Source organism: Hypomesus nipponensis, chromosome 23, assembly GCF_054491055.1.
Source record: "Hypomesus nipponensis isolate SF chromosome 23, ASM5449105v1, whole genome shotgun sequence".
In the NCBI taxonomy this organism is placed as follows: Eukaryota; Metazoa; Chordata; class Actinopteri; order Osmeriformes; family Osmeridae; genus Hypomesus; species Hypomesus nipponensis.
In genome coordinates, this window is record NC_140383.1 from 4643792 (window position 1) to 4896844 (window position 253053).

At 47.3% G+C, this 253053-nt stretch overlaps 28 protein-coding genes, 2 long non-coding RNA genes and 1 other non-coding gene across 53 annotated transcripts in view; 17 read left to right on the plus strand and 14 right to left on the minus strand.

Moving 5' to 3' along the window:
- tmtops2b (teleost multiple tissue opsin 2b) overlaps positions 1-8051 on the plus strand; it is a 27652-nt gene extending 19601 nt beyond the window's left edge. Inside the window, exons 3-4 of the mRNA XM_084689240.1 lie at positions 1452-1685; positions 7394-8051. Coding sequence (XP_084545366.1) covers positions 1452-1685; positions 7394-7606 — 447 coding nt within the window. The 3' untranslated portion in view covers positions 7607-8051. The remainder of the gene's footprint in view (positions 1-1451; positions 1686-7393) is intronic.
- st6gal2a (ST6 beta-galactosamide alpha-2,6-sialyltranferase 2a) lies at positions 2437-17648 on the minus strand. Its single transcript, XM_084689239.1, has 5 exons — positions 16607-17648; positions 12042-12139; positions 11368-11469; positions 9800-9974; positions 2437-6085 (listed from the first exon to the last, which is right to left on the minus strand). Exons 1-5 carry the CDS (start codon positions 17646-17648, stop codon positions 5838-5840), a joined length of 1665 nt encoding a protein of 554 aa, XP_084545365.1. The 3' UTR covers positions 2437-5837.
- Positions 17649-17678: 30 nt separating this feature from the next.
- On the minus strand, positions 17679-26928 carry LOC146233696 (uncharacterized). The gene is made up of 3 exons (XR_014741600.1): positions 26823-26928; positions 17876-17935; positions 17679-17735 (listed from the first exon to the last, which is right to left on the minus strand). It is a non-coding gene; the product is annotated as an uncharacterized LOC146233696 (long non-coding RNA).
- Positions 26929-42858: 15930 nt separating this feature from the next.
- jam2b (junctional adhesion molecule 2b) lies at positions 42859-48360 on the minus strand. The gene is given in 9 exon segments (XM_084689399.1): positions 42859-43606; positions 43742-43814; positions 44062-44173; positions 44567-44675; positions 44855-45036; positions 45539-45688; positions 45836-45946; positions 46281-46346; positions 48149-48360. Coding segments are annotated over 9 exon segments (885 nt in total). The 5' UTR covers positions 48192-48360; the 3' UTR covers positions 42859-43567.
- A 2216-nt stretch (positions 48361-50576) lies between these two features.
- On the plus strand, positions 50577-54226 carry LOC146233698 (uncharacterized). The gene is made up of 6 exons (XM_084689967.1): positions 50577-50613; positions 51152-52378; positions 52512-52594; positions 53177-53317; positions 53449-53560; positions 54066-54226. The coding sequence occupies exons 1-6, from the start codon at positions 50577-50579 to the stop codon at positions 54131-54133; spliced, it is 1668 nt and encodes a 555-aa protein (XP_084546093.1). The 3' UTR covers positions 54134-54226.
- A 3733-nt stretch (positions 54227-57959) lies between these two features.
- Positions 57960-59437, plus strand: mettl21cb (methyltransferase 21C, AARS1 lysine b). Its single transcript, XM_084689396.1, has 4 exons — positions 57960-58208; positions 58400-58560; positions 58783-58900; positions 59012-59437. The coding sequence occupies exons 1-4, from the start codon at positions 58055-58057 to the stop codon at positions 59407-59409; spliced, it is 831 nt and encodes a 276-aa protein (XP_084545522.1). The 5' UTR covers positions 57960-58054; the 3' UTR covers positions 59410-59437.
- A 223-nt stretch (positions 59438-59660) lies between these two features.
- Positions 59661-64602, minus strand: LOC146233700 (rhodopsin kinase GRK1-like). The gene is made up of 7 exons (XM_084688503.1): positions 63528-64602; positions 62648-62775; positions 62327-62484; positions 62061-62144; positions 61690-61814; positions 61381-61582; positions 59661-61149 (listed from the first exon to the last, which is right to left on the minus strand). The coding sequence occupies exons 1-7, from the start codon at positions 64224-64226 to the stop codon at positions 60860-60862; spliced, it is 1686 nt and encodes a 561-aa protein (XP_084544629.1). The 5' UTR covers positions 64227-64602; the 3' UTR covers positions 59661-60859.
- A 301-nt stretch (positions 64603-64903) lies between these two features.
- On the minus strand, positions 64904-72664 carry tfdp1a (transcription factor Dp-1, a). Of its 5 annotated transcripts, none has more exons than XM_084689861.1 (13): positions 72612-72661; positions 71631-71708; positions 70345-70429; positions 70122-70182; positions 69568-69671; positions 68660-68784; positions 68249-68414; positions 67988-68134; positions 67657-67725; positions 67315-67466; positions 67055-67221; positions 66567-66645; positions 64904-66460 (listed from the first exon to the last, which is right to left on the minus strand). In XM_084689861.1, the coding sequence occupies exons 3-13, from the start codon at positions 70354-70356 to the stop codon at positions 66322-66324; spliced, it is 1221 nt and encodes a 406-aa protein (XP_084545987.1). In that variant the 5' UTR covers positions 70357-70429; positions 71631-71708; positions 72612-72661; the 3' UTR covers positions 64904-66321. The 5 variants fall into 5 exon arrangements, with proteins under 5 accessions (XP_084545987.1, XP_084545986.1, XP_084545985.1 ...); XM_084689860.1 differs by having other exon boundaries at positions 68660-68787; XM_084689859.1 differs by having other exon boundaries at positions 70116-70182.
- Positions 72665-74795: 2131 nt separating this feature from the next.
- On the plus strand, positions 74796-77632 carry dcun1d2a (DCN1, defective in cullin neddylation 1, domain containing 2a). Its single transcript, XM_084689362.1, has 6 exons — positions 74796-75265; positions 75741-75909; positions 76414-76544; positions 76815-76897; positions 77004-77100; positions 77409-77632. Exons 1-6 carry the CDS (start codon positions 74920-74922, stop codon positions 77486-77488), a joined length of 906 nt encoding a protein of 301 aa, XP_084545488.1. The 5' UTR covers positions 74796-74919; the 3' UTR covers positions 77489-77632.
- Positions 77633-79439: 1807 nt separating this feature from the next.
- On the plus strand, positions 79440-83304 carry LOC146233703 (growth hormone-regulated TBC protein 1-A-like). Its single transcript, XM_084689605.1, has 8 exons — positions 79440-79622; positions 80253-80398; positions 80541-80699; positions 81295-81419; positions 81604-81700; positions 81892-82064; positions 82176-82361; positions 82450-83304. The coding sequence occupies exons 1-8, from the start codon at positions 79552-79554 to the stop codon at positions 82552-82554; spliced, it is 1062 nt and encodes a 353-aa protein (XP_084545731.1). The 5' UTR covers positions 79440-79551; the 3' UTR covers positions 82555-83304.
- lamp1b (lysosomal associated membrane protein 1b) lies at positions 83289-88316 on the minus strand. 2 transcript variants are annotated; one of them, XM_084689607.1, is made up of 6 exons: positions 88002-88316; positions 86671-86849; positions 86435-86536; positions 86134-86200; positions 85670-85837; positions 83289-85284 (listed from the first exon to the last, which is right to left on the minus strand). In XM_084689607.1, the coding sequence occupies exons 1-6, from the start codon at positions 88060-88062 to the stop codon at positions 85145-85147; spliced, it is 717 nt and encodes a 238-aa protein (XP_084545733.1). In that variant the 5' UTR covers positions 88063-88316; the 3' UTR covers positions 83289-85144. The 2 variants fall into 2 exon arrangements, with proteins under 2 accessions (XP_084545733.1, XP_084545732.1); XM_084689606.1 differs by having other exon boundaries at positions 86435-86563.
- A 2630-nt stretch (positions 88317-90946) lies between these two features.
- LOC146233705 (tryptase-2-like) lies at positions 90947-93332 on the plus strand. The gene is made up of 5 exons (XM_084689374.1): positions 90947-91106; positions 91397-91580; positions 92312-92583; positions 92728-92867; positions 92990-93332. The coding sequence occupies exons 1-5, from the start codon at positions 91055-91057 to the stop codon at positions 93146-93148; spliced, it is 807 nt and encodes a 268-aa protein (XP_084545500.1). The 5' UTR covers positions 90947-91054; the 3' UTR covers positions 93149-93332.
- A 1660-nt stretch (positions 93333-94992) lies between these two features.
- LOC146233706 (tryptase-2-like) lies at positions 94993-97223 on the plus strand. Its single transcript, XM_084689480.1, has 5 exons — positions 94993-95109; positions 95412-95595; positions 96181-96446; positions 96583-96722; positions 96904-97223. Exons 1-5 carry the CDS (start codon positions 95058-95060, stop codon positions 97060-97062), a joined length of 801 nt encoding a protein of 266 aa, XP_084545606.1. The 5' UTR covers positions 94993-95057; the 3' UTR covers positions 97063-97223.
- Positions 97224-97586: 363 nt separating this feature from the next.
- On the plus strand, positions 97587-99976 carry cd247l (CD247 antigen like). The gene is made up of 8 exons (XM_084689826.1): positions 97587-97728; positions 98516-98610; positions 98726-98758; positions 98930-99004; positions 99114-99149; positions 99389-99451; positions 99577-99609; positions 99745-99976. Exons 1-8 carry the CDS (start codon positions 97671-97673, stop codon positions 99826-99828), a joined length of 477 nt encoding a protein of 158 aa, XP_084545952.1. The 5' UTR covers positions 97587-97670; the 3' UTR covers positions 99829-99976.
- A 5607-nt stretch (positions 99977-105583) lies between these two features.
- Positions 105584-119350, minus strand: pou2f1b (POU class 2 homeobox 1b). Of its 13 annotated transcripts, XM_084689721.1 has the most exons (15): positions 119305-119337; positions 117352-117417; positions 114280-114345; positions 113648-113739; positions 111011-111193; positions 110722-110851; positions 110278-110369; positions 109908-110081; positions 109663-109804; positions 108793-108938; positions 108216-108404; positions 107898-108006; positions 107282-107609; positions 107019-107119; positions 105584-106899 (listed from the first exon to the last, which is right to left on the minus strand). In XM_084689721.1, exons 2-15 carry the CDS (start codon positions 117374-117376, stop codon positions 106616-106618), a joined length of 2061 nt encoding a protein of 686 aa, XP_084545847.1. In that variant the 5' UTR covers positions 117377-117417; positions 119305-119337; the 3' UTR covers positions 105584-106615. The 13 variants fall into 13 exon arrangements, with proteins under 13 accessions (XP_084545847.1, XP_084545851.1, XP_084545845.1 ...); XM_084689725.1 differs by lacking the exon at positions 117352-117417 and having other exon boundaries at positions 107031-107119; positions 119305-119350; XM_084689719.1 differs by lacking the exon at positions 117352-117417 and having other exon boundaries at positions 119305-119350.
- Positions 119351-120355: 1005 nt separating this feature from the next.
- Positions 120356-124997, plus strand: LOC146233709 (immunoglobulin superfamily member 11-like). The gene is made up of 7 exons (XM_084688457.1): positions 120356-120391; positions 121531-121677; positions 122013-122229; positions 122791-122955; positions 123145-123261; positions 123422-123545; positions 123796-124997. The coding sequence occupies exons 1-7, from the start codon at positions 120356-120358 to the stop codon at positions 124472-124474; spliced, it is 1485 nt and encodes a 494-aa protein (XP_084544583.1). The 3' UTR covers positions 124475-124997.
- A 410-nt stretch (positions 124998-125407) lies between these two features.
- LOC146233710 (immunoglobulin-like domain-containing receptor 2) lies at positions 125408-137993 on the plus strand. The gene is made up of 11 exons (XM_084689450.1): positions 125408-125541; positions 128315-128644; positions 129425-129544; positions 132440-132550; positions 133246-133392; positions 133546-133710; positions 134115-134228; positions 135155-135374; positions 135721-136100; positions 136151-136569; positions 137253-137993. The coding sequence occupies exons 1-11, from the start codon at positions 125505-125507 to the stop codon at positions 137286-137288; spliced, it is 2079 nt and encodes a 692-aa protein (XP_084545576.1). The 5' UTR covers positions 125408-125504; the 3' UTR covers positions 137289-137993.
- A 1024-nt stretch (positions 137994-139017) lies between these two features.
- ildr1a (immunoglobulin-like domain containing receptor 1a) lies at positions 139018-144608 on the plus strand. The gene is made up of 8 exons (XM_084689834.1): positions 139018-139481; positions 140019-140189; positions 140700-140849; positions 141020-141139; positions 141888-142034; positions 142294-142416; positions 142611-143554; positions 143652-144608. The coding sequence occupies exons 1-8, from the start codon at positions 139433-139435 to the stop codon at positions 143688-143690; spliced, it is 1743 nt and encodes a 580-aa protein (XP_084545960.1). The 5' UTR covers positions 139018-139432; the 3' UTR covers positions 143691-144608.
- Positions 144386-146085, minus strand: LOC146233712 (uncharacterized). Its single transcript, XR_014741787.1, has 3 exons — positions 145949-146085; positions 145490-145661; positions 144386-145316 (listed from the first exon to the last, which is right to left on the minus strand). It is a non-coding gene; the product is annotated as an uncharacterized LOC146233712 (long non-coding RNA).
- A 716-nt stretch (positions 146086-146801) lies between these two features.
- On the plus strand, positions 146802-156266 carry me3 (malic enzyme 3, NADP(+)-dependent, mitochondrial). Its single transcript, XM_084689410.1, has 15 exons — positions 146802-146975; positions 147388-147623; positions 150738-150871; positions 151016-151165; positions 151251-151326; positions 151423-151584; positions 151682-151785; positions 151871-151980; positions 152317-152414; positions 152647-152760; positions 153157-153262; positions 153484-153626; positions 154009-154182; positions 154469-154567; positions 154712-156266. The coding sequence occupies exons 2-15, from the start codon at positions 147393-147395 to the stop codon at positions 154871-154873; spliced, it is 1863 nt and encodes a 620-aa protein (XP_084545536.1). The 5' UTR covers positions 146802-146975; positions 147388-147392; the 3' UTR covers positions 154874-156266.
- Positions 156267-157150: 884 nt separating this feature from the next.
- nxpe3 (neurexophilin and PC-esterase domain family, member 3) lies at positions 157151-161891 on the minus strand. The gene is made up of 6 exons (XM_084689966.1): positions 161640-161891; positions 160693-160872; positions 159503-160278; positions 159225-159295; positions 158918-159133; positions 157151-158766 (listed from the first exon to the last, which is right to left on the minus strand). Exons 2-6 carry the CDS (start codon positions 160858-160860, stop codon positions 158210-158212), a joined length of 1788 nt encoding a protein of 595 aa, XP_084546092.1. The 5' UTR covers positions 160861-160872; positions 161640-161891; the 3' UTR covers positions 157151-158209.
- A 222-nt stretch (positions 161892-162113) lies between these two features.
- Positions 162114-167266, minus strand: cep97 (centrosomal protein 97). Its single transcript, XM_084689915.1, has 11 exons — positions 167123-167266; positions 166393-166535; positions 166033-166191; positions 165801-165902; positions 165478-165591; positions 165188-165354; positions 164779-164943; positions 164415-164593; positions 163504-164218; positions 163229-163304; positions 162114-163137 (listed from the first exon to the last, which is right to left on the minus strand). The coding sequence occupies exons 1-11, from the start codon at positions 167157-167159 to the stop codon at positions 162601-162603; spliced, it is 2394 nt and encodes a 797-aa protein (XP_084546041.1). The 5' UTR covers positions 167160-167266; the 3' UTR covers positions 162114-162600.
- Positions 167267-167739: 473 nt separating this feature from the next.
- On the plus strand, positions 167740-170109 carry rpl24 (ribosomal protein L24). The gene is made up of 6 exons (XM_084688839.1): positions 167740-167799; positions 167927-168002; positions 168309-168419; positions 168894-169030; positions 169649-169712; positions 169980-170109. The coding sequence occupies exons 1-6, from the start codon at positions 167795-167797 to the stop codon at positions 170058-170060; spliced, it is 474 nt and encodes a 157-aa protein (XP_084544965.1). The 5' UTR covers positions 167740-167794; the 3' UTR covers positions 170061-170109.
- Positions 168566-168733, plus strand: LOC146233717 (small nucleolar RNA SNORA23). The gene has a single exon (XR_014742158.1). It is a non-coding gene; the product is annotated as a small nucleolar RNA SNORA23 (small nucleolar RNA).
- An 863-nt stretch (positions 170110-170972) lies between the features above and the next one.
- LOC146233718 (mitochondrial pyruvate carrier 2-like) lies at positions 170973-175204 on the minus strand. Its single transcript, XM_084688840.1, has 5 exons — positions 174829-175204; positions 173161-173201; positions 172748-172832; positions 172079-172190; positions 170973-171660 (listed from the first exon to the last, which is right to left on the minus strand). The coding sequence occupies exons 1-5, from the start codon at positions 174920-174922 to the stop codon at positions 171555-171557; spliced, it is 438 nt and encodes a 145-aa protein (XP_084544966.1). The 5' UTR covers positions 174923-175204; the 3' UTR covers positions 170973-171554.
- Positions 175205-175664: 460 nt separating this feature from the next.
- Positions 175665-193356, plus strand: dcaf6 (ddb1 and cul4 associated factor 6). Of its 3 annotated transcripts, none has more exons than XM_084688649.1 (21): positions 175665-176095; positions 178526-178587; positions 179885-179977; positions 180126-180311; positions 180610-180723; positions 182139-182274; positions 182709-182920; positions 183593-183686; positions 184170-184289; positions 185107-185454; positions 185859-186062; positions 187167-187226; positions 188640-188841; positions 189310-189419; positions 189629-189998; positions 190257-190298; positions 191113-191251; positions 191336-191492; positions 192013-192101; positions 192368-192473; positions 192843-193356. In XM_084688649.1, the coding sequence occupies exons 1-21, from the start codon at positions 176008-176010 to the stop codon at positions 192899-192901; spliced, it is 2991 nt and encodes a 996-aa protein (XP_084544775.1). In that variant the 5' UTR covers positions 175665-176007; the 3' UTR covers positions 192902-193356. The 3 variants fall into 3 exon arrangements, with proteins under 3 accessions (XP_084544775.1, XP_084544776.1, XP_084544777.1); XM_084688650.1 differs by having other exon boundaries at positions 190269-190298; XM_084688651.1 differs by lacking the exon at positions 190257-190298.
- Positions 193357-195151: 1795 nt separating this feature from the next.
- gpr161b (G protein-coupled receptor 161b) lies at positions 195152-201352 on the minus strand. Of its 2 annotated transcripts, none has more exons than XM_084688652.1 (6): positions 201141-201352; positions 199849-200245; positions 197918-198639; positions 197442-197549; positions 196599-196727; positions 195152-195823 (listed from the first exon to the last, which is right to left on the minus strand). In XM_084688652.1, exons 2-6 carry the CDS (start codon positions 200196-200198, stop codon positions 195546-195548), a joined length of 1587 nt encoding a protein of 528 aa, XP_084544778.1. In that variant the 5' UTR covers positions 200199-200245; positions 201141-201352; the 3' UTR covers positions 195152-195545. The 2 variants fall into 2 exon arrangements, with proteins under 2 accessions (XP_084544778.1, XP_084544779.1); XM_084688653.1 differs by lacking the exon at positions 201141-201352 and adding an exon at positions 200848-200991.
- A 573-nt stretch (positions 201353-201925) lies between these two features.
- On the minus strand, positions 201926-205869 carry otc (ornithine transcarbamylase). Its single transcript, XM_084689171.1, has 10 exons — positions 205719-205869; positions 205355-205493; positions 205129-205210; positions 203904-203991; positions 203624-203777; positions 203224-203346; positions 202954-203007; positions 202549-202698; positions 202327-202464; positions 201926-202145 (listed from the first exon to the last, which is right to left on the minus strand). Exons 1-10 carry the CDS (start codon positions 205799-205801, stop codon positions 202086-202088), a joined length of 1071 nt encoding a protein of 356 aa, XP_084545297.1. The 5' UTR covers positions 205802-205869; the 3' UTR covers positions 201926-202085.
- Positions 205870-205999: 130 nt separating this feature from the next.
- rpgra (retinitis pigmentosa GTPase regulator a) lies at positions 206000-216895 on the plus strand. The gene is made up of 15 exons (XM_084688458.1): positions 206000-206216; positions 206485-206610; positions 206828-206920; positions 207016-207078; positions 207505-207663; positions 207835-207984; positions 208065-208223; positions 208517-208672; positions 209057-209181; positions 209281-209508; positions 209873-210329; positions 210480-210577; positions 211777-211842; positions 212006-213946; positions 214046-216895. The coding sequence occupies exons 1-15, from the start codon at positions 206186-206188 to the stop codon at positions 216185-216187; spliced, it is 5994 nt and encodes a 1997-aa protein (XP_084544584.1). The 5' UTR covers positions 206000-206185; the 3' UTR covers positions 216188-216895.
- A 1425-nt stretch (positions 216896-218320) lies between these two features.
- Positions 218321-230004, plus strand: srpx (sushi-repeat containing protein X-linked). Of its 3 annotated transcripts, XM_084689727.1 has the most exons (10): positions 218321-218483; positions 224016-224072; positions 225781-225972; positions 226317-226493; positions 227393-227519; positions 227688-227809; positions 228006-228185; positions 228904-229037; positions 229519-229640; positions 229762-230004. In XM_084689727.1, exons 1-10 carry the CDS (start codon positions 218420-218422, stop codon positions 229940-229942), a joined length of 1356 nt encoding a protein of 451 aa, XP_084545853.1. In that variant the 5' UTR covers positions 218321-218419; the 3' UTR covers positions 229943-230004. The 3 variants fall into 3 exon arrangements, with proteins under 3 accessions (XP_084545853.1, XP_084545854.1, XP_084545852.1); XM_084689728.1 differs by lacking the exon at positions 224016-224072; XM_084689726.1 differs by lacking the exon at positions 218321-218483 and having other exon boundaries at positions 223805-224072.
- Positions 230005-232308: 2304 nt separating this feature from the next.
- On the minus strand, positions 232309-243216 carry sytl5 (synaptotagmin-like 5). The gene is made up of 17 exons (XM_084689343.1): positions 243097-243216; positions 242547-242762; positions 242204-242319; positions 241832-241934; positions 240609-240767; positions 240075-240198; positions 239815-239944; positions 238559-238662; positions 237570-237665; positions 235469-235534; positions 234712-234890; positions 234404-234506; positions 234113-234274; positions 233816-233924; positions 233500-233635; positions 233063-233271; positions 232309-232707 (listed from the first exon to the last, which is right to left on the minus strand). Exons 1-17 carry the CDS (start codon positions 243207-243209, stop codon positions 232565-232567), a joined length of 2268 nt encoding a protein of 755 aa, XP_084545469.1. The 5' UTR covers positions 243210-243216; the 3' UTR covers positions 232309-232564.
- Positions 243217-253053: the final 9837 nt, after the last annotated feature.

Here is a 253053-nt window from a genome sequence, read left to right on the forward strand (position 1 = left end):
GCCTTCCTGCCTGTCTGTGTACATGCCTGCCTGTCTGTCGGCCTGCCTACCTGCTTTCTCCATCTACGTGCCTGCCTGCTTGTCTGTCTACCCGCCTTCTTTCCTGCCTGCCTGACTTCCCTCCTTCCTGCCTCAATCTACCCGTCCGTCCGTCTGTCCAGATGTCCATCTGCTGGCTTTTTGCTATCACATTATTCATTCAGTTCAACCAGGGAGCAGAGCTCCAGGCAGAGTGGGTTCATCCCCTCTCCCAGCCTGACCTGGGGCTGACAGCAGTGAGGGGGAGATGGATGGAGGCGGTAGGAGGCCCGTGGCGGGCCAGGGAGGGCATCCAGCGGAACGGAACCGATGGACTGATTATCACAGGCTCTGTGTGTGGTGGTGTGGGAGAGAGGGGTAGAGGAGAGTGTGGGTGTGCGAGAGAGAGAGAGAGAGAGACAGAGAGAGAGAGAGAGATGAGACAGAGAGAGAGAGAGAGAGAGAGAGAGAGAGAGAGAGAGAGAGAGAGAGAGTGGGTGTGATGTGATGGGGACCGTGGGGAGTGGGTGAGATGAGAAAACAGAGAGAAAAAGGGAGGTAGACTGTGGCTGAAAGAAGAAGCAAACACAGGTAATTGAAAGAATAAATAGAAGGTTAGATGAAGATCAACTTAATAAATGAGTGCATACAGGGGAAAGGAGGAGGGGATGAATGGAGGAGGTGAATAGAGCGATAAAAGATTGGATGGAAGAATATAGATAAGGAAAGGAGAATATAGATGACAATATAGCAAAATGACAGACAACAATGTACTGACAGAGAAAGAGACATAACCATAGAAAGAGAGAAAACGAAGCATTTGTCCTTCAGGGTACCTGCATCTCTGACTAACGAGACGTAATGTCCACGTACACAAAAACCCTATAAACACACACCCTTTCAGACACACACACACGTCATCATCACATGGAAAAAACCCTCTTACACAAACACACACCCTTTCTCACACACACACACACACACAATCTATTGCATTGAATACTCATTTGTATTCAGGCTCAGATGGCATTAGACAAGCCCCTAGTCTCTGGTGCTGGTAGTGTGAGGTGGAGGAGCCAACACTAATGTGTTATGTAGTGTCCTTCAGGTCGAGGGCAGGCAATCTGAAACAACTCACAACACAAGGAAATCACAATCTCCAGATATGCCACATGGGAGCTCTGTCTCTACTCTGCCTTGTCCTGCTCCCCTGCACAACTATCCTCTTCCTTCTGATCTTTTCGTTCTTCTTTTCCACCGATCGCCTAGTCAGTATTTCTGCATTCTCTCTATTTAGCTTTCTCAACCTCTATCTCAAACTCTGATATCCATCCATATATGTCCTGTGTTTCTTCTCCCCCCCCCCCCCCCCCCACACACACACTTTAATATCTTTATGCCTTTGCTAATCTGCTCTCCTCCCTCCTTCGAAGGTGGGGAAGATTCGGAAGTCTGCGGCGAGGCGGAGAGAGTACCACATCCTGTTCATGGTACTGACCACGGTGGTTTGCTACATGATTTGCTGGATGCCGTACGGCGTAGTGGCCATGATGGCCACCTTCGGCCCCCGCGGCATCATCACCCCTGTAGCGAGCGTGGTTCCTTCCCTACTGGCCAAGAGCAGCACAGTCATCAACCCCCTGATCTACATACTCATGAACAAGCAGGTGAGAAGTGGAGGGGTGTGTGTGTGTGTGTGTGTGGCCTTATTTTAAGCCCAGAAATCCCCACAAGGATGGCAAGCTTAGACTAAATGTATCTTGAGGGGACAATTTCTTGGTCCCCGCAACTTCAGTCGTGATTTCTAAGGATTTTTAGGGGTTAGAATTACAATTACATTACGTGTTGGGGTTAGGAGCAGGGATAGTTAGGAACTAGGGTTAGGCTTAGACTTAGGGTGAAGGTTGGGGTTTTGGGTGAAGGTTAGGTTTGGGGTTTAAGGTTTAGACAAACATTTTTTTTTATAGGAAATTCTTTTTTTAAAGAACACACACGCATGATATGCATGTACAACATTGTTTATTTACACAGTAAAAATACAAAAAAACAATTTCACTGAAGGAACAATGTATGAAATCATACAAACAGTCGATACACATTTCCATTCAAGCCAAAGAAAGAGGCTTTCAATGACAAATCATAAATGAACATTTGAAAAATGAAGAAATCAACCCAAAGGCTGTTGTGATGGCAAAAGGCTTTTCAAGCGCTCTTAATATTGTGGAACCCTTAATCTTCCTCTTCCTCCCTGCCTTCACAGGAGGCCTCATTCAGAACCTCTAAAGGGACTTTGAAGGTGCTAAGTGAAAGAGGGAGAAGATAAACATTGTTTTAATTTCAAAGGCGGCATGGACCCACAGCACCTTCCTCTGAGCGGGGGGGGGGGGGGGGGGGGGCGAGCGTGTGTGAGAGATGATAGGAGTTGGCTAAGCACAAAGGGAGCAGATTGGAAGATATACAGATGTGTTTTAGAGGCCAAGATAAGCAGTTGACCTCCAATCTGGGAACCAATCTCCAGTCATGATCTCGGCTCTACCCCATATGGACCCAAGCACCATTCAGATTAACACTTAACGCTACCATGACCCCTTTAGGTGCTCCAAATTTGTTTTTAATTATGACGACCCCCCCCCACACACACACACACACACGACAGTAAACCACCCAAACAGGCCTGAGCAAAAGTAAATAACAGAAATTTGGCACAATTTCAAGATTCCCCTGCATTTGGCCAGAAGGCATTGCATTTGAAGCTTGTAGAAATCTGGCCAATAATACCAGCTTTCTCTCCAGCCACTGGATGTGATTTCCTAGTGAGCAGGCATGGAAACAAGCACACACACACATAAATCAGTGCCTTATGAACCATCAGACAGACAATCTGCTCTTACTTTCAGCACAGTCTCCGCCCTCTGTGTCTTGGACTGGCAGTCTATTCACTGCTCAGCAACGTACTGCACGGACACAGACAGCTTGTTAACCCCTGAATCCGGCTTCTGATCAGCATGGTCTGAGCATCAGAAGATGTGTTCCCCTCACACAACATGTAGGTTTGTTTTGCACCTTCAGTCTGTCACAATCACAAACAGATTTACAAGAACAGTTTACTATTCAACACTTCAAACACAAACAGGGCAATGGCAAGGGCAATCCAGGAGCCCACCGTACAGACTCAGTTTGCTAAGTTAGGATCATATCTATAATCATATTAAAGCAATATGCACATTACTACTCAGGTACTGTAGTGTTGTGTAATCATTATGGTTGATACTGATCTGGTCAATCAATTCCCTAAAGAGGAGATAATATAAGAATGTAAATGTGCCACCCAATACACACCTAGGAGAAACACGTTCAACCCCTTTCCAACTTCTTCCCATGCTCTGCATTTTATAAGGTGTTGTTTTTGCTTGTGTGCTGCAAAGCAGCTGAATGGGCTGCTAGAACTCGGAGCGGAGTTTTGTGATTGTGATGTCACAGCGAGCGTCAAGGCTGTTTGAGCCAGCCACTCTGCCTGGACACGCTTCAAAAAAACCCCAGAACAGACAAGCTTCCGAGCCTCAGATTCTCAGCGTATAGCGAGACAATGCCTCCACACATCAACTCCCACTCTCTCCAGGGACACCGTGCTTCTATGGCTGCCTCAACGCTCGGTTTCTGGGGTTTAGGGTGAGTGGTTGAATATTGGATCTGTGGTTTCAGCACACAGCAGCCTTCTAGTTTTTCCGAGCTGTCTAGCGTGGCCTGATAGGGATAGGACATCTAAACCCACCGGGGGTTGGAGGTTCTGGAGGTCTGGTCTGGCACAGATTCAGTGTAAACACCATGAGCACGAGGCGGAAGGTCCAATCCCCTGCCCTGATAGGATCAGTCCCTGGCAGGCTGTATTCTCTCAGTAGAAACAGTGCAGAGTAGATAAGCTTTTCCTTTCTCCCTCTGTGAGAGAACCCTTTAAAGAGAACAACCATTTAAAAGGAAGCTAGCTTTCTTGTTATTGCTGGAACCTTTTTGGGAAGTTGTTCTCGCTAGAACCTTTTGTTCAGTGACACTGACTTTTTATCCATTAGGTTTTGGGGTTCTTCAGAGGGTTCTTGCATGGGAACAACCACAGAACAATCTAGGGTGTCGAGCCATAGACCAAAGTAATTTTTCTTTGTACCATGGGAGGTACGCAAGCAATACAAGAGAAGCTTAAAGACATTTCCCTGCGAGTACGGCTTAGGATGGCACAAACCTCACTGTTAGTTTGAAACAATCCTGCAAGGCCCTTGAACACGCAGACCCAAATGGGTCTGTGCACCACAAACAGGTTTGTCTATTAGAGAAGTGGACTACATTCATGAAAGAGTCAGATGGTTTTCAGAGACGACTTGCTGACTGGTCGATTTGTATAGTTGGAGAGCCAAGTCCATCCAGCATAACACCACCGGAAACTTTTTAATTCCATTTTTTAACAAATGAATTACATTTGGGATGCTGCAGTTTCTGAGGATGTAGCTAACAATATTAAATCACATCATTTAAACAGGTGCTGGGTGTTGGTAAGGCAACCCAGGAAAAGTATCTGGTTGGCCGCTCAGCAGAGGGTTACAATTAAGTGTTTGGAACAACTGCTATATTTTGCCCACTCTCCAAACCACATCATCAAACAGAACACTATCAAATTGTACTCTTTATCCAATGGTGGGGCTGCCAAAGCCTTTCCCTAATCAACCTTATATACAAAGGCCTCCTGCTTTTGCAGGGAAAGCCAGTTGTAAAGTGCAGAGTAGAGTGACAGTAGAGTGACAGAGTGTCTCTTGGCAGATAAGTCAGTGCAGTCATGCGAGAGTGTGACAGGCATTGAGCACAGATACACCAACATTGTCTTCAAAACACCCTGATGGTGACACCTTAAGACTTTTTCAGTAAGGTATGTAAGATGGAGTCAGATGGCTGAGCAGTGAGGGAGTCACCGCCGGATCGATTCCCCACCGTAACAAATGACGTTGTGTCCTTGGGCAAGGCACTTCACCCTATTTGCCTCGGGGGGAATGTCCCTGTACTTACTGTAAGTCGCTCTGGATAAGAGCGTCTGCTAAATGACTACATGTAAATGTAAGAAGTATCCCACAGCAACAGGGCTGTAGATCAATAAAATGTCCATCCATCTCAGTACAGATAATGTGTTTGAGGAGTGCCTGGTTACAGCTTGCTCATATCGATATGTCGCTAAAAGGGTATGTTTGTGTTTGAGTGAGAGAAAGAGAGTGTGTTCAGCATGGAAGTATGTTTGACATTCAGTGCACAACACTGTTGACACATGGATAGAAATGACAAATACCTGTCAAAAAAGTGGACTATTCCTTTAGGAAGAACAAGAGAACCCGAAGCTCTCGGTAAAGCACAGTTTCACGACAGCAAACACACACCCAGAGATATCACAAAACATCTTGTCTATCTAAAATTAGGGATCTATTGCTACCATAGTTAGCCCCAGTGCTAGCCAGGCTCAGCTCCAGCAGATCAAGGTTCAGGCCCACTGCGCCTGGCTCCCATCTCAGCTGAAGGTTTTGTCTCTTGGATCGGTTCCGGCCAAAGGTTTCCGGAATCACCTCTGGTTCTGGTCATGGTTTCTTTCCTTTGTTGGTCCCACATTTAGTGGCTATGGCTTTGGTTCTCCACGGTTGTAAGTGGTTCCGTTTCAGCCTGAGGGGTGGATTCACCATTCCACCATAACCCAGTCCTAGAACACCAGAACCTGACCTGGAGAATGGCTGTGGCGGTTCTTCCGTTCTTGGGCCGGTTCTCAGAGGAGTGGGGGGGAAGAAGGTCAGAGTTCAGAGGTCACAGTGGACGGTGCTGAAGCCTGGCAAGGTGACCCGGCCCTTTTTCTTCAGGTCCTCCTCAGGGCCCTCGTTGATCCTCTGGATCAGGGTCTTCTCAAACAGCAGGGGGTGGTAGGCGCCCAGCGTGCAGGCGGCGTCGTAGTAGGACTCATGGTAGTGGCACAGGTCCGTCTGACGCAGCGAGGGGATGTACTCGTACACGTGCACCTTCTCGCACAGCGCCATCGTCAACAGGATGCCTGCAACAACGGGGGGGGGGGGGGGGGAGACAGAGAGAGAGATGGTTCGGAGTTCTGTATTTACATGGTGACTAAGTGGGGGTATTTGTGTGGACACTATACTGAATTGCATGCATGCGACTGGTTTACACTCTGCACACACGCGCACACACACACACACACACACTATCTGTACAATTATTGTGCTGTACACACAAAACGGGCAGAAATCTGGATGACATTCCACTTTGGCCAGCGACTTTGCTTACTTTTACAATTTCTCCATCGCAATTCCCAGCCATTGCGCGACCGTTCTAATTGACCTCTTAACAGGCACCTCACAGAACTAGATCCCATTCTCTCCGACTCACCCTGCCTATGTAATGGCCTCACCCTGCCTATGTAGTGGCCTCACCCTGCCTATGTAGTGGCCTCACCCTGCCTATGTAGTGGCCTCACCCTGCCTATGTAGTGGCCTCACCCTGCCTATGTAGTGGCCTCACCCTGCCTATGTAGTGGCCTCACCCTGCCTATGTAGTGGCCTCACCCTGCCTATGTAATGGCCTCACCCTGCCTATGTAGTGGCCTCACCCTGCCTATGTAATGGCCTCACCCTGCCTATGTAGTGGCCTCACCCTGCCTATGTAGTGGCCTCACCCTGCCTATGTAGTGGCCTCACCCTGCCTATGTAGTGGCCTCACCCTGCCTATGTAGTGGCCTCACCCTGCCTATGTAGTGGCCTCACCCTGCCTATGTAGTGGCCTCACCCTGCCTATGTAGTGGCCTCACCCTGCCTATGTAGTGGCCTCACCCTGCCTATGTAGTGGCCTCACCCTGCCTATGTAGTGGCCTCACCCTGCCTATGTAGTGGCCCTTCTGCAGTGACACTGAGCTGCCAACGGTCTGTGTGGTCTATGTTGCATTCCTGATGGCCTGCGAGACCACGCTAAACACACTAAGAACACGCCACTCCGCTGGTGCAGCAGAGGACATTAGAGAGGCCCTTTCCACTCTGCGCTGGTCCACTTCCTGTCGATCACACATCAAAACTCTGGCAGCAGGATTTTCTGCTTGGACAAACTCTGGGAGCATATACTGTACATTTGGCCAACCTGTCAGGAGAGGTCAGACACACCTCCGGCAGAGTTTGGCTGCTGTACGGCTTCCCGAGAGAGTGTGTACGATTGTGTGAGTGTGTTTGTGTGTGTGTGTGTCAGATTCTATCAAGCGAGAAAGTCACTCTTAAAAGCACACACTTAATCCCTTCTCTCTACCTATCACTCCCCTCTCTTTACCTCTCCACTTCTCTCCCTCCCTCCCCTCCCTCAGTTCTACAGGTGTTTCCTGATCATGTTTCGTTGCAAGCGGCGGGCGATGGAGAACGGCCTGTCTTCCATGCCCTCCAAGACCACAGTGATCCAGCTCAACCGCCGGGTCCACAGCAACACTGTGGCTTGCACCGCTCAAATCTCCACAGGCCTCAACCACGGGTGCAGCACCCCAGCCACCGAGCGCACCAACCCCCCAGAAGTCACATCCTGAGGGGGCGCAGCGCCAGCAGAGGCCTGGGGGAAAGGCATGGGGACTCCCACCATGACCAATCACGGAAGAGCACTGCATGGTCAATTCTGTCACATTCACCGGACCGATTCTGATGATGCCCGCCAGAATAAACTCCCTTGTAGAGGACTCTGGAGTCCGTCCATTCAGTGTGTTTACATTGTATGTGTGTGTGTGTGTGTGTGTGTGTACAATAAAGAGAAAATACTGTATATGGGAAACTAATTGTGCATGTTGTATCTCAGACAAACGAGTGTGTGTGTGTGTGTGTGTGTGTGTGTTGACGAGTCTCCAACAGAGTGGGTGTGTATGACAGACATGTACAATAAGGAATATTGTGCAATTTGTGCATGTTGTTTCATCTAGTGCCTGTTTTCTCTGCTTTCTGTCAGTACAAACCCTGTTTAGGTGTAAATCCCTCCCTCACCCCGCCCCCCTCACCCCGCCCCCCTCACCCCGCCCCCCTCACCCCGCCCCCCTCACCCCGCCCCCCTCACCCTGCCTCCAGCTGCTGTGCTCCGTCAGAGGAAGCAGTCAGAGGTGCAATAAGCTCCCCGAGGGCACAGCTGCTCACACAGCACCACAATTGTTTGATTTGAGAATGACATTGTTATTTATTGGAGAATTAACCCATGTGAGATGATGTTGAAGGACCGTCAGAATCCCTCCAATTCACCCTTGCCTGTACAAAGACAGCTCTATGGAGATGATTGTGTGCGTGGTTTCTTTTCAATGTGGTACAAATTGTTTCATACTGACAAAGGATTGAGAGATTCCAGAGCAATACCTTGGTATATCTAAAGTGACAACACAGAGTTCAGACTAACACACCACACCTTTCTGGTTATTAGTGTAATGTAATACATACACGCAATCTCTGTTACCCGACACCACAATATACACTTTGACATTCTTTATTCGCACTGGTGTGCACGCACACACACAATAGCCGTAAATGCAGGGATAAAACCCAACAGTGAGTCATGCATCATGTGAGGAAGGAAACACAAAGACCTACGTGCAGAGGGTGTTTGGTGAAACAACACTTTCCCCCTCGTTCTTTTTGTCTTGACGGGAGTATTAATGAGAAACGAGAGGAAGGAACGAAGGACCCCCCCCCCCTCCCCCCCCACACACACACACACACGCACACACACTTGAATGGCATTTCCAGTGTAACCTTGGTAACTGCTTCTAGACGCAAGTGCTAAGTGAAAGTTATCATGACAAAGTGTTCTGATGCATAGCACCACACACACACACACACACGTGTAGAAACAGGACACAGTGGCTCATACAGATTACAATGCTGCAGCTGTTCTGCGGTTGGAAGTAACTTATTTAACTGACTTAGGCCCGCTTAACCCTTGTGCTGCCTTCGGGTCACATGACCAAAAGGTTCATAACGAACCATCGTTGTGTTTACCCAATTTTACCCAATACAAAGGCAAATAAAAATACTTTTCTTTTAACCTTCGCAATGTGGGGGGTCTGACAGCCCAACAGTTAAAAGAAAATGCTTCACTTTGTTTTTGTATGCGGTAAAGTTGTCGCAAACGAAGGTGGGTCACAATGACTGATGGGTCAGAATGACCCGAGGAGAACACAAGGGTTAATTATTTCCAACACGATTACTGCTGTAAAAAAAAAAATATGTATGTGTGTAAGCATGAACCCATGTGCCACTGTGTCCTGTCAAGGCTGAGTTAAACTGACAGCAAGGGTGAGAACATGTATATTTATCACCAGACAGGCAGGATCTTAGGAAGATAGGCCCCACAAGATCCAAGGACAGCCCCACACATGTTAAACTCCTAGCATGCAGCTCTGCACAATGGCTTGTGTGGCACTATGGAGCCTTTGTTTGAGCTACAGTCTGGTAATCTATCTGTCGAGCATCTATCGCCAACATATAGGGATTATGAGACCTGCTGCCTGCAAGAAAGCAGGAAGGTCAATTCAGAGGAGAGCAGGTTCACGGTTCAAACAGAAGGCAGCAATAGACATGCTGCAGAAGGCATGCTCAAGGGGTGTGGAACGCACACACCTGACCACACACACACCTGGTGCTTTGAAGTGGGAGGCCAGGAGAAATGTCCCAAAGGCATGAGATTACATATATATGTGTGTGTGTGTGTGTGTACATTTGTATGTATGGGTGAGTGTTGGGGGTACCTATGAAGCCTGACGAGGGCGGGTTGGGCTGGATGTTCTCCCGGGTGTTGCCCTGGACCAGATCCCAGAGCTGCCACACGTATCTGGGGTGCAGCACGTAGAACGGCTGGCTGGGATGCAGCTTCCGGTGCTCCACATACGGACTGAACAGGTTGTAGTCCGGGCTGGCATACCACTGAGGGAGATTGAGGGGGATGGACAAAGGAGAGGGAGAGGGGGAGAGAGAGAGAGAGAGAGAGAGTGCGGATCAAGCAAGAGTGTGTGGAAAGTGATAGGGCAGAGGAGGGAGAACATAAGTGATTATTGCCTGCAATCGTGATAGAAAGCATAATGGTGTGTGTCAGTCAAGCAAATTGGAACAGCAGTTAAACGGATGCCTGTGTTCATAATTGCATACTTTTCATCCATATACACACACAAACACACCCTTATTTTTCCATCAAAATTCCTTGTGTTGACGGATTGGATTAGAAAACGTATTGTTACACTGCTCTCCTTGGATAGGCTGCAATAGAAGGAACCGTTCATGATGAAAACATGCCATCAGCATGTAAGTTCCACCTGGAAACAATGAATCAACTTGGGGCGCACTTGATTTATCACTCAGTAGAATACCAAGCCAGCTTTAGGGGAGCATCTAGCAAGGTATCTGACCCGAGGTATTGGACCCGGGGTCTGGATCAGTACTTTACATCCATGTAATCCATGATGGTACACACGTCAGGGAAAAGATCAAAGCATTAGTAGAATTTTAAGGGGTTCAGGGCTGTCAAATTATTCAAAGCTCTTAAGACGTTTGACCAAATTGAGTAGTAGCAGATTCAATGCATGACGCCTACCACCCTCCAACAAGTAACATGCTCTACATAGATTCCAGCAGCATCCAATGCATGTACTAATGACTCAAAATTCAGTGTGTGTGCCTATTAAATTGTGTATTGTGTGCCAGAACATGGAGGGCGAGCGAGACGGAAGAAGATACACATGTAGCAAGATGGGAGACAGTTGGCCCGGTGAAAGACGTAGGAACCACACGCTGAAGAGAGGAGAAAAAATGGAGGGAGAGAGGACGGATGGAGAGACTGAGGGAGAAGGAGAGAGATGAAATGGCGGGGGGGGGGGACGGACGTCGTGACAGATCACATGTATGAAACACGTGAGAGCGGCACACACGGATATTAATAATGGGTGGGGTCAAAGACGGAGAAGAACCGAAGGTTGGAAAAAAAGGAAGAGAGGAAGACGAGATTGGATGGAAGAGATGGTTAATGAGGTGATGATAAAGGTTGGATAGATGTAAGTTAGATAAAGACACAGGGTGAGGATGAGTGGGATATATGTAGGCGTGCGTGTACATGTCAAAGGTTATTGTGTGTGTGTGTGTGTCTGTGGGGGGCGGGGGTATCGAATCCTGTCTCGGCTGTAGCAGAAAGATAAATGAATGTAACATTTCCTCTCATGGGCTCCTATACAGGGGTGGTTAGGACTGCAAAGACTACCATGCCCTACACAGCACCTTGTCCTTACACACACAGTGTGTGTGTATGTGTGTGTGTGTGTGTGTGTACCTTGTGTAGGTTGACAGCATAGGGTGCAGGGTCCCATGCCACCAGAGTGACATTTTGATAGAGGGAGCTGGTGTTGAACCTGTGCTTGGGGTTGTCCAGGATCTGGAACAGAACAAACCCGTTGAACCGAAGATTAGAGGGAATGTCAAAGCCATAGCTCATTTACAGGACAACAACCACAGAGACTCATACAGATACAAATACAACACAAACAGCAAACACACACACACACACACGCTCAAAGTACACACATGATATTGCAACAACCAGAGTTGCACAAACCATCATCCTGACCAGTGCAAATACACTAGAGTTAATCCTTTTTCCATTAAACCTTTGTTTCAGGTAGCAAACTCTATATACCCACACACACACAGGAGAACTGGACCCACAAGTTCACGTATTTCATTATGTGTGTATTATTCATGTCGATTATTCATATGTATATGAGCTATGTCATAGGCTGCTCCATAGCCATGCATACATTAAGCGAGTGAGCTACATATGTTCATGATCTCTAGCCGCTAACCCAGACATCATAAGAATAACACTTATTAGTGAATGTTTGCGTAATGAGGACTTTATACATTCATGGATCCTTCCGAACGGCGGTGGACTCTCTGACAAACACGTACACCCAAGACACACACACACACACACACAAACAGGCTCACCTGGGAGTTGATGACCCGGATGGTGGTCCTGTTTCCCACATCCCTTTCAAAGCCCTCGGTGGGGGCCGCATTGAACCGCAGAACTGCATCGTGGGAATCTGAGGAAAACAACCCAGAAACCACAACACGTGTCAACGGGAGCTGAACATCAGAGATCCAACAGAGATCCGATTCAAGCCCAGGACCGGGACCAGAAGCAGGCCCAGGACCGGGATCAGAAGCAGGCCCAGGACCGGGACCAGAAGCAGGCCCAGGACCGGGACCAGAAGCAGGCCCAGGAGTAGAGCAGACACACGCCAACAGACCACAGACCCAGAGGGCCCTCATCAGGACTCCTCCCTCCCCACTGTCGGAGCCTGGTCATTCAGGCTAAATCGTCCACACATCCGGATTCCACCGTCAAATCTTTGGAGCACACATTTTTGGCAGAGCACATCAAAAAACCTGAAAACAAAATTGATCATGCGCTTTGCAGAAGTGCCCGTCCCTCACTGAATCCACTAGGGTGTCCTTATCGAGCACAGTGTTTACTCCCAACAAGCACTGTGATTGGGTGAGCGGACGTTCCACATAATCTGTCGTGTTTGGAGGGTGCCTCTGGATAATTCAAACAAACAAATAAACCACGCACGCACACACACACACACACAATCACTCAGGACACCTTCTGGAACGCTGCAGTTTACTCAGCTTTAGAGAAGGTACACACACACACACACATAAACACGTGATGCACCCCTATGCCTTTTGCAATTCCTCCTATACTGTACGTTCAACATGTGTGGTTATGGCTGTCAACATGTTTTCAGTTTATATCGATCAGAATGAAGAAGAGCGTCTCGCATGTCACCAAATGTGAGAATGGAGATAGATAACCACCTTGAGTTCCATGGTGGAGGTCAGTAACCATCGCCAGGTTTTTTTCTACATAGCTTGTTACCTTTCTAGCACTGTCAGTCTCTCTCTCTCCCCCCCCCCCCCCCGACCCCCCCCCCCCCGACCCCCCCCCCCCCCCCCCCCCCCCCCGCTCTCCCTGAACCAACAAGAAGCAGGAGAGACCTCTAGTGGCCGCGGCGAGAAACTGCAGCCCCTCAGCCGCACCAGGGACACTCCACACCTTATCCGTCACTTTGAACAGTCATACATTATGGTGGAGGTTTGCCTTGAAGCCATTTACAAACCAGCACAGGCTTTTGATGCAGTTATAATGTGTCCTTCTGCTGTCCTACACACACAGTGCACACAAGCACACCCACATAAACACAAAGGCATGGCTCTGGTATACCAAAATGTGAATATTACAACACACACACACACACACACACACAAAATCACACAGTTGTGCATGTTGGTGGATAAGATCAAGGACTAGTAATGTGTGCTGTCATCGATTAAATATCGCTTCGCTGTACTTTAATTTGACAACTGGATGATTGATGCTCCCATCTGAGAATGAAATATTGTGTATATATGTGTGTGTGTGTGTGTGTGCAAGCGCGCGCGTGGATGTATGTATGCGTGCGTGTGCTTGTGCGTGTCACAGTGGATCGGCATGGAGCACGTTCACCACCTCTGAGCAACACCAAGGGAAGCAGTGTCCTGCCTGACATTGGGAGTGTGTGTGTGTGTGTGTTCCCACTCTGTGCTGACAGACGCAGCCAGACATACTAGCAACCTTGACAGTTGAACACCCCTGGGTTGCAATCAAAAGCTCCTTTGAACTAAATTAGGATTCAGAGAGTGAGAGGAAGGTTTGCATTTGCAAATGGTCCTATTGCGTTTTCAGAGGGCGACAAGCCTGGGTTTGGACAGTGCTGGTTCCAGAGGAACCAGACTTTTCTAGAGGTCTAGAGATGTAAGCGTTTGGCTACGAACAACCAGCCTGGTAATAAAGTAGAGTCCCGAACACTGCAGTACCAAACAGCTAGACGAGAGCTAGTCCCACCTAGACTGAAAACTTTGTTCATGTGTTCATTTAGCCAGCCATGCAAAGGGACATTCAGAGGGGGAATCAAAACTGCAGCCTTTCAATCTAACACAGAGGTAAACACCTGGGGTATTGGGTCATGTTAATGTTTGAAAGGCAGCACACTGTTCTGGGTAAGTCTGTCTCAGGATGGAGATATGGAGGGGAGCCTAGGAACAGACAACTATTAGCAGTCAAAGCCATTCAGGGCGCAGTTCATGCAAACCACCACAAGATGGCAGCACAACACAGCCAACAGGCCCAACAAGCACAGATCCAGACAGACGCAGAAGACAAATCTTTACAACATCTGCACCAACACAGACAGGTCTAGACTGTCAGTGGACACTTTTAATTGCAACAGTCGTAGAGTCTGTCAGCTAAAAGAGGCTGATATATGGCATAAGCCTTGGGAGATGAGAAGGAACTTAGTCAGATCAATGCAGCTAGATTTCCCGCCGTGGTCTGGTCTATAAAATATGTGTAGCAGAGTTCGACTCCCCCTGCAGTTACAAGAAGGCTCAATAATTCATGAGTCCGTTACGTTCATCAACAAAACAGAAAAGATCAACCTCCCTCCCACCTCCTCCTCCCTCCTCCTCCCGCTCGTTCTCCCCCTCCCACCACCTCCCTCCTCCTCCCACTCGCTCTCCCCCTCTCCCTCCCACCTCCTCCCTCCTCCTCCTCCCACTCGCTCTCCCCCTCTCCCTCCCACCACCTCCCTCCTCCTCCCACTCGCTCTCCCCCTCTCCCTCCCACCTCCTCCCTCCTCCTCCTCCCACTCGCTCTCCCCCTCTCCCTCCCACCTCCTCCCTCCTCCTCCCACCTCCTCCTCCCACCTCCTCCTCCCGCTCGCTCTCCCCCTCTCCCTCCCACCTCCTCCCTCCTCCTCCTCCCACTCGCTCTCCCCCTCTCCCTCCCACCTCCTCCCTCCTCCTCCCACCTCCTCCTCCCACCTCCTCCTCCCGCTCGCTCTCTCCCTCTTCCTCCCACCTCCTCCTCCCTCCTCCCTCCTCCTCCCGCTCGCTCGCTTTCTCCCTCTCCCTCCCACCTCCTCCTCCCTCCTCCCTCGCTCTCTCCCTCACCACCTCCTCCCACCCACCAGGCAACCATTTTCTTCAGAGTTGTTACCTGACAACCGATAGACAACAAAACGATGGTTTGTGTTTTCATGCAAGTAACGTCACAAGTATACGTCACACTCGACCACACTTGCATGGGCCTGTTGTTCTAATGTGTGTGTGTGTGTGTGTGTATGCATGTGCGCGTCTATGCATGTGTGGGTCTGTGTGCGTGCATCTGGGTCTGTGTGCATGCATCTGTGTGTGTGTGTGTGTGTGTGTGTGCGCATCCGTGCGTGCACAACACACGTGACATGCTTATCAATCCCCGCCAGTTCTTGTTTAGTCTCACAGATAACCAGACCCTTCATCTCATCCAGTACATGATGAGGGAACAAGCAGGAATGCAAACCGCTCTTTTTTCTCTAGGGAGTCAGGTGGCTGAGCGGCTAGGGAAGCATGCTAGTAATCAGAATGTTGACTGTTCGATTCCCGGCCGTGCCCAAAAAAAACAATGATGTTGTGTCCTTGGGCGAGGCACTTCACCCTACTTGCCTCGGGGGGAATGTCCTTGTACTTACTGTAAGTCACTCTGGATAAGAGCGTCTGCTAAATGAATGAATGAATGTATTCTCTGCAACGTACATATCTAGCAGAGATATGCGCACCATCTTCCTGCCTCGACCTGCACCTCAGAACTGTTCATGCATATCCATGTTTGACATGCAGCTCCAGAACATTCTACAACGATAGGAAGACATGCACCAGCTAGTTCTCTGTGTGTTTAGCTATGTGAGGTGTAGCTCAGGTGGTTAGAGCACTTGACTACCAATCAAGAGGTCACAGGTTCAAATCCCCTCTGCAAATCCCCCTCTGCACTGTTATGGATAAGATAAGATAAGGCTGACCATGTTGAACAGCCATGTGTTGTGGCATTATTAAATGGTAAATGGACTGCATTTAGCCTTGTGTGAATCTCGATGCTGAACATGCACACCTCTCCTAAGTAAGAACATAACCCTCTCCCCTGTGCTGTGTCATGTGCCATATGGGCTCTGCAGCACAGGCCTGCCAAGGACGAACCCATGAGCCCAGAGGAAGACGATGCCTTGTGATTGGTGCATTATGAAGCTATAGGGGTGATGTGACAACAACTTGATTGGCTAGCGGAGGGGGGTCCTCTCTTTCTTCAGACGAGCCATCTGTCGCACAGTTCACACTCCCCCCAGGCACCCGGGAGCAGCCAATAGAGGCAGGGCCACGCCATCACACACACACACACACACACACACACGTGTGCACACGGCACAATAGTGACGCCTATCAGAATCCTAGTCAAGATAAGATCACATTCACACTCTTACAGACCATTCACCAGTCTGAGGTCATCAACAGTTACCTTGGCTGTTCTTTTCTGAACATTTACAACTAGGGCCACACTATACTACCACCTCCTTCTCTCTTTACTGCTGTCCCTCCTTCCCTCTCTCCCACTTCACCTACCTCTCTTCTGGTCTCCCTCCCCACCCTCCACTCACCGATCTCTTGTCCCAGTCCGGAGTGCAAGATGGCCCCAGCAGACGCGACCACGGCGCAGCTCCCGAAGCCCTTCTTCCCCCCCTGCAGGTACAGCTCCTCCAGGCTCCTAGGGGGCACCAGCTCGGCCCAGCCCAGGTCGGAGAAGGGCTGCTCGGAGCCGTCGAGTGTGCGCAGCTTGGCCTGTCTCCTCATCTGACAAAGCAGGTCCCTGGGGCTCTGGGTGTCACGCCGCTGGCCCGTGAAGGCCACATGGTGCTTGTTGGTGCTCAGGTAGTCCTTCATGGCGCGCTGCAGCCTGGGGCTCAGCATCGCGGCCGAGGCGCTGCCCTTCCTCAGCCTCTGGACCACCGAGGCCGACTTGGAGAAGTAGTAGTCCTCGGACGAGTCGGCTGCCTCTCCTCGGCCCGCCGTCGTCCTGCGAGCGTTCCCCTTCTCCTTCTCCTCCTCCTCCTCCTCCACCACCTCCTCCACCTCCTCGCCGCCATCTCCGCGCCGCGAAGCCTGGTTCTGGCGCCGGCTGATGGAGGTTCTCTCCCGGTTCCGTGTCACTGGGTCGGGGTAGGAGTCCACGTTCTCCGTGCCAAAGGAGGACCAGGCTGCCAGGCTCTGAGGGTCCAGGTAGTCCTGCTGTGTGGCGTACTGGCTGTAGGGGGCGCCGTCTGGGCTCGGGCTCATCTCCAGGCTGGGCTCTGATGTGGAGGAAGAGGGTGTGGGGTCCAGGCCCTGATATGTGTAGGCGGTGGAGAGAGGGGAGGCCGGCTCTGGACGGGAGCCCAGGATGGTGTGGTGTTTGTGGGTCAGGGCTTGGACGGAGCCCAGGATGGTGTGGTGTTTGTGGGTCAGGGCTTGGACGGAGGCCAGGCGGCGGGTGTCGGGGTGCTGGGAGAGGGAGGAGAAAGAGGAGGAAGAGGCGGGGCCAGAGGAGGAAAGGGGCTCGTTCACGTGGGCATCCAGGAAGTAAGAGAGCAGGGCCAGGAAGACGAGGGCCCAGGCTAGCATGCCCAACAACACCAGCCGACGCCACTGCTTCATACTGGACATGGTCACACACACACACACACGTGCAGGCGACGACCCTCCGCACCCAGACCAGCAGAGAGCAACCTGCCCAGAGGTCAGCCGGAGGGCCTGTTAAAGATTTAAAAGGGTTGCAATTTTAAGTCTCTAAATAAAACAGGTTCATTTTAGCTGCATGTGTTTAAGCCCAAAAAATGATTAGGTCTTTTTCATTTGGATATCTGCCCGATCGTGTGTCTCTGGAGACTCACCTCAAACGATGTCCCTTCTATTTGTTGGAGTCCATGAATCTTCTAGAGCAGAATTGGGCCCTGTGGAACGACAGAGTACAAATGAGCAGAGGGATTTGGAAGAAGGGAGAACAAGCACAGAAGCAGGGAAAGACACACTCAGAGGAGGAGGGAAAACAAATGAACCACTAAATTGCCTGACACCTGAGCACCACATGTAATGGTGAGGTTTTCTGTCTGTGTTGTAATAGAGCCCATCTCTAGAGAGCAGAAAAGTAGCTGTGGGCAGGGAAGGACTCCTCTAGTCCTAATTATGGTTCTCTACTTCTGTGGGCTGACCTTGTGGTAGCCAAGCCCAGCTAAGGAGCTCTGAGTCAGGCAGAAAAGTCTCAGGAGAGCCCCTCTGGTGCTCCAGACCTCCCAGCAGGGCCCAAACAGAGAAGCTAGATTTTTTTATAATAAAAAAAACAGGTCTATAGCATGCTCTTTTATTAAACAAACTAAATTGCCTTATGTTATTTATCTTATTTACACAACGGCATGTCATTCCTGTCTCTACATGGTCAGGCGGCCATGTCCCGTCCCCCCCGTCCCCCGTCCCAAAGCTGTAAACCTGGAGTGTGTACTCATGTGGCGCTGTCCATGCCAAGAAATAAAGACAGACAGCCGGGATCCTTCCTTAGCAGCTTGGAAGTTTGAGATCTTTCAAGAGTTCACCGTGTGTAAACAAGCCTTAGCAGCCCCGTCGGCAACAACAACATCATCCTCCGCTCTCTTCACAACCTCACAACCAGCTGCCGCAACTCAACAGACCTCGCAGCCTGGTCGTCCTCATCCACACACACCTCTCTGCTGCTCCGCCTATACTCTCAGGCCCAGTCTGCCAGGCATGGATTAAGCTTAGTCCTCGCCTAAAACCCTTTTCACTGGAGATCTTCATTTTTTTTTTTTTTAGGTCTAGGCTTAATCCATCTGGGGAAACTGGGCCTGAGTGTGTGTGTGTGTGTGTGCGTGTCTGTGGATAGTCTACGTCACCTGGCAGTAATCACGATCTGTGCCCCAGTAATTGCAGTTAAACAACAAATGTGGCACAGATGGAAAAGAGGAGGAAGAGGAAAAGAGGAGGAAGAGAAAAAGAGGAAGGCTGGAGTGAGAGTTAAAGGGACAGAAACAAGCAGGAAAGAGAGAAAGGATAATGCAGAGCTAGAGAGCTGGCTGAGGAGGGAGACAAAAAGAAACGAGACAGAGAGAGACAGAGAGACAGAGAGACAGAGAGAGAGAGAGAGACAGAGAGAGACAGAGAGAGACAGAGAGACAGAGAGACAGAGACAGATGTAGGAAGGAATTGGTGTGGAAGTGTCGAGATTTAGAAAGAGAGGTTGAGAGAGAAGAACTTGAGACAGAGGAAGCCTTATCACTTGGTCTACTTACTGTCGCACATCAAAAGAGACAGGCAGCTTGTTGCCCCACATTCACATCCATTTCCTAACGGTGCTATAAAGATAACGGACACCTAATCTGTCATTGTCAGTAAGCCCTGTTGAAACTGTGCTCATTACCTCGACTTCATAGTAAAACAAAAAATATTTTAGGGAAACAGTACAGTACACAGAACCATTGTGTCCAACTGTCCAATTTCAATTGAGTTTTTGGAATTTAAATAGTTCATGAACAGAATGTCCTTACAGATCCACTTTCGAGCTGACAGACTAACAATGGCTATACAGCGAGAGAGAAAGGGAGACAGCTTGGGGGGAAATTGGGCGAAAGAAGGTTAGTGCAAAGCTATGTCATGAAATGTACATCCTCTATAATTCATCAGCTTGTCAGCGCATCTTGCTCTGTTAAGACACACGCACATACACACACAGACATGACACACACACACACACACACACACACAGGAGAGCACCTCCACGGGAGATCCCCCTCTGGGGGGGGGGGACTGAGAAAGACTGAGGAGAGGAAAGGATGAATAGAGAAGAAGAGGAAGAGAGGAGTGGAGGAAGAAAGGAGAGGCAGAGTAGATAAAGGGAGGAGTGGAAAAACTGAGCCATCTACCTCCACAGACACCGGAACATCTACCTCCACAGACACCGGAACATCTACCTCCACAGACACCGGAACATCTACCTCCACAGACACCAGAACATCTTGAACCCAGACTGACACACAGGGGTCCGTCTCCTTGGAGACACACACACACACACACACACACGTGGTTCAGAAGAAGACATCCAGACAGAGGGGAAGATGGAGAAAAAGCAAAAGATGGAAATAGAAAGGGAGGGAGAGAGCGAGATACTGGGTTTTGTAGAGTAAATGAGAGAGGGATGGAAGGACTTGATAATTGGGCCGCTGGAGATTGAGGTACCTCATTAAAAACAAACCTCCACGAAGAGGAATGTGGTGGGAGAACGAGAGAGTGGTTTAGAAGGCTGTGATTACTAGAAGTGGGAGAAGAATGAGTCAGAGAGAACAAGATGTCCTCCACAATGCTGCTGCTCACTCTACTGAAAACACACACACACACACACACACACACAGATAAAACACAGACTAAGCAGTTTGTTCTTCATTAAATATTAAGTGTCCAGGAGTGATGAAAGTGTGCGTGCGCATATGTGTTCTTGTGAGTGTTCTTAAAACCTTTCTCTTTTCTGTCAAATAAGTGCCTGGGGAAAGCTACGACCTTCACTGACGCAAAGTAGGTACTTATCTAATCAGCGGCAGCCTGCACAGAAGAACACACCGGGACCGTAGTCCAGAGATAAACAACACCATGAAGATGACGTGCTGAGAGTCCAGGCTGAGATAGAGGGGTGTAAAGTCAGGGTGCACGGGGGAGGATCAGTATCATCCAGAGAAAAGATAAGGAGATCATATTATTTGTGTGGTTTAATATACATTCCCTGACCCCCCCTCCCCGACCCCCCGCTCCCTCCAGGTTCACCCACCCCCAGGCCCAGGGGCAAGCCAAGTTATTATTACTGTACACGGCTACCTGATACTGTAGCTAATAGCTACTGGCGCTTGGGTAGGATATCTGGAGTTTAACCCTCGATGGGCACCGTGGTCCTAAGCATCATGCTCTGCTCTGTCCGCTAGCAGGCTAACGACTGCATTATAGGCTGCATTTTCTATCCGAATAATGCAGCACAGCTGAATAATGATCAAGGTGGGAAGTGTTTCATTCGATCAAAGCTGGACAAAGGAGACGGGGAGAGCACTAGAGAAAAAGAGAAAGGGGAAAATACAGTCAAGGAGAGACAGCAGGGAGATGGAGAGAAACAGGCAAAGAGGGGATATGGGAGGAGAGGAGAGTGAGAGAGCAGGGGGAAAGAAAGAAACTTGGAGAAAGACGAGAGAGAGAGAGAGAGAGAGAGAGAGAGAGAGAGAGAGAGAGAGAGACGGAGAGAGAAGCGAAGCATGGCAGTAAAAGAGAAGGAGGAAGACGCTCAAACAGCTAGCTGCAGCAGGAGAGCTTTGAAGAGCGAAAGCAGGAGTCTGTCAGATGAAGAGACGCAGCCGTCTCTGCTGGATGGAGGGATAATCTGTTGTTCATCTCTCCGCCCTCCTCATCCCTTGTTTCTCATCCCAAGAGCTAAACACTGGGGGTTAAAGCCCCTCCCACAACGCCTGCCTGGTTCTAATCCTGTGGCTGCATTAGGAGTCACTTCCTGTTCCCAATAACAGCCTTCCCGTCTGACACCTTTTCCTGTTCCTTTCTCCGGTCATTTTCCTCCCTTTTCTTCCTGCCAGCAGGGGATATGTGACTGTGTGTGACTGTGTGTGTGTGTGTTACCTATCCAGTGGGCCGTGTGATTTTGTACCAGCCATGGTTATGCTGTGTCACAGGCTTGAAGCATGTGGGGCTGAACACACACACTGAAGGCCACAGATGAGCTTGGCTCATTCTAGCCATGCCCTGGCCTGCCAATCAAACGGAGTACTCACACACACTACGGAAAGTACAATAACAATTGTACTTTGTCTCTGTAGGCCATCTACTCACTTCTCACTTCTTCTCCCTCTTTATACGAAGAAGAAGAAGAAGAACGGATTACAACAACTAAACCCTATTTCAAAGTCAGGTTAGTGGTTTTAAATGCGCGCACACACACACACACACACACACACACACACACACACACACACACACACACACACACACACACACACACACACACACACACACACACACACACACACACACACACACACACACACACACACACACACACACACACAAGGTCTGATGAGGTCTGGGTCAGACCTGAGAACATGATGTCAATTATAGACTGATCCTGCAGAGGAGGATTAGAGCTGCTGTCCTCTTCTGAATCACTTCTCTCTCCCCTTTCCCCTTCTCTTCCATCACCCGCTGCTCTCCCTATCCTTCTCCCTCTCCCTCTCCCTCTCCGTCCTCCTCTCTTCACCTCCTCTGCTGCTTTGCTAAGACTCTCTACCACACTGAAGCGCTGACTGGATTTGCTGTTTGAAATAGCTCCGTTGTGTGTTTCCAATGAGACACACCGGTTCTGTTCCCCTTCCAGACGCTCCCACCTGTACTGGGACCTGGGGGGGGCGGAAGTCTCTCCCTCAGTCACCGCTGCCTGTGTCTTCTTCCATCTGGTACACAGGATTCACACCTGACCTGCAGCGCTGAGCGGAAGCGCGCACACACACACACCTTCCAGGCACAATAGGGGAGTACAGTGCACAGAGATATGATATCACAGACGAGTATAACATGCCATGATCCCCCCCCCCTCCCCCCCCCTCCTCCCTCCCCCTATGGGAAACACTGGAACGCCACACAGACATGCACAGCCACAAGGGTAGGATTATATTTAGCTGGACACACACGCACACACACCTGGTTTGAGAAACCACAGTAGCAATCTAGCTTCCACTCCACCACCATCGTGTATCTATGGGAAGCAACCCAAACCCTGTCATTACAGACAGGTGGATATGGTTCACCCAGACACGGAAGAGAGTTTGTTTGACACGACAGAGCAGTAGACAAAGACTGACTTCGAAAGATCATGCAGTCGCATGAGGGATGGGATTTTTTTTTTTACATGTATTTCGAGATTAAATCGAACCAAATAAAGTCTTTGAATGATCATCAGTAGACTGAGGGGTTTTCTATTGGTATGGCAGTTTCTTGACAGGATATATATTGAGTCACTCACCAGATCCAGGGCTAACCACACATTGTGACACCACGTAGCACTGCATCATCATGTTTCATATACCACAGACTAAAAGTCCCACACTGCCACCCTGTCATTCTGACACATCAGTCACTGTGACCCACCGTCGTTTGCAACAACTTTACCGCATACAAAAACAAAGTGAAGCATTTTCTTTTAACTGTTGGGCTGTCTCAGACCCCCCACATTGCGAAGGTTAAAAGAAAATAATTTTTATTTGCTTTTGTATTGGGTAAAATTGGATAAACACAACGATGGTTCATTATGAACCTTTGGGTCATGTGACCCGAAGGCAGCACAAGGGTTAACTAACATTACAGACAATAGTTGTTTCAAATGGGTTTGTAACAGTAGAGTTTACAAAATAATTCAATGATTTATTCAAAGAAAGCCATGCCGTAGATTTGAACCAAACCTACATACGTAGCACCAGGGCAAAACTATACCACTCCCAAATCAAGTTTCAGTTAAGTGCTCTGTTGACAAGGGGTAAATGTAAAAGGAGATAAAAAGGAGAGGAGAGACCCAAGGCCAGGCACTTTAAAGAGAGGAGGTAGAGAGAAAGAGATGAGAGCAGAGGAGATGAGAGCAGAGGAGATGAGAGCAGAGGAGAGGACAAGCCGGTCTCTCCCCCCGCCTCCCGACCTTCACCGCCCGTCCTCCTTTGGATAAATCTCACGGGACGCCGCGTCCAAACGACAGCCCATTGCCGGTGAGATGAAGGGTCTGGCACTCTCCAAGCACAGCCCCCGCTGTGAGCCAGGTTCCATCCAGGAAACGCAGCATCGCGTCGGACATTATAGCACCATAAATACAGAGGCTGAGTACCAGGCCTATACAAGGCCCACAGCAGTTCATCCTGGAGACTGGACACAGATTCACCCCCTGGGGGACACTAGGGGGAATCTTCCCTTCCTGGCCTGTTTGGGGGGGGGGGGGCAGAGATGATGAAGGTGACTGCATAAATGACCCTCACAAGTACAGGGAGATAAGCACCTCTCTAATACACCCCAGAGATGGGCACTTCTAACTCTGATTGGTTGGTTGGAGGTTCCCGGAAGTAGGCTCTTACCTATGAGAGCCTTTTTTATTGGTGGTACTGTTTAAGAATACAATGATGTAATTATCGTTGATTGCATTAAGACTTCAGACACACATGCACAGTACACACGAACGTGCATACTGTGCACACACACATCCTGTGAGGCTCATACACAGGGCTAATTAAACACAACATCTGTTTAAGTGTGAATTAGCTGGATTCATTGTGATTACATCACTAGCAAAGATAGAGGGAGAGAGAGGAAAAAGAGAGCGAGAGAAAGAGAGAGCGAGAGAAAGGGTGAGCGAGAGAGACAGGGTGTGTGTGAGACAGAGAAGCCGCTGACCAACTCCAGTCCTCTTCAGAGAGCATTCACCTTCGCCGCTTTCAGTCCCTGTACTTATTCAGAAGTCCTCTCCAGACACACGCGCACACACAAACTCCTTTCGAATCACCAGCAACCCAATACAAGACACATGAAAGCCTGAGAACTTATGGGCTATTGTAAAGCAGCTCAAGACACAAATATTGTACCGCAGCACCACACCAGCTGAACGGCTCTTTTAATGATCTTAGTGAACGTGTGAAGGAGGCACACGGATCACCTCACCGGCATGCGTTTCTCCCACAGCTCCCTGCTCCCATGCAGACTGACACCCAGCCATGGACACGAACAGAGGAGCACAGCTGCTCTCAGTCACCACCACCCCCACCCCCCCACACCCCCCAGCCCTCCTCTTCTTCTGAAGCTTGTGTAACTACAGCTCTGCTCTGAACCCAAGTGTCCGAAATTACACCTCAACTTTCCCCAACATGCCCCTCTCCTGACCACCCCCCCCTCATCCACAACCCACCCACCCCCCTCACACCTCGCATAGCCCCTTTACACTCTCAACTGCAGCCCTCCTTCCTGGGAAACCCCTGATACGATGGCAGGGGATTGGGAACAGCTGTGTAGCATATGCTTTCACCTGTCCTGTCATGTCCGGTCAGACAAAAGAGGTCAAACGGATGCAAATTCAATTCAGGTGACAATGCTGGAAGGGATACAAAAAGGGACCATTGCAAAAATGAAGGAGGGAGGTGAGAGAGAGGGTGAGAGAGAGCAAGAGAGAAAGAGAGAGAGAGAGGGGGGGGGGGGATCCACATTACACATCTGTTAAGACATTAGCTCACTGACCTGCTTCAGGTATGTCTGTGTGTCTCTGTGTCTGTCTGTGTTTGACATGAAGTCCCTTGCTGGAGACTGTGTGTGTGTACCAGTGAACACCTGTGGACTTCCTACCGTCCCTTAGGAAGTGTGCCCAGTTCAGGTCCATAAATAGGCAGCTGCAGACCCAGAGAGGTGCCAGTCTGTGTGCTGTGCTAATTGGACAGAAATATGTGCAATAACACGAATGCAGATGTTCTAAGGCGGTCATAGCACTCAGGGGGTTGGCGTGTGTGTGTGTGTGTGTGTGTGTGTGTGTGTGCTTGTTGGGAACCATTAGAGTCATCATTTGAATAAAATGATTTGCATACAAGGTTTGTTAGACTTGAGCACCACTCACACATCCTTTACATGAACAAAACAAAGTCTGTTTGGCAACCTTTTAAACTTTCTTGAAGTGCAGCCTAATATGCAATCAACAAAGCTGTTTGCAGAATCCTTGAGTAACATGCTTAGCCTCTTATGGACGAAAAGCAGCATCATTTGATGTGGGTTCTTTTCCTTATCAACAACAACAAATGGAATTGTAATTCCTTCTCTAGCAGACACACTTATAAGCAGTGCTGTTCACAGTCCAATTTTAACCAATATTTGAAAGACAAACATATTTACATTTATGCATTTACTGTGCAAAAAAAAACTTATCTTAAGCATTCATGCTGCTCATTCATATTCTTACATTCATACTCATTCTTCTTCTTATATACATTTTATATTCTAAATTATTTAATTTTTGAGATCGAGTTAGACTATACGATCCGTGTATGTTTATTGTTTGCACCTTCCTGCCACAGTAAATTCCGTGTTTGTGTAAACCTATATGGCAAATAAACCGAATTCTGATTCTGATGTGCGACAGCCCCAAATGACCCTAACTAAATGTATCATAAACACGCTAATGCGGGAACATTGGAATACATCAATTAGAATGACCTAATAATAACCTAAAAGGACATAATAAAAGGACATAATAATAATGACCGAGCTACGATAAATAACCTACAGCGAATTATTTATATTTAAAATGTCACATCTGAAAGTACTGCGTGACACAAGCCTGTGTTTAAAAACACTAGGACATTGATTAATGGAGACAGTTGAGTTTGGTCAACTAGGAAAACGATCACACGTTTTAGCACAATATTACATAATTCAGTTTGTTAACATGACAAATAGCTTTTGAAAGGATTCCAACTTGCTACATAGGAGTCGCCTGTTCTACAAAATATTCCAGCATCTTTCCTACCGTGGTTTGCCCCTTACCCAGAAAAAGAATGATGCACCGTCTATAGCTTGAACGACGCATTGTCAAATTATGTTCTACTCGTACATATAAGACCTAATTTAAATACCGTGATTGACGGTTACCAATATAATGATAAGTCCGGTGACAACACGGCGGACTGCTCGCACAAAGCGCTCCTAAGCGTGATGGGCAACTGCTTGCGAACGCTGCAGCATGAGAGAGACCGCGAGCACAGAACAAAGCCTTACCTAAAAAACGTGCCCATTTTAATTGTTCTCGACACGTCCGATATCCATTTTCTTCCGCCGTTTGTCTAATCACAGTGTGCAAAATGCACACCGCTATTTCTAAGCGCAGTGAATCAACCGCCTCCGCGAACGAGGTGCACATCGGTGTTGTCTGTCACATTGTTGCTGGCCTTTTCTTGCATCCACTTGATGTGTGGTCAAGGGGGCGGAGCGACTACCGCTCTTTGAGCTTCTCAACGCAGAGCTGCTTTACGCTGTAATCACCAGATGGGAAGTAATGGAATGTAGGAAATACATTGTTAATGATTTTTTTTTCCTATCAGTACTTTACTTCACTATTGCATTTTCTGACAACTTTTTACTTTCATTACTCACAATTTTTACACAAATATCTGTACTTTTACTTCTTACATTTTCAAACCAGGCTCCTTACTTTAGTTTTAATCTGTATTTAGTGGCATGATCAATATAATGTATTGCCATTGTGCGTCGTTTCCTGGCCATTGTGCGTCGTTTCCTGGCCACTGTGCGTCGTTTCCTGGCACAACTGTAAGCTACACGGAGCATGGCAGAAGGCAGCTAGAAGAATGTGCACCACACGTTCTTCCATTTATGACATTTCATGGCCACAAAGGTGACTTTACAGCAAACAAGACGGTTTGTGGCGGTCCTACTCAATCACAGGAGAATACTGAATCAGCAGCAGAAGCACATGGTCAGCATGGTCAAACTATTCATCTGCCCAGTGTCATTATTAACAGTAAGCTGACATGGTTCAACTCTCCTTGGTATCCAGACAACCCTATAGGGTATAAGGGCCGTATTGCAATCATAAAAGTGTGTGTGTGTGTGTGAGAGAGAGAGAGAGAGAGAGAGAGAGAGAGAGGTTATATTACTGTAACAGTGTATCCACCAGCTCTGTCACTGTGTGTACTGCATCATCGCTTGCTGATGGGGATCTCACTGCAGCCCAGAGTGAGGACACCGTATAAATGGTTTGTCGATGTCATCTTACTGGTTTTGTATCCGTGACATATCCACGTTGTATGTGTTCTATGTTTACAGTGGGGGGGGGGGTGCTGTTGTGTTTGTGGGGTTGTCAGAGTGTGTCCCAACGGACACGAGTGTAGCGCCTCTGTGTAGTGTGTGTGTATAGGGTGTGGGTGTGGCGTGTGTGTAGCTTGTGTTTGTAGAGTGTGTGTGTAGCCTGTGTGTGTAGCCTATGTGTGTAGCTTGTGTTTGTAGTGTGTGTGTGTGTAGCCTGTGTGTAGACTGTGTGTGTGTGTGTAGCGTGTGCTGTGTTGTTCTTGTGTTTCGCCGCTGTACTCTTAATTGTCTCATCAGTAAATGTCAAACGTCCAAATGGCACCGCAGGCCCGATTTATTTATTCATTTGTGTTCCATCAGATGCAGCCGTGCAGTGCTACGCAGCAATTACAGGCACACGGCACCCACTAATAAATCACGAGGATGAGCGCAGACCGGCCGACTGGAAAACGACGACAGACCAAACTACAGAATCCACCAACCTTCGTCTGTAGAGGTTAGGATGGGCCGACAAACACACGTCCCCCCTCGATGGGCGTCTCAGAGAGATCTGTCAGGAGGATGGAGAGACGTACGCACACACGCACCACGCACGCGCACGCACACACGCATCACGCACACACTCGAAGTCTCTTGCAGACACGCAGTGGTGAACTAGAAAGTAGAATGCGGACACAGCAACCTTTTACACAGCAGCGTTTTGTTCAGCCACGCACACCAGCCTTTTTATAGAGACACACACAACCTCTTAATGGAAGATGACTCACACACACTCACAGGTGGGCTGTCTCTGTGTCTGAACACTTTCCTATCCTGAGGATAATGTCAAAGGATTTGTACCCTTTTGTTTGTGTGTGTGAGTGTGTGTGTGTGTGTGTGTGGATGCATGCATGCATGTCTGTCTGACCCAAAGTAGTAGTTACATAATGCTGAATAATCGACCTTCCTCACAGACCCCCTACACACACACCCACGCCTACTAGACACACACACCTACCCTTACACTGCCTCAAGGACATGCAGTGCAGTTGAACACCTGTCCAGGTGCTTATCAGCCCAGTCTGGCACGCCAAAGTCCACGTACTCCACAGTGTCAGTCATCGAGACCTCATACTGTTGCCTTTGTTACAGGATTCAATTACCATAACTGACACACACTGTGTGTGTGTGTGTGTGTGTTTGTTTGAGTGTGCCGGCACAGGTCTGTGAGTGTACGGGTGTGTGTGTCTTACAGGTTGACATAGTTGTGTTGGGCCCTGTTCTTTAAACATGTCTGAGCCTGGTGAGGCTTGGTTTATGTGATCAGCTTCCTCTTTCACCAGTTGACAGCTTCTATCAGAAGGAGACTAGGGATCCTGGTTCACATGACGCACCGCCAAGGACTACACAGCATCCATTGTAGACTCACAGATTTTGAAGAAGAAGAAGTTGGTGAAATTGAGTAAAGTATATCCCAATACTAACGGTAGTGGAGCTGGTATCTCAAATGAGGTTTTAAATATCACGGCATTTGCGCAACCGTCCATCCGAAATTTGTTCAGTGATTAGTCCATCTCCAAGTAAATATGGAAGCCGGTATTGTACTAATCCTTCAGGGAGTCAGATAGTTGAGCGGTGAGGGAGTCGGGCTAGGAATCAGAGGATTGCCGGTTCGGGCCCCCGCCGTGTCAAATGACATCGTGTCCTTGGGCAAGGTACTTGCCTCGGGGGGGAATGTCCCTGTACTTACTGTAAGTCGCTTTGGATAGGGAGCGTCTGCTAAATGTAAATGTAATCCAGTTTTTCCGTGCTGTGTGTTCGATTAGTTTATCATCCAGCACTATTTTTTGGGTCTTTCTATCATCATCCCCATCATCTCCAAATGTCAAAATTTCCATGATCCTGTTCTGACATTGACGACCATCATCAGCCTTCTGTAGGACCAATTAGTTAAACATGATTTAGAAGTCTTCAGTGGAGTCCTGGAGACTCATATCTCTTTTGAAAGGCATCAGAGAAGATAGACAGTAACTTCCTAAGCTAGCAGTTGAACATCTGTCCATCTATGGCGCGCACCATCCACAGTTCCTCACCGCTCCTAATCCCAATGATCAGGCGAGGTAGGAAAACCCAGAAAGCGTGGCGGTTTCCACGGTAACGGGCGGATTGATCTCGTCGCGGTGGTCGTCTCGCAGCTTTAAACGTTCCGGTCATTAGGACATCCCATCTGCTGTTGCTGATTATAGAGGCCTGCTGATGGAAGGGTGATGTGAGACCAAAGACCCAGAAACACTGCTGGATGTGTGGGCTGTGTGTTTGTGTTGAAAGGAGAAAGCTATCTGAAACCGACCTCTCATGGACCTTGTTGAATGATGAAACCGGGGAAAGGAGAATCGCCAGAGACGTGTGCACCTACACAATAAAATCTCTCAGGTCATCAAATCTCTCAGGTCATCAAACTTCCAGCCTCAGTTTGATATTTCCCGGCATGACCTCACTCTCGGTTAGTAAGTAGCTAGTACTGCGTCATAAAAACAAGCCATTTGGTTTCCTTCCGAGGTCCCCCACAGTTTTTGTTAATGAGCAGAGGTGGATGAACAGTGACCTTCTCCAGCTTTCGCTAGGTGCTAATCAGACTTCCCACCTCTTGGCTCTCTGTGCAGCCCAGCCTCTCTCTGCTAGCACAGGTCCTAGCCATCCATGATGTAGTGGAGAGAGTGGGGATTTGTATGCCATTCGACTAACAACGAGCTAAGTATTCCCCCATGCTGTGTAGGATAAAGCCTTCCCTCGTTACCTGTGAGGTTGCGGAATAGGTGGTGCTGTACAGGCTGGAGAGGAATGGTGTAGTGTTAATGATGAAGGATGAACACACCCCTATCATCACCCTGGGTCAGCAGACGCCCTTAGGTGTCAAGCTGTAATAAAGTTCAGAGGAGACACTCACTCACACACACAAACACACACATGCTATGTTGTGTGTTTCCTTGCAGTTGGAATCACTCACGCACACACATTGTCAGAATCACATGGCTCCTGGCTATGCCATGCCCTCTGACTGACTATCTTTTGTTTCTCTCAGTTTTGCTTCCTTTCCATTATTACCTTCTTCCCTTCTCCCATTCCCTGCATGCTGTTATCAGTTTGGACACAGTTCATCTGAACCAGTTCCTTCCTCACACAGTCTCATTCTCTCTCCTTATCTCCTTTCTTCCTCTCTCTCTCTCTCTCTCTCTCTCTCTCTCTCTCTCTCTCTCTCTCTCTCTCTCTGTCTCTGTCTCTCTCTCTCTCTCTCTTCTTTTCACAATACCTTTATCTTTTACCTATCACGGTGCTCTCATTATTTCTGTGGTCTGGTTATCACATGACCACAGAAACAACAGAATTCATTGTCATTTGGTTTAAATCCCGCTCATTTCATTTTCCAGCACGCAGACTGGATCAGATGATGAGTCCTAAGCTTCCTGCTGAGTAATCTGCCCATGATCTGACGGCTGATGTAAGCTGTATGTAATGTGTGTCTAATACACCCTGCGCTTCGTTCCAGTCTGTGTATAGGCAGCCCCAGCATTTGCTAAGTGCGTTCAAAGTAATATATGGTGTGTCATAAACTGTGGTCGAATCTATGGAACAAATCGAGTTAAGGTATTCCAGATAAAAGGTTATGAGACATAGGCCTATCTGTTTGCCTTTACTCCCTGTGTCAACATTGTGGGTTGGCTGGAGGGTTAAGATTGAAAGATTTTTCATGAATGTCACATTAAAGTCACATAACCTGCTCTCTGGAATACCCGCCCGTTTCGCGTTCTCTCTCGAACCACACAAACAAAGGAAAACAGTGTATTTAGTTTCCTGCGCGTGTCTCTACTTGTTCCTCAGGCCCAGCCTGCCTCCTCCAACACCCCTCATTTTCACTCCTACTAACTGGAGGAGACAGGGATGAGGGTCACATTTGAGCGCGACACCTTCCCCAGGCGAAGCTCTGGCACATCCTCCATTAGCGACAGCGCAGCGCCCGCCAGGCGCTAGCAGGCGAAGTAGGTTGTTGCCATGACAACGGAGCGCTTTGACGGACAGGTCTGTGTGTGATCAGTGGTTCCGTGTGCTAGCCCAAACGTGATGCCAGTAAATTGGTGTCTCTCTTGCTTTTAGGCGCACACGAGACGCGCGCCGCCGAAATACACACAGAAACGTAGAGTACCATGCACCGAGGACACATTATACACACACAAACACACACACACACACACCAACAGCATTACACAGACCAGTATATACACTGACAATCCAGGTTACAGTAATGTAGTCTACTGTACTCGTTACGAATGCATGTACATGGAGAAGTTAGACGCTTTACAACAGTTGAAATGCCAAATAGGTCAGGCAACCACCCATACAGACATCCACAGAATCAATAAAATGGCCACGCTAGCCAGAAGGACGCAATCTTTACGTCCTCTTCCTGTGTCTCTATACGTTCCTCTTTTCGCCCTCTCTCTAAACTGTCATCACTGATTCTTGCTTATGCGCAAGCTCTAGATCTGTTGCTGTTGGAACAATATTACATCATCATTGTCTGCCACTTCTTACCTCTGGCTGTACATTCTTAATTACAGTCTCTAGTTTGAGCCTTGGGCAGGCTCTGAGGACCTGTGTGTGTGGATTTTGTGTGTGTACTGTGTTTATAAGTCTGGGTTATCAAGGTTATGGAAGCATCTCATAAACACAAACTGACTGCTGTGTAATCATTCCAAGTGCATTTTATCCTGAGACCATCTAGTTGAGACCGATGCAATCTTTGACGTGTTTTGTGGATTCATGTTGTACAACCTCCAACAAGCCTCTAGACGGCATGAATCAGTTTCCTCCAAGTCAGGTTCAATATTTTGTAAGAAGAAGATTTTTAGTTTCTGCCAAAAGTCTTCCTGAATGCCAGTGGAATTGCCTCAAGCTTTTATCACTGTTTTAAGAAGCAACATTAGGTGGACGTGGTGTTTTCTTCCCTTCTCCTCCTCCTCCTCTCTCTCTCTCTGTCTCTCTCTCTCTCTCTTTCTATTTCACACCCTCTCAGCCAGCTCCACTTCTTTTTCTCTCTTCCTCGCATCATCCCCTCCTCTGAGACCCTTCTCCTTTTCATCTGTTGTTCCGGTCGTTTCTACTCCACAGTGTGTTTGGCACTAACTGGTTGCAAAGCCATCCTCAGAGGATTACAGTGTGTGGAGCACATTAGGCCCTGATTTCTCACTTTCCATTCCCTCCCTCCCTCTCCCCCTTCTCTTTCTCTCCCTCCCTCTCCCTCCCTCTCTCTCCCTCTCCCTCCCTCTCCCTCCCTCTCTCTCTCTCTCTCTCTCTCTCTCTCTCTCTCTCTCTCTCTCTCTCTCTCTCTCCCTGTCTCTTCTCCCCCATTTCACCTCATACAGGATAGATGTGACCAACTGGGGACTGGCCATCTCTCCTCCCGGTTCAACAATGCGGCTTTACATCACAGAACGGTTCACAGCAGAACTTTGTTGTTTTGCTGCCTCACAGGTCTATCTGAATCTTTTATGTTTTCTTCTTTGGATCCTTCTGTGCACGTTGCATAGAGACACGCATTATATATCTACGCTGGCAGGCTGTGTTTCAGTCGGGTACAATTAACCGCTATAAAAGAGGGTGAGCATTTTTAGCTCCAGCTCCAAAGAAGATGTGTTTTCTTTGTGCGACTCGTCATGCCTGGCAGTTCTCTCGCCGATGAGCGCAGTGCCACTCGTCATGCCTGGTTCTCTCGGAGCTTATCTGTACCTGCAGGTCACAAACGCAACAGGCCTCATTATCAGAGCGCTTGTGAACAGCAGGCCAGGAGGAGGACACACACATCCATACACGCGCGCACACACATCTCAAACACACACACGTGTATAATCTCTAACCAACAGCCTAGCTAGCACACATTGCTTTCCGTTTCCACTAATCAACACACACTCTCAAACAGCCCAAAAGCTCCAAAATCACAACATTTTTCCAGGTGCTTTATCCCTCCAGCAGCCAGAAAACACGTTTCATATGTGGAAAATACAATTCCGTAATTCCATACAGTATGGACAGCATTTTGAAAACTAGCGTCTGAGAATGGAACAGATTATTGAAACAGAAATAGTTCTAATTCCTCAGAGAAATTGAAGTTACTAAAGTTAAGATCCATCCTTCTCTCTCTCTCTCTCTCTCTCTCTCTCTCTCTCTCTCTCTCTCTCTCTCTCTCTCTCTCTCTCTCTCTCTCTCTCTCTCTCTCTCTCTCTCTCTCTCTCTCTCTCCCCCCCCCTCTCTCTCTCTCCCCCCCCCCCCCCTCTCTCTCTCTCTCTAGATCCGGTGGATTTGAACAAAACGCTCATGGTGCCAGCTTCTGCTCAGTGGTTAGAGCACTGGACTGCAGAGCAAAATATCACTGGTTCAGGTTTTCAGGTTCGAATCCCCCTCTGTACATTGCTTTGGATAAACGAGTCTGCTAAATGAACACATGACCACATGTGTGTGTGTGTGTGTGTGTGTGTGTGTGTGTGCAAAAACATGTGAGTGTGTACTGTTGGGAGCAGTGTGTGATTGGACAGTAGTGCCCTCCTCCGTTCTGACCACCAGCCCTGGCCTCCAGACAGGACCAGTGAGGTAATGAGGCACACTGCTGAGCCAAGCAGCCGACAGCCACTGGAATAGTCTGGAAGGGTAAGAGAAGACGAGCCGAAGGGACATTTTTAGAAGAAGTCATATGTTTATTTGGGGGCCATATATTAACTCACATATTTGTTTAGGGTGGCCATATATCATGTTACAGTTAGGACAGCTATGTATTAAGGGATATGTTTAGTTAGGGGCGGCTATGAAGAGGAAGGGAGTCAATTCTTATCCAGTACATTTAAAGACTGTCTGTAAATCCAAATACATTGCCTATTTCTGTCAGAGTTAAATCTGGGACTGGAATTCACACAGGCATTCTTGGCCATTGTTTTCATCTTGTAAGCTTGTACTTAGCTTACTTTTCCAAAACAGCTCCACTGAGAAACATTGACAGCATAAGAGTGGCTGCAGAATTCAGTATGTTACTGTGTCATTATCAGGAGAATAGAATGGTATTTACAATGGCATTTACAATCAATCTAGCTTGCACATCCTTTTCACTCTATAACTGTTCCAATATTGTCCCGGATACGCCATGGGAGTCATGTGCATGCTGAATGCTCCCTACTGTTAAAGTGTATGCAGAGACACACACACACATAACACACATACACAAACACACACACCAAGGCACCCCACACACACATACACACATGAAAAATGCATAGCCAGACCATTAGTCATGCCATTCATATTGCTCCCTGAAGCATCAGAGGATGTCGAGACACACACTCTCTCTTACACTCTCGTCTCTCACACACACAAACACACACGCACGCACACACATACTCAGACACAGCCTCAACCACCTTCCATCCTTATTCTGCCTGTAGCCAAGTTTCTGCTAATTCAGCAAGAGTAATTCAGACAGAGTGAAGACATGTCACAGAAACCAGGCATGTGTAACAGCATGTCTATGCACATGAAAAACCTTAACAGCTTTAAAATAGAATGAATTGTTGAAGACTTTGTATTCCCACTGTAGACCTTGGCAGATGGAGAGATACTTTCATATTTTCCGTTTAAAATTAAGGTGGTTATTTTTCCGCTCCCCTTGACTGATTTAACACGGTTTGAAACGCATTTAAAAAAAAACTAGTTTGAAAAGAAAGAGCATGAAATGAGAAAGGCAAACGTTTCCCTGGTGACTAGGGATGTTCTCCTGCTCAGTACTTCAATCTATGGATTTACGAGAGCTTACACCATAAACCCTGTTTCTTTACAAAGTTCCCGTGCCCTGATCCTTTCTGTAACCTCAGTGTGCTCGTCAGAGATGCAGCCTGCCTTTGAACTCACGCCGTTTCTGCCCCCCTGAAGAGGTGGAGCCTCCCCCAAGCCCTCCTTCTACGACGAGGTCGTCTGCGCCACCTCTTGATCCTCACATCTCTGTGAAGGGTCACCTTTTCAACTGAGTCAGACCCACTCTTATCAGCACTGTTGTGCAGAGGTTGGAATGAATGACAGCCATACGTACCTGTTTCCATGACTCTGACTTGACCTGCATGCACACACACACGTACGCAATGACACACACACACACACACGCACACAGACACACATAAAGACATCCACCCTTATTTCTACCCATGATACACCGCGAGGGGTTCCTGTAAGTGTATGCCCACCAGCAACCATTATGACTGTTGGAGAGAAAGGGACAAAGAGAGGAGGAGGGGAGGAGAGAGAAGGGAGAGAGAAAGATGGGAGAGAGAGAAATGGGGTAGACAAATAGGGGGCAAGAGAGAGATGGGAGAGAAAGTGGGGAAAGGGATATTGCTGAGAAAGAGAGAGCAAAGGGAGATAAAAAGAGACGGAAAGAGAGAGATGGGAAAGAGAGAGAGAGAGAGAGAAAGAGAGAGAGAGAGAGAGATGGGAGAGAAAGAGAGATGGGAGGGTCTTTCTGTGTGCTTATCCAAGTGTGATGGAGGGTAGGGAACAATTCAGGGCTTTCAGCCAGAGTGTGAGCCTGGCATGATCCCCCTAAAAGACTGGCAGTTCTTGAGATAACATTTAGACAGACACCCCATGCCTGGGTGGACCACTGGGGAGAAAGGGCTGGGGGCTGGGGGCTGGGGGCTGGGGGCTGGGGGCTGGGGGCTGGGGCTGGGGGCTGGGGGCGGGGGCTGGGGCTGGGGCTGGGGGCTGGGGGCTGGGGGCTGGGGGCTGGGGGCTGGGGGCTGGGGGCAGGAGGAGCATTGAAGGCTGTAGGATTATGTAGGATGATAGTGGACAGTGATTGTTGTTGGCTATACGGTTAGCACCTTCTTGGTTCAGCAATGTTTCTCCTTTTATGGATGTGTCTGTGGGTGTTTGTGTGTCTGTGTGAATGTGCGTGACCTGTTTTGTTGTGACTGTGAATAGGAGGAGTCTGTGTCACATTGAGGAAGCAGATATGACATTAACACAAATTCACACAAATGATTTACCCTGTGTCCTTTTCGGACACAAACTTTGTGTGTGTGTGTGTGTCTGAATCTGTGGATATGTGGGTGCGGGTGTGCAATACATTTTGTATGTGTCTGTATCTGTTGGTACGTGGGTTTGTGGGAGTGTGAGAGTGTGTGTGTGTGTGAGAGTGTGTTTTTACACACACTATTTCTATCACAAACTTCAAGCAGCTTTGTGGATAAACTAGATAGAATGTGTGTTCGACAAGGGCACACATTGAATGTATTACATAAGAAACTAGTCTCAAATCTTCACTAAAAAATATCTAAACCTATGAAAACTCACACACACAGACAAACACACACATCCACACAGACTCGCACAAACTCTTAAGTGCTGAGTAGATCCTATAGGGGTTTTCACCCCATCCCTGCTAGGCTTCCTCTGGGACCAAGCTGAGCTGTGAGTCAATGAGGAGCTGTGAGGAGCAGAATGATGTTTGATGCTGTCCTCTCTCTCTCTCTCTCTCTCTCTCTCTCTCTCTCTCTCTCTCTCTCTCTCTCTCTCTCTCTCTCTCTCTGTCTGTCTGTCTGTCTGTCTGTCTGTCTGTCTGTCTGTCTGTCTGTCTGTCTGTCTGTCTCTCTATCTATCTGTCTCCCTATTTTTCTCTACTGTATCCATTTATCAAACTCTCTCTCTTTCGCTCTATCTCTCTCTAACTATCTTTCCCTCTTTCTCTCTCTTTGTTTCTTTCTGTCTCTTAGAGACACGAGGATGAGAGGAGCAGAGCAGAAAAAGAAGAAACTGAATTTACAGTAACAGGAAATAGTTTTTACAGGTGACCTTTTGGGACGTTTGTCAGCCATATCCTCGATGGCCCCTGAACTAGGCCTCACTTTTTTATCTCTCTCCTCTGTAGGCTTCTTGTTGTAAAACAAGAACAAATCTGTTTACCGTTTGTGTTCCAGTGTGTATGTATGTGGTTGTGCGTGCGTGTGTGTGTGTGTGTGTATGTGTGTGTGTCAGTATGCTACCTCATCGTTGCTGTTTTCCATTTGGCATCTGCAAAGGCACTTCCTGCTGTGTGAATTCTGGTTTGTCTACCATGGTAAACCATTGAGAGACATACATCTCTCTGTTCTGCAAAAGAGCCACAACGCAAAGCGGAAGGAGTGTCGTTACCGGCACTGTGCATGCTGTTTTGGTAAAGGGGGGGGGGGTGTTGTCAGTGAATAATGGATTTCAGTGTGTGAGTGTGTGTGTATGTGCGAGCGGGGATAGAGATATTCCAGAGTCTTGAGAGTCAGGGACACGAGGAGTGAGAGAGTGACGGAGAGGGGCAGAGGGAGGGTCACAGGCAGAGGGAGGGTCACAGGCAGAGAGAGGGTCACAGGCAGAGGGAGGGTCACGTCACAGGCATGTCCTGGGGTGAAGCAGACAGCAGGGAGCCCCCAGGCTCGGGCCTGCATGCCTGAACACACAGGAAGGGGCAGACACTCTACTGTGCACACACACTCTTGTCATGGCTGAAACTGTGTATTAGCCACAGCCACTATCAACACACAGTAACACTGGGCTGGGGGATTTGACACTGAGAGAGAGAGAGCGGGAGGGAGAAAGAGAGAAACAGAGAGACAGAAACAGGAGAGACAGAGAAATAGAGAATAAAAGAGACAGAGAGAGAGTCTACAAAGAGGGAATCTGAAGACAGATAGATAGACATGCTACTGGTGACAGTGATTGATGGATGCAGACATATGAATGTGATGGATGGGGTGAAGGAGAAAGCAGAGAGAGACTGATGGTGTCTGCCTGTTCCCAATGAAAAGCAATATAACCAGGCGGATGGTGAAATGATTCATGGCTTCTGGTGATTTATAACAGGGACAATTCTTACTGGACAACCAGCCTGTTCTGTGTGGTTATGACTGCATCGTTGTACTCTCTCTCTCTCTCTCTCTCTCTCTCTCTCTCTCTCTCTCTCTCTCTCTCTCTCTCTCTCTCTCTCTCTCTCTCTCTCTCTCTCTCTCTCTCTCTCTCTCTCTCTCTCTCTCTCTCTCTCTCTCTCTCTCTCTCTCTTATTATAAGGTTATTGATTTTTTTCTGAAAATTTACAAACTTAAGTCTTAAAATACTACAATAACAATTTATTGGATTGTGAGTATTTTACTTGTCTGTTTTTCTTTCTCTCCTTTTATTTCTTTCTCTCTTTCACTTTCTCCGCCAGACACACTTCCCTTTTAGCATGGTCGTCACACTGAATACCATACAGAAAGGTACAGACATGATCAAATGCAATTCCTCTGAGCAAACATTTCTTATCTCCACTACAAATCTCCCAGAATACACTTGTAGACATACCACAGAGTTGTGGGTCTGTGTCTGTCTGTGTGTGTGTGGGTGTGTGTGTGTGTCTGTGTGTGTGTGTGTCTGTGTGTGTGTGTGTGTGTGTGTGTGGGTGTGTGTGTGTGTCTGTGTGTGTGTGTGTGTGCAATCAGAAGCTTGGGTGGGAAATTACTAGATTACTAATGGTGAGGGAGAAGAGAAGGGAAGAGAAGAGGCTCAATAAAATCTGGGTTGAAGGTCAGAATCAGGAAAAGGGAGAAGGATGGACAAGAGAGAGAGGAGAGGTCATGAACACAGGTACACAGATACAGATGTATGTAGGGGAATGGGGGAAAAGACACACGGAAAGATAAACATTATGATCAGAGAGAGATGAGATATGAAGAGACGAAGGAGAGGAGAAAGAGCAGGCTCTAATCAGAGAGAGAGAGAGAGAGAGAGAGAGAGAGAGAGAGAGAGAGAGAGAGAGAGAGAGAGAGAGAGAGAGAGAGAGAGAGAGAGAGAGAGAGAGAGAGAGAGAGAGAGAGGAGAGAAGGATGGAGCGAAGTGGAGAGGAAGGCAAATCGAAGGACAGGGAGAGGGGGAATGAGCCGGCTCCCTGGGCAGAGGGGAACAGATTGGGGTCTGGAAAAAGAGGATATTTTTAACTTGTTGTCATGGGGGCAGGGGTGGAGAGGTAGAGAGAGGCGGAGGAGGAAGAAGAGAGCTCTGGTGATGGGCTGTAATGCAGGAAGACAGAGGGCGCAGGGTTGGAGGTCACAGGGTGAGGAAGGATGGTGGAGGGGTGGGGGTGGTGGTGGTGGTTGGAGGGTAGTGGAGGAGGGGATGCTGGAGGGGTGGTGGTGGTTGGAGGGTAGTGGAGGAGGGGATGCTGGGGGGGTGGTTGGAGGTTTGAGTCCTCTTGGCCAGCTGGTGAGTGATGCTACACAGGATCACCATAGTAAGAACTAGATTCTGTTGAGAGAGTCACTGTAATGTTTTATCCTGGCACTTTATGATATTGCTTGTTGTGAAACACGAGTGACCTAATCTGACCTGTTAGATTAGAGTTATGATCAAATGACATGATCACACCTGGATGCACTGATGTGACCAGTGTAGAGATATATCCTCGTGTCTGAGAACATTAGGAAAGTGAAAGATGACAAAGCATGATGGAAATTATTTTGGTGAATCGTTTTTTTTTTTGCCGCAAAGGTTCTAAAATCCAATCATCTCTTCCAGCCTCATAATCTGCAGAAGGTCGTCCCCATCTAGCCGAGCATTCAAAATAATCCCACGGGATTACGAACCGCATCATCTCCTTCTAATCCGGTAGGTAGTCATAATCCTGAAACACACATAAACTTCCCCATGGTGGAATTTAGCAGCTCTTTTGTTATTCTCAGACCAGATGTCAACCCGTGACTCTGTCACAATCCTACCAAGATGAATGACAAATCCTCCACTGACTCCTCCTCTGAATGAACAGTGTTGCTGTGTGAACTGTTTTTCTGAAAAGGACTGAGGAGTTTAATCCCTGATCTTCCGGGTGGAGCGATCTTGACTCCTGCTTTCGGGGAGCAGTACTCAGCGAATTTCAACTCCTCCTAAATTTACAGTTCGAAATTTCCTGTGTGAATATCACAGGGTTTGAACCACTCTAATTACTAGACCAAAGATGAGTTCCTTGAAAGTATTTAAAATAGTCCGATTTGTTTAGCTTTCAATTATACCCCACTGCACCCCCAAAAACCACTGCCATGCCCGTTATAGATTTTTGGCAGCAGTTATGTGGTTGTAACTAAATCTTGTTTACCTATTGATTTTACTTGAAAAGCTATAAACAGCTGTTGAGCAAAAACAAGGTCAATACTGTTGTTGTCAATCTGCATGAATTGACATGTTGACTCTTTGAAAATCAATTTATAGAACTTTGAAAGTCCAGTTCCAGAACTTTCCACTCATTGCAAAAGTTGCTGTATAGCCGTGTCCTCTCTTAACACCACTTCAACATGAGTGGAGCCCAAGAGTGATTCAACAGTTCATGGTGAGAGTGCGAGTTACGTGCTTTCTTCAAACACAGAGGAGATGCGATGATCCTGCACATCATGACAAGAATTCAATAACTGTCTTGTCCTTGGAGTCTTACCAGAAGTCTCTCTCTCTATCTATCTCTCTCTCTCTATGTCTCTCTCTCTTTCTCTATCTATCTATCTCTCTCTATGTCTCTCTCTCTCTCTCTATGTCTCTCTCTCTTTCTCTATCTATCTATCTATCTCTCTTTATGTCTCTCTCTCTCTCTCTCTCTCTCTCTCTCTATGTCTCTCTCTCTTTCTCTATCTATCTATCTCTCTCTATGTCTCTCTCTCTCTCTCTCTCTCTCTCTCTCTCTATGTCTCTCTCTCTTTCTCTATCTATCTATCTCTCTCTATGTCTCTCTCTCTCTCTCTCTCTATGTCTCTCTCTCTTTCTCTCAATCCCACTCTTCTTCTTTCCCTCCTTTCTCACTCCCTCTTTCTCTCCATCATCTCCCTCATCTTCCTCTCTTTCTCCTCAGGGGGAGAGTTAAAAGCATATTACTGACAATACTTGAGTGCTGAGGGTTCCTCTTGAATGCTAAACAGTTTTTTTATGAAATGGTTATTTGATCCCACATTGCCACACTCATAGACATATCTATAAAATCAACAACCAAATTCTAGTAACAAAAAAAACAGCTCTCTTTCTACAATCTATCTATAGCTCTCCATCTTTTTTCATTTCTCTCTCTCGTTCCTTCTCTCTCCAACACACACACAGATACAGGTAAACACACACACACAGCTCTGTCCATGCAGTTTTAATGGGGCTGCGAGGTCTTGTCATCTGGTAGGGTTTAAATGTTTTAATGTTGCTATTTCTCACTGCAACACAGGCAGACCGAGGGCAGGGGAGGAGGAGAGCTGGCCCTGGTCTCCCAGCCCTGACTCACTGTGTCCCTCTGGTCTGGGACTGATCACAGGTTTACAATGGAGACTGACAGTGTTTGACAGAAACAAAAAAGAAAGTGAAAGAGAAGGAAGAAAGAGAGAGAGAGAGAGAGAGAGAGAGAAAGAGAGAGAGAGAGAGAGAGAGAGAGAGAGAGAGAGAGAGAGAGAGAGAGAAAGTTGACAGCTTCTTCCAGAACTAAGAAGGAAATTGTTGTCCAGAATGATTTGTTCAAAAAGAGGAACTAGGATTTTGACATTGAGGTTTGTTTATCTTCCACACTGGTGTGTGTTGACTTGTCGGAGACAGCAGAGGTTTATGTGCTGTGCTGCATGGACAAGGGCCGGTCCAAACAAACGCACACAGACACACAGGCAGGCTCGGGGTGCAGGTCTTTCAGCACACCTTGCTGGAGGCTTCGTTTCACTTCTAATCGCCAAAGATTCTGACATGGATTTTGATTTACAGCCACACACACACAGCTACACTTCTCTCACATACATACATACATACAAACATACATACATACATACATACATACATACATACATACATACATACATACATACATACATACATACATACATACATACATACATACATACATACATACATACATATATACATGATGTGGCAGCAGAACATTCTACCATAACTAATGATTTATTGAGCATCTCAGTAATAATACAAAATAATAGTGATGAAAAAAAACAACAGTGGAGAACAGAGAGGAAGGCTCCAGATTCATGGGCACCAGAATAATGATTCACATTGAACAATGCTAAAAGCACAATAGTGCCAGTGTTCATAGACGTAATAGAGACAAGCTGTCAACTGCGACCACAAAATTCGGCTCCGATGAATTATACAGCACTGTGTCGCCATCTAGAGGTTAGTTCGTGTAAATAACTGATGTGATCCACAGCCAATTTAGACGTGTTGAATACAGGAGCAAGCATTGATGTCAAAAAGGGATTATCATTAAGAGCAAAGGAGGGAGCGACCATTTTAGAGATATCTTCAGTGCATACAGACACCTGTCCATTTACCAAATAGGCTATGCTACATCAAAAGGAAATTCTGTACATAAAACAAATCCAAATATAGGCAACTTGATTTAAAATTCACAAATTATCAACACAGATCTATAAAACATTCTTGTATAAAATGACAGTTCACTACCTTGTGTCATCGTGTGGAGAGATAGAGACTTAACTGGTGTGCTGTGTGTGCTTCTTGAATGAGTTAAACTTACAGTTGAAAGGACAAGTCTGGAATTTTCCATATCTCCTCCATTTCTGAATCTCACCACATCCAGGTCCTTTTCTATATAGGCACATGTGTGTACGTGTGTTTGTGTGCGAGCGTGTGTGTGCATATGTGTCTTAAATCATGAAGGACTTTGTGTGTTTGTAGTTTTTGGGCTGTTGAGAGAGACAGGTCACACCGTCAACAAGTATCAGATAAGGATGATTAGATACAGAGTTTTAGGTATTAGATCAATATTAGATTACACTAATTAGAGCATTAGATTACACTCCACAGCAAAGAACACTCACGTTTCTGATGGGAGGAGGAGGAGGAGGGGGGTTGTAGAAGGTGGAGCTGAAAACCAAAGACATAGATTATCTTCTGTCCTGACATTGTGGAGTCAGTACTCAGAACACTTGCAGTACACCTCCAGTACACCTGCAGTACGACAGTCACAGACACAGTCAGACACACTCACCTTTGCGCCGTCTTCTCCTCTGTGGACAGAAACAGCAACCAGAGAGTCAAGTATCAGCAAAGAAAAACGCATTCCCATGGATTTTTCTTTTTTTCCCCTCCCTCTCCCTCTCTCTTTCGCAAACACTCACTGTCTCTGCCCCCCTCGTACTCACTCCTGCAGCAGCCCCTGCGATGGCACAGACACACCCCCAGACAGCACATGAAGACGAGGAGGAAGAGGCCCACCGCACCGGCAACCAGCGTCGTCAAGCTCAGCTGATCTGAAAACGGAAGAGAGAGGAGCTGTCAGAGAGAGAGACATAGAGATAAACAGATGGAGACAGAGAGGGATTGAGAGAAACACAGAGACAAATACAAAGAGAGATAGACAGAGAGAGAGAGAGAGAGAGAGAGAGAGAGAGAGAGAGAGAAAGAAAGAGAAACAGAGAGAGAGAGACAGACAGACAGACAGACAGAGAGAGAAACAGAGAGAGAGAGAAAGAGAGAGAGAGAGAGAGAGAGAGAGAGAGAGAGAGAGAGAGAGAGAGAGAGAGAGAGAGAGAGAGAGAGAGAGAGAGAGAGAGAGTGAGTGAGTGAGTGAGTGAGTGAGTGAGTGAGTTCTAGAACAGAGAGGTGGAAGGCAAGCCTAAAAGAGCACAGAAGTTGGTACATACAATCGATGACCTTCAGGTGCTGGGCCACACAGCTCTTGGGCGCCCCCACGCTGTTGAAGGCCTCACAACGGTACAGGCCTGAGTCGGTCCTCGACACACTCTTAAACTTCTGCTCCGGGGAGCGAGATAAGGGAACAGGAAAGTGTTTTGATGACGTGTGTGTGTTTCTGTTCATGAGTGTGTTCGTGGATGCGTTCATATGTCTTTTTGTGTTTCTGTATGTGTTCCTGTGTTTTTTTTCTGTGTGTTTTCATGTGTGGGTACGTGTGTGTTCAGCCTTGCACTCACCAGCGTGCCCTTGCCAGAGTCCAGGTTGTAGCCTGAGTCAGGGGTGACGGCGAGGGCCTTGTTGTCCTTGTACCAGCGGTAGGTGGCGGGGGGCACGCTCAGCTTGTCCTTACAGTGGAGCTCCACCCCCAGCCCCGCCAGCACTGAGGCCGGCACGTCACACGACGGGGTGTGGGGGGGCACTGGGGAGAGGGGGAAGGTGGTTTGCTTAATTGATTAGCTGTCACTTTACAAAGAAATACCATTTATTCTGATACAGACAGTCAAGTATCTGCACATACATACTGTTATTTTATTGTTCAGACAACAGTATGTACTGTTATGTTATGTATGTTATGTTGTCATTTACAGTTATGTTGCATCTCTGAATGTACTGTATGTGTTTGTATGTACGACACATTCTAGTCTTCTCTTTCTCTCTGTCACTCTGCCTCTGTCACTCTCTGTCTCTGTCTCTCTGTCTCTGTCTGTCTCTGTCTCTCTCTGTCACTCTTTCTCTGTCTCTCTCTCTTTCTGTCTCTCTCTCTCTCTTTCTGTCTCTCTCTCTGTCACTCTCTCTCTCTCTCTCTCTCTCTCTCTCTCTCTCTCTCTCTCTCTCTCTCTCTCTCTCTCTCTCTCTCTCTCTCTCTCTCTCTCTCTCTCTCTCTCTCTCTCTCTCTCTCTCTCTCTCTCTCTCTCTCTTACCCAACACGTTGAGGGAGACGTTGACCTCCCCCAGGATCACCTTGTCAAGCGGAGCGCTGACCTCACATCGGTACACCCCAGAGTCCTTCTGGGTAACAGAGTGCAGCGTCACTGTTGCCCCGTCTATATGAGCCCGGCCTGCAAAAGAGCCTGGGAGAAAGAAAGAAAGAAAGAAAGAAAGAAGAAAAGAAAGAAAGAAAAAAAAGAAGGAAAAGTCTCTTCAAACGAGGATGTTATGAAGTCAAAACAAAGCATGCAGTAAGAGTGGTAAGTTGTGTTGTATGGTCTGGTAGCCACCTATGAATTTGCCCTCAAAGTAAACGAAGGACACATCTTTTCCTTTCTTCTTCCACTCGATGCGAGGAGCAGGCTCGCTCTCAGTCCTGAACTCACAGGCCAGCACAGCATCTGAGGAGGCAGGGAGGGATAAACACCCACGCAAGAAAAGGACCTGTGAACAAACTATCTCTTGACCAAACGAGGTTCTTCTGCTCCCTCCCCCCTCCCGTTCCTTTTCTTTTCTCTCCTTTGTCTCTCCTGTTTCACTTCCTCCTCCACCTATTCCTCCCCCCTCTCCTCCACCTAACCCTCCCTCTGTTCCTCCACCTCCCCCATCCTCTTCCTCCTTCTTTTTTCCCTTCTCCTCATCCCCTTCCTCTTTCTTTCTTTCTTTCTCCTCCTCCTCCACCTTCCTCCTCAATCCTCCACCTCCTCCTGTTCCTCCTTCCTCCTCCTCTCCTACCTGAGTGCTCGTGGACCTCCACCTTAGGCTTACTGGTGCTCACTGTCACTGGCAGAGAAGCAGGGCCTTAGGGAGAGAGAAAACGAGAGAGAGAAACAGAGAGAGAGTTTTATTAGATGACAGATAGTATAAACAGTGGGATATCAGATACCGTCCCAGTTCAGAGTTCAGCTCGAGGGACAAACTGCAGACCTGCAGACCAGAGAGGAAATCTGAGGGATAGAGTGACAACATATCTCACAGGCATACACTCAGAAAGAGAAAACCTCCATCGCACTCAATGCTCTGCAAACGTATGTGACACATGCTGGTAAAAATCTATACACACATTATACCAAAACACGCACAGAAGCACACACACACACATATAGGCTGGGTACACCTGACCACAAATGACAAAATGACTCACAAGTATATCAGTACAAGGACAGGAGCTTATACATGATAATGTGTTTATTTGGCTCTTAACCTCAAAACCTCTTAATCTCCCATCAAATATTTGATCACTGAGCCATATTTAAATATATAGGTATACAAACACATACCTTTAATACATAGGGCATTTTAACACGTACTCAACCTCACACTGAATCTCTGTCTCTCTCTCTGTCTCTGTCTCTCTCTGTCTCTCTCTTTGTGTGTCTCTCTCTGTCTCTCTCTCTCTCTTCCACAGGGTATGGGTCCTAGTGGTGCCAGGCACGGGACTGAGAGTGCAGGAATGCAGGTGATGGATGGTGGTCTGACAGGCTGCCAGAGAACTGGACTATACTGACCTGATAATCTCCCTTTAGGATTACACACACACACACACGCACACACACACACACACGCAGACACACACGCACACACACGCAAAGACTGCTGCTCCTCCTCCATTATCACCCACTGGTCTCTGTCTTGAATCTGTGTGGAATGTATAGGCCTAATGAGAGAGAGAAAGAGAGAGAGAGAGAGAGAGAGAGAGAGAGAGAGAGAGAGAGAGAGAGAGAGAGAGAGAGAGAGTGTGTGTGTGGGGGGGGGGGAGTTATGTGAGTGTGCTCACTTGTGTCTTCAGAGTAAGATGCTCTGTATCTTAGTAACTCGACCCTTCCCAGCTGGTTGAACAAAAAGTAACATCACACACACACACACACACACATACAAACCATACAGTCACGGCATCAATCACTCATCTTGTACCCGATGTGTAATTAGCGATGTTACAAAATGTGAAATGGAAACACACCCTCTGATGGTTAACTAGCAGGGAACACACATCAGAAAGCAACAGGATAACTATCAGATAGGAAGTGTTGTGATCTCATCTCTGTCTGATCACAGGAAGGGTCAGCGAGGGGCCATCGGCAACATGAAGCAGAGAGATCTGCGGATGTCAGGGGCACTTCTGGGCAGCCTCTGCTGCTGTGATGTCTAATCAGGCTGGGGATCTGTGGGCTTGGACCACTTCACAGGGCTTTAGCGTAAACATGATCCCAGTCACAAACACTTAACACTCCCTGCCCTGTTCCCCACTGCAACGTATAGAATCGCACACACACGTGCGCGCGGGCAAGCTCACACACCCACACACACACACACACACACACACGCTCACACACATCAGTTTTACAGTGAAGTTTTTTCATTTCTGCAAACCAACAGCAAATCATAGAAACACTCTTTAATGAACCAATGCTGTACACAATTGAGCATTAACTATAACTTGAATAAACTAGTCTTGCCAATCATTTTCATTATGTCTTAAAACAAATCTTCTGAGGACTATTTGCTCATGTTTAACGAACAAAACTAGAAAACAGAAACTTTTCTATTCATGTAAAAGGAATAGAAAGTGTTGTAATCACTTCATTCCTTTGTGAGTTACTCACTGTGTAGCAGGAGAAGCAGAGAGGTGAGAACCAGGATCCCCATGCTGCCCACCCTCAGTCTCTCAGTCCAGACGTCCTTAGTCCAGCCGTCCCCAGCAGGTCTGCTGTGTCTGGAGGTCCACCACTCTGACCCTGACGCCACCTTCCAGAACAAGGCTGACGGAATTCCAGAAATCCCTCCAAAAGTTTCTCCGGTTCTTATCTGGCAGGGAGATCTGAGGTGGTGCTCTGACGTTCCCAGACACAGAGCCTGGTGAGGGGGGAAGACTCTCTCAGGACTGGGGGCTGGCCTCAGAGGGGCTGCACTGGACTGGGGGCTGGAGAGACGGACTGAAGATGGAGCTACCACCGTCTGCAGGTTTGAGGCTACTGCTTTAAAGGAATACACACACGTGTATTTATACACGCACACACATAGACACACACGTAGACACAAACCTAGACACACACATAGACACACACACGCACACACACTTACCGACTGTTCAACAAGTGACACGTTACCATTGATTTGCTCTTCGGGGAGAGGTGGTTATGAGGCACACACATGCCCCATCACACCCATAAACATACACAGAAACACGTAGACACACACGTAGACACACACACACCGAGTTTGACCGTGAGACAGCTGGGTGGGCTACTGTGTCCCGTCTCAGCCCAGCATCATGGATATTATATATCTCATCACTTCTACTCACACTAGTTCCTATTGTCACTTGTTTAGGTATATGCTCACACTTGTTCACATCTGCGCTCTCTCTCTGTCTGACACACACCTGTTCTGAGGCCACAGTGTGTGCAGCTGCCGTGTCAAGAGAGGGCCCCTGCACATATGTGTGCCACACACACACACACACACGCCTGTGTGCGCACACACACATACAAGAGACTTACACACATTCATGTGCACACTTCACTCTGAACTTGGGCTTGGTACAAAAGCGAGTGGTGGACTATTCATCATCATCTTCGCAGGTTTTCACTACCATTCAGTTCCCTAAATCAGAGTATGTGTCTGCATGACTTTAAGTGAAAACCAGCTGTGGCCTGCTCAGGAGGAGATAATAGATTTGTCTACAGAGGTACAGACATTTCACGACTTGAGATTGTGAACGTTGAGCTTGGCTGTTTTCAATTTGAGCTATTCATAACATTTTTCCTCTTATCCCTCCGATTTGTTCATCACAATCATTATATGTGTTACAGGAATGTTAAAGTTTTCTTAATTAGCTACCGTGAATGCTTTCAGTAAGCATAATCATTTTCTTCTGAACCATGTGACTCATCACTTTCTGTTAAAGTCTAAACTCTGCCAGGAAGCTCCCAGAAGGATTCATCAGTAATGAAGGCTCTCACCAACAACCTCAAGATTTCTTTATGGTGTATTGAACAAGTGACCCTGAGACTGACACTAAACATCCAACTTATCTTCAGATACGAAATTAAGTATCCGCTCAAAGATCACATATTATGAACAAACACGTGAGAGGGCTGATTAGAATGTGTGTGTGTGTGTGTGTGTATGTGTGTGTGTGTGTGTATGTGTGTGTGTGTGTGTGTGTGTGCACATGTGTTAGACAGAAACTTTGATCAGGAGAAGGTTGCCCAAGCCCTAGCCATGGCCCCAGCCTGTAGGCTTTTGTCTATCTGCTTGTGTGAAGTGGTAGGATGCAGTTCCCAACATCACCAAGTGTTTCTAGACCTGTTCAGAGACTCAGCTACCTCAGGGCACGTGACCACATCAAAAATCAGTTGAGATTATTATGGGATGGAAGTTATTCGTCAATCTTATGATTGTTGTTGTTCTTTTTTTATGGAACCGACTTCAGTATCACGAACTCTGGAATGATCAGTGAACTCAAGACCAGGAAGTTAAAGAGAAAAATAGACGGCAATTTAAGTGATAAGCTGCACACTGTATCTGTGTTGGAGAAGTGGCTTGAGGATGGGGCAGGGCAGGGGGGCTGGACGAGGGTTGTAAACAGCTTTTTATGTACATGTGAAAAGCTGAAGAGCTCAAACACTCACAGACAGATTCACCTGACAGAGGATTGTATACACAGACAGAGGAGGAGACAGATCATACACAGACAGGTAAACCGTATGTGGAGGGTGGTCAGATGGCTGAGCGGTTAGAGAGTCGGCCTATTAATCAGAAGGTTGTTGGTTCGATTCCCGGATGTGCCAAATGACATTATGTCCTTGGGCAAGGCACTTCACCCTACTTGCCTTGGGGAGAATGTCCCTGTACTTACTGTAAGTTGCTCTAGATAAGAGCGTCTACTAAATGACCAAATGTAAATGTAATGTGAACTCGTACAGGTATGTAAGGTACTAGGTCATGCAGGTAATGTAGTATAGGTTTGTAGAGTCCGTTCTGCCCAATGTGTCTCTCACTCACACTAATGTCTCTCTCTAGATCAAAATGAAGACCCTGCTCTTCCTATCCTGCACAGTAACAGGTACTGTAGCTTACAGCATTTCATAATGGTTGGTTTAATGTTCATTAGAATTATTTTAGATAGAATGTGCAGAATTTGATGTCGTCAAAGCTTAGACTTTCACAAACTCATTCAACTTTAGAAAGATTCACTCGCACTGACCAATTTGTTTTCTTTTAGACAGTTTTAAGTCTTATTAAAAGAGAAAGTATAGGTTCTAATGTTGTGTGATTTCTGGACTGAACTCATTCTCCGTTTATGGCTGAGCAAGCCTAAAATCCCCTATCTCAGTCACATGGTACCATATCACCAAGGCAACCCATTAATATTTTACTTCTATCAGCCCCTGTGCTGTGAGACATAGAGACAATGGCTGTGTATGTATTATGATGGATTTCTTTTTTTCCATTAGGTTTTCTTAGGTCAAAATCAAATGAGTGCAGAAAAATCAACGCAGTTAATTTTGTATGAGAAATGGATGAGTCCAAATTTGTGGTCATTTGAATAATAAGTTATGTGTTTTTAATTGTAACACACATTTTTGTTTGGGATGTTCCAGTGGTCCTGGGACTGGCTCCAAACAGGGTTGTGCAGAGAGACCTTCTCCCAGCACAGGGCCATGTGGTGCAAGAAGATTCACAACCCCTGATAGTGAAAAGAACTGAATTGTTGCAGATCAAACAGGACACAAACCCAGAAGGGGTCCCCCTGGTGCAGGAGAAAGAAGCAGAAGTCCCCCTGGTGCAGGAGAAAGAAGCAGAAGTCCCCCTGGTGCAGGAGAAAGAAGCAGAAGTCCCCCTGGTGCAGGAGAAAGAAGCAGTGGTCCCCCTGGAGCAGGAGAAAGAAGCAGAAGTCCCCCTGGTGCAGGAGGAAGAAGCAGAAGTCCCCCTGGAGCAGGAGAAAGAAGCAGTGGTCCCCCTGGAGCAGGAGAAAGAAGCAGTGGTCCCCCTGGAGCAGGAGAAAGAAGCAGAGGTCCCCCTGGTTCAGGAGAAAGAAAAGGAAGCGGTGCCTGTTATGGACCCAAGCCTAGATATGGAGCCAGTAGCAGAGCTGCAGCCAGAGGAAGAGGTTGATCCTGAGATGGGAGTGGAATGGCGGTTGAAGAGGTCAGAAGTTGAAGAAGGTCCTATCTTGGAGGAAGAATTCCTGGGGGTTGAGGAGCCAATGATGGAGCAGGAGCCACTAGAAGAGGAGAGTCTGGTTGGACAGGATCTGACCAGTGATGAGCTGCAACAATCAGTTTTCCAATATGAAGTAGAGCAAGAACCAATCATGGAGCTCGAACCATTGCCAGAGGATGGGCTCAGAATGGAGAGGAAACCGTATGTAATGGATGAAGAACCAATCATGGAGCTGGAATCGTTTCCAGAGGTGGGGCTTGGAATGGACAGCGAACTACATGTCATTGTGGGTGAAGAACCAATCATGGAGCTGGAGCCTTTTGGCCATAATCCAGTCATGGAATACAATGACATCATGGTTGAAGAGCCCAGGATGGAACTAGAGCCAGAAATACACAGAGTTCCTTATTCAGCGACAGGTCGTCTTTCTGTGATGGTGGAGGAGCCAGTGATGGAGTTGGAGCCCTTGGCAGGGGAGGAGTCAGACCCTTCTCCAATGAAGCGTGGGATTCCAGGAGTGGGAGGGCCTCTCCTCTTTGAGCAGCCAATCATGGGAGAGGGTCCATTGATGGACGGGGCTGCTCACGTACGGATGGAGCCCGTGAGGGAGAGGAGGGCTCTGGGGGAGGAGGCAAACCGCCACCAGGTAGAAACCTATATCACAGGTGAGAGCGACTACCATAACCACGCCTTAACCTTGCCATGACTGTGCTCAGTCTTAATCATTTGACATGAACAGATTGTGTGGACAGGTTGTGTAGTGAGAGTGTGACGTTGAAATATTTTGTTTGTCCACAGGGAGGCGCTCCTGTCCTGGTGTGATCCTGGGGGATAAATGCTACCAGTTCTTCAAAAGCCCTAAAAAGGCTGCAGATGCTGAGGTGAGTTGTTGTAGGAACTAGCAGGAAAAACGAGAGAAAAATGATATTTACCAACAAAAACACAATTACACAGACAAACCCCACACAAAGTAGCCTGGCTGCCAGCCCAACTTCTCCCGCCCACAAAAAAAATTGTTCGGGAAGTTGGGTCTGGAGGGTCTCGTATTGGGGACAACTACAGAAAACCCAGAATCTGGACGGACCAATGAAATTGCCAGGGCGGGCTTTATACGATGATGGACAGATGATCAACAGTAACGTAATCAACAAGGTCACAAAAGAGCCCTTGGGTTGAATTCGTTTTCAACAAATAACATAATACGTTGCTCTGATTGGTTGTAGGTCTATCCAATTGAGCGTAGAGGCATTTGTTTTACGAGTTTGGTTAAAACACGCTCCGTACTCAAAGCCCAACGGAGAGTTTTCAGACTCATATTCTGACTAGAATTATGAGTGTGACAACGTCAGGGTACACACAAAGCATACCATCATTAAAAAAGCTATATTTTTCCGGTTCCAAGCTTACGAAGAGTTGAAAGTGCATCTTACAATATTGGACATTCTCTCTCTGTACTTCAACAGTTATTTTGCCAGAGCAGTTTCCCCCAGGGTCACCTGGCCTCCGTCACCAGCCAGCAGGTGCACAGGCAGCTGATGGACCTGATGCTCCAGCACAGTGGGTCATACACACGCACCTGGGTGGGAGGACTGCGCTACCTGGAGGTCTGTGTGTGTGTGTGTGTGTGTGTGTGTGTGTGTGGTGTGTGTGTGTGTTTGCTCCAACATGCACGATGGTCTGTGTACCATGTTCATATCTAGAATGATCCCATTTCATCTCTCCTCTGCCCTCCCAGACTGGTCGCTTCATCTGGTTGGATGGAGCACACTGGACCTATGATGACTTCCTGCCTGGAGAACCCAATAACACAGCAGATGTTGAAAACTGTATAGAGCTGCTGGCAATTGGTAGGACTCTTCTGGCTTCTATCTCACACCCATCCCTTAGGAGCACACTGCATATTTAATAAGGGTGGGAATCTTTTGGTAACTTCACAATTTGATTCAGTTCTGGGGGTCACGATTCGATTAAAAAACGATTCACGATTTTTGATCCAAATTCTTTTTTTTTTTAAATAAAAATCGATTTTTGAAATTTGTGAATCGATGTGAATCGCTAGAAGACTGAATCGCTATTCATATGTGAATCAATTTTTTCCCCCACCCCTAATATTTAGTGACCGAGTGATGGGATCAAAGGGACAAGATTTGAAACATTTGGCTCGCCTCACTCTAGTTGTTTCAAGTTGTACGCTGGATGACTCATTAAATAGTTTGGTTAAATCAGAATGGGTGACAACTGGCAAATTAACCCAAATGTTGAGAAGTGTGGAATACCCCATTTGTATACAATGACATTACAGCTGATTGGTTGTTGCTGATGCGTGTGGTTGTCTATGTGTCTGTGTTTCAGGAAATGGAAAGTTCAATGACATGCCCTGCTGGGACCTGAGGTCATTCATCTGCTCCCACTCTATCTAGAGCTGATATCAGACCAGCAAAGGCTTCTCTACTCTGATGGGAAAGCTCAGGACTTGTTGGAGTCAAGCTGATAGCAGCGTGATAGAACAGAACATGCACGTTTGGAGAAGTTGAGGTTTATTTTCTATATTTCGTGAAGTATTTTGTTTTGTATGATGTCTGTGTAAAAATTTACATTTGTTGACTACAGTAAATAAAGATGATTTCATAGATACGTTTGTGTGGTTTGTGTTTCATAGCCTGGCTCCAGGTCTAACCTCTATCCTAACCATAATACTTATTACTCATAACCATAACCACAAGCAAATAACCAAGTTGGGTCAATAGAACATGAAAACAAATGACATACACTCAATGGAATGTTGAGCAGCTGTACAATGTAACTGCAGATGTAAAGTGTTGCTGAATGTTGCTACATTCTTTTCCTCTTCCCATCACCTCCGTCCCTCTGGATTCCTAACATGGGTTTTCAGCGGGGGGCACAGGGTGTGTTCCTGTGCCAGCAAGCTCCTCTGGCGTCACATTCTCACACACAGCTCTCAAGCTAATTGATCAGTTGTTCGCTCAACGTTTGCGTGTGTGTGTACATGCGTGTGTCTGTGTGCGTGTGTGTGTGCGTGCGTGCGTGTGTGTGTGTGCATTAAGCATTCCGAGTCTCTGTACACCCATCCACACCTCTCTCTTTCAGGATTAGTGAGGCTTAGCTCCTTTTAGCGGACACACAAACACACACAATAAAGCCTGCAGGGATACCCAGTGTGAGTCATTTTCCACTGAACGGCAGGGCCTGTTTATGACCCACGAGACACATGCAAGGATTATCAGCCCACAGGTGACAATCAACTGTCTCAATCTGAATTACACTCACACAGATTATAACAGGGACAAAATACACACTTCCAATCCACAGAGAATCTAACAACGTAACCAAGACCTGATCGTGCTAAGTCACACGCATCTTTTAAGATCTTTTAAGTGCGCCAACCTTCTCACGCTAAATCAAGCACCTGTCATCGTTGGGTTGAAAAACAGCCGTGATCCCGGAGACAGGGTTGAGAGAGCAGGGCCGTGGTCATTGTTCACGTCCCAGGAAACAGGCCGTTCAGAGGGGTTAAGAGCTCAGAACTCACAATGCACTTCTAGTCTAAAACAGGCTACAGATCCTGCCCATCTTTGCCAGGCATCACACTAAATAGGGGGACGTTAGGAAATCATATTTATAGATTGTATACAGATCAGAAATAACAAGTCCTCTGTTGAATGAGGCAGTTTAAATGTCTGTATGTAACTGAGAAAGATATGTACCCCAGACAATTGAGGATGAGACGATGTGACAACCATGACGCCCAGAGCCCCTACCCTCTCCCACACCCTGGGACTGGGCCGTGTGCACAGGGGTGGTGCTGAGAGTGTTGACGGTCAGAACAACTCCATTGTCAGAGGGTTTTAGTAGGCACCACAGACAGACATATGACATGCCAGTGATTTGATACTCTCTGAGAACCCCCTCAGTCAGGGGCTTTCATGTGTTTCTCTCTCTCTCTCTCTCTCTCTCTCTCTCTCTCTCTCTCTCTCTCTCTCTCTCTCTCTCTCTCTCTCTCTCTCTCTCTCTCTCTCTCTCTCTCTCTCTCTCTCTCTCTCTCTCTCTCTCTCTCTCTCTCTCTCTCTCTCTCTCTCTCCCTCCCTGTGTCTCTCTATCTGTCTGTCTTTATCTCTCTCTTGTCTCTGTATGAGTCTCTGTTTTACCAATGGGAGGATGAGCCCCTGCTCCTGTGATTGAGTCTACTGAGCTTTCACTGTTTCTGTTGTGAGAGGAGGGGCTCGGGGCCTGAGGTCTGTGCCTCTCATGGGGGCCAGCAGGCCATGGTAAATGTGTGTGTGTGTGTGCGCGTGTGTGTGTGTGTGTGTGTGTGCGTGCTACTGTCTGTAAACTGAGACACACCTGTTCTTGAGTGAGCTGAGAGCCTGGCTCCCACACACATGCTGACTGGATTACATTCTACCCTTCAATCATAAACTCTGCACCGTGGGCCTGTCTCTGTCGCACTCCAATCAACACCCACATCCAAACACTCCACAAACACCACACACACACACACACCAACACGCACATGCACCCCCACACATCCAAACACTCCACACATGCCACACCCACACACACACATACACACATGCACCCCCACATGCAGACTTTGCACCCCCCCACTTCTGGACTTCTCCGCCCGGCCCGACAGAGCTCTGTGTATCCCTCAGCTCTGTGGCACGCCTGTGGTCGGGGGGGCTGAATCCTCAGGAGCCTTTTCAGCAGGATCTGTTTTTACTGGCGGTCCAGACTGTGTTGGCCTATCGCTTACATGACAGTGGGCTTTAAGATGTTCTGTATTTACACGCAAACATCCTCACAACTGGCACAGAGGGAGCATTAGTGTCAGCTGTGCGTGTGCAGTATATCACGATGCACTGTGTGTGTGGGTGTATGTGTGTGGGTGTGTGGGTGTGTGTGTTGGAGAAAGAGAGAGAGAGAGATGTGTGAAGCAGTTCCTGCCATTTGAGGAGAGGACACCTTCAAGATGACGAGAGCAAGGATGAGTTGTATGGGTAGAAGGACCCCCTGTGGTGAGGGTGACAAGGACCCCTGTGGTGAAGGTGACAAGGACCCCCTGTGGTGAAGGTGACAAGGACCCCTGTGGTGAGGGTGACAAGGACCCCCTGTGGTGAAGGTGACAAGGACCCCCTGTGGTGAAGGTGACAAGGACCCCTGTGGTGAGGGTGACAAGGACCCCCTGTGGTGAAGGTGACAAGGACCCCCTGTGGTGAAGGTGACAAGGACCCCTGTGGTGAAGGTGACAAGGACCCCTGTGGTGAGGGTGACAAGGACCCCTGTGGTGAAGGTGACAGGTGAGAAGGCTCGTTCCCCGGGTTAGGCTGACGGGGAGGAGAGAGGAGGTCTCATCTGGGCCTCCTCATATCTCCCCAGACGGCCAGTCTTCCTTCATACAGCACCGGGTCCCACGGAAGACATACCACCGCAGTTTACAGACCACTCTGCCTGAAATCAGACCTTTCTTCAGGACTGGTGTGTGTGGGTGTCTGTGTCAGTGTTCTTACTGATCAGTCCTCCATCTTAACCTTGTGAGTTACACCACAACCTCTGGGCTTCGTGTCCTCAATGGTAAGATGCCAAATTCCCATCTAAATCCCTCACAATGAGGTGGTAGAAGAGGACGAAGTGGTGATGATGGAGGGATGGAGGGATGTGGGGTTCAGCCTGGAAAAACATTCCCTTTGGGTGGGGAGACATTGGTGCTGGGTTTTGTTTCATGATCCTGTTTTAACCTATCTGACTAATCATCCTGCCCTGGAATAACCCACTCTCAACAACTCTGCCAGAACAGGGGAGTTTGTACATAACCTCAAACTCAGAGCACAAGAAGGACAACTTTCTAATAAATGTGTTCGACATAGAACCTAAAACGACTGCAAAACAGTCCAGAGAGCATGGAGCATGGAACCTGAAAGGTTTAATATAGATCACAGAACCTAGAAACACATGGTCTCAGATTCAGGGGTCTGAGTCATTAATCTGGGGTCGATTAGTCTTCCTGATAGCGTGGCTCCGGGCTATCCTCCAGGAGGGATCAGGGAACAGGGCAGAGGCTTTAGCACACCAGGCTGCAGCTTTAGTCTGCATACCTGACTCTGTCATTCTCTCTCTCTCTTTCTCTCCCTTTCTCTCTCTCCCTATCAGTTTCTCCATCTCTCCTCCCCTCCCTCCCTCTCCCTAGCTGCATGTTCCTGGGGTGGTCCAGCAGAGATGTCTCTCCTTTATAAGCACGTGACAGAGACAGACACACACAGAGAAAAACGTCCTCCTTTGTCTGACCAAGTGGGCCTTACCTGACCCAGAGAGACCAGGTTCTGATGGGGAGCCAGGCTGCAGCAAAGCCTTCGGACCTGCACGAGGGAGAGGAGGGGGGAGCAGCCAGGAAGAAGACAGAACCAGACAGGCACCACGACGGAGAGAACAGGAGAGGGAAGGAGAGACGTGCGGCAGAGAACAGTTCCACAAACGAAGGTGAGCGACATGAGTTCTGTCAGGGGTTTCAGTCAGCAAGTCGTGTGTGGAATCTCCTGGTTGTCCTGTGTGACCTTTATGAGTTGTGTGCCTATTGCTCTCATGGTTCAATTGTGGTTCTGTTGTGGCTCAGATGTGGTTCTGTTGTGTTTGTGTTTGGATTGTGGTCCTGAGTTGCTTCCCTTCTCCAGAAGGGAGGAAGGAGCTGATGGCAGGAGAGGCTCTGGACCGCAGGAAGAGGTGGGAGCCCAGCGTCTTCTACTCTGTTGGGAAGGAGTCCTTCTTCTTCGCTGGTCATGACATCACAATTCATGAGTCTCTGGACTCCTACGGCGCTCTCATCTGGCCTGGGGTGAGTACTGCAGTGATTTTGTGTCACAGACAGCTTCACATATGCCCACAGATTCACACCTATTGCAAGACCTAGGAAAAATAAATACATTCTGAAATGAAAGACAGTTTAGGAGGAGCTCTACTGACTACTATTCACATTCCACCCATATTTCTGCAAGAAAATGGTGTCATGGAATGTACACAGAAAATACAATTAATGTGTGTGGGTGTGTTTATGTAGGCAGTAGCTTTGTGTCAGTTCTTGGAAAACAACCATCAGCAGGTGAACCTGATGGACAAGGCCGTTCTGGAGATAGGAGCTGGGACCGGCCTGCTGTCCATCGTGGCCAGTCTGCTAGGTCTGTCTGCCTGCCTGTGTCTGTCGGCTTGCCTGTATGTCTGTCTGTCTATATATGAGTTAAGTAGTTGAGTTGGTCAGTCCATTAATCTGATAACTTGTTGTTCCCCAGGCGCCTGGGTGACGGCCACCGACCTTCCTGAAATCCTGTCCAATTTGACCTTTAACCTCTCACGGAACACCAAGGGCCGCTGCCGCTACACGCCTCAGGTGTCGGCCCTTACCTGGGGTCGCGACTTACAGAGGGACTTCCCCCTCTCCGCTTGTCACTATGACTACGTACTGGCGGCAGACGTGGTCTATCATCATGACAACCTAGACGAGCTCCTGGCAACCATGCGTTACTTTCTACAACCAGGAAGTGGGACCACGCTGCTGTGGGCCAATAAGGTGAGGTTCCAGTCGGACGTGCGGTTCACAGAGAGCTTCAAGAGCAGCTTCAACGCCACCTTGCTGTCAACACTGCCCCAGCAGGAAGTCCACATCTACAGAGCCACGGCACGGGACTGATGGAGGGAGGGGAGGAGAGGAGAGGAGAGGAGAGGAGAGGAGAGGAGAGGAGAGGAGAGGAGAGGAGAGGAGAGGAGAGGAGAGGAGAGGAGAGGAGAGGAGAGGAGAGGAGAGGAGAGGAGAGGAGAGGAGAGGAGAGGGGAGGGGAGGGGAGGGGAGGGGAGGGCTCCTAGTTGACAAATCACAAAGACAACAGAGACCTGATTCTATTATTTTACTAACATTCCTCTGAGCTGTGTTTTCTATTGTTTAACTTATCCACACACAAACCCACAAAATAAACTAAAAGGATTATAAACAGTACTTTTCTAAATCCTGTTTTATTTACCCATTTTTCATATGTATAATAAATTGATTAATCCAATTTTATGCTTAATAAATTGTTCCTAATGAGAGTGAAAGACATCATTATGTTCTACAGTACACTATTGCTTTTGTATAGTCAGCATTAAAGGGACATTCCATCCATTATTTGTGTGAACCAGGTCACTGACACAAATAACAATGAATCTGTTTTGTTTAGTGGCCACATGCAAAGTACATGGTTTCTATAATGACATTGAGGGAAAGAACCTTTAACATATTTTTGAAACATGATTGTAACATATTTTACACATAATGATTCTTAAAGTTTCTTAAGGTGACCATTTTCCCTAGTCATATTTAGGTGCTTCATTGTCAGTGTACACGTTACATCATTATAAATCTATACCAAAAGCATATTTAATACAGATACACTTCACTACCTCTACATTGTTCACCTTACAATACTGCTATGGAAAGACAAATAATTCAACACGAGCATGTCTATGGTTAACAGATATGTATTAGTTTCTTAGCACCACAATATTTCCAAAACTAAACAACATGCTCTTGGCTTCACTCCAGAACCATGTACAATCTGAGGTCTAGATAACTCCCTCAAACTCTCTCTAACTCTGTCTTGCAACACCCGCTGATCCAGTAAACGAACACAATTAGATATGTACAGTTTCAAAGACTCAATTCACCGTAGAATCCATTCGTAGAATCCACCACGGTGACCTATGAAACAGTGTCTGCACAGCCCCTGAAGCAGGGAGCCGACGAATCCATCCCAGAATCGAGGTTTGTCCGGTCTAGAGGCCCACCTCCAGCGTGGTGTGTGTGTGTGTGTGTGTGTGTGTGTGTGTGCCTGCGCCTGGTCAGTGCTAGTGATGACTCCACGGCAGGCCGGTCCAAACATCAACATGTAGACATTTCCCCTTCCTATCACTATTATTATTAAAACATTCTAATTAGGCTCAGCGACGCTTGCTTCCTGCTCCAGACTGCCGTCTCCCAGGGATCTGGTTCGTGGGCGGTGGAGTGGCCCCGCCCCCGACAAGGACCTAGACACATTTCTCTAGCATACAGGGGGGAGGGGGTGGGGGCGTTACGTTCCGTAACGGGCGGATTGGAGGGCGCTCGTCTAGGACAGGCAGCAAGTGGAGGATTTGGGCTGCTCCAGGATGGACTCCCTGCGGAGGTCGTTGGGCACGGAGCCGGCCGGGCCCCACACGTTGAGCTCTCCGTAGATCCCCGTCTCGATCATCTCCTCCTGCCAGGGGATGGGGATGTTGCCCGAGGAGAACTCGTCAAAGAACACCCGGTCTGGGTCGTCCAGGGCCACACCCTTGATGGTGGAGAAGGCCCCCACGTCATCCAGGTCCTTGGCATACACCACCTTGGAGTCAGGGACGAAGGGTGGGGGCAGAATGCCTGGGGGGGGGGGGGCGTGAGAGAGAGGGGGGGGGGTCAGAGACATTAACGAAACCATCTGAGGAGAATCCTGTTAATCCTATCTAACAGGCTTCAGTAGGATGTGGGTGTTCGTATCTGAGGGTGTGCTGCAAAGGGGGTGGGGGGTGGTTCTAGTCATGAGGCAAGCATTGCTTCCTCGTTAACGATGGGACCCAGTTTGTGTGTATGTGAGCGTGTGAGTTCACGTACCTGCGTCCAGTTTCCTCCAGTTGATGCCGGCGAAGAAGGGGTGAGTCCTGATCTCATCACAGCTGTTGTTCTTGAAGCCCATCCTCTTGTCCACTTCCTTAGCCATCAGGGCGTCACACAGGGAGCGGGAGTTCTCGCTGAAGGATTCTGGGTAGACCACCGTGCCGTTCAGGATGCGGTCCTTCAGCTCGTCACGTTCCACCTGGAATGAGGAGAAAGTCAGATGGCTGAGCGGTTAGGGAATCGGGCTATTAATCAGAAGGTTGCCGGTTCCATTCCCGGCCAGGATAGGACACGAGGCGGGGTTACCTTCTCTCCTCTGTCTCTGAAGGGGTTCCTGGCAGCCATGAACTCGTAGAGAGTGACCCCCAGGGTGAAGTAGTCTACTGACGTGTCGTACTTTTCTCCTTTCAGCATCTCCGGAGACATGTACCCTGCACAGGGTCAGAGGTCATCCTGGTCAGACTTTTAATCGTAACTGAGAATGCGCTCATTAAATATAATTTTCGAAATTAAAAGCAGGGGAGAAACAGATTTCCCTTTTTCACAAAGCGGGGACATGTCCCACCCATGTATGATGAAATGCCCCTGATCCTGGTTGAAGGGCTTTTTGTACAAACACTTCATTGGTCCATTTAAAGAGATCAGCTCTCTCGACTCCCTGGAGTCCAGTCTCTCACCTGGCGTGCCAGCGTAACCTTTGATCTTCTCCTGGCCCTCCTTCAGCTCCACAGCCAGACCCAGGTCGGATATACGCACGTTCCCTGGAGAACACACACGGATAACAATGACGAATGACATTCATATCTCCAAACCGATGTGTCTGTCTTCATTGTCCAGCAGTACATTCTCAGATTTGTGTATGTATTTGTGTGTGTGTGTGTGTGTATGTATTTGTGTGTGTGAGTGTGTGTATGTATGTGTATGTGTGTGTGTGTGTGTGCACCTTCATTGTCCAGCAGTACGTTTTCAGGCTTAAGGTCTCTGTAGATGATCCTCTTCTGGTGCAGGTGCTCCATGCCCTGGATGATCTGGGCCGTGTAGAAGCAGGCTCGGGCCTCGTCGAACCCTGGGTTGTCCTCATCCACCAGGTAGACGTGGTACCTGACACACACCGGAGGAGGATGAGTACATGGTAGGGCTCTACAGCGACGCGTACACGTTTTATTTAGACACATGCTCACCACACTAGCAAATACAGATATTGCTCCTGCGATAAAAGTGTGTTTCTATTTGTGTTTTGTTCAGGAATGTGTGTGGTTGTTACTTCAGGTCTCCTCCGTTCATGATGGTCATGACCAGGCAGAGTTCGTCTTTGGTCTGGAAGGCGTAGGCCAGCGTCACAATGAAGCGACTGTGAACCCTGGCCAGGATCCTCTTCTCCACCATCGCCCCCTGCAGGATGAGAGGGGGAACAGCAGCACGTATTAAGCACAGTCCCGAGAGCCTGAGCCATACACCTGCCATATTTCAACTCTACACAGTGTGCCTGGTTCTCAAGATAATCAAGCCACTGACACACATACGCACACATAATTTTGGAAGGAAGGGAGGGAAAACAGACACAGAGACAAAGACACCCAGGCACACAAAGGGCAGAAGGCCAGAGGTAAAGAAAGGATGCTTTCATGTTCATGTAAAGCTCTGCCCCGCGTCAAGGGCAACAAACAAGCATCCCCCAGCAGTTCCACTGCTGACAGCTTTTCTCTAAAGCTCTGTGTAATCATCCTATCCCTGGGCTGCTGTGTTTAATACCGAGGGCTCAGGCCAGAGAACACACAGACCTGGACAAACCTAATTACCTCCACAGGCTCTGGGCATATGAACTCAAGGGTACATGGATATACTGGGATGGAGATTCTGCTCTAAAATGTAGATCACAATCCTCTATTTACTACATCGAGAACGAATAAAACGAAAGTCAACTCAATTCACTTTTCATGTCATGAACGTGAAACATGAATACATTACTACAATCCAAAATGACACCGTTGCCTACAGTGGTGGTAACATTGTACGATAAATGAACAGCCACGGCTGCTATTGCTTGACATTTTCCACATTAGCGGTAAGACGAATGGGTCCCCTCAACGAGTGGTTCGATTATCCCCTGCTGAGCCGTGCGCCCCGAACTCCACCCCTCTCACCTCAAAGCCTTTCCTCTTCTTCAACCTCTTCTTGTTGAGCTTCTTGCAGGCGTACAGTTTCCCTGTGGCCTTCATCTGACAGGCCGACACTTCCCCGAAGCCGCCCTTCCCCAGCACGCGGAAATCCAGGAACCAGTCGGCATCCATGGGCTGCATCTCCAGCCACTTCCACTGCAGGAACCTCTTGAAGAACATGCCCTCCAGGAAGAACACGTAGGGCACCTCCTGGAGGTAGCCCAGGACAGAAGTCAGCACGGGGGCAAAGAGCCCATCTCCGGCCGCCTCCTGGCCCTCCTTGGCCTGGGCGATGACCTCCGGGGTCAGGAAGGGGCAGTGGGACTTGGCATTGGGCTCCAGGTAACGCTGGACGATCTTGGAGGCCTTGCGGACGCGGTCCGAGTCCTCGGCGAGGTCGTACTCCTCGATGTCCCTCCACAGGTTGCAGGGAGCCTTGTAGTCCGGCGCCGCCTCGAGGAACTCGCGGAAAAGCCGCTTGCCGATGGGCTGCTCCACGCAGACGGAGGTGAAGCTGAGGTCTATCGTGTCCGCCAGGCCCTCGCACACCGTGATGTGGGGCAGCTTGAGGCGGCTGTGGAACTTCTTGTCGCGCGCCGCCGCCGCACTGGAGCCGTCAAAGCTGCCGCGGGCGTTGATGTAGGCCGAGTTGGCGACCACGGTCGTCAAGCCTCCGATGTCCATGGCGACGGTTGTGACCACGGGTGAGCGCTCAGAGGGGGTGCATGGTAGTAGAACGGAGGGAGGGATGGAGGGGAAAGAGAGAGAGAGAAGGAAGGAAAGTTAGGATGGTGAAGAAAATAAAAAAAAAGCTAAGAAAAAAAAAGTCAAGGCTGAAAGGTTAGGAAAGGAGCAGAAGAGGAGAGATGTGTGGAAAGAAACAATTTAAAGGAGAGAAGAATTGTGCCTGCAGCAAGGCAGAGGGTCAGTAGAGAAGTCTACTGATCCACAAAACATTGCTGAGTGCTTTCCCTGACACACACGCCTCCTTCCCTCTCTCCTTCACGTCTCACTCTGACTCTCTCTCTCACACACACCTGACTCAACACCTTTCCGTAATGCCTTTATCCACTAACTCCCTAATGCCCTAGACAGAGAGAGGCCAGAGCTGGGTCTGGGGTGTCCAGACTGGGTCAGGACAGCTGGAGCACCAGAAGACATCTGAAACAGACAGCACACTCATACAGCACATCCCCCACACAGAGGGAGCCTGGTCTCGGCCCTGGAGGCTAACCCCAACTCCGTTTGTCCAGGGACGTGTAGTTCAGTTCCTAAATAAGACCTGTGACAGAAGATGTAGTTCCTGCTTCCCTCCACACACACACACACACACACACACACAGAATCAAACATGAGGCCAGTTTATTAAAACAATCTCTATATTTAATTTGCAAACTTATATTAGATTACAGAAAAAGTATTTGGAAGTCAGTACATGTGTTGTTCAGGTTTAAAAAGGAGATCTTTGAAGGGAGTACATAAAGACCTATACAACCACATTGGATACATCAATCATTTTCAGGTCTTCCTTTCCGCCACTGACCTCTAAAGGATACTATAAGCTACGATCAGGGTAAGATCTGTATACGTCATAAACAAAGCATCTTGTGTTCCTATAGGGATTGTGGGTGATGGAGGCTTCGTTCCCCGCTGGTGCCAGTCATACGTAAACACTACAAAAGGTTCAGATGGCCAAGGCGTTTCGAGATTAGAGAAGCTCTCCTCTACAACAACAAATGAACAAATTCTAAACAAAAACAAAACAAGCCGACATGTTTAGAACAGCTGCCTACTGAACACAAGAAAGCCAGCCCCACACACACACACACACACACAGACAGACACACACACCCCAACACACACACATTGGGGGAGGTAAAAAAAAAAAAAAAAAGGGTTTAAATCAACATCAACAAAAATACAACATTATCCACACATTTTAAGGAGCGGGCCCCCATCCTGAGGTGCCATGGCAACGGTGTTGCCATATTCTTGGAGTCACACTGGCAAAGCGTGTTGTGGCAGCAATTTTGTACTGGCAGCCATTTTGGAAAATCGGATCATCGTGAGTCTGCCCAACTTCAAAAACAAAACAAGGTGTAACTATTTCACACAAGGTGCACTATACATTCTCCAACAGCAGGGGTTGTAAAGAGGGGAATTTCACTTTATTGTCGTAGTGCGGTGGCGAGCAACTACAACTACACTGGAACTACACTCACACAGCTTCAGTGTGGTGCCCAGCCCACAGACTACATTCCCCAGAGGGCCTTGTGCGTGACTTGCGACCCATAGAGAACACACAGGGTGCACACCCTTAACACCTCCACACACACCCCTGCGAAAGAGTGTAACAGAGATTAGAGGGGAAGGGGAGAGTGAGAGACAGAGAGAGAGAGAGAGAGAGAGAGAGAGACACAGAGAGCGACAGAGAGAGAGAGACAGAGACAGAGACAGACAGAGAGAGAGAGAGAGAGAGAGACAGAGAGAGAGAGAGAGACACAGAGAGAGAGAGAGAGAGAGAGAGAGAGAGAGAGAGAGAGAGAGAGACACAGAGAGAGACAGAGAGAGAGAGAGACAGAGCGACAGAGAGAGAGAGACAGAGACACAGACAGAGACAGAGAGAGAGAGAGACAGAGAGAGGTCGCTGGAGGGAGAAGAGGGCACACGAGAGATTCACATCCCACAGTGACGAGGTGGGGCGGTTCGGGAGGACTGTGCTTGTCGGAGGCGCGAGGCCAGGCGAGGCGCAGGGGGGGGGGGGGGGGGCGACGGCGGGCTAGTCTTCGTCGTCATTCTCGTCGTAGTCGTCCTCGTCGTCCTCGTCGCCCATGTAGGAGACGGGCGTCTCCACGCGCGAGCCGCTGTAGTGGGAGTCGTTGGAGCTGGAGGCGAGCGTCGCGTCGGCGCCGCTGTCGCTGCGGAAGCCACACGGAGGGGGGACAGCGTTTGAACCGAGCCACGCTAAACAACCATGACAGCCCTGGGGGCGGGAAGACCGCAAACCCCCAAGCGAGGCCTTACCTTCCCATGTGATAGCGCCCCCCGTTGGCAGAGGTTCCCCCAGTGATGTAGACGTTGTTGATGGGCCCCTGGGCCATCTCTGCAGGACACAACACAGGACGGGTGCACACATCAGCGCTAGAAGCACAATACAACAGCACAAGGGCCAGTACCAGCCACAGATCCCAACCCTAACCAAGCAAAGTCACACAGATTCAAATCTCCTACTCCAGTCATCTCGGTCTAGAAAAACGGTTCGGTCTATTATCACTGTATTCTAAAGACCAAACCATTCACTGCTTAAAACGTGGACTGGGCTGGTTACCTTGACTTCAGAAGTGATAGTCTAGTCTAATGGTGGCATGGTGGAGGGGTGTAATGGTGGCATGGTGGAGGGGTGTAATGGTGGCATGGTGGAGGGGTGTAATGGTGGCATGGTGGAGGGGTGTAATGGTGGTATGGTGGAGGGGTGTAATGGTGGCATGGTGGCGAGGTGGGGAGCTCCTGACCTGTGACATAAGGCTCCAGGGCTTTGGGCACCAGGCCGCGGGCGGTCTTCAGGTCCTCCGGAGAACACTTGCCCACCTCCAGGCCGCACGCCATGCCCATGCGCTTCAGAACCTCGATGTCGTCGTGGATCTCAAACATGCTGTCGAAGTTGAACAGGTACTCGAACCTGACGAAGAGAGGATGACCGGGAAACAGGAGAATGAATTACCCCAGCTCTATAAAATCATTATCGGCCGACCCTCGTGTGACCGTCACATACTTGTCGTTGGAGATGCTGCAATCGATCACTGTCTTCTTGCTGGTGTTGACGATGATGAAGGGCAGGTGGATGACTGAGTTAGGGGGCGGGGGCCTATTGGTCTGCTGTTCTGACTGCCGGTTCCGCTGCACCAGGTTCTTGAAGGCTATTTGCTGCAAAGGAAACCACCAAGAACAGAACAGTTGAAGCTGTATCTTTCTACAAAGCAGGCTGGGGTTTGGATGACCTCGGTATCAGTACCAGCTGAAACAGGCTAGCCTCCAAATGGAAACGGCGCATTTCTGCACAACGTGAATGACTCCACGAGCCAGAGACGCCTCAAGAACACCTAACGGGTCTCACCTGTAATATGAGCTCTTGGAGCTGCGACTGTTTCTGCTTGATTCTCTCCAGACGCTTTTGTCTCTCCACCTGGTGAACACAGACACAGACAACGTGTTAGGCGGTCAAATTAAAGGAGCAGGCTTGAGAGAGAGGTGCAGGGGTGAGAGAGAGGTAGATTAGGAGAGAGAGAGAGCGAGTAGGGGTGAGAGAGGTAGATTAGGAGAGAGAGCAGGGGTGAGAGAGACGGGGCAGGGGTGAGCAAGGAGGAGCAGGAATGACACCGACATGAGGACCAGGTATAAGAGGAGATGGACCGCTAGGCCCTACCTGCGTGCCAGCACCGTCTCACCTCAAGGTTCTGGCACTCCTGGGCAGAGTTGGTGGGCAGGCCGATCCACTTGATCTCCTTCTTCTCCTTGGAGATGATGTTCATGGCCATGAGCACGTTGAGAGCATCGTACACACGCCTGCGGATGTTCTTCTGGTCGTACACATGCTGGGAGGAGAGGGGGGAAGCTCAGAAGGCAGACAGGGAAAACGGACACTCGGAAGAATATCCTTTGTTGCGTCACAGCCGTGACCCTCTCTCCGTTCCCGAGCGGCGACTCACCGAGTCGTTGGGGGAGAGGTGGTTGTCCGCAGAGCTGAACTCGGCCACCAGCTCGTCCGCCACTTCGTTGTAGGTGGTCACTCCTTTCTTCTGCACCTTCTCACACACCTTCATGGAGAAATGTCTCAGGCCCTTCCCGTTCTTCTCCCCCTTCTTCCCTCGTTTCCTGTGAGGGGAACAGTGTTTATAAAAAATAAAACATTGGGTCCGTGGGCTTAATCTACCACAACCTGCGCTAACATGCATGCTATGGTCTTGATGAAATGGGTCTGAGGTCTGGAGGGTGGGGGGGGGGGGGGGTGGTTGAGGGATAACAGGAGGGATAACAAGGGAAGGAATCTGGAGTGGAAGGTCAAGTGGGGGGAGGGGTCTGGAAAGAGAGGGGGGAGGGGAAGAGAGAGAGAGACTAACCCTGAGGACCACGGAGAGGCGTCTGGAGGCTGGCTCTGGGTGAGGAACTGGGAGCTGGGCGTGTGAGGGCTGTTTACCAGGATGGCATTGGACACACTGGGCCTCTGAGGTGTGCCGATCACATGCTGCTGAGGCAACAGAGAGAAAGGGCTGAGAACCGGAGGGACCCAGAGGGAAGCAGGGACAGGATGGGATGACATCTCTGACTGATGGGATGACATCTCTGACTGATGCTACATGCAGCAGTAGAGATTTTTAACTGACATGGAACATCATCAACCACTCGACCAAGTCTGCATGAACAACTGCACAGTTCAGACTTCCTCCATACAGACTGCATAGACAACTAAGGCCTCGTATCCAGGCTGTACAGGCATTTTAGCATGCGAGCACACAATCACTATATATGAAGAGAATGTTTGGTAAAGGTGAATTTCCATATCCTTCAGTAGGTCCTTGATCAGCTCATATGTAAGCAGATTTCCGTTATGTATAGATTGTCATGTATGTAATGGGATGATGGCCATAATCCTGCTGACTGCAGACTGTGATCAGCTTATTGTCAACCCCTCCGGTCACCTCGCAATGATAATGGAGGGGCTTAAAAGAAGGAGGAAGAGAGAGACAGAGTGTGTGTGTGCGTGTGTGTACGTGTGTGTGGTGTGTATGTGAGTGAACTCTTCGACGAGTACAGTGAGAACATGTGGTTCTGTATGTTAGAGGAGAATCTGTTCAAGGGGGTGAATGGACAGCACACAAAAGCAAAGCACTTTGTTCCAAAACCTCATTTCTTTCCATCAATGGGAGAACATCAACACCCTTCCAGTCCACCTACAATTCAAGTGCTTTTTCACACGATGTCCTTCGCAGTGGGTTTCTCAGTGTACAATAAAAGGTGAATGGCTCACCATGTGTGGCGCAATGTTGACATTGGAGGGTCCCAGAGTTTTGGGTAGCAGTTGCTTGGCTACAGGGATGGTGGTGGGGTGGACCGCAACCAGAGACAGGACACCTGGGACAAGTGGCAGACGGAGAAGAGGTCGATCAATTCATCCTGATTTGTATCAACCACTTTGAACACAGTATCTGGAGATATGTCCTTCTCAAAGAAAGAAGAGGAACTCCACACGATTCAAGGAGAAGGTCAGAGAGGGGAAACATTTCCTCCCGCCCGAATGCGTTCGGAAGGTCCTCCGCAGAGTAGATCGTGCTTTGACCTATCCTATAGCGTTAGATCAGAGCTTCTCACGAGGTAAAGAGGATGAGCCCAGAGCTCCTGCTGTGCAGTACCATTGCCCCCTGCTGTAGCATAAGGGCCATGATCAGCACATGGCAGGTGAGCCACCATTACAGCTGGATTACTCCTTCACATTCACTGTGCTTCGTACTGGATTTAGGCCAAAAGGGGTAACTGCCCCAGCAATCACAGCACACACAGACAGACAACAAGACTCACCCTTACTTGGGCTGAGATTCTGGTCAATGAAAACCTTTAGCTCTCCATTAGTTTCAATCAGACCAGCCTGTGGAGGACATGAGAAAACACAAATCGACATCAACACCAGCTCATTCATTAGACATGAGAGATCCCTTTGGTGTTTCACCACCTAATGTAGGTTTATTAGAATACAGCTCCCCCATTGAGACTCCTTTCCCCAGGCCAACCCTCCCAGTCCAGGACTTACATCTTTGGCCATGATCCTAGCGGACCGGGGTAGTAGGGTTCAGTCTGTGTAAGGAACCTCCTCTGAAGCAACACTAATGAGTCCCCTGAAACAGACAAGGTGTTAGTGACAGCCTGTAAGTGTAACATATAAATGGTAAAACTCAAATCAAAGGTAGGCTCACATATCTACTTATAAAGCACATGCACTGATGTATTCAGGGCATGTGCAAGCTCACTTAACTCATCTATCAGCACAAGGGTTGTTTCTCTCAAGATTCATCTATTTATACATCTTGTTTTGGGCAACATCTTTGTGTTTAGATTAATTTGTGGTCAATTTTGCTTATCGTTTAAGATAAGTTCCAGAATATCCACAAAATCCACCATCATTAAAAAAATATTTGCTACCCTCTTGAGTGACTGACAGATAGGCCTCGACATAAATGAGAGTTGGGTAAATATGATTAAGACGATTAGTTATGCTTTGCAAGTGCATCCTCAAAACATGCATGTGCACGTATTGTATGTAAGGTATGTGGTCAAGCTGCTAATGGTGTTAATAGTTTATTGAGCAAGGCCCGTCTGCCTACAAGCACACAAAGCACTGTTAGCTCTGTGTTAGCATGCTACCTCGCTGGAGATGGGATCAAACTGAAAAAACGTGCCTAAGGATAACGTTATCGAAAGCAATGACTAAGCTAACTGCTATGGACTTGCACCTCTTAGGATTTACCTAAGCTCATGTTTAAAAAGTTGTACAACATAATCACAACTTTTTTTTTGTGCATTGAAACAGGCCTAGGTAAGCAACTATTGACCACGTCCGCCCGACCCAAGATCCTCCAACTTCAGCTAGCGAGCCTAAGAACATCGAAAACATTTGCTCTAAACGTTAGCTAGTAGCTAGCTATACCGCTAGACCTAGACAAATAACTTATAATTGTGACTCGAGCAGTAACTATCTACTTTGACAGAAGATGAACATGTATACGTTTACAGTGTGCAATAGCATCAGCAAGTGATTGCTTTTGGTATACCATTGTATAACTAGTCAATTACTAGATAGCTACAAGCCAGTATGTGGCTAACATTAGCGAGTTGGTGGCTAGCTAGCTAGCAAATGCACGTTTTGAGACAAGGACCCGAAAGCAATTAAGCGATGATTGATTCAGTAACATTGGAAAGATAAGCCCAATTGATTCATATTTTTATCATTTGCAATATGTGAGAGCTATCGACATGATTGCGTTTGCAAGTACAATCTTTGAACATTAACAATATCTGTTTTATTTAAAGTGCACTTACGGGTGCACTCTTCTATGCTGCTTCTTCGACGGCTGTTTTTGTTGGCATCTAGGATGGAGGAAGAGGAGGTCTAAATCCCTACCGCCAAACAGGAAACAAAATATAGCCTTTTAAAGATTGTTCAAGTCAAACACATCTGTAATCGAAATGCAACTTTTATTGACAGAGAATTATATATTTACATGGGTAAACCGGCGTATTTGTATAAATGCTGATTTACCAAAAGGTGCTATGGCTAGCAAACGTTAGCTACGCAACATGGTCAGTCTCAACTAGGTTAGCTCTCACTAGCTAGTGCTAGTTTAAAAACCGCTACACCAGTTCCATACTTGGTTATCCTTTGTTGGTGAAACTATTTGTTTCAAAGCATACATTTACCATTAGCATATCAAAAACACGTTCAAAAATGTAGAATTCAGCCAGCTAGTTAACTACCTTAAATAGAGTTTATAATAGGATGTTATGTACAGAGTTAGGCAGACCCCAGCAAGTCCATTATGAGAATATTTAACCGAACGATAGCTGCCTAGCTTGATGCGAGCTACTTCCAACAATATTGAGGCAACATTAGAGTCCTAACGTTATCAGTTTGATAGTTGTAATTATGTCTGAACAGCTATGGTATGAAACCTTAGTTTTCACGTTGGTCTAACTAGATCCCTTACTGTATTTTTCGCAACAACTTGCTAGCTACCCGACTATTTAGCTAGCTAGTATGTTTGCAGGGATGTAGGCGGCCAACTACAACTGTCAAAGCCGGCTACTGTACGTAGCTAACCTAGCTGAATAGCACTAGCGCGTTAGCCAACTTGGCTAAGCTAGATCAGTAAATATTTGACCCTCTGAGTTTCAAACCAGATGTAGAAAACTATTTTACGACAGTGGATCGCCAACTTAACCTCTTTGGTGTATATCTACAATCGCCCCCTTTGGGTTTCAGAATATTTCATTTAACTTTACACTAGGAACAACTAATATTACCTTTCGCCGTCCTTCTGTCAAACTGATCTTGGCGGTGACTAGGATCGGAGAAGTCTGATTGGATAGCGTCTGTTCGAAGCATGCCATGCTTACAGTAAAGGCCACGCCTTCAATACTCACTGATTGGTTGACGTGTAAGGACTTTTGAGTTTAGTCGTCTGTTATTGGTGTACATAAACCCAGAGCCTTTTCTATGGGTCTGACTTTTTGTACTCGGTTAGATAATACATTGGCAGGTTTGTGTAGGCCTATTCAAATTTCTATCAATTGGAAAAACATTCTTGCCATTTTTGCAATTAATGTGACAAACCTCACAAAGGGCTAATGTTATAGTAGGATACAACTACTTGTTCTTCATTAATGTTTGCCTGACTGAATTAACAGAGGTTAATAAATGAACTAAATTAAAACAAGTTGCATACAAAATGTACACTATCATCCACTATTATTAGAATATATATCCTGTAACAGCTGCAGTAAAGGGTGAATCCCTGATTCATGCTGTCTCTCTTGAGCCTCAGTCCCACAGTTCCCACACCCTGTTATCTCTACGACCAAGACCTGAACACTCCCAGCTCGATGCAGCTACTATACACACACAGTATATAATGTATTTATTTAGCAGACGCTTTTATCAAACGCCTTTATCCTAACCGACCCACAGAGGGTGCATGAACCTCTTGATCTGCAGTCAAATGCGGTTACTATCAAATACATATAACATAGGTGTAATACAGTATCAAATGTAATAGACGTTTAACATTTGGGATATGATACACGGATGGTTAATAAAATATATTTGGTTTATAAACGTGTTGCCTAGTAATTCAATGGGTTATGTTTACTCATGAAAAAAGCGGATTGTGATTAATAAGTAAAGTAGTGGCAGTGTTTCGAGTAACTTAGCCTATTTCTATACTTTGATCATCCAAAATGTGTATGCTTTAGAATTGGAATTGAGATTTAAATGAACTTTCTTTGTTATGTAAAAAGAATTCACAACACAATTATCCATAAAATGGGATAGGCTATTTCAACCATTTGGTCACACCATACGAGGTGGAATAGAATGAAGCCCCGGTTGCCTCTAACAGTTACTTAAGAAGTTCGGAATATTTAGTCTTTATGGTTTTAACAATCCTCCACCAATTTGACATGGGCTCATTTGATATCCATCATGAATCATCTCCTCACAGTAATATCAGATAGTAGGTGAAAGGAAACGCTCACAGAAATCCAGCTATATCAGATGACCTCAACCACACGTATTACTTCCGTACAAGCGCACAAACCAAACACACAGGCACCAAAAGGGTACATTGGTCTCTCTGCGGGTGTGTGAAAATGGTAGGTAATGAAAACATGATTACAACCTGCAGAAATTGCAGTGTGGAGGCGATAGTGTGAGATAATAACTGGATTATGTGCAATTATGGGCTGTCCCACGTCTTGCAGTGTAGATGTAATGTTTCAGATCAGCTGTTTAGATTACAAAGGACAGTTGGGCTGTTTTGAGAACTATGGTCGGGACACATTCGCTCCAGCACTTAGCTAGCTAGCTACCTCTCATTCCTTTTTGTTAGCTAGTAGTTGTCACGCTAGCTAGCTGTATTTTTAAGCTAGCTAGCCAGCTAATGTTATGTGAGCGGGTCAGCGTTATAGGATTGGCAAAGTGGGTCGCTGTTAGCTAAGACATAATTGCTGGTGGTCGAGCTGGAGTGGGTTTGCTGGCAATGTCTTATTGACTTGCTTGGCACTCAGTTGTCATTTTCCGTGCGTTAGATTGATGTACAATTTATTTGAGTCTCAAACGAGTAGAAGCCTTGTATTGGGGCAACATTGAAGTAATGTAACTAGTTAGTACTTTATACTCTCCAGTCTATTGTATATGCACCACGGAGCGTTACTAAAGATAACTGAGTGCATGTAGTCAGTTTCATGTGAAACGGTAACATTTTGTACACAAATGTACTCTCCAATATGGAAGAATCACTCTATAGTTTGAAAAATGATGAGGCCCCCAGCCTCTTTAAACTTTTGGCAAGCTTGCTCGCAGTGGTTGGATGTTGCTGATGGCATCCCCCTTCTCATGTTACATTCCCTGACCCATTTGCAGGGGCCCATGTGCGCACGTGCATTGATGTTACCCGATGTACTCCACTCTCAGAATAGTTAGATAGCTTGTTGACGGGACATCCAATTATTGCAACAGCCCGTTTGTGTGTCTTGTGTTTTGTCTGAGTTTCTTTACTTGTCTAACGCTATGTGCGGCGCTCCGCTCTCTGTGGTTTAAAGTACCTCAGCCTGGATGTCTGTGGATCTGTTTGAATCCCTGTGTATTCTTGTCTGTATTACAGTGTGTGTGTATGTCCTGTTGTCCGTACTGCCAGGGTTGTGTGTGCCGGTGTCTGACAGTCCGTGTCCTGTGTTCCTGCAGCATAAGCTCAAGTCTTCACAGAGGGACAAAGTTCGGCAGTTTATGTCCTTCACTCAAGCGGGAGAGAAGACTGCGGTGTACTGCCTGACGCAGAATGACTGGAAACTAGAGGTGGCCACGGACAACTACTTCCAAAACCCAGACCTCTTCTGTAAGGAACCTATGAAAACCTCCACAGACCGCAAGAAGTTGGAGCAGCTGTACCACCGCTACAAAGGCAAGTGGAGTCTACGTCTAGCTATATCATGTCTACTCTCTTTCTCCTGTGGATATAAGTTTGAGGAGGGATATAGACAGTACAACGGATCTATAAAATCGATTTGAACATTGAAAATTTAGATACTGTTATGCCTTTTTTAATTCAGGTATCTAACTAAAATATGTGTAATGTGAATCTGCTCCTAAAAGTTGTATTACTTGGCCATGAGTTCGTAGCGTGTTCCTAAATAGACGCATTGTTTTAAATTTGACACTTCATTTACATGTAGTCATTTATCAGATGCTCTTATCCAGAGCAACTTACAGTACGTACAGGGACATTCCCCTGAGGCAAGTAGGGTGAAGTGCCTTGCCCAAGTACACAACGTAATTTGTCACGGCCAGAAATCGAACCGGCAACCTTCTGATTAATAGCCCAACTCTCTAACCGCTCAGCCACCTGACCCCCTAATATCACACACTAATATCCCCAGACCCCCAGGATGAGAACAAGATTGGCATTGATGGGATTCAGCAGTTCTGTGATGACCTGTGTCTGGACCCGGCCAGCATCAGTGTGCTCGTGGTGGCGTGGAAGTTCCGTGCTGCCACCCAGTGTGAGTTCAGCAAGAAGGAGTTCCTGGATGGAATGACAGAGTTGGGGTGAGCTTGGTTTTTATTTTGGATACGGAGCTCTTGAATTATTTAGAATATTAGATTCCGGCATTATTGGGACTGTTTCGTTGATTTTAATTTTTCTGGGGAAACTTAAGTAAGTTATTACCGGCGTTATTAGTGTATTGTGTAATACTGCTATGTATGACACCCTTCCTTCAAGGTACCTGTACATAGAAGGAGGATCCTTAGCAACTATAGTGTTTGTTTTTGTGTGTCTATCCTCTTGGTGTGCATGGTTGCTATATTTAGACTGCCACCCTCAACCTTGGCATTAGTGCTGTGTATCTTAATGGTATGCTCTATCCATGTCAGGCCTGTATGGTGTAAAACAGTAACAGGAGACTGAGGCGTGTCACAGCTAAATCCTCCTGGCTTGTACAGTACTGCACTGGACAAAGTACAGTACTGCACTGGACAAAGTACGGCATGTAAACCTTTGAGTTCACTCATTGGAGTGTGTGTGCTTGTGCTCGTGCTCCTTCTCCTCAGATGTGACAGCCCAGAGAAGCTGAGGGTTCTTCTGCCCAGACTAGAGCAGGATCTGAAGGACAGTGGGAAGTTCAAGGACTTCTACCAGTTCACCTTTAACTTTGCCAAGAACCCTGGCCAGAAGGGTTTAGGTGAGGGGGAGGGACTTTGTGGTGTATTGAAATATTGTAGATTGGAAATAAAATACAGAAACTGTCCACTCCTTACTAAGATCATCCTAGCATTGTATACTCTTGTCTTGCCGTTTTACCATCGGATATAGGCACAGGCCAAAAACATACCACCTTAAACCAATGTTATACAATGGACTACAGAGAAAAAGTAGGATATTAAATGTGGCCAATGCAAGGGCCCGAATAAGTCTGTTTAGTCTTATGTCTACAGTATGTGTGTGCTTTCAGATTTGGAGATGGCAGTGGCTTACTGGAACCTGGTACTTGCAGGTCGCTTTAAGTTCTTGGATCTATGGAATAGATACTTAATGGTAAGTCATGGTTGTTGAGATGGCTTTGTGACTTAGTTTTATTGTTATTTCCATAGCACTGGCGGTATACCTCAGGTAAATTGAGAAGCAGTTTTGTCCTCCACAGGAGCACCACAAACGTTCCATCCCCAAGGACACATGGAACCTCTTACTGGACTTTGGAAACATCATCACAGACGACATGTCAAACTACGACGAGGAAGGTGAGTTCGCCTGGCAGCAAAATGTTAATGTGACACGGAAAATACATTTATTTGATCACTAAGTATTATATATTCCACAAGCTAAGAATTGGAGTGGTACAATTTAAAGGTAGACAAAAATTTGCCAGGTAACCCTTTGATGATAAAAAGGTGAGAAATTAGTTTCCTGGCCGTGAATCCCTATCATATCTGGTTGGTGGATGCCGAGGTTACATGTATTATGTACAGTATCTCATGCAGTCTACTTTTAAGTGTTAATATCCAGCCATGTAATGAAATATGCTAACATAGTGTCGTTCCCAACTCAGGGGCGTGGCCAGTTCTGATAGATGACTTTGTGGAATTTGCTCGACCAATCGTGACAGGATCCAAACGTATAAGCCACTGATCTGAACACTGGTCTCGCCAGGAGAGCATGACTGTGTTCCCACTGACTTTGTAGTTTTTGTTTTATGAGACGATACGAGATACAAAAATGCATCTGAGAAGAACTGAAAAGCACTTGAAACCACGTCACCGCACAAATATCAGGAATCCACCTATCAGGGAGTATAACAATAATGACAACACTAAAAGTGGGTCATCTCTGCTCACGTGTTGGAGAAGGCACTGCTTGCGTTTTCACCAGCTTATGGCTGTGGACTCTGTGGAGGAACAAAGAAGTACAGCCAGAGGAGGACACTTGTGTTCTTCTGGCCCTGGTGTGATATCCAAGTATCCTGGACCAGAACCGTGGTCTTCTCAGCTTCAGGTGAAGAGATATCAGCCAGACAGACACAACCTCTTACGCGTGAGGAGATGAAGGTCTGAACACTGGGAGCAAAGCATGGACAGCTTCTGTGAAGACTTGGCCCTCCAGGGAGTTTGGAGCACTTGTGGTTGATTTTGTTGATTCGTCAGTTGGCTAGTTTGTCTCACATGGTATCAATCGTGTTTCTAACCCAGAGACTTTGGGACAACGCAATGCCAAGTCATCCCTCTTACGACACCAGCGTCAGATGAACTATTACAGTTGTTGTTGTTGTACATAAGTATGTACTGAAACAGTACTCAAAGAGCTATATGAAGAATAATATAAATGTTACATTTATAAATCTGAGAGTTGATTCTTGTTGTGTGAAAGCTTTAAATGTTAAAATGCCTAAATATCGTTTGATTCATGTTGATCTCACAGTCAAGTTGGTAACCCCTTGGGCTTAAATTGGTCTGTTGACAACAAGAGCATCTGGATAAATCTGTAGCAGTGTGTTATGTCCACCGCTGTCAAAATGTGTAAAACAATAGATTTTAAATAAATAAGCCATGTTACTTCTAAATGTCTGTTATATTTCCTATTTATCAAAGAATAAATTCCATAATCTCAACAATTTTGAAAAGCCTTATGGAATAGTCCATTACAAATAGTTTGTGTTTTGTTTGATTTTTTTTAAATGTAGACTTCAATCTCCGTTAGCCCTTCCTTAGGCCAATGTCAAGTTCCCCTTACTACCCCATCTCTAATGTAGTTAAATATGCAGCAGTGAGTGTGAACCCACTTTTACATCGTCTTTAACTCCTTTGCCTGTCTCAAGGCGCTCGTGATACACTTACACTCCTGAAGAGGGCGCTAATCACCAGTTACCTAACTACCAAGTGGTGTGTGAATGAATAACTGCCATCTAACCCTCACGAATTCTAATTAGTATTACTGCATTTTGAGATGATTTTGGTTGTTTAGCTCGCAAATGAATAAAGCATGTTTTAGCAGAAATGTAAGCAAACGTAATTTATGTCTTCATTTTCTTGGCTTTTTAGGTAGTTATACAGACACTATCAACATAGTGTGATTTCCCTTCCAGTAACGTAGGCCTACACAGTCATATAGTGTGGATGTTCAGGGACTGCTTGTAAAATCTAACATGGAGATGCCTATATTTTGAAGTTCAACAGGGAACAGAACATAAAATCACTTAACGGCTATTGTATAAACCCATAACACAAAGCCACCCGTTACGGCCCTTATCATAACATCCCTGCTGGCTGTGTTTTTCACAATATCAGTCACTCGGCCGGAAAATTATGGGTGGCTAAAATAGTGCTCAACGCTTCCAACATGCAAGCCAATCTCTTCGGCTTTCTCTGACGTCAAAATGATTAAAACAATCTTCTTTCAATCGGAATCCCAGAATTACTGTCTAATAAAGTGCCAATCTGCTCTTTACCTCCGAAGTACCTGTTGAATGCCTGCGGTGGTGGGCGTTCCAGGTACATGTCCCGCCCCCTAAGCCCTGTGGTTGGTTTATTACTTGACTGAGGTGGAAAGCTAAAGTGAACTGCTAGAACACTGGACGATAGAAACATTCTTTTACTTTGGCCGTTGAATATGGAATAAACAAAATAACTATTTTGTGTTTGACCGGATAGTTAACTTTCAAGGTATAATCTTAAAGTGTATAGGTTTTGGCTCACAGAATGACAAGTGAACTGAATGGAAATGTTGGTTCCGTACCTCACCTGAACGCAAGTCAGAATGAAAATGACAGGTAACGGGTTTCAGAAATCTTCTATTGTATGTCTCGGAGAAATGGCATAGCTGTTATTATTATACTATTGTATAACGTTTAACTAAAAACATACTTTTAACAACCGTGTTATGTTGAAACGCGTTGCTTTTAACAGCTGTTATTCAGTCAGGTGACAACGGGTGTACGTTATGTTAATGATTAGGCCTTCTAGTTACTTTAATGACGTAGCGGTATCTTCTTATGAAAGGCAAATATGTGTATTTTACTCAGCAAATATATCTTATTATTACAGTCAATCATATTCTTTAACTGTTGATAGTTACATGACAGCCATCAATATAAATAGAATGAAACTCACTATCACTGGCATTGCCTTGAATTTTTCAACTGTGTTTAACCAGGTCACCTGCAGGAGAATGGAATTTCACTCCACCTATGTGTCACCTAAGCTGGCACTGCCACAGCAACCTTAACTAACCAATGTCCTGTTCACAGGCCTCTGCCTCACGCTTTCCCAACCAGGATGTAGGATATAGAATGAGTTTGACGTGTAGCAGATATAGATGTATGTGTATCATGAAAGGAAGTCCTTCTCGGGCTTATCTCTTTTAGCCTGGGCGGTCAGTCAGAATCTGTCTGTCTGTGCAGAGTGGACCAGTATGGATTTGAACTTTCTGAGCAGGCTGGCTCCAACGAGGAGGTCATGAATGAATATGTGGCGGTACTTTCTAGAAGGTCTGCCAGGTGGTCGAAGCTCCTGAAGAGGAAAGATCAGGTGGAGAAAAACACAAAGGGTGAGAGGCCATCAATAGCACACTCACTGTCAAACTTCTGGAAAACTCCAACGCCACAGTCAAAGGAGTTATCCAAACACACACACGCTGATATTTCCCGGTATGTGGGCTGTGATACCCCCTCCACCTCCTCCCTTCGTAGTGAAGCGCTTTGTGCGTAAAGGTGTGCCCAAAGAGCACCGGGCGAGGATCTGGATGGCGAGCAGCGGTGCCCAGGAGCAGCTGGAAAAGAACCCAGGTTACTACCACTCTCTCCTGGCTGCGGAGCACGAGGCCAAACTGGAGGAGACCATTCGCACAGGTCAGACGACGTCTCTTAAAAAGCGACTGGATCTTAACACCTTGCTTTAGTGTGTGTGTGTTTGTACACACAGGGTTTAACACACCCGCCCAGATTAGTTCTGCAACACCTAATGTGGGATGCAAATAAGTACCCAAATAAGCAAATAGGTCTCATAAGGATAATATCTTCATCAGTGTTCCTCTCAACCACAATCGGATTGAGGTCATTTTAGGGCAATGCAGCTTTTTGCAAACTACAACCATGTGATGCTATTAACTTTTGATCCAATGCTAATACTACACATGCTAATACTTGTACCAACTAGCAATGGCCTCAATATTATAATTCATTTAGCAGTTCCTTAAGCCAGGTTTACAAACATCTTTCTTTTTTTTTTTCTAAAGGCTATCTTTTGAAGCTGTCAATGTGAGTCTTTGACAGGTCAAATCTGGAAAACGTTTTGAAAGATCGGACGTTTCAAATATTTGGTTGAATGTGTATTGGCTGTTGTGAGTGAGCCTTTTCCTGGGACATGCAACTCTCCCTGTACCAAAGTATGAATGAGTCAATTAACTCGTGCTCAGACATGCTTCTTGTGTCTTCTCCATGGCAGACATGCACAGGACATTTCCAGACAATGTGCAGTTCAGGAACACCACTGAGCCGTGTCTACAGAAGGCCCTGTTCAATGTGCTGCTGGCCTATGGCCACCACAACCAGGCTGTGGGGTACTGCCAGGTGTGTGTGTGTGTGTGTGTGTGTGTGTGTGCGCGCGCGCGCGTGTGTGATTTCCCCCTCCTATGCAACCTTAAATGTTCAATTACCAAATATTCTCCTTGTCTATGTGAAGCACATTGTCATCTTCTGGCTAGTTGTTATTAACAAGGTATTGACACAGGTCTCTATATTCTCTGTATTCCAGGGCATGAATTTTATTGCAGGTTACCTTATTATAGTCACTAAGGATGAAGAGAAGTCCTTCTGGCTGATGGATGCCTTGCTGGGCAGGATACTCCCTGGTCAGTCTTAGATCCATCATGCACTAGCCCCAGGGCAAAAGGATTGTGGACTGGATATGTTTGGTCGAGACTATTCATCCACAGTCACCCTTAACTGTATATTTAGAATTGAGAATTTGTATGAGCCTGGGAAACAGCCTTCATATTCTCTCTTTCCCTATCTCTCATGACCTGCTTGTGTTGTGTTATAGACTACTACTGCCCTGATATGCTGGGTCTCAAAACAGACCAGGAGGTTTTAGCAGAGCTGCTGCAGGAGAAGGCCCCAGCCGTGTCTGAAGGTCTGGGCCAGTATCCTGGCATCTGGACCCTGGTTCTGTCCCGCTGGTTCATCTGCCTCTACATAGACGTTCTGCCCGTGGAGGTTCAAATCTTCAGTCCATGTGGAAAGTAGTTGAAGAGAGGAGAAGATGTGTGTTGACATGTGCAGTTAAGGTTATTCTCTAAACTAGCGTTCTATGCCTGGTTCCCCTAGACGGTTCTGCGTATCTGGGACTGCCTGTTCTACGAGGGTTCTAAGATCCTGTTCCGTGTGGCCCTGACTCTGATCTTACACCACCAGTCGGAGATCCTGGCCGCAGGCTCTTTGCCTGAGGTGTGTGAGTGCTTCAAAGCCATCACCAGGACGCAGTTCACCATGGACTGCCACACCTTCATGCAGGTGAAACTAAGCAGACGATTCACACACACACACACATCATTAGATACATCCCCCCATTTCTCATGTGAACTCCCCCCATTCTACACAGAAAATCTTCACAGAACCTGGACGTCTCTCCATGGCAACCATAACCAACCTGCGCAAGACCTGCCAACAACATATTTTGTCTGAGGAGTCCAAGTTGAAGCCTTAACCCCTTGACCTCACTTACTGTGCACTCGGTGGTTAAGCCAAACTTTCATTCGCTGGCATCGTTGTCACACACTTGACATATTTTACACTTCCTTCTTAAGAGTCCATTGTTATGAGACTGATTACGCTTAGTCTAGATCTAGAACTGAGTGGACATCTGTGATGAATCTCAGTTTATTGAACATGTGTATCTTATGTATGAATTTCTTATACAAATATGAATGCATTAGTCTAGGACTAGGTTTACTCTGTGGAAGAGTATCAAGGTGAGAGCTTTAGACAATCTGGTACGCTGTCCAGTGGCACTTATCTGCTCTGTGCTTGATAGTGCCAGCATCCTGTATGTCTGGTACTACACTGACAGGAGTCCAACGTCCTGCCTTCTGACTGTAGAAATGACATGTCAAATCCATGGTGTGAGTGTGGGGTTGATTACCTGCTGTAGTTCTTCTGCAGATGAGACCAGAAAATGACTCAGGATCTGACTTCTTTGAGGTCATCTCCTGTAGCTTTTCTTTATCTCGTGAAATTGGATGTTTTTTTTGTACGCTTTTGTATGAGTGAAGATGTTAACTCAGTAAATGTCTGTAGCAGTGCTTTGAAAATGAAAGGATCTGTAATAGAACTGAAGATGTTGTCTGATGACCCAGAAGGGGTGTGGTCTCTGATCAGATAAAGTGCTGTTCACTCATGGTGACCTGTAATCCAACCTGACTTCAACAGAAATATATGTAGGATTTTTTATTTTCACTTTATTCATTTCAGCCTGTTAATAGTAAAAATTAATTTAAACCCTATGAATTGTTAGCAATGGACATCAACATTTCTATATGTGGGGCAGAATGTTTGTGTTTTGGTTTTTTTACACTTCCCCTTTTCACTCCAAATAAAGCATCTTCTATTATCAAGTCAAATGCTCAGGCAAATCTATTCACCAAACGTCCCTGGCTCAGCTGCACACAGCGTCCAGAGGGGAAGCAGGATTGGGAGTGTAGGATTCGGGAACATGACAATCCCCGTGACACGTGTCAAACTTGAGGGGAGGTGGGCACAGATCACATTTGGCATGGAGGGAAGTTACACATGTACAATCAGCTTAGTCTACCAGGTTCCGAGAACCAATAATCTTCCTCTTCCTCAAACAGCCCTCATCTCAATACCATGTTACTACTACTAAATCCAAACAGTGTAGAAGTACCGTTCATCTAAACAATTGAAACCATTTCCTCTTTGTGCAGCCTAAGTCACCCAACGGTAAACTACCGGTCATGTTTACAAAAACATGTTGTACCATGGTCAATTAGAAAAACCAGTTATCCAGCAAACATCCTTCACTTGTTCCCTGGGTTTAACAGACTTTTAACCTTGTCTAATATAGTTTGTGTCTGTGGTTACTGAATAAATAACAGTACGTACACAGTATGGGCAAATCCAATGAGGAAACTCACAGAACCCTGTCGTATGCATAACGCCTACTCCCACAGTTCAGTCTGAATGGCAAGAATGACAAAAGCTCCAACCTTGCTGAGCACACTCCGAGAGTCAGCAGGCATGAAATGGCCCTCTCTACAGCATTAACACTCCCACCCACTGCAGTCAATGAGTGAGATAATCCCCTCAGGTACCTCTGCCGTGTTGGGGGGACCTTATGAACAGCAGACACCTCTGTACTCAGTCTGCACATGGTCACCAGCTCAGGGCGTCAGCCTGCTATTTCCTCCACCTCGGAATGAGAGGACTGATCTAGAGGGGGTGTCCTCTGCCCGGCTATATGATCGAATAAAGGAACACCAACATACACCTTACCTATCCGAGCACTCCTGTTTCGAGATGAGTAAATACAGATCCTTATGGAAGAGTGGGAGGCATTCTGGCTGATTACTGTACACATACCTGACTTTGAAGCGACAATAAATAAATATACACACAAAGACGCAACTGTTCAGTCCAAACATGGCAAACGCCGTCCTGTAGGAAGTCTAAACTCTTCGTGGGTGGGACGGGCTGGCAGCCACAGCCAATCATAGTATTCCCTTTACACAGGAGTAATAACAGCTCCTGGACCATGTGACCGACAATGGCCACCAAAACAAACAAAAAAGACACAAAAATAACAATTAATAAAAATGAGTAAACGCAGCAGCAAGGCTTGTGCGGGCAGTCCCTCAGAATCCCATTGGTCAGAAACCAAAAACAGAAGCATAATATAAGATACTAAACTAGTCTACACACAGCATGTGATTATGTACCATGGGATGTCATAGGCACTCCATCCCTCCCACCTGCTCAGTCCCCTAGCAGGAATCTGAAGAATGTCGTCACTTCTTAAAACATCATCACCCAATTCCCATTTCATACAAAAGAGCAGTTCAGTCCTTAAAGCACTAATTGACCACAAAACAAAATGGGAGTAGTGAGCGAGTGTTGAGAGAGGGAGTGGGTTTAGAGTCAGGCTGGAGGCGGAGCTTGGGGGCGGATCGACCGATCAGTCTTTGATAGATGGCGGTTAGTAGCGGTGGGTGTAACAGGTGGGTTGGGAAGGGGGGGTTGCGCTCTATTGGCACGGAGGGCGTCAGGTGACAGGAAGTGCCTCAGATGGTCTGGTAACCAGCGTGGCTCCTCTTCCTGCCGATGAGGTAGGCGACCAGGACGACGAGGACCAGGCTGGCCAGGGCGGCGCCCACGATGATGGGGATCAGCATGTCGTCCTCATCCAGCTGACACTCCTCAGCTGGGGGAGACGGAGGGAAGGGGAGGAGTGGAGAAGAGAGAAGCAGCGGGTGGAAGAACAGAAGAGAGAGAGAAAAGAGAGGGAGAAATACATTTTTTAAACGACAAATCTAAAACCTGTGCAAGACAACCCTGTGGTAATCATATATATGTCTTAAATTATGTCTTAAATTATTTTTGGGCTGATTACCACAGGGTTTTAGATTTGTCGTTTAAAAAATGTATTTCTCCCTCTCTCTTCTGTTATATATATATATATATATACACACACACACACACACAAAACTGGGATAACAGTCTTCACAGCACAGTTGTCAGAGTAGCATTCATGTCTTTGACGGAGCTCTAAAGTGGCGTTGGGTGAGATGTGGTGGGGGGTGTATTACCTTCTCCAAACATGTCCCCATTGAGGGCGAAAGGCTGCACCTGCAGCTGGAAGGTGTTGAGCGAGAACTCCTGGACCACGGCCAGAGTCTGCTCTTCCCGACACATGTAGGACCTCCCCAAGGAGGCTCTCAGGTAGTCCAGACTGCTGTTACTGGCTCTGAAAGGCTCTGGGGGGGAGGGGGGTTATACATGAGACTTGTTGTTTACGAGACATACTGTGGGTCATCACACATAGCATGTGTATACTGTGCAAAAGTCTTAGGCACGATAAAAATTAACATTATTTGCTCAATTTCACCTTCATGCTACTGCAAAAAATACATATATTTTCAAGACATATATATATGATAATACTTGTGTAAAAAATTGTGGATGCCTGAGACTATACAGTATTATATGTGTGTGTGTGTGTGTGTATTATTGATGAGCTTAAATTACATCAACCGTTCAATATTGCACTCACCACTCATATCCGGCCAAACAGCAGACAGGGTCACTCCACTCAGATGGTACTTACTGGATGTGGTGTTCTGTAGACACATGATTTAGACATTACAGTAGAGACGAGTTACAGTCCGTCATCGCTTTATCTACCTGGTTACAATCTGCCCTCTACTGGAAGACTACTGTAAATGCACCATGACTGGAGTGTGATGGATGGAGACTGAGAAAGTGAGTGTGTGTGTGTGCGAGCGTGTGTGTGTGTGTGTGTGTGCGTGCGTGTGTGCGTGTGTGTGTGTGTGAGAAAGAGAGGCTCTCGTCACCAGTGAGAAGAGGAAGGTGAGGTTGGTCTTCTCCTCGTCGGCAATCAGCAGCAAGGTGGCGCTGTCGGCTTCACATGACCCTGAGCTCTTGGTCACGTTGGGCTGTAGATTCATCACATCCAGCACAGTCTGCACAAAAACACAATGTTACAGTGTGGGGGGGGGGGGGGGTTCTGTGTGTGTGTGTGGTATGTGTGAGTGTGTGTGTGGTATGTGTGAGTGTGTGTGTGCATTACCTTATTCAGGGTGGCAGAGCTGAAGCTGACATTGAGCTGCAGGCCCATACGAGCAATCAGACAAGCTGTTCCGTTGCCATTGACTACCGTGTAGTTGCCCCTGTCCGGCCTCCCAGGGTCTGTCAGGGAGGGGGCGGTGGGGGGGGCATCTGTGGCGACACTCGGGTGCAAGAAGGCAGCTGTGGTGACATAACAACAGGGGCCAGAATTATTGAGATGCTCTCTGTTAAACCTTGAGGCCTAACCCAAGTGTGTTACTGCCTAATAGCATAGCAAGTGCCAGATCAGAGTCCCCTGACAAGGAATGAACATAGTACTTTAGCATACTGCCATAGGTCTCTTTCCAAACAAGCTTATTGTCACATCGTGATGAAGAACTGACATCCTGCCATGTTGGTGTGATGTTTTGCCACAAACACCAGTGTTATTTCCAGCATGGTAGGAATCAGCCCCACAGATGGAAACGGCCACACAACTTTGCGGTCTGACTGAATCTCAGATGTTGCTGATTTGACAGCTTGCAGAAAGGTTGGATAGAGTACAGCAGACCGTTACAATACAAAGCACAATTCAATACAATCCTGCAGACTGATCGGGTGAACGAGCTCCGATAGTCGGTTTCTTTGTGGCAACAACAGAAAATGCAATATAAACGGTCATTCCCAGCGCATTAAATGGGTTCCACATCGCAAAATACTGCCCGAAGTAGAGTACGCATTCAATTTACATTTCTACTTTCTTTTTCATCGTGAACCCACGACAAAATCTGTATGTTTGTAGATCAATGGCTGTAGATTATCTAAACACATTACTTTATTAAAGCGAAAAACGCTTAGGTCATCTAAAGACTGACCCACACGAAAACTAAAAGAAGACCGGTTTGTCCAGAAATTGAGGGGTGATCAGAAAATGTTGGGGCCTAGAGCTTGACAGGGGACATACAGATGTGCCTAACTCTACGTTATTTTCTACCCGGTGCAAAGTAGCATGCACAGCATTCTAGGCAGATCACATGGGGTAGACTAACACAAGAGGCACCTGCATTAGTGACCTGCCGATTGTGTTAGCAAACTAGGCACTCTGTCTGTTCAAACACCCGGAATGACACTGACACCGGAAAACAACTCCTTTCCTCTGGCATCAAGCAACAATGCGGGGCACTGACGATAGCTATTCCATAAGAATAGCATAGCAGCTAGGATGGGATAAACATCAATAGCTAGCACGTTTGGACGAATGTTAGCACTAGATGTTTAGCTAGCCACATACTATACCATTCAAGGTTAACAAAATAATCTAGACGGGATCTCGGACTCTGGAACGATACTTACCTAGTAGGCCAATGAACAGAATCCCGAGGGATACTGGTTGTTTTCGGTTGGTATGTATCATGTTTCTATCAAAGGCAAGTCACAACACAAACACGACTAAACGCAGTACGGTCAGCAAGCAAGAATCTACTTAGTCACGCTTAGTTCAACTAGACTAGCTCCAATGCGTCCCAGCACTATCCTTTCAAACGCAAGGATCCAGTAGACTATTTCTCTTTAGATAGTTACTGTATTCCGCAAAGACAGTCTTAATATCGGATACACAGGACAATCATCTGATTTCTGTTCACTGCTGCTGCACAACGGGAAAAAAATGTGTCTGTGGTCATGTGATCAAGACGAGAGCACCGCCCATATTTTATTTGAGCGGTGATTTGACATTTGGGGAACATAAAATATATATTAGTTAATGAATGGTACTATTTTATAAACATACAAAGTTGATTACCGCACAGGCCTACGGCGTTCATTCTGTCTGTCATGTTTCAAAATGTGAGTTCTTTCAACCCTAAAAAGTGTAATATGTTTTCTAAGTTTTCCAGTGTTGTTTAGAGTGGATAAAGTATTGGTAAGTTTGTTTTATTCAGTCCACTATCTTTCTACTCCAGTTTATTCAGCCAATCTGTCATATAAATTCAGAGCATTTCTCACTGACTTGTCAAAATGCTTTGCCTTCTCAGCGCTACACCAACCCCACATAATTACCATGTGCATTGAGCAGTAGGGCACCCTGAGAGCACCTTCTATGGAAAGCTGGTTGAGCTAAAAATGCACTGGCCACTTTTGATAGATACTAAAACTCATTATTTCGTCACTACAATTTTTGTAGTTGCTATCACCCTTTTCTGTTTGAAACGTTCGCAGATTTGTCATATCGACAAGTGAGGATTTGCACCTTTATGAGAAAGCCTAGACAACATTTTTACTTAGCTTATTTTGACAAAATACCGGAAACAACGGTAAACGGGCAAAAACGGTAGGTTGTAGTGAGGACACAGCGTCACGGACGGTGCTGTCTCAATGTCATACTGTGTTGACGTCATCATTTAAAGTGGCTGCAATGATTTTGCCCAGCCACACTCTCCCCGACTGTCATTCACACAGACATTCTCCCAATTTAGCATGTTACACATCTTCAACCCTATATTGATGTGGTTATTTGCCTTGTCCAAAGCAGGGGCGAATCTAGGTTCCTACTTTTGTGGGGGCTAAGCCCCTAGATAAAACCTTTTATTTTTGCTGTGACCCACCAAAACTAGGGGGGTCTGGGGACGTTCCTCCAGAAGATTTGTTTGTAAATATCCTTTTAAATAGTGTCCTAGTGGGTTTTAGAAAGAGAAGTTAACACATTTAGACTTAAAATATGAAAGAAAAATATTCAAAAAATGTTTTATGCTAATAAAACTTTTGGGGGGGCTCCAGCCCCAAAATAGGGCTAGATACGCCCATGGCACCCCCTTGTCCTCAGCTCGGAGCGGGTTATAGCCTAACTAAATGTATGCTAACAAGCCAGTTTCATAGTAACCTTTATATTAGGCTATATCATTGTATATTATATGCAACATTTATAAACACAAAAACGGTGTTTAAAAAAAACCTAATGACTAATGGTGTTTCGCAAGAGAAGATAATATCTACTCTAACACATTCTTATCAGTTTGGAATGTGGTCTACATGTTGACAAGGCTATCATCTTTCAATGTTTGGTGTGTTGGTTAGAGAAACGCACGTGAATTTCACACAACCTCATACCCAGATACCTGAAGGAAATTGTCACAGCTCTGGGAATTACCGCTGTGATCCACCTTACCCAGTCTTATGCCTGGAGAACTCTCACTGACTCATTCATTTATTCATTCATGCATTCATAAAATATGTTATTTCCTAAAATAAAACTCCAGAGCGTATACTTGACACGATAAATTCAGGAAACACTTCACTAAGCCATAGCAGATAATATCTGCGTAATATCTTTCATCAGCAACTCAGCAGCCTTTTCTTATCAGACCGCTGAACTGATCAGAAATTTCCTGTTGTATGTTCATTTGTGTGTGCACTGGGACCACATTGCGAAGTGCATTTTGTCTTGTGAACATTTACATTTGAATAAAAAATAATAATTCTCATATACTCCCTTACAATCTGCAAGTGTGATGTGTTGTCATCTCAAATGGTAGGCATAAGCTATGTGGGACAAATGTATTTCAAGACAGTCAGTGCTGCACATCAAAATGGTGCAAAGCAGGGGCGATTGTAGGATCATCATCCCCCAATGAGAATGTGACATGAAGACAGTGCCTCGCAAAAGTGCTAAACCCCCTTGCTAATATAAATCCCTGATTTCACTGGATTAATATTTGTATGTATTATTATGTAAAATATTGAATGAATTAAAAAAACTAAGCATGTCCCTTTCATCATGAACTACCAGCATCAAATGATAATAAACAATATTTTATTTTTGTGCTGAGATTAAATTTAGAGGTGTTTGAGCACCCTTAAAAAGAGTCTAAAATCGCCACTGGTGCAAAGAGTACCAAAATTGGGGGGCAAAGCATGTTTAGACTTTTAATCAGCTACTACTTGACATGGGGCCTATGCGCCCTGACTCTAATAATTAGAGGTCTATTGGGCTAGTTTTAAGGATGGCTTATATATTATATTCTGTTACTGTGAGGTTGCTTTGGAGACATGCCTGGTTTCAAATCAATACAAATTGTAATATAAGTTTTAAGTCCTCACATCTAGATCCAATATCAGTAATAGTCGGCATAAACATGTATTTTCACAATAAATTAAAAAAACTGTAGACATTCACAAATAAAGCAAACATTGTATTCTTTAACATGATCAACAAACAAACATAACGATTTCACTGAACTCATGACAAATGTTACGCAAAAACAGAAGATCCAACAGCAGATAATATATATCAGTTACAGAGAGAGGTGCATGTTCTGATGTAATCTGGTTGCCAGTTAAAGCATTACTTCAACACATGAAGGACAAGTGTGTCTATTAGTGTTTGTGATCAGAGGTAACAGGTAGAAGCGATGACTTTGTGGGGACTTCTGGCTGTGTCTCTTCTGATTCATGATGCTACAGGTGAGGTTTGTCACGTCTTTATTTTGAAGCAGAGGTCAAACGCACGCAACTGCACAGAAAGGATGAATCCCAGATGTGTTTTTTTTTTACAGTTTAAAACATTTCATGGACAAGAGGGTCCCTTTGCACCTTGGCAATGCTTGGCATTGCACTTGTCTGTTTGATACTGTTCATTAAACATTCTGGTACAGAGGCTGACTCAATGTTTTGCTGTTCAATTATTTTCAATATAACAGTTAAATCCTTGGATGTCTTGTTAGAATGTTTCTAATGAATGTCTTGAACTAAAGCACGTTCAACAGGGTTTGTTTCACCGCGTGTTCGGAGCTCCATCGTGGATGGAGAAGATGCGCCGGAGGGCCGCTGGCCATGGATGGTCTACCTTTCTCTTACCAACGGCTATGACAGTTGGTCATGTGGTGGCTCAATCCTTAACGAAGAATGGGTGCTGACTGCAGCGCACTGTATTGACCCGTGAGTAAGCCTATTTTAATGTTTTAATTAAAGAATGTAAGAAGCATAATAAAGGGAAAGCAAACATAAGATCTAGACTTTACATGTGGTAACGACAGGATAAATGTGTAAGTCAAGGATTAGCCTATGTTTACCTATTTTGTATCTTTTTTTAAATGATCAAATCTGGTTTAGAATGCCACATTGTAATTCATGTTTTCAAATCATGGTAGTTTTGTGTTCAGTTCGCACAGACAAATTATTCAGACATATGGGCCTGTACAATAGGCCTATTTTAGGCCTACTTTACTTCATAGGCCTAGATTAGATAATTCTGTAACAATGCAATGACGATCTTTATTAAATTAAAATTACCAGGATTACTTTTTGGTAGACTGTTGATCAGTGGAAACGAGTACTGGTTATTTCCAATGTAAAAAAATCTTTGATGGTGAGATTTTAGATCCACCTAGTCCTACAAACATCAAATACAAGAACAAAAAAACTATGATTTATTTGGTTTTAGGTTGTTTGCTTTGGTTGAATTTATTTTGCCTATATCCACTTCACTCTAGTTTATTTTAAACAAAAATAAATTATATCAATATATCAACTGTGAATCAATGTTAACATTGTTATGAGTTAGGCTATTGGGTTATAATGTGCCTAAAACTTGTAACTTATAAATAAATTATGGGTAGTTTAAGATGTGTCTGTGTGTGTTTTTGTTCATATGTGCGTTCCTGTTTTAGGTCATTTGGGGCTCTTCTGAATTTCTCATTTGCACGGCTGGGCACTCACGCTTTAACGGGAGCGTCTGAGTTTTATCGTGGAATATCTCACTTCTCCTCCCACTCCGACTACGATGCAAACGGAGAAGAGTATGACATTGCCTTGGTGAAGCTGGATAAGAAGGTCACGTACTCCTCCCGGGTCACACCTGTAGCCTTAGCTGCAGAAGATGATTTTTTCAACTCCAAGTCTGAGTGCTGGGTCACTGGCTGGGGTAACGTTCATGAAGGAAGTATGTTTAATACAGGTTCCACATCCAAAATATGTATAATCTTCTCTTTATTATTCAATCAGGTGTAATGTTGTTTGTGTATATCTGAATTTTGTTTTCTCCTATACCTTTCTTCTAATTAAAACAATAATATTTTGTATTTAGTACCGTTAGATGACCCTCAAATCCTGCAACAGCTGCAAGTACCTCTCATTAAGAATTGTCTTTGTAAGTATGCGTATCCTCAATTCGTTCCCACGATGCTATGTGCTGGATTCATGGAAGGAGAGAAAGACTCCTGCCAGGTAAAGAGATCTTAATTTGTATTACTATCCAAAAATGTATACTGCCAACCAACTGTCAGTTTCAGAATCTTGTCCTCATCCATTTAGTAATGTACATCTGATCTGTTTGATTCGCTGCACAGGGCGACTCCGGTGGCCCACTGGTGTGTCGCTCCGCTGACAGGTTTGTCCAAGTGGGAATCGTGAGCTTCGGACAGGGCTGCGCACGACAGGGCTACCCAGGAGTCTACACCCGTGTGGCCAAATTTCTAGACTTCATCAATGAGACTATTCATGCTTAATCTTCAGATGAAAAGATGTAGTGGGGGGGATGTCCATATCATGCTTTGTAATGCTGAACGTGTTTGCTCTCACTTAAAGACTAACTTGCATAAATCATACTGTTATTTTTGCATCTTCAATAAAAAGCTTTGCCCCACAATTGCTTCTTAATAAACATCAAGCATTAACCATTTGTGTGACTTTGACTTAATTTGCATCCGACCTATGCAGTGGCAGATCTAAGGGGTGGCGAGGGATGGCAGCTGCCACCCCAATAAAAAATACTGCCACCCCAATCTTCCCATGGAAAAATATTATTTATACATTTCAATAAATAATATTAATGTAACTGTTAAATTTAAACTACAATGTTATAGCCTCATCATTTACCATAGGGAGTACTGTACCCCCCTACTTTGGGTTTTGATTCGCCTCCAGGAGGCCACCCAACAACTTCCTTCTGCCATCCCATTGCCACCTCGAATAAAAATCTCTAGATCCGCCCCTGGACCTATGAGATAAATATATGGGTATTTACAAATGGTGGGCATTAGATATGGTCAGTACTGTATACTGGATGTCTACTGGCAGATGTTGTGTTATGTCATTTGTAGGGCTGTCAAGCGATTAAAATATTTAATTGCGATTAATTGCATTAATTCATATGATTAATCACGATTAATTGCAATGAATCGCAAAATTATTCAATCTATTTAATCTGTTAAAATTTTACCCCAATAAATGATTTTTTTTAAATGACATTAAAAGGGTGTTCTGAATTTCAAAATCCACAAAATTAGACTTGTTCTGGAATATAAAATAGCCTACATTTAAGACATATTGTCTCATAGCCTACTACGATATCCTGCTCCATAATATTCAAATCTGACTCAAACATACTTCAGATACTTAAGCAACCACAGATTAACCTTAATATTGAACAATACAGTTTCTATTTTGTTGAATCCAGTCATCTGCTCGCTTCTTTTGCGAGTGTTGTCAGCCATATAGAATGAACGCTGCTGCTGCTGCTGAGGCTAGCGCTGCTAACGCTGCTGCTACTGCTAGCTGTGTGCTTTGCTTGGATGATGAGATTGTTTAGGCTGAAAGTACTTCGGTGATAACTAAACTCAACCTGACAATCAGTCCACACAGCTTCAGTTTTGTCAATCAAGCCGTCTCCCAAATTTTTGAAACGGAACTTCCAATCTAAAAGACCCCTCTCCATCATTCAGCTACCGTCGGCAGTCTAATTCATGTGACGACAGGTGATTCCCAGGGTCAAAAAGAAACCTGTGTTTGCGGCAGTTTTTTTTTGTCGCTTTAAAGTGAGATTGCGTTAACTTTGACAGCCCTAGTTATTTAGTTATCGTAACAGTTATTGTTTTTGTATCATAACTAGAAATAAGCAGTGAGCTACCATTTGTCTTGTGAATATTGCAATTATGTAATTGTTTTATACATGACTTTTTCATGAAATTATTTTTCTCATTGGAATACTTATTTCTAATCTGCAAGTTTTAACATGCTGTCTTTCTCAAAAGTAGGCCTACCAGACCTGATACATGCCTGGTCTCTACATTCATAGGCCTATCTTTTCACTCATCACATCCAGGTCCAAATAGTAACAGTTTCCGTCAACACATTCATTTTTACACCAGTTTTAAAACAAAGCGTATCATACACATGCCCAAATAAGGCGTAGGCCTACATGTTTTAACTTAACAAAGATAGAAAAATTGCCCTGGATTTATGGGAAATCTAAATCTTCCACAGAAACAGAAGATCCAACAGCAGATATCAGTTGCAGAGGGAGGTGCATGTTTTGAGGTCAAGTTCTCACAGTTAAAAGCTCTACTTCAACAACTGAATGACAGGTGTTTCTATTAGTATACCAGTGTTTGTGATCAGAGGTAACAGGTAGAAGCGATGATTTTGTTGGGACTTCTGGCTGTGTCTTTGCTGCTTTGTGATGCTACAGGTGAGGTCTGTCATGTCTTTATTTAGAAGCAGATGTAAAACGCACGCAACTACACAAAAGGATGAACCCCCACTGTTTTTTAAACAGTTTTACCACATGTCATGGACAACAATGGCCTTTTGCACCGTGGCCATGCTTTGCATTAAATTTTTCTGTGTGGTACTGCAGTCCTACAACAGTGTCATACTTTTTGGTAGGCGGACTCAATATTTAACTGTTCAATAATGCATTTTCAATTTATCCAGTGAAATCCTTGGATGTCTTAACGTTAGAATGTTTCCAATTAATGTCTTGAACTAAAGAACGTTCAACAGGGTTTGTTTTACCGCGTGTTCGGAGCTCCATCGTGGGTGGAGAAGATGCGCCGGAGGGCCGCTGGCCATGGATGGTCTACCTTTCTCTTACCAACGGCTATGACAGTTGGTCATGTGGTGGCTCAATCCTTAACGAAGAATGGGTGCTGACTGCAGCGCACTGTAATGACCCGTGAGTAGTTGAATCTTTTAATTGGCTAAAGACCGTAAGAAGCAGAATAAAAGGGACGCAGATATAAGATCTAGATCCATGTGGTGACAACCTGTGAAGAACAACCAAATTTCACTTGAAGCCAAGCTAAATGTGTGAGCCAAGTGTTAACTTTATTAGAAAGTATGTTTTGTTATTTGTATGTATAAATATATATATTTTTTTTTACTAATCTAGTTTAGTTTTAAGTCACGTTTTCAAACCATGGTTGTAAGTTTTGTGTTCCATTATTTACTTTCAAATTGTTTGCTTTAGTAAGCCTATAAGCTATGTTACTTGGTATAGCATTAGTAAGCCTATAAGGTATGTAACTGGGTATAGCTTCAGTGTTGCTCCGTGTCGATATTTCCCCCCACCGGTACTCAAACTCGGGCCTGCCATACAAGGGCAACTATCCCGCTACGCGGCACGGGTGGACTGTGGACGTCACAACGTTAAAATGCTGATAGGTTATGATTGGACAATTGGGTTCTTATAAATTATGATAAAATATAGGTTGTTTGTTTAATAACCGTGTGTGTGTGTGTTTGCGTGTTCCGGTTTTAGGTCACCATTTCTGGATTTGTCATTTGCACGGCTGGGCACTCATGCCTTAACAGGAACTTCTGAGTTTTATCGTGGAATATCCCGTATCTCTTCCCACCCCGACTACAAATCAGGCAAAGTGGAGAACGACATTGCCTTGGTGAAGCTGGATAAGAAGGTCACGTACTCCTCCCGGGTCACACCTGTAGCCTTAGCTGCAGAAGATGATTTTTTCAACTCCGAGTCTGAGTGCTGGGTCACTGGCTGGGGTGACGTTCATGAAGGAAGTATGTTTATTACAGGTTCCACATCCAACACATGATTATTTGTTGATGTTTGTATGTGTCTATGTTGTGTTCTTTTCTAACATATCTTTCTTTGTTTTTCTCACTTTTTTTCCTTTTTGTATCTTTTGTATGTAAGTACCGTTACAAGGCTGTAAAATGCTGCAACAGCTGCAAGTACCTCTCATTAAGGATAATCTTTGTAAGTACGCGTATCCGGAATTTGTTCCCACGATGCTATGTGCTGGATTCATGGAAGGAGAGAAAGACTCCTGCCAGGTAAAGAGGTCTTTCCCCTTAAGTCCTGTACCAAATATCCAATCCGTCATTATCGATGCCCTGGTTAGCAGTATCAATCTGCAGACTGTCAACCAACTGTCAAAAGTAGCCCAATCAGTTTCAAAATCGTGTCCTCATCCATTTAGTAATGTACATCTGATCTGTTTGATTCGCTGCACAGGGCGACTCCGGTGGCCCACTGGTGTGTCGCTCCGCTGACAGGTTTGTCCAAGTGGGAATCGTGAGCTTCGGACAGGGCTGCGCACGACAGGGCTACCCAGGAGTCTACACCCGTGTGGCCACATTTCTAGACTTCATCAATGAGACTATTCATGCTTAATCTTCAGATGAAAAGATGTAGTGGGGGGGATGTCCATATCATGCTTTGTAATGCTGAACGTGTTTGCTCTCACTTAAAGAAAAGAAAACTTGCATAAATCATACTGTTATTCTTGCATCTTCCATAAAAAGCTTTGCCCCACAATTGCTTCTTAATAAACATCTAGCATCATCCATTTGTGTGACTTTGACTTCATTTGCAGCATCCGATCTATGAGATAATAATTATTATTATAATAATGGTGGGCATTAGATGTGGTCAGAAATGTATACTGGATGTCAACTGGCAGGGGGAAAGAATGTACAGAATTGTAGTTGATGGTAATATAGTATAGTTAGGGCCTAGTAATCATCACATCCATTGAGTAAGGGTTCAGTATAGAGTGTCATTGGTGTCAGTGAAGCCACTTCCTGTCATCAGAGAGGTAGTCGGCATGGTGATGGGGGGGGGTGTGGTGGTGGTGGGGGGGTGGTTACAAAGAGAGAGATAAAAAGAAGTAGAGTGAGCATCAGCCCTGGCCAAGAACCAAGGACAGAGAGACAAGAAACATCGCCTGTGTCTCGAGACGTGAAGAGAAAGAAGGAGAAAAGGAGAAGCAGAGAGGGAGGATGATGGCCCTGCGAACTGCAGCTGTGTTTGTTCTCCTCCAGCGGGTGGCGACTGCAGGTAAGGACTGATGAAGCAGCCGTGGAAAATATACTTTCATGTAACAACAGCTAGAGATGATGAGACCTTAGAGACAGGTTAGAAAAGGGGGAGATTTGGTAGGAAATTCAAGTTCGGGTGAAGGGGAATTGAGTCCAACTTACTTTTGTCTAATGATTTAATGTCCAGTTGAACAGCTCATTCTCAGCCATATTTTATTCCCCCCCACCCCCACCCCTTATTGAAGTAAGACGAAAGCTTGCTGCTATCACGTTTCCGCATTACAAGAAATACACATTCTCAGAAAACTGGACAGAATGATGAGAAAGAACTTGAGAAAATCATTGATAGTGTCTGAAAAGGCTGTGTCGCACACAATATGAATGTTGTTTTTCTTTGCTGCTGCATCAATAGGCCAGTCATGAATATTTAAATATACCAATAATGGAATTTTCTAGATAAATTGGTGTAACCCGTCCTTCATCCTCAGACACAAACACACACTCACAGACAGACAGGCAGACAGACAGATGCAGACGCTAATGTCTTACAAGACCCCTGCCTCAATGGAAAAGTTTGCGATTTTCTTCTCATGAAGAAACCACAGAGATAGGACTAGATAGAGATAGGGCCCTGCTCACTGACAGGAAGACACTGAAACGCCAGAGGGTCGCTTACATATTTCCTGTTTTGTAATGTCCCGCTCTGAAAATGTTTCCATTTGGCCTTTACAGTAATCACTTAACTCAGTCTATCCTGTGTGCTGTTTTATGTTCATGCATGAACATATGTGTGTTCTGTCGTGTAGAGTCTTCACTGTCAACTCCGGTTACCTGTTACATCCTGGATGGCTTCCTGCTCCTCTACTGTATTGTTTTCACAGGCCTTTTCTTCAGAGAAAAGGTGACACATGTACTAAGACTGACAGGCCAATGCTTTTATAAGCTGCATGTCTGAACCTAAGGGCGATTCTCACTCTCTCCTGTCTTTCTCTTTCTCACTCTCCCACAATTTGTAGCTTCTGCATTGTACGTTTCCTTCCAATGTAGCTGTGAGTATTGCTCTCTATAACTCCATCACATAACAGTGTGTGTGTGTGTGTGTGTGTGTGTGTGTGTGTTTGTGTGTGTGTGTGTGTGTGTGTGTGAAAGTATGTTCATGTTAACCATGTAAACTATGCATCACCACTGCAAAAAATGTTTTCATGCTCTACGCCCCTCAGACAAACACGGATAATGATGCTAATGATAACTATGAGGAACAAAATCTTGCTGACCCATCATCAGGAGCAATACCAGTGAGTGGGTCACTGTGTGTGTGTGTTGACTTGCACATGTGTATCTATATTTATCGTTACACGTAAATGTTGTGAGCGATTTGTTAATGTTTATGGCTGTTCCACACAGAAGCGTAGGCAGGAAGCGGGTGATAGAATATATCAGGTAAGAAGCGAATTTATCTAGATCTGTTATCACCACAGTGTGATAACATGGATCCATCTTGGATTACTACAACACTCAAACGACACAACACTAAACAAACCTAATGGGCCATGTTGATATCTCCCTAGCAACAATACTCCACGCTCAGTCTATTGGTCAGTCAAAATAACTCACAAGAGGGCTACCAATGTGGGAATATTTTAGCATATCGGCAATTTGACTTGATGTTGTTTCCATAGACTCTTGAAGATGTAGAATCTGATCCCTACCAGATGATTGAAAGCACCAAGACCAAGAGTCGGGTAAGGCATCAATGTTCACAAAAACACTGAGGGGGAGGATTAAAGCCAGCACACAAACACCATGTGTTTACGACAACAATGTGCTCATGTGACTTGAAACATTTTGCCTGTGTTTCCTCACACAGGCTCGCAAGGTGAAGAAGACAGAGGTCTACCAGGTATTCTGAATTTCATTCTCACACACCATGGAGTCCATTAATTCAGTCTTACACAGCTTCACCATGATACCGAGACTACAGTGATCAACTGATCTTATTTCATTCTATCCTCGTGTGTCTTAATCTGCCTGGCAGTCTCTCAATCTAGAGACGAAGACCAACGAGACGTATCAACCTCTGGCAAAGCGGCTCTCTCCCCCTTCTCCTCCTGGCCCCTGACAACCTCCTCCCGCCCTCCTCCTGCCCCCTCCTGCCCCTTATCCTGCCCCCCGCCCTCCTCCTGCCCCTTATCCTACCCCCTGCCCCCTCCTGCGCCTCACCTACCCCCTACCCTCTTCCTGCCCCTCATCCTACCCCCTGCCCTCTTCCTGCCCTCATCCTACCCCCTGCCCTCTTCCTGCCCCTCATCCTACCCCCTGCCCTCTTCCTGCCCCTCATCCTACCCCCTGCCCTCTTCCTGCCCTCATCCTACCCCCTGCCCTCATCCTACCCCCTGCCCTCTTCCTGCCCCTCATCCTACCCCCTGCCCTCTTCCTGCCCCTCATCCTACCCCCTGCCCTCTTCCTGCCCTCATCCTACCCCCTGCCCTCTTCCTGCCCCTTATCATACCCCCCATCATATATATTAGTGAGTCATTTCTATGTCAATTGTCAGCAAGTCATAAGGCTACTTATGTACTGTATGCTGGCAAAAGACTACAATAAAATACATAATTGTTAAAACACTTGGAAAATGGTTTAATGATGTTTACAACAAAAGAGAACTGTACATTTACAGTAAAAGATTATCTTTATATGTGTATAAAAACAAAACAAACAAAAACAAATACAGCAGACAAATGCATCAAATCTACCATGTATCCTGATTCACATACTTGAAAAGTCCTACACAATCTTTCAGTTCTCTGTCGCCAAGAGAGGGGGCGCTCCACAGACAGGTCGACACCCTACGCCTCCATGGCAACAGTGAGCAGGTTTCTAGTCCATTGTGGAACTCTGGGGCCAAGTGTCGCCATGACAGCGTTTGTTCCAAAGTTCTAGAGTGACACTTCTACTCAGAAGGAATCTAGTGAGTCTGAAAGGAGGGACACATTCCTTTAGTTGAGCTCAAGCATCCTTGAGTGAGAATAATAAATGTTTTACAGAATGCATTTCTTGAAATCCACAAACAGAATATGTACATGTTGAATTTTTTTTCTTTCATTTTTGTATCCGTCATTCTTGTTTTAAAACCATGGTCACTGTAACTTATATCACACACACATTATTTTGACACGCGCAAAACATACAAAAATACTATATCTTTAACCTACGAGTAAGACAGTTCTGCAATTAGTTCCATGCGGTGACAGAATTAGGAGCGGTACACCAAACAAAGAAGAGGTTTCATTTGACAGACTTTTCCACTTAGGTTTCTCAGAAATGTACCAAAATATACATCTAAGCTTTGGAATAACTGAGGCTAGAACTAAAGCCAGTGCTGGGGTTGTCTCTTAATACACAAGCTGCAGGGGAACAGGGAAAGAAGGGTAGTCAGAGAGAGAGAGAGATAGAGACAGAGAGAGAAAAAGAAAGAGTCATCTTTGGTATCTGCATTTGTCAAACGTATTTGGATTTTTGCTTTGGGATAGCGCTTTTGAGATCATACAACTCCCCACTCGGAATAAAGCATCACGCAAAGTGTTCCCTCTGGCCAATCTGCTCGGCCAATAGGGACGTAGCCCATGCAGAGCGAAGGACCATGATGCATAGTGTGGCAGCTGAACAGAGTCAGGAGAACAAGGGGAGAGAGAGAGAGAGAGACAGAGACAGAGGAAAAAACACCACAGTGACCGAAACTGTGTTCCAGACAACCCACAAGATGTGTATCCTAGAGACCGTATCATGGCAACTAGAGACAAGATGTGGAGACTACAGGCAGAAAAGACAGTGTGTTTACATGACAGTCCTTGAGGAAGAAAGTTATACTAGCAACAGCCTTGGAGACAAACAAACATATACTGTATACAAACAGACAGAAAGTCCTGAGCAGTAACAGTGTGCACAGGATCAACCCTCAGTGTGTATTAATAAACATCATCCAGCTAGCATGGGATTGGTTCATTTACCTGTCTATCAGAGAAGCCTACCTTTCCCCGCCCAACTCCCATCTAACTATTGATCCCCGCCCATAGGCACTGATTCAGTTGCATTGACGGGTCAAATGTGTCTAGGAGGTGTTTAGATACACTAACACACCTCTGCCATACAGGTGGATCTTAAGCACAGGTTATACGGACTCGTGTGTGTGTCCAGGAGTGAGGCGAGAGGGAGAGATGTCGGCCATATATACAATCACTAAAAGTCTTTGGTTAATGTCGTCACCATGGGACAGAGACAGACAGAGACAGACAGACAGACAGACAGACAGACAGAGAGAGAGAGAGAGAGAGAGAGAGCACCATTGAGGGGGAAGACACTCGCAGTCCTGCATCCGTGCACACAGCCAACAGAGCCATCAGGACAGAGCTGTTACCATAGCGATCACATAGAAACGTGTTCGAAGGGAGACCATCTCTTTAAAAGTACAAGACTCTGCAAGAATTGGAGGGGAAAACATGGGTTTTAAATATAGGTCACATGGGTAGAAACTCAAAATAAAACATTTGAAAGTAGGCTATTCTGTAAACCACAAGCGTGGCTTTTGAAAGAGCATTGGTGGAATGCTCTCTTACAGAGAAAGACAATCAGAGGTGCTGGAGTGTGTCATGTCTCCCCCTTGTGGCAGAAGCTGTCACTGCAACACACTTCTTAGGCCATTTTGTGTGTATTTACAGTTTCTTTTTTGTTTGTTTTCCACGTTTATCTTTAAAGTAATCCTTTTGACCAAGTTTTCACTCAGTTCAGAGTTAAAAATGAGCTATAGGACAGTTTTCATGTCTTACTGGCGATCTGTCCATCATGTACCAAACCCACCGCCAGCTTGGCTGAGCAGTGGAGCGACCTGTAGAGAGGCACCCATGACAGGATCAGAGAGATCGCACCACAAGCTTTGACCTCAAGAAGCTGCGCTGCTGAGATCTAATGAACTGCCATGCAGATCTAAATCAAAACAGTTTCCTAAAAATAGGACTAGGTCAGCCAACCTGGATCACTAAGAGGCTTCAGAAAAGGTCTCCTCAAAATGTGTTCTCATTAGGTATAATAATCTCACTCCTCACTCTCCGCACATTTCCAATTACTCTGATCGTTTCCTCCTTTCTCTGTCAGAGAAATAAACGGAAGGGAATTGGTAAAAAAAAAAGCCTAATCTCCCTCATTTACGAGTCTGACAAACCTGCTGGAGTTGATCTATTAGTAAAGCTTTAGTCTCAGGTACAGCCACCTGTTCTCGTCACATCTAATATCATGGGTAGCAAAAAGGACCACATCAGAACACCAGGCGATCCCAGGAAACACTGGGTGAGTTAGACACTCAGCTGGAGAAGATACATCTTCTCACTCCCTCCATACTCCCATAACAACCATATTATACAATGCTCTTGTCTCCTTAATAACAATAAGGCATAAATGATAATGTTAATCTTTAGTACAACTAAGAAAGCCAGTGATCTCGCCCTCTCATGCCCTAAAAAAAACAGTTAAAGGCAAATTAAAAAGGAAACAATACAAATTCAAATGATTGTTAAAAACAGCACAGCAAATCAAGTTCTCAAGAAATCAAAGTGAAACAAACAAAAAAACTGAAACGTTAAAATCAACTACTTCAGACCCATTTTCTCTAGAAACCTTGGGACTGTCCATTGGAGCACCTGAAAAGCCCCTCCCATTCTTAAGACCACACCCACTACTTTTGACAGAACCAGGTGGCAGCAAATCACGTGTCAGGGGGCGTGATCTATGTTTTGGTCTTGACAATGTTTTCTCACAATTTCTATTATTATCATCAATAATAAAAGGATCATTTTTTTGTAATTTGAGTATAAGCATGATAAAACACTACATTCAGTCTTGATAACATACTGGTTCAAATATAAAATATGAGTATTTTACACATGTTGTTTATATATATATTTATAGAATTATGAAAAGAAAAAAAAAAACTTTTCTCTAATCCTTTAATCGTTCCTCAGATAAATATTTTAGTAACGTCCCATGGGGCCTAGGGTCATTGGTTCACCAGTGCTCCACCCACCTATTGAGGGACATGACACACTGCCCTACAACTGGAACTTCCTGTTCTCTCTGACCAATCAGAGCTCAAGATCAGAGGACCAGCAAAGTAAGCAGCAACAAGACTTGAGCCCAGCCGCAGAGAGAAAGGCTATAGCTTTGGCAAGAAAGATCACAAAATAAAGTTAATTACTGTTCAAAACCTGGAAACACCCCATAAATAGTAGTACTAGTAAATAGCAGTAGTAGTTTGTCCTCGATTTAAACACCAATGACATCATTTGTGTCACTAAGGATGCATCGTTATTGATCAACTTGTGAGCATGACAGTACATTCTAGAATATTCTATAGGTGTGACGTCTCTACAGGAGAAGCATCCTTCTGTTTAAGTGCTGCTGAGGTATATTCAAAGTATTTCAAGCAGAAAAATAACCACATAAAGAGGGGTTAACGTGATAGAATGCTGTCAGACTAGGAGTTCTCTAATCGGGGGGTGGAGGGAGTGAGCGCAGTAGAACAACAGTTCTTTTGTGTGGAGGCTGTGTGTTTCGCAAGGGGCAGCACATCGGCCACAGTGCCTACTTACGGGTTAGGTAACTGGACTTGGTCTGAGATACTCAACCTAGATTTACAACCTAGATCTGCTGGAGAGAATAAACATTGCCTCTTCCTCCATGTGACTTCCTAGCTTGGAGCAGGGACCCAGTCACTGACTTAAAACATAGGAGTGTCCAGGAGAGAGAGAGATAGAGAGGGAGGGGGTGGACCATACCACCCAGCTAACAGCAGCCAGGAAGCGATCCTAAAGCTATAGGGACAGGATAGAGGTCTCCCAAACACGCAGCTCCACCAGGGACCCGGAGCGGCTGCTCTATAAAGCTGAGGATGGGGGAGAGGGTCACTGGGATGGTGGCTCACCAGGCCGGGCGTGTCTGGACCTCCACAGGCAGGCGTCACAACCAGAGAGGGACCGGTAGCGATGGTGCAAACACCAAGGTTGGCGTGCTCTCAGCAGGCACAGAAGCTCACAGGGAGGTGACTTTGGTTCAAGCTTGCGTTTCATGGCTGAATATCGGTAGACAAACAAAAGCAGACAGGCCTCCCGCAGACGTCTGGTGCCTGACGGGCTGCCACCCGGCCGGCCCCACAGACACACCCTGTTCCAGGTGCCCTTCAAACCTGAACAAGCTCTGATATAAAGTGTATTCACTTTGTGGGGGGGTTGGGGGGGGCTCCCCCCCCCCTCCACCTACCCAACCTTTTGTTTTTGGTCACTTGCGCTGCAAAGCTGAGCAGGGGAGAGCCACATAGAAAAAATGTTTGTCTTTGGAAAATGATGATCAAAATATTGCATTTTTTTTGTTTGTTATCTAGAGAGAAAGAGTTTGTAGTATTCATAAATATTTGGACTAGACTAGGATACACTGACAGTACACATAGGTTTTAACAAATATTTTTGGTATATCTTGAAGTTAGCCAGTCTCAAAAGACTGACAGAAATAAAAAGGACCGTACAAAATCAAAACGTGACAGTTTACTCCTCTAAGGATCAGGCAGACTGAAGAGCAGAAATCCAGTTAGTTTTTTTGGTACAGGTACTGTGCACAAATAGACAGAACAGCTCTCCAGCCACAGACTATGATCCAACCATCACCAACGCAACCATCATCACTCGTTGGTGTGGCAACCAACGAGCCCGTAGTCACAGCAGGGAGACCACTTAGTTCAAATAGAGAACCCTCCTGTGTCCAACAGCAACCGGGGCCGTGGCAACAGCCCGACTTCTCACCCACCCCACCCCCACCCCCCCACCCCCCAGTACCCTAATCTGACTCGGGACTGCTCGTACTGTCGACAACCTCTTTAAAGCTTTACTTGTTTTTCTGATTTGGTCTCAGTGTCTACGCTGGCTCACCCAGACTTGCGTGTGTAGGCTGCATGGCGGGGCCAGCCCTGCTGTCAGGGTCCAACTCAGTGTTTCTAGACAGACAGACGGACAGAGAGAGAGAGCTGAGGAACACCTCACACAGTCCCCGGGTTTCTTAAAGCAACGGTAACCGCCATCTCGGCCACTTATTACTGGTTTTTAAAGCCTTACAACCACGATTAAAAATTGATGTACAGGAGTTAAAGCTTAACTTAATATTAGACGTACAAATTTCAGAGAGTGTTCACTCACAGGTACACAAGAAAACAAACTACAAAAAAAGACTCTAAAATATAACTTTGATATGGGTTGTGTGGAGGCCTGTCCAACAGAGCCTCAAGACACAACATAAACTATAGCCGGGGCGTGAACACACAATGCCCCCTTTTAGTGATGATGTAGATCGTGAACTTAGTAGTAAATCATTTTTCTTGTTAACAAGCTAAAAAGTTTTTTTTTTTTTTTTTTTATCAAACATTTTTGGTTAGAAGTGTTTCAGAAGCAGTTCTGAACAGGTATATGAGGAGCCTCCAGGTGGGTGAGGGAGCAGGGTGGCCAGGTGGTCCAGTGCTCACTGGCCTCTCAGCAGGTCACTCAGGGACTCCACACAGCGCCGGACCACAGAGTTCCAGACCACCCTGCCTTCCTCCTGCGGTGAGTGACGGCAGAATCGACTCAACATTTTGGGAGCGCCAGGGGGGGAAAAGAGAGAAAAGGAATTTAAAAAGAAATAAAAACTTTTGAAAACCCCTCAGTAGGGTTTCTTTTTGGTGGCAGCAAAAGGATTAAATAAAGAAAGATGAAAAGAGAGAGAGGGAGGAGGAGTGGGAAGCCAGTAGCTGGCCCAACAGCCACCTGGTCTCCACCATGAGGGTTAGCACACATTGGGAGGAAGGAGGCGTCGTCTGGGACACGCCCACATCCGCTTCATTGGGCCTTGGAGGCAGTGGTGATGGTGGGGGCGGGGACTGGCACGGCTGACGTGGTGACCTGGTGGTGGGCGTCGGCTGTGAGCTGTAGAGCCCCTCCCCCGGCGTTGCCGGCGGAGACCAGACTGACGGGGTTGGAGGTCAGCAGAGACAGGTTCTGGGGGTTCAGGAAGAGGGGCGCGGTCACCAGGTTGGGGGTGCTGCCCGCCGTGGTGTTGGCGAACAGGAGGTTCCCGCTAGCGTCCAGGGAGGTGATGGGTAGAGTCCCACTGGACGCCAGAGCTGCAGGAGGAAGAGGAGGATGAGGAAACTGGAGAACCTTAAAAAAGATTATATATATATATATATAATATCATTAACAGGTGTCAGGGTGTGTAGAGTAAATAAACAGGTGTACTTGCCGCTCCACACACCTTGGATGGTGGCCAAGGTGCTGTTGCTCATCAGGGCAGGACTCAAGGCACTTCCCAGTCCCCCCGGACCCAGACTCAACAGAGCCCCCCTACACACACACACACACAGAGTCAGAGTTCACCCACAGATACACACGGTCAGAGGAGATTCCAGTCCAGAGTAAATACATGAGTCAAGGCAGGTGTTTCTACTACAAGTAAACTTGTCTGTGGCCACCAGGACACGACCAGCGTGTCAATGAGCCTCTCACCCGGGGTTGAACTGGGACGAGGCCATGAGGCCCGGGTTCAGCCCTGCGGCCGCCGCCATGGCGGCGAAGCTAGCGCTGGTGGGTAACTGGGCGGCCCCCTGCAGCGCGGCCGTCAGCCCAGGCGACGCCACCATCACCTGACCCGTGCCCAGGGTGGTTGCCAGGGACGACGGCGTCTGGGTGGCGCCGGCGTGGTCCTGCGCGGCGGCGGCGGACGCCGTGGACTGGGCCGCCGTGGGGGAGGGGCTTAAAGCGGGCGAGCTCATGGTGACGTTGGGCACCGTGGAGATGACAGAGGCCGTGTTAGTGGTCGCTCCGATGGTCGTGCCTGGGGAGGAGAGGGGGGGTTAGATGTTAGGACTGTGCCAAGGTTAAAGGTCAACTTTATACACGCGTAGCTTGTGTCTTGGTTATCCGAGCCCATGTAGACTCATCAGAACTGTTTACAACGTCAATTCATCCACGTTTGTGTTCAACCCAGTTCACTTAAGTGTGGGTATGGAGGAATACATTTGCTAAATGTGTTGGAATGTTGAATAACCCCTTTAAACACCCCACCCACACACACACACACACCCAGACACACACACACACCCAGACACACACACACACACACCTGTGAATGCCAAGCTGGAGGCGCTGGTGCTGGTGAGAGGCATCACTGGGTTTACAGTCAGAGTGGTCGGTGTGTTGACGGAGCTCACCAGGCTGGCTGTGCTGGCTACCTGTGGAAGGCAGGGGAGGGTCAGCACTGCACAACACAGCCCGACTGGGGCTGGGGCTGGGGCTGGGGCTGGGGCTGGGACTGGGACTGGGGCTGGGGCTGGGGCTGGGGCTGGGGCTGGGGCTGGGGCTGGGGCTGGGGCTGGGGCTGGGGCTGGGGCTGGGCACCAGGGGGCTACTGTTTGCGTGTGTGTGTGGTGTGTGTGCGTACCAGGGGGCTGCTGGGGGTGAAAATGGTCTTGATGGGGGTGCTGCCTCCTCCCGTGAGGCCGCTGCTGGGGGGGTTGATCCTCTTCTCCTTCTGCCGGCGGTTACAGAACCACACCCTGATCACCTCCTTCTCCATGTTCAGCTGGTCCGCGATCATGGTGATCTCCTCAGAGGTAGGTTTTTGGTTCTGCTTGAAGAGGACAAAAAGACCAGGGATTCCCTTTTAGGACGAGGCGTGCTCAGACACTGACCTGCTCCTCCCACGCTGTCTGTCAGAGGGACACTTGGAAGATTCTGGGGCTGTAGAAAGAGCTGTAGGGTTCTGGAACAAGTGGTATTGCTGAACAGGACCATTCCGGAAAGACTAGGATCCCTAAATAATGACTTGGACCATTTTAGAATAATTAGGCTCACTCTAGAATGACCTGGATAACTCTAGAACGAGCAGTAGGGGAAAACTGTTCTATCGTTCGAGGATGACTCGTACAGCTCCAAAGCGAGAGGATGAGATCCAGGAACAAGCCGTTCTAGAACACGGACCGCCCGGTTCCAGCTGTGCAGTGGGACATGCGTCTCACCTCCACAAAGCTCTTTTCTAAGGCCACGCGGATGTTCGTCTCGATGCTGGTCCTCTTCTTGCGGCGGCGGTTGACGCCCTCCATGCCCAGGCCTGGAGAGCCCAGGGAGTTGGGGCTGGACAGACCCTGCTCCGACGTCAGGTTCTCTACACAAACAGCATCAGGACACGACACAGGGACCGAGGTAAAGACACAAAGCCGGTACAGACACACACACAAACACACACAACTACTACTGGAGCTGGTCTGAAGAGCTCTGGTCTGGTCTGGAGCGGTCTGGTCTGGAGCGGTCTGGTCCGGAGCGGTCTGGTCTGGAGCTGGTCTGGAGCGGTCTGGTCTGGAGCAGTCTGGTCTGGAGCGGTCTGGTCCGGAGCGGTCTGGTCTGGAGCAGTCTGGTCTGGAGCAGACTAGTCTGGAGCAGACTGGTCTAAGGCTGGTCTGGAGCGGTCTGGTCTGGAGCAGGTCTGGAGCGGTCTGGTCTGGAGCTGGTCTGGAGCGGTCTGGTCTGGAGCGGTCTGGTCTGGAGCGGTCTGGTCTGGAGCGGTCTGGTCCGGAGCGGTCTGGTCTGGAGCAGTCTGGTCTGGAGCGGTCTGGTCCGGAGCGGTCTGGTCTGGAGCAGTCTGGTCTGGAGCAGACTAGTCTGGAGCAGACTGGTCTAAGGCTGGTCTGGAGCGGTCTGGTCTGGAGCGGTCTGGTCTGGAGCGGTCTGGTCTGGAGCAGGTCTGGAGCGGTCTGGTCTGGAGCAGTCTGGTCTGGAGCGGTCTGGTCTGGAGCGGTCTGGTCTGGAGCAGTCTGGTCTGGAGCGGTCTGGTCTGGAGCGGTCTGGTCTGGAGCAGTCTGGTCTGGAGCTGGGGTGGCTCAGGGACTCACCTGCGTCGTTCAGCCACTTCTCCAGCAGCGGCTTCAGCTTGCACATGTTTTTGAAGCTCAGGTTGAGGGCCTCGAAGCGGGAGATGGTGGTCTGGCTGAAGTCATTACCATACAGCTTCCCCATGGCCAAGCCCACGTCACCCTAAGCATGGGTGGGACACAGGAAGGAATGGTTTAGGAAATACTCTTTGCAATGTAGTATATAAAGGCTGAGTTCCACTCGTGCACAGTGAGTGTACACACACCTGTGTGAACCCCAGCTTGATGCGTCTCTGTTTGAAGGTCTTGGCAAACTGCTCCAGCTCCTCCAAGTCGCTGGGTTCCTCCAGACTAGGCGTGTCCAGGCGTTTGGGCGGAGTCTGGCCGTGGGGGAGGGACTGGGTGGGCGTGTCTGCTATCGTACGGGTTGGAGTCGCAGGCTGCAAGGGAAGTAGGTTGGATTGATGATAATCATAATGGCTGAGCTACACTCATACCAGTCATTTTTGATGCATGGAGGATGGTTACTACTCATCTCAGTTCTTAGAGCGATGGAGAGACAATGACGGAGAGAGAATGACGGAGAGAGAATGATGGAGAGAGCGAGGATGAGGGAGTGAGAGAAACGGCTCAGACCTGAGTGGTGAGGGCGATGCTTGGCTGAGTCTGCAGGAGGTTGGCTTGGCTTTGAGGTAGTTGAGTTAGAAGATTCTGGGCTTGCAAGAGGCCTGGGGAGAAAATGAAGAAGTTGGAGAGACAAGAGAGAGAGAGACAAGAGAGAGAGACAAGAGAGAGAGACAAGAGAGAGAGACAAAAGAGAGAGACAAGAGAGAGAGCGAGAGAGAGAGAGAAAAAAAGAGAGAGACAAGAGAGAGAGAGAGAAAGACAAAAGAGAGAGACAAGAGAGAGAGAGAGAGAGACAAGAGAGAGAGAGAGAGAGAGAGAGGTAGGAAGGAATTGCAAAAAAAACAAAACAAAGCAAGAAACTGGTCATTAGATGAGAGTGAAACATGTCCTGTCCAGAGTGCCGTCCACAGGAACCTGACGATGGGACAGCAGTGTGGCAGCATGTGGACGTACTCTGCTGGGCCTGCGGCGTCTGTGAGATGATGAACTGGGCCGGCTGCAGCTGGGTAGTGATGGGGTGACCGGGCTGGACCAGCACAAACTGGGGCAGGCTCAGGTTCTGCTGTTGCAGCTGCTGCAGCTGCTGCAGGAAGAGGCAGGTGAGGCAGGACATTGACCAGGACAGGCACACATATGGATCCAGTCTACAGACTGTCTGTGAGGGTGCGTGTTCACACATGCTCTTTCCTAGGGTGTGTGTGTGTGTGTGGGGGGGGGGGGGGGGGGGGCGTACGCGTCCTACCGAGGTGATCTGGATGGGCTGGGACAGGGGCAGCTGGGTGATGGGGGTGGCGGCGGAGGCGGAGATGCTGGCTCCCGTGGTGCTGCTCTGCTGGGAGGCTGAGTGCTGCTGCACGGCCGCAGCCAAGAGCTGAGCCTGGGCCTGCTGGATGAGCATCTGCTGCTGGGCCGGGCTCAGGGTCAACTGGGGGCGAAGGGGAGGGAGGGGAATAGAGTAAAGAGTGGAGAGGGATGGGGTGTTGTTAGTTTTATTTACCATTCTCACGCATTTTGAGGCATCAAGGTGCGCACACTGGACGGTGGCAGTGAACGCTGTGATAGGAGAGCACAGATGGAGAGAAGATGCATGTGTTTGAACAGGGAGAGAGAGAGAGAGAGAGAGAGAGAGAGAGAGAGAGAGGGGGGAGAGAGAGAGAGAGAGAGGGACAGGGACAGGGAGAGAGAGAGAGAGAGAGAGAGAGAGAGAGAGAGAGAGAGAGAGAGAGAGAGGGGGGGGGGGTGGGGGGGTGGAGAGAAAGATCGTAGCCTGTTCAAAAGAACCTCACAGATCAGTCTTCTTGACAAGCCAATGAGCAAACAGCAGTTCAGGATGTTACACAGAAGCATGACATCGTGTCAACATGGATGTGGGAACATCTCCCATGAGGTCAGCAGAAAGCTAGAAACACATGCAGAAACATTCACACTCGTGTACACAGATGGTCACACACACACACATGCATGCACCAACACACACACAACCTTCCACTGTGGGTCCTGAGCGCTGGGCCATGGGTAGATGGTTTCATACACAGAGAGAGAGATGGAGCTAGTGTGATGTTCCAGGGTGGTGGGCAAGACTGGACACAGGCGAGAGCGACGTGGGGCCGCGTCCAAACACTCTCACCCTGCTCCCTGCCTGCCTCCCTGCCTCCCTGCCTCCCTGCCTGCCTGCCTGCCTGCTGGTAGTGTTTGGACATGGCTTCCCCATCACTGTGACAGACTGGCAGACAGACTGCCAGGACAGCAGAACCAAGGAGGAGGAGGAGGAGTAAGAGGACCGTGTTCAGGTTTGGCCGTTCAAAGCTAACACTGTATTAGAAAAGGTGCAGTCACACAGCACCTCAAGGTGTCAAGATTGATAAATCATACGGAGTTGTTTGCTCATCTGTTTCAACACCTATCCCAGCACTGTGAGGTCTGCCAGGTGGCCTGCAACCTAGGTCACTTCCTGTTCCTGTTCCTCCCCAGGCTGAGCAGGCAGTAAGCCACTTACTCCGGCTATCTGTCCCCCAGCTAGCATTAGCTGGGTCTGAGGCTGCGCGCCCTGCTGGACGGAGGTTGAAAGAGCACCTGAGTCTTCCAACTTGGACTAGGGGCAGAGCACACAGGGGGGGGGGGGGGGTATTCTATAAGATGGGTCCAAAGTGGTGACTACACTGTAAAGCTGTAGCAATCTATATCTATACTTGCAAACAGAAATGACACTTTCCCAGATAGAACTGCTTGAATCATTTCAAAACTCTCCTTCTTTTGGTGTCTATTCTTGTATTGAGAAGTTGAATAGTGATCTTCATGCATAGACTAGGGGAACTCGCATCAGAGTTAAGTTTTGCACTGAATGTTTAAACTCATGAGACTGAGGGAACGCAAATAATATCAATCTCTGAACACCTACACAACCCACATATAAAACACACACACACACACACACACAGGCTCTTGGGAACACCAACATAGAAAACCTCTTAGAGCAACCTCTATTAACATAAAAATCTGTCAATTAAATAGTGAAGAAGAAGGGGGTGTTTGGAATGTGCTGCAGACCACAGAGACAATGAAAGGGAGGGGGCTGGAAAGGGAAGTTAATTATAAAAAAACTGTTATGCAGAGCATGTAAATTCTGCATAGATTTGCATATTCTCCACCATCTGTTTCCGAGCAACCGCGGTGCACCTAATTAGCATACAGGGTTGATTAATCTGCCTTGTTGCCAAGCGATACCGAGAGAGCCTGGCTCGTTTCAATGTACTCCTTGTGTGTGTGTGTGTGTGTGTGTGCGTGTGTGTTGGTGTTTGTGTGTGTGTGTGTTTGACTTTGCTTCTATAGGCATGCTTGCTTCTATGCTAACCCACATTTTTTATTTATTTTTTTCATCTCGAGCAGCATTGGCTTGATCCAGCTTATGTGATCAGATACCATTTATAATTCACAAAACAATAGCACACACTGTTTCTACTCAATCACCGGGCTTTCCATGAAACTGGCCCTCTGAGGTGAATGTACCGTAAACATTTCATTACTGTCAATCCCAAAGGTTACAGTGCAGACGTCACACATGTATTGCTTAATATCTCACATACTAAAACACACACGGACAGCTTGGAATGTTAATGATAAAGCTTGTCTGAACAGAAGCACTTCTGTCACACAAAAACACGCGCAGACCAATGGTCCAGGAGCACTCGACACCGACAGTGTGGAGAAGTGAAAGAGAGTGAGAAGGAGACAATGAAAGAATGAGAGAAAGAGAAAGAGAAAGAGAAAGAGAGAGAGAGAGAGAGAGAGAGAGAGAGAGAGAGAGAGAGAGAGAGAGAGAGAGAGAGAGAGAGAGAGAGAGAGGAAGAAGAAAGGAGATAAGGAGAGGAGGAGGTGTTACCTGTTGGAGGATGGCTTGTGCCTGTGCGTTGGTGATTGTGTTTGTGGTGTGCACCGCCTGTCTCTGAAAGTCCAGTCCATTCGTCTGGACTCCTGAGGACAGAACAGCAACAAGCTCAGACACACAACAAAAAATGCCAACTAACCAGTGAAAAACTACATTATAAGATGTGTTATTAACACGACATGAACAGAATTTATGTTTTCATTATGTCAATTTTTATATGTTGGTTATTCTGAATGTTATTTTTGTTTCTGATTGTATTTCCATATTTAATAAATACTTCATAAAAAGGAACACAATTTATCAGTGAGAGATGTAGTCATTGTGAACTTTATCTTGGTCAAAAAACTCAGTCGTTCAGTGTCAACACAACACTATCCAACACACACGTATGCACACAAACAATCAATGAGTAGAACTAGGGTCGAGTTCAATCGTAACAGGAGTCAACATTTTGGAGGGAAAATAAAGTGAGGTCGAAATTTACAGTCCAGTACTTGTTTTGATTCTACTGTTTGCAACTGTCTGAAACAGTTTGAAACCCCTGTGCATCCTGAACGTGACCCCGGTGGAGCAACATGAATGGGCAGGTAGAGACTAGAAGCAGCAGGTCACAGAACGTGACTCACCTGAGTCTCCGTCTCCACTCTCCATTTCACATTTACTAGTTTCTGACGGATTACTCATTTTAGAATCTGAAAAAGGCAGACAGACACACAAGACGGACAGACACACAGACATGTAGAAGGACAATAAGAGATGTATTCTTAGTTCTATGTCCACTGACCACTCAGCCATCTTATCATTCAGAGATTGTATATTAATCAAACCAGCACACACAGTAACACTGCCGTATTGCCTTCATGACCAAAACATCTGGTAAATCTTCACATATCTACGACCCATACTCCAGCCACGGTTGTTTCATAATCGACACAACTCTGCTATTCAACCCAATGATGAACAGGGTCATTAGTTCTAGATACACAAATGAGCGTACCAAAGCTGAACCTTCCAACGCGAGTCCTGAATCCCCACATTCAAGTTAGCACTGATCCACTAACTCACCCTCTGGGGCCACTTCTGGGTTCTCCAGCATGGTTCACAAGCTTGCAGCGGCTATCAGGGAGAACGGGTTCTGCCACTGAGCAGAACCCACAGACCGGGGGCCCCCGGGCACCTGGCCCCTCCCCTCTAGTCCCTCTTCACTCTCTGTCGGTCAGCGAGCACAGTCCAGCAGGGCCTGAGCCTCACACACACACACACAGACACACACTGTGGCACTGTCCACCGCACGCCCCACTGCACAGCGCTGAGATACGGCACACACTGAGAGAGCCAGGAGGGATTGAGGCAAACTGCTCGCTCTCTCTCTCTCCTCTTTCTCTGGTGCTTTTCTTCTCCTCTTGTCTCCCCCTCACTCTCTCTCTCTCTCTACCTCTCTTTCTCTCTCTCTCTCTCTACCTCTCTTTCTCTCTCTCTCTCTCTCTCTCTCTACTGCATGCCAGAATTGTCACAACCGCTAAAAGTTCTCTCTCTCTCTATTCCTCTCTCTTTCTGGAACAAAAAGAAGCAATGAGTGCAGCTGGTATTCCCCCCCCCCACCCCCATAATGAAGAGTAATCAGTATTCAGCTGATTAAAGTCGTATGCAAATCTGCCCCTGCCTCGTTAGAGATGTGATGCTTTGAAGTCGTGCAAGCAACTCATTTCACACCGGGCTCTGAAAGCTTTCTGCATAATTTAAATGTGCCATAAATATTTATCAGCTCATTAGCATATTAATTGGATGGCTTTTTGGAGGACGATAAAAAAATATATATATATAAAAAAAGAAACTACAGGAGAGTAAGGAGGACAAGAAGAGGGGGAACGAAAGTACTCGAACCAGCGGCACACAGCAGAGCAGTGGCAGGGGGAGGCAAGTAGCACACCACCAATTACCGTCGGAGCGCGGTGCAAGAAACTAATTAGCTAATTAGCTAAGAGCAGGTAATCAGCGGAGGCAGACGTCCCAGAATGCAGTGCGAGGGCCTGTCGGTGTTGGTTTGAGCACGCCGGCTACAAGCAGGACAGAGTGCTCTGATATAACATCTCAGACCACTCTACCAAAAGTCCCCCAGCAGTGATGGAGGGAAAATGCACTGGCCTTTAATAAGAGAGGGGGGAGATGGGGGAGCTCGCTCAATCAGAAATAAATAACTCTATATTAATCCACCACAAGCCTGTCATTATCCCTGGACCCCCTGTGGCGAAGGCATGCCGGGTTCAGAGACTGCAGAGGACGAGAGAGAGAGCTGCCAACTATGCTTGGGAGGCGGGTGGAGATTAGCATATTTAGATTAGCTTTAAATTCCATTAGTTGTTTGTTTTCAGAGGGTGTTTTTTCCACTCTTCTATTCATGTCATTGTGGAAGAACATGCTCAGAGAGCTTATCTGGCAGGGAGAGAGACTGCTGGAAGGGGAGGGGGGGTGTCAAAATGATATCCTATAAAAAGGAGATGAGTATGCTACAAGTTTTCGCAACACAAAAGCAACCCTACAGTTCATCAGGAAACAAGCATCAGTGAAACCAATGCATAGAAAACGACATTGAATCACACCAGGTCAGGGAAGTTTCAAAGTGTTTTCCTCCCTACGCTGAAACAGAGCTGCCAACTCAAAGTACAATGTTGGTTCTTCCAATATCAATACGGCCACCTGTTAAGGATCCAGTCTACAGGTGCCAACTACAAAGCTCCTCCTTGTTTCTCTGAGCCACAGGAGCTTGTGGGACACAAGTGCATGGATATGGCCGAAAGACGGTAGCGCTCACAATCACATGCCAACACACTAGGCTCTGTCGCACGCCCTATGCCCTATCTAAAACATACAGTGCCATTACCTTACAACAAGATAAATACCAAAATTGGTTGCTAAAAGCGCACTTTAATTTAACAGAGGGGGGTGTGCATGAACCCCACAGTGGAACAATGCATTATGCAAACAGTTAAACAGAGAGAATTTTAAAGAGGGGACTCATTAGCAGGGTTTCACAGGCTGAATATACGCAGGAAGTTAATGGAGGCAAAGAGGTTCAACATCATACAGAGAGAACCACACACTGTGTTTATACGCTGAACATGGCTGTTTCAAAAGAGCTATTGTTAACCTAACGGACTAAGACTAAAAAACAACCACTTTCAAATCACGAACGCAATGACAATTTCATGTCTGTGTTAACGCTAACCTCAATTGAACAAATGGAAGAGCCTTTCAAGCTGCTTGGCACAGGAAAAAGACCATTGGTTTGACATTTAATTACCCAGCAAGATGGTCAAATTCCTTTCCTCCATAGTTTGCTACAATGAGGACAATTGCTTTATATTAGATTTTTTATATTTAGTTTTTAACCATGGTAAGATCACCCATTGAGGACATGCAAGCTGGAAGAAGTGCAAGGCTGAAGTTTCTGTCATTATCCCAGCTACTGTATCCTACAGTCATTACTACAGAATGTTTGTCTGAGTCTGGTAACCAGGTTAAATCTCTAAATAGGCTACATGGCGGACCCTGTCATTTATTTTGAGCAGGCTACTTTATCATAACATGCTCCGCTACCTTTCTCCCACACAAACAGCTTGTTTGAATGTAGACTTGTTCACGTAAGATATACTTTGTGGTGCATTCATTACTGAGCCTAATGCATTATTCATAATTACCATGTTTACTGCAATGAATATTCATGATGGAACTCGTAGGTTGGAATTCTGAGTAGAGATGAAGAACTGTGAGAATGAGGAGGATAAATATGAAAATGAGAATCATTTCATTTTCTTCTTGCACACATTTTTTTTTCTTCAATAAATTTTGCAATTTCATGGTCTGTTCCCATCACATTGCCAATTAAAATATCAAGCTTTAAACAAATCGTCTCAGCTGACTTCAGAATAAGCATCCTTTCGATAAGCACAATACTGCCAACCACTTTTTGGGTTAATTAAACTAAAACATACTTTCATTAAGTACAAACCCGGGTTCACAACATATTCTTACTGGGCCACACACAAGATCACGGCTTTCTGGCATTTCTTTATAGCTTTTGAGACCAACCGGGTACAAACGACCTAGCGTTGTTTGTTCCCCACTACCAAGAAAGTGGGCCTCATTCTTCCCCGCCCCCTAAAAAAAACTTGAAGCACAGGTAGCTAGCCAAATTACTAACCGGGCACAACAGCAATCGAACTTTCCTTCTAAATACTACAGGCGGATACCAATGCAATGTTTCGCCAATATGGTCAACGTTTTCTTGACATTCTAATGAGAAGTGACAAAATGCCACAAAGCCTGAAGACGCGACCATACCCAGGGGGACACCACAAGCCAGCGCCTAAAAAGTCGATCTTAACTTCAAAAGCATTGAACTCAACTGTGGCGAATGGCCATACAATGGCGACAATAAAGAGATACAATTATCACATTAGCTGGCTTTTCAAAAGTCAGACAAGCTGTTAAAAGTTAATCGTGAAAACGTGTTTTGTTTACGGTGTAAAGAAATGCAGTCAACTCAATATCCTATGGAACGAGTTTGTGAAAATAAAGGTGATTGAAGTGATTCGTCTGCCCTTAGGCTATCGCAAGTAGCCTACCTGCACAGCAACAAATGCTACATTATCGTTTGAATCTTTGAGCACAGTTAGTTAACTTGCTAGCATTGCCATTTCATCGACTGCAGATTTACAGAAACGTGTGAAAAGCTTTAATTGCTGTCTGAAAAAGACCGGTTAAAGCGTTAAGTGTAAGGACGAGCTGGTTATAACCTGGTTATAGTTTACTATCAGCAAACTACTACAAAAAGCACCTTAACATCAGCTAAAACAATGTGCGGCGGATAGCGACACTGATATAAACTGAATGCTAATGTTAATATTTCATGCAGCTAGCCAAAACATTGCTAGCTGGCTAGAATAGTTGATGAAATATGCTGAACTCCGCATTCTCTATGGTTCGGGAGGCCCATGAATAACACAACAGGCGTACACAGCCTGCATCGAGCACAAAGGCAGGAGAGAATAGGCATATAAAATCACACTGGGCTTAAGCCCCGACACCATGCTATTTTGTTTCTAGTCTCTACATATCTCTACTGTAAATACCATTATAATGTAATATGCGCAGCCGCGGCCTGTTGTGTTGTGGAGAAAAATGAATATGCAAACCGCTTTCAATAGGCACGCTGTAGCAAGGTATCAACACAGAGCCGATCCGCCTAACGCTAGCCAGACTAGCAAGAAAGCTAGGTAGCGCAGTTGAAGTAAGCTCAGAACCGTATATAAGAAATATCTGAATATGACATGTATAAACACTATAGTCACGTCGCCTTTTACTAATAAAATATGCTAAATTGCATTTGTCGACAGGGATATGAATATGTAGCGGCGTAGAGCGGTCTAATCACACAAAGGAGGGCATGTTTTTTTCCTATAATTTGCCGTCGTACTGCAATAGCCCGTTTCCTCCGCTGTCAAATATCTGTGAGCTGTCAGCTGAAAGAACGCATAAAACGTCAACATTATGCTAAATCTTTTTATTTTCAGGTTGATTCTGTAGATCTCGAATTGCGAGTTAGAGAGTTTGAATATAAGTATGAATATGTAAAATGCTGTAATGATTACCTGGTCCTGAACTCTCATCTTGACTCGCTGCTCCTCCGTCCGACATTTTGAATATTTACCCGAAATCCCAGCCCTAGTGGAAAGGGGAAAATTCAGCACACCCCGCTCGATTGATGTTCTCACTTAGGGTTAGGCTGCACTTAGTCTAGCTAAAGTTGAAAACAACCTGTTCTAGGTTATGAGAATAAGTGCAGTAGCCTAGTTGCTTAAAGTTTCTTTCAGAGTGCCATAACAGTTGAGGCTAAATAAAATGCCCCATATCTGAATTCTACTGAATATGTTAATCTTGTAGAGTTTGTATGTAGGCTATAGGCCTACTTGTGCTTGTTTTATCCTAACAGCAAGATATATCCTACTTTAAATAACCTCACTTCCCATCCAGACAATAAGTTTTATTTTGACCAACCCCTGTTCAATGAGTAGGCCTGACACTTTCACATTAACTCCTTTTGATTCAAAATGCATCAACAATTTCACGTGTATGTGTGTGAGACCCACTTTAATCACATTACTGTGACCTTATGTAATTTGCACCAACATTATTTTGTTTCATATTTAATTTGGTTACTGTGAGGATTGTTGATTATCCTATTAACTTTTTTCGTAATACTTTTGTTATAGCTTAAACTGTAATTTTCCTACAGAAACGGTTGGTAATGTAGGCTACTTTGATTCAATTTAGTTAGAAACGTCTAACATAATGTGCATCTAGTCAAGTCCCATACTGTTGAAAACTAACTTAAAGCATCCTTATTAGCCCAGCACTGCCATCTATAGGAGAATTAAATATACAAATCATTGTAGATCAAAATGTGGACAAGGCATCTTTGAAGATGAAACATCATTTAGTTGCATAGCCTATTTTCTACTATTACTACTATACTAGTAACTGATACTATAGAGTATCAGTTCAGATAACATTAATATGTTTGAATTATAAGTTGAAATAACAGCGTGTCAACCTTTAATTGTAGGCTATTTGAAATGCTAGGAAGCACTTCTAAAAGGCGGGTTTCGTCAGTGGTGTACGTACATTTAATTGGCCAATGTGATGGCCTTTGGTCCATTGGCTTTCCCTTATCACCTGGTGAGTAAACCTGGCCGTTTCGTTTTCGAAGGTGCGGCAGAGTGCAGTAAGCTACCTGGTCAGGTGCGCTTGCAGCATCACGCTTGAATATTCGACTGAGAGCAGCTTTAAACATTTTGGTGGAACAATGAAGAAAGGGAAGTTAATTGTCAGAATATTTTTTATACTGACAGGTGAGTTTCTACAAAATTGTTATGTTCAAAATGTTAAGTAAACAAAACTGTGCATTTATGATAGTCTTGAAGTCCCTGGCAGGTATAAGATGCGGATAGACTGACTGTAAGCTATTGCAACTGTGATTGTCAATCCATATGTTGTAGAAATTGGTGGACTAGTTTCAATAGCCTGGCTAAACATTAACAGTTAGCCCACTGCCCTACCCTTTTTCCCTGAACAAGGAAATAAGACCTTGATAGCGAGATACAAGTTCTGTACTGAAATAATCGTTTTTCTTTTGTGTAAATGTGAAGGCCTTTCTCTTGTCTTGTTAAATTTCCATTTAATGTCAGATTTGAAATTGTCTGGCACGTTGTAGCCTACACCCTTCTGGGGTTGAACAGGTCTCTTGAAGAAAGAGATTTATCTCTTTAAGGACAAAATATAAATAAGAACAACCTTTATAACGGTTAGAAAAAAATATATTTGTATATTATTTTCCCAAAACACTCCAGTTGGCTTCCAATGCTCTGTTGTATGTTAGTTAATTTGATTCCCATCGAGTTGAGAGAGTTGACAGTGACATACAGGTATTTGTTTGTTCAAATATGTTTGTGTAGGCCTAGTTTTACTACTTTTACTTTTACCATCTTTGAAATTAAATGCATGTAGCCTACAAAATGTACTGTCAGAAAATTATACAATTGTATAGTGTACATCAGTGTACTTCATGTCTTCCAGTAATACCAGTGGATATGAATATAAATCAACAATATAATATCAAAGAGACTGGTAGAATACTTAAATGTCAATTTACAATGACAATGGGGGCTTAAATAAAACATGAGGGAGCCCTTGGTTACTTTTTGTGACACAATATGTACTCACTGTGGTACTTCAACATTAACGATTAACTGACATACTTACCCATCCCTATGGAACCTCCCTCTGTTTCAGTGTTGTCCAGTACCTCTGGCCTTCAGGTTTCATTCCCTACGGCCGAGTATGAGGTCGCCAGGGGCGATGATATCACCCTCACATGCTTATTCCAGCCTGCCAGTCCACTGGACAGCACACAGCTGGTCATCATAACATGGACTGCAGCAGCCGACAACCCTGCTGACCCCAAGGTCAGGCAGAATCATTTCCTCTATCTGGTCTTGTGTTGACAATTATGATTTGGATGGGGATTGCAATGATGAATGACTTGATGATTGAACAACTTGATGATTGATAGTGACAGAACTGCAATGCAACGGGGGAAAACAGCCAGACTGTGTCACAAAGAATAAGATCAATGGCTAATTGTCTAATGTCTCTGTGCTCTTGTACAATGTAAACACAAGCTATGTCTTCTTTATAATGCTATGTCATGCCTGCCATGTCTTGTTGCAGTTCTTGTTTCCTTCTGCTGGAGGGTTGATTGAGAGTTGGCACATGAACACATTTGATTTTTTTTTTACAGGTTACTGTCGCCACTTTCTACTCTACAAATAATGTACTGGACTTGAGTCCCTCTTATGAAGGTAGGGCGACCGTTACCGTGGATTTGGCCAAGAAGGAGAGCGCCCTGACTCTCAACAGGGTAACCCTGCAGGACAACAGAGAGTTTCAGTGCAGGGTCCAGATCCCCAGGGATGATGAAGGGAAGTTGGCTGCCATCACCTCTGTGCTTGTCCTGGGTGAGGAGATTATGATCAATCAATAATCAGTCTATCAATCACATACGTAGCTAAGGGATTTTAAAGGTTTAGGCAGAGCACACAACACACAGATCCAAGATTAGCAAACAAAAGACACAACCATGAAATACTGTCAAATGAACACATTGAATGTGGTGCTATGGTTATGGAAGTCCCTCCTGGTACAGCACACAGCCAGTCATCATGGGGCTAGGCTGGAGAGTGTGTATATTATTTACCATTAGTTCTTCTTATTTTAATTATAGTATGTCTTGAATCTGTCCTTAACTTATCCCCTCCACTGTGGAGAGTACAATGAGTTATCTTGTCTTTTCTGCCCCCTACTGGACAAATGTTGAAAGTTTATTCTCTGAGAAGATGTCTGCTGCCTTTGTTTTCAATGTGCAGTATAGACTAATTAAACTATATATTTTCTGATTAGTTTTGGTCTTTTCAGGGTAGAGTAATGACAGTTGTATGTTCAAACAGGGACAACTGGGCCCCCAGTATCCACTGCTGTCTGACTTGTGCTGTGTGCCCTCTGTCCCTCCCTCCGTCCAGTGGCTCCCTCTGTGCCCATCGTCAAGGTGCAAGGCACAGCAGAGTACTGGAATAACATCAGTCTGACCTGCGCCTCAGAGGAGGGCTCGCCCTCTCCTGTGTACACCTGGAAGACCTACAATGTCAAGAACATCGCCAGACCATTCCCTCCAAGGACAACAGAGAGTATGTGTGTGTGCGTGTGTGTGTTTAAGGGAGGGAGGGTCAGTCTGTCTGGGTTTTAGTCTGAACAAAAAGTTTAACTAGTTTACTACATATATGATTCCATGCTACGTCTGATCTGTGTTGGTGGTGTCAGATATTCTGTATTATTGTATAGGAAGCATGTAGCTAAACCTGATTGGTCTGTTCCAGAGAATGGAGTTCTGTCTCTCTTCAATATCTCAATGGAAACCTCTGGATTCTACGTCTGCACGGCGACCAATAAGATCCGGGAGGCCAGCTCCAACTTCACTTTAACCGTCCTGCCTCGTGAGTGCTCCACCAGTCAGAACCTCTTTAAGACGTGGGAGGAGAAAGGGGCCATGTTTGACATGACTCGTACATTTCTGCGGCATAACATATTGGTGTTGTTTTTTGTTTTCCTTCTCCACCCACATGGTTCCTTCCTCTTTTTCCTTGTTCTCTGTAGCGTCCATGAATATCGGCTCCACGGCGGGCATTGTAGGGGGCGTCCTGGCTGGAATCCTGGTGCTTGGCCTGGTCTTCTACTGCTTCTGCAAGAGGAGGAACAACCAGAAGGAGAATGTTGAAAAGTGAGGCTTCAGGACGTTTTCTCGCATTCCTGTGTGTGTCTGTGTCTCTGTGTGCATGGTGGAATAGAGGTCAGCGGCGCAAGTGTGGCACCTTCAGTCTGATTCAGCTGCTGAATGATTGGTGTTTACGATGTGGCCTGAAAGAGTATCAAACTTTCCAAATATCTTTCCCTGGGTGCTTTGTGTCACCTGTGTGTGTTGATCACAATGTGTCTGCAATCAGTGCATCACGGTGCTTCCTCGTTCTCAGGGCCCCTGAGGCTGTGGCGTTCCATGACCAGCCCACAATGACAGTTGGGCAGTACCAGGACGGCCTGCCAGATGAGGTCAAGCCGAACATGGAGCTTGTCAGCCATTTTGAGGAGAGAGGGGAGAGAGACATGGACCTCAGCCTGCAGACAAGCGCCCCCAGAATTAAACTAATTGATGAGGATGATGAGCATGGTAGTAATGTTGGGCGTAAAGATGAGCACCGTCGTGATCTTTATGGTGGCAGTCGCGATCGCCTAGACGATCAACGCGACCGGCACAGCGGTAGTCGCGATCGCCTAGAAGACCGCAATGGTGGCAGTCGGGATCGCCTTGACAACGGTCGCCGATATGGTGGTAGCCGTGATCGCCTTGATGACCAAAGTGATCGCTACAGCGAGAGCCGTGGGTACAGCGGAAGTCGTGATCGTCTGGATGACAATCGTCGGAATGGCAGCCGTGATCGCCTAGATGACCAAAGTGATCGCTACAGTGAGAGTCGTGGTCGCATTGGCAGCCGTGATCACCTTGACAATGGTCGCCGATATGGTGGTAGCCGTGATCGCCTTGATGACCAAAGTGATCGCTACAGTGAGAGTCGTGGTCATGGTGGCAGCCGCGATCACTTAGACGATGCTGGTCGTCGCTACGGCGGCAGCCGTGATCGTCTTGATGTGTGATGGCCTATGCAACAGATAGACCTCCACAGCCATAAGGCCTATTGCTGATACTGCAACATTTATATTCTTACTTTAAAAAAAAAGATTATTATTGGCTGGAGTTAAATCAACACCTTTTTTCCCATTCAAGCGTCAAAAAGGTCTGCAATGTACATAGTTTGAGCAATTTTAGAGAACTACGTTTAAATCAGTTTATTGTCCCCGACGGTAGACCTGTCAAGTGTGTTTAGACCTGTCAAGTGTGTTTAGGCCTGCCGACAAGGCTCTATTTTATAAGGTTCAGACTTGAAATATGATTCCTCTATGTGGAGTCATGTTATCATTTTTGGGAGATTATAATTTTTTTGTTTTGTGGTCCTTATATTTCAATAAGATTATTGATACAGCATTAATATCACATCTACATCAATTAACATTTTCTGTAATGATTACTATAGACATACTCTCTGTAAATTAGGCTAATAACATGATTAATATTTTGTAAAATGCACTTGTTTTGAATAAATATTGCCTATACCATTGTGAAAATAGGCTAATCAAAATTGTGCCGGCAAGTGACTAAGGCTACTTAGCTGTCCTATTTTGTCTGTGCTCTGAAAAATTCCTTAAACCCTGGTCTGACCTAAATGTATTAATAATCTAATTTTTCACCCACTGCACACAAGGACATTCTACTTCATTGCATAGGTGAAACATAAATGAACAGTATTAGAATTCTACCCCCTAAAAAAGAGGGGTTAAAACTTTATCCACCACTTTTACAAACGTGTAAATAATGACACAACCACTTTGAAATGCCAATCAAAACAGAAGGATACCTTTATTTTAGAAACATTTAATATTTAGATGTGTTCTTTTCTCACCCACCATCGAGATGGTACGCTCCCGCCAGTCTCGGATTGACACTTCCCCTCTATCCCGTTTATTCTCGAGCGCAGCCGACCAAAGAATGAGTAGAGCAACGGGAAAAGCGTAATCATGTGGATTAATTACCGCTCACCTAAGTAAAAACTGTTTTTTGAAACTGAAAATGGGCATAGATCGGTGGATTCTCTTTCTCATAGTTGGTGAGTTCTGTTCTCAATTTGTTTATAGCCTATGTCTGGGAAAACTGTGGTCGTGCAACAGGTTGATCATTCTGTCTGTTGAGAATCTCTTTGCGTAGGGCTACATTACACTCGCTACTTGCCTCTTTATCCAAACGGTCTGTAAATGCTTGTGTGGGATAGTAGCCTAGTTAATAAAGTGAGCCAAATCTGAAGTTCCCACATTCATAGTTCATTTTCGACCCTTTTTTTCCCCAGTAGAGAGTGCTGTGGTTGGCCAAGGTGTTGTTATAGTACCGTTATTGCCTAAGGCGTTTGTCGCGCTTGCTCCCATTGTAAGGAAAAAAGCTGCCTGTAAATGCGAGATGTTAGAAGTGAGATGACAGCCCACTAACTAATCAGTAACATATGCGTCAGTATTAGGATATACCTGTTATATAATATAATTCAAATCGTATTACACTGTTTAAACAGTTAAAGATAATTTTCTTAGTATAGTGGTCTGTGTGAGGACCCGTGACCTGGGAAATGTGTCACTTCAGAGAGGAAGGGAATGATGGCTGTCAGGAAACGGGAAACACCGGGGCCAATGTGAAGACATTTCTGGTTAAAAAGTAACTGTTGACCCAAACTGGAGTTTGAGGTGAATGATCTTAGTGACTTGATTGTCTGTTACTAGAGTCTATGTTTGAGATGATTGAGCATACAGTGGAATGTATTTAGTGTGATCTGGTGCTTGTAATGATAGACAGGCCACAAGATGTAGCCTACTGTTCTCATAATATATTGGCTAAATATATTCTGGTAAATCAGAGGCACCTGCCATCAACGGCCTATGAACAGACATCTGCCTGGGCTCTGTCTGAGCAAAGTCCCATGTTGCTATGGCTGTCCCAGTCTCTACATCCACTCTGTTCCTCTCACCTTAAGACTCCGGCAACGGTCCCGTTCAAATCTCTCCCAGCTAATTGGCTGTTCACACCCAGCTGGACTCGACGAGTAAAACTCATTGGTTGAGGAACCCCCCCCTCTCTGTTCTTCACATGGGACGGGTGTCGAGGGGGATTTAGGCTGAAGCTGAACAATGGGCTGAGCTATGAAGATGAAGACAAAGGGACGACCAGGGCTACCGTGGGAGGAATGTATGGACAGATTCGACACAGAGACTCCCCCCCCCTCTCCTCCTCCTCCCTCCTCGACTATCTCTCCCCTCCTCCGTCGCGCTACCACTCGCACACACATTCATCTGACCTTTACAACCAAAACAATCTTCCAAGTTAGTGTGACCTCTTTCCAGTAGAATGCATTAAGGTTCCCCCCTCTTGAGAAGGAAGACTCGCAGACTTCCAGAACTGCGATAAAGAAGGAGAGGGTGGAATGTGTTTACTTTGGTAGATACCACTGTAACTTTTACCCCTGTGAGCGCTCTGAAGACAACTCAGCTAGCTGTAACAGATATCGAGTTATCACAAAAAGGTATAAGACAAAGAAAATATACCAGGAAAGGCAGCCATTTTAGATGTCTTAGATATACATTCTATAAGCGTGCGTGTTTGTCCAGCCGCTCCTGAGGAGAGGGCTGGTGGGCTGGGCTTTGTTTTGATTTCCTGTCTGCTGGTAACTGTTTAGAGAGTTCCTGTTGCCCCACCCAGTGTCAGACTTAACAGGCCCGAGGAAGAGAGGCAGGAGAGATCCGGGAGGATTGAGAAGGGCTGGATACTGGGAGCTGGAGAGACCAGGGAGAAAAGATTGTAGACAGAGGTGAGAGGCTCTACTGTAGACAGAGGAGAGAGACTACTGTAGAGAGAGACAGGAGAGAGGCTCTACTGTAGAGAGAGACAGGAGAAAGCTGGGACGATTGGGGGTGGAGAGAGGGGGAAGAGAGAGAAAAGCGGCAGGGGAGATTGGGGAAAAAGGAAAGAGACTGTACAGGCCTCCCCTTACCACTCTCTCTCTCTCTCTGATGAAAACTCCCTACCTCTTTCTCTTCATTGCCCATCCCACCCAGCCCCCACACACCGTGGAATTTGACCTCTGTGACCCCGGTACAGAGAGAGAGGAGCCCCCCCATCCCTGCCCCTGTGTCTCTCTCTAGTCCCCTGTTTCATATTGTGCAAGTCACCCTGGGAGCCGCTAATCTCCCACCCCTGAGTCACGATGAACACATACACACATAAACACTAGTTGGGGATCCAGCTGTTTTTAGGCGTTGGTGATTCACTGTCTTAAGCTGCTACCTTTTTTTCTCTCTCTCTCTCTCTCTCTCTCTCTCTCTCTCTCTCTCTCTCTCTCTCTCTCTCTCTCTCTCTCTCTCTCTCTCTCTCTCTCTCTCTCTCTTCTCTCTCTCTACTACTGTATGTTTTCTTATATGTCTGTCTCTCCTTTTTTCTTATATTCTTTCTCTCTTCTTTCTTTCTCTATTATTCTCTGTCTTGCCTATTTTCAATCACTCTTTCTATCTCTCCTTCCTTCCTTTCTATCTGATGAGATGCTGATAGGGGGGGCAGGGGGCTGTAAAGCAAACAAACAAAGCCTTTTCTCATCGGTGGTTGAGGTTAAGGTTTGAATTTTCAGTGACTGTATGGAAGGGCATGTCGAGCTGGATGTGACACTGTGGTGAATGAGTTACCTGCCTGATAATTGAGTGAGTTCAACTGTCCGCACTAATCGCCCCAATTTGCATGTCTCTCTGTTTGTTCAGAGATGTGGATACTGAATATGAACATGCATATTTGTGTGTGTGTGTTTTCTACATGCGTGTGTGTTCCTACATGTGTGTGTGTGTGTGTGTCAGTGTGCGTGTGTCAGGGGGTGCAGGTCACCGTCCGCGAGGACAAGCGCTACGCCATGCTCTTCCAGTCGGTGGTCCTGCAGTGCCAGTTCCAGACCCCGTCCACCCAGACCCCCGTGGTCCAGTGGTGGTACAAGTCCTACTGCCGCGACCGCACCAAGGACGCATTCACCTTCACAGAGAGCCTGGGGGTCCAGGGCTCTGACCTGGGCCTCGCGTCCCACCTGGAGTGCTCCGACAGCGGGCGCACCGTCAGGATCGTGGCCTCCGGCCAGGGAGCCTCCATGACCCTGGCCGAGTACTACAAGGGCAGAGACATCGCCATCATCAACAGTACGATGCCACTCTTACTGTCATGTTTCAGTCTGATATGGTTGGTTGAGCGGTTATGGAATTGGGCTAGTAATCAGAAGGTTGCTGGTTCGATTCCCGGCCGTGCGAAATGATGTTGTGTCCTTGGGCAAGGCACTTTACCCTACTTGCCTCGGGGGAATGTCCCTGTACTTACTGTTAGTCGCTCTGGACAAGAACGTCTGCTAAATGACTAAATATAATGTGATCTGAGACCGTTAAGATTGTTGCTGAGACCGTTAATACCGTAGAACTGTGGCCAGTTCTACAGTATTATGCCCAGTATGAGGGGGGACTATAGAAAAAGAGAGAGCGATAAGGAACAAGAGACTGAGTGATTCATCTCCCTGCGAGCAGGAAACAGCAGAGCAGATTGTGCCGCTGTTTCCTGTCCTTTAAATAGTCCCCCTTTTCCCCCCGTCTCTTCACAATAGGGTGGGCCCAACCTATGCACACACACACTAGTATCAACGATACCCTCCTGCACCATTCACAATACTTACTGTATGCCATTCACTCCCAATGGACTCAAGACTCACAGTCAACATACCTCTTATCAAGTCCCAGCACCCCTATCCCAGCACCCAGCCCGTTCTTTGCCCACGGTCAACACACTACCCTCCCTCTCTGTGTCCTAATCACCCAGGAAGTCTGCTATGACCCATTGTTAAATGCAAAGATGTAGTGATGACGTCACTGGGCCATCTAAACTTTGACTTTTTGCCTCTGACCCTTGACCCTTGTCTTTGTCTGCTGTTCCAGAGGCCGACCTGCGTATCGGGGAGCTACAGTGGGGTGACAGCGGCGTGTACTCCTGTCATGTGGTCATCGCTGACGACCTGGAGGGGAAGAACGAGGCTCATGTTGAGTTACTGGTGTTAGGTGAGTGGTTGGCAAACCCTGTCACCTGTCTAGTTACCCAACCCACTAGTAATCACCTGTCTAGTTACCCAACCCACTAGTAACTGCAAACTGGTCAGTTGCCACTCCGCTAATCACCTGGCAACCTGTGTGTTTGTGCGTGTGTGCGTTTTTTTTACGCGTTTACGTACGTGTGTGTGTGTGTGTGTGAGAATCAGAGCCCACCGAGCTACTTCTATGATTGTGTGTGTGTGTGTATTTTGGGAGGTTTGTTTGTGTCTGTTGAGATTGTTTTTGTTTCAATGTTTTGGAACATGCCTCCTTCTAAAGGCTCTCTGCATACCAGAGTGTCCTTACAAGTGCTGCCATGGAGATGCAGACAAGCTTCTGCCTCGGTTCCCTAACTCTGATCCCCTGTGAGGGGGCCCATTGTTGGGCTAAGCTTAGCCCCTAGCCAGCGGACATAACCTTGGGATTTGTGTACATACACTACCTAGGAGTTCACAACCTCTGATAGATGTTATTGTAGTCCATATAGTACAATGGACAGACTACAACACCCAACAGCCACTCCTGATTAAACTCAGTCAAAAGGAAAGGTGAAGGGTGGGAGATAAGAGTGGAGGGTGAGAGAGTAAGAACGATGTGACAGAACGGGGGAGAGAGATGGGGTGGAAACTGACAGGAGGAGGAGAGAGGGAGAGGAGAACAGGTGTGAAGAGTAGGAACTGTCCTAGTTACTGTGCTCGCGAACGCACGCCTCAGCAAGAACACAATCATTGTCCGCCAACGTTTATTTACTCCTTACTCCTTAGTGTGTGTATTGTAACTGTGGCTTTACAATCCTGTGGGTTTATATCTTTCAGTAATTCAATGTCATTCTGTAATCTGACTGAAAGCAGCTCAGCAGAGGCAGGGGAGAGAGTCAGGGAGAGAGGCATGGAGAGAGGCAGAGGCAGGTTACAGAAGAGGACACATGCACATATGGTTGGTTTGGCATCTAGAGCCACTCAGCAAATATGACTTCTTCAGTCTTCAATCTCTTTCCCCTCTCTCCTCTATCTGCTGCTCACTCTCTCTCTCCTCTCATTCTGTCCTCGTGTGACTAGTATGTGCTGGGGATTGAATTGCAAGTCTCGTAAACTAATGATGATGAACATTTTAGTCATACTTCTGAGCTCTCCCTGTCCGTCCCTTCTCTCCATCTCCACACAGCCCACCACCCCTCCTCCTCTCACCTTCACATTTTCTTTTTACTTTCTCATACTGTTCACTCCTTGCCCTCGCCCTCACTTGACTGGTGCCTCTTCAGACTCTCATTTTTCTTCCTCTCTTTTTCTTCCCGTCATTGTACTCCCTTCTTCCTCCCTCCATCCCTCTTCCTCCTGTTCTTTTCCTTCTCTCAGGAAGGCATACCTCCTCGCTCTCTCAGGTTACTTAGCTTCATGGTATTTAGAGGACTGAGCGTTGCAGGGTGAGTGGAAGTGTGAGTGTGTGTGTGTGTGTGTGTGTGTGAGTAAGTGAGACATAGTGCACATTGTGATGTGTGTGTGTCAGTGCTTTTATCGGAATAAAATGCCGTTCTACGTCTCCGTCTCCATGGCAACTGCCTAGTCAGCACGGCAGACTGGAGACAGGCTAGCTGTGGGAGAGCAGGTCTGTCTGTTCACATAGTCCAGACAGCCGGCTCAGACAGCGTAAGGCCAGAGAGACCCATGACTGATACACTCAAATACTGTACACTGTAGGGAGTCAGGTGGCTGAGCGGGTAGAGCATCGGGCTAGTAATCTGAAGGTTGCCAGTTTGATTCTAGGCACTTCACCCTACTTGTCTCGGGGAGAATGTCCCTGTACTTACTGTAAGTCGCTCTGGATAAGAGCGTCTGCTAAATGTAAATGTACACTCACATATATATCATATATCTTTATAGATGTACAGTATACTCATATAGTTTGCATCACCCTCTACACAAGTTCAAGTTACCTATTAGGACCTGATGAATCACTGATATCCGTTCATCTCTTTCTCGTGTTTAGTTTGGACTGTACTCATTTCTGTCCTTTAACTATTCCTACTATTTCACTCTCTCTTTTGCCCTGTCCCTATCGCTGCTCATACAAACAAAGCAGCCATTGTTACCATGGCAATAGTATTTGGCCTGACCCCCTTTCTATGATGATGGCAAATGGTCGTGCCAGAATTCTCTAGTTCGGTATCTGTCCTAATTATCCTTTCTCTCCTTCTCCCTTTTTCTCCATCCCTCTTTCCTCTTTCCCTCTTTCCCTCTTTCCCACACTCTCTGCCCCCTCTTACCCTCCTCAACTGTGGGACTGTCTGAAACCCCTCCACAGTAGCCTACTGTATGTCTCACACTAGGACTTTTGGCACCAGACAACTCAGTCTAGGGACTTAATTGGATTCAGTTACCCTTCACAAGACTGTTGCATGTGTAAGGTTGTGAGTGTGTTGCATGAAGTCAGTGTGTGCGAAGCGTGTTTGCGTGCATGCACTGTGACATCCCAGAATGCAGCACAACCGGGCCCCTTGGCTAAAATTAGGTTCAGAGAGGCAGTTTGACCTGAGAACCCCCGAACCTCAACCATTTATGGCTGTGTTGGATGGTGTTTTTGTGTATTGAGATTGTCTGGCAAGTGCTTTTGCAAGAACTATCAATCTCTTATTGCTGACTTTAGGTTTCTCTCAATTCCTCTCTGTTCTTTCAGGTTTGGGTTATGTCACAAATGTAATTTGATTCTATGGCCATAGAGAATGCTAAGCTAATGAAATTTCCACCTGGATCATTGATTGATTAATCAGCTATCCAATCAACTTCAGCTAGTAACTATCTTTCCCCTGACTGGCTGATTATCCTCACCTTTGACCTCTTGCCCCCTGCTTCCTGCCTGTCTGCCCAGCCCTCACCTCTGCTCTCTCTCTCTCTCCTTCTCTCTCTCTCTCTGCAGGTAGTCCAGGTAAAGGTGGGCTGGACGATCTCCTGCCTGGCTTTGATGTGGAGATCATGCCAGGTATGCCTACCTCCTTTCCTCTTTCCCATCTGACATCATTTCCCCTCTCTGACCTCACTTCTTCTGGCCAGCCCTTAAACCATTCTCTGCTTCTTTCTCACTGTCACTGTCAAAAACACCCCCCAAAAACCTGTTGCTGAGAGACCCAATGATTTGATTTTGAATGTGCTTAATCAATTGTCCCTGCATGTTTATCCATTCAATTCTGTCACTAACAGAATTTTTTTTTCTCTACCAGATTAAATACATGTTCTCCAACTTAATAAATCTATATATAGAGGGGTCCAATCAGCAGCAATCTACTGTTGTGTATCCAATCGGAAACAACCCTTCCACCTCCTTCCCTCGAGGTTTACATTTCTGGTGTCTTTGGAGTCCACTGTCTGTTTAATGAGCTCCTCTGAGGCTGTGTGGGACAGTGTGTCATCAGTGGTTTGTGTGTTTACGTGTTGGTCCTGTCTAGGCCCACCCTCAGGATGTCTGCCTCAGCTGCTGATGTAAGGGTGGATTAGCCATCTGTGTGTGTGTGTGTACATGTATGTTCATGTGTGTGTGTGTGTGTGTGTATGTAGAGGGAGGGGGGCTTTTGGGGACGGGTTGAGATAATTGAAGTCGTTGTTGGACTGCCTGAAGTGGGTGCCATTTGGATACGTAGTCTTTATCTTGTTGTTTTCCTCTGTGTGTTTGTCCTCCAGAGTGGGTGTTTGTGGGATCTGTAGTCCTGGGCAGCATCCTGTTCCTGTTGTTGGCGGGCATCTGTTGGTGCCAGTGCTGCCCTCACTCCTGCTGCTGCTACGTTAGCTGCTGCTGCTGCCCTGACACATGCTGCTGCCCACGCCACCGTTAGTAGCGCACGCACACACACACACACACACATACACACACACTCACCCCCTCAGACGCTGACACACAGCACTGTGGGTAACACACACGTTCACACACATCCAGTCCTACAGTATCTTTATTGTAATCCATGATGTGTCTGAACCTGATAGTCTATGAAGCCGGGAAGATGGCCAAGAGTATGCAGCCCCCCCAGATCACCATGTACCCCCCCTACTACATCCCCGGGGTACCCAGCATCGTACCCCTCGCCCCCCCGTCCCTGGTCGACCCCAACATGGTGTCAGTCCCCTCATTGGACAACAACCTAGCCGGGGGTAAGTGACATGGCTAGGGTGTGGACATGCCACAATGTACTCTGGGAAATGTTGTTTTGTAGAAAACAGAAGACGAGCACTACTCCATTTTGTCTGTGTCAACTAAATATAATCCTATGTCATCCATCATCTTATGTCAGTAACCTGGGTTACTAGCCTGTGTGTGTGTGTTACTCTCAGTTTAATGTGTGTATTTCTGTGTGTATGAGAGTTCATGTGTCTTGACTTTATGTTTAAGTATGCAAGGGATTGGTTTTCTCATTGACGACTCTCACACTGGCTACTCCTGATGTCTTATGTGTCGTGTGTGCATGTCCTTGTGTGCGTGTGTGCCCTTTGGTTGTGTACGTGTGTCCTCTGTGTGTGTGTGTGTTCTCTGTGTGTGTGTGTGTGTGTGTCCTCAGTGCGCAGTGGCTATCGTCTGCAGCCTGGTCAGGGCAGAGACTCTACGAAGGTTCTGTACTACATAGAGAAGGACTTGGGGCAGGTCCCCTCTGACAAGATGGCTGCTCTCCAATGTAAGCCTATAGGAGGCACCATAAAACAATCTGTGTGTGTGTGTGTGTGTGCGTGTGTTTGTGTGTGTGTGTGTTACACGTGTGTGATTGTACTGTATGTAAAATGTCTTGTGTCTGTTGGTTAGAGCTTAGATGTTAACTTTCACATTAATCCCCACTCCTAGTGAACCACACAAACATCAACTGTGTATTAACTTCATTTTAACCAGGACCTATGGAAGCAAACCTGTGACATAATGTTTTGAATTTTAAAAGGCATTGAATAGTTATTGAAATGTAAACACCAACAAAGTTGGTGGTTTTGAATTCACCTCTCTAAAATGCAAAAATTAAAGGTTCTGAAATTATATGGATTGAAATAACTGAATTTTGAAATTCAAATAAAAGGCTGCTCAAATTTGAATGGTGAAAATCGAGGCAAAAAAAATTTAGACAAACAAATTGAGGTGAAAACAATGGTTCGAGCATAAGACCTCTCCAGACCCCTCTCATCCAGGTGTAGCTGCAGGCTTTTAACATTTCTTTATTAAGTATTCAATGCCTTATCAAATTCAAAACATTGTGACCCTGATCACATACTAACCAAAATAGAGTTCTAATGGTGGCTTAGATGTTTTCAAGTGGGCCTGTTTCAACATGAGCCAACAGGTGCCAAGAGCAACACAAGATGATGCCCATCGGTTAAAGCAATTCATTGCCTTGAAAATAGCCGGCCTATATATATACCCTGCTCAGAGGTCTACTGCGTTTAGCAGATGCTGTTGATATTGGTGTTGATACTACGGCCAATGACTGTTTTGAGTGACATGTTATCTTAAATGAAGGATCAGTACAGTTGATTTTAAAACAATTCTAAACTGATATTTTGAGCTCTGCGGAGCCTGTTGAAAGGCAGTAACAGTCTCCATAGCTACCTGTCGTACCAGCAGCAAGCAGCCTATCAGAGCTGAGCTCTCTGCATGAGGCCGGAGAGACGGACTTCAGGCAGACCTATCGGACGGTCCAGATGAACGCTCTCCCGCCCATCGCCGACCTCGACGACCAGTCGTTGCTCATGGCAGCTCCGCCCCTACAGAGTCGCAGGCACCATGGCAACCACCATGGCAACCCCCATGGCAACCACACCAGTGAGGAGCGGGACTGCAGGTACTTTTGATGAATTAAGAGAGATAGAGAGAGACAGAGAGAGAGAGACAGAGAGTAAGACATAAAGAGAAAGAGAGAGAGAGGGAGGAAGAGTGAGAGAGGTAGGGAGAGAGTGAAAGAAAGGGACAGAGATAAAGAGTGAGAGACATAGAGAAAGACAGAAAGAGATAGAGAGAGGAAGAGAGTGAGAGAAAAGGAAAGAGAGTGAGAGACAGTAAGATGAGTAGAAAGCTAGAGAGAGAGGGAGAGAGAGTACAGCTTGTAGTCTGTCAGCATGAGAGGTGTTTGTTTCCCACCCTGCTGTGCAGACAGCTGGGGGTGGGTACTGAGTTGCTCCCTGTGCCAGGTGGAACCCTCGCTCCGAGCACCTGCAGAGGAAGACCCTGAGCAGCAGGGGGCGCACCGGCTCCCTGGACGAGCTGGAGGAGTTTGCCCAATCCTACGTGCCCCACGGGCGCCGCGGCGAAACGCACGACCGCGGCTACAACCCCGAGGTCAGAGGGCGTGACCGCTTCCCCCCCTCCTACCCGGACTGCAGCCCCCCGCGGCGTTACCACGACGACCAGGACGACGACTGGCACCGCCGTAGCCCCTCCCCCTTGATGCAGAAGAGGCGGGGCACCTGGGACAGCGACCGGCCCTCCAGACCGTCCCACCGCCAAGGTGACCGTGGCGACGGCTACGATGACGGCTTCCTCAACAGCCTATTAGAACGCAAGGCGAGGGGCCGGGGCGGGGGGAGGGAGGGGGGAGGGATGGGGGGAGGGAGGGGGGAGGGAGGGGGAGGGATGGGGGGAGGGATGGGGGGAGAGCAGAGGAGGACAGCGACACGCCTTCCAAGGGAAGTTCCAAGGGTAAGGGCAGCGACTGTTACTATAGCCGGTCGCCTAGCAACAGACCCGAAGAGGAGGACTCCTTGCCTCCGTACTCAGAGCGGGAGTTTGAGAACGGGAGGTACCGCAAGGGCGATCCCAGCGCGGAACGCTACCGCACCATAGAACCACCTCCCACAGAACGCTACAAGACAATGGAACCGCCTACCACGGAACGCTACAAGACAGTGGAACCGAATCCTCCAGAACGTTACCGCACCACCGATCCGGCTGCGAGACCGTTCTCTTACACGCGCCCCGCCCAAGGGAACGCCCACACCCAGCAGGGGGGGAGAGAGGAGAGAGACAGGACCAGGAAACTGGTGAGTTACATTTAAGAGGAGGGCTCAGATGAAAAACCTCAGAACTCTTCATACGCCTTTTCTCATGCCCTTGGCTGTTCAATGACCAGTCTTTTGTTATTCGTGTGCCAAACTGACTGGGTCTCAAGTCAGAACCACATAGGTGTCAGATAAAACAGATCCACTCAGACAAAGTGAACCATGACCAAACCATGTCAGGAAAACAGGCCAACTCACTGGATGGACCTTTTCTATGTTTATATTTCTATCTTTGTCCAATCGTGATAAATTGAGCTTTGCCTGTAAATGTTTTCATGTTACTTCATACAGACTGGAAATTATCCATTGGTGCTTTTTTCAATTTTTCTACGGATGTGTCTTCTTTTTATTTTTTAACTATTTTATTATTATTGTTTCAGTAAAGTATAAAATATAAATACCCAATTGTATGTCCATGAATAGAATATTGTGGAGATATTTGCCAAGTTAGTAACTCTGCTCATGACAATGCAAAAGAGCCTTATGACGTTTCCCCGGAACTCATTCCCAGACATCACTAACAACACACAGAGCTGCAAGATTCCTGTGGATCAGTTGCCACACTGCGTCACTGACACCACCAGGCCTGACTAACAGAGCACCTGTGGCACGATTGCAGGCAAGACCAAGTCTAACCTGTGGCTCTTGGTCTGTCTCCCTAACAGAGCCCTTCACTCAGCAGAGATTCTCTCATAGTGTGACTCAGAGAGGGGAGTCCTGAGCCCCTGGCCAGCCTGTTCTGAACATTACACGCCACTCGTTTACAGCAGCATGCAGCCACCTCGGAAAGACTAACCAGCCTTAACGCAGCAGCCAGGAAAACAGGGCTTTAACATGACACACCGCAAGGTCTTCACTGGAGGAAGGATGATGACTGGATCGAATAACTGTAAGGATGCTGAAAATCTAAAGGCCTTGTTGGAATTGAAAATGTGTTTTGAGTGAGCGTGTGTATGTGTGATAGTGTGAAAATACAGCATATTCATGATCCGTGTATCCATCTGTCCTTCTTTGTTTTTTTTACTAAGCGCATGAAGGAGTACCCTGATAAACTCTTAAACGGGCTCATCGTTCTCTGATATGTAATGACACGTTTTATCTCTTTGTCAATACAAAAAGCACAAAAATGTTGCTCCTGCCACATGAGGTTTCTCAGGTTCACTTGATGTGTGAGTGAGTGTATGTTAATATTGTACCTACTTTACATTGCCTACTGAGCTTGAATTTGTATTGCAGATTGGAATTGCACTGTGTGTAGCTATAGCCACTAGTATTACAATGTCAGGCTCTCTCGGTGACATGATGAGACTATGGTTTGATATTGTGGCATTCTGCCATAGCCAGCATTTGTACTTCACTCATTTGATACGGATGATTTTGATATAAAACACTTCCTGCTTGTTTAACACTGTGTGAGTGTGTTTACTCTGACTGATACAAAGTGTACCCTGCATAATACAAAGTGTTTGTTCTTGGCATGGCTAATCAACATACACTGCTACATACACAGTGCACGCTTATCTACAAAACACAACTACATTACTTGCTCCTGGATATTTGTACTGTGTATTCTCTGTTCCCCTCGTTGGAAGACTTCGGGGAGAATCCCTGCAGAGGAGGGAATGTGACGGCGCACGATTCAGAGTCTTGAAAAGATGGCCGCCACAGAAGACAGCAGCGGGAGGGAAATCTTCCCAGGATGACATCACAATGCCAGGAAGGAAACAGATGCAATCTGCTAGTCACAGATGCAGGATCCTTCGATGTGGACTGAAAGGATTTAAAAAGAAAGAGTTGCTTGCATTTTTATGAAAAAGGTCTCAACGACCTTGTTTCAGAGGATCTCAAGATGAGCCAGACAGGCATGTTTTGTGTAGGGGTGAATAAAGACCGCTTAAGAGTTGAGCTTGAGGGACCACATACACAAAACACTCCAAGGATTGTTGAACCTCACTGGTATTTACCGCTGAGACAAGGCCAAGCGTCTGTCTGAAAGACAAAACAGAGACTAGGAATAGCAGATAGCAGAACTCATTACAGTTCAAGCAGTCCTCCTCACAGACCAAGCCTCTCTGCAGCCTGGTCTCCGCGTCCCTGCTCTATTCTTCCTGTCTGCTGAAGAGCCAATTCACATGGAAATCCTGCAGGCTTCAGAGTGTGTGAAAAGGAAGTGTTGACATGGAATTTCCACATTGCTGAGAGTGCAGAGATTTGGCTTTAAAGCAAATATACATATCAGGGTAGAACATAAATAATTTAAAGCTTAATTGAAAGTCCACCTACATCAAATACCGTGCTCCAAGCGCTGATGACTCTATTAATGGACAAACTAGTCAAAAATCTGACCACACAATTCACTGAGGCGGCCACATTTAATTTCGATCAGCCTGCCAAACCCTGCACGTTTGTTTGCCATTTCATTGACAAGAGGCTTGATGTCTCCCTACACAACATAAAAGTATCATAACCAAAGCAATAGCGTGTCAAACATAACAGAGGAAGCAATTTTGTCTTTGATCTTTCCTCTTGCGGGCATGGGGACAACGATAATGCTTCTCCGATGCACCTGCCCCAGCTCCGGGCGGGTCTGATGATGTCACCTGGAATGGGGGATGGGAGGAATTCAACGAAGCGACGGACTCCAGGGAAAGCTGCTTTTACACCTGTTGGAGTAGTCGTACTCCAAAAACAAAGGATTTTATGAACTCGAGTTTAAGCAAGTATAAGAAGAGTTTAGATTTTGAAGGGTGAAGTACATAAATAAATATATTTCCTTTATTATCGATGGTGATGAACTAGTTTGTCACCACGGAGGCTTCCGCGTTGAAATTGGAAAAAAAAACGAATGGGAAACATGATATTGGTGCTGCTTGTCTTAAGTTTATTGCCGACAGGTAAGTCTTACTTTTTGGGAAGCATATGTTGGCCAGTAAACCCTATTCGTCAACCCCACATAATTTAACGTTAGATTTGTTCATTTAACCGAATTATCTAAAAGTGTATAGATACTAAGTTAATAATCAACCGGAGTCAACACTACAAGGCCATCAGAAGGCTGTCACGTGACCATTTTCTGTAAACAGGATTGTCAAGATAGTCTATAGGTCTACCCGTCCCTTTAGTAGGAAGACAGCTGATTAAATGTTTGTGCTCTTTCATTTCCGAAACCTATTGAAGGTTAAGGGATCAAATCAGATCAATTGTGTGGGTATGTCATTATAAGTCATTAGATACTAATATTTATACCCAATATCATTGCCGGGCTGTTATTCTACAGGTGCTGTTTTAGCTTGTGCCAAAAGTAATCAAGGCTGACATTATAGTGCATGTAAACATTTATGAAAGCAAAAAAGCTCAAATATATTATTCTACCATACACACACACCTCCATACACACATTCGCCCACCCACACACACATCCACACACGCAGATGTTTGTCCGATCCAGGTAGTGGTCCCTGAGCTTGAGCGGAGCACCACCCTGTTTGCGTCGGTGATTCTGCGCTGTGACTACTCCACGTCAGCCAACCCTCAGGACGTGCTGGTCACCTGGAAGTACAAGTCCTTCTGCAAGGACCCTGTCCTGGACTACTACTCCACAGGTAGGGCTGACAAGAGGTGCACAGGACAGTCGTTTACTTAGCAGGATGGTAATAGCTCAGTGGCAGCCAGTTTTGGACTGCATATCAAGAGGTGGAAGTTTGTATGTCGTATTGGATTAAAGCGCCAGCTAAATAAAGGCATTGTTTTTATTAACCCAGCAATAAAACCTGCGTGTCCCTGCTTCCTAGTGTTAGCATGGATGACTCTCCTGCTTGGTCTTAATTATGTTTATGTGGGGTATAATTCCTTAAATGGCTTCTCCATCTTTATTGTGTTTCTGCTTCTGTCTCTCTCCTCTCCACCATACATCTACATTTAGTCATTTAGCAGACGCTCTTATCCAGAGTGACTTACAGTAAATACAGGGAGATCCCCCCCCCCCCCCCCCGAAGGCAAGTAGGGTGAAGTGCCTTGCCCAAGGACACAAGGTCATTTTGCAGGGCCAGGAATCGAACCGCTCAGCAATCTGACTCCCCTCCACCATGCCCCTCCTCCCCCCTCCTCTCCAGCCTACCAGGCAGCGCTACAGCTGGGTCAGGATCCAGCCAATGACTGCCCAGATCGCCAGCGTACGGTCCGCACCGTGGTCCAGAAGAGGGGCACCGGCGAGGCCATGCTGGGGTCAGAGTATCGCGAGCGCAAGATCAGCATCCAGAACAGTCAGTTGACCCTCCCAACACACACACACACACACCTTCCCAAGCAGAGACCGGACGACAGTCTGTTTCTAACTCATACAGGCTTCGACCTCTCTCCCACACATGCACATGCTCTAACTCTTATAAACCTATGATACCAATAGCACCCGTGTGTGTGTGTGTGTCCGCAGAGGCCGACCTGGTCATAAATGAGGTGATGTGGTGGGACAACGGAGTGTATTTCTGTTCCATCGATGCTCCGGGCGACACGACGGGAGACTCGGACCGTGAGATCAAACTGATTGTTTATCGTAAGGACCCATTCACCTCCTCCCCCCACAGATGTGATGTGCCATGAGTTTACACTCCAACATGCATATCATACTTCTAAATCATGGTGTGTTTAGCACAACTGGATGGCTTGTCTGCTATACCGAACCATCAGACCAGAACCAGGAGAGTTCACACGGTACTGACAGAGCTGGATCTGGTTGTGTTCTCTGGTTGTGTTCTCTGGTTGTGTTCTCTGGTTGTGTTCTCCATGTAACCTCACAGACGTGTGGAACAACTGGAGACTTAATAAGGGCTCGGCCTTTGAGGTGTCACACCTGAGGGTGGATCGTGTTACATGCTTACATAAGCACCACTATCATGTTGATGGTTTACACCGTGAAGGTGGGGTGGTGGAGGGTTGACCTGTCAGACCATACCATGGTGTATACAGAGCACATGCAAAGGTATACTAATATAAGTTAGGCCGCTACAAGACTACAAAAGTTAACTGTCAAATGACCTAATATAGTCATTTAGTCATTTAGCAGACACTCTTATCCAGAGCAACTTACAGTAAGTACAGGGACATTCCCCCCGAGGCAAGTAGGGTGAAGTGCTTTGCCCAAGGACACAACGTCATTTGGCACGTCTGGGAATCAAACCAGCGACCTTCTGATTACTAGCCCGATTCCCTTATCGCTCAGCCACCCGACTCCCTAATATAGAATCATGATGTTTATCACGGACCCTCTATGGCCTGACCCCTGACCCTTGACCCTGTTCCAGATTGGCTGACGGTGCTGTTCATCATCTTCGGAGCTCTGGCTCTCATGCTGCTGTTCTGTGTGTGCTGCTGCCAGTGCTGCCCTCAGAAGTGCTGCTGCTACGTCCGCTGTCCCTGCTGCCCCCAGACCTGCTGCTGCCCTGAGAAAGGTACCACACACACACACACACACACACACACACACACACACACACAGGAGTCCACACACAAGCTGTACATAATGCACATATAACACATACAGGTATGGACATGGACATACTCCATGAACTTTCATCTCAAGTTCTGCAAACTATCCCACCACACACACACACATACTCCTGTCCCCTCCAATTCTCCTCCATTCTCTGCCCTGTCCCCACCAGCACACACACACTCCTGTGTCCTCCATTCTCTGCCCTGTCCCCACAGTGGTGATGCAGCACAGGATGATCCGGGACGCCCAGAAGGCCATGGCTCCTTGGATGCACGGGCAGCCCATCTACGCTCCCATTGGCTCCCACTCCTCCCAGGGACAACCAATCCTCTATTCAGGTGATTGTCAAACCAGAAGGGTACACAGACAAGGCTTGTGGTGTGTGCGCGTCTGAATCGGAGTGACCTTGTCTGATATCACCTGCTTTGCAAGTGTTTTTGTATCTGTTTTGGAATGGCCTTGTAATGGTGAAACATTGTTGTCTCCCGGTCTGACCATGTGACCAACCATGTGACTAACCCTCCCCCTCCAGGCTCCTTCTCTGACCACCCCTCCAAGCACAACTTTGCCATGGGTCCGATGGGACCCCCACCCCTCCCTGTCCTCCAGCACCAGCCCCCTCCTCAGGCCCCTCATCACCGTATCCATAACAACGGCAGCATGCACGGGGGCAACAACCAGATGCTGGATTTCCTGGAGAACCAGATGAGGGGAATGGAGATGTCTGCTCCTCCCATGCACCCTGTCGGACAGGCCTACCAGCCCTCCCAGATCTACCAGCCCTTCCCCCAGTCCCAGATCCAGCCTGGCCCACAGGGGGTCCCCTTCACGGCCGGCCCCCCCAGCATGATCTCTGCCCTGGATGAGATGGGGGTGAGGGGTGTGGAGCGAACGGTGATCACTCTGCCCCCCATAGTTCAACGTGGGCCCAGCTTCTCCTCTCGCAGGGGGACGGGAGGAGGGGGAGGGACCAGGGGAGCCCCCCGGATCTCCATCCATTCCAGTGGAAGCTCCAACCGTACTAGTGGCAGTGGCGGCGGAAGTCGTTACCCTGACAACCGACGACAGCGTGACCCCTCCCCTCCGAGGCGCGGGATCTTACGCAGCTACAGCGATGAGTCCGACTGGGAGGACCGCCGAGAAGGGGGAGGGGCCAGACGGGACGGACGTGGCTCGTCCGGGAGGAGGTCACGGGGCGGTTCTGGCTCACGCTCCCGTAGTCGTGACGACCTGATGGACCAGCTGCGTCGCTCGGCACCGAGAAGAGACAGGAGCTACTCCCCCCCTCCACGCAGGAAGGGATCCTGGAGCTCTGAGGAGGACAGCCAGAGAGGAGGAGGGGGAGGAGGAAGGGGAGGAAGAGGAGGAAGAGGAGGAGACGGCGCCAAGGGGAAGCCCTGGTCTGAGAACCCTCCTAGTTACTCCTCCATCGATGTTCAGCCAGGAGGAGGGAGGAGGAACTACGACCGTCTGTCTGTAAGAGCTACACGCAACACTCTCTTACTCTTTCTCTCCCTCTCTCCCTCTCTTTCTCTCTCTCTGACCAGTTTGTTTTCTCCTCTCTTTCCTCCAGGACAAGAGCTCCCGTAGTGGTACCAGCGTGGTGATCTGAAGATGTTTCTACGCCAGGACAGAAGAGAAGGCAGACAATTGGCTCCCTCAAGCAATGGCCACACTGTGAAACAGTTTACCAAGTCACACCTCACACTAACACCTCAACAAAATAATTGAGTAATTATAGTATTGTGCATGTGTACTATATATATATTATATTCCCATAGCACATATGTGCTCTAAAACAGCACTAGTCAGTAAAAGTAGTTATGAGATTAAAGTAAGGAAGGAGAAGATCATAGCTGATACTAAATTATCAGCAGTACTAGCAGATACTATCTTATGTGTTTTATTTGTATTTTGTCTGAATTAACTTGAATCACATGCTGGATGTTGTTTTCACGGTTGTTATGGTTTTATGTCCACGTTTTTCAAGTGTTGTACCTGCAGTCTGATGTGTTTCTGGTGGTGGGGTTAGGTTAACATGGTTCCAATCTCTGCTCTTGGTTGATTTTTAAGAGACGTGTTGAATTTTTGTCTTGTTTTTTTAACACCTTTACTAATTTCTAACTATGAAAGTACACATTTTTTGTAAATATTTCAACTTCAATCCTGACACAAAGGTTGTTGGAGGGATCTATGATGAAGGATGCCTTAGTTTGACCAAGTGCACTGTGTGAGTGTGTATGTGCTTACTCCATATTCTGACAGTATATTTTAAATACTTTTTAATTATGAATTTTACGCAGCATCTCCTTCAAGGTGTTTTTAATTGTATCAACACATTGACATTTGCAACAGACCACAGGCCTGGAAGTGGAGACCAATGTTGGTTCAGAAAAATGATGCCACGGAACTGAACCTGAGATCAGATATGAGTGTGCAATTTGTACTTATTGCTTTTTTGTCATACGTAAGGGAATCTCCTTCAGTGTAAATAATGTCATTTGTACATTTTCTATAAATGTTAAATACATTTGTGGTATGGAGTGTATTTATTTGTCAGGGACTACTTTGATAACACAGACTGGTCAGTGATGATTGACAACACACTTGGATGAGGCTATGGAGGCTTTGTCAGTATATGTGATGTTTGATGAGGCAATTATATATAAAAGGTATAATATATCTATATATTATATATAATATATCTTCAGTATTGCCTTCACACGGACCCTTTGCACCTGTCCACTTGGGGTGGTTGGTACAGTGAGTAAAGAAGCTGGGATGGTGGTCCTTGTCGAAGCTGGGATTGTGGTCCTTGTCGAAGCTGGGATGGTGGTCCTTGTCGAAGCTGGGATGGTGGTCCTTGTCGAAGCTGGGATGGTGGTCCTTGTCGAAGCTGGGATGGTGGTCCTTGTCGAAGCTGGGATGGTGGTCCTTGTCGAAGCTGGGATGGTGGTCCTTGTCGAAGCTGGGATGGTGGTCCTTGTCGAAGCTGGGATGGTGGTCCTTGTCGAAGCTGGGATTGTGGTCCTTGTCGAAGCTGGGATTGTGGTCCTTGTCGAAGCTGGGATTGTGGTCCTTGTCGAAGCTGGGATGGTGGATATGGAAAGGTATTTCTTCTTGCACAAAGCCAAGTGTCTGATGAAGTCTGGTTTGCGTGAAAGCATTGACTGGCAGTAGATGCAGTGGTAATGCAACTGTGGTCGGCAATTTAACCCACATCTGTGAACGGTATATCCTAAAACATATGATAGAAATATTATTAGGCCTATATATTACGTATGTGTCTGAATCAAATATCTGGTCAGAGCAAACAAATCAGAGAGGTACTTCTATTGATTCACTGCTCAAAAGGAATTGTTGATTGTCTGCATCGCTTTGAAACTTCACAGATTCTTTTGTTGCTTTTACCTTTATGGAAAACTGACCGGTTGAAATGGCTCTCTAGATGGGTGGTGACCTTGCTCAGTTTTGTTGGTTGAAACAAATGAGAGAGACAGAAAGGGCAGTGGAAGTCCATGCAGCACGTGGTGCATCGTTTTAATTCTGGCAAGGACCTTCCCTCTTGGATGGTTATATGCATCTTCAAAAAGAGAGACAAATTGGTCAAATTTAACATTGTAAGAATTAAAAAAACACTTGATTCACATACGTCGCGCTACTGTTTCATTAAACAAATAAACAAAGAGTAACAATGTACAGTTATTTTGAAGCCAGCTAGTAAAAGCAAACAAATGATGTCAAACCGTGTTTTGAGATGATTTCGACAGCAAAGTTGAAGTAAGCTAGCTAACGTTAACACTATTGTTCAATTAAAGACACCAGAATAGTTTTATACATAACCACACGTGATTCACATTGGCTACTTACACTCTGATTCTCGTCCATCTTATAAAATAAACGGCATTCCTTTCTTCTTCTAAACTTATTCATGTCGAGCCATAACCTACCTTCACTCTTATGGGCATTCACTACTGCAGGAAAATATTGATGATCTTGTTCCGGTCCATGGTTCTCCAATTCAATAGGTGGCAGTGTCACGGAAATCTAGGGTCCTAAAACTGCGGTCCTCGAACTGCAGCCAGAGCCTGTTTAAGATTTGTATTATATTATTATATTATATTATTATTATTAATATTAGATTTATTTATAAGATTACTTTATTACACATTCTCTGCTGCAGCCTCCGGTACTGCAGGCACATGCTACTTCCTGAAACTGGACTGACACTTCTTCTGTTTTCTGTCCAGCAGAGGGAGGCAGAAGGCTGGTGTTAGTTTCATTTATACCTACTTAAGACCAGAGACAATCTTTACATGGATCTGTTTGAGAGTAGACCTGACGGGAATTTAATACACATTTTTGAATGAGTAGATTTAGGCTACTTGAACTCTGTATGTGTGTAAGGTTTGTAGTATAGTCGTTGGAACGTGACCTATCTAAACATGTCAAAAGTAATGTCCTTTGTGTGTGTTCCTCAGATGAAGTAAGATTTATCAGGTCTTTGAATGGTTATAATAAAAAATCTGAATATAGAATAATTTAATTGTCCAGCATCATTACCATATTCAATAATAGCACTGCTACAGCGAGAGGGGAGGCTCCTGCAGAGAACGAGCAAGTGTTGGATAAAATCCCTTTGAATCTCCTTTGAACTCACGCTCTAATGTTGCTCTTCCCTACTGGTGGACCGCGACGAGGTGGGCGGTGCTTGTGTGGAATAGTCGGGAAGTGAAAGCGTCAATGTCAAAACAAGCTTGGATAGCGGATAAGACTAGTGGATATCTCCTAGCTTAACTGATAAAAATACCAGTGACGGCCGAGATAGGATAAACCATATAAAGATAAAAGCCGGCCTCAGATTAGAATTTCAAGGGAAACGTCAAATCATCTTCAGGTAAAGTTGGATCTAACCTACTGCCATCTACGCAGTTATTGTTTTGTAAATAAATGTGCAGCTCAGCCTTTAATGCTGCAGCTTAACCGCACCCCTGCAAACTCAATGCGTTTTGAAACATAATGAACTTGTTCGCTAATCTAGATGAGTATGAATAAGTAACGGTATTTGAATATTGTTGCACCTGTTGTTGAACTGCAGTGAGTGTAAATTGTAGCCAGCAGTGATATAGGCCTGTCTGTAACGTTGCACTGTAGCCTACGGGAGGGCAAACTTGTTGAACTTGGATGTCAGGTATGCAATGATTTCTAGGTCGTCTGTGTTGTGTCTTTTGTAAATAACCAAGGTTATTTACAGTTGGCTGCTTTGCCTGTCTACCAACATATGACACCCGTCTTGCCCCCCTCTGTAGGAAACATGAACTCCATACCAGGCAGAGCTGTGCTGTCTCTGTGCAGGCGCACATCGGCGGGCGCTATGAGAGTCCTCACAACCACCCCGGTTCTCCCGGTCTCCGTAGCCCGCAGCAGCGACAGGGCCTTCCTCCAAACGGTCGGAGTGACAAGCTCCGGCACGAGCCGCGCAAAGGGCAGTGTGAGCACCAAGAAGCGTGGCTATGACATCACCAGAAACCCCCACCTGAATAAGGTAACCAGCAGTACAATATTGACCCAAGAGGTATACATTTGTATCCTTTACTATAATCAGGAGCAGTTGCATTGTCTTGAAAGATAGCTGTGCTTTAGCCCAACACCTCTGATATAGCCTCTATCAATTAGACTTTTAGTGGAACTTCAAGCAATAGTTGGAGTACAAGTTTGTTTGTTAGTCCCATGTGTGTTTACAAGGGAGGTTTTAAGCTAACATCAGAAGGAATGGCAATGTGGTAAGGGCTTTCATGTCATCTCTGCAAGCAGTGAGAGGTGTTTATCCAACATCATGTAACTGGATATCAAAAGTGCATAGAGACAGATCCTGCCATAAACCACTAACAGTCCCCAGTTCCCAGAAAGGCCTAAGCACACACTCCACACAGACATGGAGGTCTACCCAGTTCCCCTTGTTTTGGTCATCTGGTTGTTTGGTGATCTTGTTTTAGTTAAACCTGCAGCGGACATTTGAAAGAGTGTCCCTTCCCCCACAACATACTCCATTCTGTGAGCTATACTTAAACAACATAACATCCTATAACAACACAGCACATTCTGCAAGTGCCATGTTGTTTCCATAGGGATAGCTAGGTCACTGTAAAGGAATGAATGTATGGCCAAGTGTTATTCACATAATATAACTAGCAGAACAATGTTGAAAAAACGAGCAGCCTTGGTTTCAACAGGCCCAAACTGCCTCCGGTGCCGGTCACACTGTGGCTGAGGTCGACGTGACAACAAGCGAGTTTAACCTATTTTTACTGAAGCAGAATTTAAGGTCAATCAAAGTCTCCTGATAAGGGCTTTAGATTAGAAGCTTGACAGAATGCCGGGTGTGGAACGTACCATCTCCGAGTCCCGGTGCGAGGCCGGGTGTGGAACGTACCATCTCAGAGTCCCGGTGCTAGGCCGGGTGTGGAACGTACCATCTCAGAGTCCCGGTGCTAGGCCGGGTGTGGAAAGTACCATCTCAGTCCCAGTGCTAGGCCGGGTGTGGAACGTACCATCTCAGAAGCAACACTGACGGAGAGTCTCAGAGGGGAAATGGAGGGTGAAGACCAAGGTAGACACAAGCACGTTTCTAAGCAACCTCTTTAAAACCGTGGGTCACACTGCCTGAAGATCCCTCACTGAACCTGTGCTGAGTGAAAAGCTTCTTAAAGATGCTGTTGCTTATCACACATAGTAAGAGTAGTCCTTGACTAAACAATGAGGTCGCACGATATGCATTTGCTCAGTGACCTATGTGACAAAAATAGAGAGGAAGGAAAAAAATCTGTTGACGAGCATACTACAGGATCAGACCAGGTGCAAATCACAGCTGACTAGGACTTAGATACTCAACCAGTATGTGTGAGAAAGAAGGTTTAACATCCAGACACTGGGCCTGAAGGTTCCTTAACAGACTGGGAATGGTAGAAAAACAACTTGTGGTTGGTACTGATTGCTGACTGCAGGGTACTTCCTGTTAGCCCACTCCAGTCAGGTGATCAGTGATTGAAGCAGGAAGTACATCTGTCTCCTCAAAACTGTAGTTGCACATTTCCTGAGAGAAAGGCTCAGTTCAGCAGTTTTAGATCAACATAACATTTTTCTTTCTCTTAATCTATCTCTCATTCTATCTTTGATCTCTTCCTCTCTTCCCATCTCTCTGTCATTCTCTATCTCTGACTCTCTTCTCTGTCTCCAGCTCCGTTTGGACTGTTGGTACAATTACATTGGCTGCTTAGACATGTCTCCTTAATGGGTGTTTACTTTAGTACTTCTTTAGTTGCTCACTCTGAAAGGTTTACCTCTGTTAATCTGTCACCCCCTCTATCCCTTTCCTTTCTCTGTCTCTCTCATATCTCTTTCTCTCGTCTCTCTCTCTTTCTCTTTGACTGGTTCCATGCTCCAGTCTCCACTGGTTCAAAGTCTGCTCTCGATTAAAGTCATTAATCTTATCAATATCTCTTTTATATGATAACTATCTGTCTCAGGTTTTTGAGGGACTTGCCAAGACTGGGCCTATTACAAACAGAGGTTACATTCATTCACATTGATGCAGTACCCAGAAATAGGAACTAAATGGAGTTCTAACAGAGGCTGATGAGGTGATATACAGTAGAGTAAAATAAACCTTGATTGATTGATAGGTTTATAGTGGTGTATTATTAGTGGGGACCACAGGTGCAACTGCATTGTCACATTACAACTCTGAAACAGGACTCGGACCCATAAGAAGAGACAACTCCACTGTTTCATTCAGAACATCCTGAATGAAACACATGCAAGCTATTATATCTGTACCAGTTTTCCAACAGTGCGAAACAGGGCAGAGACGGTGTGTGAGAAAGCGGAGATGGAAATATGGAAAAGGGATTTGGCACGGGGCGGGGACGCAGACTCTCATGTTATTGGCCAGAATAAATAGATAAAACCTCCGCCCCACCCCCTAGCCGAACCGCCCCGCAGAGAGTCACAACCGTTTGGAGCTCAGCTAACGCTATCCAGACTGCAGGCTCTGTCAGAGCCACGCAGGCCCTATGAGAGAAGACCGCCTGGGTACACGCCTCCTCGCTGCCTCCTCTGATGTGAACATAGTCATCCATCTCACTGTCATGGTCCCATACAAGCAGAGAGGGACCATGTGTGTCTTAAAGATCGAGCCCCCATACACACATGTTCTTCCATCCCTCCCTGGTGCACTGCAGTCTCACATGGAAGACACTAAGTCTGGAACATGCTCACCAAGTCCAAAACGTTACAGCTAGAATAGAATAGGTCTTTACTTCTTCCGTCCCTGGTACTCTGACCGCCATGATTATGCCACAACATTCTGTGTCTCCCAGCTACAAGCGGAGATGACCGGAGGTGTCCTAGATTAGGGCACGCATTCAGTAAGATTTCAGTTCAAACCGGTTTGTGTGATTTTAATGGACACAACTCACCAGGAAGGTGACATGCTTCTCCTCGTAGCAGCGTAAACCATAGTCTAACCTGTCTCCTCCCACCCCTTCCCACCTCCCACCCCCTCCTACCCACCCTCCTACCCACCCTCCCACCCCCTCCCACACCCTCCTACCCACCCTCCTACCCACCCTCCTACCCCCTCCCACCCCTCCCCCCTCAGGGCATGGCCTTCACCCTGGAGGAGCGTCTCCAGCTGGGCATCCACGGCCTGCTGCCCCCATGCTTCCTGTCCCAGGACGTCCAGGTGCTGCGGGTCATGAAGAGCTACGAGACACGCAGCAACCCACTCGACAAGTAGGCACACACACGCACGCACACCACACACACAAGCACACAGACACACACACACAAACATACACATGCCCGCACACACACAAAGGAAGCCCCTCCACTCCAGGCTCACCTCTCCTTACCCCTCCCTGGTTCTCTCTCCTGTAGGTACATCCTGCTGATGACTCTGCAGGACAGGAACGAGAAGCTGTTCTACCGCGTGCTGACGTCAGACGTCGAGGAGTTCATGCCCATCGTCTACACCCCCACCGTAGGTCTGGCCTGCCAGCAGTACGGCCTGGCCTTCAGGAGACCACGGTGAGACACACACACAGTGAAATGTATGGAGATTTTCTGAGTGTTTTTGTGTCATCTGATGAATATGATGCTGTTTGTCTCACAGAGGGCTCTTCATCACCATCCATGACAAAGGCCACATTGCCTCTGTGCTCAACTCCTGGCCCGAGGAAGACATCAAGGTCCGGGCACACACTGTGGCTTACATGCACACATGCACACACCGACACACTCCCATTCCTGCCAGTCTCATAACTCCTACCTGTGTGTGTCTGTAGGCTATCGTGGTGACAGATGGAGAGCGTATTCTGGGTCTAGGGGACTTGGGCAGCTATGGAATGGGCATTCCTGTGGGCAAGCTGGCCCTCTACACAGCCTGTGGAGGAGTGCCACCCCAGCAGTGCCTCCCCGTGCTGCTGGATGTGGGCACTGACAATCAGGTACTTCTCCTGGAAGGCTCCTTTAGGAAACACCCAGGCCTGGTGGGCCTTCTGGAGAAAAAAATCATGTGATAGTTGTTTGTTTATTTTTGAACAGGCACTCCTAGACGACCCTCTGTACATAGGACTGAAGCACAAGAGGATCAGAGGAAAGGAATATGACGATCTAATTGAGGAGTTTATGCAAGCAGTGACTGACAAGTGGGTATTGTTTGTGTGTGTACGTTCACGTGTGTGTGTGTGTGTGTGTGAAGATTCATATGCATGTTCCTCCATTACTCTTCAGGTATGGGATGAGTTGCCTGATCCAGTTTGAGGACTTTGCTAACAGCAACGCCTTCCGCATCCTCAACAAATACCGCAACCGTTTCTGCACCTTCAACGACGACATCCAAGGTAGCTATAACGAGCGTTCTCTCTAGTCATGATGATCTCTGACAGGCTTTTCTGAGGTTGTGTCCCTCTGACATCTGTCTTTCCATTTGTCTCTCTCCATATCTGTCTCTCTCTCTGTCTCTGTCTCTCTCTCTCTCTCTCTCTCTCTCTCTCTCTCTCTCTCTCTGTCTCTGTCTCTGTCTCTCTCTCTCTCTCTCTCTCTCTCTCTCTCTCTCTCTCTCTCTCTCTCTCTCTCTCTCTCTCGTCTCTCTCTCTCTCTCTCTCTCTCTCTCTCTCTCTCTCTCTCTCTCTCTCTCTCTCTCTCTTTCTCTCTCTCTCTCTCTCTCTCTCTCTCAGGCACAGCCTCAGTAGCAGTAGCTGGGGTCTTAGCTGCCCTGAAGATCATCAAGAACAAACTCTCAGACCACACCTTCGTGTTCCAGGGAGCGGGCGAGGTAAGATCACACCTCCGAATGGAACCAGGCCACTGGGCCACCAGGCCAGCAGGCCACCAAGCCAGCCCCATCTGCATGATCGTGGAAGCCGGTGTAGAATTAGTGGTGTCGACTGTTTTCTGCTCTGCTCCTTACAGCTGACGATGTGTGAAAGTGATTAGAATAGGGAGCATGTAGCTGCTAGGTTGTGTAATGTTCTGTGTTCCTCCTGTTATTCTCTCGTCTGTCCCAGGCGGCTCTGGGTATCGCCCACCTGCTCATCATGGCCATGGCTAAAGAGGGCGTGTCCCCAGCCGACGCCGCCAAGAAGATCTGGATGGTTGACTCCAAGGGCCTCATCGTCAAGGTAACCGCACGACAAACATCCCACCACACAGTTCATGGCAGACTTCCTATATGCTTCAAAACATGCAAATTCTGAAAATAAACATTATTGGTTTCTCTACGTTTGACTTTTTTTTAATTTAGCAGACATGTTTATCACTAGCATGATGCAAATTATACTTCAGTAGACGTTCAGTAGAAAATCAGGTTTCTCTCAAGCCAACCTAGTGTCTTTCAGGCTACTTAATCCAGGCCTTGGATTACTATAAAAGTTTAGGCTTGCATCAAGTTTACATTGCCCAATCTTGCCATGTGTGACTGAAGTCCACAGGCATTAATACATAAGTAATGTATTAATGCTGATGCTGATATCACTATCAGCGTGAGCTTGACTGTTGTCATGGTCATGCCCCTACAGGGCAGAGGGAACCTGAACCATGAGAAGGAAGAGTTTGCCCACGACCATCCTCACCTGAAGACCCTGGAGGAAGTGGTGCACACCATCAAGCCCACCGCCATCATAGGTTAGCTGGTCCTGTAGCACACTCTTCGATTGGAAGTCTGGTTAATTATAAGTTTAATTTGGTTGATTGGTTGGTTGGTTCATTGATTGTCGACAGAGGTGCAGTTGGTGGTTAGAATATCTATAGGGGTTCTTTCATATTATATGTAAACATATAAAATCCTGTTCTACTTGACTGTACTAGAGGATTCATCCAGACTGCTTGTGACTGCCTCTGTGTAGGAGTGGCGGCCATTGGAGGCGCGTTCACAGAGAAGATCATCAAGGACATGGCTTCTTTCAACGAGCGGCCAATCATATTCGCCCTGAGCAACCCCACCAGCAAGGCCGAGTGCACAGCCGAGCAATGTTACACCCTCACAGAGGTAACACACACACCTGACCCCTGACCCTCACCTCAGACCTCTCCACACACACGACCTGACCCTTGCTGCCTCTCTCTCTCTCTCTCTCTCTCTCTCTCTCTCTCTCTCTCTCTCTCTCTCTCTCTCTCTCTCTCTCTCTCTCTCTCTCCATATCTGTCTCTCTCTCTGTCTCTGTCTCTCTCTCTCTCTCTCTCTCTCTCTCTCTCTCTCTCTCTCTCTCTCTCTCTCTCTCTCTCTCTCTCTCTCTCTCTCTCTCTCTCTCTCTCTCTCTCTCTCTCTCTCTCTCTCTCTCTCTCTCTCTCTCTCTCTCTCTCTCTCTCTCTCTCTCTCTCTCTCTCTCTCTCTCTCTCTCTCTGTGTGTTTGTCATTGTCTCTCTCTCAGGGCAGGGGTATCTTTGCGAGCGGCAGTCCCTTTAGCAAGGTGACGCTGGCGGACGGGCGATCCTTCTACCCCGGCCAGGGCAACAACTCCTACGTTTTCCCCGGGGTGGCCCTGGGGGTCATCGCTTGCGGCGTACGCCACATCTCTGACGAAATCTTCCTCACCACAGCAGAGGTGACACGCTGGCTTTGTTTCTTTCGCTTTGGATGATTCTATTATTTTTTTAAGACCCTGCCACTAGATTTTTCTTTGAACAAACACATCTCTTTCTCTATTCTCCATTTTAAATGTCCTTCCCCTCTTTCTCCATCTCTCTTTACCTCTTCTCTTCCCCCCTCTGACATAATCTCTCCTTACCTCTCCTTCCCCCACATCCTGCCCCTCTCATCCCCTCCTCTTTCTCCATCTCTGTGTGACTCCCCTCCCTCTCTTCTGTCTGCCCGCCTTCTCTCCATCGCAGGCGATAGCTAACATGGTGACAGAGGAGAACTTGGCAGAGGGCAGACTGTACCCTCCTCTCAACACCATTAGAGAGGTGTCCTTTAAGATCGCTGTTAAGGTAACGACAGGAGAAACACGGACAGCTGAGTCGATATGTTTCCTTTTTGTTAATCCACGTTGTTGATGAATATTGAACATGTTTGTTTGACTCTCTCCCCTCTCCTCCCTGTCTTCTTCCTCCTCTTTCTGTGCGCCCTCTCAGATTGTGAACTACGCCTATAGACACAACATTGCCTCCCTCTACCCCGAACCCAAAGACAAGGAGGCGTTTGTTTTGTCTCACGTGTACAGCCCTGACTACGACTCCTTTACCATTGATAAATATGAATGGCCAGAAGACGCCATGGCGCACCAGGATGTCTGATCTCCTAATGATGTCACTTCCTCCTCCTCCAGACATGAAGAAGCCATGCACAGATTACGCCCCTCTCTCGTGTAACCCACCAATCAGAACTCAAACCTTTCGCAGTTATGTCATAGTTTTACATATGTTTTTTACACATTTTTTACAACCCTTTAATTAACCTCACAATACTCCATGAGGTTAAAACCTCTTGTGAGGGCTGAAGATTAAAAATACCATACTGCCCCACACGCCACCAAGTGGAGGGGTAAGACAGGTACTCAGGTTTGAGATGCACAATGGCTAACCAGCCAAACAGCCAACGACACACTTCATGACTACATACTAGGAATTATAAAGTTGTAGTGCCATGACATTTTATATAGGAGTTTTCACTATCAGTTTTGTCTGTAGATGCCATACATTGCAGGGATCCACTCCATTTTCATTTTAATGAACAGTACAGTGTGATATAATCTGTTGGCTGTATGTTTCCTAAAACCTTCCCTCTGATCTGTGACTCTTGGGTGATGGATTGTAGCTTGACCACTTCAGTAGAGACACAAGTTTATACTGAAGTCATGTTAGATCAGATATAAATTATATCAGTGTAAAGAGGAAGGATGGTTACATTTTGTTGTTTAAAGTTTCAAACAGTCACCTACCAGCAGCATTTCACTGGTCCCACCTTGTGATTCCTTTCATGGTGTCCTAGAACAAGGAAACTCACTCCAAACTAATGAGGAAGCCCTCCCTTATCATGACATGACTGCACAAACCTCCATAGTGCCTAATTCCTGACCACAAAATGCCAAATGTTGTTGACTTCAGCCCTGGAAGAAGATCAGCATTATAGTTTGCAATGTGATACACTCCAATTTGCCACTCCAAAAGTAATCCCACTCCTATCAAAGTTAACACACATATCGCCCCAAAACCTCCTCTGTAGCCTGCATATTCATTTGTACATATTTTAAATGTTGTCCTTAGATCAATGTTTAGATGCTGCAAGTATAGGAAGAGTTTCAAATGAAAGAGCAGTTACATACCCTCAGTTCGAATTCATACAATTTACGTTTAAGGTTTCCAATGTTTGTGAACAGAGGAAGCCTGGCCAAGCTCCAGCGCAGCCTGACCGGGATGGTTCAGCATGCTGCTGACTGTTGGAAGGTGTTTTTATATATTTGGATGGGGGAGGGTGTAGCTTCTTCTATTCTAGTTTTGTATAAAGCTTTGCCTGTCTCTGTTTAAAGTGGTCTTGACAAAGGAGACTCTGTCCTTTTCTTTTCGCCCTGTGGGTTTGCTCTGCCTAGCAATGATGCACTACAAAGGATGTATTTCGGGGGTTTTATGGGAAATAAAATGTTTTTAAAGGGAATATCTATACATGTTTCAATAAATATTGTTAACTAAAGTATGAAGTGTTTTTATTTATGTCAAATCTTTAGACTTGGGTCTTGCACAGTGGAATTATTGAGGTGTGTGTTTGCATGACTAGAGTTCAGGAGGAAGTGCAGAGGTCAGTAGTTAAGGTTCCATGGATGATGTTCTGGCAGGTTCCAGCCTGCTAGCTGCCCCTGCTGTTTAGCTGCGCCAGGGGCTCCTGCAGATCCTGCAGGTACAGCCTCATCCCAGGTCAACTGCTGCCCTCCTCTGGTTGCTCTGCTGCAATTCAGCCTGGTAACAGAAAAGAGAAAACAGAAACATTAGAAGAAAAAGGGTGGGAAAGGCAGGGGGAAACAAATGGATGAATAACTAAACTAACATTAAGGGGTTATCCTTATATTCATCCTCTTTCTCTACCTTTGCCTCCCCTTCCCCTCTCTTAGCATCTTCCTCTTCCAGAGGGCTCTCCGGTGGTGTGGAGACCATCCTCTAATACAGGGGCTCCAAATCCTGGTCCTCGGGCCTGCTTTTGTAATAACTGAATCACAGTGACAGGAAAAATACAATTCTGAACCATGGTATTGCATTATGTAAATAGAACACTCAATACATAATTTATAGAACATAATTTATTAATGAATCATGTATTTATGAATTCGGTGTTCAATGGCCATTGCAACAATAGGCTGTCAATGTGTCATTAGACCCAAGATAATTTTACATGTAGCATCTTAAGAGTTTGGTACTGCAGTCGATATACAACAAACCCACAGCATGAAGTTAGGTTAGAAAATTAAAAAAGGAGCCAACATTGTGCAACTTCAAAATATCATAACAGATACTTTCAGCAAATTAGTTGATGTATATGTTAAAGCAGTTGAACACTGATAAGAGGCATCAATGGTAAACAGAACACGTGTAATACTGTTTAATAAGAACACACTTTTGGAATACAACTGGTCATCATCACATAGGTCATGCTTGGTGATTTGAAGCGATATTCACAGGAATGACCAAGTCAAGAGCCTAAGATATCTATCATAAAGAACCATACCACATGATGTTGTGGTATTTTTTTGTATGTTGTATTTGTATTTTGTCATGTAAAATTATTTGACTAAAATAGGATCTCTTGTGGGATTAGATTGAAACATTCATTCATAGTGAGAATTAAGGATGTAAACCTATGAGGATTTGGCAAACAGGCATGTTATCAATCATTCTTAAGAGTTACAGTTTGGTATCAATGGTCTTCGGCTAGGCTACACAATTCAGTGTGTACTCTAGGGCAGCGGTCTTCACCCTGGTCCTCAGGGTCCACCCCTGTATGTTTTAGACGTTTCCCTCTTCCAACACACCTGATTCAAATGAATGGTCGTTATCAGGCTTCTACAGAGCTTAATAACGACCCATTGATTTGAATCAGGTGTGTTGGAGCAGGGAAACATGTAAAACATGCAGGACAGGTGGTACTTGGAGAGGTTTGAGAACCACTGATGGTTAAAGACCACCGGTCTAGGGCAATGCAGAATTGGAATTAGCATGATAGTCTAGTACAGTACAAGCAGTTTTAGGGTTATCTGGTAACGTGATGAGTAAAGCTTCTCGTTGTTTTGTCTCCCGTTCCTTTATTTATATTGCTCCTTCATTCCTCTTCCTTCAATGAGACGGTTTGGAAAGACATTTTAACAGTTTTTTTACGATTCATCTTCACTCTACCACAGGGTACATCTCAGGCAGGTTCTGATTAGGGACAAAGCTGTAGCAACATGCTCACAGATGTACAGTGCCACTAAGCTTTGGTGTTAGGACGTTACTAAGCTTGTAAACAGTAGATCACACTCCTTGCATCACTTATCATTCATTCACCATCCCTCCATCTCTCTTTCTCCCTGTTTGCACACTCGGACAAAGAACGGACTTTGCACCGCTCTCAATACCCATCTTTCCCTTCCTCCATGACGGTGTCTGTTAACTCCTCTTCTTCTGGGAGCAGATGTGGGTGAGCATGGTGTCTATCATGTTCTTGACGATGGTCGGTGGAGGGTGGAGGGCGTGGGGCAGGTGGTGCGCTGCCGTCATCTCCCAGGCGTCCACCAGGAGCACGTCCAGGCCTTTGAACATGGCCCTCAGCACTCCGTCCAGCTGCAGGGAGAACCAGTCACTGTTGTACAGGCTGACTTCTGGGTCCAAAGCCTGCAGGTTGGCTGAGCGCACCACCACCTTGGTCCCCGGGGCCCGGTCCAGCAGCCTCAACACGGCCCTGCGGATGTGCCTCAGCCGACGGATGTAGATCTCCACGGGGAACGTGCTGAAGTGTGCCCACACGCTGAGCACCACCACGGTGTCGGGCCCGCCAGACAGGCCGTCCAGCTCGTTAGCCACGTAGCGCATCTCGCTGGAGGCCACGGTGGAGAAGCGGATGGGGGGCCCGTGGCAGCGGTACTGGAGCATGATGTTGTGGGTGCTGTCCACCGCCAGGTAGGGCCCAACATTCTTGGGACTGTGGAGGTTGAACTCTTTAAGCTCTGGGGGAAAGGACAGGTAGGGGGGTGAGAGAAAGACAAAAAAACGGCACACTAGACTTCATACATTAGATCAAATTACATTAGATACAAGCAGATTTGAGTATTTTCCTACTGAAATAGGTTAATGATATCATTTTGATGATACACTAACCTGGCACAAAGGCGTTGAGGTATTCAAACCACTGTCTAACAGTGGAGTCCCCATACATGTAAATCACCTTGCCCTTCAGACACTGAGTAATGGCGGAAGAGTCGTTGAACTGGCGCATGGCGTATTCGCCCAGCGGCCTCCACGACCCCTGGAAGTAATACCCTGAGGGCAGGACTCGAACAGACTCGGACCGGGCGCTGCTGCTCTCTACCTCGGCTACGTTTGAGAGGACAGCAGGCAGGAAGTCAGGTAACACAACACATGTATAGATGACACACACACATACACAGCTGACATGCTGGCTCACCTTTCTCCTCGGGCAGCACAGTGATTGAGTTGGACCCTGAGGCATGGATGGCGACTTTGATGTTCACACCACTGAGGAGACAGTTGGGGACAGAACATGTTCACAAATGTGGTAACACGAATGGCTTGGGTCTGTGTATTTAATCTATGTTACTGTCAGGCACTAGTCTCAGTAAAACCCTGTTAGCAAATCGAATTAAAACATTTTTCTTAACTAATTTGATCTAATTTACGAGGCAAGAGTAGATGCAGAGTAAGTCTGCAGTAGCCTTCACTGACCTTTGAAAGAGCGGTGCTTCCTTGTTTGTGAGAAGATGTTTCTGGTAGCCTCCCTTGAAGTGGTTGATCCTGGTGTTGCAGCCCAGAAGTTTGGGCTTATAGCAGTACCAGGGCTCCCCGGTGTGCAGGTCTGTATAGTTACATAGGGGCTGCTGACCAGCGGGCAGGCACAGGTTACACACAGTGGTCTCCGACAGGAACCCAGATCGAAAGAGGCTCTTAAAGAACACTCTGTCCGGACGTTCCTCTCTCAGGCGCCGGAGAACAGCCACGGCTTCGCTGGGATGGACCAGCGTCACCTCCACCCGGGAAGTACCCTCCCATAGCAGCGGGAACAGAGCAGAGTAGAACCCATTCCGGTGGTCCAGCACCTGTCCCGCTACCCCGGCACCCAGCTCCGGGGAGTGGAGTCTGGCCAGGAGAAAGTCTCCACCGTGGTGTTTGGGACGACCCTGGAAGTCATGGATTTGGACAAGAACCTCCAGCTGGTCGCCCACTCGCCACTCTTTACCACCTTCCGCTGGCAGGATGGCAAAGAGGCTGTGGGCGGGGTCACTGGTCCGGCTCAGGGAGATGGAGCGGGAGGGGGGCTCCGGCCAGGAAATGGAGTCCAGGAGGTAGTGCTCCTCCAGTAGCTCCTCTGGACTGGGCTCCTGGCCCAGATGGGCACAGTAGGTCTGGTTGCGGTAGAGGGAAGAGGGGCCCTCAGGGGTGAAGGCTGATTGGAGGCTGTTCTGAAGGTTGTAGAAGGTGGAAACTGTCTGGCAGTTGAGCCTCTGTCGGTAGAGAGAGGTACGGTTACTGAGGTTGACGAATACATTTGATATGTAAATATACAAACATTTTAAATTCTACTTGATGAATCTACCAATTACTAATTTCTCAGACAGCAATCTCAGATAACGAGTGTTTACTAACACTCAAGGGTACAGATAGCGTTGTTTCAACCTGACCACGAAGAGCATCTAACCGCTGATCAACAAGTTCAAATCCACGCTGCAATCTGCACTTCGGTCACATATGTGTGAAAGTAATGGCATTTGTAATTTTGCTGTAAAAACATGTTCCGTTTGTTTCCTAGGTTACATGGGAGGCCACCATCCAACATATAAGCCCTTCTCTCAGATGTTATGAGTGCTTTTATTAAGAAACCTCACCATGGGTGTTTGGACAGTATCACACAGACTCACCTCTAGAGTGTGAATGTTGCGAAGCAGAAAGATGAGTCCAGACAGGGCAAGAACCAGGAACACAGGGGCATATTTAGACAAGCTCCTGCACATGTTGCTCCCACGCGCTTTCCCAGGATCCAGCCCCATCTCATTTTCAGCCGTCACCATGACAATGGTGTCACACATTCACTGGTCCTCCTTAAACAGAAATAGATTAGCAAGTTAGAACATCCTGTATCATTTACTCACAGTTAGGCGTTTGTTTAACTGCCATTGATAGATCCTTCAACTGAAGAGGCAGTTTACTTCAGAACTGAAATGAAGCTTTAACTGCTTAGCGATTAGTAATACACTTGCTTGGAGCAATACACTGCTGGGTACTTCACATCACGTGAATAGGAGGGTGGTGTAGAATGATGAATATCTAACAACAACCACCACAAAGAATCACTATCACTGAGGAACTAGCATGAAATGACACTGCCACAGTGTAACAAACATGAAACGGAAAATCATTTTTTATAACACTTCCCCAAAATGTTGTCTTCCTTTACAATCAACAGATCACGCAAGCATTACATTATGTCGACTAAAAGTATAAGCTAGTGTAATTATATACTAACATCACAGAAGCAAGAGATAACGCACTCAAATTAAATAGCTTACGACCTATAAAGATACTGTATGTTCCGTGCTGTCTCAGAGCTAGATGTGTGGAGAACTTTTCAACCATACCGTGCGCAGACAGATCTGTAGTGACAGTAAACAGTCTAGCCTAGTTTGTACGGGGAACAGACTGGGCTAGCTTGTCTTTCTTGCTAACTGACAATTACGAATGTCTTATTTCCATTGTTATGTCCATCCGTGGACATTTATACATTATGCTTGGCCAGCTAACATTGCAAAACTATGAATATCAGTCGGTATATAGCTAACATTCTAATCTAAGCCTATACTGAACTTACGTGAGCGAACAGATGCATTGCAAAGACTGCAGATGTCCCTGCGTCGAGTGCCCAGCACCACACTTCTTTGTTTTTGTCCGGCATAGACAAATACTGTATTTTACAACCGTGGTGTAGAGTTGTAAACGATGGTACCGGTCATTTGCACAACCACCAGATCCTTTGTTCAGCTTGATATTTATGTAAAATGCTGGTAAAGTCCTTGTACAGTTTACGTTGAATCAGTGTTGAATCGTCGTAATGTAAACGTCATTGGGGGTGTTCGGTTTGTCTTCACTGAAGTAAAATTATGGCGGAGGACCGTTTTTAACGGTTTTTTTTAGAAATGAGAATAAACCTCCACCCAGCAGTTGTATCCAAGTTTACAAATCGAATGTATTTTTTCTTGCTGTCATGCTGTCATTTGATAAGGCTTTTCTTTTAACTGTTAATGATATTTGACAGATATGAAGCGATAATAGAAAAACAAACTCGTGAAGGAAAATGCTTTATTTTACAAACGTACATTTTAGATTGTATCACGTAATATCAACAAACTGATTAAATACCATTAAAACGTCTCCTATTTTACCTAAAGTTTTACCTAAAGATAATTACACATTCGACACACATTGTTCAGATCCGGAAACGTCCTTTGTAGCTTCTGAAGTCTTATCCTGACAAGGACCTCGCTTTGACACATATTTACAATCACTCATTTTCAACAATACTAAGGCATTACATTCTCAAATGGGGGATAAACTGTATATTCACAGATGCTGCAGCACAGCTTGGCTGTCAGGCTACAATGTGCCCCTGTTCACTCAGAGACCATGAGGGGAAACAGGATGGCTGTAGCGACAGTCTTTCTCCTTGCTTGGATAAATACATTATCTGAAATGACTGAATGGGGCACCGTTGTGTGTAGAGAAGTCCCAATCAAATCCTATTATCTCAGAGACCGCTTCAAGGAGGGTGAAATTCATACAGGGCTTGTGCCTTCCTGATGACAGTCTTGATCTTCCCTCTCCAATCCACTCTGAGGGAGTGACTGTGCTTGAGGCGTTCCAGCCGAGGAGAGGGGTGAGGAGGGAGGCTGTGGGGTCTCTGTTCTGTCGCTGGCAGCCCCATCCTCTGCTTCCTGTTCTCTCTGCTGGACTGAGGAGAGGTACTGCTCCAGTAGACTGCAGTCTGGGCTGTCCTCCCCTACCGCGCTACGCCCGGGTTTCAACCCGCCCACTGCCAGCGCTCGCACCGTCTCCAAGGAGTCCCCTGTTCCACTGCTGACGAAGCTGTCTTCTAGTGCCGCCCGGTTTTCGCTTGTGGACTGGAAGCCGGAATCTGGGAAGGAGAGGTCTGTGGCTGGGTAGGATGGTCCTGCAGTACTGGAGGCCACAGGCAGGAGGAGCTGGAGGGCAGGGGTGGAGGAGGAACCAGGTGCCGGGGCTGACGGCACAGCATGAGTCACGCTGGCTAGCTGCGCCTCGACTGAGCGCTGCCACTGCTGCATGGACTGGAGCTGCAAAGAGAGAGAGGGGGGAGATGTGAATCAGAACATGCATTGTGTGTGTTGTGCTGAATACTCTGATTAGTTACAGATGCCAAAGAACCTGTTTCCACAAGAACTTGACCGCTTCCTCTTGGATCAGTCTCTGCAGTCTCTCTTCCTCGTACTGCTTCTGCACCCTGTGTCACGAAATACGTATTTATACATTGTTTATCTTGACTTATCGGTGAAACAATCAACATTAATAACATAACAATGTATTCATTTGTCAAACACATTTATCCAAAGCATCATACAGAACAGGGGGACATTTCAAACAGAGACCTCTTGATCTGTAGTCGAGTGCTCTAACCACTGAGCTCACTGACTGTCTCGTACCTCTCAAGCTCTCCTGACAGGAAGACGATGTGTTCTTGCATCCTGTGGAGACGGATCTCGTGACGCACCTCTTTGACCAGCGGGAGGCAGTGACGAGCATACAGCCCCCTCCACCATGCCTGGATCCTCAAAGCCGCCCTGCCCTCCACACACTGGGTCAACCTATCAGAGGGACGCGTCGACACTTCTTCCTGTTTAGGCTCCGCCCTAACCTCCACTGCGAGGCAGTCTGAGCTTGTTGCTTGATTCAGAGGCTTTTGTGATTGGCTGTCTGCTGCTATGGGTTGACCGATGGTTGAATTGGATGTATTGTGCAGGTGACTGTCAAAAGCCACTTCAAGCCCTCCTTCCTCTTTCCTCTCCATCTCATTTTCCCTCTCCCTTTCTCGCTCCTGTTCAAGTTCCACCTCCGTCTGCTGGATCTTTTTAGTAGGGGTCCTTTTCGGTCGAGGTGGGTGTTCTGGGGCGAGGGAGTCGGGCTCAAACGTCTCGGTCTCGTCCTCGCTGTCAGAGCGGACGGCGTTGGGGTCGAGCTCAGTGCTGAAGGGCAGGAAGGTGGACTCAGAGGTGAGCAGGCTGCCGTTGAGCTTGTACTCGTCCGTATGCACGTCCTCCAGGTACAGACGCTCCTCGACAGCCCGGGGGCTGCGGACGACTGGGGCAGCCATGTTGGAGGAGTCGCCACCCAGCCAGGTGTTCACCTGTACGGACGGCTCTGGGGGTAGAGAGATAGTCGGACGCACAGGAAGATGTAGACAGGCAGACGGACAGGGAAAGCAGGTAGCAGGTACATGCAGGTAGACAAAGATGTGTTCAAAATACTTTCTCAGTCTCCACAGAAAACATTCAGAATACTGTGCTTAGGAGAAAAGGATCCGGATAAACTGTTTGTTTCCCCTCTGATCTCCCACCTGTCTGTCTGTCTGGAGGTGCAGGGGCAGGAGGAGGCACGCTGGGTCCATCTGCCTCTCTTGCTCCCCCTGGTGGGCCTGTTGAGAGTGGGCCGTGTGTCTCCACGTCTAGCTGGGTGGGGCGGGCAGGGTAGGGGAAGCCTCCTTGGGTCTGCTGCTGCAGCTGCTTCTGATGAAGCCTGGGGGAGACACGAAGGAAGCATATATGGGCTGGCCAGACCAGCAAGAAACACCTTCACAAATGACACATTGGACAGTTGTCCAATAAACATGTGAGTGGGAAAGGAAAGAAAGGCAATGCCAGGCAACTATGACAACGGAGGAGAACCTTCCAGGAAGGAGGGAGTGGGGTTATTTAACTCACTTCTGCTTGCTGAGGATCTTCTCCAGTTTGGCGTCCTCCGCTGTCTCCAGGGCTGGCGAGGAGGTCAAAGGGCAAACGGTGGCCAGATACTGCACCAGCTGCACATGTTGCCCTGGGCGATACGTGCGTCCTTTACCCTGGCTGTACAGCCATTCTGCCTTTAAACTGATATCCAACAGGAAGAAGAAGACACAAGCTTGTCAGTAAGAAGAGAAGTGTAACTCCATACCTAAACAGACTCTAGTCTTTCACTTAATACTCTTTTCGGATGCAGGATCCTAGCTTCCTGTCCGGTGACACCGACAGTAACCCGCGTCTTCCAGGCGGGGTAAATGAGAGCTAGGTTGCCACACCTACAAACATAGGAAAGGCTGCTCTTTATCAGTAAGTATTCTGGAACTGGACTCACCCTTCTTTCTGTGACACCACAAAACCGTCCAGGATCTTCAAGCTGAGGCACCAGCTCATGACATATGGCCGGTAGTCGAATCCTGGCAACGAAGGCGTTGCCATGACGCAGGGGTTGCTCATGATGGACAGCTGCTCTAGGTCGTGGAGAGCGGTCAGGTAGGAGACCTGCCAGAGGCACACGGGCAGGGAGGGACGAGCGAGACAGAGGGGATGAAGGAAGCTGGACAGGACACACAGAGAGGAGATGATCATTAGTCAACAGAAGGTGTATTGTTTTGAGTGTATTACCTCGTTGAGGTCCCTTATCTCGTTTTCTGCCAGCGATAGGATGGCGAGGTGGGCGGGCATATGGCCAGGGACTGTGCGTAATGTTGTGATGCTGTTCCCGTGAAGCAGGAGTGTCTGTAAAAGAAAAGCAAGCCTGTCAATCAAGGATGAGTCAAGGATTGCCATCGACCACTAGTTCTTAAACTTGCAGAAATTAGACAGCTGACGCAGGCTAGCCTATCACCTGGCCTGGACCACCAAACCTATACAGAGATGCTTCCCAACCCTCCGCCTGGATCATTTCTGGATCTCTCCCAAGCACGGACTCTGGAGGTGGTTCTCACCTTTAGGGCCATCAGCTTGGTCAGACCACCGATGTTGGAGATGTTATTGTCTGACAGGTCCAGGTGCTGAAGAGCCACACAGCTGTCGAGCTGCTCAATGACCTGAGCGGAGCACACACGCACACAAACACACACACAAACACACACACACACACACACACACACAGCATCTAGAATGTGTTTGTACAGACGGGAAGGAAATGACTTTGAGAACTGCAGGGTCCACGCCCACCTTGATGTTGTTGCCGGCCAGGTTGAGCCACTCCAGGTGGGGCAGGTCCCGGAGGCCCTCGATGTAGCCGATGCTGTTGTTGGGCAGGTTGAGAACCCTCAGATCTGTCAGTCTGGACACGCCCATCATCCGCACCAAGCGGTTACTGGCGACTGATAGCTGCACCATGCGAGAGGTGGGGTGGGGGAGACATTCAGAGAGAGATGGGAGTGTTTATAGACACAGTGAGGTGGTATTCATTATAATACATTCAGAGGGAGGCGATAAAGCAACTATGGTGGTGCACCAGCTTAAGTGTTCTACACTTAAGGTGGTCACTTTTCAGTGAGAGAGAGAGTCTAGTCTGGTGTAGTGTTGCACCTGCTGGATGCTCGGACTCCTCTCCAGGTAGTCCAGCTTCATGATGTGATTGCGGTCCAGGATGAGTGTGTGTGTGTCTTCAGAGCAGCAGAAATTGGCCTCTAATTTCTGCAGGGCCTGGGCTGAGAGGTCCACCACAGGGCCTGGAAGATCATAACATGTGTCTCAATCTACTGTGCAGGCCTGTTGTCCATCACCATGAACACTCAAGTACATAGAAACAAATACAGCCAAGGCACACAAGCTAATAAATCTACTGAGTCAACAGAACTCAAAGTTGGCCAACGGTATAATATACGCTATAAACAATGACCCAGGTGACCAGAGGTTTTGCTTATGGACTATGGTTCAACAGGGTTGGGCTGCATAGCTGCCTGTCAAACACAGTCTAAAGATAATAATCCATACATTTAAGTGGTGAAATAGATAGAACTTCACGTGAGTAAATGGCTGCAGAAATCTGTTACATTTTTAAGACGATGGTTTAGGGGAAAACCAGTATGGGAATTTGGTAGATATTGTAGGACGACCACAAATGTTTACGAATGTGGATGCAGAGTTAGATCCCTGCACACCCACCGCATAACTGTGGCAAGCTGATAACCAGATATCCCACACAGAGGGATCACTGTGACTAGAAAATGTTATGCATTCCATACAAATTAGCTAATATCGAATAAAGAAGCTATCTTAAAGAAAGAACCAACGCCGCATTATGTCAATCGCTTACCGGTAACTGTGTCCACGGACAAATCTGATATCCCCATCTTTCCACAGACACAAGATTAGCTAAAACTGAACATCAGCTGAACAAGTCTATGTCTTGTAACCTCCGTTCCGACATGTATCGCACCAACCAACTGTCAGACACAGAGCCACAACACAACAGAGTTGATCGATCCATAATGGGAACTGTAGTTTCGTGAGACCCGCTTCTGATAATAGGCCATTGTGCTGGGCTACAAAAAGACTACAAAAAAACAGGCAATTTACAGGAGCGCGCCACACGCAAGCAGATCCGGGTCGAACTGCTTTATTCATGTTTTATCGTCACATTCCAAGAATGAAATACTGTAATAACTATTACGATATTGTCGTTTGGCAAACTTTAAAAAACCTTCATATTCTTCAATTTGTTGTCCAGCGCTTTTTGGGAATCTTTCTGTCATCGCCGCATTTCCCGCTCGTAACCGACCTATTTGTGTAAAAAAAAAAATATATAGACAAGAATAATTTTGAATAAAAGTTATAAATAATGACTACATTTTCTTTCTTTCTATATTTTCTTTCTTAATGTTTTGGGATTATAAATAGTTTTTCGATCACCAAGCGGAGCTAACCTATAACCCCATATCCGTTTCCGTTCTCCGTTCTTTCCGATTTGCGTCCCCCCACAGCCGCCATGAAGTAAGATCACTTAGAAAAATATCTATTGCCATCATAGACTTTAAACACATTGTTTTACATAAAAATGATGATGGTATATACCATAATACATTGCCTTTTAATGAAATACTTTATTTCTGTACTACAGGGTCGAGTTGTGCAGTTTCAGTGGGTACAAAATATACCCCGGCCATGGCCGCCGCTACGCCAGGATAGACGGAAAGGTACAATGATGTTTCTATTGCTAGCATGGCTTTTCTTGTTGACTAGCTAGTTACCTTCCAAATATCTATTAAGTCGTATGGACTGTCGGCGTTGTGCATTATCCCTTACTGGAACCATGTCTGACAACAAGGCATAACCGGTGTTCTTCGGACAGTCACCTGTTAGCTAGCTAGCAACCAGGATGACGTTTCCAAACATGGTTGAGTGTTATCTCTTTGAAGTATGTGTATCGGTGACAGCAGCAGCTTTCTTGAGGGCACTTCTTATGAGCCTAGCATTCTTCTGACAATGCCGTTGTGTTACAGGTTTTCCAGTTCCTGAATGGCAAGTGCGAGTCGGCCTTCCTGGCCAAGAGGAACCCCAGACAGATCAACTGGACCGTGCTATACAGGCGCAAGCACAAGAAGGGCCAGTCTGTGAGTGTCTAGTTGACTATTGGGGTGGTGTAAACATCTGGGCTGTGCTTCCAGCATTTGCCTGAACCATTCTAACTTGTAAAGCATATGCATTTTCCATGGGTGTCTGTGTGTGTATATATATATGGCATCACTGTTAGGCTGTGGGTGGATGGTGTGCGTAGTGCTCGTCTGTGTCATGTGCTGCTGCCAGCCTGTGTCTTACAGGCTGCGCAGGAGTGCTCACTCCTCACCTGCGGCCTTAGAGACTCTGGAGATCATAGTACTGGCTTTTTGACATCTTCAATGGCCAGCCTCCAAATTCTCCTACAAACTCTGTTGCAGTAAACCTATTAAGTCCATGTTGTGGGGAAGGCTGTAGTTCTGTAGATACTGTAATTGTGTTTCTATAAGTTACAAGCATATACAATTATGCCTGAAGTTCACGTACGTTGCCTGCCATTTCTTACCATGTAATACTTCCTGTTCTAACAGGAAGAGGTGACGAAGAAGCGTACACGCCGTGCCGTGAAGTTCCAGAGGGCCATCACCGGAGCCTCCCTGCAGGAGATCATGGCCAAGAGGAACCAGAAGCCTGAGGTCCGCAAGGCCCAGCGCGAGCAGGCCATCAGGTGAGATTTACATGTAGTCATTTAGCAGACGCTCTTATCCAGAGCGACATACAGTAAGTGCAGGGACATTACCCACGAGTAGGGTGAAGTGCCTTGCCCAAGGACACAGTCATTTTGCACAGCCGGGAATCGAACTGGCAACCTTCAGATTACTGGCCCGATTCCCAGCCACCTGACTCCCAGATGGCTATGGTGCAGGGGCATGCAGACACTGGAGCTGGGGCCTGTTCCATAAAGCAAGTTTTCAGAATATACCAGTTATGTCAGGGAAAGTATATCTTGACAAAAGCCTGGCTTACTTAAACTAGTTTTATGGAACAGGCCCTTGCTTGGGTATCGAGCCATGTTTACTATTCACATGCAATGTTTTTGCAATGAACTGTCTTTCCACAAGACCGCTTGGCAGACTTTTTGCCAGTTAGCCAAATAAAAAGGCTTGTGTGGATCTAAAAGGGCTTGGACGAAATCCTTTAAGCTACGCGTTAAACATTTATATATTTTTATATCTGGGTAACGTCAAGCAGTTTCTTGAAAGGGTCTTCAGGAATGTGCCTGTGTGGCAATTTGTTTTCCCTTCTGATAGTGCTGAGTTGCTCATGTCTGTTTGTCTGTCCCCAGGGCTGCCAAGGAGGCCAAGAAGGCAAAACAGGCAACCAAGAAGCCCTCTGCCCCCAGTACCAAGGTGAGTCAGGACAGAGCCAGGGGAAAGATTTTCCTTAGTCCGGCTTCCTCAAACCATCAAATAGTGTACTGTCATCAGCATGTTTCACCTAGTCACAAGCCTCCAGGCCATCTGCCCCAGTGTGTAGTTAGAAAAAGACAATACGCCAAAGTGCATCCTATAGAGACTAACTTGGTTGGTTGCATAGATTTTTCTACCGTTTCTTAACCTTTCAACAGATAATGAAAAGCAAACAGTATTTTCTGATTTTCCATGTGTGTTTTACAGGCTCCTTCCAAGACAGCACCCAAGCCCAAGATCGCCAAGCCCATGAAGGTGAACGCACCTCGTGTTGGTGGAAAACGCTAAAAACCTGGATGTAGTTTTTGGTTGTCAATAAAGATTATCTTGGTATTCATGTTTGTTTTGGTTTTTTTACTGTCACTTTGGTTACTTGTAACTGGGCCTTTGAGCCCCAGTCAGCATGTTTAAGTGGGACATGGGGTGCTCTATATTTGAGAATGGATATGTAGTCTCTCTAATGTCCAGTAGTGATGCTTGATTCATTAGAAAGGGATTGGTCTTGGAAACATTTGATTGTTTTAGGGATGTGCTGGTGAGAATGACTCAATGATCAAGTATCTGAAGTATATGATCTGGATTGTACTGCTGCAACTAAGTCATATTCTCCTTGAAATAGCTTGCTGTGGTATGGCATATTTGACAAAGAATGAACTTTGATCAAGTATGGTCCTGATTACCTTGCTGAAACAGAGGGAGATAAAGCCCACAGCTGTGGGTCTACTGGGACAGTGGCACTTGTCTCCACCAGTAAAAAGACAATGAACTTGTAACCAGCTCTGTTAAGTTGTTTTAATATTTTAGCTGACATCCATAACAAACTTGATACATCAAGATCTAACCATTCCATATGAGCCTGTCAAATGATGCAGCAGGTCAATATACAAACCACTGGTAATTACTTGCTTGATTGATCCAGGATAGCAATGCTATTGCTTAACATGGAAGGACATCTACACACTCCCTATTTCCTCATAACTATTCTGCAACTAACATTGGTGGACTTGGGCAACAGTGTCTTCTACCTGGTGGCTCTCGCTGTGTAAACAGTTGGGTGGAAGCTGTATACAGTGGTCACTGAGGACAGTTGGATTGAGTTTGGACAAAATGTAAGATACAGATGAATGATTGTTAAATTTCTTGAGAAAGCCAGTTTGTGAAATGTGCAAATGCATTAGTTAAATGAGGGAGCAGTCAAAATGGTAAGCAAGTATGATTTAATCATCCTTGAGATCTAACATTAGCTACCAAACCTATTAAATAAATAACTGTATGGAGATTATGATGAAAATATGATGCCCTCCAGAGAAACCATTTGGAGATGTGATTTTACCCACATTCAACACAGATCCAAGAACTTGAATTCATAGGATGCCAGTGTGAGGTACCTTTTGAAAAACAAACACTTCCTGAAAGTTCATGATATTATATGTATATGTTACAACTTCATTAAGAACATACAATCATACAATTGATTCCGCATTGGGGTCATATTAAAATATACATATTGTGCGTAGATGACACCTATTCTCGAGTGTGTAATGGTTACGGGTTAAAAATGCCACCGTGGTAGTGACCCTGAGGAAATGAAATTGCATTACCTCCAACAGGACCGATGGGGTGGTCTATAGTACAGTGGGTAGCAGGGCTTTTGGACATGGATTTTAACGGGCTGGACATGGAAACATTATGGGATGGAAAGTGTCTGAAAGGGGGCAAGACTCTGCCCGTGTGGAGGTTCCCTTTCGGTCAGCATGGTTACAGCCTGACGAGGCCGGTCACTCAGGACTGTGTCGCCTCTGGAGCCCCTTGAGCCTCTGTAGCCTCTGTAGCCCCTGTAGCCTCTGTAGCCCCTGTAGCCTCTAGAGCCTTCAGACTCTGATTGTACCTGGGCAGGATGTGAGAATTGGGATAACAATTAGAAATCTGGTGTATTTACAAAACCATGAACAAGGGTTAATCACACTGACCTAATCACTCATTTCATGTTCTAGTCTATCGTCTATTCTACGATACCTTTAATTTGATTTTGATTGAACTTAATGTGGTTTGCAGTGCATATAACCTTGAGTCAAAACAAACTGATACTATATCAGTTTAAAACCATTAAGTTAAACAATAACCCATTCACCCTTTCATGCGTGTAGGGATGCATGAAGCACACATGTCAGAAACAGCTACTGTGTGCTATCTCCATGTCCCCAACACTGCAGAGTCACTATTGGACTGATAAGGGTAGATGATTGACTGCTCCACTGGCTGCTTATTGCTCAGTAGCAGTGTTCTAAGCAGGAGGCCTCACTCACTGCCAGATCCTGAACAGCTGAGACATTCCTGAAGCACCAACGAAGAAGTTGACCGCAAAGAGGTTCCAGTTCTTTGGGATGATGACCAAAGAATATCTGGACCAGACCAGACCTGATAGAAAGGTAGACATGCATACAGACAGGTAAGATGATAACATAAAAGGACAATAGGACACAAATCTCCTGGAGGGGCTGAATACACTATTGAATTTCACACACAATGCAGAGCTAGGCAACCTGGCCTTGCGTCTAAACCATCAATGAATCTCTGTTTTATTTAATTTTTTACTATATTGTTCATATTTAATGGTTTTAGTCAGATTCATACATTTGACTGAATATGGCATGTTTTGTCCAGCCTAAGTAAGCCTAGCCTATGTTCTTGGATGGTCTTAAACTATTTACATTTTGCACTACATTCAATTCCTGTAATATTTGTGTTTTATATTGTAAATTGGCAACTTATATTTTACTTTATTGTATATTTTATTTTAATTGTATAACACTTAGTATTGCTAGTTATGTATCCTTAGTATAGTTAGACCACATATTTAAATTTAAGATTCCTATATGTTTACTGTATGCACCTTCCTGCCAAAGCAAATTCCCTGTCTGTGCAAACTTTCATGGCAAATGAATCCCATTCTGATTCTGATTCTGATTCTTTACCTGTAGCAGTGAGTACAGCAGACTGGGAGACGCTGAGCTTGTCAGCCGGGCGAGTCATGTCAGCCAGTCCAGCTCCCACCAGACTCTGGGCAGAAAGAGGCCCACATGGTTTTAAACGGGATCCTTAAGGCAGTGGTTCCCAACCCTGGTCCTCAGGGAACACCTGTCCTGCATGTTTTAGATGTTTCCCTGCTCCAACACACCTGATTCAAATGAATGGTCATAAGCAGGCTTCTGCAGAGCTGGATAACGACCCATTCATTTGAATCAGGTGTGTTGGAGCAGGGAAACATCTAAAACTTGCAAGACATGTGTTCCCTGAGGAACAGGGTTTGGAAACACGGTCTTAAGGCATCTAAATAACAGGACATACTTAAAATGCAGGCATGATACTCAAGTTGAAAGACCCTTACCCATTTGAACATAGGAGCCCAGAAGAACACAGTCTTGGGACCTGGTGGGAGGGAAAATATTCAGATTATGAGGCATGGTTATGTTCTACCCCAGGGTTGCCCAATCCTGCTTCTGGAGATCTACCCTCCAGTAGTTTGACACTGGGTTGGGACAAACATGATTCAGCTGGTTCACCAACTAATTATGAGAATTACAGTTGGGTAATAATGAAAACCTGCACGAGCTCTCCAGGAAGAGTGTTGGGCAGCTGTTCTAGACTTCTGTTGTGATGCTCTGATGTGTCTCTTCCGTAAAAAATTAAAAACAGGCCATAAAAATACAAACAGGCCATAAAAATACAATCTAATCTTCACCTTAATACAATGCCCTTTGGATATCTGATACTTAACTTGTCTCATGCAAGATTATTCGTATACATGATCATTAAGATCTGCACTATACAAACCTTCATAAGTGAAACATATGTTTACTAGTGAGGAGCACACTTAAAGAAACTACAATTCCATGTACAAGTGAAGGTAACAGACGGTCTCCCATGTTCTCTCTCACTTATTCTCTATTCTTCCAAGCAGGTTGCCTCCCATAACAGGGTTTGGTTTGAGACAACCAGATCCCTCCATACTCCTGCTGCCTCCGAATGAAAAAGGAGAGGTGAATAAGGAGGAGGAGAAAGTCGAATGCCGTCTCTACCAATGAGAGTTAGCTCAGGGCACCTCCCCTCAGCCTCATGACTAAGTCAGTATGGTTGTCCTTGGTGACAACCCTTCCACTCTGAAGATAACACTGATTCAGTAGAGAAAATTAGTAGAGGAAAACAACATTTTCAGCGATGAGCATCATGATACAAACGCAGAGTAGCATGAAAATGTTCAGCATGCAACTCACAAGTCTGTAAATGACAAAGCCAATGAAAAGGCAATTACAGGGTGACTGCAAAGTGCACTGGAAACTAAGGATGCTACTAGACAGGTTTTGCCTGTTGGCATTTTCGGGCCAAAACAATTCAGACACAAGGACAGTACAAGGCTCTCTACATTTGACAGAAGTCCCATCCAACAAACCTGTAGTTATCTACTTTACTACTCACCAACATTACCAAATATATCGATGATAAGGAAGGAGAAATGAACTAACCTTTGATCAAGTGGCAGGATATCTGATCAAAAGTCAGCTCGGCTAACATGTTTTGTTATGCCATTAAAGGATTACTGTTCCCTGTTCAAACATCCCATATGTACAAAATATCTAAAAGTAACATTTTGTTGAGTTCCAAAAAAGCACAGTTTCGTAGCGATGGATAAGAACTGTTGGTGTCCAGTCATTACTTCAAAGTACAGAAGCGCCAAGTTGCGTCCATGAATCACGCGCAGTATTCAAACAATCTACTGCAAAAGAATGCGTTCAATAACAACGCAAATCGCTCAACTCGTTTCAAATGGACTCTAAAACACATTAATCGGCTGCTACACAGCCGAACAACAACTATATTGGTTTGAACATCACCAATTGTATACTATTTTAGAGTCTATGCTATTGGACAAATGGGTACTAACATCATGAGCTAGCCGGGCCCTTCAGCTAGTTTTATTAGCGGTCACCTGTCAAAGAGTATGGATGTCAGGCTGTGATAGTATGACTACAGTAACATACATTTATTTTTATATTACCTGCTGGATGGTTGTATAGGGGTCTCAATTTCGCAGGCAGGATATGTTCGATTTTATCCAGAATCCTGTGGTAAGATGCCCTAAGCGCAGCCATGTTTGTAGAATTCTTGCTACCCCACGACTAGCCGAGCTAACAGTTACTATATTTAACTCTAGGTAGCAAAATAAGCACGAAGGATAAAAGCGAACAACGCCACTGTGGCTCTTGGCCTTAAGTGATCCTGAACGTGTGAGTCTGATGCGATCATAAGATAGTTTCTCTAATGTCACATTCGTTGTCCGACTGTTGACCTTCCTTTACAAATCCAGCTATCGCCATGCTACGGGGTGCCGGGCAAGCGAATCAGTTGACACCTCGATTTGGGAGATCGTGCAATGAGGTGACTTTCCTCGCAGCTCAACCTATCACAAGAAATGTTGGACACAATGTTGGACCACAACAGGCACATTCTTTCTCCTCATTGGTGCCCTGAACTACTTTACTCAATTTGATTGGTTTAAATGATGACAGGTTCTCATCCAGGCAATCCAATATCTGATCTAGTATCAATAGATGGGCAAACATTACAATTAGGTTGTCTGTGCCTTCACATCAACGTTTTGTTACAAGCTTGTATGAAAAGGGATGTAATTAAAGATAATGCAAATAAGAGCTATACATATACAAGTTATACATATTAAAGTACCAGCACTAGCTACACTCGTCATTTGGTTGCAGCTAGGAGCCAAATAATAGATATTGTTCCAGACCGGCGCTGGGTGAACCGCAGAGCGGTCTGGGGATCCAAAACGAATAATAAAAGAAACGCGTACGTCGTTGGATGAGCAAAAGGCTGCTCATTGGCTGCACAAAACAGAGAACTCGAGCTAAACTAGCAGCTAGCTAAATAACAAACAACATCAGTCAGTTATACAGCATCAACGCCCCAGGTTGAAAAGGAGAGAGGGGAAACATAGCTAGATTTTCATATCAAGTGAGGTTTGCTAAAGCATGCCAATGCTGGCAAAGAGGTTAGCTAGCTAGTAGTAGTAGCTGGTTAAACTAACTGCATTGGCCCCAGTGCCTTCGATAAAGCAAGATAAGAGCTGAACTGCAGTCAAAGGCTATAGCCAGAACGGAGTTATTGGCGTAGCTAACCATTTCAATGCTATTTTTAAACAAGAAGACGTTCGAGCACAATGTCCTGCTCTGGGAATCTGGTTTGGGATGTTAATAAGCGCTCAATTGGATACAACGAACCCAATCTCGTCAGGATCAACTACTTGGGTGAGAAAATTATGTTCCGTTTAAATTACGCTGATTGACGTCTTGCTACGAAAGTGACGGAGAGAGCAGTGGACCCAGAGTGGCGTTAAGTACTTAATTCATCATTAGCCATGCTTTAGCCTATCTATTGCTTGTTGTTGGTAAACAGCTGGCTCTCTACTTTGTGCTAGATGGCTAGTGCTAGCTTGAGAAGCTAACAACAAACGTCCTTGCTTCTGCCAGAAACTTGCGCATTGAAGAGCTAACGAACGTTAGCTATGTTTGCTAATGGCTTCCTCTGTAATATTAGGAGTTTGACGTTACTGTTAACCAATCTATTTCAATAGTTCTTTCCGGTCAGTTTTCTATTTGACGTTCATCAAGTATTGGATAAGTTGACTCTCTAAAGCAGAACATGACACGGAATGTGGTTCTATGTGTCTCAGGGGATGCAAACGTAATCATAACTGAAAAGGGTAACTTCCAGAGTTAAACTCTTACTCTGTAACTCCTTGAATCAAAAATGGCCATTTCCAACCAAGTCATAGGCTATATTTCACTGTCAGGAAACGAGGGTTGTGTTTTCAGTTATTCTTGTTTTATTTAAACTGAGTCCAGTTTTGAACTCTCTAACCAAAGCAAGGCCATCCATCTATCCTCCCTCCCATCTTTCCTTCCTTCCATCCTTCCTGTGTGTGTCACCTCAGTCTGACGTGACTCCAGACTGGCTCCCAGCCCAATGGAGGAAACAGTACTGATGACCAGACAGCTCCTCAGCAAGTCTGGGATCACCCACTGCTACGTTGCGTGCCTCAAAGTCAAAAATCTAAATATTTGTAGTAACAGCCTATTCAGAGGAATGATAAACATTACGTAGGCTTGCAAGCACTTTATCATTGTGTATTGTATACAGTATAGAATTGATATGTCATGTTCCAGAATGTATGGGCCATTAGAATAACTCCCAAGAGAAAGGTTTAGTATAGTTGACCATGCATGACCAAGCCATGCTATATGCAGCCATGCTAAAAGTAGCTTTGTGGCTAAGCTGGTAGTGATTTTGTATTATGGCTGTGGTACTGTGGGTTTTCTAGCCTCCGTGAAGGGCAGGTTGAACATGGATTTGGTTAGCAAGCGCCGTATTTAGCCTAGCCTGTGTAGGCTTGAGCTATGTGTTGTTAGAACTGTCAGTGCCCATGGCCGCGGGGACCTGCATGTCATCAGTCCAGTTAGAGGATAAATTTAGCTGGGTGACGGGGGTGGGGGAAGGCTAGAATTCAAGGAATCCAAATCCCAACAAAGGATACTTCAAGGGAGAGATAATCACGAACCACTTTCCACCAGAAGAGGCCAGATCTACGACGCTATTCTCTCATGGCAGGGGGGGGGGGGCGAGGGGGGCTTGCCCTGCCATTAGGTGTATGTAAGGAACTGACAGCTGTTAAGATGCAGGCTATGCATTCGATTTCATCATTGTTCCGTCACTGGCCTGAGAGGGAGCTCTGTCGTCTCCATTCACTGGCATTGAAGGAGACAACCTCAAAATGCATGAATGCTAGTCTTTCATTTGACCTCTAGACAGGCTTTCTGCCCAACAATGATGTCCTTAGACTATCAGAAGCTGGTTTGTGTATGTGCATGTGCGCACTACTTTCTGTTTGTCACACGTTTGTTCATTTTACCAACTGCAAGTGAAGTCATAGTGTGCCTGTCTGTCGTTTGTAATGTGTCTTCAGTGTCAGTTTGTGCAGTGTCAGTGTTTCCAGTACGGAGAGACCCTCTGGATTAGCCGTCCGGCATGCCAGATCACACCGAGAGCCCAGGTGTTAATATCTGTCCGCTGCTATGCTTCGTTTATGAGCTTCCCTGACACGCAGACTGACATTGGATTTATGATGGATGGCCAGGCAGTGCTGTCACTGTAAAGTTGAGAACAAATGCATTCCTGTCACATCGGGGGCACGGTTTGATTGTTTAGGCTGTGACACCTGGGGGTTATGGCCTCTCGTTGATTTGAAACCGATGGAATCGACACGCATTGGCTTTTAACATGGTGACATGAATGTACTGTAAGCGACTCCCCCACTATTATGAACCTGGCGTTTAATGACCAGTCAGCGTGATGTTCCGGAGGACCTGATTGGCTAAGCAAAAGCAGCCGTCAGATCTGTGAGCAGGACTTCGTATCCAAGCAGGGCAGTGTCGGTTTGTTTGTGGAGCCCCTTCCGATCTCCCTCTGGAATCGACAGCAGATGCGAGGGAGGAGGTTTCCTCAACATGAATAATGGATTGGTGTTGGCTCTGATTGCAAATGTTTTCGGTGACATTTCAGACGGTGCTACTCTCTTTAAGCAAGCACAGGCCGGAAACAACCTTGAAACACAAACAATCAGATGCAGCCATTTGCCTGATTGTAGACTTTTCTAACGGTGTTTCTTTTCGTTTCCTCAGGGAGAAGAGAATTTGTCCAGCGGCTAAAACTCGAAGCAACCCTCAACGTGCACGATGGCTGTGTGAGTAAAACTCATTTGCCTTCACAGTCAAACATACACAGATCACTCACACATCCATTTTTTGGTTGTTGCATTTGTGCTTTTGTCTGCGTACTGTAACCTTGTCACTCTCTCTGTCAGATGTGAAGTTGTCAGGGTGACAGAGAACAGAGTGCTGGGGGGGGGCGTAGCGTGGGCCGGGGGGGGGGGGGGGGTGCAGTGACTGAGGGTCCAGGGGGACAGCAGGGGCTGATGGTCAGAGATGACAGTGACACAGAGCAGGGCCCCTGAGGGGGGACTCCCGCACCCTAACGGTGACAACGATAATCCCTCCGTTTCCAACACATGACATCATCTTCACTTTTAGGCTGACCTGTCCTTTGTCTGTCGGCCTGTCTGTCTGCTCTATTATCCTGTCTTACAGGGCAGAGATATGTTTTTCTTACAGGGCAGAGATATGTTTTTGGTTCTACTTTTTAATAAAACAAAATGAAATTAGTGGCTCATTCATAATTAGTGAGTATCATTTTAATTTTTTTTGTTAATCGGGAAACACTGTTCTATATTGTTTTTGCTTATCAAATAATTTAAACGTGAATAGTTAATTGATTAACTGAACGGTCATTTAAATTTATCATCAAAGCAATGGCACCAATGTGTTGGTAACAACTTCTCAGAAATGAGTTCAGTCCTGGAAAAGACTAGTTAGAGCTATCTGCAGAAGATCAACACAGGGGAAAATAAAACATGATAGGAGCTCAAATGAGGGATTACATCTCATACAAAGGCTATTTTGGACCTGTGGGACCTGCTGAGATAGTTGGAGGGGGGGGGGGGAGTCTTGATTGGGCTAAAAGGTCTGGCTTTCAGCCATGGGACAGAGGATTGCATGACGAAACGTGTTCCAGGGTAACGAGCCTTGGCCCAGAAAGAACGGAGTCCATTAAGCCCAACAGGATGCCTTACTGAAATATTGATCTATTTGGGGTGATGACGGTACGACTTGCAGCCTTACTGGCTGCAGTATGCACTGCAGAACCAAAGAACATCACACCATATAGGACCAGAACTCCTTTGACCTATCAACCCTTGACCTTGAAGCCTACACTGTGTATTGGACTAGTTGAGAAAATGGACCAGTTCTCTTGAGTAAAATACATCACCCTATGAATGGTGTGTGAGAGTGAGACTATCTCGTATAGAGGATAGTAATATCTTAACAGAGTGCTCAGGGTTGCGGTCCTCTATACGATCATGGGCCTGCATGTTTTGGGTGACTTGACCGTACATGGTGGTTGTGTGGCTTCCGTTCTCCCAGGTCAACACCATATCCTGGAACGACACAGGAGAGTACATCCTGTCAGGGTCTGATGACACCAACTTGGTCATCACCAACCCTTACAACAAGAAGGTGAGGAGCAGGGCTTCTGTGGGAAGGACTTTGCTTTCCTGTTGTCACTGCCCCTTCCCTGACCCTTTTATAACCCCCCCCTCTACTCCCCCGCCTCCTTTATAACCCCCCCCCCCCCCCCCCTCTCTCTGGTGGGTTCTGCTCTCAGGTCAAGGCCACCATCCGTTCGGGTCACCGTGCCAACATCTTCAGTGCGAAGTTCATGCCTCAGACCAGCGACCAGCAGATCATCTCGTGTTCTGGCGATGGCATCATCTACTACACACACACAGAGAAGAGCCCGGATATCAACCGGCTGTGCCAGTTCACCTGCCACTACGGTACCGCCTACGAGGTACCGCGCTGGGAGGGGCGGGGGGAGACGGGGTATACGTGTGTGTGTGTGTTTGTACTCTATTAGCTCTGCAACATCTCAGAATAACGGTGAACATCATTCTCTCTCTCTCTCTCTCTCTCTCTCTCTCTCTCTCTCTCTCTCTCTCTCTCTCTCTCTCTCTCTCTGTGTCTCTCTGTGTCTCTCTCTCTCTCTATCTGTGTCTCTTTCTGTGTCTCTCTGTCTCTGTCTCTCTCTCTCTCTCTCTCTCTCTCTCTCTCTCTCTCTCTCTCTCTCTCTCTCTCTCTCTCTCTCTCAGATCATGACCGTTCCCAATGACCCCTACACGTTCCTGTCGTGTGGGGAGGACGGGACGGTGAGATGGTTCGACCTGCGCATGAAGACCAGCTGCACTAAAGAGGACTGCAAAGATGTACGATATGACCTCCTGTACTGAAACTTAGCTTAATGGAGGAGTTTGGAGAGGGAGAGAGAGGGGTGGAGAGAGATGGGGGGAGGAGAGAGAGGGGGGAGAGAGAGAGAGAGAGAGAGAGAGAGAGAGAGAGAGAGAGAGGGGTGGAGAGATGGAGGTGGAGAGAGAGAGAGAGGTGGGGAGAGAGGGAGAAACATTATCTTGGCCTGGTTCCCAGCTGCATACTATGTATCCGAAGTGTGTGTGTGTGTGTGTGTGTGTTGTTACATTCCGGAGCTGAGCTACCTCTTCCCTCTTCTCTTGTTTCATGTGGAGATCAGAGTCAACGGGTTCCAAGCAGCTCTAATGAGAGAGGGACTCTAGTTTACAGCAGCTCTAGTGAGAGAGTGACTAGTTTACAGCAGCTCTAGTGAGAGAGTGACTAGTTTACAGCAGCTCTAGTGAGAGAGCGACTAGTTTACAGCAGCTCTAGTGAGAGAGTGACTAGTTTACAGCAGCTCTAGTGAGAGAGCGACTAGTTTACAGCAGCTCTAGTGAGAGAGCGACTAGTTTACAGCAGCTCTAGTGAGAGAGTGACTAGTTTACAGCAGCTCTAGTGAGAGAGCGACTAGTTTACAGCAGCTCTAGTGAGAGAGCGACTAGTTTACAGCAGCTCTAGTGAGAGAGCGACTAGTTTACAGCAGCTCTAGTGAGAGAGTGACTAGTCTACAGCAGCTCTAGTGAGAGAGTGACTAGTTTATAGCAGCTCTAGTGAGAGAGTGTCTAGTTTATAGCAGCTCTAGTGAGAGAGCGACTAGTTTATAGCCTCCCTCCATCTCTCACCTGCTCTGCCCTCCTACCACTGGCCCAGATAGAGGAGACTGTGTGTGTGTGTGTGTGTGTGTGTGTGTCTGTCTGTGTGTGTTTGTGTGTCAGTGTCAGAACAGATGGGAGGAAGAGAGGCCCACAATAGCTCAATCAGCAGGTAGCAGGTGTCGGTGAAGCAGATAGTCAGCCTAAAGGAGCAGCCACACTGCTGACTGTTAGTTACCATGTCAGGTAGGCAGCGACTCACCTAAGCTAGTCTGGTGTGTGTGATCGCTGTCAGCTAGCCTGGCCAAACACATCCACCACAAGCAACTAGCAAGGTTAGAGGTCAGACTGGTCCATCGGGATTATAAAACTGGTCATTCTTTTCTGAATTGACTGTGTTCCAATTGCCCTAACGGCACAGTGTTTTACATAGAAGCCAAGTCAACTATAATAGCCAGAAGTGATTTAGAAGTATAATCTAACATTGTAGAGGTGTGAATCGACAAAAGAGAAATCCACTCTGTCATGTTTTCTTTGATCAAACTTCATTTCATGCGTTCCTCTCTCTTACTCTGAAGGGATTTGGCCTCTGTTGAAGCATGCTGTGGTTTGTTTGTCTTCAGGACATCCTGATCAACTGTCGGAGAGCTGCCACGTCCATCTCCATCTGCCCTCTGGTGCCCTACTACCTGGCCGTGGGCTGCTCAGACAGCTCCGTACGCATCTACGACCGCCGCATGCTGGGCACCAGGGCTACGGGTGAGAGGCACCCTCTGGATGAACTAGTCTGGCTGGATGAGTCAGTCAGTCAACCAGTCAGTCAACCAGTCAGTCAACCAGTCAGTCAACCAGTCAGTCAACCAGTCAGTCAACCAGTCAATCAACCAGTCAGTCAACCAGTCAGTCAACCAGCCGCTCAATCATTCTCTTATTTTCTCTCTCTCTCTCTCTCTCTCTCTCTCTCTCTCTCTCTCTCTCTGTCTGTCTGTCTGTCTGTCTGTCTGTCTGTCTGTCTGTCTGTCTGTCTGTCTGTCTGTCTGTCTGTCTGTGTCTCTCTCTCTCTCTCTCTCTCTCTCTGTGTCTGTCTTTCTCTATGTCTCTCTCTCTCTCTCTCTCTCTCTGTCTGTGTGTCTGTCTTTCTCTATGTCTCTCTCTCTCTCTGTGTCTGTCTTTCTCTATGTATCTCTCCCTAGGTAACTACATGGGCCGGGGTACGACAGGTATGTGCGTGCGCTTCGTCCCGGCCCACCTGTCCAACAAGTCTTGCCGCGTCACGTCCCTGTGCTACAGCGGAGACGGGCAGGAAGTGCTGGTTAGCTACTCCTCCGACTACATCTACCTGTTTGACCCCAAAGACGACCAGGCCAGGGAGCTGAAGGGGCCGTCTGAGGAGCGGAGGGAGGAGGTGAGGACACACACACCCACACACACATAGGTTGTCTCTGCTGTTGTGCTGCACTAGGGGTGTACCTTCGAGGGAAGGGGGGTGGACTTGATCATGGTGCCAGCGTGTCAGCTGTTGCCCGCTGTGTTCAGCTGGGTCTGGGTCACCCAGAACACATTCCTTTCCAAATAGAGCCTCCCGACGCAGGCAATGTTCCGCCAGGCGCAGAAATAGACCAGAGCGGGCTGGACAGAGAGAGAGAGAGAGGGTCTGCCAAGGAGGTTCTCCTCTAACCCTCTCTCTTTACTCCTGACCCGGTTTTCTTCATCCTCTCTGTCTCGCTCTCCATCTCCTGCCCCTCCCTCCTATCCTCTGTCTCAAGATTCTAGATGGGTAGAGGGTGGGATGGGGAGAGAGGGGGGCAGAGATGGAGGGAGAGGAGGGATGGGGAGAGATAGGGAGAGAGGGCGGAAGAGGCTGACAAGTATGAAGAGAGGAGGAGAGCGTAAAGGACTGTGACGGAACACTGGACGATGTTTTGCTTTGGCACATCCGCTATTTTTAAGTTGTTATTTTTAAGGTTTTGACGGACAAAGTGTTAAACTGTGTGTATCTGTCTGTATCTCTCTGTCTGTGTGTCTCTCGCTCTCTCGCTCTCTCTCTCTCTCTCTCGCTGTGTGTGTGTCTCCAAAGCTGAGGCAGCCCCCAGTGAAGCGTCTTCGTCTGAGGGGAGACTGGTCTGACACCGGGCCCCGAGCTCGCCCGGAGAGCGAGAGAGAACGGGATGGTAAGAGGACAATCACACGTCTGGGTATATTTGTCCCATCATCCCCCAGACAGAGGTGACATCAGCTGGTATCAGCAGGGCTGTGGGCTGTGGGCCTGCTATCTACTTAGAGTATATGTTGGGAGAACTACTTCTATCCTGGTTAGGTCCTGGATGGTTAGAGCAGGGTCTCAGACCTTACCCATCAGGCTTAGCTGTACATGACCAGACTCACGTTATGTCAATCGCGCTTACACACTGTCTCCGAAATTTATGTCCGTTAAAAAAAGTTTGGATCGGGTTCGATTTTCTTTTTCGCATCCATAGCCAGCATTTTGAGAGTTTTTTTTGGCAATTCAGAGCCACTGAATTTTGAGGCTGACAATTGCAAAAAAACGCATACGACAATTTCGGACTCAGTGTGCAAGGGCCTTTAGAGTAGGTTCTTGTGTTCAATGTGTCACATGACTGACCCTTAACCCCCCTCCCACCCCCCCCTCCCAGGAGAGCAGAGCCCCAACGTGTCTCTGATGCAGAGGATGTCAGACATGTTGTCACGCTGGTTCGAGGAGGCCAGCGAGGCCCAGAGCAGCCGGGGGACACGCCCACAGACACGCCCCAGAGGTGAGACACGCCCACAGACAGGTCCACAGACACGCCCGCACACACGCCCACAGACACGCCCACAGACATGCCCACAGATACGCCCCGAGGTGAGACACGCCCACAAACATGCCCACAGACATGCCCACAGACACCCCACCGAGGTGAGACACGCCCACAGACACGCCCCCGAGGTGAGACACACACACACAAGTGTTTCCCACAGAATGGGATTTATATTTGTGCCGGTGACGTTCTGTGGCCAGACGTTGTAAGAATTTGGGGCTCAGCCCAAACCTATGACCTAATATGGGTTAGATGTGAGTATAGAAAGGGACTTCACCAAGCAATGCCTGCGCACATGGCGTGCAATACATTTCTTTGAATTTCTACAATAATTTATTTGCAAATATTTGAGCCAAAAATATTCTGATTGCAACATCCGGGATACCAAGGATGGGTAAGGCAATCGAGCCTGAATGCAATTCAGCCATCTCACTTCTCTGAGGAGGGTCCAACTGCAGACCTCTCTCCTCAGGGCCCTCTCATCCTGCTGTAGCTGCAGGCAGTCATACATGGATACATGCAGATCAGTCATCCAATCACAGCCTGGGGGTCTGAGGAGAGTGGTCAGTCATCCAATCACAGCCTGGGGTCTGAGGAGAGGTCCGGTCTGAGGCAAACAATACCTTGGTATCGCGGATGTTGCAATCTGAATTTTTTGCATTTTTAAAATCTGAATGTTAAACAGAAAAAATAATAATAATAAGTTTACACATTTGTGGCGGTACATTTTTCATTGATGCAGGCCCTATAACAGTCTGTGGGTTTCCTCTAGGCACATCCCTCCGTCCGGAGGGAGCCCCCGCAGCCCCAGAGCCCCCCCCCGCCGCCCCCCCCCAGGAACCTAGGGCCCCCGACAGACCCATGGAGACGGAACCCCCCTCGGCCTCCGCCCCTCTCCCCAAATCCACCTCATCCTCGTCAGGCTTGTCGTCGACGGTTACAGCCCCGCCCCCGTCGACCTCCTCATCCATGCCGGGCTTGGCGGCCCTCTCTTCCTCCGCCCTCTCCTCCTCCTCCCTGGCCTCCACCCTGGCCTCCACCCTAGTCTCAGAGCAGAGGAGTCAGGGGGAGAGAGCCTCAACAGCCACCCCCCCTGCCAGCCTGGACCCCACACTGTCAGGTAGGACACACACACAGGTTGAACACACACACGGCCGCACAGTCTCTGTGGAAGTCCACACACACACACACACACACACACACAAAATGACAGTCCAGTACCTCCCTCTTGGCGTAGTGAGTGTGTGTGTGTGTGTGTGTGTGTGTGGGAGGCTCACCACTCAAGCAGCAATGTCACCGTCTTCTCCTTTTAGTATTTGAGCTACTTCATTCTCCTTTTGACCTCTTTATTTACCTCTTCCTCTCGTCCTCTTCCTCCCTTCCCTTTCTCCCTTTTACCCCTCACATCCTCTTTCTCATCTGGCCATCCATCTCCCTGTCTACCTCTTTCCTTCAATCCATCCATCCATCTCCCCCTCCACCCCTCCCCCTCCCCTCCTCCTCTCCTCTCTGTGTGTCTGTCAGAGTATGGCCCCCATCGTCTGCCTGTCAGTTTAGTGTGTAGACGTCTGCAGAGATTACTGCTGCTGGCTGACCCTCCCTCTTCCATCTCCTCCTCCTCTTCTTCCACCTCGTCTTCCACCACATTCTCCTTCTCCTCTTCAGTCCCCCACCAGTCAGAGGGGGCTCCACCCAATGCTGACGACGCCAGGAAGTCATCCCCTACAGGTTACTGCTCCTCCCCCCCTCATTCCTGCCCCCCCCTCCTTCCCCCCCCTATCTGCCCCCCCTCTCCTTCCTGCCCCCCTCCCCCACAACCCTGTCCCGCCCCTCTCTATCCCCACCCACCCCAGCCCTGATAACCTGGCGTCACCAGTAACTCTAACCCCGACTGACCCGGGCCCGGGCTGGTCCTCGGTCAGTCCCCCCCCCCTGTGCCCCTGACCACTTCCTGTGCCCCCGACCACTTCCTGTGCCCCAGACCACTTCCTGTACCCCCCCCCCCCGTGCCCCCGACCACTTCCTGTGCCCCACACCACTTCCTGTGCCCCAGACCACTACCTGTGCCCCCAACTACTTCCTGTCCCCCCCCTTGTGCCCCCGACCACTGTCTGTCCACCCCCCCACGTCCAACTGTCCTTCCATCCATCTACTACCCCGCTCCTCCTCCATCTTCAATCAATGTATAATCCAGTAATACGTCCCTCTGTGTCTAAACGTCACTGAGCCATAACCCCCGACCCCTCCCCCCTCCACAACACCTGCTGCTTGGGTTTCCCTCTGGCACCCTCGTGTGGTGTGGTGTGGCATGACCCCACCAGGAGGCAGAGCACTGGTGGGGTGTGAGGGGGTGTGCTTCTAGGTGACTGGGTGGATGAGGCCCACACAACAAGGCCTTACCAGGTCTCACAGCTTTGCACCAATCAGAGCCGGGGATCCACCGCGTCCTGTCTGGCTCTCTCGCACCCAGGGCTGTCACACATCTGGAGTGAGAGACTCACTCTTATCGTCACCCCAGCTGACCCAGCTAAGATAGTGTTCTGTAATCTTGGGTCGCATCCTAGCATATACGTTTGTGCGTGTGAAAGCGTGACCTAACACCAGCCGGGTTGGTCAAAGTTGCCAACCCTGAAGACCTCAGTGTGACCTATAACCTGAGTGTGACCTTTGACCCCTGGTGTGACCCCTGGTGTGACCTTTGACCCCTAGTGTGATCATTGACCCTTGGTGTGACCCCTGGTGTGACCCCTGGTGTGACCCTTGACCCCTGGTGTGACGCCTGGTGTGACCCTTGGCCCAACCTGGCTGCTGAGTGTCTTGTTTGTGTTCCAGATTCCCCCTCGTCTGTGGTAAACAAACAGCTGGGATCCATGACTCTGGATGAGCAGCAGGGTGCGTCTCCTCTCCCTGCCCCCCTACGCCCCTCCCTCCATCCTGCCCTCCCTCCCCCCTGCCCCCCTCCCTCCATCCTGCCCTCCCTCCCTCATTCTATCCTGCCCTCCCTCCCTCCATCCTGCCCTCCCTCCCTCCTTCTATCCTGCCCTCCCTCCCTCCCTCCATCCATCCTGCCCTCCCTCCATCCATCCTGCCCTCCCTCCATCCGCCCTCCCTCCCCCCTCCTTCTATCCTGCCCTCCCTCCCTCCTTCTATCCTGCCCTCCCTCCCTCCTTCTATCCTGCCCTCCCTCCATCCATCCTGCCCTCCCTCCATCCGCCCTCCCTCCCTCCCTCCTTCTATCCTGCCCTCCCTCCATCCATCCTGCCCTCCCTCCATCCGCCCTCCCTCCCTCCCTCCTTCTATCCTTCCCTCCCTCCATCCTGCCCTCTGAGTAGTCTCAACTAGCTCGCTTCACCCTCCTGCCCTCCCAGTCTTCTCCACCCTCTAATTCTCTTCCCCCCTCTCCTGCATCTTATCCCCTTCACTTTTGCCCATCCCTCTCCCCCCCCCCTCTCTCTCTCTCTCTCTCTCTCTCTCTCTCTCTCTCTCTCTCTCTCGTGTGGCGTTTGTGTTGTTTGCATGATGAGCTATCTCAGGAGGCCTCCCCAGCCTCTGAGCAATTTGTGACCCTTCCTCACGGTCACCCCTCCCTGCGTCACCACAGATACATGGAGCATGTTGGGGGTCCATCTGCTCCTGCCCACACACTGGACTTTTGGGGAGCCCCCAGCACCCACCACCACCACCCCTGGGCCATGCCACGTCATAGAAATCAAGCCCACCCTACTGTACATGCCGGTGGAAGTCTCTCGTTTTCGTGAGGCTCTGCCAGGCTTTCTTTATTTTTTCCTCCTTTTCTTTGCTCCCGTCTTCATTTGTCCTCCCCTGCTCTTCCCTTCAGCCAGGCTCTGACCAGTCTGACCACGCCTACATCCACTCTTACTCATCAACGCCGAGCCAAAACGACAATATTCTCAGAGGAATATTCTCATTGTTTGTGTGTGTGTGTATCCAGATTGAGTCATGGGCTTTCCAGCTCGTTCATGACCGGTAGCTGTGATGTCTCTGGGTCTGTGTGAAGGCCCTTGGCCAGGCTGCCTCCTGTGCTTGCCACCTGTCTGCTGTGATGTGTGTCGCAGTGGCTGCCTGCCTGACTGTGTCACCGTGTGTTCCGCCTGGCGATTTGCTGTGAGGATCAAAGTCATTGACTCGCTGTCTTTTTCTCTGTTTCTGTGTCTCTCTCTGTCTCTCTCTCTCTCTCTCTCTCTCTCTCTGTGTTTCTCTCTCTTCCTTTCTCCCTCACACTTGTCCCCTCCCTCCCTCTTTCCCTTCTGCTCCTCCACACCATCTCTCTCTCCTCTCTCCCAGGAGGAGCTGAGCTGGGCTGCGTCAGTAGTGCTGTGAGTTCTGCTGAGTCGGGACTCGGTCCTGGAGCGGCCGGCGGCTCCGGCAGCAGCAGCGCGGGTCCCGGCAGTGGGCGGGCCAGCACGGCAGAGCCCGTCCTGAGCCTCCATTACAGCACGGAGGGAACCACCACCAGCACCATCAAACTGGACTTCACCGACGAGTGGTGAGCTGCATGTTCCACTGCAGACAGCACTGCTGTCTGGACACCGTGGCCCTGGATGTCCCTGTTCTGCTCTCTAATGAGCCCCCATCCACTTGGGTGTGCAGGGTTTGATGTGGATCCTGGAATGTAAACTGGCAGGGAGTCAGATACTCTTTACTCTTGTAGGGTTGATTTGGTGGGCAGCACCAATGGTTGATTTAGGTCAGAATTTCGAGGCCCTTAGATGCGGGGTCACTCAACTTTCTGGACTCCACTCAAGATTCCAGACTAAACACCACCCCTCCTTTCTTCCTCCCCCCCCCCCCCTCCTCTCTTCCTCCCCCTTCTCCTCCTCCCCCCCCCCCTCCTCTCTTCCTCCCCCTTCTCCTCCTCCCCCCCCCCCCCCCTCCTCTCTTCCTCCTCCCCCCTCCTCTCTTCCTTTCTTCCTCCTCTCTTCCTCCCCCCCCCCCTCCTCTCTTCCCCCTTCAGGAGCAGCAGAGCTTCCAGCTCCAGGGGCAGTGGGGGGCCCAAGGCGTCCGGTCCTGCTGCCGTCCAGACCAGGGAGGGGCTCGCTCCGCGGAGCTCAGCGTCTGAAACAGGTGAGCTTGGCTGGGGTGTGGATGCCCTACTGCAGCCTGCAGACTGTTGGAGAGTTGCAAAACTGTGACCACTGTGGCACACCAGAAACAAATTACTTTCAGGACAAGCCAATTTGCACAATTCCTGTAAAACGCCTATCCAGGAATAACCACCCACCTGTCCCTTTTGCTCTTTCCCTCCCTCCTTTGACTCTCTTTCTATCTCCTAGCGCTTCCTGCTGTGTCAGACCCCCCAGGCCAGAGCAGGCCGGCCCCTCCCCCAGCCCCGGCAGCTGAAGTCGGGCAGCGCAGCCCCGAGAAGGCCTCCTCCTCCAGTTCCGTCCCCCAGGCCTGCCCGGTTGCCCCCGCCCCGGCCGGAGGCTCCTCCGAGGGGGCCGGCGCGGAGCCCTCCCTGCTGGAGCCTGAGGATGCGGAGGACACCTCCGGGGGGTGCAGGAGGGAGGAACCCCCAGGAGAGGGGGGCCCGGGGGGGCCGGAGGGGCTGGGTCAGCCCTCGCGGAGCAACCAGGACTCAGACGACAGCGACGACGATCCCATCCTGATCCCCTCGGCTAGATACAGAGGAGGACAGGGACAGAGGTAGGCAGCACACGTGTAATACACTACACACACACATCCTCACACTCTCACACACACCTTACCTAACTATATTTTACACACCCTCACACATATGTAAACACACGTACACTCACTGTCTTTTACACACACACACACACACACACAGGTTGTTGACTGTGAACGTTTCTAGATGTTCTCTCGTGCAGTGGGCTTTAAGGGGTAGAGGGTCTCTTGTTCTGTACTGTGTGTTTGCTGTTGATTCTTGTACTATACACATAGATCTAATTTCAGAGGATCGGCGGTAGGAGATAGGATGATCAGGTAACAATTGTGTGCTGCTCTCCTCTAGAAACCTCTAACCTGCTAGCAGTCTGTGTATGTGTCCCACAGACCGTCTACAAACCAGTCTTTATGTCCATGGGCTTTCACCTCTAAGGTCCTACCTGACGTGTGTGTGTGTGTGTGTGTGTGTGTGTGTGTGTGTGTGTGTGTGTGTGTGTGTGTGTGTGTGTGTGTGTGTGTGTGTGTGTGTGTGTGTGTGTGTGTGTGAGAGAGAGGGTGCAGGTTTGTGTGTGTTTTAACTGCGCCAGAAGACTAATATCCATACAGTGAGCATGCGGTGCATGTGTGTACTATCACCACCTGCGGACTGGCGGTCGCAGCACAGACACATCACCATGCAGTTCCACGCCACTGCTGCTGCGCTGTAGCCTGGCTGTAGCACCTGTTGAACACCAGGGGGAGCTAGAGAGTCAGGATGACCGCATGGCCAGAAGGGAAGGCAAAGGGGTGACCCAGGCATGCTACTGTTCCTGACCACATGTCATTGCTGAAGGATGGATTAAACTCATAGCGATCTTGGATCCGGCCTCACAGTGATCTGGGTCATCAGGCCAGACTCCTGGTGACGCTCCTCTCAGTGTGTCCTGACGGGATTCAGGGTGTTCAAGCGTGGCTGGCCAGCCTGAAGCTGTGATGATGTTGGTTGTTTTGTAGCTCAACTGGATTCTGCTTCAGCATGGCTCTCAAGAAGGACATGGGAAAGGGATTGACTGACTGTGTGTGTGTGTGTGTGTGTGTGTGTGTGTGTGTGTGTGTGTGTGTGTGTGTGTGTGTGTGTGTGTGTGTGTGACAGGCGTTCAGCGGCGGCCCGCATACAGGAGCTGTTTCGTCGGAGGAAGGAGAGGAGGGAGATGGAGGAGAGCGAGACACAGAACATCAGGAGACCTTCAGTCAAGATGGTCTACAAGGGACACCGGAACTCCAGAACCATGGTAGGTAGAAAGCCTGTGTGTTCAATAGTAAACAGCACAAGCGGTGGTTCTTCCTCTGTGTCTACATCCTGTTTGTTGTTGTAGATAAAGGAGTCGTGTTTCTGGGGGAACAACTTTGTGATGAGCGGCTCGGACTGCGGCCACATCTTCATCTGGGACCGACACACGGGCGAGCATCTGATGCTGCTGGAGGCTGACAACCATGTGGTCAACTGTCTGCAGCCTCACCCCTACGACCCCAGTCAGTACCTGCCGGTCTCTCTGTCTGTCTCTCTGCCTGTCTCTTTGCCGGTCTCTGTCTGTCTCTCTGCCTGTCTCTTTGCCGGTCTCTGTCTGTCTCTCTGCCTGTCTCTTTGCCGGTCTCTCTCTGTCTCTCGGCCTGTCTCTCTGTCTGTCTCCCTGCCTGTCTCCCTGCCTGTCTCTCTGCCTGTCTCTCTGCCTGTCTCTCTGTCTGTCTCTCTGCCTGTCTCTCTCTGTCAGCATGTCTCTCTCTGTCAGCATGTCGGTCTCTCTGCCTGTCTCTCTGTTTCTCCATTTGGACGACACAGAATTATGCAAATGACACTCCGTTTTGATTATCCTTTAAAACTGCGTAGCTAGAGAAGGGAAATTTGTGTATGGGTACGTGTGTGTGTGTGTTAGGCACCATGATCTGATGCCCCCTCCCCTGTCATCCACTGCTTGACAAAGCATCTCTCTGTACTGGGAGGAAGACAGTTGTGTTGTAAACGTGTTCCGCTGACTGTGAGTCTGGCTTTCAGTTCTAGCATCTTCCGGCATCGACTACGACATCAAGATCTGGTCTCCTCTGGAGGCGAGCCCCTCCTTCAACAGAGTCCTGGCAGACGAGGTAGGGCCAGGCGGAGGGCCGTCTCTCGGGAGGGCCATGTAGAATGCAATACTCATATTCCTTCCTGCTTTCCTTGAGCTGATCTCAACCCTTCATTTTCAAGGGGGTGAAATCGTGTTTGTCTTTGTGCTTTCTTGTATTGTCAACCGAGAGAATTGCTGGCTTGGTCCAACTGTTTCTCTCTCTGTGCCTGTCTGTTTCTTGCTTGCTCTCTCACTCTCTCTCCTGCTCTCTCTCTGTGTGTCTCTCTCTCTCTGTGTGTTCAGGTGATCACTCGTAATGAGTTGATGCTGGAGGAGACCAGGAACACCATCACTGTCCCCGCCTCCTTCATGCTCAGGATGTTGGCCTCACTCAATCACATTAGAACAGGTGACCGCACACACACACACACACACACACACTCACAAATAGGGGGGTTTAGAAACTTCCGGGGCAGACTCATAGGAGAGTGAGTCCTGCAGCGTGGGAGCTGTGTTGTTCTGTGTTCAGTAAGCTCCTTAGCTTCTCCAGGCTTACTGGATCAGCTCAGTTACCGCCAACTAGTCCTGCTGCTAGCCCTGCCCAGCAAACGGCTGTACTCAGGAATTAGGATCTTAGTGGTCTTTAACAGACCCTGTCTGTAGCTCTATCTAGTTCATGATTATTTTACTGGGACAGAGGAGGTGGGGAAGAGTTTTATTCATTTAGTCTCTCTCTCTCTCTCTCTCTCTCTCTCTCTCTCTCTCTCTCCTCCATCAGACCGCTTGGAAGGTGACCGCTCTGAGGGTTCCGGACAAGAGAACGAGGATGAGCAGTAGCCGGCAGCCATTTTGTTTGAGGGAGAAAAAGCGACAAACACCTTTTCTTTTGCTCCAAAAAGCACTTGAAAAATTGAGATTTGTACAAGTATAATGTCGAATATTTCCTTACCTGAGCACTAGTTCCATTTCTAGCCCCCTTCTTTTTTAAGATGACTTTCTTACTGAGGTTTCTGTATGAGAAAACGACATCTGTGGAAAGTGTGCGAATGCAAGCGTTGAGCAAGACTATTATATTAAGAGAGTTTGAGTAATATATAGATGACTGATGTGTGAGGATGTCTTAAGTGCAATATTATTTTGATCAGGAGCAAATGGTCTTTGATCAGTGTTGGTGTGAGATTTTGTATTTGTAGAGCAAGGCAAATAACTCAACTGTTTATATACTGTACTTGCAGTTATGCATGTGTAAACAGGAATTATGCTTTAAGTAAACCATTTTGTTGTTGAAAATATATTTTTGTATGTCTGATTTTAGTGGGTCTGGATATAATTTGTGTCCCTCAAATGCTTGAGTTATCTGCCAGTTATCTTGTCGGATGCATATCAGGTGGTGTACTCGATAGCCAAAAACTTATCTCAACAAAATGGACTTACCATGGTGCTTCTCTAAAACTGCTGAGTCTGAATATGTCTGCAAATCCAGACTGCTGTGCAGTGGGTGAAACACAATGATATCCATGTCTCAGAGCTTCGGAGAAGGTAAGCTACACACACTCACTGAATGTCGCAATTCCTGAATGTCTGCCACACTATCCACTAAGCAGGTGGCCTTTGTTTTGCTAGCTGTTGGTCCAAGCACTCTTAAGTATGACCTCAGATCACACCATTGGCTCTTTCATTCACACTATTTTGCAGGAAAGTGCTTTAACCCCCCCCCCCCCCCCATGCGAAAAAATAATAAAAAACATTGTATTAATCTTTAACTTATGTAAAAAAAACAAAAAAAAACTTTTTAATACAGAGCAGTAGAAATATAATTAACAGTAAAAAAAATCTTAAGTGTATAATACCTTATTCTGGTGTATCATTTGCTCTCACAATGCAGTACCTTATACTAACAGTGACACACATTACAAATATATACCACTCAACTGAGGTATAACAGTGATACACACAATTACTGTAGCGAACACAGTGATTCTTTCAATTTGTGAACTGGGGCACTAATAAAGTGATTAGAAACCACACGTGGTTGTTTACTTGACAGTCACTAGGGGGTGTGTGGGAGGGGGAGGAGGGGGGGGGTAGAGGGGGGAAGGAGGACTGAGTAGAATCCTGCAAGGAACACCTAACGACAATTCTTAAATTCTTCATCCACCGTTGACTCAAGCTCACGTTTTCAGGGATGTGTATTCCAAGTGTTCCGATGTTCTCAGATGAGCACGGTACCTGTTATTTCCCATAACTCTTCATCTATATCCACCCACATTTCCTAATATTCAGGCTGCTGGTCTGTCAAAGCTAAGGGGATCCTGCCCCCTCCAGGACCCTTGCTGAGTCCTGGTGAGGTGACCTTCCCGGTCTCCGCTCGAGGCACCAGAGGACAGGGGTTCATGCTCCGGGTGTGTATCAAGTGCAATCATAAGGAGGTCTAGTCAAGGGCATGTCTTCACATGTGAAAAGTAGGGACCCATCCTATTGGTCCTGAGGGCGTTCCAAATGCATTACACACAACCAGTGACAACAGAAACTGAAAGTGGTAGTTTCAGATGGAGAGTTCCCCTACCCTGATAAGGGGGTTTACAGAGGTTGTTGATGGTTTGCTGAATCACTTGCTTTACTATCAACAAACATGCATCTGTAAACCCTTGTATGTAGGGGCTGCTAGTTACGTGTTGCTGTCAATCGGTATTCCTGTCACCTGATTCACACTGCATTATGGAACTCACCATGAGCCGGCAATGTCATGGAAATTAACTAAGGAATAAGAGGACTAAAACAAAGTTTCTAAACTTGGCAACAAATTATTCTGAGTGTCCCCCCCCCCTCCCCTCCATGTCCTTCAAATAAGTGATTAACAACATGCAAATGACAAACTATCAACTACAACTGGTCTAAGAGTCTGGCAAAACTCGTTTAGTTGACAGTTTTCTCTGAGGGGACCCTGAGAATAAACGGTTGCCGTTACATTTCCTGTAAGAATACACAAGGTGAACCATTCCATATACAGTAGTAAAGGCTTCCTATTTCAATATGAGGTGTAGCCTATGTCGATTATAATTACTGGCAAGGCACTCAATATATGGCATACACTATGTCCAACACACTATAATCTTTTTAGAGCCATTTCCAGACACAGATTAACACTAGACTAGAACTTTTGCCAATAACGTGTCTCTTAGTCTTAGGCTAGGGATAATCTGTGCCCAAATCTGGTCTTTAATGTACCGCTTGCTGACAACCTACTTCTATGAGAGAGGAAAAAAAATAAAACATTCATAAACTCATTGGCGAAACCATGTCAGGGAATGGCTAGGGACTGACAACTAACCATGGCACTGAGCGTCTGTTTTGCAAGTAAAAACACACTATGAAATACCTCATACACACAAAGTTGACGTTTTCTTGTAAACTTTTACGTGTTTGCACAATGTTTAAACAATGCCCAACGGTATGACGTCAGAGAGGTCTGTTTTGCGTTTCAGGCCGACAGCTCCTCCACATCCTCCTCTTCTTCTCCTTCCTCTCGGTCGTCTTTCACGATCCCCTCATCGATGCTCTCAAGCCTCAGTCTCTGGCCGTCCAGGTAACGTGGGCCCCTTGGCGCTGCCCTAGCTGCCGCCGCAAACAGCCCGGCGGGCAGGAGGGTCTCCCCTCCAAAGAGGGTGAGCCTGGCGTCGCTCTCGATGGCCTGGGCCAGGCAGGAGGCGAAGGTGTCCAGGGACTTGTGGATCTCAGCCTGGACCTGGACCAGGTCAGCTGAGGAAGGACAAAGGTTGTGTGAGTTGACCAATCGACGGATGAGGGAGAACAGCACTGGAATGTAGGAATATTAACGAGCACAAGGGGTTGAGTGTACGAGTCGCTAAAGGGATAATGTTGCTCACTATTGTTTTTGGAGGCAAACAAAACCAACACGTCTTGTTAAGTGTATAGAATTCCTGGCCACCTGATGACATAAAGTGGTGGCAAACATTGTCAGGCAATTCTTATCCCTGCAATCTTTCACATAGCTGTGAAAATGAACTGACAATGGTTTATTTACCAAGCTCATTGTTTTGACACCATTTTATGGCTGTTGGCCTCCACTCCAAGAGTTGTATTTACCTGTGACATGCTCAGTTTAACAGTGCATTTCACACCTTAATAACAGAATACACAGAAATCCCCTCTATCAGTAACTAGAAAAGAGGAACAGACACTGTTAACAGAACTGTCCATCTGGTAATTCCAGTCCTGTTCTTGGATCCAGCCCAGTAAACAACACAGCTTCACAGAAATCGGGGGACTGGATACAGTTGGAATTGGCCCTTATTAGTCAATGACCAAACAACTTCCCTCTTTCTTCTGTCCTCCCACCCTCTTCATCTCTCTCAGGTTCAGTGTTTTCTCACTTCCCCCTAGTATCACTCTCTCTCTGTGTCCCTCTCTCTCCTTCTCATTATCTCAGTCTCTCTCTCTGTCTCTCTCTCTGTCTCTGTCTCTCTCTCCCTCTCTCTCTCCCTCTCTCTCCCAGGTGAGAAAGGTCAGGTACCTTTGGAATGCGGCTCCACCTGGTCTTCAAAGGTTACCGAGCTCCGCCTCTTCCCGGACAAGTTGCCGTGGTGATTGGAGTGGGAGGTGCCGTCGGTAGAGAAGTTATCAAGGAGCATCACATCTGTACCTGGAGGAGAGGAGGCAGATCCCAGGATGACAGCTGGTAAACCCAGGAGTTCCACAACCAGCACACTCTCACACAGGCTGAACAAAGACCCAAACCTAACGGAATGCACCGATTAGTTCCAGCTTGTTAGTGCATTCCAATAAGTAAATAAGCAACTGTTTTTAACGCTCTGCGGTCAGGCCCCTGACCTCAATGCAGACAGTGAGAGGGTGCAGGGAGGGTGATGAGGACATGTGTGATTTCTAGGCCAGTGAGGGGCAGTGTCTCTGACATCATGGTCCCGTGACCGTCTTCCACATGACTGCACACGCTCTGCCAGACATGAGCCACGGAACTGGAATCTGGGAGGGCTGGCCTCCACATCAGACAAACTAATCCCCTGACTGGATAGCACACTGGAGATTGACATGATATTCCAGAAATTCCTGGAAATGTTTAACACCTGTGGACTAATACCTAGTAGATATTCACCACGGACTTCGCCTGTTGGGATGAGGGAACGTGACTAAGCATGTAAGGCCATCGGTAAGAGAGAGGAATGTTCACCTCCAACGTATCAGTTCATCTCTATAGCCTTATCACTGACAGACTGGTGTATAAGACTGTGGAACACATTACAGGGAACAGTGATGGAGCGAGAGCAAAACTAATGGGACCAACAAACCAAACAAGGAAACAAATGAGACAGGAACTTCCTGTCTGTGTAACACTTACATGAGTCCTGAGTGAAACTGAAGCCGGTGTCTCCAGTGCTGCTCCCGGGGGCCACCAGCTGGCCACCTCCCACCAGCATGGCTGTCAGGTGGGGGGACATGCCCAGGTCTGCGGGGTACACAACACTGGTCAGCCATATCACCACCACAACAACAGTCACTCAAGGGAGTGGGACGTAAAACAATCATAAACAAATAACACCATGCAATACCTACAGCCTACATTCATTCTAATCTTCACAAATAAAAATACATTCCCTACATGATATGTTAGTCTTACATTAAATACAGCAATACTAGTCTTTTAGGCTCTGCGAGACATCAAGGGGGTGACATTCTGCTTTTCCATTACTAAGACCCAGCTACCAGTACCCCCAATCCCCCCAGTACCTCAACCTCACCCCTATCCTCAACCCCCCAGGACCCCCAACCCCCAGAACCCCCAACCGAACCAGCAACCCCTCTCTCCACGAGTACCTGTGAGCCTGTTGGAGATGCTGAACAGGCGGGAGGTCCTGTGTCGCGTAGCGAACGACTCCCTGTAGTAGCGGTCTCCAAAGCACATGCCCAGCAGCTCCTTCCTCACAGTCTTATTCCACAGTCCGTAGATGAGGGGGTGACACACCGAGCTGCAGAACGACAGCCAGGCCACCAGGGTCTCCACCCCAGGGGACACGCTCCCCTGTCCCCACATCGCCTCTGTGCACACCACACACACGTAGGGCCCCCAGGTCACCAGGAAGGTGCCCACCACCACCAAGATGGTCACAAAGGCTTTACACTGGCTTCCTGCATACACCAGGCTTCTCCTGCTCCCATTGGACGAGGTGGAGGTGGCGGAGTTCTTACGCCCGTTCTTCTGGCCGTTCCCCGAATCCTCCTGGGACACCACCACCGTCCCACAATGCACCTTGCGGGCCTTGAGGCGCGCCACGCGGAAGATGACGCCGTAGCAGACTAGCATGGCGAGGAGGGGCGGGAGGCTGCACCAGGTGACCCAGAAGGCTGAGTAGCCTGGCTCGCGGTGCCAGGCTGCCACGCAGGTCCACTTGAAGCAGTCGAACTCGAAGGAGGACCAGCCAAAGAGAGGGGGCAGGCAGCCCACCAGGGAGTGCAGCCAGACGTAGGCAATAACCACCGTGGCCCTGTTCCCTGTAATCTTCATGGGGTAAATCATGGGGTAGAGCACAGCATAGTACCTGCGGGGAAGAGAGATACATGCGTTCAAAGGCTACCTTCGCAGGACAACCATTGATATGACTGGAGACAGCCGTGCAGGAGAGGTTTTCTCTTTTTCTCGTATTGATTCTGACTAAAGAAAAAGGTGGAAGCAAATGCCAAAATAAACTGTCGTAGGATTAGGCCTAATCTTAGACTAATAACAAGGACTTCGTCTAGGCTAAATATGAGTCTGTTACACTGAGTCTATATTGACATTGAGTGTAAAAAATGTCCTTGGCAGATCCTCACATTCAGGGCTGGCCAGCCGTGTTACCAGAGATCAACCATCCTCTTATTTATCCTTCCAACCCCAATCTAGTACACATGATTCGAATAATGAGCTGTTTGATACAACAAAATCTAATTATTTCCAACTGGGTATGAATAAACCTCATGAAGCAGGCTTGCTCCAAGCCTCTTCTGCACCACTTCAGTGATAATGAAGTCAACAGTAGTGGCTTTCCTGGGCAGTAGAATAAAGCCACTGATAGCATTGACATTGACCAAGAGGCACTTCAGCGGTAAAATAAGTAAAAATGATGAATGCGTTAACAGTCAGAGCCATGGCTACATTAAATAGCTAGTTTAGAACTCTGCTCTTTCCAGAACCCTTCCATACTCCTTGTGACTGCTCACAAGGGTTTCCCCAATTAATGACAAACACAAAAGAAGCATTCACTGTACAGCTGAAATTACCACTTGGATAGCTTTCTATAAATAATGTGCTTTCTATTTATGCTAAGGCAATTTTCTGGATCCAGAAGGTCTCTGTAAGTCCCCAAGGCCAGAAAAAACAGAAGATTGAGTGATAGGTTTACTTGTGTGGACTGTAATTACAAACATAAAATGACCTCATGTACACGTGTAGAGGACGACAACACGCCTTCCAAGACAAAAATTAAACTAATTCCTGACCACAAAAACAAATGTTAATTGAGATTCTAAGTATAGGCTAACTAAATATCTTGGTGGCAAACCAACTCCATTAATAAGGTGAAAGGACAATGCTTCAGTGTAAGCTCCTGTGTGTTTGTGTGTATATATATATATATATATATATATATATATATATATATATATATATATATATATATATATATATATATATATATATATATATATATATATATATATATATATATATATATATATCAGGACACTATATATATATCTTCATGAGTTCTCACCTGTCAATGGCGATGGCCCCTAGAGTCAGCATGCTGGCAGAGCTGATGAGTAGGTAGAGAAGAGCGGTGAAGTTGCACCACACCACTCCGAACACCCACTCCCTCCGCGCCGAACTCACCGCCACGAAGGGCAGTACCAGCAGAGTCAACAGCAGGTTGGACAGGGTCAGGCTGAAGACAAACTTGTTGCTGGGGGTGAGAAGGTAAGGTTTGCGGTAGAGGGTGGCTACGATGAGGAGGTTCCCCAGGCAGGCCAGGAGAGTGATGGTGACGATAAAGACCGACTCCAGGACCACCGTCCCTCCCCCGCCATGACGGTCCTGGACTGAGCAGTTACGGCTGGAGTTCATGGTAAGGTGCTAGAGCTGGGCCAGTTGAGACGCAGCATACTGAGAGGCTAGAGAGAGGAGATGGGATTAAAATAGGCCTACAACCGACCGAGAGAGAAAGTACAGCGGTAGTGATGAGAGGCTGAGGCAGCGCCAGCCAAAACAAAAAAAACAGCACACTGACGCGATTTGGGGAACAGCTCGGTTATCGTTAAAAAAAAACTGAAAACATGACAAACACTACCACGCCATGGGAGGAGAGAGTGGACAGGGTTACTACTTCATAAACGCAAAACAATCTTACTAAGTTTAAAACCATTGCAGTTTTCTTCCCATAGCATAGTGAACATACTTAGCGGAAGTGCCTAATAAACATCCCCGAAGCATGACATAAACCGTTTTACAAACAAGCTGTATCTTTACTCACGCGTTTCCAACAAGCAGCCCAAATTGACTAAAATAGTGGGTACTTACTTTATAGTGCTTATAAATGATCAACCTTAATTTGTTTTAAAACTAAAGCAAAGCAGCTAAATAACAACAACAAAAACATAACAATGTTTTGTCCAATTATATCGTCGATGGTCTACATTCAGGATAATGTGCCCATTTAATGTTCAGAAACAGAGAATAAAAACTTCTTAATCAACACTGATGTAGGTTAGCCTACCTTTGGTGGTAAGTAGCCTACTATGTAGTAACGTGGTAGCTACCTCCACTGGTTCAGACTGCTTACAATAATTCGACATTGGTCGCAGACTAATCTTTTGCTTACAACGAATGTACTATCCATTTTGTCAACGTGATAACAAAAGTAAATAATTAATTTATTCTTCTACGTTTTCCGACAGTTTTCCAATAAAATCTTCTCCGTAACCCATGCCCAGCATAGCGCCCCCCAATCCCGATTTTGAGGAAAATACCAGCGCACTGTGAAAACTTTCTCCATTGTCCAATTCTCACCTCCAGAACAATGCAGTAGCGGTGCTTCATCTCATACAAACAGTAAAAACAGCCTCTTCTTAGACGCTAGAATAATCTAACAACTTCCTGTAGTTGTTGAATCCGTAAAACTATCTCCATTCATCCCTTTCCCTTGACTTTAAGAAATTCATACGGGCAGCTCTCTGGTGCAATCATGGCGTCCGTCTCACCCTCCACTTCAACTCTCGTCTTCTCCCTCCTTGCTCCCTGGTCCCCCTCCTCTGTCCGTGGGTGGTCTAATGTGATTCAGGGTGAACTATGACAAAATAATTGAGCATACTACATTGTAATGGTTGTTGAAAGCAGGGACCTGTAACATTGCCCTGTAAATTATATTCCAAGTTCAGGTTTTTGTCGTAAGTTTGTTTTCCACCACCGCTCTGAAGTGTTTGATCATGGAAAGTAACCTAATGTGTTTTATGAACTGTATTCAAAAGTGTTTAACGTTAATTCATTATTCTTGTGTCTGAGCTAAATCAACTGCGATATTAGTTTATGCCTCGGTTCAGAATCAGGACCATGGACCACCAAAGAAGATCAAAGCTTCCCGCATATTTACGTCAACCGAGCGCAGCCAATCATAAATAACTGTTCAAAATCGAGCTTCCCGCCACTTGATGGCGCTCGAACCCTCGCGTTCTAAGTCTTTTCATTATAGCCTCTGGCAGCCTTCCCAGCTAGTTTTGATATCACTCTTTTTGGTCAAAAAACAGCAAAGTATCCTACACGAAAAAACATCTTAGTTACCATACTGAACAACATAATTATGACAAGGCACATTTATTTGTTCATAAGTTGGCCTTTTGAACAACACAAATTTAATTCAACAGTATTCAACACAAAACCATGTTCTGTAGAGTCTTAAATGTATATGGGAACATGTAGAGTTTTCCGCTGTGGGTTAAATCCATCAACCTACTGATGTTAAGAACTGAGTGCAGGCGTCTGTGGCACGTAGTCGGTCAGCAGAGAGACCATCAGACCCTGGAGAAGACAGATATTAAGGACACTAAATATGTTCTCCTTCATCCCACCTATCAATTGCATAACTGCAGAAAAATGGTGAGTGAGTCTCGATTGATTACTAAATTGATTGAATATACTGGATTATATATAAATGAAAACCCCTAGAGTCTCTCCTCTTTCTTTCAGCTATGGTGCTCACCATGATTGTCCACTTCCTGTTCTCTGCCTCAGGAAAGACCAGGGAGCGTGGGCAGTAGAACACCTGATCGTTCACCTCTTCCTGCTTCCTGGGAAGGCAGTGCAGGAAGGTCCAGTCAGGACTCGCCACACTTCCTGTCTGTAGCGGACACAACCAGAACACAGACGAGTGGTCAGACTTTCAACAGCACAACTCGCAAGCAACACAAACACACGCGTGTACCTGCATGGTGATCTGGTAACCATGGAAATCCTTGACCCTGCGCTTCTTCTCCTCTTCTTGACCCATGCTGACCCAGGTGTCCGTCACCAGGACGTTGGTGCCGTGGGCCGCCTCCATGGGGTCAGAGGTCATCAGGAACCTGGTCCCGTGCTGAGACAGGCAGCATGTTAGACACGCGAGTCAGACAGGTGTTGTTTGATAATTGCAGTGCCGACCGATACAGTAAGCAGTTGGCTAAAGCAATGTCGTAAGTGCAATGGCTTACTTATAATACTAAGAGGTTATAAGCGTAAAACAAATCCAATTTGACCGTGATTAGAATCATCTTTTTTTTCCCCACACTGTATTGATTTGAGTGTCATGGGACGACGTTGGAAATGAACTGGAAATGAGATATCTTCTCACCTGTTTGGAGAGTCTCTGAGCCTCCTCAATGACATAGCTGTCTGGCTCGTAACCCTGAGAGACGCAGGTTCACTGCTCAGTAATCAGCATTTCAATTCAGAACACTAGCATCGAAAGTCATGACATACTAACCAACCAAGAGGCTTCCTGAACAGAAAAGCTGCCATATTCACTGATATAAAATAGAGGTCTATTCTAGGTCTATAAAGGGCATATCCTCATTTAAGTGTGGATATGAAAATGAGAAATGTTCTCCTGCGTGGATCAGACCTTGGGTGTGGCGATCCTGAGGTGGACGCCGAGCTTGGCAGCGGTCATCATGAAGGAGTGGAGGACGTTGTTGCCATCTCCGATCCAGCTGACTGTGAGCCCTTTCAGATAACCGTAGTGCTCCTGCACACAAGGTTATTTGAAAAACGACAAATGAGTGTTTGTGTGTCTGTTCAGGAAAGCCTCGCACAGATAGTCTTCTTGCATCACACCTTCAGCTCCTCCATTTATTTATTAAATTTTTAAAAATATATATTTTTTGACAAATACATTCTCAAAAACGGATCCACAAATAACGTGTTCCATTCACCTAGCTCCCGTAAGTCAATAACAGATGTGGTTGTCTTGAGTACCCAGATCAAAGTACCCAGATCAGAAGGCCTGAAGATGGTGTCTGTACCTGCAGGGTGAGAAAGTCTGCCAGGATCTGGATGGGGTGGTAGAGGTCCGAGAGGCCGTTGATGATGGGGATGGAGGCTTCTTTAGCCAGCTCCTCCAGGGTAGCGTGGCTGTATACCCGAGCCAGGACGATATCACACAGCCCAGACAGAACTCTAATCCACACAAACACAGGAAGGATTGAAATACAGAGCACAGCTGCATATCTCTTCCCAGCACGGTACTGTATAACTGATCTGTGATTTGACTGGGAGGTGTCTGTGTGTCTGTGCCTGGCTGACCTGGCCGTGTCTGTGCTGCTCTCATTCACTCCCAGGTGGATGTCCTGAGACGTGAGGAAGCAGGGCTGGCCTCCCAGCAGAGCGAAACCTGCAGACACATCACAACACACATCACAACACACAACACACATCACAACACACATCACAACACATCACAACACACATCACAACACACATCACATATCACAACACACATCACAACACACATCACAACACAACACACATCACAACACACATCACAACACAACACACATCACAACACACATCACAACACACATCACAACACACATCACATCACACATCACAACACACATCACAACACACATCACAACACACATCACATATCACAACACACATCACAACACACATCACATATCACAACACACATCACAACACACATCACAACACACATCACAACACTCATCACAACACACATCACAACACACATCACAACACACATCACATATCACAACACACATCACAACACACATCACATATCACAACACACATCACAACACACATCACAACACACATCACAACACACATCACAACACACATCACATATCACAACACACATCACAACACACATCACATATCACAACACACATCACAACACACATCACAACACACATCACAACACACATCACAACACACATCACATATCACAACACACATCACAACACACATCACATATCACAACACACATCACAACACACCATAACACATCACAACAATGCAACACAACACAGTTGCTGGTCAGATGTGATTTTCATTCTGTGGTTTGTGTACGTATTAATCGGATTTTAACAGGCATAACACAGCACAGAGCTTTCTCAGCATGCATTTATTAATATATAATAATAATTATTATTATGTGATATTTTTGGAGAGACAGACTTAGTTGATGAAATAATAGAATAGCGTGGATAGAAAAAGGCAGAAGACCAGAGAGCTGAGAGCACAGACTGTCCATGCAGCAGTTGCATTGTGTCCTGTTGCAGCCCTGTCTCCCAACCCCATTCAGTTTGTTTCTAACCCCATTGAAGATCCTAATCCATGTTAACATTTCTCTCAAATATCTGTCCGAACACAAACCTCCAATACACCTTTCCATGGGCTGTATGGAGTCAGTGTATGGCGTATTTGAGCATTTCTCATGAACCCAAACCAAGATTATAGTTCAGTGAGCCATACATAGACTCGGCCCTGACACTTAATCTGGCACCTGTTTCTGTAGACATTCTCGTTCTGGTGCTCCTCTTCTCAAATATCATAGCAATCGACTTCCCTTGGAGAAGAGGAAGGTACTAAAAAGAGATAGAGGCAGTTAGCTTCTGCAGCCAACCAGCGACCTCAATTGACCCAAACGGAGATTTAATATTGCAGCCAAGATTAAGCAGGTCAGAGGCATATCATTGAAATAATATATTTGCGTTGGGCATGGTACTTACCTGTTTTTCATGCTTGATCCTGTGTTTTAGGTCACTTGACACCCATAGCAAGTGTCTGATCTCATCTGAGCTGAAATCTTTCAACGTCAGGAAACTGCGACCCTTTAAATTGACAGAACCAAGGACTGCAGCACCGATGCTGCAAAATTAAGAAGACTCTCTATTATACACAGTACCAAGCTTTGACATGTCATGAGAAAGTCTCACAGAGAAGCCATGCACGATACAGCATATATAAGCATTTCACCAAGCAAATTATCAGAAAAACAGTTACAGCAGCTAGTGACAACTAGAAAACCAGCAGGCTAGTTTATGTGTACACTCCGCCTGGAGCACACGTGTGGACGTTGGATTGTTCTCTTACCTAAACTTTCTCGCACGGATGTTTTGGAGAGTTTTCAGGCTACATATAATGTGCTTATTTACAGCAAATACTTTAAACGACATGGCAGGCTATCTTAAAACGCCAGTAACAAAATAAAGAGTACGTTTTTCAGATTGCTCACAAGCACAGACTACTTTGCTGTCAGCGTGTCATCCAACCAATTTGAAGTGATCAAGCTGTTTGTGATGGGCGGGGCTTTGGTCTAGTGGTCTAGCATGTGGCAGACATGGTTCGCCAGCCGCATGTTTTATATCCCGGGAACATCCGGTTACTATCTCAGCGGAAACCCTAGTGCCATGAGTGTGTAGACATCACTTTGGCCAACGCGGATGTCCAAAACGAAGGATCCAATGAGTCGCGACGCCGGTAAAAGTTGACAACCTCCCTGGTGACAGACATGGTTCGTGAAATATGTCACCGGTGAGCCGGTTAAGTGGGCCGGGGAGATGACAGGACAGACGGACACTGATATTCCAGGTACGAAACCTCTTCTGAAACTACTTAAAATTTAAGGAATATTACTCTGGTATACGATATGAAGATTTTATGTGCATGCTTGATGGTATCAGCTAAAGCCGGCCTGGTCTTCCCTGAGACGTAAATAGGATGGAAGCTGACCGGCAGTTGGTCTTGGGATTTGCCTAAGGCCATCTGTAGTGAAAGCCTTAAGTCATTTTGTCAGTTACCATGTAGCCTGCGTCAGAGACTACCAACGTTTTCTCTTTATGATTCTTATTACCCACAGAGACAGGGGCTGTCTTCATATTTGGAAAGAGCAAGTTTGCTGATAATGCACCCTGTAAATTCTGGTTGAAGGATGACCATCCTCAGCAAATATCCTGCGGGGGAGAACACACTGCTATCATCTCTGGTGCTTACTGAATACATTATTGTTTGAGTGTTATTGAATATTTAGAGGGCCACCATGCAGCAAGCAAATAATATTGGTTCGGCCAACCAAGTGGTAGAATATATAATTGATATTTACATATCTTCTATTCTCATACCTGACTATAATTAAAAGTTTACACTTTTTTTATTTAATCTCAGATTTCATTCATTGTGATGTTTTCCTCTGCTGTTTGTAGGCAATGGCAGGCTCTTCATGTTCGGTTGCAACACCTGGGGTCAACTGGGCCTGGGGTCTAAGCCGAACATTAGTAAACCCACCAGTGTCAAAGGTCACTCATTCATTCATTAATTTTTTTTCTTTCATTCGTTTTTTCATTCAGTCATTCATTCCTTAAACACAGACATTTTCTCCATCTTTTTTCAGCTTTGAGGTCTGAAAAGGTGAAGTTGGCAGCGTGTGGGAAAGATCACACAGTCGTGTGCACATGTAAGAGATCCGCTCAGCTTATTACATAACAAATGAAAGATTTTAGTCTTTGGAGTGTGTGTGAATGAAAGCTGTGTCATATTGGTGCAGATTCTCAGATGGATTGAGAATTTATCTAGACTAAGAGAATGGCTTCTGAGTTCAAGACCAGGGTTAAACTGACTGGGAAACTAGACGAGTGTGTATGTGTTTTAATGTGCTTTGTTCTACATTTACTTTTAGTCATTTAGCAGACACTCTTATCCAGAGCGACTTACAGTAAATACAGGGACATTCCCCCCAAGGCAAGTAAGGTGAAGTGCCTTGCCCAAGGACCCAATGTAATTTGGCATGGCGGGGAATCGTTCTGGCAACCTTCGGATTACTAGCCCGATTCCCTCAACGCTCAGCCATCTGACTCCCTGTGACACTTTTATGTGTGTCCAGGGCGAGGGGGTGTATATAGTACTGGGACCAACCAGGAAGGACAGTTGGGTCTGGGCCACTTTGGAGACATCTCGTCCTTCCACCTGTTGCAGCCCTTCTGTGACCATAAACCAATCAGGATGCTCTCAGCAGGATGCAGTACCTCTGCTGCCCTGACAGGTTAGCATGGCAACGCGCACCCCCATGCAGGTCATATTGAATCTCATTATACTTTCCAGATGTCCTGTGTGTTTTTATGTTTTAATACTGCTGTTGGGTTTTGTTTTGTTTGTGTGTGTCTGTCATTGCTCTGTCATTATTGTGTGTGTGTGTGTGTGTGTGTGCTGTTAGAGGATGGGAGGTTGTTCGTGTGGGGGGACAACTCCGTGGGACAGATTGGTTTGGGTGAAGAGAACCACGTGTCAGAACCCAGAAAGCTGGAACTGGACCAGCCAGTGGCCTGGGTATCCTGTGGCTCCCACCACTTAGCTATTGTTACAGGTAAAACACACACGCACACACAAAACCTTTTCACCTGCTTTGAAGTCATAGGTAACGTGCTGTTGTTTGGTTTCTCCAAGTGAATGGAGACCTCTACACCTGTGGGGAGATTGGGTACGGAAGGCTTGGCCTTGACCCTAATCAGCTGACCAATCACAGGGTCCCTCAGCGGGTGAAGGGCATTGTGGGCCGGGTGACCCAGGTGTCTTGTGGAGGAGAACACACCGTGGTGCTCACAGGTCTTTACTAGCCTTTGATTTATCAGGATCTTAGATTTCATGCTGCACTGTCTCGTCTCAACAGAGTCAGTTCTGGAAGAAATTATTTTAATTTAGGAGTTAAAAAGAGAGAGAGGCTCCGAGAAGTACAGCTCATTCAACTTTGAGAGGTGAAATAAGGAGGAACATGTTATTATGAAAGCAAAGTCTATTTTTGCAAAGTCCGTTATTTTTCTGTCTCTCCCCCTTCCCTCTCTCTCTCTCCCGAACCTCTCTCTCCCCTGGACCTCTCTCCCCCCTGTCCTCTCTATCAGAGGGGGACGTGTACACGTTTGGCCGGGGTCAGTATGGCCAGCTGGGGCTGGGCACCTTCCAGTTTGAGGCCCTTATTCCCCACACCCTGGATCACTTCAGGAACACCTCAGTCAGCCTGTTGGCCTGTGGAGAACACCACACTGCCATCATCACAGGTGCATCCATTTAGTCATATAGAAGACACTCTTATCCAGAGCGACTTACAGTATCCAGCACACTGGGTTTTGTATGTGGGGGTCAGAGGGCTGAGCGGTTAGGGAGTCGGGCTATTAATCAGAAGGTTGTTGGTTCCAAATGAGTTGGTCGTGCCAAATTACGTTGTGTCCTTGGTCAAGGCACTTCACCCTACTTGCCTCGGGGAAAATATCCCTGTACTTACTGTAAGTCGCTCTGGATAAGAGCATCTGCTAAATGTATGTGTGTGTGTGTGTGTGTGTATGTAAATAACACACAAACTTGCCAGAATCTCTCAGATGATTTGATTTCCTTATATAGAGGTAGGTATTTATAGCACTGTAAATCGTCCTTCTGTGTTCCAGAGAAAGGCCTTATGTACACTTTTGGCAACGGTCGCCATGGGAAACTGGGCCTGGGGGTGGAGAACTTCACCAACCAGTTCCAACCAACGCTGTGTCCCCGCTTCCTCAAGTACTTCGTCCAATCAGTAAGTCCATGTGATGAAGTGTTTCTATATTTCTCGGGTCATTCACAATGAGTGCCTTTGTTTTCCTGTGTATTTATGTATGCATGTGTGTGTTTCCAGGTAGCCTGCGGCAGCTGTCACATGCTGGTGCTAGCCACGCCCAGAACGCCCGAAAACCAGGAAGTTGTGTTGGTGGAGGATAGTGATGATGTTATAGAGGACCTTATGGAGAACCTGGTGGAGGTGAGCTACAACCATCTGCTGCTGACGGAGGTCTCCTTCAGCCCCGCCCCTCCCACGGTCCCCGCATGCTCAAACCCCTCGGCCAGGGCACGGCGCAGGGAGAGGGTGAGATTAATTAATTCGCACAGATTAATACATAGATTAATTCCTTTTCAACCAAAGCTGATGCTGACAGCTGTCTTCACAACTCGTTGGGAGAGACAATAATAGGAAACAGTGACGTTCTAGCTGTAGTGATTATTGTTATCCACAAGGGGGCAGTATCCCTTAATCTTTCTGTCCTCCGATGACTTTCATTCTCGCCTCCTCATCTACGTCATCTAGAATCACATCGTTCTCATCTGATAGATATATAACGACAATCTAGCCATGTTGAATGTAAGATATTCAGTCATTAGAGGTATATATATCAAAGATAGTCAGCCTTTCACTGTCCAGTAATGTTAACGAAGGTGTTCTGTTTGTCCAGGAGGGCTCTGCAGACCAGTTCGGTCAAATGTTCCGGAACCTTCCACCTCTGACGTCTGCCTTTCTCAATACCACTCTGTCCAGAAACATCCTCCCCCTGAAGATAAACCAAAAAGACCCTTCTACCCCGCCCTCCAAAACCCACTCTAAGCCCTCAAGTCCAACACCCTCCCCCTCCCCCAAATCTCCTCGCAGTGCAGCATCGTCCACACAGTTCCCCTGGCCAGACTCAGCCAGACCCTCACCCTTACCCAGGTCCATCCCAAAGAGGAAGCCCATCTCTGCATCGAAAGAGCCCGCTAGCCCCTCATCACCTCTCAAGAACACACCGGATCATTTACTGTCCCCCTCCCCCAGAACTCCCTCTTATAAACAAACGAATGAGAAGAAACCAACCAAGACTGCTTCTCAAGGCATCTCCGGCTCCAGAGCAGAGCAGCAGGGTCCTACTCTGAAGGGTACGTCTCTCACAGAAACCTGGGAGGCCCCATGGCCAACCAGCAGACTAGCCCAGACAAGGCTTCCTTCCCTCAGAGCTTTAGCAGCAACTGAAAGACTCTGGATGGAACATTCTAATCCTGCATGGTTGCATCTGTGTCGGTTTACAGGGAAGTCCATCACTGCTAGGCAGTCCCCTAAGAGGACCGTGGTCATCAAGGCCTTGGAAGACAACAGCACTGACGACAGTGATAGATTACTCAACCTGGTGAGTACTGAGCATGGAAGATTAGGATGTGGGGTGTGCTTGGGTAACACGGGGAAACTTGTGATCCATTACTTTGGTCTGGTCTGTTACTTAGTTTGTTGTTCTTTCTGTGGTCGTCTGCTATGGTCTGGGATGTGTGTGCTCCAGGGCAGGAAACGACAAGCTCTCTGATTCTTCCAGGAAAATATGCACTGCTCAGCATGCTGCAGTGAATGAGTGTGTGTGCGTGTGTTCTTCGTTGCTTGGTGGGGTTTTTTTTTTTTTCCATTCAGTGGAACACTGGGAAAGAAATGTTGAACCATCAATTATTAATTGTGCCGAGCCAGTCTGTCTGTCTTTATATCTGTGTCACCCTTGTGTCCTCACAGTGTGTTATTCATCTCCTCAAGGCACATCCAGCACTGTAGAGTCCTGCTGCCAATAAACAAATGTGTTTGAGTTTAACCTCTGTACACACAAACGTGCACGCACACGTACACACTCTGCTGGCTTATAGACGTGGCAGGGATGTCGAAACCTTTATGTCCGCCATGTTTCCATGGCCATGATGAGCGAGAGGTTGTTTGTCGTGTGTGTGTGTTTGTGTGTGTGTTTGTCCTCTTGTGTGTGAGACAAAGAGAGTAAAGATGAAAACAAAATAAGGGGCTTGGGGGTTATCCAGGAGCCAGAGAGGTATAATGCATGATGGATTATGAGAGAATACGTTTGGCACATTTTTAATGAATGTGCATGTGCTAATGCCTGGTAAAAAGGTTGCCGTGACGATGAATGAGTCAGGCCGGTTTTACATCACGCCTCATTACCCTCACATTAAGACAGATCAGCATAGTCAAGAAGCAAGATCTGCATATTCAGCAGGGTGATCAAATAAGAACCTTGGCGTGATGTCATCACCGGGTGTCTCAGCTCCTCCCCTTAACCTTTTGCTTCTCGTTCTGCGATGACGATCACAAAGACCACCTACGGCTTCGCGCGCCGTCGACGCGGAAGAGATTCGTCATCTCTTCACGGCGGAAAAGGATAATGTTGACTCTATTTCTGGAGTCAAGCGTAATCGGGTCCTTTAATCATGAAGCCTATTGCATCAAACATGCTCAGTAAGAGATGAAAGAGGAGGCAGGGTTAGAAAACACAGACTTAAGTGCTCCTGGTTTGGATTTAGACGGCAAACGAGAGTTTGTCCTCTGTTTGTGTGGCAGGCATCGGAGACGAGCCGGGGTTCAGGTGATGAGACTGGCACCGTGCCTGAGGGACAGATGGAGAAGGTATGTTGGTGTATGGCTAACAAGGACAGGTAAGGACGGTCTCTTGCTCTCCCTTTTCCCTCCTACCATTCATGATTCTGTCTTTCTTTCCACCTCTCTGCCTCTATCTGTCACTCTCACCTCCCTTCTCTCTTACTCCCCGCATCTCTCTCTCTTTCTCCAGAGGAAGAGAGGAAGGGCCTTGAGGAGAGCTGTGAAAGAGACAGAGATGGTTTCTGAGCATGCTCAGTCCGGTGGGTGGGCAGGGCTGCCTACGAGGAAGGCCCTACCCACGGAGCTCCTGATTGGCTCCAGTCTGCAGTCCATAGAAGCTGAAGGCCCGCCCCCGCAGAGCAAACGTGTCAAAAGCCCCCACAGCGCATCCGATGTCGAGCAGACTGTCACCACGACAACGAAGCGAGCTAAAATCAAAGTTCAAGCTAACATCAGTAATCAGGATAGCAATCTTGGAGGCAGTAAAGGTGAGCTGTGGCCAGGGACACCCTCCAAAACGCAGCCAAAGGTTTCTGAAACAAAACGCATGAAGCTGCCTGTGTCCATGCCTAACACTCCAACACGTGGTCAACTAAAAGTACCTGAAGCAAAATCCAATATCCCAATACAGAGCTTAACGGCTACGGTGAAGACAGGCACAGACGTGAAGTCTATGTCCACACGAGGCCAGCCAAACAAGGAGCATGAGAAAGTGAGATCTGACCCCAAAACAGAAAAGAGCAGCCCTCAAACAATTCAACCTCCAAAATCGCCAGTGAAGGTGAGAGGTCAGACTGCAGAGGATTTCTTATCCACACCTGTGAAGGTCAAAGGCAAGGTCAAAGGTGATGAGCCGGTCAAGGTTACTTCCAAAGATGCCAAGTCCAAAGTCCAGGGTAAAATCACTGGGGTCAAATCCAGCCCGGTCAAGGTTCAAAGTAAGCAACAAGAAGTCCTCAAAGGTCAAAATAAACAGTCGGAAGTCAAATCCGTAACGGGTAAAACTAACTCAAAAGCAAAAAGTCCATTAACACTCTCATCCACCCCCGTCAAGGTTAAAGGTCAAACCCAAGAGGTCAAATCCACTCCTGTCAAAGGTCAGGCTAAGCTGTCTAAGAAAACTTCTATTCCTGTGAAATTAAAAAGCAAAACTGTAGAAAAGGAAAACCCCAAGGGCAGCGGTGACAAGCAGAAGCCTGTTAGAACTCTGATGAAAGGAAAAAAACTGGGATCAAAGGAGGAGGAGAAGAAAAATATAGAGGACAAGAATAGCCAGTCAGAAGCTTCCGGAACAACAACAGGGGAAGATGAGAAGCAAATGCCAGAGAAAGTAAAGGGCAAACCAACACAAAAACTCGGCACCCCCCTCAAGGACAATACTCTGCCGTTGGAAGCCAAACAATTACCCCTTAAGGAGACTGAACCCAAGCTGACCGATTCAAAGCGAGCTCCTATGAAAAGCAAACCCATCGCAGTGGTCTCCAGCCAGCCCTCTCAGTTCAGGAACCAGCCCATACAGGTGGTGAGTAGTAACCCTGAACCAGCCTCCACAGCGGCTCCCTCCACCTCACAGGGCACTAGGAGAACGGATGTGATCACCGTCGGCAGCACCAAACCCCTGGAAGCCTCCCTGCCACCACAGGCATCCTCTCCAACCAGCTTCCAATTCACCTCCCAGGAGCTAGGGATCGGAACCAAGGCTGGGTCGCCACCCCCAGGAACAGCAGCAGCTTCAAACATGGCCACTGCCCAGGAGAGTGAGCCCAGCGGGGCTGGAGTTTTCAGTGCCGCAGCCTCCCTGCTTCCTGCCATGGGGGTGGCCGGGGCAGCCATGGGGGTGGCCGGGGCAGCTATGGGGGTCCTCGGTGAGGTAGCGACGAGCGTGAGGGACTTTCAGTCAGGCAGTGACACGGCCACCTCTACTCCGCCAAGGAGATTAAGCAGGACGGAGAGGATCACTAAGCAGAGCGCCATCACACAGCCTTCCTCCTCTTCCTCTTCCTCAGATCAGAGGGCCGCCAGTGGCACTTCTCAGGACCAATCACAGAAAAGAGAAGAAATGGAGGGTTTTTATAAACAGGAGAGTGGCAGCGAGCAGGGAGAGGAGGACGACAGGAGCAGGGAGAGTGGTAATGAGGAGCAGGGGGAGGGAGAGGCCAACCAGAGGGAGGGAGGAGGAACAGAGAATGACAGCCAGGATGAGAGTGACAGTGGGGGGGGAGGGGAGCAGGCAGAGAGTGAGGTTGAGGAAAGCGAAAAGATAAGTGATGGTGAAGAGGCTGAGGAAGAGAGTGAATCGAAGAAAAGTGAGGAGGAAGATGGAGAAAAGGATAGTGATAGTCAGACAAGCAGCGAGGAGGGTGGAGAGGAGAGTGAGGACAGTGATGTGGGAGAAGGGGAGGAGGAAGGAGAGAAGAGTGAGGAGGAGAGTGAGAGAGGGGAGGAGGAAGAGAAGAGTGATGAAAGTGACGGGGAGGAGAAAAGTGAGAGTGAGGCAGAAGAGTCAGAGGAGAAGAGTGAGTCAGAGGAGAAGAGTGAGTCAGAGGAGAAGAGTGAGTCAGGGGAGAAGAGTGAGGCAGATGAGGATAGTGAGGCAGAGGCAGAGGAGAAAAGTGAGGCAGAGGAGAGTGAGGCAGAAGAAGCAGAGAATGAGAGTGAGGCAGAGGCAGAAGAGAGTGAGGCAGAGGAGAAAAGCGAGGAGAGTGAGGCAGAAGAAGCAGAGGAGGAGAGTGTGGCAGAAGAGAAAAGTGAGGCAGAAGAGAGTGAGGCAGAAGAGAAAAGCAAGGAGAGTGACGAAGAAGAGGCAGAGGAGGAGAGTGAGGAGGAGAAGGAGGCAGAGGCAGAGGAGAAAAGCGAGGAGAGTGATGAAGAAGAGGCAGAGGAGAGTGAGGTAGAGGCAAAAGAGGGAGAGGAAGAGGAGAAAAGTGAGGAGAGTCAGGAAGGGGAGGACAAAGAAGACAGCGGGGAAAGTGGGGAGGGAGAGGCAGAGGATAAAAGTGAGGAAAGTGGGGCAGGAGAAGGGGAAGAGGAGGAGGAAGAGGAGAGTCAGGAAAGTGAGGAAGGAGAGGAAGAGAGTGTTTCTGTGGCAGCGGAAGAGGAGGACGAGGAAGAAGGAGAAAGCGATGTAGAGACTGAAGGACACAAAGAGGAGGGGGAGGGTGAAGTAAATGAAGATGAAGAAGAGAAGGAGGAAAGCGACGAAGAATCAGGGAGTGAAGTGGAGGGTAAGAGCGAGGGATCGGAGCAGGAGGACAATGAACAAGCAGAAGGAGAGAGCGAAGAGGATAATGCTACAGAGTCTGGGCTGGAGGAAGGAGAGGGGGAGGGAGAAGGAGAGAGTGAGGCTGAGGAGGGAGAAGGAGAGAGTGAGGCTGAGGAGGGAGAAGGAGAGAGTGAGGCTGAGGAGGAAGGAGGGGAGAAAGAAGACAGTGAAGATGAGGAGCAGGAGGTAGACGAGGAGGATTCTAGTGAGAAAGAGGAGGAGGGGAAGGAGGCACAGGAGGAGGAGGCAGAGGAGGAGGAAGCGGAGGAGGAGGAGGAGGCAGAGGAGAAGGAGGAAACTGAACAGGATGAAGGGGCAGCTGAGGAAGAGGAAGATGAAAATAATGAAGAAGAAGCTGAAGCTGAAGAGGAGGAAGAGGAGGAGGAAGGTGGGGAAGAGGGGGAGAGTGAACAGGATCAAGGGAACGAGGAGGAGCAAGGAGAGGAGGAGGAGGGAAAGGAGGAGGAGGCAGAGAAGGCAGACAATAAGGGAATGGTTGAGGAGGAAGATGAAGCAGGAGAAGAAGAGGAGGGAGGAGAGGAAGAGCGAGAGGAAACAGAGGAGGAGAGGGAAAAGACAGGTACAAGAACAAGAAGTCAAGTAGAAAGAGAGACAGAGATAGAGGAAGAAACAGGTGAAGAGGAAGAGGCAAAGGAGACTGAAGAAGATGGAGAGGAAGTGGAGGAAGGGGAAGAGGAGGGTGAAGAAGGAGAGGAGGAAGAAAGTAAGAAAGAAAGAGTGGGCAAGGTAGAAGAACAGGGAGAGGAGGGGGGCAAGGAAAGCGAGAAGGGAGAAGAGGAGGAGGAAGGTGAAGAAGAGGAGGGGGAGGATGAGGATGAGGGTGAGGATGAGGGTGAGGATGAGGATGAGGGTGAAGAGGAAGAAGAGGAGGAAGAAGAGGAAGTCAAATCCAAAGAGACAAAGAAAGCCAAACAGACTGTGCCTCCCAAACCTGCTCCATCCGGCAGGAGAGGGGAGCAGCAAAGGGAGAGGCACCAGCCGGCTGCCCAGACCAAGCAGAGGGCTGCTGGGAAGAATCAGGCCAATGGCTCACCTGACTCCCAGCAGTTCTGGAACAATGTCTTGCCTCAATACCTGGACCTGAAGTAGGGGAGACAGTAGGTATTGCTCTATGGTAGTGCATCAATCGATCACAGGTTCAATTGTATCTAGCTTGTATCTATCTGTTTGGGTTAAAGTGTATGCTAAAATGAACACATTAGATCAGTTCATCATGTTAAGTGTAACTTTGCATTAAGGCTCAACGAGAACTTATGGATCATCAAGTCAGACTGGCAAACGGCTCAGTGCCTAGACCAAAAATACCAAAAGCTTGGAGAGAAACTTGAGGTCTTGTTATCCTTAATTACTAAATGGGTAAAAGTAGCATTATCACTTGTGCAGATTTCTATTTCATGCCAGGTTGTGCTCGGATGTCTTTCTCAGGTGGTTCTTCTCATGATTGGTTTGTTTGTGGTTTTGCACTTTAAACTCCTAATAGCCTTCTGTGTGCTTGTGGGCATCTCTGGCCCCCACTAAAGTTGAACGTAGAGACACTGGCATTGAAACTGTTTTAAAACCTTAAGACCTTTCAACAGTTCCGCATGACAAGTGTAGCCTGATTGTGTCTAGTCTGTAAGGTACACTTGAAATATTATTATTATTCTCGCTTTTACCATTGTCTGTGAAACAGAAACTTAAATGGAACCCAACTCGGAACTTGGATTGCTGTCATTTTATGTCATTTTGTTCAGTGAACTGTACAGTATGCAGTATGTTCTGAATGATAGCCTAAATGTATTATTATATTTTTGTACAATAAAGAAGGATTGACTTCACAGCCGTGAGTTATTTCTGTAATCACAGTCGACTTTCAAGGAAACATAAGGCCTGCCAGTTAAAGACGGTATTATTATCTACCTGGGTATGGTTCACTGGCTGCTTCTGTAATTACAGGTGACTGACTGTCTAGTGGGGGAGGAGTGGGGGGGGGGAGTACAATGAGATGTTCACTGCTGGAATCTTAAGCAGTCAATTTAGCAAGGTCAACAGAGTAGCATGACCTCACCCACCCCACCCCCACACTGTTTCAGCTACTCTTCTTCATACAGATAAGAGACTGGCAGGTTTCACTACCAGGTTATGGAAACAGGACAGGTCAAGTCCCAGTTTTCACACCTCGGTGTCCCTGTGTGGGTGTGTCCCTGGGCTTCCTTTCCTCCACCCTCAGCTTCCTGTCCTCCACCCTCAGCTTCCTGTCCTCCACCCTCAGCTTCCTTTCCTCCACCCTCAGCTTCCTGTCCTCCACCCTCAGCTTCCTGTTTTTCACCCTCAGCTTCCTGTCCTCCACCCGCAGCTTCCTATCCTCCACCCTCAGCTTCCTGTCCTCCACCCTCAGCTTCCTATCCTCCGCCCTCAGCTTCCTGTCCTCCACCCTCAGCTTCCTATCCTCCACCCTCAGCTTCCTGTTCTCCACCCTCAGCTTCCTATGCTCCACCCTCAGCTTCCTATCCTCCACCCTCAGCTTCCTATCCTCCACCCTCAGCTTCCTGTTCTCCACCCTCAGCTTCCTATGCTCCACCCTCAGCTTCCTATCCTCCACCCGCAGCTTCCTATCCTCCACCCTCAGCTTCCTGTCCTCCACCCTCAGCTTCCTATCCTCCGCCCTCAGCTTCCTATCCTCCACCCTCAGCTGCACACACTCTCACACCGGCTTGACCTGGGTCGACCTGGTCATGACACGGTTGTGTGGGTCCTAGTGTTCTGACCGAGGCCTCTGCCTAGGGACACACACATCATGGGGGTATTATTAAACAAACAAACACACACACATCGCTTCCAGTTTCCTGTGAAGACAAGGAGCACTTTGACACCTTCGTGTGGAAACTCACATAAGGAGACTTCAGAGAGGGGCTGGCGGCTAGCCAAAACTATGGGTGCTTGCTTTGAGAATTAAACAGTGGTTAGTCTTTCACCAGCCCTGTTCGTTCTATCACCAACCCCTTTCCTCTTTCTCTTTGTAATTTACCATCTGTGACATCAACTTGTATGCTACAGGAACTATAGCCTATGGCAGGCACGGCACTCGTTGAAATACAATTATAGAATTTTAATGGTTGATAGACGTCTACTATTATCTGATATTCTCCGATTCCCTGACGTCATGTCCTTGTTCAATCAACTGTACGCTGCTTGTGTGGCTGCCAGGCTTGGGCCAGATCCGATTGAGATCCGCAGGAAAACCCTCTCGAGTTTCTGGAGCAGGAGGCGGGCCCGCGCAGGAAGGAATGCGCTGGAAGTTTTCCTTTACTTTTCTAATGCTGAAGTGACCCGCGCGTGAATATGGACACCTGGTTGGTAGTATTTTTGCTGGTGGCTGTCCAGCACTACACCTCAGCGTACGAAGGTAAGGAATGGATACAAAAATGCACCGTACGCGTTAATATAATAAGTGGCTTTGTTGATTACCTTAAAGCTATTTAAGTTAGTCTCTAATAAACGTTGTCTTACAGACCTATTCACCGTGGTCATTTCCTTCCAGTGCGTCATTGTAGTTTTTCTGTTGGTGCTTGGCCTTTACGCACGGGGCTAACTCGCGGTTGTTACCGCTAGTTTTTGGTGAGCCACATTTTCTGTTTACGTGGATGGGGTAGAAACTGGGGTGAAAGCGGGGGGAGTGCAGTGCGCATCTGGGGAACGACACAGAAAACCCGCGGCATGACACTGGCGTCAGAGTCCGTAAGACAGTTCTGTCTGAACTGAAACGTTAATATTTTGAAACTTTGACCATACTACCGATGATATCACTCCAATAGCCTAGGGAGGAATATTATGCAATTTAAGCAGGGGCAAGTGTGTAAAAGTCGTATCTACGACCTTTTGGTGGTAATTGAACAATGCATGTAGTCATTTGAGATCTTCATGTTTGAGCACGTTGTCCTTCTATAATGAATACATTTAATTCGGCCTGGTTTAACGGAAAAGGGTACTAGGGCAAGGTCCAACGTTTGGCTGCAACAATGAATCCTGTGTTAGGGATGAACTGCAAAAATATCGACCAACTCAGGGGACACAAACACTGCTGCACACGTGCACATCACTGATACACACTGTATCAGTCTATTCCTCTACCCCCCCTCTCTGTCCCTCTGTCTCTCTCTCTCTCTCTCTCTCTCTCTCTCTCTCTCTCTCTCTCTCTCTCTCTCTCTCTCTCTCTCTCTCTCTCTCTCTCTCTCTGTCTCTCTCTCTCTCTCTCTGTCTCTCTCTCTCTCTCTCTCTCTCTCTCTCTCTCTCTCTCTCTGTCTGTCTGTCTGTCTGTCTGTCTCTCTCTCTCCTTCTCTCCATATCTCTCACTCTGTCCTTTGCTACTTCTTTTTCTTCTCCCCATTTTGGTTCTGTTTCATTCCTTCACACACACCCCAGGTCCTTCTGAAGGTATACTTGCAGGCAGAGCAGGATTCAGCCTGCGGTGACGTTTAGAGTAACAAGAAGCTGAAAGCAGTTCAAAGAGAACAAGAGGCTGGAATTAGGCTTCGATTGGAGAGTGTGTACGTGTATGTTTATGGCTCTTTGACACATGCGTACCTGCAGTGTAGAAGTGTAGAGTGTGTGTGTATGCACGCGTGCATGCATGTGTGTTGGCAAAGTGGTTCACCACTTCGCTGATCACACAGGCTGTAACATGAACACAAGCCGCTGGGATAGATTTATTCTGACAGGGTAAACACAGCTTGTCAGACTGCCACATATAGATTTGGGGTCTTTGTGGGTTTTTTGTGTGTGTGTGTTATCTGTGTGTGTGTGTTGCAATACTGTGTTTATTGCTTGTTTATTTTACAAGGGTGTTGTGTTTGTTTTGGGGGTCAGTTTGACTTTCCCTGTTGAATGTGTGTGTGTTGTGTATAGAGGAAAGTTCAGAGGATTGTATGTAACAGAGTGGATCCATATGATCAAGCTCATTTGGAGAGGGATGACTAGCCTGCCCTATGTCCTCACACACCCACACAAACTTGCACTGTCTCTCTCTCTCTCTCTCTCTCTCTCTCTCTCTCTCTCTCTCTCTCTCTCTCTCTCTCTCTCTCTCTCTCTCTCTCTCTCTCTCCCTCTCTCTCTCTCTCTGTCTGTCTCTCTGTCTGTCTGTGTCTCTCTCTCTCTCATACACACACACACACACACACACTTTCCCTCTCCTTATTGCTTGTAATGCAGTCACCACTAGTAAAAGTCAATCCAACCCACTGTAATGATATTTTCCGCTCAGGCTAGCTGTCCTTTTGCGGTTCTGTGCTGTAGTCATGTCAGAAACCTGCAACATCTGTGCTGTAACAGAACAAGCTCCCCAGCCAGCTCCCCTGGAACAGGGCAGGGCACTGAGAGGATGTCTTCAGTAACAGAGAGCGACTGAAGATACAAAGTATAACTTGTGCTATACAGTGTGTTGCCTACATTTGCTTATACTTTTACACTGCTACTTTGGCAATATGAGCACTAGCAATTCTCTGCCAATATCACCTGTTGAATGGAACTGAGTCAGATATAACTGAAAGTTAATATGGACTGTGAGAGAAAGAGAGAGATGGGGGAGAGAGAGAGAGATGGGGGAGAGAGACGGGGAGAGAGAGATGGGAAAGAGGGGGGAGAGAGAGAGAGGGGGGAGAGAGAGATGAGGGAGAGAGATATGGGAAAGAGGGGGAGGAGAGGGGGGGAGTTGGTGAGGGGGATTAATGAGGATATGCAGGCACGGGGAGAATTTCATTACAAAGATAGGAGAGATGGGGCGGGAGAGGGATGGTGTGTTCCTTTTCTTCAGTCTGATGACAGGACTGCTGTGGTTCTAGCCCTGCCATGGGCCTCTGACTCAACTAGCTCCATCCCTTACAGATAACCTGCCGGTCGGACGGTCCCTTCCCTCAGGATCAGTTGTTCACAGGGCTTTGACAGGGGAGAGAAGCTTCTTTGCGGTTACCCCTCACGTCTCTCTCTCTCTTTATTTTTACATTGCTCTCAGTCTCTCTGTCAGTCTCTGTCTCTTTACATCTATCTCTCTTAGTCTATCTCTCTCTTTCTTTCTCTCTATCTATCTATTTATTCACATCTATCTCTGTCTCTCTTTCTCCACAATTCCAGCAGCCTGCACAACGTACTGATGTCTTCCCACTCTCCAAGGAGTAGTTTGTTCTCTGAGAGAGGGAGAGAAGAGAAAGAGAGAGATAATGGAGAGAAGGAAAGAGAGAGAAAGAGACGTTGATGCAGCTTAGAAATCCCACTTGGACCTGCACACAGAACGACCGGACAGACACCAGATTTAGATGGATGACTTCGGCCTCGATCCAGCGAGGTTAATACAAATACAAATAAAGACCAAACTGAGAACTTATGGTTCCTAGAGTTGCAGCTTTCCTTGTTTGAAGACAGCATGGTTGATGACACCGTTTCAAACCAATTAGGAATGGATTTAGTTTCGGCTGTTATTTGGATACAGCTGTGAGTTGACTGAATGAAGCGAAACAGCAGCGTGTGTGTGACAGATGTGAGGGATTATAATGTAATGATTTGTCAGACTGACAGGTGACCCACTGTGCCTACGTCCTAGCTAATTCTTGTTCCAAGGAGGGGTTTGCTTGTCCGTCTGTGCCTGTCTCTAGGGAAATATGCCACGTTATGTCCCCCCACCGCCACCCCCCCACACACACACACACACACACACACAGACCCCGCACATACACTCCACAGCTCAGGTGATGTTATTGCAAATAAAATCTTAGCCTTCCTGGGCATGTGATGTATTCTGTGCTATATAGATTTAAGCAGACAATTTGGAGAAGCTAGAATTATTTTGGCCCGCAAACCCCCCCCACCCCCCCACCCCTAACCCCCCCCCCCACCCCCCATGTCTGTGTGTCAAGGGCTGTGTTGTGTCTGTGTCATGGCTGGTGGTGTATGACTGACTGTGATTGAGTGAAGTTAATTATCGTGGGCTTTGTTTGTTGAAGTGTCCCTGGATTTAGTACTGAGCTGAACAGATGCGCACACACACACACACACACACACCTGTGACTTGAATTCCAGATCTTTCTCTGTTTCCCTTTGAAAGCCCTGGCCACATACATTCTTGAGATCCCCTCTCAGCCTGCTACATCTGATGCACCCCATCAGAAGTTGCCTTCACACTGTGTGATTGGACTTCTAAAACCACAGGGGTGTGTGTATGTGTATGGATGTGTGTGCGGGCCTGTAGTGTCTGGTATAGACAGGTAGTGCTTGTCTGACAGAATGACTAAGAGGAGAGGACCCAGACAGACGGAGAGCGCTTCTGTCTTACAGAAACCAGCAGCTAGTTACAGTATCAGGCTCTCTCCTCGACGCTGTGCGGTTGACAGGCTCCTGTAAAGCGGCTCTGGTGCCTGTCTGTGTGCCTGCCTGTCTGTGTGCCTGCCTGTCTGTGTGCCTGCCTGTCTGTGTGCGCTGCCTGTCTGTGTGCCTGCCTGTCTGTGTGCCTGCCTGTCTATGTGCCTGCCTGTCTGTGTGCCTACCTGTCTGTGTGCACTGCCTGTCTGTGTGCGCTGCCTGTCTGTGTGCCTGCCTGTCTGTGTGCCTGCCTGTCTGTGTGCCTGCCTGTCTGTGTGCCTGCCTGTCTGTGTGCGCTGCCTGTCTGTGTGCGCTGCCTGTCTGTGTGCCTGCCTGTCTGTGCACTGCCTGTCTGTGCGCTGCCTGTCTGTGTGCCTGCCTGTCTGTGTGCACTGCCTGTCTGTGTGCGCTGCCTGTCTGTGTGCCTGCCTGTCTGTGTGCCTGGAACACTTCTCCTCTGCTCCCTGTCTGTGTGCCTGCCTGTCTGGGTGCGCTGCCTGTCTGTACGCTGCCTGTCTGTGTGCACTGCCTGTGTGCGCTGCCTGTCTGTGTGCCTGCCTGTCTGTGTGCCTGCCTGTCTGTGTGCGCTGACTGTCTGTGTGCCTGGAACACTTCTCCTCTGTGTTGCTTATGGAGGCCTGGAACAGAGGACACATTCACTCCCCAGCATCCAGACGCACAGGCTGAACACCACCCTTCCCCTAACTCCCTCTGCTCTCCTCACCCACTTCCTGATTCTCCTGGCGATAAATATCCCATGTTGTTATCTTCTGTTGTTTGTAAATTGTACCTGGCTCTTCTGCCAATTAAACATTCATTATGTCTATTGCTCTCTCTCCCCCCTCTCTCTTTGTCCCATTATCATTCTATATATATATATACTGTATATATTAGCTGCATTATAGCATTTCCCTGCAGTTTGACCATACTCCACACTCCTTGTGAAATACAGGTATACGAACAACCAAAGAGCTAAGTTATCCTCAGTTCTGTCATGTGATCAGGTGACATCAGAGAGGAACCGTTTTGGAGGAGGTACACCACCCAGTAGGTATGGACTATGCTGACCACACAGCAACGTTCAGGAGAAAGAAACAAGAGAATAATGTCTACAAACAGGTCCGGGTAGTTATCTGCCTTATCCAAAACGTTTATTTTTCTCTTCTTTTTTTCTGAACGCAGACCTGGTGTGTGGTTGCCATGGTTTGGTCCCCCCTCTGCTTTTGAACCAGTCTCTTCTTAGAGGGGGTCGTTTGGCCAAAGCAGCTGGAAAGGGGCCATTCTGTTAGGTTCATGTTCCTAGCATGTGTCTTTAGAACCCTCTGGAAGCCTATTTTCTATTCTATTTGATTCTGGTTCTATCCCAAATATATAATTTAGCAACGGGTTCCAACACTACAGTCTGGATGCTGTGTCCTTTTGTATGGATCCTCTGGCAGACATGAACACAAACCTGTGGTTTTTGTTCAAAGCTGGAGTGTTTCGAAGCGTTGCTAAATGTTTTGGATGAATCCCTGCCCTCCGCTCTTGAACGCATCCCTGCTCTCCTCCTGGTCACCCCCTGCTCTCTGCCCCCTCCTCTCTGTTCCAGGGTCAGGATACTATCCGTATGCCGACGATGAGGACTCCTACTCTGGTAGATACAGAGGTAAATTACATGACATGCACACATGCAGCTACACACACACACACACATACACACAAACAAGCTTACACACACACACACCAAAGTAAACACACATGTACACTCCTGGATTTTTACAATATGAGGACTCTAAAGAGCAGATGTTCTTAATGATGAAAGGAATTATAGCAGATTAAGTGTTATGCCACTTGGTCTCCTTAAACGAGCCAGGCTACCCACCACTAGATGGCATCATGCATCTTACGTTTCACAATGATGTCAACGTAAGTTCCAGTTAAATTCTGGGGTCAGTTAGACAAGGAACATTATGCCTCCAGCCAAACCAAACTTCTGGATTCTCTCTTTGCCTTGTAAAACTCAAATTCTGGATTGCGTTCACTTACTCAACAGTAGTGGAAGACAACGCCAACACACACACACACACACACACACCAGCCCTCTGCCATTATTAAACGCAAGTCTGCAGTCCAGCTGGAGATGAGCCCACGTTAGTGTGGGTAATGAACCACACAATCAGGAGTGTGTGTAAAGATGTGTGTGTGTGTCATCAGCGAGTGTAACCCGTGCCAGCAGGAAATGGACTGCAGATTGGATGGAGACTGGAATACAAACCTTAAGGCCTCTCAAACTTGGCTTTGATGATAGGAATCTTTAAGCTAGTGTTGGAGGACAGGACAGATACCTAGCCAGCTGTGGAGGAGTAAGACAGTAAGACAGCTTCAGTGTCTTGACAGAGCTTTCCTCTTCATGATTGGGACCATATTGGTCAAGACGCAGACCCTGTTCTAGACTCAACCCTCATCCTAGAGAGCTATAATCCTGTAGCCTTTCTGCTCCAACCGTTTTCACAGCTAATCTTAGCCAGCTAATTATACCACTCATGTATGCTACGTTAGCTTTGGATTGCTACGGTGCTAAATGGATACATTGGATGATTGGGGCTGGAGGGGTAGCTCTCCGGTTCCAGGGCTGGACGGACCTGTAGAGATCAGAGATACTAATGTGGGGACCAGGCTTCAGGGTAATCAGAGAGCGAGAGAGCAGAGGAATCTCTGTGTCCACCCCACTCCTCATACCCACCCTGCAACTTACACAACTGCTGCTTCACCTCTCGTGTCAAAATAACTCTTCTGTCTCACACATTCTGTCCTCCCTCCCTCGCTTTCTCTCTCTTTCATTCTCAACCCCTCCTCTAATGCAAACACTTCTACTAAGCATCTTGCCACTTGGGAGCATGGTAAGTAAATAATTCAGGTCATTTTACCCACTTGGTCTTTAAGGGTTCAATGGATTGGTTGTCACAGACAAGAAGTCGTCCCACAAGAACTGCTAAAATTTTTCACGTGCACCGCTGTAGTATCCAACGTGCACTGCTGTAGTGTTTCAAGTATATTGTTGTCTTGGAGGCCTTTCATCTCCATGGAGACCTTGGGGTAAGTTTGGAAGCATATGGTTGCTAGGGGTTACCTGTAAAGCTGTCTGACAGACTGCCAGCATCTCTAGGTAGAGATGTTTCAGCAGAGAGAACATATTGTATAGAAGATGTTTACAACCATGGCATGTTCCTCTGTGGCTGTGCTGTACAGAAATATTGTTGTAATTTAGATTAGAATCACACCTTTCACAGCTTGACAGTTGGAGCGGTTTATTTAGTCCTTCCCTCCCCTGGAGGTCTAAGCCCCGCCCTGTCCCGTGACCCCCCTGTGTTCAGGGACCCCCTGGTGCGCCCCCATCAAGGTGAAGCATGGCGACGTGAGCTGTCGGGCCCCCCGCGGGGAGCACTACAGGAACGTGATGGGGACGCGCTGTAAGATCCGCTGCAAGAGGGGATACGAGATGCAGGGCCACAACGAGGTGCTGTGCATGGCCAGCAAACACTGGTCTGCCAACTACGCCTGCAGGGGTGAGAGGATCACACTCACACACACATACACACATGAACACATCTCTTCCTTTCTCACTCGCATGCACACACGTGTACTTATCATTGTGTGCACACACACTCACTCCCACATACTGAACATGGCGGTTTAAGACACAGTGCCTCGATGTATGTGGTCAGATGGCTGAGTGGGTAGGGAATCGGGCTATTAAAAGGATGCCGGGTTCGATTCCCCGGCCGGGAAATTGATGTTGTGTCCTTGGGCAAGGCACTTCACCCTACTTGCCTCGGGGGGGGGGTGTCTCTGTAAGTTGCTCTGGATAAGAGCGTCTGCTAAATGACTAAATGAATCCGGTGTCTGTCAGAGGTCCGGTGCCCCAAGCTGAACATGCCCGCTAACGGAGGCTACAAGTGCTCCGACGGCTCCTACTTCAACTCCCGCTGTGAGTTCTTCTGTTCCCCCGGATACACTCTGAAGGGCCAGAAGACTGTGACGTGCCAGCACAACAAGATCTGGACCGCAGCGGAGAGCACCTGTCTGGGTGGGTAGATGTGTGTGCCACTCTGTGTGTGTATAGTGTGTATAGTGTGTGTGTGTGTGTGTGATGGTTCACTCCCAGTCTGCAGCTGCTAGTCAGCTCCTGCCCCAGAGACCATCTACCTGAGTCATTATATGATGAATCGCATTTGGTCTGGTACCTGACTACGTTAATGAAACAAGACTGAAGGCGTGTTTCTAGACTGACTTAATGAAGACCTTTACGGAGATAGTCACGACGACTCAGCACAGCCAGGTAAAGCCAATGCTCATCTCGTACTTCAGGCACAGATCCAGACTGGGTCTGCTGGAGGATAATAAGTGCTTCAGTGTTGCCATTATGATAATCTCTCGCTTACACAACCGCCGTGGAAAGGTGTGATATGTGCAAAGCCGACATGGAAAGAGAGATTCTCCTCATCTGGTTTTTCCTCTCAGGCGAGGGATATGGGATTTATATCCCTCGCTCTCTAGTCTCTCTCCCCAGCTGGCTGCACTCAGTACACAGGTACTGAGCTGACAAATGACACCAATTTCACCCCCCTACAGGTGTATAATAATTGTATTTAGGTAATTACTTGCAGGGCTGAATATTGCAAGTTTCACTGGCTCGATAGGTGAATAGTAATCATTGAGTGTGTGTGAGTGTGTCTGTCTAATACTAAGTAGATGAAGTATATGAAGTGACAGATTTGACTTTCATTTACGAACACAAACTGGCATACACACAACGCCGAGAGGTTCAAAATTGCTTGCTTGTCTATTTTGTATTAAAAGGAATGAATAATTAATAAACATGAATAAAAGACAAACCATTTTCACGCTATGTAAAGAAAACAGGACATGTTTCAGACATGACAAGACATTCACAGACCTCCCCTTCCCTCCCCCCACCCTGAGTAGATGTCGACGCTCCGGTGATTAAGTGTCCGACTCTAAAGGACAAGTGGGCGGAGCCAGGGAAGCTGACCGCCAGAGTGACGTGGGACACGCCGGAGGGCAAGGACACGGCCGACGGCATCCTCACAGAGTCAGTACGACCTCTGACCTCAGAGACCTAAGACCTCTAACATCATACGTCTGACCTCCTAGTTAGCATGACCTCTCACATCCGGGCCAGTTCGGCGTGAGTCAGGATGTGAGTGGAGAGCTGGGCTGTGCTTGTCCAGGGTGTTGACACTGAGGCTGTGTGTTTCAGTGTGGAGCTCAAAGGGAAACCTCCCAGCACACACTTCCCCGAGGGGCTCCACAAGATGTCCTACACCGTCTACGACCGCGCCGGGAACAAAGCCTCCTGTCGCTTCTCCGTCAGAGTCCGAGGTGATGTTTCGTCCAATCATTCATTCATTCCATCAATCAATCTATTATTCATTCATTTCATCTTTTGTTTGTTTATTTCGGAACGGTCTCCTGTTTTGATCTGTGCTTTTGTGAACAGTGGTGTGGTTTTTTTGCGTGTGTGTTTGTGTGTGCGTGTGTGTGTGTATGCGTGTATGTGCGTGTGTATGCTGTGCAGTTCGTCGCTGCGGCCCTTTGACCCCACCAGAGAACATCTATATGAAATGCGACAGCGACGGGGACAACTATGGAGCCACCTGCCAGTTCAAGTGCACCGGCGGATACGAACTCCAGGGCAGCGCTGCACGGGTCTGCCAGTCCGGACTCACCTGGTCAGGCACTGAAACCAGCTGTGCACGTACGTACCAGACACGCACGTACTCTCACACAGGACCAATGGATAACCGCACACACATCCAGGGAAACAGGGAGACATACTAACAGTCCTCTGACATCTCATCTCTCCATCCTACCTGTCCACCCAATCACACACACACACACACACACACACACAATGGAAGTCAGAGAGATTGAAGGGTTCACTGGAGGTGAAAATAGACCTGTATTTCTGGTCAGGGTGTGTTGTCAAATCGATCAGAGGCATCATGCTGATCAATGCCACCCACTCGGGCATCGACCAGCAATGTCTGTGAGACACAATTAAGTGGGTTACTGTCTGAGGAGAGTGACTGCATTTTACTGCTGTAATCTCATGTAACTCTCTTATCGCTCTTTGTGGTCAATATTGCGGTTGCTGTTTTGGATGGGATGTCGTTTTTTATGATATTGTAGCGGTGCGTTATTTCACTTGTTGGACAGACCTTGACAAATGGATTTTGTATAGGATGGTATCAAACTGTGCTGTCCTGTTTAGGAGACTGCTTGCTTTGTCTGACAGCATGCTATGTCCCTTAGTGTAGGCCATTATGTCATGATTTCAGTCACGTTACATCTTATGTCACAATTTCAGTTATGCTGATTTGTGTTGTCATTATTTCAGTTATGCTATGTCACATGATGTCATGCTATGTCATGTTATGTCATGCTATGTCACGTTTTGTCATGTTGGATCGCAGCTATGAACGTCAACGTGGGTGTGCGTTCCGCCGCGGCCCTGCTGGACCAGTTCTACGAGAAACGACGTCTGCTCATCATCTCCGCCCCCACAGCTGCCAATCACTACTACCGCTTCCAGATGACCAACCTGCAGGTGAGAAGAGGGCAAGGTGGGGGAGGGTGGAGGGTGGAGAAATTCAATTGTAAGAATTTGTTGTGTAGTGTTGTAGTGTTCCCTGGCTACTGCAGCATTGTGTGTTTGTTTGTGTGTGTGTGTGCACATGTACGTATGTGTGTGTGTATGTGTAGTGGCTGAGTTGATGGGGAAGAGTAGTCCTTCAGCTCCTGGTAAACACTGGAAATGTCAAAAGGCAGAAACAACGCGGCTCCTCTCTCTAAATCAGGCTATTTTAGGCTTTAATGTTTTTGTCCACCCGTCAAAAATCCTTAAAGGGGAGCTGCCTCTTAGATCCCTGACCTTTTAAAGTGTCAACCCACAGATGACTGGGGTCAGATGATATGAGTCACCCGAACCTTGCCTTTTACAGATCAGGTGATGGATTTTTCGAAGAAATGTGTTGACATAACATTTATCAAGCTTATCATCATGTCCACCTGTGTGTGTGTGTCTCAAGCATGCACAGTGCGGGCTGGACCTCCGGCATCTGACGGTGATTGAGCTCGTGGGGATCTACCCAGCACAGATTGGACGTATGCGACACAGACTTATCCCTCCAGGGCTGGCCCTACAACTCAGGTAAACACACACACACACACTTCTCTACCATCCACACACCTGTCCTCACATGGGCTTCCTCAGACAAAAAATGCAAACATCCAGTTTAGCGACACCATTTAGTGTGGATGTGTCTGCCTAGGTTGCAGCTCCAGATTCCCCACAGTACCTTCACCTTGGTGCTGATAGACAAGCAGGGAACAGACAGGCATCGCTACACCTACCCCATCACCTCGGCCGAGATCTTCACCACGGTGGACACCTTCCCGCTCCGCAAGGAAGAGATGCTGCAGCAACAGGAGGCGGGGCATACCTGCCAGTGACCACACCCACCACTGCAGTGCACACTGCAGACCACCCCCCCCCCCCCACACACACACACACATCTCATTCTCATGGACAGCATCCTGATGTCCTCAGAAGAATGGGTTGCTCAGTGCAGTCATATTGATTCTTGTTTGTATCAGTGTGTATGTCTGTTATACATTTTTCTATCCGTTTTTTTTTTTTTTTTTTACTCTTCATTGTCTTTGCTTTAGTTACGAAACTGGATAAATCCTTCAGCTGTTTTTATATTTATGTTATAAATTCTTATAGCAGTGTTTCCAGACACGCTCGAAAATATGTTCATATTTGTGTGTTTGTGTGTATAGCACAGTGATGCTGGGTCATCAGTACACTGTCCTGTTTAGATTTCACACACAAATGAATAAATATCCCTTGAAAAAAGATTTACATTGACTATATGAAAGCATCACTTTTATGTTAGACAGCAAGGTGTGATAAAGCTACTTAATAAGTTAAAGTCAAAAACACCCATTTACACAACTCAGAGTTCACATACAGCCTTAAAATATCTGGACATATTATTTAAACAGACAACAATCTGAGGAAAGATGTGTTTAATATTTTTGTTTTTCAAAATATTCTGATAATACATTTCAAACAAAAGTTCATATAATATGATTTCAGTCATTTTGCTATGAATTTTGTAACTACAGGCCCGTCATTTCCAAACAGACTGACAGACAGACAGGCAGACAGAGAGGTTGACATGAGACTTATAATTGAAACAGAACATGCTGTAAGAAGTCTACTTTGTTGCTTCACTTACAACACTTTGTCAGGAATAATTACATTTGTATTATTATTACTATCATTGTCAATGACTGGTGCACATATTTACCCGGGAGTTTTAAGGGCTACAGTAACTAGGGAATGAGCAGGCAGGGCATGCCACATGGAGTATCACACAGCAGAAGAACTAGTGACTACGTCAGAATGGGACTACAGTAAGCATGTTACTAGAATGCTGCAACAGTAGAATATGACTGCAGTAGAACTGTAACTACAGTAGAATTGTAATACAATAGAACACGACTGTTCTAGAATGTAACAACAGTAGAATGTGACTACAGTAGAATTGCACTACAGTAGAAGAACAGTAGAATGCTTGATAGGATGACTACAGCTACACACTGAGGATCAAGGATCCACAACACATGGGAGTGGAGACCATAGTGGGAGAATCTTTTTGACTGAATCACCATCCAGGAATGTTGTGTATAAAGGACAGGTCATAGCCACCTTGGTGCTGCGGAGATGGGAACATGGGTGTCAGACTAGCTGAGTCACAATGCTGACTCACTCCAACATCCAGCCTCCATCTCCTCCTCACTCGTAGCATCGTATCAGCTCACCTTCGACCCTCGAGCACAGCTTCCACCTGTGTTGTACAGCACACCTTTGCTGGAAGTAGAGCGGATCTTTTCGTCATTCTTTTAGTTCTGTTTTGTGCTGTTGTTTCTTTGCCTTGTTCCTCCACAGGCCAACAGGTGTTCCTGTTATGCTAATGGTATGTATTTTTTCATACATTTCATTCATTTTGGTCATTGTCTAGAGTATTTTTCTTATGACAGAATAAACGAAATTATACCTGGGGCACCGTTTAGAAAACTGCTTCGATTTCAACTCCTTTAAATAGAACATCAGTTCTCATATACACACATTCTGTATCTAGAGATTTTAATGAGAGCACGCTTGTTCTCATTGATAGTTGTGCCGCGTGTTCCTGGGAGCGTTGAATCTAAATCACAAGCTAACATCAAATCAAACGAACATCCATGATTTCCAAAACGCTGCCCTGCAATTGCCTTCATTTACAGTATGCAAATCATTCAGTCGTTTTTTTGTTGTTGCCAGTTTTATAAGATTTATATTGTTGACAGAAATGAAAAGAGACATACGGACTTGTTTCACGGGCAACACCAGTGAGACCAGTAAGGTTGGTTCCTCCTGCAGACTGCAGTGTCTGAGGCCAGGCGGGTCAGGTAGTCTCAGGTCATCCGTCGTGTGGCTATCTGTGCTCTCCTCTGCTAAGTAACAACATGTGCTTCATGGTGTCAGCGGTGACTCCTGGACGGCAAAGCCACATGTCAGGCTCTGCTTGGATGTGCTCAAAAATACGAGGGGAATGTTTCAGTCTCGCTAACAACACACACACACAACACTCCCAGAATGCATTGGAAGGTTTCTAAACGAACCCTCTGCGACTTGGATTAGCTCCACCCCCCCCCCCCCCCACAAACAGTCAGGCTCCTCCCCACATCTGCAGCCCCCCCCCCTCCCCACAGACAGACTCCTCCCAGATACTCCCCTAGGTTGTATAAGTGCAATGTGCTTACATGACACACTGCTTATGTGCTTACTCAGAATGTTATCTACATGTAATTCATGTCATAATACACAACAGTAGTTGTAGTAGTAGCAGTGCTTGGTCATAACTGGATGCAGAGGAGGGCAGACGGATGCTTGGATGCGCGTGTCAGTAAGGCATGACTGGCTGGTCCAAACAGGAAGTGGAAATGCAGGTCAGGGAGAGGGGTGTGGCCATCAGCTGTGTATTGCACGATAGTACTGTGGCCCTCTTGGTCCCGCCCCCTCTCTCATGTCTGGTACTTGCACATGCTGGGCCTCAGCATCAGGGTACACTCGTGTGGAACCTCGGGGTTGTCAATCATCTTTTGCCATAAACGCTGCTCCTCCCCGTAAGAGTCCATCCACTCCACCTCGTTCCCATAGCTGTGGCCTGGGGAGGGCAAGCACACACACACACACATACACACACACACATACACACATGCACAGAACTGAGTGTGAATAAAAGTATCGTATGTACATATAGAATATTACAGTAAGAGAGAAATAACTAAAGGAGAGTAGAGGAGAAGACAGGAGGGCAGAGGAGAGGAAAGGAGAGAAGGAGGGGGGAGGAGAGGAGAGAAGGAGGGGGGAGGAGAGGAGAGAAGGAGGGGGGAGGAGAGGAGAGAAGGAGGGGGAGGAGAAGAGAGAAGGAGGGGGAGGAGAGGAGAGGACAGAAGGAGGGGGGAGGAGAGAAGGAGACAGGAGGGGGGAGGAGGAGACCCTCCCACACACACACACACCTGTCCCTGCGCCCAGTCTGACCCCCCCCAGGAACACGTTGCTGGCCAGGGCCTCCTTATCCCACACTGTGAGTTCCAGGCACACGTTGTTCAGATCCCCCGGCTGCAGGCCACAGTAGGTGAACGTGTGGTTCCACTGGGGGTTGACGGTTCGACGCTCCACTGCTGTCTTGTGCTTGGTGGACTTGCTGTTGTCAGGCAGCAGGTAGCTGGGCAGGAGAGCACAGGGAGAGAAAACAATCAGACTGCCTTGCTCACTGGTTCTCAGTAATCATGAGTTCCTTTGACAGGTGCTTTTATCCAAAGAGAAATACACAGAGGATTCAAACCTCTTGACCTGCAAACCAATGCACTACCACTGAATTATACCCAGCTATACTCATTCTTACTGACAAAACCTTTCATTACAGGGGAGGGGAGGGGAGGGGAGGCCTCACCCTTTGACAAAGGGGTCGGAGGTGCCTCCAGACTTGACGGCCGTCAGGTTCTTGGCCTCCTTGATCAGCAGCTCCACCATCCCTCCTTTAGGCAGCTGGATGCTGGTCTTCTTCCCTTTGAGAAATCCCTTCTTCACTGGAGGGAGAAGAGAGGACAGAGTGAAGAAACGAACAAACGAAAGAGAGGAAAAGAACAGTTTGCTCCAAGAGTCCGGTGTACAGGCTGAGGGCAGTGCCTTTGTGTTGGTGTCGTGTGTGTGTGTTGGTGTGTGTTGGTGTGTGTTGGTGTGTAGTTGGTGTGTAGTTGAGGCTATACCTTGGACCTGGTCCAGGGGGAGTGTGAGGTTCTTTTCTGCAGGGATGTACTTCAGGACCACGGTCAGCTCTCCTTTGTACTGCAGCAAGGAGTCCATGGCACTGTCCAGCTGTACTCACACACAGCACACAAACGAACAAGGACCAAACAGCGGGCTGTTCATAGACGCAACAACACTTTTCACGTAAAGTATAATCCCTGTCATTAGGTGTGCTGAGAGTGAATACCCGTGTCTGTGTGTGTGTATCAGTGTGTGTGTGTGTGTGTGTGTATCAGTGTGTGTGTGTGTGTTCCTACCTTGGGCTGCAGGGCGTACCACTCCTCCAGCTGGGTGTCGAACTCCCAGGCGTCGAAGCTGAGCTCCACCTCCCCCAGGAAGCGGTTGTGGCCAAAGCGGTCGTGGTGCCACACGGACAGCTGCAGCGTCCTGGTCTCCAGCTGGGAGTGGCTGATCACGTACTGCACACACCAGCAGGGAGGGGAGCGGGGTGCTCAGTACACACACACACACACACACAGATACACACACATACACACCAAAACAGATACACTGACACACACACACACAAACCCACACACAAGCCTAACCTTGAGGTTTTCGTTGAAGACCGGGTTGGTGGTGTTGGTCTTGATGCTGGTCTTCCTCTTGCTCTGTCGAGATTTGTCTGGGAGGAGGTAAGCCTTGACATAGCTGCGACAGAAGGAGCAACCATTCAGCTTCTTTTTTTTTTAAGAAGGCCAACACCTGAGTTTAATGCCAGCACGTGTGTGTGTGTGTGTGTGTGTGTGTGTGTGAGCCAGTGTGGATTTCTGCAAAATGTGTGTTTCTGCAAAATGTGTGTTTCTTGAAAATGTGTGTTTCCATCAAATGTGTGTTTCAGTGTGTGTTCACTCACGCGTCTGTGCGTTGCTTCCTGTCGTCCCCCGTGGCGAGGTTGCGACACTCCTTCACGGTCACGTTGAGAGCCCCCGTCCTGTAGCTGTAGCTGATGTTCAACAGCATCTCACCACTCACCCGCGCGTTGCCATAGTCACCAGTCTCACTGTACATGCTCATCATACTGTTGAGACTGCTCTGTGGGGGAAAGGAGGAGGGGGGAGAGGGAGTGGGGGGAGGGGGGACAGAGGGAGGGAGGGAGAGGAGGGTGGAAGGCAGGGAGGGAGGGAGGCGAGGGGGAGGGGAATGAGGAGGGGTGGGAATGGTGGGAGAGGTGATGGACAGAGAAAAGGAGGTAGGGTGATGAGGGAGCAGGAGGAGGAAGAGGGGAGGGGGTGAGAGCGAGGAAGGTGAAAAGAGATGGGGTACATGTTACACCACTGGCTGTGGTCTATTTCCCATCCTAACCTCTGTCTGTCTCTGTTTTGCTATGGTGAGTCAGTGTGATGAACGACCAATTTAGCCCGTCATGGGCCCTGACAGGAACACATCAGCACATGTTGATGAAGATCGATTCAGCCATGACAGCGTAAGTGGCAAAAACACACTCAAACAGACACAGACAATGACACGCAAACACACACACACGCAAACACACACATGCAAACTCACACATGCACTCTCCACTTGGCATAAACAATACATATACTGATTATATAAGCATATAATATAAGCACATATATTAGCATGAACACACACACACACAGGTCACTTACAGTCTCTGCGTCTGAGTCGGGCACACCGAGGTAGCCCCACCTCCTTTCTGAGCCAGGAGTGGAGGACTGGAAAACCGCAGAAGAAGAACAGGCCCAGACAGACAAGTAGAGGAAAGAGGGATAGAGGAATCATAGCAGAAGAAATGAAAGTGAGTTACTCATTTGGAGGAGTGAAAGGGACAGAAACACACCAAGCAGAGCAGTGCCCCAAGTCCCCAAGTCCCCAGGTTCCCAGGTTCCCAGACCAGAGGCCTGACAGAAGCAGACCCAGACGTCCGAACTGCCAGCATTGCCATGGTGATTATCAGATGAGATCAGACTGATTCTAGCTCCTAAGAAATCGATGGTGATAAACGAGGACACCTCAGACATTCTGACATTCGGGTGGGTAAATAGCAGCTGTAGCCACTGGGAGATGAACACACACTGGGCCAGCTTCCTGGACACTGGGAGATGAACACACACTGGGCCAGCTTCCTGGACACTGGGAGATGAACACACACTGGGCCAGCTTCCTGGACACTGGGAGATGAACACACACTGGGCCAGCTTCCTGGACACTGGGATCACTACACTCCAACACTGAGATGTGGTTATTTCCCAATGTGGCAAATGCAAATACATCAAAACGATACCGAAATACTGTTCGAAATCCTGTTCTGATCCTAAAGCTTCTGCAGATTTATCTATACTATTTATATGTTGTTTTGGATAAAAGCGTCTGCTAAAGAACATGTAAAACGTCATGTAAAAGTATTGACATTCTTAAATCTTCTTCTGTCTAAGGAGCAGGCATGACTCCAGAAGACCTTCCTACTGTCTAGGTAATAGGATCAGGAAATGGACAGACTGTCTCTGTCTAGCCAGACTTATAGGACACCGTGTTCACACACTGAAATATGTGTGCCCATATGTGTGCCAAGGTTAGATAAAGATCTGATAGATAGGGAATGGGTGGTTATTGCAATTGCAGATCCGTATCTAGAATGTGAAGCACTAGACACGAATCAGTCATGGTGTGTGTGTGTGTGTGTGTGTGTGTGGCGGATCATCCCTACAGATATTGCATTATCCACATAGATCTAATCATGTGCTTCTCTGGCAGAGCAGTAAGGAGATAGCTGAGACCAGTGGAGCAGATAGGCTTTTGAACTTCTTGTGCTCTTTGAGGTGTTAGCCTCTCTCATAAGCCTCATCGCTCTTCTGCTCCAGGACATACTTCCAGGGAGCTAACATCTCTCTGTCCTTTCCAGACATCTACCACAATAACCTAACTAACATCTCTCTGTCCTTTCCAGACATCTACCACATAATAACGCTTTTATCCAAAGCGACTTCCAAGAGAGAGCTTTACAAAAGAGCATAGGTCACTGATCATAACATCTACCACATAACCTAACATATCTCTGTCCCTTCCAGACATCTACCAGTATTACCTAACATCTCTTGGTCTTTTCCAGACATCTACCAGTATGACCTAACATCTCTCTGTCCTCTTCAGCCATATATCATTGTTCTATCATACATGTCAGGTATCTGCACCAGCTAGCAGCAGTGCAACCCAACTTCTCTATATTCCCTCTGCCCATCAACTACAGTGTGTGTGTACTAGTGGAAGGGGTGTGTAAGCAAGAGAATATCTATGTCTGTCTGACATGCAGTAATAATACAGAGGCTGTCAAACAGCATGAACTATTGAGGCCGTGGAGGAGTCCTCTATATAAACCAGCTGTTTATGCCATTTCAGCACAGTCTAACATCAATCAATCAATCTGAGATGCTTTGGCGCCCCACTGACACAAACACACGTGTCGACACATCCTCGTGTGGAGTGAGTCATGGCTATGTTCAAGGTACTCTGTTAGCCATGTAAACAAAGTTGTCTGCCTCCGGGCATGAGGACAGCAGGCTAGCAGCTTACAAACACACACACACACACACGTACACACACAGAGAGGAGCCAGTTGGTTCAGTTCACACCGTTGTGTTTTAGTTTGGTTTAGATTTACTGTGTGTGTGTGTGTGATAGTGTTCTCTAGGAGGCTGTGTGTATAGGTGTGTCTGTCTGTGTGTTTGTCTCCAGCACCAGGCTGTGTGTTACCATAGACATGGCGTTGCTAAGGCGTCGGCTGGTGACCTTGCTGTGTGCTGACATCAGAGCATCAATGTCCTCGTCCCGTTCCTCGTCAGAATACTCCTGTAAACATCAAGCATTAGTTACCACATTAGCAAAATGACATGGCCAATGGGTGTAGACTTCTGTGTTGGATCCCTTATGAGAAAACATTCTGATGTAACTAATCTGGTGTCCTAACATACCTTTTCTATTGTCACCTGTCTGAACCAGGATTCCGATGAGTTTAGCTTGATCTTGTTTTCATAATGCTCCTATTGTAGCTGCTCTTCCTGGGGCTTTGTCAGCGGATCAGCTTTTAGCCAATGGGAGAGTGGCCCTCCTATCAATGGGATTGGTGATGGCTACTCTGACTCAGTCTTCAGCTACCAGCCCTTGCCCCTGCCCCTGGACTTGCCCCTTGCCCCTGCCCCTGGATTTGCCTCTTGCCCCTGCCCCTGGACTTGCCCCTTGCCCCTGCCCCTGGACTTGCCCCTTGCCCCTGCCCCTGGACTTGCCCCTGCCCCTGGACTTGCCCCTTGCCCCTGCCCCTGGACTTGCCCCTTGCCCTTGCCCCTGGACTTGCCCCTTGCCCCTGCCCCTGGACTTGCCCCTTGCCCTTGCCATGCGACACAAATGGATGCGAGTTTGCTGCATCATGAAAATAACTTCAAGTCAACAACAGAGTTCATCTGAGCAGAAACCTGAGTGTGGAATCACTGGAGCTAGTACAGTTCTCCGCGGTGTGTGTGTGTGTGTGTGTGGTGTGTGTGTGGGTTGTGTGTAGTTGTGTTTATTCTACAACAGCCATAAATCCAATGAGACAGGTTGAGACAGAGTGTGTTAATGTGATTATTCTCTCATCACACACAGAGTAATCTGTGTTGTGTAGGGATGAGTACCCTTGTGTATCTGTGTGTGCGTGTTTCCACGTGTGTGTGTGTGTGTGTGTGTGTGTGGAGTGTGTGTGAGCGGACCGTGTCGTTGAGCCCGGGGACAGAGCGACTTCTGAGACTGAAGGCGTCATCGTTCAACACTTCAGGAGCAGGAAGTGACAGGTCCACCTCAGAGCGACTACGATCTGACCGGAGAGACAGAGAGAGACAGTTAGATAGAGATGAAGACAGACAGAGAGAGACAGTTAGATAGAGATGAAGACGGACAGAGAGAGACAGGGTCAGAGAGAGAAATAGAGAATGTATGAAAGAAAGATGAAGAGATTGAGATGGAGCAAGAGAGAGGGATATGAGAATGAAAGATCTTGTTATCTGTGTCTATAAAAGAGCAGAGATGGAGTGTGTGTAGCCTGGGTTAGCCCAAGGAGACCCGACAGTGTGAGCAGTCCCCGACGTCCAATAATGAAGTACATGAACTAGACTGTACAGTGTGTGTGTGTGTGTGTGTGGGGGGGGGTGGTTGGGGAGGAACTAACTTTGTAGACCATCTGTGTCTGAAGAAAATCCACCGCTACAGAAGGGATTCCATCCCTAGAGGCCAACCCCTCCCCACACACACACGCACACACACACAGCATCGCTCTTACTCAATTCACTCTCCCTCGCTCCCCCCTCCCTCCCTCTCTTCTTCCTCTTTCAGATTTTCTTTGGCTCTGTGCCCCACCCCTACCCTCCCCTCCCTAACCCCCACTGCTGCCAGGTTCCATCACAGCACTGGTAACAACATTAATACACAATGTTATGAGCTGGAAACTCGAGATGGAACACCGTATGTTACTACAGCAACCAGATGTTGCTGCTGTTGATGGGAGATAGCTGGACTGTCACTGAGCAGAACGGGAGAGACAGGGATAGAGAGAGATAGAGAGAGAGAGAGAGAGAGAGAGAGAGAGAGAGAGAGAGAAACAGAGAGAGAGACAGAGTAACCGGTCCTGTTGTGAGTTAAAGGGAGTGATCCCTTCACAGTATGAGGCAGTTAGAGGTGTAAAGAGCTGTCTTTTACAACACATTTCACATCTATTTCACAGGCACGTTGTCCTGTGCAACAGAGCCCTGGCTGACATCAGCCAGAACCCATTTACACTGTCAGTTATTAGACAGCACCCCTCAGGCACCTGGTTCACTTCATCATCTCTCTGCTCCCCTGCCACACTCCAGTACCAAAACAACATGCACATACACACACACACACACACTGGTTTGGGACAATCCTGTCTCTCCCTGTCAGTGTTTGGCTCAAGCAAACCACCAAGGTGTGAGGGTTGTCATGGAGATACCTGAAGAGACGGACGCCCTGGATACGGCGATGGTCGGGGTGTCAGACTCAGTCCGCCGGTGGCCTGAGGACATCTTGTCAGAGACACTGTCGCTGGAGTGGAAACTGGCCACACTTTCTGCTCCATCAGGCTAAACACATACACACACACACACAGACAAACTGTGAGTTTGCAAGTATGTGTCCAGTATGCCATGTGTCACAGTTATGGGAACAAGCTTATGTGTGTGTGTGTGTGTGTGTGTCTGCGGGGTTGCTGACCCTGACCCTCCTGCTGCTGCTGCTGGGTGTAGGGGAGCGGTCTCTGTCCAGCGTCTGGGAGGAGGGACGTAGGTTGTTGGGCACGGTGGGCAACCCCGAGGGCTCCAGGGCCAAAGCACTGCCCCTGGGTTTAAATCAAACGCACTCTTTTATATTCTAAACTCTAGTATACATCGGTTTACTAATAATAGCACACCAACTACACAAAATCGTGTCACAAAAATCAAATTATGATATGGCGCAGGTATTGCCGATCAGGTTGCAGCAGAATCTGTTGAGATTGTAGCAGTGTGTGTTGAGGTTGTAGCAGTGTGTGTTGAGGTTTTAGCAGTGTGTGTTGAGGTTGTAGCAGTGTGTGTTGAGGTTGTAGCAGTGTTTGTTGAGGTTTTAGCAGTGTGTGTTGAGGTTTTAGCAGTGTGTGTTGAGGTTTTAGCAGTGTGTGTTGAGGTTGTAGCAGTGTGTAGCAGTGTGTGTTGAGGTTGTAGCAGTGTGTGTTTGGGAGGTGCGTTGCTTGCGCCTCGAGTGTTTCCTCACCTGTGTGAGCGCGGGGCGGAGCGAGGAACGGAGCGAGGGGCGGAGCGCGCGCTGCGTACGCTGTGTGTGTCTGTGTCCGGAGATGAACACACACTCCTGCTCTCTGCTCCGGTCTCTGGCTTCATGCTGGGCCGACTGCCTCTCTTACCCAGCCTCAGCCTGACACGCACACACACATACACCCACACACACACGTACACACACACACGTACACACACAATGTAGTGTGGAATTGTACAGTGAATGTTTATAATGCTTTACAAGGCCTGTTGAAACAGTGTGTCAATGGTCAGTGTGTGGGGTCAGTGTGTGGGGTCAGTGTGTGGGGTCAGTGTGAGGGGTCAGTGTGTGGGGTCAGTGTGTGGGGTCAGTGTGTGGGGTCAGTGTGTGGGGTCAGTGTGAGGGGTCAGTGTGTGGGGTCAGTGTGTGGGGTCAGTGTGTGGGGTCAGTGTGAGGGGTCAGTGTGAGGGGTCAGTGTGTGGGGTCAGTGTGTGGGGTCAGTGTGAGGGGTCAGTGTGTGGGGTCAGTGTGTGGGGTCAGTGTGAGGGGTCAGTGTGTGTGGTCAGTGTGAGGGGTCAGTGTGAGGGGTCAGTGTGTGGGGTCAGTGTGTGGGGTCAGTGTGTGTGGTCAGTGTGAGGGGTCAGTGTGAGGGGTCAGTGTGTGGGGTCAGTGTGTGGGGTCAGTGTGTGTGGTCAGTGTGAGGGGTCAGTGTGTGGGGTCAGTGTGTGGGGTCAGTGTGTGGGGTCAGTGTGAGGGGTCAGTGTGTGGGGTCAGTGTGTGGGGTCAGTGTGTGGGGTCAGTGTGTGGGGTCAGTGTGTGTGGTCAGTGTGAGGGGTCAGTGTGAGGGGTCAGTGTGTGGGGTCAGTGTGTGGGGTCAGTGTGTGTGGTCAGTGTGAGGGGTCAGTGTGTGGGGTCAGTGTGTGGGGTCAGTGTGTGGGGTCAGTGTGTGGGGTCAGTGTGTGTGGTCAGTGTGAGGGGTCAGTGTGAGGGGTCAGTGTGTGGGGTCAGTGTGTGGGGTCAGTGTGTGTGGTCAGTGTGAGGGGTCAGTGTGTGGGGTCAGTGTGTGGGGTCAGTGTGTGGGGTCAGTGTGTGGGGTCAGTGTGAGGGGTCAGTGTGTGTGGTCAGTGTGAGGGGTCAGTGTGTGGGGTCAGTGTGTGGGGTCAGTGTGTGGGGTCAGTGTGAGGGGTCAGTGTGTGGGGTCAGTGTGTGTGTGGATTCCTCACCCTTTTTTCTTGGTCCCGTCCGTTGTGCTTCCCATGGTGGCGATGTGTGACTTGGGCGTGTCCGAGCGCTCTGATTTGGGAGAATCTGTCTTTGCTGGGGAGGCTGGGGATGAAAACCGTCAGCAGTCACATGATCAGTTCAACAGGAACCACAACAAGCTGTCCTCCCACACTGAATAACCCAGATGATCATTCATGAGAATATCATTACCGGTAATTTGAATTTGTGGAAATCATTGAATGAATAAACAAACTCAAAACAACAGCAAGACAAGACATCTTCTGGAACAATGGTGGAGTTGTATGATATGGTGGTTTGTGGCTCTGATAAGTGTTTAAGATGCGGTTGTGGTTCCTGGTCGTGTTCCTCACCTGCAGGGCTGTTCATGATGGTGTTCTTGACCACGTCGCTGCTGAGCACAGTCCCCTGGTCGAACCTGCGGGAGCGCTCCTCCATAAACCACTCCCCCGTCACCACCTTCAGCTCCCTGCCAATCAGGGACAGCGCACCCATTAACCCCCTGACCCCTAAATGTGTCAGCATCCCCTGCCTGTGCCAGGTCTAATCACCCTAGAAAACACCTGCCGTCCTCTCAAAGGGAAGGAGACAGATGCAGAGTCATTAAACAACCAATCAGAAGCCATCTGGAGTTCATTAGCACACACACACACACACACACACGGGCGCTCTCTCCCACCACCCACCGCCACTTACGAGATCTTGGCGCAGACGGAGCACTTCCACTGGCGCCCCGTGGGCGAGGAGACCCGGCAGGTGTTGCAGACGCGCTGCTGGCACTCCTGGCACAGGTCCCCCCGGTCGAAGATCAGACCCAGGCTCTTCAGGCAGCGGGAGCACTGACGCTCCCCGACCTCCTGGGGGCGTCGCGAGCCCTTCCGCTTGATCTCCACCAGCTCGTTCTTCAGCTTCCTGCCCAGGTCAAGGAAGGAAAGAAAGAGAGAGAGAAAGAGAGAGAGAGAGAGAGAGAGAGAGAGAGAGAGAGAGAGAGAGAGAGAGAGAGAGAGAGGGAGAGACGAGAAAAAGAGAGAGACGTCGACAGGGAGAGACAGACAGCAAGAAAGAAAGAAAGAAAGAAAGAAAGAAAGAAAGAAAGAAAGAAAGAAAGAAAGAAAGAAAGAAAGAAAGAGAGGGAGTTCAATTCACTAACTAGTCAGGAGGAAGGTGTTTTCCGCACTTGGCCAGGTGACGAGTGGGGAGGATGCTGGATGTGGGACCAGTCAGGAGAGCAAGTCCTTCTACTTACCTAACCCTCTTCTCTTCTCTCTTCCTCAACTTGTCATCCTTCTGCAGCACGTTCAGGATCACCTGACGCTCATCCTCCAATAGGAAGGACAGATTCAGCTCTTCCCCCGCCATAGGTCCTTTCCTCTATAGCTAGCCAATCAGAGCAGCCAAGGCTAGTTCTGGGGGTGGGGTCACACTCAGGGTGTCATGAGCCAACTACATGACCTCTCAGATGTTCTGTTGGGGTTCTGGCAGGGTTCTCTTGTGGTTCTGTTGGGGTAGTCCTACGGTTCTGTGTACTTGATCTTCGAGCATGTGGGTTACTGTTCTATTAGTGTGAGAATTGTGGGACTGAGGAATGTTCTCAAGGTTCTTTACAGTTTTTCACAGGGTTACTTCAGAGAGATCCTGCACGAAAAAAAACACACAAACATTCACGCACACGAATAGGCAAGCGCACACACAAAAACACATGTCAATTGTTATTAAGTACAGAGAATGTGAAGACCTGGATTTACAGATCTGTCATTTGCTTTCCTGGTCTACTCGTGTGGTCTGTGTTAGACTTAAAATGGGCTCAAAGGTTAAAGTGCATACCACAGGGACTGAGGCCTTACTGCAATGGCCCTGCTTCGAATTTTGAACTTTGAATTGTGTCTTCCCCTCTCTCTCCACCTTTTAATTCCATGCCTACCTTGAACTGTTCTATGCAAAGCAGAAAAATGCCAACAATACATCTTCAATAAAAAATAATGTACTGAACAGCTGGTATCAGTGTGCAGGACCAGGGGTTAGGGATAATTGATGAGGATAAAACTGGATAACGATTCACTTATCACAAGTCAGGGAGTACCCAAGCAGCAGAACCAGCGGCCAATTACGACCACTTTCCCCGTCCAGCAGTGCGTAGTCTCATCTCACACATCAGACCCCACAGAAGTTAGAGAACGTTGAGACTTTATCAACTCAAACAGTAAGACTAATTACATTATGTAGATATGTACACACACACACACACACACACAGACACATATTCAAAGAGTCGCTCACACACGCACACACACGCACACCCACACAAACCCACACACCATGAATACTTTGTGTTAATTAGTGTGCACCTGTCCTCTCCAATGATAATGGGTCCTCTGGGTACCTGGCATTGACAGTGCAAATGTCACCTAGCCCCCAACAGAGGTGCACTATGGGAATGCTAACTGGCTCATTACTGAATGTCACTGTCAACAGGCAGAGGCTTAAAGACCTCAGTACACACACACACACACACACACACACACAAACTTGAACACAGACAAACACACAAATGCAATCTGGGGTGATTTGACTTTTCTCTGTCTGGAGAAGCCCTAACACCATATCATTAGCTGCGGATAATAGATTATGAGTTTTGAAGCCTGTCTTGTATCTGTAATGTGTCTGTGCTCAAGCTAAAAGGGAAAGATGATGTTCATACAATACAGCAATAATGACTAAATGTCGCCGCTGATTCTTTTTATTATTTACTTTCTTCTGAAGTGTCACAATGAGTCACGTATCAATTACAATTTAAGTTTTCCGTCGCCATTGTTTCTGCTTTTGCCTGACAGAGGAGATGGACTGGGAGAGGCTGAACCGACCATTACTAAGAAGGCGAGGTGGGTCACAGGAGAGGGAGGAGGGAGAGAGCAAAGGACAGTGATTAAGAGAGAAGATGAGGAAGCGATCAAAAGATAGACTGACTGGGAGGAGGGTGTGATTACAGGAAATGCAGGGGAGGAAGGAGCCGTTGTGTGGGGTGGAGTTTAATAAGGAATAGGAAGAGAAAGGAAGCGAGAAGAGAGAAACAGGAGGAGAGCAAGAAATAACGAGGAAAAAGAGGTAGCTCCGTTCACCGACGTCAGGACAAATCTACGACACATTTTCCCCAAATCTATTTAGCCTTGAGATCATCTAATTAATATAAACGTTGAACATTTTGGTCGGTGCTTCTTTAACTGTAGGAAAATGCTGTTATGAAATTAAATGCTGTAGGGAAGCATGTAAGCCAGACCTGAGACGGTAGCAGGACCTTCCCAGCAGTCAGGCCTGTCGACTGCAGGGTACATTCAGCACCACAGTCTCACGCATCAACACTCGTACCTGCCTGGATGTGATTTATTTATCTTCAAACGTCTGTGCTTTAATACAAAGCCTTTTAGTCCACGGGTGACTTCAATCCCCTGGGTTAAAACTAATTACACGATCGTGTCCTGCAGAGTGGCGCAGGATGTGTGTGTGTGTGTGTTGATTAGGTGGACGGGAGAAGAGAGGAGGGTGGAGGAGAGGAGGGTGGAGGAGCAGAGGATTGGGGAGAGGATAGGAGGGTATAGGAGAGGACGTCGACGGCAGAGGATGGAGAAAGGCGAAGGAGGGAGGACTCGAAGCAGGGGACAAAAAGAAAAGAGGGAGGGAAGCCGAGTTGCGGGGAAAGAAAAGATGAGAAGGAAAGTGAGGGAGGCAGCCGGAGGTCAGAGCCGCCGTCTGAGGCCACCTGACTGCGTTGGTGGCCCTAAACGGCATCGCGTCTGCCCTCCTCCACACCTCCTTCCATCCCTCCTCATTACAGTCTCTTATCTTCCCCTCCTTCCCTCCCTCCCTCCCTCCCTCCCTCTCTCCCTCCCTCCCTCCCTCCCTCCCTCCCTCCCTCCCTCCCTCCCTCCCTCCCTCCCTCCCTCCCTCCCTCCCTCCCTCCCTCCCTCCCTCCCTCCCTCCCTCCCTCCCTCCCTCCCTCCCTCCCTCCCTCCCTCCCTCCCTTCCCCTCCCTCCTCTTTTACATGAATTAGTGCTAATGAACAGATGAAGCCACCCTTCTTGGCATCAGTCACCGCTCAGGAGACTGAGGCATCGGTGATGAACATTCAAAGTAGCGTTGTTCCTTCCAGCTCTGAAGCTGATTACGGAGCGAGCCAGAGAGGCAACCGCCGGCTAATGACTGAAGACTGAACAGGTGTGCTCGGGGTTTGTTTGTCTTTTGTGTTAAAGTGCAAGACGCACTTTAAGATTTTCGATGTGTGCGTGTGTGTGACAGAGAGGGAGGGCGGGTGTTTGGGTGTGTGTGTCTTCCGCAGCCATGTCAGTGTCAGTCGGTGACTCAGGAGGAACTGAGGCAAAAATAATCCTCATTACGCGGCTGCTCACAGTTTACACTTCAGCATGCACACACTTTCTCACACACACACACACACACGCACACACACACACACACACACACACACACACACACACACACGCAGCATGACAAACATTCACCACACTCCTTGTGCCTCAGTACAGTACAGTACAGTAGGTGAGCGGTGAGACCTACTGTGAGGTCACATGACAGCCTCAACAGCGTCCGCTCATTTGAAGCTTCGCCAACACGGTCACCTGACATTGTGTCAAAACCTTTTTATCAGCAACACCAAAAATGAATTACTGTATTTGACTAGTGTAAATACAAACATGGGACCAACTAGACTACATAAAGAGAGAGCTACCATTCCGGGCCAGGAAGGAGCCACACACTCATACACTTACAAATATGCACAAACGTCATCAAACAAATAAACCTACTGCGTATTTACATACTGTAGTTGAAGTGGAGGTTTTCCATGGATGGGGCAGTGCATGCCAAAGTGATAAGAAGTGTGTGTGACATTAGGGCTGGTGTTCTGAGGCTACCCTCCCTGAGTACACACACACGCACACACACACACACACACACATACGCCCTCTGAAGTTCTCTCTGCCCTGAGCAAACACGCTACCGAGAAAACCATTCTCCCAGCCTCTCTCTTTTCTCAGCAGTAGATACATCACACCAACAATACGACGTCTCGGTTTCGCCAGGGGGAAAGAGCTACAATACGGAAGGAGTTTCAGCACAGAGACACCAGACTCTACTCTGGTCAGTGGGAGACCAGGGTACTGCTGACGGGGCATCCATCTGCCAGAGAGAGGCCACAGGTGGGCCTGAAAAGCTGGCACAGCCCCAGCTGGCATGAGGGGCCACGGCCAATGGCTGGCCATTACGAGAGGATGCCGATGACAAGTTCAGTACTTAACAGATACACAGGGGCGTAGACTAGAGGACATACTGTTCAAGCCCACGCTAAATACCAAAAGACAGTGTGTAACAGTGTAGATCCTCACAGACTAAAGAAAACAAAATGCTGTTGTTTTCTTATTTCATCAGCTCCCACCTATTCCCCTCGCGCTCCTCCAATTCTCACTCTGTCTTCCCATCATCTTTTCCTCTTGATGTCTTTTCTATCTTCGCTTCAATATTCTCTTTCAGCCCCAGGGCACAGTCAACAGTAAGGAAATGTGCGTGCGTGTGTTTCGTGGTTTGTGAGCGCTGTATGAGGGTGCCGTTCATGTGTGTATATTTCTGTAGCCCGTGTGTTTGTGTGTGCGTAGCCCATGTGTGTGTGTGTGTGCGTGGCACGTGTGTGTGTGTGTGCGTGACACGTGTGTGTGTGTGTGCGTGTACAGAATGTGGGTCACCCCCCTTCCGCCTCGGAAGGAAACAGCAAAGGCTTCCCGTGGACGCGTCTGCCTTGTTATTTCAGCCCACATCAGCACATCTCTCCTGGACTGGGGAGGACGAGGGCCCCCCTAAGGACCCAGCAGAAGGTGTCTCAGCCCTAAATATACCAGTTATCTCAGCCCACAGATCTCTCACCTTCTTTGAGCAGATAGCCATCCTCCAGAGGAAGATCTCTCTCAGAATGTAATTTCCCTCAGGTCTGGGCTGGGCTTTCTCACACACACCTCAAAGGGATGGGGAGTTTGGGAAGTGCAGACCAAGGCCTTTGCCTGGGTGGTCTCATCAATAAGTCATGCGCAAGGCTGGCCTCCATCTCCTCTTAATGTCTTTCCCGGCTCTCTACTTTTAACACGATGCTGTTCATCATTTCATCTTCCCATGCTTATAGCAGCTCTTTCATCGTTTACCTTAAACCATTTCGATTACACTTTTAATGAGGGCTTGTGTTTGTTTACACTGTCGCGGAAGTATTGCTTTCTAATCTTACTGCGATGGACTGTACATAGCTGCAATCCCTGTGGTGTTAACGTTCAAACCAAAGAGCACATGCATCCCTCCTGAATCTTTAATTCCAGACAAACAGCAGGATCGATGATGAATGTCAAAACATCTTAGCCCTGTGTCTCAGGGGGACTTCCTCCTGTGGAACCCTCCACTCAACCAGCTGATACACAGATAGACACAGAGCTTCCGGAACACGCTAACACACTCCGCTGAGAGAATCTGAATCAATCAGAATCAATCAGGATCACAGACATTCTGAGATTATGTCACAGACTGTACCATAGACATATACCATGGACGGAAGAAAAAAAAAATATATATATATGGTACAGACAACCAGAATGCCGATGGTGATGATCATGTACTGGTTTGATTCATTCTTGATGGATCCACTTGTTTGACTGAATCTTTCAAGGAGCTATGATGAGTTGGATGGATGTACTGATGCTGTCACACATCCTACAGGAACGGTTAAATTCTGCAGATTCAATAGCTGAGAAGTATAACATGATGTCCCAATATTCATCAGTATAACATGATGTCCCAATATTCATGTAGTAATAGGGATGGACAAGACAACTTTATCCAAACAAAATTTAGGCTACAGAAAAAGTCCCTACACACACACACACACACATCATATTAACTTTATCAGTGCTCTGGAGGAAATGCACCAAATATAATTACTCCTGGTATCTATACTGTTTATCTGCCTATACGTAATTCACTTCCAGGGCTGGCAGGATGTGTGTCTGTGGTCATTCATCTACCTCCCAGGCTCCAGACGCAGATAAGAGATGGCACGCTGGAGGAAACAGGAAATACTTCTGGGAGAGACTCTGCCGGGGAACGGGCTAGATCCAACAATACCTGACGTGTGTGTCCGTGCGGAACTGTCTCTGCCTGTGTGGCCTCACACACACACACACACACACATTTACACTGGCTTGTCAGATGGCTGACCGGTTAGGGAATCAGGCTATTAATCAGATGGTTGCCGGTTCGATTCCCTGAGGTGCAAAATGACGTTGTGTCCTTGGGCAAGGCACTTCACCCTAGTTGCCTCGGGGGGAATGTCCCTGTACTTACTGTAAGTCGCTCTGGATAAGAGCGTCTGCTAAATGACTAAATGTAAATGGCTTGTGATAGGTTTACCTGTTTGGAAACTAATTAATGACCTTCCCAGTGGACTAGACCTGTCATTCATACTTAGCATGTCAATCAAATTTGACGCTGCACACAAACACACACACACCTAATCACTCCCAAGACATGTCAATAACTGTCGAGGAAAACCTCTCACCTCAGTCTGTCAAAAATCCAATAACAACTGCCAGTCACTTGATGAACGTCATGGTGAACTTTGAACTTGGTTAAAGGTGAACCTTGTAGACTCTGTGTGCGGCATGATAACCATGTTCTACATCCACATGATAACCATGTTCTACATCCACATGATAACCATGTTCCACATCCACATGATAACCATGTTCTACATCCATACGATAACCATGTTCGACATCCACATGATAACCATGTTCGATATCCACATGATAACCCTGTTCTACATCCACATGATGACCATGTTCGACATCCACATGATAACCCTGTTCTACATCCACATGATAACCATGTTCTACATCCACATGATAACCATGTTCTACATCCACACGTCCTGGAAAACCAGCACAGTGTCAGACAGAATGCTGCTCTGCTGTCTCATCCTTTTACAAACCACCCTCCTGGTTCTGGTTTATTAAGACACACACACATCCATGATGACACACACACATATCCATGATGACAAACACACACACATATCCATGGAGTTACAAACACACACACACACACTCATCTATCAAGACACGCACACGACATGCTCCCATCAGGACCGTGGGCAACTGTAACAGCCAGGTCTGCCTTCCCGCTCCCTCAGCCTCCCGTGGAGTTCAATGGAGCAGAAAATGGAAAAAATAGATTAGACCATCTGAGCTTGTGACTCGGAGGCCATATCTCTCGCTCTCCTCTCTCACCTGGCCTCTTCACTCCCAATCAATACTCTCTCCCCTTTCTAGCTATCCTCCTCCACCGGTTCCTCCCCCTTCTCCTATTTCTCCTTCACTGACCCCATCTTACCACCTCCGCCCTCCTCCCTCCACTCCTCTCCACCTCCTCCTCATCCCTCCGCTCCTCTCCTCCTCCACCCTCCTCCCTTTCCTCCACCCCTGAAGAGAGGCAGCGGCAAATTGTTACTGGCGATGAGTTCTGCGTGTCCTGTTTAAGGTCCTGTTATGCGAGATATGCCAGTGTGCTGTCTGTGTGTGTTGCGGGGGGGTTCAAGACATTGTTTGTGTGAATTAAAGAGACACAGGATAGAGGAGGAGTGAAGTGGGGAGCATGGAGCGCTCACGTTAAGCCTCTGTCACTCATTAGTATTCTACTGGGTGTCATTGAAAGCTACGTGAATGCCACTGAATGGAGTTGGAAGTCTATATATTGTTTCACTGTCAGAATAAAAACAAGTAATGCGTAATGAAATGAGACTGGAGCCATTCTGCTTCAAGGAGATTCAGAGTGACCTAATCAAAACAGACTATAGCATTATAGTCATTGGTGTACAGAGCTGGTGTGTGTTGACAGTTTCTGTTTCAGTAGAGCCTGCTTCTCCTCGACATTGAAATAACTGTCCGATTAGTCACACTCCTCCTCTTCCTCGACATTTTCCTGTGTGTTCCATTCAAATCAACGTCTGTCCTCAAAAGACCTCTTCTCTCAGCATTCATCCCTCCCTCTTCCTCCCCTTCCACCGGTCCCCTTTGTCATTTTCTCTCAGCTTAACTAGCTGGCTAGCTGAAGGTAACTGTCAATCATGGTCATTCCAGATCAGCACTGGAGCCTTGCTACCTCAAAACATGGCCACATTTACAGTACGTCTGACAACCCCTCCACCTCTCCTCTCCACACCCACCTTCCTCCCTCCTCCTCACCCACCCTCCACCTCTCCTCTCCACACCCACCTTCCCCCCTCCTCCTCACCCACCCTCCACCTCTCCTCTCCACACCCACCCTCCTCCCTCCTCCTCACCCACCCTCCTCCCTCCTCACCACCCCCTCCCTTCTCTCTCCTCCTCACCCACCTCTTCAACAATGTCTCTCCGGATGTTTAGAGACAGTCAGCTAATAACAGATTACTTCCCATCCGGCCCCAATGAACTCTTCAGTAGGCTTGCCAACATCACCAGGTCCCCCTGTAGACATGCAAATGATCTCAGGCTGGTCTGAGAGTGGTGGAGACACACATTCTGTGAAACTATGCCAAGGCGAGGAAATGATGCCAGGGCTCATCTTTAATCTAATGCATAGATTCCGCCTCCCCGGTAGATCAGATCAGACGGAAGAAACTTCCTTTTGTTCCTCTGCCCTAACACTATAATCACGATGTGCAATTATGGCTTTAGCTGTAGCGACGACAGCACTGGCGATGATGAGCTGTGGTCTTTTGTGCGAGGATCACTTCAGCCTGGTGTTGTGCACCCCTGTGTGCCGTGCTGGATGGAAACGCCATGTCTCATCTTCTACAGCATCTGAAGAAAATCAGCTTGTTTGTTCCCCCCAAGCTCTGACGGGAAGATGCAGAGCAGGAGTGGAGGCTGGTGCCATTAACCCATATAGCTGATGCTCTGTGTGTGTGTAGGGGGGGGGGAAGAGGGCAGGGGGTGAAGGCAGGAAAAGGGGGGGGGGGGGGGGTATTGGGGTCGTGGACGGCTTCTGTCTCCTTCCCTCCTTCTCATCTTGCTCCAGAAGCCTCAGGAAGACTAAATATTTCATGGGATGCATTTTCTATTCCGCTGCTGCGGTTGACTGCTCGTCCTCCTTAAAGCAACGGGATGAATGGCTTGCTCCGAGCAGGGAGGGAGTTCCCCCCCCCCCCCCCCCCCCCCCCCCCGCCTGTTAGTCTGTGTGTGGGCGGCCAGAGACAGGGGATGGAGGTGACACCGACACGCACGTGGCCTGAAGTGAGTGGGTGGAGAAGGGTCTGGGGCGACGGAGGGGGGAGTGTGTGTGTGTGTGAGGGGGGAGGAGGTGTGTGTGTGTGGGGGGGGGGGAGGTGGCAGGGTGAAGCTCCCTGACGTCCAACCGTTTTATATAGTTGAGTCACTCCTTCCTGCATTGTGTAGAACCCCCCCCAACACCACCATCCCCAATTCACTCCCCTCCCCACTCCTCCCCTGTAATGACGAAGCTGTTGTAGCAGTGGGCTCCCTCTGATCGCCTGGCTGCCTGGCTGTGATTGAATGGGGACACCAGCCTTCACCAGAGGACTGCCTGGTGCATAGCAAGCGGCTGGGCTGTGTACACTGCAGAAGGGAGCGGAGCGCAGTTGGCGGCATCAAAGCACACGAGCGAAGCATTGGCAGGGGGGTGGGGGGGGGTGACTGTGGGGGGGAGGTGGTGGGGTGGGCGGGGGGACCCAGCACGACATGCCCCTGGATGTGGAGCGACTGGATGCAGCTGTACTACGGAGTGGAGCGGGGCTGCACATCACTGCCGAACCAAGAAGCACAAAACCAACAACCACTGATGGCTGAAAGATCAAGTGCAGATGAACAGCCTTGTGTCTTATGGAACTGGATCAAACCCTGTTCCACAGACACTCTGGCTCCGAAACAGTCTACAAACTCGTTGTAGTCTTTGTACAATAGCTTGTTCTGATTCTGTACAGCCCAGAACCTTCCAATATAATCTCTATTAGACTGAGAGGAGTGGTTATGTTCTACAAGATCCCTCCACATTCATCATTATCACACACACACGCACCCACACACACACACACACACACACACACACACACACAGTAACACGTTTTACACAGCTATGTCCCACAGCTCCTGTCCTCATCTCTTTTCT

Bases quoted from the DNA above. Each gene is read 5' to 3' on its own strand.
- LOC146233703 (XM_084689605.1), top strand. From the start codon at position 79,552: ATGACAAGTGAACTGAATGGAAATGTTGGTTCCGTACCTCACCTGAAC. The intron at 79,623-80,252 runs GTAACGGGTTTC...CTGTCTGTGCAG, and splicing joins AGTCAGAATGAAAATGACAG to AGTGGACCAGTATGGATTTG. The intron at 81,420-81,603 runs GTGTGTGTGTGT...TCTGTATTCCAG, and splicing joins AGGCTGTGGGGTACTGCCAG to GGCATGAATTTTATTGCAGG.
- cd247l (XM_084689826.1), top strand. From the start codon at position 97,671: ATGATGGCCCTGCGAACTGCAGCTGTGTTTGTTCTCCTCCAGCGGGTG. The intron at 98,611-98,725 runs GTGACACATGTA...CACAATTTGTAG, and splicing joins GCCTTTTCTTCAGAGAAAAG to CTTCTGCATTGTACGTTTCC. The intron at 99,610-99,744 runs GTATTCTGAATT...TCTGCCTGGCAG, and splicing joins AGAAGACAGAGGTCTACCAG to TCTCTCAATCTAGAGACGAA.
- LOC146233706 (XM_084689480.1), top strand. From the start codon at position 95,058: ATGATTTTGTTGGGACTTCTGGCTGTGTCTTTGCTGCTTTGTGATGCT. The intron at 96,447-96,582 runs GTATGTTTATTA...TTTGTATGTAAG, and splicing joins GGGTGACGTTCATGAAGGAA to TACCGTTACAAGGCTGTAAA. The intron at 96,723-96,903 runs GTAAAGAGGTCT...TTCGCTGCACAG, and splicing joins GAGAGAAAGACTCCTGCCAG to GGCGACTCCGGTGGCCCACT.
- dcaf6 (XM_084688649.1), top strand. From the start codon at position 176,008: ATGTCCTGCTCTGGGAATCTGGTTTGGGATGTTAATAAGCGCTCAATT. The intron at 189,420-189,628 runs GTGAGCTTGGCT...TCTATCTCCTAG, and splicing joins GAGCTCAGCGTCTGAAACAG to CGCTTCCTGCTGTGTCAGAC. The intron at 192,102-192,367 runs GTAGGGCCAGGC...CTGTGTGTTCAG, and splicing joins ACAGAGTCCTGGCAGACGAG to GTGATCACTCGTAATGAGTT.
- mettl21cb (XM_084689396.1), top strand. From the start codon at position 58,055: ATGGGGAGCCAGGCTGCAGCAAAGCCTTCGGACCTGCACGAGGGAGAG. The intron at 58,209-58,399 runs GTGAGCGACATG...TCCCTTCTCCAG, and splicing joins GAACAGTTCCACAAACGAAG to AAGGGAGGAAGGAGCTGATG. The intron at 58,901-59,011 runs GTCTGTCTGCCT...GTTGTTCCCCAG, and splicing joins CATCGTGGCCAGTCTGCTAG to GCGCCTGGGTGACGGCCACC.
- rpgra (XM_084688458.1), top strand. From the start codon at position 206,186: ATGACAGGACAGACGGACACTGATATTCCAG. The intron at 207,664-207,834 runs GTTAGCATGGCA...GTGTGCTGTTAG, and splicing joins TACCTCTGCTGCCCTGACAG to AGGATGGGAGGTTGTTCGTG. The intron at 213,947-214,045 runs AATGAGGAGCAG...GGAGGGGAGCAG, and splicing joins ACAGGAGCAGGGAGAGTGGT to GCAGAGAGTGAGGTTGAGGA.
- LOC146233705 (XM_084689374.1), top strand. From the start codon at position 91,055: ATGACTTTGTGGGGACTTCTGGCTGTGTCTCTTCTGATTCATGATGCT. The intron at 92,584-92,727 runs GTATGTTTAATA...TTTTGTATTTAG, and splicing joins GGGTAACGTTCATGAAGGAA to TACCGTTAGATGACCCTCAA. The intron at 92,868-92,989 runs GTAAAGAGATCT...TTCGCTGCACAG, and splicing joins GAGAGAAAGACTCCTGCCAG to GGCGACTCCGGTGGCCCACT.
- otc (XM_084689171.1), bottom strand. From the start codon at position 205,801: ATGTCGTTTAAAGTATTTGCTGTAAATAAGCACATTATATGTAGCCTG. The intron at 203,347-203,623 runs GTACAGACACCA...CCTTGTGTGCAG, and splicing joins CAGACTTTCTCACCCTGCAG to GAGCACTACGGTTATCTGAA. The intron at 202,146-202,326 runs GTGAGCACCATA...TGTCTTCTCCAG, and splicing joins ACAGGAAGTGGACAATCATG to GGTCTGATGGTCTCTCTGCT.
- st6gal2a (XM_084689239.1), bottom strand. From the start codon at position 17,648: ATGTCCAGTATGAAGCAGTGGCGTCGGCTGGTGTTGTTGGGCATGCTA. The intron at 11,470-12,041 runs GTGAGCCTGTTT...GTTCTGTTCCAG, and splicing joins TCCGGGTCATCAACTCCCAG to ATCCTGGACAACCCCAAGCA. The intron at 9,975-11,367 runs GTACACACACAC...AATCTCCCTCAG, and splicing joins ATGCTGTCAACCTACACAAG to TGGTATGCCAGCCCGGACTA.
- me3 (XM_084689410.1), top strand. From the start codon at position 147,393: ATGAACTCCATACCAGGCAGAGCTGTGCTGTCTCTGTGCAGGCGCACA. The intron at 151,585-151,681 runs GTACTTCTCCTG...ATTTTTGAACAG, and splicing joins ATGTGGGCACTGACAATCAG to GCACTCCTAGACGACCCTCT. The intron at 151,981-152,316 runs GTAGCTATAACG...TCTCTCTCTCAG, and splicing joins CTTCAACGACGACATCCAAG to GCACAGCCTCAGTAGCAGTA.
- srpx (XM_084689726.1), top strand. From the start codon at position 223,922: ATGTTTTGGATGAATCCCTGCCCTCCGCTCTTGAACGCATCCCTGCTC. The intron at 228,186-228,903 runs GTACGTACCAGA...GTTGGATCGCAG, and splicing joins CACTGAAACCAGCTGTGCAC to CTATGAACGTCAACGTGGGT. The intron at 229,641-229,761 runs GTAAACACACAC...GTGTCTGCCTAG, and splicing joins GGGCTGGCCCTACAACTCAG to GTTGCAGCTCCAGATTCCCC.
- gpr161b (XM_084688652.1), bottom strand. From the start codon at position 200,198: ATGAACTCCAGCCGTAACTGCTCAGTCCAGGACCGTCATGGCGGGGGA. The intron at 198,640-199,848 runs GTGAGAACTCAT...TCTTCCCCGCAG, and splicing joins GGGGCCATCGCCATTGACAG to GTACTATGCTGTGCTCTACC. The intron at 196,728-197,441 runs GTAAGTGTTACA...CCTCTCCTCCAG, and splicing joins CAGTTTCACTCAGGACTCAT to GTACAGATGTGATGCTCCTT.
- tfdp1a (XM_084689858.1), bottom strand. The intron at 68,135-68,248 runs GTGAGTCGCCGC...CTCTCCTCCCAG, and splicing joins ACCTCTCCCCCAACGACTCG to CATGTGTACGACCAGAAGAA. The intron at 67,467-67,656 runs GTGAGACCCGTT...TTTCCTTTGCAG, and splicing joins TCCAAGAGCTCATATTACAG to CAAATAGCCTTCAAGAACCT.
- dcun1d2a (XM_084689362.1), top strand. From the start codon at position 74,920: ATGTCTGTGGATCTGTTTGAATCCCTGTGTATTCTTGTCTGTATTACA. The intron at 76,545-76,814 runs GTGAGGGGGAGG...GTGTGCTTTCAG, and splicing joins CCCTGGCCAGAAGGGTTTAG to ATTTGGAGATGGCAGTGGCT. The intron at 76,898-77,003 runs GTAAGTCATGGT...TGTCCTCCACAG, and splicing joins TATGGAATAGATACTTAATG to GAGCACCACAAACGTTCCAT.
- LOC146233700 (XM_084688503.1), bottom strand. From the start codon at position 64,226: ATGGACATCGGAGGCTTGACGACCGTGGTCGCCAACTCGGCCTACATC. The intron at 61,583-61,689 runs GTAACCCCGCCT...TCCTCATTCCAG, and splicing joins TCAGAGACAGAGGAGAGAAG to GTGGAACGTGACGAGCTGAA. The intron at 61,150-61,380 runs GTACGTGAACTC...CCCCCCCCCCAG, and splicing joins CTGGAGGAAACTGGACGCAG to GCATTCTGCCCCCACCCTTC.
- pou2f1b (XM_084689713.1), bottom strand. From the start codon at position 117,511: ATGAAATTGCAAAATTTATTGAAGAAAAAAAAATGTGTGCAAGAAGAA. The intron at 108,405-108,792 runs GTGAGACGCATG...GTCCTCTTCAAG, and splicing joins TAGAAAAGAGCTTTGTGGAG to CAGAACCAAAAACCTACCTC. The intron at 107,120-107,281 runs GTGAGAGGCTCA...GTGTGTGTGTAG, and splicing joins TCGTCCCAGTTCAACCCCGG to GGGGGCTCTGTTGAGTCTGG.
- sytl5 (XM_084689343.1), bottom strand. From the start codon at position 243,209: ATGGCGGGGGAAGAGCTGAATCTGTCCTTCCTATTGGAGGATGAGCGT. The intron at 237,666-238,558 runs GTCCGCTCACAC...TGATGTTTACAG, and splicing joins TCCCCGGGCTCAACGACACG to GAGTATTCTGACGAGGAACG. The intron at 233,925-234,112 runs GTAGGAACACAC...GTGTGAGTACAG, and splicing joins GGTACGCCCTGCAGCCCAAG to CTGGACAGTGCCATGGACTC.
- LOC146233710 (XM_084689450.1), top strand. From the start codon at position 125,505: ATGGGCATAGATCGGTGGATTCTCTTTCTCATAGTTG. The intron at 132,551-133,245 runs GTATGCCTACCT...TTTGTCCTCCAG, and splicing joins TGATGTGGAGATCATGCCAG to AGTGGGTGTTTGTGGGATCT. The intron at 134,229-135,154 runs GTAAGCCTATAG...CTGTCGTACCAG, and splicing joins CAAGATGGCTGCTCTCCAAT to CAGCAAGCAGCCTATCAGAG.
- rpl24 (XM_084688839.1), top strand. The intron at 169,031-169,648 runs GTGAGATTTACA...GTCTGTCCCCAG, and splicing joins CAGCGCGAGCAGGCCATCAG to GGCTGCCAAGGAGGCCAAGA. The intron at 169,713-169,979 runs GTGAGTCAGGAC...TGTGTTTTACAG, and splicing joins CCTCTGCCCCCAGTACCAAG to GCTCCTTCCAAGACAGCACC.
- ildr1a (XM_084689834.1), top strand. From the start codon at position 139,433: ATGGGAAACATGATATTGGTGCTGCTTGTCTTAAGTTTATTGCCGACA. The intron at 140,190-140,699 runs GTAGGGCTGACA...CCTCCTCTCCAG, and splicing joins CCTGGACTACTACTCCACAG to CCTACCAGGCAGCGCTACAG. The intron at 142,417-142,610 runs GTGATTGTCAAA...CTCCCCCTCCAG, and splicing joins ACAACCAATCCTCTATTCAG to GCTCCTTCTCTGACCACCCC.
- LOC146233698 (XM_084689967.1), top strand. From the start codon at position 50,577: ATGAAGACCCTGCTCTTCCTATCCTGCACAGTAACAG. The intron at 50,614-51,151 runs GTACTGTAGCTT...GGGATGTTCCAG, and splicing joins CCTATCCTGCACAGTAACAG to TGGTCCTGGGACTGGCTCCA. The intron at 52,379-52,511 runs GTGAGAGCGACT...GTTTGTCCACAG, and splicing joins GGTAGAAACCTATATCACAG to GGAGGCGCTCCTGTCCTGGT.
- nxpe3 (XM_084689966.1), bottom strand. From the start codon at position 160,860: ATGTGTGACACCATTGTCATGGTGACGGCTGAAAATGAGATGGGGCTG. The intron at 160,279-160,692 runs GTGAGTCTGTGT...CTCTACCGACAG, and splicing joins GCAACATTCACACTCTAGAG to AGGCTCAACTGCCAGACAGT. The intron at 159,134-159,224 runs GTGAGCCAGCAT...TCTCAAACGTAG, and splicing joins TGTGCTGCCCGAGGAGAAAG to CCGAGGTAGAGAGCAGCAGC.
- lamp1b (XM_084689606.1), bottom strand. From the start codon at position 88,062: ATGATACATACCAACCGAAAACAACCAGTATCCCTCGGGATTCTGTTC. The intron at 86,850-88,001 runs GTAAGTATCGTT...ATGTCACCACAG, and splicing joins TCTGTTCATTGGCCTACTAG to CTGCCTTCTTGCACCCGAGT. The intron at 85,838-86,133 runs GTGAGTGCAATA...CCTCCCCCCCAG, and splicing joins TGTTTGGCCGGATATGAGTG to AGCCTTTCAGAGCCAGTAAC.
- cep97 (XM_084689915.1), bottom strand. From the start codon at position 167,159: ATGGGGATATCAGATTTGTCCGTGGACACAGTTACCG. The intron at 166,192-166,392 runs GTGCAACACTAC...CGCATGGTGCAG, and splicing joins GGAGTCCGAGCATCCAGCAG to CTATCAGTCGCCAGTAACCG. The intron at 165,592-165,800 runs GTGAGAACCACC...TTTCTTTTACAG, and splicing joins CCAAGCTGATGGCCCTAAAG to ACACTCCTGCTTCACGGGAA.
- LOC146233718 (XM_084688840.1), bottom strand. From the start codon at position 174,922: ATGGCTGCGCTTAGGGCATCTTACCACAGGATTCTGGATAAAATCGAA. The intron at 172,833-173,160 runs GTAAGGGTCTTT...CTTTCTGCCCAG, and splicing joins GGGCTCCTATGTTCAAATGG to AGTCTGGTGGGAGCTGGACT. The intron at 172,191-172,747 runs GTAAAGAATCAG...CCTTTCTATCAG, and splicing joins TGCTGTACTCACTGCTACAG to GTCTGGTCTGGTCCAGATAT.
- LOC146233709 (XM_084688457.1), top strand. From the start codon at position 120,356: ATGGCCTTTGGTCCATTGGCTTTCCCTTATCACCTG. The intron at 121,678-122,012 runs GTCAGGCAGAAT...TTTTTTTTACAG, and splicing joins ACAACCCTGCTGACCCCAAG to GTTACTGTCGCCACTTTCTA. The intron at 122,230-122,790 runs GTGAGGAGATTA...CCCTCCGTCCAG, and splicing joins CACCTCTGTGCTTGTCCTGG to TGGCTCCCTCTGTGCCCATC.